At 35.9% G+C, this 222,922-nt stretch overlaps 9 protein-coding genes and 1 non-coding gene across 15 annotated transcripts; 4 read left to right on the plus strand and 6 right to left on the minus strand.

Moving 5' to 3' along the window:
* The first annotated feature begins 16,138 nt into the window (after positions 1–16,138).
* Positions 16,139–28,654, plus strand: LOC128992238 (uncharacterized). 2 transcript variants are annotated; one of them, XM_054415713.1, is made up of 9 exons: positions 16,139–16,396; positions 19,768–19,862; positions 21,721–21,943; positions 22,937–23,157; positions 23,455–23,676; positions 25,907–26,046; positions 26,662–26,747; positions 27,937–28,099; positions 28,522–28,654. In XM_054415713.1, exons 1-9 carry the CDS (start codon positions 16,331–16,333, stop codon positions 28,587–28,589), a joined length of 1,284 nt encoding a protein of 427 aa, XP_054271688.1. In that variant the 5' UTR covers positions 16,139–16,330; the 3' UTR covers positions 28,590–28,654. The 2 variants fall into 2 exon arrangements, with proteins under 2 accessions (XP_054271688.1, XP_054271689.1); XM_054415714.1 differs by having other exon boundaries at positions 26,668–26,747; positions 28,522–28,646.
* Positions 28,655–29,670: 1,016 nt separating this feature from the next.
* Positions 29,671–29,772, minus strand: LOC128993678 (U6 spliceosomal RNA). Its single transcript, XR_008490806.1, has one exon. It is a non-coding gene; the product is annotated as a U6 spliceosomal RNA (small nuclear RNA).
* Positions 29,773–30,809: 1,037 nt separating this feature from the next.
* LOC128993266 (E3 ubiquitin-protein ligase Mdm2-like) lies at positions 30,810–51,143 on the minus strand. The gene is made up of 6 exons (XM_054417054.1): positions 51,023–51,143; positions 44,957–45,022; positions 44,322–44,438; positions 41,118–41,257; positions 37,059–37,244; positions 30,810–32,901 (listed from the first exon to the last, which is right to left on the minus strand). The coding sequence occupies exons 1-6, from the start codon at positions 51,051–51,053 to the stop codon at positions 32,530–32,532; spliced, it is 912 nt and encodes a 303-aa protein (XP_054273029.1). The 5' UTR covers positions 51,054–51,143; the 3' UTR covers positions 30,810–32,529.
* Positions 51,144–53,104: 1,961 nt separating this feature from the next.
* On the plus strand, positions 53,105–67,367 carry LOC128992258 (uncharacterized). Its single transcript, XM_054415743.1, has 5 exons — positions 53,105–53,220; positions 62,144–62,302; positions 64,675–65,043; positions 66,187–66,492; positions 66,967–67,367. Exons 2-5 carry the CDS (start codon positions 62,156–62,158, stop codon positions 67,210–67,212), a joined length of 1,068 nt encoding a protein of 355 aa, XP_054271718.1. The 5' UTR covers positions 53,105–53,220; positions 62,144–62,155; the 3' UTR covers positions 67,213–67,367.
* Positions 54,787–55,899, minus strand: LOC128992865 (zinc finger BED domain-containing protein 4-like). The gene has a single exon (XM_054416608.1). It carries the CDS (start codon positions 55,897–55,899, stop codon positions 54,787–54,789), a length of 1,113 nt encoding a protein of 370 aa, XP_054272583.1.
* Positions 67,368–70,820: 3,453 nt separating the features above from the next.
* Positions 70,821–78,129, plus strand: LOC128991931 (protein SCO1 homolog, mitochondrial). The gene is made up of 5 exons (XM_054415218.1): positions 70,821–71,044; positions 74,141–74,357; positions 74,527–74,724; positions 76,232–76,440; positions 77,194–78,129. Exons 1-5 carry the CDS (start codon positions 70,994–70,996, stop codon positions 77,377–77,379), a joined length of 861 nt encoding a protein of 286 aa, XP_054271193.1. The 5' UTR covers positions 70,821–70,993; the 3' UTR covers positions 77,380–78,129.
* Positions 78,130–79,865: 1,736 nt separating this feature from the next.
* LOC128992318 (venom carboxylesterase-6-like) lies at positions 79,866–97,296 on the minus strand. The gene is made up of 10 exons (XM_054415822.1): positions 97,086–97,296; positions 88,354–88,500; positions 87,158–87,302; positions 86,139–86,324; positions 85,294–85,490; positions 85,047–85,200; positions 83,632–83,804; positions 82,546–82,666; positions 80,636–80,780; positions 79,866–80,139 (listed from the first exon to the last, which is right to left on the minus strand). Exons 1-10 carry the CDS (start codon positions 97,266–97,268, stop codon positions 79,953–79,955), a joined length of 1,638 nt encoding a protein of 545 aa, XP_054271797.1. The 5' UTR covers positions 97,269–97,296; the 3' UTR covers positions 79,866–79,952.
* Positions 97,297–98,874: 1,578 nt separating this feature from the next.
* On the minus strand, positions 98,875–105,967 carry LOC128993546 (uncharacterized). Its single transcript, XM_054417517.1, has 4 exons — positions 105,791–105,967; positions 105,091–105,303; positions 102,321–102,462; positions 98,875–99,341 (listed from the first exon to the last, which is right to left on the minus strand). The coding sequence occupies exons 1-4, from the start codon at positions 105,926–105,928 to the stop codon at positions 99,064–99,066; spliced, it is 771 nt and encodes a 256-aa protein (XP_054273492.1). The 5' UTR covers positions 105,929–105,967; the 3' UTR covers positions 98,875–99,063.
* Positions 105,968–106,481: 514 nt separating this feature from the next.
* LOC128991887 (amyloid beta A4 precursor protein-binding family B member 1-interacting protein-like) lies at positions 106,482–189,021 on the plus strand. Of its 4 annotated transcripts, none has more exons than XM_054415148.1 (10): positions 106,482–106,596; positions 143,518–143,643; positions 172,210–172,321; positions 178,080–178,181; positions 180,232–180,395; positions 180,924–181,164; positions 182,943–183,136; positions 183,673–183,858; positions 184,167–184,337; positions 185,977–189,021. In XM_054415148.1, the coding sequence occupies exons 2-10, from the start codon at positions 143,524–143,526 to the stop codon at positions 186,706–186,708; spliced, it is 2,022 nt and encodes a 673-aa protein (XP_054271123.1). In that variant the 5' UTR covers positions 106,482–106,596; positions 143,518–143,523; the 3' UTR covers positions 186,709–189,021. The 4 variants fall into 4 exon arrangements, with proteins under 4 accessions (XP_054271123.1, XP_054271122.1, XP_054271121.1 ...); XM_054415147.1 differs by lacking the exon at positions 106,482–106,596 and adding an exon at positions 115,406–115,514; XM_054415146.1 differs by lacking the exons at positions 106,482–106,596; positions 143,518–143,643 and adding an exon at positions 155,800–156,001.
* Positions 189,022–191,411: 2,390 nt separating this feature from the next.
* Positions 191,412–207,572, minus strand: LOC128992194 (CDAN1-interacting nuclease 1). Of its 2 annotated transcripts, none has more exons than XM_054415658.1 (7): positions 207,174–207,572; positions 200,848–200,952; positions 197,320–197,462; positions 195,233–195,327; positions 194,786–194,835; positions 194,203–194,442; positions 191,412–192,074 (listed from the first exon to the last, which is right to left on the minus strand). In XM_054415658.1, the coding sequence occupies exons 1-7, from the start codon at positions 207,269–207,271 to the stop codon at positions 191,921–191,923; spliced, it is 885 nt and encodes a 294-aa protein (XP_054271633.1). In that variant the 5' UTR covers positions 207,272–207,572; the 3' UTR covers positions 191,412–191,920. The 2 variants fall into 2 exon arrangements, with proteins under 2 accessions (XP_054271633.1, XP_054271634.1); XM_054415659.1 differs by lacking the exon at positions 207,174–207,572 and adding an exon at positions 201,720–201,809.
* Between the last annotated feature and the right edge of the window lie 15,350 nt (positions 207,573–222,922).

Here is a 222,922-nt window from a genome sequence, read left to right on the forward strand (position 1 = left end):
ATATTTATATAATGTCAATTATACATTGATAAAACGTGTATACAAGTTAAAACTAATTAATTGACGTATTTTAAAGGGCATATTTGAGACCATAGTGTACATTATACGTAGCTATGGCTTAACATAACGCGATCAATTAAAACTCCGAACATAAAAAGTGCATAATCTTTTTTCCCAAGCCTATCACATCAACTTTGAGCTATTCTAATGGTAATATACAATGTGTAGAATACTCAGTATAAATATGATTGAGGCAGTCAAGTGAATTACGAAGCTATAAGGCAAAATGTAAATGGTTGATAGTAACTCGTATCAGGAAAAAGTGCACAATCTTTGTCCTAAGCCCATCACATCAACTTTGAGGTATTCTAATAATAATGTACAATGTGTAGAATACTCAGTATAAATATGATTGAGGCAGTCCAGTAAATTACGAAACTATAAGGCAAAATCTATATGGTTGATAGGAACTCGCATCAGGAAAAAGTGCACAATCTTTTTCCTAAGCCCATCACATCAACTTTGATGTATTCTAATGGTAATGTACAATGTGTAGAATACTCAGTATAAATATGATTGAGGCAGTCCAGTAAATTACGAAGTTATATGGCAAAATGTATATGGTTGATAGGAACTCGCATCAGGAAAAGTGCACAATCTTTTTCCTGAGCCCATCACATCAACTTTGAGGTATTCTAATGGTAATATACAATGTGTAGAATACTCAGTATAAATATGATTGCGGCAGTCCAGTGAAATACGAAGTTATATGGCAAAATGTATATGGTTGATAGGAACTCGCATCAGGAAAAGTGCACAATCTTTTTCCTAAGCCCATCACATCAACTTTGAGGTATTCTAATGGTAATATACAATGTGTAGAACACTCAGTATAAATATGATTGAGGCAGTCCAGTAAATTACGAAGTTATATGGCAAAATGTATATGGTTGATAGGAACTCGCATCAGGAAAAGTGCACAATCTTTTTCCTAAGCCCATCACATCAACTTTGATGTATTCTAATGCTAATATACAATGTATAGAATAATCAGTATGAGTATGATTGCGGCAGTCCAGTGAATTACGAAGTTATATGGCGAAATGTATATGGTTGATAGGAACTCGCATCAGGAAAAGTGCACAATCTTTTTCCTAAGCCCATCACATCAACTTTGATGTATTCTAATGGTAATATACAATGTATAGAATTATCAGTATGAGTATGATTGCGGCAGTCCAGTGAATTACGAAGCTATAAGGCAAAATCTATATGGTTGATAGGAATTTGCGTCAGGAAAAGTGCACAATATTTTTCCTAAGCCCATCACATCAACTTTGATGTATTCTAATGGTAATATACAATGTATAGAATTATCAGTATGAGTATGATTGCGGCAGTCCAGTGAATTACGAAGCTATAAGGCAAAATCTATATGGTTGATAGGAATTTGCGTCAGGAAAAGTGCACAATCTTTTTCCTAAGCCCATCACATCAACTTTGAGGTATTCTAATGGTAATATACAATGTGTAGAATACTCAGTATAAATATGATTGCGGCAGTCCAGTGAAATACGAAGTTATATGGCAAAATGTATATGGTTGATAGGAACTCGCATCAGGAAAAGTGCACAATCTTTTTCCTAAGCCCATCACATCAACTTTGAGGTATTCTAATGGTAATATACAATGTGTAGAACACTCAGTATAAATATGATTGAGGCAGTCCAGTAAATTACGAAGTTATATGGCAAAATGTATATGGTTGATAGGAACTCGCATCAGGAAAAGTGCACAATCTTTTTCCTAAGCCCATCACATCAACTTTGATGTATTCTAATGCTAATATACAATGTATAGAATAATCAGTATGAGTATGATTGCGGCAGTCCAGTGAATTACGAAGTTATATGGCGAAATGTATATGGTTGATAGGAACTCGCATCAGGAAAAGTGCACAATCTTTTTCCTAAGCCCATCACATCAACTTTGATGTATTCTAATGGTAATATACAATGTATAGAATTATCAGTATGAGTATGATTGCGGCAGTCCAGTGAATTACGAAGCTATAAGGCAAAATCTATATGGTTGATAGGAATTTGCGTCAGGAAAAGTGCACAATATTTTTCCTAAGCCCATCACATCAACTTTGATGTATTCTAATGGTAATATACAATGTATAGAATTATCAGTATGAGTATGATTGCGGCAGTCCAGTGAATTACGAAGCTATAAGGCAAAATCTATATGGTTGATAGGAATTTGCGTCAGGAAAAGTGCACAATCTTTTTCCTAAGCCCATCACATCAACTTTGAGGTATTCTAATGGTAATATACAATGTGTAGAATACTCAGTATAAATATGATTGCGGCAGTCCAGTGAAATACGAAGTTATATGGCAAAATGTATATGGTTGATAGGAATTTGCGTCAGGAAAAGTGCACAATATTTTTCCTAAGCCCATCACATCAACTTTGATGTATTCTAATGGTAATATACAATGTATAGAATTATCAGTATGAGTATGATTGCGGCAGTCCAGTGAATTACGAAGCTATAAGGCAAAATCTATATGGTTGATAGGAATTTGCGTCAGGAAAAGTGCACAATCTTTTTCCTAAGCCCATCACATCAACTTTGAGGTATTCTAATGGTAATATACGATGTGTAGAATACTCAGTATAAATATGATTGCGGCAGTCCAGTGAATTACGAAGTTATATGGCAAAATGTATATGGTTGATAGGAACTCGCATCAGGAAAAGTGCACAATCTTTTTCCTGCGCCCATCACATCAACTTTGAGGTATTCTAATGGTAATGTACAATGTGTAGAACACTCAGTATAAATATGATTGAGGCAGTCCAGTAAATTACGAAGTTATATGGCAAAATGTATATGGTTGATAGGAACTCGCATCAGGAAAAGTGCACAATCTTTTTCCTAAGCCCATCACATCAACTTTGATGTATTCTAATGCTAATATACAATGTATAGAATAATCAGTATGAGTATGATTGCGGCAGTCCAGTGAATTACGAAGCTATAAGGCAAAATCTATATCCGGTTTATAGGAATTTGCGTCAGGAAAGGTTTCGGTTTGTAATAGATGTGGGTTGGTACGCCTGCGGATCTTAAAACTGTACATACTACTATCATGAAGATCTGTCAGCTTTATAAGTATAGAAATAAGGCTATGGAACTAGGAAGTGCTCTTTCTGCACATTTACAACCCATAATGCCCCTCATTGCCCTTGAATTGTCCAGAAGAAAAGATGTTAAACATATGGGGACTCGTGTTCAACGTAGCCGGCTAAAAAGCGGATAGTATACTTCTGATTCTTCTTCTTAATTCAATGCTAGGTAAGTTAGCACGTTAGTTAGCATGTTAATGAGTATAAAAACAGGTGGTAGTACCAGTACCAACAACATCATATTATAACACCGTTTAAAATAATAAACATATAATGGTCAGATACTCGGATCACATATTCAATATTTTTTGTTACTAAATTATTAGATTTGTTTACAAACAAATTATAATCTTTTTAAACCTATGTCAAGAGTGACTGTTAACGTGGTGACTGTTTTCCTATTTAAAAGGCGAAACTTATAATTTTACTCCAAAATATTTTCAATGAAACAGGTGCATTAAGAGTTTTTAATTTGGATCAATAGTTATTATTTCACATTCGTCCCAGAATTGAAATGAGTAATGTATTATTGCTTACTAAAAAGGGGTAATATTTATATTGAATTGAAAATTTTTACTTTTATTGAAATAACTAAACACGATAAATTTAGTAACGGGCTCTAATTAACTCTAATTTTAAAGGCAGTCTTTCGATTTGGACCAGTCCACAAGCGCTCAAAGGAGTTGGAAGTCAAGCGAGTGACGAAATGACTATTGCGGTGCCTCACCTTCCACCTGAAGTCAACGACACCTTGACGACACACAGCTAAACGTAATGTGTTTCTTTATCAGTTAAATTGATTAATTTAACTTACTCTAAGCAAAATCCATGACACATATGCAACCATTAATACTACACTTTAAATAGATATTCTCTAGGTTACCTCCCGCTATCTCCGCGTCCCGCCACCTCCGATTTTCAGAGTGACCCTTATAATCCTCGATTACTACCTGAATTAAGACTTTCCGCGAGCGCGAAGCCCCTTTTAACCGTTTAACAATAACTTATATTCTAGTTATATAAACAAACAGTAAAGCACAAACCATAAAATTAACTCTAAAATAATAGAAACACAATTTCTTGGACACTAGCCACCAGTGTCGCCGGTCATGAACTAGATATGGAAAACGAGCTTCAAAATTTACAATGAGTTGGGAAGTATACTTATATTGGTTAGTCTATGGTTAAATATTTAAGAAGTCAATTCTTTAACCCAATTGGTATTTTATAAGTGTAAAAGAGGTGTCGGCTTGTTTGTATATTTTTTGGCAGTGATAAACTCAGACACTAGATGAGACTAGGTACATACATGTAGAATTTTTATAACAAGAATTATCATTACTAAAAGACTGATAAGGTTTGTAAACTCAACTCTGTAGCAACATATTCAAGCTTATTACTAAAGGCTCAATGCACATGCATTTATAATTTTGGTTTGATTACAATTATTTAACTCAGAAAGGTTTGATCACTGTATTTTCGTGTATGAAGTTTTTATAAACCATCGATTTCATGATAACTTAGCTTAGCCCTGGGACCGTTTTAAGGGTACCCATGTTAGGGATTTTGAAAGAATTTGTTTGAAATACGCATTAAAAATAACTGTACTATTTTTTATCTTCAAAACTCAATTCAAAATCAATATTGACTATTTTGTTTAAGAATTGATAGTAAAATATCCAGTTAGTATAATTTCTTTGTTTGAAAAATATTTGTATGGTAAAATATTCTATAGAACTATGAGGTTATTTGATTTAGTCTATGATTTTGTCATTGGTTATAGGAAACAAGTAAGATTAGTTGATAGAGTAGACCACAGAGATAAGTAAGACCATTGATGTATATACAAATCGAATGCTCTGCTCCCGAGAACTGTTTCAGGGGTTTCAAATTATCGAATTTAAAATGCATAACGAACTGTTCTGAATTAAACACAATTTTAACTGACTACTCGATTCCCGTACGTATGACGGGCCAATAGCTTGTATATATTAAAACGTAACAGGGTTTTTTTATTTCACGATACTGAATCAACCACACGATTTTTGTGTCGAAAGAAAGATAATTTTGAGAACTAGGATAGGTCGAAGGCATAATTTTAGTTTAGGGTTTCAGTTTTCTAGAAATCACGTTTTAATTTTAAAAAAGTCTAGCAGCCGACGCTAACCTTCTAGACTAAAGCTTTTGCTGTAACTCCATTTGCTTAACGTAACAGCTGTAAACATTCAGCGTTTGTGACACAAATTCAGCATTTAAAAATAAAATGAAATACAGTAGGGTGACAGGGGATTACAAGGGTCACTCAAGAATTCAGAGGATAAGGAACAGATTTGGGTTCGGAGGTGGCGGGACGCGGAGATAGCGGGAGCACACGCCTCAACAACACCTGAAAAAGATTAACCAAGTGCAATTAGACATAACCCACAACATCCAAAGTGAAAGCTAACTTTTGACTCCAAAGTGTAAATTATTCAATTTACAAGTCCCCTTAATACCTACTAAAATAGCTGTCAAATTGGAGTATCTATATAATTAATACGCTACATGAAATTTTGTCGGTTGAACTCCTCCACCATTTCTTAGCCGATTTTATCTATTGTCGTCTCACAACAAGTCTCTACAACAGTTTCCTTATTCTCAATAAGATTAACATGGGAAATCTACACTTCAAAATACGAAATTATTTGTTTAATAATCCAAAAAGGGTTAGGGAGAAATTGGGAAATAGTTATATATCGAGTGTCAAAAATGAGAAAAACCAATTTTTACCCCATAGAATGTGATCAATTATCATGCCAAATTTCAGCCCAATCTGACCAGTCCTTGCGTGATTGAACTTAAAAAAAAACAAACACACAAACTTCCACATTTAAATCTTATATAGTACGGTATGATGTTTGCTAGACTAGGTAATCTATTAACTTACTTTTACGATTGAGATCTGCGTTGTTGTATAGGCCTATGTGCTTTATTCATGAGTGCAATATTTCATTACCAAGTATTTGTAACCGAACCAATTATAAATCCATACCAACGAGTACATTTGGATTTTTTATAGATTTATTATACGTATTCCTATAAGAATAAAATATTTTCATTACAATACTGTTAAATTACCTGTTTTCGTTACATGGTTATCACCTGCAAAAATTCATAATTACATTGTTTACTACTGCTAAAGTAAATAATAACTTTAAATTGAAGTTATGGCCTGAAACATTTTATGAGTTTGACATGTTAAAAACACAATGAAAGTGGGTCCATACCAGCGACCACAGAATTAAAGTTTTAATTATGTGATCGCTAATCTATTCATGTTGCCATTTAAAGTGCTCGATTAATCTTCCACTTCAGACGTGATCTCAAATATTTAATTAATAACTTTCTACTCTTGTTATGAAATAAAACATCTTACGGCTTTAAAAATAAAAAGTAAACTAGACGTCAGAACATGGACACATAAAATAAAATTAAGGGCTAACTTATTACAGTATGTATTTTGTCAGAACTTGTGCTTCAATAACTACATTTTTTTGTTATTGTATTGGTTACTGGAATGTTAAAAAATGCCTAGGGATATTGTTGAGCTTATTAATGATATCAATTAACTTTTTAGTAGCACTTGCCATGAGGGTAACGGCCGGCAGCCGCAATCTAGCTGAAGAATAGTGAAATGCACTTGATATTAATACATTTTCATTTGCAAGAAAAAGATTTATAACATTTTACCAATAACATAATTTGTTTTTAATACTTGTCATTATTGTTACATATGCGATTACTGCTGATCTGTCGGAACATTGGAGATGTGTCGTCCTGCCTGTCCCGTCAAGACTGTGTGCTGTGTGCTTCACTGTTGCGGCGGAGGTTCACCGTTGAACGGACAACATCCGGACAACAGTACCAATTCTGACACCGGCATACTTGGACGTGCTTCAAACAATGATGGGGACGAGTCAACTTACAGTTTGACATCGCGGCTACACTCGGAATATAAGACAGTCGAAACGCTCCACTTTTACATTTCATTAGGCCTAGGAGTCCTTGGAGCCTAGACGTTCTGATTCATAAAACGATTTAGGAAATTTTCCATTTAACAGGGTGCTGTATATTTAAATTACAATCACTTTGGTATTTGAAAACATATTTTGAGGTGGTAAATAACTCTTCAGTGGCTATTTAAAAATAACGCATTTAACATTGCTCTTATTGCGGGAAAATCTAATATGGCCGTTTGCTTCCATGATCTCCCTTGAAAATCAATTCAAAACAAACAAGACAATTTTTAATGTCATAGTATTGAGGATATTTAAATTATCACTTTGGTGTTTGAAAAACTATTTTTGGATCATTAACTCTACAGCAGCTGTTTAAAACTATCCAAGATGGCCACTAGCCTCCAAGGACTCTTAAAATATTGTTGTTGATTATATTTGTTTTACTGTAATAAATTGACACTTTGTAGCATAAGAAGTATTACTAAAAATAATACTAAATATGGGTTTTAAGACAATACACTAGTACCAACAAGCATGTACAGTAAGTTTTTTCTGTACATCTAGCGACAATCTTACCAATTAATAAATCTTACAAGATAGTTTCTAGGTGTATAGAAACCTATAGGTGTATAGAAGGTACTATAATACCAACTAGTAGGAGAGTCATCATCACCTTTGGCTTGTGTGATCAGTTATCGGTGGAGGGGAGGGGGTGGTTTCAGGACGAGCGGGTGCTGAAGGTGAAGAGTACAGTATTTTACGGTACAGCAATACGGCATTACGGCATTTTAGCAATACGTAATAAAATAACTGTACTACGTTTTTAATTACAATCTCTTCTAGTATGTGATAGAAACAAATATAAATAAAATACACAAAATGTACAAATCTACTAAACAAAACCGGCAGTTGCTATTATATAAATTGTATCCATTTATCAGCGCTCTACATCGCCCTTTATTTTTATATATACAGTATATAGCAATTTAGTTCAAATTGCACATTTTTAAATAACGTGGGAAGCATGGGAATATTACCAAAACATGTTTGTAGCGTTTCTCTGGGGGTGATGAAGATTCTTATCTGAAGTGATCAAAATGTCGAGGTTTCTTAAGAGTCTAGCCTAGGAGGATTAAACATTAAGGTGAGGGCATGCGAATAGGGATATACATGTTGCGGTGAAGCCTAGTACCTAATAGCGGTGAAGCTTATGGTAGAACCGTTAAGGATTTAAAGTCAACGGTAGAACACTCGAGTGGCAAAAACCGTAGCTACCTATAATAAACATGGATGAGATTGGGAAACTTTTGCGTAGAATGTTTTCTGTGCTTTTACTAAAAAGCGAAATCTTTCTGCTATCGCATCCTCTGACGCCACAGTGCGTACGTAGAAGACCCTATCATTATTTTATAGTTATTTGATTTGTTTTTATGCAAATATTTTCAAATAGGTACTTCTACTTTTTTATGATTTGAGTATATGATTATGAACCACACAATCTATATTAACACAACTAGCTGTTACACACGGGCTTCACCCCGTTTGACTTCATAAGTATTAATAAAAATATTGGTTGGCTAAGTTAAACATAAATTAGCAAAACATAATACAGTAATACAAACAAATAATAACACCTAAATTTAATAAGGTAATAAATTAAAATATTAACAAACAAATAAGTACAGCTGAGGTATTTTTAACATTAGGTATATAAGTGTTCCCTTTAGAAAGGAATTGCGACCTTAAAGGGCAATTTATGGCATAATGGATAGTTTTGCGCAAGGTTTCTCGTAATGACAAACATTTTAAGTATATGGTTTATGGGGGTGTGACTTGTATTTTTCTCATGTGGGATTTATGGATAGTAGTAGGACAAAAAACATGAATCCTTTTAAAAACCATATTAACTGGCCATCTTAGTACATATTATTCGTTCATTAATACATTCTTCCTCTTATGTAAGTTTCTAATATTCCGATTCCATAATATGAGTTATTTATTTTGTTTGCGTGATTTATGTAGACCTATATAAATCTTTTAAATACTTCACTGCTATTTCAGTAATTTAATCTCTAAAATGACATTCTAACGGTCCTAATTGGTTGGCGTGTACGGTTGCCTTAAAAATGTTATTTTGTAATGCAGGTATCTAAACCCCCCCCCCCCCACACACACACAAAACGGATCGGCGCGCGGTCGGGCTGGCTTCAACAAAACTAGAGCTTTTCCTCTATCCTCCTAAAATTTAATCCTCCTACATTCTAGCTGTGTTAAATTTGCTACTATAGTTCGGCCGCTTAGAAAGCGACCTCCTCCAGCATTAGTTTAGCATTAGCGCGCAAGTCGTTTTCTAAGCGGCCGAACTATACAGTCAAAATCATAAGGGCATTTGTTATTATTATTCAGTTTGTTTACGTACATATTTCCTCAAAATCTTCATTATAACGAATCTTGAACTTTTTACTTTATCACTGTAATTCGGTAACTTTCTATGCAGTTCTGTTTGTACATCAGATGCATTTACCTATTATTGTTTTGTGTGTGCATTAGATCAATTATCATGGCTATGGAATAATCAATAATCAGTATCCTTAAGCATAAATGTCCTTTTTCCGAAAACTGTATTCATTAAACCCCATTACTCGTTATTATTTACTCGTTATAGTGCAATTTTCAACGTAATGCTGTTATTAACTGTTTTCCAGTAATTTATTGAGATCTTCCACTAGTATAAGGTTTGTTAGCTTGTTCAGTTAGTAGATTTTATGACCTGTTTATGTCAGTCGTAAAACTCCAAAGAACATTTCCTGTCCAATACAGTGTTCATAGTATTAGGTATTGGTTTTTCTTGGATATTTTAGTCTCCTTTTGTGTTAGTCGTGTGTTCATCAGAGCCGGCCTTAGGTACAATGCCCACACATTGGGTATAAAATACAGAGTAATTTAAAAGTATTAAAATTTTACAATATTTATGTTAATTATAAAAAATTAAAAGGGGGAATTATTTTATCATCAATTTTTTGTTTGCACCATCCAAGGCCGGCTATGGTGTTTACAGTTGAAATCTATTTAAACTTCGATATCTATCTCCACTGATTTGACAGAATTTTTTAAAAAAAGAATCGTCTTTATTACCTTATATAACGTATCTATTAAATTTTGAAGTAATACAAATTTTATATAAAATTCTTTTCAACCCATTTTTAATGTCTTAAAAACAAATCATTTATTATGTTGAATAGTTGCTAAGGCTTAAAGTTAAAGAAAAACATTTATAAAAAACATGCAAAATTTAAATTTCCATGTTATTTATACATTACCTACGTAGAATAATTAAACCGTTGCAGTTTGCTTGTTTATGAACACATTTGTATAAAATTTGCCAAATAAATTTATTTAGTAATAATCTATTAACATTTTACAAAAAAAATTACCCTTCGTTGTAGCAACTCGCGTGATAACTCATTAAACTTAGGTTATTATTTAACTTCGGAATAAACATGACTATTTAAGGAGATATCTTGATGAAAATCCAATCGAGCAAATAGAAATTCACTTATTCCGCTGGTTTTCTGTGGCTGGTGTATCTTGTTACTTCAGTTATACTACTTAAAACATTGATTAAGCAAATAAAATCATCCAAATATTGTAATACAGTGGAACAGTAAAGCGCTACTCATAAAACTCACACAGAAAAATAAAATAATACATTGTCGACTTAAGCGTACAGTGACACTAACGTCTTGAAACAAACATAAAAAAATCGTTTTACAATAGGATGAAAAGTCTATAAGCTAATCGGCACAATAAATTCGGACACCTAGACTAAAATCTAAAACTTCAAATGAAATTAATTATTTGATCCAGAGGAATCATGGATCAGAGTTTCGGTAAAACATTACAGTATAATGGAACAAATTAGATATTATTCTAGTTAGTTGTTTTTTTATCTTTATGTTTTCCAACATGTTTTGCTTACGTTTATAGTTTAAGGTTGTGTAAATAGATTATTTTCATACACGATATGTTTATAAAGTAAATAAAATAGCTTATTTAAATTTTTATCTTTTTGAAAAAGCAGTTTCATTTTGTTTCCCTTTCGTTAAGGTTACCTCTCCTCAGATTATACCTCAGATTTCTCCACAGATAATTGACTTGATTGCCTCAATCATATTCATAAATATTATATACTACGATGTATTTTACAATTGGAATAGCTCAAAGTTGTTGTGATGTGCATAGAAAAAATATAATGCATTCTTATAACTTATGCCATATAACTTGGTAATTTAGGGGACTGCCTCAATCACACTCATACTGATTATTCTACACATTGTATATTAACATTAGAATACCTCAAAGTTGATGTGATGGACTTAGGAAAAAGGTTGTGCACTTTTTCCTGATGCGAGTTCCTATCAACCATATACATTTTGCCATATAACTTCGTAATTTACTGGACTGCCTCAATCATATTTATACTGAGTATTCTACACATTGTATATTACCATTTGAATCCCTCAAAGTTGATGTGATGGGCTCAGGAAAAAGATTGTGCACTTTTCCTGATGCGAGTTCCTATCAACCATATACATTTTGCCATTTAACTTCGTAATTCACTGGACTGCCGCAATCATACTCATACTGATTATTCTACACATTGTATATTACCATTAGAATACCTCAAAATTGATGTGATGGGCTTAGGAAAAAGATTGTGCACTTTTCCTGACGCAATTTCCTATCAACCATATAGATTTTGCCTTATAGTTTCGTAATTCACTGGACTGCCGCAATCATACTCATACTGATTATTCTATACATTGTATATTAGCATTAGAATACATCAAAGTTGATGTGATGGGCTTAGGAAAAAGATTGTGCACTTTTCCTGATGCGAGTTCCTATCAACCATATACATTTTGCCATATAACTTCGTAATTTACTGGACTGCCTCAATCATATTTATACTGAGTGTTCTACACATTGTACATTACCATTAGAATACCTCAAAGTTGATGTGATGGGCTCAGGAAAAAGATTGTGCACTTTTCCTGATGCGAGTTCCTATCAACCATATACATTTTGCCATATAACTTCGTAATTCACTGGACTGCCGCAATCATATTTATACTGAGTGTTCTACACATTGTACATTACCATTAGAATACCTCAAAGTTGATGTGATGGGCTTAGGAAAAAGATTGTGCACTTTTCCTGACGCAAATTCCTATCAACCATATAGATTTTGCCTTATAGCTTCGTAATTCACTGGACTGCCGCAATCATACTCATACTGATAATTCTATACATTGTATATTACCATTAGAATACATCAAAGTTGATGTGATGGGCTTAGGAAAAATATTGTGCACTTTTCCTGACGCAAATTCCTATCAACCATATAGATTTTGCCTTATAGCTTCGTAATTCACTGGACTGCCGCAATCATACTCATACTGATAATTCTATACATTGTATATTACCATTAGAATACATCAAAGTTGATGTGATGGGCTTAGGAAAAAGATTGTGCACTTTTCCTGATGCGAGTTCCTATCAACCATATACATTTCGCCATATAACTTCGTAATTCACTGGACTGCCGCAATCATACTCATACTGATTATTCTATACATTGTATATTAGCATTAGAATACATCAAAGTTGATGTGATGGGCTTAGGAAAAAGATTGTGCACTTTTCCTGATGCGAGTTCCTTTCAACCATATACATTTTGCCATATAACTTCGTAATTTACAGGACTGCCTCAATCATATTTATACTGAGTGTTCTACACATTGTATATTACCATTAGAATACCTCAAAGTTGATGTGATGGGCTTAGGAAAAAGATTGTGCACTTTTCCTGATGCGAGTTCCTATCAACCATATACATTTTGCCATATAACTTCGTATTTCACTGGACTGCCGCAATCATATTTATACTGAGTATTCTACACATTGTATATTACCATTAGAATACCTCAAAGTTGATGTGATGGGCTCAGGAAAAAGATTGTGCACTTTTCCTGATGCGAGTTCCTATCAACCGTATACATTTTGCCATATAACTTCGTAATTTACTGGACTGCCTCAATCATATTTATACTGAGTATTCTACACATTGTACATTACCATTAGAATACATCAAAGTTGATGTGATGGGCTTAGGAAAAAGATTGTGCACTTTTTCCTGATGCGAGTTCCTATCAACCATATACATTTTGCCATATAACTTCGTAATTTACAGGACTGCCTCAATCATATTTATACTGAGTATTCTACACATTGTACATTATCATTAGAATACCTCAAAGTTGATGTGATGGGCTTAGGACAAAGATTGTGCACTTTTTCCTGATACGAGTTACTATCAACCATTTACATTTTGCCTTATAGCTTCGTAATTCACTGGACTGCCTCAATCATATTTATACTGAGTATTCTACACATTGTATATTACCATTAGAATAGCTCAAAGTTGATGTGATGGGCTTGGGAAAAAAGATTATGCACTTTTTATGTTCGGAGTTTTAATTGATCGCGTTATGTTAAGCCATAGCTACGTATAATGTACACTATGGTCTCAAATATGCCCTTTAAAATACGTCAATTAATTAGTTTTAACTTGTATACACGTTTTATCAATATATAATTGACATTATATAAATATAAAAACATCATTTCGCACCGTATTGGCATTGAATTGTGTTTCCGACATCCCTGCAAAACACGTTTGTGGCGTCCGCAGGCGTACCAACCCACATCTATTACAAACCGAAACCTTTCCTGACGCAAATTCCTATAAACCATATAGATTTTGCCTTATAGCTTCGTAATTCACTGGACTGCCGCAATCATACTCATACTGATTATTCTATACATTGTATATTAAAATTAGAATACATCAAAGTTGATGTGATGGGCTTAGGAAAAAGATTGTGCACTTTTCCTGATGCGAGTTCCTATCAACCATATACATTTTGCCATATAACTTCGTAATTTACTGGACTGCCTCAATCATATTTATACTGAGTGTTCTACACATTGTATATTACCATTAGAATGCCTCAAAGTTGATGTGATGGGCTTAGGAAAAAGATTGTGCACTTTTCCTGATGCGAGTTCCTATCAACCATATACATTTTACCATTTAACTTCGTAATTCACTGGACTGCCGCAATCATATTTATACTGAGTATTCTACACATTGTATATTACCATTTGAATCCCTCAAAGTTGATGTGATGGGCTCAGGAAAAAGATTGTGCACTTTTCCTGATGCGAGTTCCTATCAACCATATACATTTTGCCATATAACTTCGTAATTTACTAGACTGCCTCAATCATATTTATACTGAGTATTCTACACATTGTATATTACCATTTGAATCCCTCAAAGTTGATGTGATGGGCTCAGGAAAAAGATTGTGCACTTTTCCTGATGCGAGTTCCTATCAACCATATACATTTTGCCATATAACTTCGTAATTCACTGGACTGCCGCAATCATACTCATACTGATAATTCTATACATTGTATATTACCATTAGAATACATCAAAGTTGATGTGATGGGCTTAGGAAAAAGATTGTGCACTTTTCCTGACGCAAATTCCTATCAACCATATAGATTTTGCCTTATAGCTTCGTAATTCACTGGACTGCCTCTATCATACTCATACTGATTATTCTAAACATTGTATATTACCATTAGAATACCTCAAAATTGATGTGATGGGCTTAGGAAAAAGATTGTGCTTTTTTCCTGACGCAAATTCCTATCAACCATATAGATTTTGCCTTATAGCTTCGTAATTCACTGGACTGCCGCAATCATATTTACCCTGAGTATTCTACACATTGTATATTACCATTAGAATACCTCAAAGATGATGTGATGGGCTCAGGAAAAAGATTGTGCACTTTTCCTGATGCAAATTCCTATCAACCATATACATTTTGCCATATAACTTCGTAATTTATTGGACTGCCGCAATCATACTCATACTGATTATTCTAAACATTGTATATTACCATTAGAATACCTCAAAGTTGATGTGATGGGCTTAGGAAAAAGATTGTGCACTTTTCCTGACGCAAATTCCTATCAACCATATAGATTTTGCCTTATAGCTTCGTAATTCACTGGACTGCCGCAATCATACTCATACTGATTATTCTAAACATTGTATATTGCCATTAGAATACCTCAAAATTGATGTGATGGGCTTAGGAAAAAGATTGTGCACTTTTCCTGATGCGAGTTCCTAACAACCATATACATTTTGCCATATAGCTTCGTAATTCACTGGACTGCCTCAATCATATGTATACTGAGTATTCTACACATTGTATATTACCATTAGAATAAATCAAAGTTTATGTGATGGACTAAGGAAAAAGATTGTGCACTTTTTCCTGATGCGAGTTCCTATCAACCATATAGATTTTGCCTTATAGCTTCGTAATTCACTGGACTGCCTTAATCATATTTATACTGAGTATTCTACACATTGTATATTACCATTAGAATAGCTCAAAGTTGATGTGATGGGCTTGGGAAAAAAGATTATGCACTTTTTATGTTCGGAGTTTTAATTGATCGCGTTATGTTAAGCCATAGCTACGTATAATGTACACTACGGTCTCAAATATGCCTTTTAAAATACGTCAATTAATTAGTTTTAACTTGTATATACGTTTTATCAATGTATAATTGACATTATATAAATATAAAAACATCATTTCGTACCGTATTGTCATTGAATTGGGTTTCCGACATCCCTGCAAAACACGTTTGTGGCGTCCGCAGGAGTACCAACCCACATCTATTACAAACCGAAAAAGCGCCGATGAAAAGAGCCGCTAACTTCACGACGGTACACGACCCTTCTTCTCTTCTTCACAAGTTTCAACAACAAAAACCAACACCATAACCTTAAAACAATTTGTTTTGGTCGGCTTTTATTAATCCAAAATAGGCCTAAGTCCAAAAATACTAACTCTTTCTTCTTTATGGTTCTCTTCTCTTGAATGATATTTGGCTGTCAGTGGTGGAAGTCCTAAGTTGTTTAATCATAATATAACTATTTTGCAATTAGAAAAAACAAGACAGCCTTTGGATCAAAAATGAAAGAAGAACTTTTGTCATCATGTATTAAAAACTTCATAACAAAGGCCACAAGTGAAAATGTGGTAAGTTTAGCTTTAATCAAGCAAAAAAAAAAAAAAAAAACTTAGGGTACAGTTTCTTAACTGGGCTACACTAATATCGATTGAAACTATTGATTCGATTAGCAAACATTCATGCGATTTTTTCACCATCAGCAAGTTTGGTTGGTTAGGTTAGGTAATGATAGTTCAATTTTATAATAGATATATTTTTAAATATCGATTTAAATAATCATATTTTCAATTTGATAGTTTCAATATAAAGGTATAGTTTCTTAACCCTAGATCTGGCGGTCATTTTATTCACCAGTGGCGGGTATATTTTGGCACTTTTGTAGTGGTATCATATATTTTGCCACAGAACATTTATTTGCGAATATAAGTACACACATATATATATTTTCTATTTCAGTGATGATTTTAGAATGTAATAATGTAAAAATATTCTTTTCCTAGCAATGCATTTAGGCGTAGTAGCAAAAGGTTTGCAAATTTTTGGATTATGCAAATTAGAAATTTCAAAAGCAACCCACAAGAAAACCACAAAATAATTTTTTTACACATTTTATCTGAATGTAAAAGTTGTGTGAAATATGATTCCCTAAGTAGAAATATCAATGTTTTTTAAATACTCATAAAAATAAAATTATAAAAAAATAAATTCTACATACATATTTTCTTTTTTGAAAAACTACCAAATTTCTTTTTGTCGCGTAGGAAATAATAGAATGCATAAACAAAAAATGAAATGATACTGTACAATAGGTAATAAAAAGATCTATCTGAAAATATATAGTTATATTTAGTTGAATTCTAAAATGTCGGAGAAATTTACGTCGGAATGTAAAATTTTGAAGATTTTTTTACGAAAACATAATATTTATGACATTTTTAAAAACAAATACAATTTTTACAATCAACCTTATAGATTCACAGGGAATTGTAGGGAGTTTATTGTAGTTTCAGAATAATGTACTAATATTGTATACAATTTAATTGACAATCACCAAAAACAGCTGTTTTTGTAGTCAGGTGACCAAAACTTTCCACCGCCAAAATCGATTTTGAACTCTCTAGTTTTTCAAACTATGTTTCTCGCTACATAATACCCTACTCACTCAATAATGTTTTATGCATGAAAATGAATCCTCAGAATCTCACCTTTCTAATGGTACAAGATTTATTGCGTTTTAAAACTGTTTTCATATTTTAGTAATAGAAAAACCCGACCCATGTCAACTTGGTCTATAATCGACCAGCGCCACTGAGAACTCACGTTTTAGTGGTCGAAAATCGACCAGCGCCAGATAGAGGGTTAACTGGGCTATGCTAATTGTGTCGATTGAAACTATCGATTTCATTACCTATATGAAGAAAAGATGTTCCGTTCCTTGATACTTTTTAAAATTAAAACATTTTTATTAGCTTGCATTCTTGTCTTTTCCTTAAAAATTTTGCAATCAATTCTAAACCAACTCCCCGATACACTAGAGACTTGAACCTTGAAACATAGCTCACAAATGGATGACATGCAATGTTAAATCATTTTATTTTCATATTTCCCTTTGGCTACACCCTATGGGCTTCCAAATTTTTAATGTTTACATTTTGATGAATGTTAATATAAATAGGCCTATTAAAGTCAGCTGTTAATACTTTTACGCCACACTACACTGTTTCGACAAACTTCCTGTACGCATGGATTTAGTCCAGAAAAAAACTGTTTGCCGTCAGCTTAATCAAATGGGGTTTCATTAAGTTACGTACTACTGTACTGTAATGAGTTTTACCGGACACCAGCTGATACTGTATATACTGTATTTGGCAACGAGTGAGAGTGATTAGTAAACTTACCTCTCTTAGAGGTTATGACTAGGCTAGTGATTGTTATTCCTTTAACTTTGTCGGTGGTAATATAGAAGGATTTGTACGGATTTAGCAGTATGGCGTAAAATATCATACGACACTAATCCAAAATATGTTTACCGGACTCGTGTGGTAAACACCTATTTTCAGGGCTAGTAACGTAATATACTAATTTGACAGTTTGTTCAAAGAGTAGAAGTTAATAAGTATACAGGTTTCTGCTCCCGAGAGATTCTAAAGTTTTATGATTATGAGAATAGTAGCAACATGTGATTACAGTTAAAAAGGTTTGGTTATGTATTAATAAGCCATAAAAAATTGATTAATCATATTTACACATTATAAAGACTAAAGATTATTTAAAACGAAAAACGTGGGTCGCATGCAATAGATACGGTAATAATAATTCATTAGGTTAAGATAATTTTAAATTAGCTATTGCATGCGCCCACGTTTTCGTTTTAAATCTTACAAGTATTTTATTCTCTCCACATATTTATAAATTATTTTTTACTGTTTTAGTTTGTTTATAAACGTGGTATTTTAAAAAGATTTTTTATTTATAAATCATTGGTTTAACAGAATTTAAAATTGGTTAAGTTAATTTTTTGCAAAAACGTTTATTATCTGACTCAATTTTATAATAAAAAATTAAAGTATTGATTCGATTAATAACAAAACTTAACTTATAACCAAACTTTCATATTGATAGTGGCAATGTTGTCGTATATCATAGTTTTGACGTTATTTCTTTAGCCTAATCCTTGAGCGGTCGCACCTGATCAAATTGATACAAAGGCTTTTTTCATTGCTGCCATTTTGTAACGAGTAGTACAACCACCCTAACGAGGTCTAGGTTACCCCTACCTATTATTGATCAGTTATGTAACTGGTTTTGTCGGGTAAATACTTGCCACTCCCTACCAATTAACCACAAAAAAAAACTACTATTAAAATTACTACCAACCAATTAATAAGTAATTTTAAGACTATTTTCATACATGTACCGGTAACTTACTGCTTTTTAGTTACAGTATAAATTTTTTTAATGTAGCCTATCAAAGTTTTTTCTTATTTTACAAACTTTCTATCATTTTGATACATTGTGACCTTTCCCGTCATTGGTAAAACACAGCATCATGCAAGGTTTTATATAGGTATACAATTTTTAAAAAAAGGTTCTCAAATATATTAATGTTTACAAAGCTATTAAATGGCATCTTTACACTCAAAAGTATTCAGTTCTCAAGTATTTACTGTAAAAAGATTGCTTGCAAACTTTGTATACCTACAAACATACATAATTAAACACAAAAGTAAGTTATCAATCTGATACAGTGCGACCAGTTACGTGACTTTTTGGGTGTGATCGCTGGATGGTTATCTAATTTAAAATTTAAATTAGATCATTCATGTTCTCATTCATGTTGGATTAAACACTTTTAGTAACACTTGTATGCCTTATAGGCTAAACTAATTCTATTTTCTTAGAATAATCATAAAGCTTAAGTTTAGTCTTTTGGTTCTAGAGACTTGATGGAAGGCATTTTGACGAATTTCGAACTATTGAAGTTCACTATGGAAAAGAATGGGGTTCATGTCAAGTTTCATTTGGAGAAACCAAGTAAGTTGAATACTAAGACACTGTTAATAACCTTAATGAGACTTATTTACTCATGAGACCTAATTATTATTTATTTTACAGTAATTGAGAAATAGTTATTTGTGCAACTAGTGAGAAAAGTGAGCAATTGACTCACTCGAGAGAAATCCTTACTCATGAGCCGTAGGCGAGTGAGGAATAGTTTCTCGAGTGAGGCAATTGTACTTTGAACTCGAGTTGCACATTATACTACAAAGAACTAAGTAGCACGCATACATTTTATACTCAAGAAATTTTTATTGCTGGTAGACGTTATAAATGGTTGATAAAATACGCTCAAACATCTTTTCAAGACTTTGGTTAATAGTGATGTTGTAATTAATGTGGGAAATAGTTATTTGTGCAACTAGTGAGAAAAGTAAGCAATTGACTCACTCGAGAGAAATCCTTACTCACGAGCCGTAGGCGAGTGAGGAATGGTTTCTCGAGTGAGGCAATTGTACTTTGAACTCGAGTTGCACATTATACTACAAAGAACTAAGTAGCACGCATACATTTTATACTCAAGAAATTTTTATTGCTGGTAGACGTTATAAATGGTTGATAAAATACGCTCAAACATCTTTTCAAGACTTTGGTTAATAGTGATGTTGTAATTAATGTGGGAAATAGTTATTTGTGCAACTAGTGAGAAAAGTAAGCAATTGACTCACTCGAGAGAAATCCTTACTCACGAGCCGTAGGCGAGTGAGGAATGGTTTCTCGAGTGAGGCAATTGTACTTTGAACTCGAGTTGCACATTATACTTTTCCTACAGTTACCATAAAACAAATAAATTGGTGAAGAAACATAACCTATTTTTACACAGAAGTGAACTTTTAATATAACATTTAATGTGAAGTGACAAATACAACAGTACAACAGCTGACCAGCTGATTTACAGCCAGTGCTGCCAACGTATTTCGCGCGCATACGACGTTGCCTGCATGTTACACGCTCACTATTTTATGCCTTCACGTTGCAAATCTGGAGTGAGACAAAGTAATTAGAGTGAGACAATGTTAACATTGTCTCACTGATGAGCGAATTGGCCACTTTGCTTTCTCAAATCAGTGAGAGAACATGTACATTGTTAGGTAACTGTTGGAAAAGAATGTTACTGTGTATAAGTTAATCTTTTTTAATCCTAGCCTACTTATATTGATAGGACTATAGCCTAGGTACGTATACATTTTTTTAGGATGACAAGAGTATTTAATAGAGAAAGAGAGAAGATTTTCTAACAGGCCTACTACTTGTTATTTCATATTAGGCTACAATAAAACCTTGATTATCCAGTCCTAAAAAATCCAACCAGTAAACCAGCTCAATCCCATCCTTAAATTACTACCCAAGTATAACATCTACCCTCAAACCCAAAGACTTGTTATGTATTTTACAGTAAATTAATATTAATACTTAAATTGTACATTTGTTGTTCAATGACCAAATAAAGAATCTTGAATTTTAACATTCATACATACTATTTCTTTAGTTTCTTTTGCCATTTTGCATGAACTTTGGCTGTCTCAAACTCATTTTGTGGTACTCTCACTAATTTCATAGGTCTGTCCTTTTCCTAAATTTGGCCTTCAGGCATTTTGTTTAGGCCGGATTATCTAGGCTTTACGGTAGGTATCTGATTTTTTTTTTTATTTTGGGGTTTTTAATTCATTGATGTATTAGTTTGCAATGAATTTAATTTAATTGATATGAAAATAATTCTTTTGGCAAATAAATACTGCATGCATTTAAATTAGTTTAAATTAGTTTTTTTATTTTTTATTACTCCTTATAAAATTTCAAAGGATCAAAACTGCAGCAGTGTTGGTATTTCCAGAGTATTGGCGAACGTGACCTGCGATGTTCAGTTACCTAAGGCCACTCGTCCGAATGAAGGTCTATTACATCTCAATGTTGAACTGAGCCAGATGGCAGCTGTTCACTTTGAGTCCGGCCCTCAGTCAGATCTTAGCGTTCATCTTAACCGTCTCCTTGAAAAGTTCTTCAAAGAGTCCAGATGCGTGGATTTGGAGTCATTATGTATAGTGGCTGAAGAAAAGGTGTGACAATTTATTGTTAGTTCATCAACCTAGTCAACTATGAAATTCTTATTTGTACATATTGTAGCAATGTACAATGTTTACAAAAGCTGTATGTTGATTTTTCTACCATTTGACACTCTCTAGCTGATAATTTCACACGGTAAAATTACTCACTGTTATTATAATTATATTATTTCAGTTTTTGGGGCTCAAAGATTATAATAGTCCTAGCAATAGATGTGAAGTCAGTGGATATTCTCCGCTTATCTTTTGAGTTTGAACTATCAGTCCTAAAAGATAGTTTAATGTTATATTACATACAGGGTGGCAGAGTAAATAGAGGATTCAAATATGAGGATTAGGCTACTGGTTAAATCCTGAGAAGGATCAATTCTTGACGCAGTTTTCATTTGTCTTTGGCTGATCATGAATTCTGGAACTTTCCTTGACAAAAAAGTATTTTAAATGCTATTTATTCTGTATTTGTACAAAAAGTTATAACAGATTGACGTTACTGTCAATACCAGGGTTTTGTCTGTTTCCTTAAAGGTTGTTTTACAGTGACGTAGCCAGGGGGGGGGTCCTGGGGGTCCGGACCCCCCCCTTCTGGTCTTAAATATAATATTTTTTTTTATTAAATGTAAAATTATACAATCATACTGTATTGACGTTGGGGTTGGTTACTTTCAATGCCAAGAGGGCTAAAAACAGCGTTTTAGGGCCTATATTTTTAACATTTTTCTCGGACCCCCCTTTTACCTGGGGGTATGGAAAACCCCCCAGACCCCCCGGTCGGTCGACCCCCCCCCCCCCCCTATTTTGAAATACTGGCTACGTCACTGTGTTTTATCAATTGTACTTGCGCATTCATGGACCCGAAATAAAGAAATATTTGTTAAAACATCAAAAAGTTTTGGCCAGTGATTAGGCTTTAGCCTAATTCATCAACCCTTTGGTTCCTACAATGAAATCATGTAGTGTGCATTCATTTGTAGCTTTTGCATTACTCAGGTGTGGAACGTCCGGGTTGACATCAACGTGTTAAACAGTGATGGGAACCTGATAGGCTGCTGCTCGGCTGCTGCGTTGGCAGCACTGATGCATTTCCGCCGCCCCGACTTCACTCTTTCAGGGGAACAAGTGATCATTCACAGCAACATGGAGAGAGATCCCCTTCCTATCACCTTACACCACCATCCCGTGGCGGTAGCGTTTGCCATATTCAACAACGGGTAGGTAACAGCTGGAGTAATCATTAATATTGCAGTATTGGCCTTAAAGTACATACCTGTGTAGTCAGCGTATAATCAGCGGGATATGTTTAGAAGTGAAATAACAATTTCCCAATTTTTTTTAGCTAGGTAATATTTTTTAAACATGTCATCTAGAATAATTATCATTCCCGGTGGTAAAAAAACAACACATTTTCACATGTTTACTACGATCTTATTTAAAGACCTAAATATTCTCTGAATTTTATACTCGGATGAACTGTTGGAGGGATCCCTAAATGATTTTTGTCCATGCAGTGATCAGGTGATTGCCGACCCCACCATGACGGAGGAGAGGGTTGCCCAGGCTCAGCTGGTGATGGCTGTCAACATGTACAGAGAGTTGTGCGGCCTCCACCTCAGTGGCTCGGCTCTGGCTGCGCCTCAGGTCATCTTGCAGTGCGCTACCAAGGCTGCCAAACTGGCAAATCACATCGTCTCTACGGTCAAGCAGGCGTTGGAGGCCGACCTGAAGGCCAGGTGAGTTTTTACCATCTTGTAGTTGGAATAAGATCCATTCTCTCTTATCCAACCCTCACAGAACCAGTCGGTCGGTCTAAACGGGCAACTATGATAGCTAACATGGTTAGTTATAATAGCTAAAGGGCAAGTGTACACCTGACACGATAGACAAATTAAATACCCCCGCCGCAGCAAGCCTGCAGACTAAGTGAATTCCATTTGCCTGATTTTATTTTCAATTAAATCTAATTCAATAACATAAGGTTTAATGATTATTGATTAGGCCTACCCAGGTTTGCTGCTAGAGAGTATTCTCCATAAGAATAACATGGGAATTTAAAATTTAAAATTTCTGAATTTTCTCCGTAACCAATAACTGTACAAAAACACTTCAATATACTAAATTATATGTTTTTTAATGCTCTTTAATGGTTTGGAGAAAAATTGGGAAATTTTATGTTTTGAGAGTCAAAAATGAGAAAAACCAATTTTCACCCCATAAATGGTTTAGACAAGTTTTTTGTAAGATTTGACAATGACGTCGAAATGTGCATGACCCTATTTTTGGACTACATGGATCACTTGGCAATTAAGGTAATGTAACCTCATAGATATTAGCCTATATCACAGTGATTCAGAAAAAAACAAAACATACAACATGAAGTTCCCAGCACTACGTCGTCTCGTCAGACAGAGATGTGTAAAACGGAGCAGACGAATAAGCACAAGCGTTTACGTCACTTTTCCATTTCATTTGATGAAGAAATTGATTTTTCAAAATTAATAATGGGGGGGGGGTTTGTTATATCGAGGGAAAGACACTGACAATTCGTTAAGTAGAGGTTAAATTCGCTATGTAGAGGTTCTGACAATGATAAATTCATTATATGTAGAGGTTCTGCTAGAGGTAGAGGTAGAGGTGCTATGTAGAGGTTCTGACAATGATAAATTCATTATATTTAGTTGTCTTATTTTAGCTGGGATCATGAAAAATTTGTTAAATCAAGGTCGTTGATATGGTTTGTTCAAATCAAGTTATTCAGCCTTGACACCTTTAATATGTTTATTATAGATAATAATCTACTTACGTATGCCAGTAGGTGTCAATTATAGATAATTATGCCGTACATGTTTTGAGCCTAGTACGGCTCATCTTCAGCAGCATTCTTGTATGTAAAAATATTTCAATCGAGTGGGAGGCCTACAAATGTCGTCCGGTCGAGTTTTACCTAAACGAGCATACGCTACGAAAATATGTGTAAATAGCATGCTAAAATGTTCTGTGTTTGTGTATATATGTGGTTCCTGTAAATAGTCGACAATCATCTCTCGATGTGAAATATTTTTACATACAAGAATGCTGCTGAAGATGAGCCGTACTAGGCTCGAAACATGTACAGCATAATTATCTATAATTGACACCTACTGGCATACGTTAGTAGATTATTATCTATAATAAACATGGTTTGTTCGTTATGTAGAGGTAAAATATACATTGTGTCTTATGGAGAGTTCTAGGGGATTAAAACAAAATTGTTATATCAAGGAATTTGTTATATCGAGGTTCGTTATATCAAGGTTAGACTGTATATAAATATATATGAATTTGAACGGATGGTGTTTTTGGCCTATCAAAACGAAAAAGTAATTTGGTCCTGGGTCCAGGTCTTACCATGAGACCTACGGTAATAGCTTATTCGCTATATGGGAAATTCGCTAATATTCCCTATATAGGAAATTTGCTAAAAAGACAAAATAACACCTCTTTTCTGTTCTCTTTGTAAAGGATTTATAGTTTAACAATTTTTAGGTCAGGTATTTTATATAGTTAATACGACTATACAATCTGAACTTAAAATTCTTAGAAAGGCCTCCTTCATTTCTCTTTCCCTTCAAATTGCAAGGTTAACTCCAATGTTATTAGGTTTGCTTTCAAAACCATAAAAACACAATATCTGCTCTGATACAAGTCTGTGTTGTGTAATTTCAAAGTAAAATTGTGATTGCTCTAGGTTTGGTTTTATTTTATTACTTATGTTTGCAACAAAATGTCTCAATGAATAAATCAAATCCAATTAAAATGTTCACTTTTCGTTAGAGAACATGTTATAGTCCTCGCCACCCTAACTTGAGGCAGCCCAAGGCTGCACTAGATATACTGCGCGCGGCCTTAGGCTGCCTCAAGTTAGGGTGGCGAGGACTAGTTCACATTCTAAAATGTGTTATCTCATATGTGTTGTATTTGCAGAACTGAAGGTCCTGTTCCTGGTTTGGTCAAATGCATAAATCTAGACAGGATACTGTCATCTTCCACAGACAGGAATACATTTCGTCTCAAAGGTTCTACCAAACCAAGGGTTAAGCAGGACGTCAAAATGGATGTACAAGGTAGTTGACTTTACTTATCAAGGAGAAAAATGTATTTTAAGTCTGCTTCAAATTCAAGAGCTTATCACTAACCTTTTCCATTGTATGATTGATTATTCTCCTTTCGCAGATAATTTTGATTGTTAACATTAACTATAAAGTTTAATTATTCTACAAGAATATAAAATGTTAATGGTAATAAATATTTTTAGAGTAAAAAATAAAAAATACTTGTAACATTGAACTTAGCTCTACATGAATATAAAATGTTAAAACATTTTAACCTTTATTCAGTTTAATTTCCTTGGTAAATGAAATGTGATTCTTAGCGTTTTACTCAATTACAAAGAATTGTCCACTAAGTTATGTTGTTATGTTCTATGAAGCTGGCTGATCATATTTTGTCCTATTTGATATTTATTGCGAGCTTTGTTTTAGCTGTTAGATGGATTACCTACAGTATTAACTTTTTGTTTTTGTATTCTGATTCTGTGTGACCAATTTATCATTCATATTGACAACCTCTGTCCTCTGTCCTTTATTCATTTTGAAGATGACTATTTGAATTGGCAAAACTAATTGTTCAGTAGACAAATTTTGGATTGCATAAACACAAGTACTTACCCAATTTCTTAGTTTCAGAAGAAAGTGAAGATGAAGTTCAAATAATAGCAGTTGCAGAGAGGACAGCTGAGCTGTTACCTTCGAAGAATAAAGTGGAGGTTTGTTGATGTCTCTCCCTCTCCGTAGTATTTTTAAACAGAGTGGGTTTTTCTATCCCTGTGTTTGTTCCATGTGAGCGCAAAAACTACTGAACACACTAGGCTCATATTTTACAGTTCGGCTAAAGTTTCTGTGCGCGCGACCAGATCTGGTTGGGTCTGTCATTAGATTAATAATTAAATAATTGTAATAAATTCATGAAAGGTTGTGTATTTCTATTTAAACAAAAACTCAATCAAAATATAAAACAATAACACTAAACATATGTTGAACTATTACCATATGTTATTAACATATTAACTACTACTGCCAGGGTCTAGGTAAGGGGGTTGGCATTTGGCGGGGGTACTTCTTTTGTGAAAACATTTGTGTCTTGCTACTCACTCACCCCTACCCCCAGCACTTCCAATAACCGGTGCCCGTATGTTTTAGTTCGGCTAGTAGGGACCCGTCCGCGCGCACAGAAGTTTTGGCTGAACTGTTCACGATGGTAGAATATGAGCACATAGACCTATTCATAATGCTACAACCTCCTCCGGATACACATCATGGGTGTCTCTAATTTTTAGGCAGAGCTTTTAGAAGTGAATACTGATTGGTCTTGAGTGTGTCAAATAGGATAAAGAAAATTTGAAATTACTCTAATTGCAATTACTTGGCTTAAATTTCAATAAATTTGTTAATTTAATACATCACACAACTGACCATTTACTTACTTAATGATGGGCATCACAAATCTCAGTAGATTTTCTGCCACACTACTGACTAACTTAAATAAGAGTAAATTTTAGATTGGTACGTTTTTGTTTTGTTTCTATACGTATGGTGGGTGTGTACCTTTTTTATACACGGCAAGTTCAAAGACTAAATCATTCACCCCATAGGAAAGGAAGCAAGGGTGACATAATAGTTTTGAATAAAAGGTTACAGGATTTTAATATACCACGTGATTCTATATTATCCAACATAAATTATATGTTTGGCTCTCAGAGTGTCATCTTTAAATCTGTAGAAATTGTTTTCTTCTTCACTCTTAAATGATTGCATTATATATCATTCACCAAACTGGGTTACACAATTAAGTTGTTCAACATTTATTTGTAGTTTTTATGAGTCTAACATTTTTGTCTTAACATTTAGTATTAGTTTGTCCACATGCCACATATTTTTATTTTGTAATAATTTCAGGTGAAAATGTTAAAGCCATGGGAGCCTTCAGGGGCTGGGAATCAGTGGATAGAAGAAACGCAAGAATCTGAATCTGAAAAAGAAGATGTACAATATAGTTCCGATAGTGACGTAGAAGTTGTCAAGCAGATCACCATGGAAGACCGAGTTATTGATAACATTGGTAAGTGGACTTGGTTTCAGTTAACAATATTAATGTCTTAACCTGACTCAGTTGTTGACACAGTAATATTAAGCGTGCAATCCTCCATAAATTGACAAAGATATGTTTGCCAAGTGAATGAGTTCCGTTATAAATATTAGCAAAATAACTGTAATGCCACTACTAGGAAAAATGGAGGTCAGTTTTGGTATTCCTCTAAAATTATCAACTGTAACTCGATTTCAGATGGATTGATATGAATGCAATACAAGAAGTGAGGCATAAGTCGGTTGAACTAATATTTTGGTTTAATAGTTGGTGTTGGTAGTAATTTGGATGTCTGTAGTAATGGATGGTTAATTTAACAAAAAAAATTCACCTTTATTTTATCAAAAATCTAGCATGTGAGAAACTCTGTTCTTAATAATTGTTTTTGTTCTCAGAACTGAGTGGGGACAGTGAAGAGGAAGACACGGTGATTCTAAAGTCCTCTGACGTGGCCAATGCATAGTTTTTATTTATTGTTTTTTTACTGTACCATATTTTTAAAATAAAGTTTCCTAGTGAATTTAAATACATTTTTGTAATTAGTGTCCTCTTGTATGTAGTAGGGCTTTGAATAATCTGTGATACTTTTTTCGGTAACAAAAGCCATCCCACATAATGTAATGTATGAAGACTGTTATTTTTCTAGTTCTAGAAAATTAAAAAAAAATTTACTATTTAGTCCCATATCTATTATTATTAAAAGAATTTGTTGGATTTTTGTGTGCAGCAAATCAACCCCTAAATATTAATTTTTATAGACATATTGGGTATCAATTTAAATCTCTTATTCTCTAGATGTGCCTTTTGTGGGTTTGAATGATATCCCGTGAAAGCCCTTCGTCCTATAGGCTTGTTAGATTCCATAGTTTGTGCTAAATTCTGTTGTCAATCATCTAAACTTTTTCAAGTTTACATCAAAACAGATTCGTATGATATAATTTTGTTCACATCCATAAGAAAATGTGGTTATCTGTAGTTGGTGATAGTTCAGTGAATTCATGTAAAATGTTGCAATGTTATTAGTATAAAATGTAAAGAAGAAAACGACTTATTGTGTTGTGAAAGGATTTTGTGTCTTCATAGTATGTTTTATTGATGTTTTAGGGGATTCAAGTAAAATATTGTTATCTTGGTTGTGTAAAATGTGAAGAAGAAAATGACTTACATTAGATTTTGTGTTTTCATAGTATTATGTTTTGTTAGTATTTGTAATTTTTCTAAGATGCCTCGACGAGATCATGCACGCAATGCAAATAATAGGGATATGATGAGAAATAATCTTGTTCACCCTTATCAACTATGTCACGGATTTTGAAGTCACACAGGCTGCTAGTTTTTCTTAATGTCCTTTTCTGTAAAGCTAGAATTCAAGTTCGAGTTTTCTTTGTTGTGGCACCATATAAAGCCATACCATATTAAATATAGGCTTTAACAACAGAATACGCAATTCAGGAATTATATAAAACCAATAATATAGGACTCACTAAAATACTATAGTGTAGTGTACAAGTGCTCATTTTGTCACTTAGTCCACTGAGCTGGAGACAAAAGTGGAACGCTTCACGATATTGCGTGTCATCCTTGCGCAGGGGCCATGCTAATCTTTTCTGTAGCATTCCAATTTTAGTATGTACTGCCGAAGCAAAAACAAGTTTTTGTCGGCCATGAGCCGGTCTCTGCAGTGGTACGACCCAGGAAATAATCTGGCCCGATTCATAACAGGCTGATGTAAAAGGTTCCATTTATGCTCCATCAGTCAATAACAAAAATGCCCTTCCTAATTTTTCCCGGAAGGGCAGTGTTGTCAGGTGTAAGATGGTTTATCGTATGTGTACGATACCTTTGCCCATAAAAAAAATTGTTTTGTAGAATGGTACGATAATATTGACGTATGTTCGATTATTCGTCATTATATACGATTATTTGATGAGTTACGAGACATAAATTCATGTTATTGATAACTTGATGATAAATTAATTTTGCATAAATTACAAAACTACCTAGGCCTATATCAAACATCCAAATCCACTGCTCTCTACTGCAGTTACCAACAGTAGAAGAGGTAGGTAATTGGTTGAGTAACACTGTAACAGCAGCTGCAGCTTTCAGGGATTTACGCCTACTGATAACGTGAATGTGCTAGTTAAACTGAACACTTGAGAAGTGCAAGTGAAGTGAACGCAGCTTCACAAAGATTTCTATTTTAAGGTTCCTTGTTTTTTATATAAAAATATGTTATGTGTACTATACTATACACTATTATTTGGAACCCAATACCATAATTTTTTACTGCTTTTTTACTCTGGTCAATCTGGCAACACGGCTGACTGCGGACAGGCGAAATCGTGTAGTGTGCAATGAGTGTTACAGTACAGTTATGAACATCTCTTAGAGCATAATTTTCTGTCACATGGCAAATGCCTCATCTTTAGTACTTTTCTCTATAGCAGCAAGAACTCAGGGACTAGTCTAGGCTATTATACTGGGTCTATGATATGAACTGGCTAGGTTAAGGCATTTTTATTCTCAACAGTCAGTCAATTCTCTGGGCTTATTTCATCTTGATGTTGACTTGCATTTCCCTTAGTATAATATGCCTTTGTATATTCAATTGTCAGTAAAAGATCCTTGTATTCACTAGTGAATGCTGTGGACCAGGAACACAAATGAAATAAAAATCAAATTTACTAACCCTATTTTTATTAGTTTCTTTTAGTCATGTTTTAGATAATTAGCTTAATAAATATATATTTGACACCTCCAGATTAGGGGGTACCAGTAATTTATCTTTTAATAAATTAATTATTAACAAATGTACAAAAATATTACATATTTATACAATGACTAAGTTATGTTTCAACATCAAACTGAAATCAGCAGATTACACAAATAATTACAGAAATTATGCTCGTTTGGAAGACATTTTACGTGAATTAAGAGTTAAACAATCTGAATGAAAAACTAGCACTTGTTTACAAAAAACTAAAGTCTCATATGCAGTCAAGATGCAAAAAATTATCAACACAATTAAAATATTAAATCGGTGCATCCTAAAAACAACTAAACCCACAGACAAAACAATAGCAAACCCTTAATTATCTAACATTCCCCTTACATTAATCTTTAACTTTATTTAACAAAAATTGTTTTAGGCAACAATCAACAAATTTTATTTTTTAACTTTAGTTTATGAAAAATATTAATTCAAAACGCTCAATTCAACTACACAATTGTAGTTAGATGCATCTGGTTATATTATGAGTATAAATTAATTTCTGCACATTTAAATAAAATTTTCAATTATTATTCTGAACAAGACTAATTAATTTTAATACAGATGATTCCATAGAGCGGTTCAAGGGCCATACACAATTTAATTTGAACTATTTCACCCTAAAATGAAAACCACGAGACGAGCATTATCACATCTTTCCAAACATACTTATAATGGACATAATGGTACAAATAATAATTTCTCTTGCATGAAAGAGGTGGATCGTGATTTACATAGGCTAAATATATTGTTGGTAATTTAGTCTATATCACCCAGTTCTAATCCCATGATACACCATGACTAAATAACAAGTTATTATAATGTAAAAACCTTAAGTCCAAACAGATAAATTTGCCTTATCTACATCAAAATCTTGTAGTTTTACCCTTAGCTAGTGATATTTATGGATACTATAAATGTTTATAGATATCTTCTACCCGTTTATTAACCCTTAGAGTGCCAGGCAAGAAATAAAAGTAACGCTCAAAAAATGCCGATGATTTTTCCCGAAGGTCGCGCTAAAAATGCCGAGCGCGATCTGGCGATTTTTAGGTTAAAATTTCGTAAAAATCGAATTTTCGATATTTCGACCAACGAAAATCGATGTATCGCATCTAGTAACTTTCGACTCAATGTTAATATATGGGTTAAAAGAATCCGAGTATCCATTCGGTTGTTATGACAGCTGTTCGATCATTACGAAACGTCCGGTCAGCCGGACGTTGGCACTTTTGGCTCGTTCTAAAAACGTCCGGTCGGCCGGACGTCGGCACTTTTGGCTCGTTTTAAAAACGTCCGGTTCCCCGGACGTTGGCACTCAAAGGGTTAAATTGAATGACAATAACCTCACTTTTGAAGAAAGGGTTTAATTAGACAATTTGTAACAGTCGATGTAGTATAAAACCTTGACAAATTAGTTAACCCATAAATCCTGACGGTTACAAAAATACAATGCAAATGGCAAGACTAATGGTAGTAAATCACCGCAGAGTGTAAAACCAATAACGGTTTCAATAAATAATTTATGAAAACAGCGATCTTCAATTTCTAGTTAATTTAACAATAAATCTCTTTAAACATTTCAACAATAGTCAATAACATAACAAAAAGCTAACTATGGTTTGGCTCACTATCCCGTTGCTACTTTGAGCACTTTATTCACTTTTCCGTTACACAACGGGCAACGTCTCGACGTGAACCATGTTTTCACCGAACATTCATAACATGCATAAATGTGCACCCATCTACAATGCACAAAAGCTCCATCTTTCTGATTTTTAAAACAAATATTGCAGAGGTTTTCACTCTCTACAGGTTTACTAGACTCTTCTTCTGGAGTCAATAATTCTTGACTACAACCAGAGTCAATTCCAGACTCATTTTTATCCTCCACCACAGGGGTTTTTGGTGGTTCTTTAGAACACTTCTTTTTCAAAAGAAATCTCGTCACCTTCTTTCTTTTGTTTAGTTTAGGTCTGGGGGGGAAAAAGTCCTTTCTTACCTGAAAAAAAAAAACACAAACAATGATTAATGTACATTATTTGTAATTGTTTTGTATTAACACGTTCACTGCCTTGTATATTTTCCTGCATTATTCCAATGGTGCGTTACGAGATCTATAGGTCTTGTCCGCTATGATTACCCAGGTGCGATACGAGACCCCGAGATTACATTGCGCAGTAATCTTTTGTGCATCATAACCTCGCAAAGAAAGGCAAGAGAGCGCTGAGTGTTTGTTTATGTGAACCAGTACAATGTTGACAATCTTCAGCCAGCCCAGGAAGTAAATATGACGTCATTGTATAAGACCCCGAGATCTCGTACCGCACAGCTGTAATAGTTCATTATTTATTTGTATTTATTCTTTTCCTACAATAATAAATTAAGAAAAATATATGTTATCTGTTTATTTACGAATTCCTAATAATCATAACCGTAATAAAAAATATATTTTATCTTTCTTTTATCACTTTTTATATTAATGAGTTTCCTTACGGCCGATTTCAGGCTAAATAAAATACAAATGAAATATGTTTACAAATTACTGTATTTATTTCGTTATAATTTTGGGGTTGGGCTATGACCTCGAAATGAGTGGGTGCCAACAGTGAGTCGAGTGGGCCCGGAAGGGATGGGTGCAACCTTGAAGCTATATTTAGACTTGCACCACTTCCCTAAAGGGCTGGGAAAGGGGATTCCAATCGCAAAACAAAAACCAATGATACAAAGCTGTTTATCGGAAATTGCTTGTCCGGTTTGACGATTATTTAACATTGATTTTTGTATGATTTAGTAGGGACCAGGAGAAATATTTGAATTAATGTAATGATTTGCTTTTTTACATCAAAATACAACATTGCACAGTCGTGATATTTTAGGTCATTTACCAGTGACCTTTAATACGCATCCGTTAGTGCTGTTTTAGAAGAGAAACACGTCGATAGTTGAAAAAGATTTATATTCCCGTAGTTGAAAACGTATAATATGTAAACCTATAAAACATTAGATAACTCATAAAGATAACAGCATAAAAACACCATTATTCTTTCTCTTCGTTCTTGAATTATTTCTTTGGTTTCCTTCTTTTATCCAAGCATTCAACAAAGGTTACCATGGTTACTAATCACCCCATTAGCCTCATGTAGTGCTTGGAACAACTATTTTTGATACGAGACCCAGGGGTCTCGTATCGTAATAAGGTAAAAGTTTATTACTTCAGTGCGTTACGAGATCTATTTATCTTGTTCATTTCATGTTTACTAGTTGATACATCAAGAAAAATGCATTATATATGTACAAGTTTCATTTCTTTACGATAACTGTACGCCGAAATATCGATTTCGTAACTTTTGGAAAGAAGCCAAATGATGGGTCCCGCACTACGGGCTAGGTACGATACGAGACCTCGGGATCTCGTAGCGCAGTGAACGTGTTAAAGGCTTTAACACACTATTAGCTAAATGTTTTAGTGTACAGCTGTATGTAGAGCAGATGCACTAAGAGTTTACAAAATCTTGCATTCAGATTTTTTGGTCAAAACAAATTAATGTTTTAAAAAAACATCTCTAGAGCTTCTTCAGTAAACTTAACTTGAGAGAAGTTATTGTTGTTGGAAGTTATAGTTGTAAAGTTATTGGAAAAAATTTAAATATAAAATTTTTTTAACATGTTATTGACAACTGAGGTGTACATGAACACAATTAGATAACATTTATAAAAAAAGCACTAATCACCGTACACATGAGTAAAGAACAAGCCATTAGAATAAAATGTTGTGGATAGCTGGAATAAAAGTTTGTGATTGAATCTCTTTTTTATCTTTGATCGCAATGCAATTCATCCACTTTGACCCCGCCGACGAATCACAGACCTTGGAATCCTGAGTTTTGATTGGACGACTGTGATCAGCAGACAAATGCTTTTGCTTGGGGATTTGAACTTCATATTCAAATTGGTTCAAATTCAGTACAATATAGGCCTAAGAAAAGATAGTACAAGAATAGGACGGAAGAAAAATTTTAATCAAGGATGAGTTTTTTTTTCATTTTCTCTGCTTTGTTCCAGATTCAATGACTTGAATCTGGAACAAAGCCGAGAAAACAAAAAAAAAAACTTGTAGGGCATATCTAGATGCTTTGGGTAAGAAGCCATCTGATGGTTCTTGGTGGAATTAGATACCATAGTATAGTTCAGTTTGGACTTAGTGATGGTGACCAAACCCAGAGGCTAGACTGCACCTTCTTCTTCCTTCTTCCACAACCAGAACACCCTCCTACTAAAGAAGGAGATAGTAGCTCCGAAAGCTCTGTGTTTATATATTTATTTGTGCATTATTATCTACTAGCAGAGTACCCGTCCTTCGTACGGGCTTAGCATATAAGTGTAAAATGCTTATTGCAGTTATACTTAAACTTAGCGTTTGCAATGGGGGAGGACACAGTTTGATAACATATTTGCTTATTTAAATTTACGGTATACTATATAGGGTTAGGCAAAAGTCTGGAACCCCCTAGTTATTTTTTTAACACGTTGCAGTAGGAAAACCAAAATCGGCACATATTTACAACATAAGAAATTGGACTTTTTCATCAAAGTTAAAACTTTGCCCCAGCCCCCAAAATGGGGTATTTTGGGGGCAGCCCCAAATTTTTAAATGTAAACACCTATCATGTGACCCCTCATTTTAAAAGGTTTATCAAGAGAAATTGAATGGTGCAAACCAGAGGTCAATATTGCACCCCTAATCAAAATGGCAGCCATTTTAATTTAAGATGAGCAAGCAAAATAAAGTCTGGACACCCCAAGTTAACTTTATAACGTGTGGCAGTGGGAAAACCAAACTCGGCACATGATTACAACATAAAAAATTCACTTTATCATTTAAGTTAGAACTTGTACCCGGCCCCCAAAATGGGGTATTTTGGGAGCAGCCCCAAATTTTTAAAAGTAAACACCTACCATGTGACCCATCATTTTAAAGGGTTTCTCAAGACAAATTGAATCGCGCAAACTAGAGGTCAATATCGCACCCCAAATTAAAATGGCAGTCATTTTGAAATATCCTCTTTTAACAGGTTATAGCAGGAAAACTAAACTCAGCATACCTTTATAAAAAAAGAGAATTCACCTTTTAGTCAGTATGAAAATATTAATTTTAAAAGTTTTTAAAGGTGTCCAGACTTTATCTTTCTTGCTCATCTTAAATAATTAAAAAAGCTGCCATTTTGATTAGAGGCGCGATATTGACCTTTGGTTTGCGCCATTAAATTTAGCTTGATAAACCCTTTAAAATGTGGGGTCACATGATAGGTGTTTACATTTGAAAATTTGGGGCTGTCCCCAAAATATCCCATTTTGGGGGCTGGAGCAATGTTGTAAATTTGATGAAAAAGTGCAATTCCTTATGTTGTAAATATGTTCCAAGTTGGTTTTCCTACTGCAACGCGTTAAAAAGTTAACTGGGGGGTTCCAGACTTTTGCCTAACCCTGTAGTTTTACACATCTACACTAAAGTTATTACACATCTACCATAACCATAATGTTCAACCTTTTCACCTAAACAATAGAGAAAAATAATTTATTAATAATTTGCAAAATATCACAAATTATTCAAACAATTAAAAACATAAACATAACTTTAAACAATCCTACTTTGACAGTTCTTATTGCCTGTCACAGTTTTTTGTTGCTGCTTAGTTCAAATTAGCTGTTTTCATAAACGCAAAAAAATAATAGTGCTGCACCCTGTTGCTAAAATAACTTTTTAATACTTTTGCATATCATAGAACCAACCTTTTTAGTTGAAACAGCTGACAATTCTTTAATTCCCTTTAAATATGAATACTCATAAGGTTAACATGGGGAACTAAAGAGCCACTGGGGCAGAGCCCAAAAGGATTTTCGAGAGGGAATATGAGCTATCATTGTGTCCAATTTCAGCCCAATCCGTCCAGTAATTAATGTGTGATTGAACTTCAAACAAAAAAACAAACAAACAAACTTTCACATTTATAATATTACGTAGTAAGATATTCGTCAGTAAGGTTTGCTGTTAAACATTAGCCTAATCTTTAAAACCCCTAGTCTAAAGCCATTTTTACCATAAACATAATTTTCCTTAATTATTTACTCAAGCATATATAGAATGTATGGGCCTACCTTATAACACTTGGTGCAGTAGTGTACGCAGGTAGGAGCCTGTTTACACCTCACACAGAACCTCAGTCTAGCAGGTATCCTGAATTTGTCATAAGCCTCCTCTGATCCGGACGAGTTGTCCGCCCACATACTGCTATCGGAGGCGTCACTTGCACTGTCTTCCACCGGCCTCCTCCTCAATGTCTCCTGTCAAACAAACCGTACAAAATGAAGGGAGATCACCAATGCAGAATGATGTTTTCTTCTCTATTCTTTTAATCTTTCTAGATTGGTATACAGCAGCGGTTTTCAATCTGGGGGCGTGGAGGGATTTCAGCATTCCTAGAAAAATAATAAATAAAAATACAGTAAGAAAAATATCAAATTGATTTGGGATTGTGGCCATATCAAAACTTGTGTGGGCCTTATCACAAAACCTCACCAAAAACGAAGTATAAAAATAATTAAATACTCAGAGGGATTAGGATGCTAGTTAAATATGGTATATGAGCTTAATATGGTGGGTGAGAACAATTTAGGATTTTAAGGGGGCATTGAACCAAAAAAAAGAGAACACCTGTTTTACAGCTTAAGCATCCATTGATTTTATCTACGTAAATAGCGTAGATCAGATGAAATTCCCAGCCAAGCAATGGAGGATACCAGAGAGACAAACGGTCTTGCTGTGAATTTAATACAAAGACTCAAAATCACTGAAAAATCAATGGGTCCTTCACCTATCTTAACCTGAAGAACTTCCACATAGGATTAGATTTAAGGCACCATTTCAAGTAATAACTTTAATAAAGAGCAAAATTACCATGGGTGGGATTTGATTTTAATCCAGGACAAAAGTACCACACTCAGTTACACAGGCTAGAGTTCCAATCAATATATATATACAGGGTGTTTTTTTTTTAATTTGCATCTTTATTTATGTAAAAACCCCAATTGTTTTGAATTCAATGTTACATTCACATTCCCCCCAACTTATTTTTTTTAATAGCAAGGTACCTCTTGTGACATATCAAATGAAAGAGCATGACAAAAGAAAATGTTTGATGAAAAAAAATTTAAAATCGGTTCATGGATTTGCGAAATATTTCCCCCCCCCCCTCCCCGGAACTAAATTTTTTTTAATAGCAAGGTACCCCTTGTGACATATCAAATGAAAGAGCATGAAAAAAGAAAATGTTTGTGGTGAAATTTATTTTTCATTTGATATGTCACAAGGGCGGGTACCGCGCTATTAAAAAACAAGTTATGGGTAGGGGACAAGGGGGGGATAATCTCACAAATTCATGAGCCGATTTTAATTTTTTTTCACCAAAAATTTTCTTTTTTCATGCTCTTTCATTTGATATGTGACAAGGGGTACCTTGCTATTAAAAAAAAAATTAAGTTCCGGGGGGGAGGGGGGGAATATCTCACAAATTTATGAACCGATTTTCAATTTTTTTTCATCAAACATTTTCTTTTTTCATGCTCTTTTATTTGATATGTCACAAGGGGTACCTTGCTATTTAAAAAAATTAAGTTGGGGGCAGGGGGGAAAGGGGGGAACTTGAATGTAACGTTGAATTCAAAAAATTTGTGCCCCCTACGTCAATAGATGATTCCCGCCAACTGCATATTTCTATCTATTGCGGTTTTTACATAAATAAAGATGCAAGTTTAAAAAAAAAAACACCCTGTATATATACTCTAGTTAGATATAAATGTACAGTAGGATCTCGTTAATCCGGCCCTATATGGGGATTAGTATGGCCGGATTATAGAAAATGTCGGATTAGTGGAAATGCATCAGAAATTGAAGTGGTTATACAATAAACAACATTTTATTGCTTACGAAAACTATGATAACAATCATTTGAATTTCTGTACAGTATAGGCCTAATGAAATGTTGTTTAATGTATTATTGTGAAAAATAAACAGTGATATGAAACAGCAAACAACCGTACAGTACAATATCAGACGATGAACAAAGATAATCACTAAATACTGTACGTGTACAAAATGAAAATTACAGAACTTTAGGCCTACTGTACACTTTACATGTAAGACCTACTTAAACAACAGCAAAATAGTTTGTGATATTTTTCTGCTTCTTTGCATTAAAAGAAAGTTTTAAAACATTTTCCTGGAGCCTCTTTAGTGTCATAATATCGGAAGCCGAAGCACCGTTTTCTTCCGCCCAAGTTATTGCAGTTGCGTAGGCACACAGCGCCGAATCCGTGTTGACTGTGTGTGCAGCTGCAGCTGTCGACGTCGACGTACTGGCTCCGCCCACTCCGCCCTCCTCGTCCCCCTCCTCCACGTCACAGCCGTCTAGAACATCTTCGATGATCTCATCGTCTGTCATGATTTGACACTGCTCGTCGTCTGCTCCGTCTAACCAGGCGGTAACATCGGCTGATGTCAGATCTTCTGGATCGTCTACTAACTGTTCGGCTATTGCTTCTCTCAAGTCATTTAGCTCAGCATCTGTTGTCACTGTCGTTTGAGGATTTGATTGTCTTCTGTAATCCTCTAATAAATCAAGAGAAGGCCACAACTTCGCCCATGAACAAACAATTGTTTTTGTTGCAAGTTTTTCCCATGCGCTTGCAAGATTAAAAACAACATCTTTCAGGTTGGTTTCCTTCAGAGCTGTAACAACACTCCCCTCTTTTGACAAAACACTGTACAAAAGGGTTTTTTTGTAATTCGTTTTTATAGTTTGGATCACATTTTGGTCCATGGGCTGGAGTATCGGAGTTACATTTGGGGGCAAAAATAAAGCAGTGATTTTTCCATCCCTACTTTTTAACTCATCCTCATCTGGATGTCCAGGACAATTATCGAGCAACAAAATGGCCTTTTGAGGCAGTTTTTGTGCTTTCAAAAACTTTTTTACTGATGGTACAAACGTTTGATGGAACCATTCCAAAAAAAGAGTTTTTGTCATCCATCCTTTTGTCGAGTTTGTGTATGTAACTGGCAACTGTGTGTTTTTGAAAGCCCTTGGCTTTTTGGCTTTCCCAATAACAAGCAATTCTAATTTATGTGTGCCACTAGCATTACAACACAGCATAAAAGTTACTCTATCTTTGGCCAACTTGCGACCAGGGGCACTAGCTTCCTCTCTATGAACGAATGTTTGTTTCGGCAAAAGACGCCAAAACAGACCACTCTCGTCAGCATTGTAGATCTGATCTGGGCCTAAGTCCATTTCATCCACGATTTCTTTAAATTTTTCAATAAAAGGTTCTGCAGCCGCTACATCACACGAAAGCCTTTCACCAGTCATAGTTAGCAGTCGAATTCCAAAGCGTCGTTTGAATTTATCCAGCCACCCAACACTTGCACGGAAGTCGTCCTTTTTCATGATTTTGTTATAGAACAGTTTCGCCTGTTCCATTATAATATCACCTGAAATTGGCGTGTGTCGGCTCCTTTCTTGCATGAACCAATTATAAAGTGCGTCTTCTACTTGCGGAAATTCGCCTACTTTTAATGTCTTTCTTACCTTCGAAGATGATTCACTACTCCTCTTAAAGAATGATTCGATCTGCTCCTTCTTCTTCACGGCCGATATTGTATTCCTTAGACAGATGAGCCAACTTTTCACCCTTTTCCAAACGTTTTAAAATCATATACTTTTTATCTAAAGTCAGCGTTACATGCTTACGTTTTCCCGACATCGCACTACACTTGTAGATTGTATAGTATATACACTGTACTCACAACACTGCCTTCACTCAACTCACACGCCACGCACTGTACGCAACTACCCGTAGCAGACGTCAGTCGTCAGTGTACTGCTGTTGTGAAATATGGACACTCGCGTTTTCAAGTCTAGACATGAAAATTTACTGAATATTCGGCGAAAACACAGTGCCGGATTACTGGACGTGCCGGTCTAATGAACGGCCGGATTATAGAGACTCTACTGTAGTATGAAATTACAATACTGTAAGAACAATTTTTAATTTGTCTGATCATTTAAAACAATTATATCTTTACACTTATATCTTTAAATTATTTAAATTCAACTTTAATCAGGAATTAAAAACTTTAACCAGAAAAAATTGCTTTACCAGATCTGTCCCCGAGCAGGAACCGTCAAAGGGGACCTTGGTTTCCTCTTCAGACAAGCTCACCACTTCATATTCCACCTCAAAATCCGATCCGTTGTGGCTGGTCTTGCTGCTGGTGTCTGATGTGTCTCTTGCAAAATCTACAGCACAAAAACAATTACAGTCCTCCAGAAAAAAGTAAAATCATAACATAACCTCAATGAACCTTTGATAAAAAATCTTCCATTGGCCCAAAAAGGATTTTTTATAAATCTTACCTCTATTATATACTATTATAATAATTGTAAAAGCAAATTCAATCATTCACTAGAGCTCGCCCCGCGGTCGAAAACTCTACCAAAATCATGTATTGTGCAAACTTATCTATTTTTATCCCACACTGTAAATAAAACATGTGATTGGAATTTGTTCCATTTGTTTTGATTTTCATTTTATATTTTGTTGTTATTTCCTCACCAACATGGCAGCCCATAAAGCCCATGTTAATTTTTTTTTAATTTTTTATTCATTTGTTGTGATTATTTTTTATCCTATTTTAATTAATAAAGGGATTCTGCACATCTAAAAAAATCATTAGTTTACTCTCACGGCAGTCTTAGTATTGCAGATACATTAATCCAACTGCCACAAACGGTTTCCACACTCCGAAATGCACCACCGCTTTACTATTTCCATCACCACTTCCTGCGTCGTGGACCTGTTTCCCTCCCTTCCCATAGCATTTAACCCTAGCAGTGGCCAACCGTCACCGGGTGACGGTTTGCCGTTGATGCTTAGAATGGCCACCGTCACCGGGTGACGGTATGGGCCAAAATTATTTTAACGGTAAAAAAAACACTTATAATCAACTCAGATGAGAACAATATATATACCATTCAAAAGATCACATTCTGAACTTTCATTTTATTACATAAACAAACCCTGTAGCAGGTATATAACAATGTCACAATGATTAGAAATCAAATGAATTTTTGGCGCGGCACGACTTTTGCAGCCGACACTTGGGAACTGGCAAAACACGTCTTGTTTGGCACTACCCTCCTCAGGTAATTTTCGTCTTGGGATGTTGCGGGTAGTACCACTAGCCATTGATTTTATCTTCATTGTGGTAGTGATATTTTAGAACTAAATATTGATTGGACAACCAGTACGATTTTATGAAAACAGCTGTTTTCGAAATTTATAACAAATGGCCAACCGTCACAAGGTGAAGGTATGGAAAATACGAATTACATACAGTGTAATTTATTATTACTAGTCATATAATATGTCATTATGAAGAGGAAGAAATGTAGCTTGTGATAGTGGCAGCCCTGCGCTCAGGGTTTTTTACGTTTTCTCTCACTGACGACGAAAGTGTGTCACTGCTGTCAAGGTCTCATACACAAAGTGCCTTGTAGTCGCCATTGCGTGTTGTTGCCGGTGAGTTTTTGCTCTCGTTTTATCCGCGATTGATTACTAATTTCGTTATTATTTTGTATTTTTAGAGAAATGTGTATATAACAATAATCTTCATGCATTTATTATGCATAAATATTTACTGAATAGTGTCAAATTGTGTTTATAAAAGGTTGTATTTTTCTTGCGGTTGGATTTTGTGGTTTTCCTTTTATTTATATTATTATGCCCCTGGCTCGTAAAAACAAAAATTGTTACCCAATGTGTTATACATTTCTATGTAGGTAATTGAATACACTACAAGATGTTTATGTTGGTTTGAAGTAAAAACATTTGGTACAAAAGTTTTAAATACTATGAATTTTTTTCACAAAATCGCTAAAATACAAAAAACATTATTTTATTTATAAATAAAAAAAAAAACTTTTACCATAAACTTTATGACTTTTTTTATTTCTTACTTCATTAGCTTTACAAACATGTATATGTCATTATTAGTATACACATATATTATATAACTTTTTACAACACAAACTAACACTGAACGGTTTTCAATTTTTTTTGGTTCTTCGTTTGTTATTATATTTCGCCCCAAAAACTTCCGAGGCCGCTTTTAAAATTTCCCCAAAAAAATCAATTTTTTTTATTTTTTACACTTTAACCGAAAAAATACACTAGCCTAAATCATTATTATATTACTATTTCTAGATTCTCCTGTTCTTTCAGAACAAAAAGAATATATATGAGGTTGGCTAGGTTTACTTGTACGGTTGAATTTTTACGAATTTTCAAAAAAAGGTCTGCAAAATCGCCAAAATTGGTTGGCCATTCCCCACTTCTAACATTGGCCACTACAAAGGTTAAGTATTGCAGATACCTTAATCTAACTGACAAAAACGGTTCTCACAATCCGCAACGCTCGCATTTACTACTTCCTTTGCCACTTCCAACGTCGTGGGCCCGTTTTCCTCTCTTCCCATAGCATTTAAGTATTACAGATACATTAACCTAACTGCCACAAACGGTTCCCACACTCTACACTGCTCGCCTTTACTACTTCCTACACCACTTGCTACGTCGTGGACTTGTTTTCCTCCCTTTCCATAGCATTTAAGTATTGCAGATACATTAATCCAACTGCCACAAACAGTTCGCACACCCTGCACTGCTCGCCTTTACTACTTCCTTCACCACTTCCTACATCATGGACATTTTCTATCCCTTCCCATATCATTTTAGTATTGCAGATACATAAATCTAACTGCCACAGACAGTTGCTTCTTTGAACGACTCCGTAAAATATTATAAATAGTAAAATAGAAGTCGCCCAGTGGTTGAAAACTTGACAAAAAATATTTAATGTACAGACTTCTCCCAAACTGTAAATAAAACATGTGATTGGGAATTGTTTGGATATTCTGTTGGCATGGCAACCCATAAGGTCCATGTTAATTTTTTTTTAAATCTCAAATTCATTTGTCGTGCTTTTTTAGCCTATTTTAATTTATAAAGGGATTCTGCACATCTACAGGAAAATATCTTTTATTTTGTACAAACCGTGTGCAATTCGGTTCAGTAGTATGGCCAGGCTTGCTGTCGTAAGTTTTGCAAAAGTTTTTTAGTATATAAGATAAGATATAAAAATTTACATCACCATATTATTCAGCAAACAAGGGAACAGTATTTTTGGTGAGAACGTTTCATTTAAAATATAATGAAGTTATAATCATTGGTAGGCATAGTATTCATAGACAGTAAAACATAAGTGTTTGATCTTAATTTTAATGAAAAAATGTAATACGATACCTGTGGATTTGTTCTGCAAACTTGTAAAACTTTCGGTCCCATCATCCGAGGAGGAAATATCCGATTCAGATTCCAAAACAATGTAGAAATTGCCTTTCGGTATTTTAATAGCAGTACCTATAACAATTATAATCCAAACTAAAATCATATCCATTAATCCTCGGTTAAAACAGCTGTTATAATATGAAAATAAATCTCATATTTGAAGGTAATTTTATCGTTGCAAATACTTTGCCGATTATCTAGCCTGGACTTAATTCTGTTTCCACATTTCTCAGTTTGTAGGTAACATTATAAACTAAACTGTAGGCTACATCACTTTAAACATTTTACTGTTTTTTTTATTTTTTTTATAGTTGATTATTTTTTTTTCTGATTAAAACTTTAAAAAGCCTTTTGGTAATCTTAACATTTCAATTTTTTCAACATTAACGTACTTTTTTATCATGCCCATATATTTCCTAGGAGATCTAGGGAAAGATGGTATGAATTTTTACATTTCTTTAACTTCTTCAAGCATTTAAATGTTAAATCTTATTCAGTTGGTTCAAAGCCTTTTGTTTGGAAGCATGTAGACCTTGAAGACAAATCAGTCATTCAATTTTGGTGGCTTAATATTGTATATTTTATCTTACCCGAACTATCAGAGTCACTGTCGTGTCTCCGCTTCACAGCAGCGCCACTTCCGCTGCAGGAGGGCACTAAAAATATAGGCTAGTTGTAATATTTTTTTTAAGTGATAAAAGGTAAAAGGTTATCAAACCACTTCCGCTGCTGGAGGGCACTAAAAATATAGGCTAGTTGTAATATTTTTTTAAGTGGTAAAAGGTAAAAGGTTATCAAATTCTTTAAGGAGAGGATAGTACTACAAGGTAGGTAGTTGTTAATTCAAGCTTCAAAGTAATATTTTTGTTAGGCCAGAAGGGCGGATAAGTTTGAATTGGTTCCTTATTATAAGCATATGGCCTAAGGAGGCTAAAAATTGCTTAGGGGCTCTCATTTTTTTAACTCTCCAGGAACATACCTTAGTGAGAGAGACCGAAATGCACTCTTTTGATGGAGTAGCGGATAGAAAACCGAGGTTCGCCCTCATAAATACTACTCAGGGTGGGGTTCAGCCATTAAATAGCAGTGGCGGGGAGGAATTAGTTCCAAACTGCTTGTCTGTCACAGTAATTTCAAGATCAGTCATTTTTACCGAAGCGTCCAAAGTTTTAGGCATAACCCTTTTTCCTAAAAGTGTGATCCATGGACGTACGATATGGAATATAGGAAGTAAGGCTTCCACTATCACAATCGCTAACTAGGCCTTCTGGGTACGACTGTGTCGGAATACTAGGAGCGACTAGTGTTTCTTCTAGTATTCCGACACGGTTGTATCCAGATGACCCTATACTTTGTTATACAATATGAATGTAAATACCATTAATACCTTTGTAACCTTTTTTGTAATGATATTTAAGGTCATAATATTAACCTTTATCTCATCTCATAATAAAATTTAAATATATCTGTTACACTCAAACTCCGAATTCGGACAATGTCCGAAATCTTTACCCACTTCGCAATGTGGACAGTGTAAAATACCCACGTCGCGAAGTGAGCATTTTATTCGGACATTGGCCAAAGCGAAATGCCCAGACCGCTTTGTGGGTAAACTTATTTCCTCAAATGCTGAAGTTCAAACGTTCTTCGGCGATTGGGCAAATCCTAAATACCCACAACGCAATGTGAGCAAAAGTAAGTGCCCACGTCGGGTTGTGTGTGGATATATAGTTTGCGCAAACTAGAAATATCCACTTCCCAACGTGGGCAATTACTTTTGCTCACATCACGTTGTGGGTATTTAGGATTTATACTCAATCGCCAAAGAACGTTAGAACAAACAAGGTAGGACGGATGACATTTACAAGTGGAATGAACAGTGAGTGAAGTAAGCCTACAGTTTTCTATCATAGGCCCTAGTCAAGCAACTGGAAGTGATAACAAGTGCAAGCAATTTTTTAATAGTTTTTTGAAGTGCTTTTACAGGGTTTTAATTGTACAAAAACTGTTTAGGTAACGTAAACCAACATCTTCATTCATTATAGGTCTAAACTTAACTTAACCTTCTTAATCCAACCACATTTCAAAACACTTACAGTCCCAAATTTGCATAACTTGAGGGCCATTGTCCCTGAAGCGACTCTTGCGATAGTAGCTGAGCGACAGAAGCTCAGCGATAGTAGCTCAGCGATAGTAGCTAACCATGTCATTGTCCCTGAAGCGATTGTTCTAGAGCGATTTTGTTCATTTTGCTGACTTTTCGAGTGAATTGGTGCCATGAGTGCCATGACACCAGCTAATTTTAAAACGTTTTTATTAGCTCACTTTCTTGTCCGGTACAAACTTTGCAATCAATAACTAACTTCCCGACGAGCTAGAGAATTGAATCTTGAAACATAGCTCACAAATGGATGACAATGCAATATTATATAATTTAATTTTCATATTTCCCTTGGGCTAAGCCCCATAGGCTTCCAAATTTTTCATTTTGGAAGAATGTAGGTCTAAATATATCAATTGAAGTCAGCTGTAAATATTAAAATTATTTCTAAAATTAGTAGAAAATAATAAATGAAAATAATATTTAAAAATACCACGTTTTTAAACACACTCAAAAGTAAAAATAATTTATAAATATGTGGAGAGAATAAATACTTGTAAGATTTAAAACTAAAAACGTGGGGAGCATGTAATGGATAATAATAGTTCAATAGGTGAAGATAATTCTAAATTAGCATGCGCCCCACGTTTTAAATCTTCAAGTATTTATTCAATACTTATTCTGTACTAACAGCTTTTCATCTTCTTCAGGGGTAGAAAGCAGTTTTGTATTCTTTGAAGACATTACGACCAAAACAAGTCTACACACAACACAAATCACTCAGCGACTGCGACTCTGACTCCCCTCAGAGCAGACCCGCTACAGTCGCTGTGTTCAGCCGCTAGCCGCTCCAGTCGCAGTCGTGTCAAGGACAATGGTCCCATTTGAAACAACGCTAACCAGTGCTCAGGTACTATCGCTGAGCTACTATCGCTCAGCTACTATCGCAAGAGTCGCTTCAGGGACAATGCACCTTTAAAGCTCGACCCACCACCCTGACAGGTCTAGAAATAAGATAAAAGTTTAAGTTACATGCTATTAGTCTCAGTTCATTCCTCTTGTAACTTAAATATCATCTGTACTACCTTGTTTGGTACTGGTACTGAATTTATAGGCCTACTACTTATGTTTTATTGAATATTTTAAACTTAACTACAAAAATTAGGCTATTTTAAGCACCTGTTCCCTTTGGCACTTTTGGGGGAAACACCTATTTCACCCTAAAATTGTGTTTGAAAATCGAGATAAGCGCTAGAAATTGGCGATTTTAGGCGCTTGAAAAACTTATTTTATTTTGAATGGTATTTTTCTTGTTATTTAGGCCATTTTACATTTTTTTTCTCCTGCACTTTTTTGGCAAACACCTAACTTATTTCACCCCAAAAAACATGTTTGAAAATCGTGAAAAGCGTTAGGCTTAGGCTAAATCAAATCACTTAATATCAGCACAATTGACCGGTAAGTGTCAATAACTTAACCTTGGTTTATCCAAAATCGGTCATTTTCGGCACATTGCTAACCTAAGCTTGAGTTAAGTTAGGTTAGGTTTAAGTTAGGTAGGATTATATTTAATTTGGTTTACCAAATTTGTAATTTTCGGCTTTGCTATTTTTTACGATTTTACAAACCTAGTTTACTGGGTAAAAATGGCATTTGCCGAAAAGGTGTCCGAAAGAAAATTTTTTTGAAATGGCCTGAATAAGAATAAGAAACACACATAAAAGTAAAAAATAAATTTTCAAGCGCCAAAAATCATAATAGATTTCTAAGTTAGCGCTTTTCCGATGTTCAAACACGATTTTCAGGGTGAAGTAATCGTTTCCCCCAAGAATGGCAAGGGGAAAATGAGCTTAGCCAAAATTTGATATATAACTTAAAAACATGGTATATAACATAAGTGGTATGAGTTCAGTACGGCGATATCTTGAGTATTATTCATCAGCGGTGAAAAATAATTGTAGGCTATATTTGGCGTCAGGAGGTATAACACTATAAAGTAAGATATAAAAATTTGTTTGGAGGCAGCTATGGTAAAATAAATAGGCCTACCCCCCCTTCCCCCCCCACCCCCACTTCCCCAAAAGAAAAATTTAATCAAGTTAGCAATAGCCTGAGTTGGGCAGGGTTCACACGAGCGACACATCTAGCTGACTGACATTGACCAGCATTCCCCGCCGCCCGGCGACACACCAGTTCACACGAGCGACGAGTCCACCAACTAGAACGCTGGCGTGACGTAAACAAATTAGCTTCGATAAAATCTGCAAACAATTTTAAAGAACTTGAAAATAAATAGTTTAGTAGGCCTACATTGGTGTTTTTCTACAATAGGCCTAATTATTGGTTACGGAGAAAATTCAAAATATTGTAAATTTAAAATGCCTATGTTATTTTTATTGAGAGTAGGCCTAAGTTTTTTTTTTGTTTATCAATATATTTTGACAAAACTTAGTAAATTTATTTATTTTATGCTGAGCTTAAAAAAAATTACTAAAATACACACTTAATTGCCCTTCCTTTAAAAGCAGACTAGGTACTTGTTATACCTAATGTTATTTAGGCTTATAGATTGGTAATTGAAAACCCATAAGGTAAATGGAAATTCACTTACTCTGAAAGTTTTCTGCTGCGGGAGTATTTTGTATTGTTGGACTTGTAGTACAGTTTAACAAAAATTGATATGCAATTTAGAACATTGCTAACGTCCTTTCAATCAATAACGCTATTTTAAAATTAATAACGTCAAATAATGTAGCCTAAACCAAACAAATATTAAAAGTGAAATCAAAAGATCATTAATTATTATTATTTATACGATGATTATTCTCCCATGCATTATTCTTCTTGATTATGTCATGGTGTTGGTATTGTGAAAGGCTAAAAAGTGTTCCAAAATCAAAGCCACTCGGATTCATCACTGGTAAATAATGAAAACAAAGGCAAGTATGCGAGCTGCAGCGTGACGATCGACCGCCCGTGTGAACACTCGCATATGGCTACGTGTACCGCTACGCTGCTACTTAGAGCTATTGACTAGCTAGCCGCGATAAGTAGTAACACTTAGCTAGGAAGCGGGGCCTGGCGATGGTTACACACAGTTCACACGAGCTACAAATCTAGCTTACTAGGCTTGACTAGGTCCGCAGGATTATTTAGCGCACCACAGTATCAATTCAAATGGAGCCGTTGACACGAGCGTACGGCGACAGCGATCGAGCTTGGTGTCGCAAACCATCACCAGGCCCCGCTTCCTAGCCAAGTGTTACTACTTATCGCGGCTTGCTAGTCAACAGCTCTAGCAGCGTAGCGGTACACGTAGCCATATGGGAGCGTTCACACGGTCGTCGCGCTGCAGCTCGCATAGGCCTACTTGCCTTAGTTTTAATTGTTTACCAGTTTTGAATTCGAGTAGCTTTGATATTGATATTTTCATCCAATTGGTGAAAAAACGGTCGTGTCATTGGAACACCACGAAATAATTAAGAAATAAAAATGTATGGGAGAATAATCATCATGGATAGTACGAGTACGGTATACCGTAATAAAATAATCATTAGCCTAGGTTTCATATTTTCTTTGGTTTCCATTAAGCTGGGTTTTCCTCGGCGCGGAGTCGGCGAGCGGAGAGAGGAACGTGGAGAGCGGAATTGAAATTAACATGGCATTCCGCTCCGCTTCTAGGAAAGCAGTAACATTAAATTGCCTAAGACAAGTGGAGTCCGCTCTCCGCGTTCCTCTCTCCGCTCACCGACTACGCGCCTAGGATAACCCGGCTTTAGCCTGTATTAATGTAATTTTTAAATAAGTTAGTAGGTTTAAAAGAAAATTACGGTAGGCTAAGTAACTTAAGTTAGGCCTATCAATGTTCTAAATTGCATAGATTTTTTGGAAACTAGGTCCCTATATTGAAAGTCCAACAATACAAAAAAATATCAGTTGATAAACGACTGATAGTAGGTTTCTATAGGCTAGATAATTTTAAATTATCCTAACTTATTTCCTCTTAGGCTAACAAGGTTTTACGGAAAAAAGTTAACTAGTAAAATAGTTTAACTGATGGTTCATTACTTTAATTTTGTTTTTCTGATACAAGTTTAGACACAAAAAATCTATAACTGTCCAAAACATCAATGCACCAAAAAAAAAATATATCGGTCACTTGTTTACGCTCATGTGAACGGCTCCATTTGATCCTGTGGTCTGTCACCTAGTCCTGCTTACCTATTCAACTAGATGTGTCGCTCGTGTGAACCGTATGTTAGGCTTGCTACCAAGGCTAGGCCTATTTGCAAAGAACTGTTTTTTTCCAGTCTAGCTAGGCTTCCTACTTCCTGAGCTTCATTGGACTTACCAATGCCTGGATTAATCCCAGATAAACTAATAAAGGAGAGCTTACAACATAAACCAAATGAGAACAGTGATTTGCAGACAAAAATAAAAGCTATATAGATAATTCAAAGTTAACGCACACATTTACTATAAGTGAGGTTATTAACTTATTCGCTGAAATTTTATATAAGTAATTGTATTTCTATATTTATTTTATTTTCTTTACCTGCTGGTGAATACGCGGTAAGGGAACTCATTCTCTCTAAATCTAAGTTTAAGTTAACTAAATAAATACTAATACTGCACTTGCACTGCCCTAACCTAACAGCTAGTTATTTGGATTGGCTATTGGAATTGGAATTGGAATGGAATTGGCTGCTTGTTGGCTTCCCCTCCCCATTACAAAACTTTCAAGTTTCAACAGGAACGGAACACCAACCTACACCAACACCTTCTTCTTCAATCATGATTAAGCCTAATGTGGAATGCTGATAATAATCCAGTTTCGATAAAACAATCACACGAGATCTTTGTTTATTAATTAGTACCCTACGGAATGGAGTTTTAGAAGAGTTTTACATGCAATAATGTATGTGTTAATATTGTGCATTTCCGCAAATGCATAATGCTTATATGCAATAAAACGTAGTTTACAAAAGAATAACCACTACAGGGCGTTGCAATAACTTCTTTTTATTTCCTTTAAATAATTTTCCAGCCTTACCCATTACAAATGTGGTAAACAAAATTGTACAAAATATCAATTACAATTAAATATTACAACACTATGTTTCCTTTATCACACCAAATGAATACACTTCTTGGTCATTTTTGTGTCTGTATCCAACTTAAGTTTTCTGATAATATGCTATGAGCTGAGGAGAATTTCGCTTCTAGGCGTCAGGCAAAACAATTATTAGGTATGTGCAATGCAAGTACTAGACATAGTGTATAATCTGTATAATGTATAATATATCTCTGGTGTGGATTAACGTCCGCACGAGTGAGTACTACGACCATCCGCAGTACTATCGTACTATCCTGATAATTAGACCAATTCGTATATACCAAGGCAAAAATGTGTTTCGGATTCCACGATAAACTGTAGAGTTGCCATTAGCTGTATGGGCTATTAATTAACAGCTGTGCGTCTAAGGAATGACGGCCTTAGTCACTAACAAAACTACAAGATCGCGCCACTCATCCTACACTCATCTCCATTCATACTTCCATTCATACTGGCTTAAAATACCTACTTTGTATGCTCGCCATTTCATCGAAAAGTATTAACAGTATTAAAAGTATAATATTGATATTTGGCTATGAATTACTTTTTTAAAAATTAATTGAATGCTATTCTATATAAAGTAAGGTGTTTCAAATGCTGGAATTAGACTTGTAATCCTACTATCGAATCAGAAGCCTGATAAAATGTGTGATTATAATACAGTGGAGTAGGGACAAATACGCTTAAATTCTTGCTGTTGTTGTTGCGTTTCACAATAGGATAAATAATAATATCAGTATCCAAATTCAATGGCTGTACGTCTAAGTACCAGTGCTGCTTAGCGATTGCAATTTTGGTAATGAAAAGGGAGCATTACTAAGATTTTGTACAAAATTGAAAGGTTTCAGATTTCAGGGCCTCTGTCAACAGTGTCAACACCGCACTAGAAAAACAGGTCATAATGCAGGATCCATGTCGTCACACTAGTAGATAGATTTGTTGATAGATTCACTGCAATATCCCACATGTTTTTATTAAATATAAGCAAAGATTACATATGCTAACGCAAAATTTTTAAAAAATTAAAATTTTAAATTTTAAAAAAGTCCATCAGTGGTAGTTGATTGTCTAATCCCAGCCTTGAATATCTTTTCAGCTTGTTTCTGCATAATGCATATGTGTCATTATTTAGTTGCATAGGTGTCCTAAAACTTTGTATTTGTTTGTTTGTTGTAAAATTTTCAGGTATTGTTGATTGAAATTAACTTGTGCTTCCACTAGCACGTACTTATATAATTGATTGTGTTTCATGCATTTATATAATGTCTATAGATGAATAAACATAATTTTATTTCATTAGATATATTCATGCTGGTTGTAAACTACTATGAACGGGAAATTTTTTACTTTCAGTTGCGTAGTTGGCCCCCCTGGAAAGATAGTACTTTTTCAGCTTTTTGTCCTTTGCCGTTGGTCTTTGGTCTTTGTCTCGTGTAAATTAAATTTCAAACTCAAACTTGTTTGTTACTAACGTAACGGTTTGTTTGTTAGATAGAAGTTAACAGAAACAGAGTATCACAAGCTTAGAACAAAAGGAGAGGAGACGAATTAAGTGCTTACAACAATAAAACAATTTATATGTTAGTGTGATAGTATTGTATGAATTAAGTTAGATAACTTGATTTCATTCTTACCAGGTGAGTGTTATTTAGCTTACCACCATATAGGCTAGTTAGGCTATATTGTAGATAACTTGGACATTAGTGATGTGCTTAATGATTACTTTCGAGTACTGATTACAATTGATACAAGTACTCTTTCGTACTGGTTACAAATACTGATTACTTTGTAATCATGATTACTCTGTTTACTTAATACTCTGTAACGATGTAACATTTAGTGGGATTATAGTTTATTATGCAATAGATTCAGTACTACTCTAATAAATTGAGTTCTTGGGGTATTTACCCAGCTTTGGCTAAACTGAAACATATATTTTGACCTTTCTCGTAAATTAAACTACCTTTTTCGTAAGGAACAAATAACAACTATTAAATTGATTAAGATATTATATATTGGCAAACACTGCAAACATAACAACTCAAAGAACGAAATCTTTGTCAAAAATAAATGAAAATAATATACCCGATTAAAGTAACTAAATCAGACTCTAAAAAATAAGAGAAGTATCCTTTTAAAACTTTTAACACAATCCATCAACTACATTAAAAAAGGTACTTAATTATTACACCAACGCTTGTTACTTGTTACACAACAACACAATGAACACAATTGTACTAAAAACAAACAAAACCAAAACAATGAATAGCCTAATATAACTGAATAAAGTAATTAAATCAAACTCAAATTAAATATAACGGAAATATACTTTTTAAATTATCAATACAAATCATTGACTACACTAAAAAAACTACTTATCACAACTCAGTCTTTTTGTTAAATAATAAATGTAGGCCTATATATCTTTTTATACATAACATAAACATAAACCAAGTAAGAGACTATTGGCAAACCCTAGATAAGTTAGGCCTACATAACAACACAAGGAACAAAATTGTAGTAAAAAGCAAACAAAACAAAAACAAAAACGAATAGCCTAAGTAACTAAATCAAACTCAAATAAAAATAACAGAAGTATACTTTTTAAATTCCAAACAAACCATTAAGTAAATTAAAAAAACCTTATAATCACGAATAAGTCTTTTTGTTAAATAACAACTAAGTTATATACCTCTTTATACACATAACATAAACCGAGTAGGACTATTGGTAAACACTAGATACATACACAAGGAACAAAATTTCATTGAAAGCAAACAAAAAAGTAGCCTAATATACCCGAACAAAGCAACAAACTTAAATAAAAATCACGGAACTATACTTTTTAAATTCCAAACAAACCATCGACTACATTGAAAAAGCTTTTTAATCACGAATAAGTCTTTTGTTAAATAACAAATTGTATATATCTCTACATAATAACGTAAACCAAGTAAAAGAATATTATATATTGGCAAACACTATACACAAGGAACAAAATTTCAGTCAAAAGCAAACAAAACAGAATAGCCTAATATATCTGAACAAAATAACTAACTTAAATAAAAATCAGTAGTATAGGCCTACTTTTGCAATTTTCTACAAATCATTGATTTCATTTAAAAAGCTACTTAGTACTTATTCAAAATTCAGTCTTTTTGTTGGATGACAAGTTGAATCTCTTTTTATACATAGAAGACCATTCAAGTGTTCATATTTAGGAACATTAGCTCTTTCACTTTTTGCGAAGTGAGTCGTCTGCGGCGCTCCGTTAGGATGTAGCCTGTCTTTGAGAAGACGCGTTCACTGGGAACGGACGTGGCCACCAAATTACACCGTAGCTTTACTATTGCTGATAGATTTGGATAATCATATTGGTGTTTTTTCCACCATTCCAATGAATTTTCTTTTCTTGAGATGGGTGGGTCATCCATATAACGTTGAACCTCTCTGATGGCCGATGAATACGCAGTACCCTGTGGTTTCACTTTTCTTATCGTCTCGTCACAGTCATCCCACACAGAAACTTTTGTCTTTCCTTCTGCTTCAAGTGGGTTTGGCTCATCGGTTTCTTGAATTGTTGAATCTTTTGCCTTTTGATTTATAAAACCAGTAACCAACTTGATCACATTGTCTTTTGTTTCTCTCTCAGTACTTGCCTCTTGAAATAGGTAATGTTTGTACTTGGGATCGAGAAAAGTACAAAGCGAAAACGATTTGCTTTTTTCCAAATTTGGGAACCTTTCATCTATTCCTTTCAGCATGTTGGAAGAAATAGTTTTCACCAAGTCTTTAGACACGTTTCTTGATAGCTTAGTTATTGCTGATTTAAGTCCTTTCGTAATGGGAATCACCTTACTGGCTGTGAGATATTTTTCCGTGCTCATCTCTTTAGTTACTTCGTGGAATGGTTCCAGTATACTGCACAGTTGTTTACATACTTCCCATTCGTCTGCGGTCAGGGGAGTGAGGCCTGTATCCAGGAGGGCTAAAGAGTGCTTAATCGCTTCCTCAAGAAGTACAAATCTCTCCAACATAAAAAATGTAGAGTTCCATCTCGTGACTATGTCTTGAATTAACCTTTTCGGTTCTTTTATTCCAGATTGCTCCTGGTACTTCACAAGTTTTAAAGCTGCCTTGTTACTTCGTTTGAAGTGAGCCACGATAGATTTCACTTTAGCAATCATTTGATTTGCTGGCTCGACAGATTTCTGAACAATTAAATTAATTTTGTGTGCATAGCACCCGTAGTGTTTTAACTGTAGGAAATCAACAATGGCGTTGGTGATATTACTGGCATTGTCAGTTACTACCATGCCAATTTTCCCTCTAATTCCCCACTCATCAATTGACTGTGAAATTACATTTGCTAGCTGTTCAGAAGTGTCACCAGTAGTGTAAGCTGAACACTCCAACAATACCGTTTTCATTGAAAACTCATCGCTTATATAGTGCCCAGTGATAGCGATAAATTTCTCGTTTCTGGATGAGGACCAAGAGTCAGTTGTGATACACAACGATTTTACCTCTTCATTTAAAACGGCTTTAATTTGGTTTTTCTTTTCTTCATATACTGCTGGCATTAACGAATTCGCAAAGTACTTCCTTGATGGAAGTTTGTATCCAGGAGCACAAATACTCATCAGGTTGGTGAACCCCCTATCCTCGACAATTGAAAAGGGTTGAAAGTCCCATGACATCATATTTAAAATTGCGTGATCAATCTTATTTTTTTCTGATGACGTTACTTTTTTGGGGATGTAAGTCTGGAGAGACGTTTGCGTCTTTCTTCGTATCTGAGTGGAAATTCCACTAGTACTTGGGGCATTCTCAGATGGATTAAAAAGCCTTATGTTTAATGGCATGGATTCACAGTCAATTGTGTCAGGTACATTACAAGATCCAATAGGAGTAGGAGTAGAATCAGTAGAACCTACTGCTCCTACTTCATAGTCCGATTCAACAACAATGACAGGTGTGTCAAGGTTCACAAGGGGTGTTGAATGAGTGACAGTAAAATTAGGTAGCTTACTTGGAAGAGTAACTGTAGGGTGCTTCCTTTGCAAATGTTTCTTTAAATTGGACGATGAACCAGCGAACGAGAGTTTATTTTTACACAACTTACAAATTGCAATGTTTTTTTCAAAACTGTCAAAAAAGTTCCACACTTCACTATTTTTTTTCCTAGCACCTTTTTTATCCATTTTGTATCCTCTAACCAAAAAATTCTAGTACCGGCATTTCAGTTATTCATAATTTAATGGCAAACTAAGTGTCACTAAAATAAATACTACGAATTGATTATAAACTTACTTAACACAAACTAAACACTATGAATTTATCAAATTCAATGTACAGTTCGCAAATAATTAATAAAAAACAAGCAAGACGGGTTTAGTTATAAGAAAACTGAAATTTAATACAATGTTACTATCGGTTGCACAACACTTACTGTACGTCTATTGTCGACTACACTCTGAACTTGAACTCAACTGGAACTAATTGACGTTACTGATTCCTTCTTCCTTCTGTCCTGTCTGTACTGTAGTTGTACTCGTCAAGTCACGTGATAGCAGAACTAGCGATTCGATTGGCTCTGTAGTACTCGGTTCCTTATGGAGCGCTCCTATTGGCCCCAAAGTACTCAGTTCCTTTCTCTAACTGATACCGAGTACTTGTACTACCGCCAATACACACTCCTTGAGTTACACATGCTTAGTGATTACTTTGTACCTGATACTTTGTATTTTGAGTAACGGATACTTCCGATACTGACGAGTACTGATTACAAAATACTGATTACCGTAGTACCGTCACATCACTATTGGACATGTAGTTGTACAGGTTTTGACAATATTTTGCAAACACTGTTGTGATGTGTCCAATATTAAAGCTTTTGAGTGGAAATATTATTCCTATCTAGACTGCTGCAAAAATAGCGTTAGGCCTAGGCCTACAAAGCCAAGTTATGTTTAATTTTTTCAAGAAACTGTCGTGGGGAGGGACTGTCTACCAAAACTTATTTGTAAGCCCTAGGCACAGGACTTACTGAGTACACTTCCATATCTGTTGGCACTAACAACCGAATGAGTATTGACTTTTCGATTGTTTAATTCGATATAGGCCTATCGTTTGTTTAGTTAGGCTAGGTTTCGTTAACCTTACCACCTAACTAACCAAACGATAGGCTATATTGATACATTGATCAATTTCCATCCGGTTGATTGTTAGAACCAATAAATTAGTCAGTTTTATTAGCCTAATTTAAAAGTTTTATTGAACATGGAAATTGCACAATTTTAAGAGTCTTCTTTACCCCTGTGAAAACCATAAAAAACATTCCTTGGACGTCCCTCGATCCGGATGGAATGTGTAAAGAAATTTTTTCCCCTATAGATTATTGCTGGTTTTAGGGCCCTCATAGCCTACATGATATATTCAAGAAAATCAATAGTAAGATAAGTAGAAAAAAATTGTAAAGTAATGTAAATTGAATCATTTTTAAACACTGATAAAACTTAATTACTTTTTTCATTTTCAATTTTCTGAGGTAGGCTATGGGTCAATCCATTTAAAGTCATACAGGCATAGTTGCTCAACATTTTTAATTTTTATGAAACTTTCATAAAATGTTAACTGTATCAATAGAATTGACATGCAAGTGTTATACAATTTTTTTTCTCTCAAAATTTTATTTGGCGGTCATTTTTGTTTGAGCGAAACGCGCGTTTTTTACAAAAATCAACGTTTACTAAATATTTATAGCTAGCTTTTCTATTTTTTAAGATATCAGGACAAATTAAAAACCAAAATATTCAGCAAGAAATGGGCTTAAAATTGATATATAATAAATGACATAAATATGTTGTCTAGCATGTAAAATGCTAAAAACGTAAAAAAATATTTCAGCGGTGAAAATGTTATTTCTCTGCAATATTTTCTTAAGAAAAAGTAGGCTAATTACTCACCTTTAATGTGTTTTGTACTTTAAAGTTGGCATATGAGACAGTCTAAATCTCAAGTTTGGGTTATCTTTTCTTATCCTTTTTTCTTCATAGGTCCATAAATAGGCCTATGGTGGTTAATCCGATTTCCGCCATTTTCAAGATCTTATATCCCAAAAGGGACTAAACCAAAATCAATCAAATTTCTGTCATAAGTACTTGTAGTTGTTGTAATCATGATGTATAAGTTTGATCACTGAGACTCAACTAGTTAAGAAGATATGCAACATCAAAGTTGGGCGAAAATTGCGTAACAAGTAGCGTTAGAACAAGTAGCCGACTAAGCCAATCAGTTTATATTTACTTGTTTTGAAAGGGTATGTTACTATGTTACAATCATATACACACAAATAAAACTTTAATAGATTTAATGGAGGCTTACACAATAAACTTTCATGTTCATCTTGGTTTTATTGACACTTTTTCAAGAAACGTATGGATTAAAAATGTTTAACCGTTTCTGATAAGACATTAAACAGAGTGTAAAAAATGTCATAGGTATCACATTCCCTTATACAATTGAACTACTTATTGATTCAATATTTAATCAAAGGGTTGAATAAAGTGGAAATCTCATTGCACAGTTTTTGTGAAATATTGTAATTTCTTCTAAATGTGGTTGATAACTCTAAATGAGTAATATTCCGTAGAACTCTTTTATCTGGAACCCAAAAAGTGTCATTTGTTAAGAGTTTAAATGATGTGTTAAGTCCTGATGGATGATAAAAGTGAACCAGAACGTCATCGTTGTCTTCATTCTTGTCTTGAATTTTGCCAATCCACCACTTCTCGTCATAAATACACGTCAAATGTTGTCTTGATTGTTAAAGGATTAAGTGTTAGTGAACTGTATTGATGTTGGCTGGTCTTCGAAATGTGTAGATTTTGATGTTTGAAAACATCTGATTTGGTTGTCACTTAGCGGGAAAAACCTATGGTAATTTCTTGTACCTGTTACAGGCAAGCAGCATTCGAACCTGCCTACCTTTAAGTTGCTCTTCCCATTCTTCAATTTCTTTTTATGTAACTTATATGTACCTATTTTATACCCGTAATTTTTTCAGTGCAGAATTTAAACATTTCTTCTGGGGTCAGTATTTGGTTTTGATACGGTCTTTGTATACTAGCTCGAGTTACTTGTTTTGTTTGTGTTTTGAATATAAAATGGTGGGCCTTTAGGAACATAAGTTTATCAATCAAGCCTTCTATGAACTCCTCACATGGCAAGATACGAGAAGTAATCAGATGTTTTCAAATATCAAAATCTACACATTTCGAAGACCAGCCAACATCAATACAGTTCACTAACACATAATCCTTTAACAATCAAGACAACATAGCGTGTATTTATGACGAGAAGTGGTGGATTGGCAAAATACAAGACAAGAATGAAGACGAGGACGTCCTGGTTCACTTTTTCCATCCATCAGGACTTGAATATTGAAACTCTAAACAAATGACACTTTTTGGGTTCCAGTTAAAAGAGTTCTAAGGAATATTACTCCTTTAGAGCTATCAACCACATCTGGAAGAAATTACAATATTTCACAAAAACTGTGCAATGAGATTTCATTTTTATTCAACTCTTTGATTAAATATTGAATCAATACTGTATAAGGGAATGTGATCCCTATGACATGTTTCACACTCTGTTTAATGTCTTATCAGAAACGGTTTAACATTTTTAATCCATACGTTTCTTGAAAAAGTGTCAATAAAACCAAGATGAACATGAAAGTTTATTGTGTAAGCCTCCATTAAATCTATTAAAGTTTTATTTGTGTGTATATGATTGTAACATAGTAACATACCCTTTCAAAACAAGTAAATATAAACTGATTGGCTTAGTCGGCTACTTGTTCTAACGCTACTTGTTACGCAATTTTCGCCCAACTTTGATGTTGCATATCTTCTTAACTAGTTGAGTCTCAGTGATCAAACTTATACATCATGATTACAACAACTACAAGTACTTATGACAGAAATTTGATTGATTTTGGTTCAGTCCCTTTTGGGATATAAGATCTCGAAAATGGCGGAAATCGGATTAACCACCATAGGCCTATTTATGGACCTATGAAGAAAAAAGGATAAGACTTTCATAACCCAAACTTGAGATTTAGACTGTCTCATATGCCAAATTTAAAATACAAAATATATTAAAGGTGAGTAATTACGTTTTCTTATGAAAATATTGCAGTGAAAATAACATTTTCACCGCTGAAATCTTTTTTTTACGTTTTAGCATTTTACATGCTAGACAACATATTTATGTCATTTATTATATATCAATTTTAAGCCAATTTCTTGCTGAATATTTTGGTTTTTAATTTGTCCTGATATCTTAAAAAATAAAAAAGCTATTAAATATTTAGTAATCGTCGATTTTTGTAAAAAACGTGCGTTGTGCTCAAACAAAAATGGCCGCAAAAAAAATTTCAGAGAAAAAATTTTTTTTAACACTTGCATGTCAATTCTATTGACACAGTTAACATTTTATGAAAGTTTCATGAAAATAAAAAATGTGAAGCAACAAAAAATATTCATTCTGTATGATTTGTAATGGATTGACCCGTATAAGAGCTTAAATATAACTACCGGTATCCAATTGCATTAATACCAAATTTACGTCAAATTTAATACCTGTTAAAATACGGCGTCCGAAATGGGTTGCGAAATTAACATGTTTTTTTGGAGACAACTGCGCTACTAGCCTTTTACAAAATTTGGCTCAGGCAGTAGATGAGTCACTGACGTGTCGATTTAGTAGTCGTGTGTTTACAATGTTTTCAGAATGGTACGTGTAATGACCCTGCGCTATCAATCAATCAACCAATCACCCCGCGCTACCCTCCCGTCCACAACACCTTCCCCCAATGCTATATCCCCAAAATGAAACTACACCGGGGTTGATGAAGACTCTTAAATTCAAGGGCCTACCTAGACTAGCTTCAACTGTGTGCAATGCACCCTAACTTAACTTATCTTGTTCTCAATTCAATTACAGTACCTAGAACCTTGATAACAAGACTCTCATAGGGATTATAAAACAAGACTTGTTATCAAGGTTGACTTATTGAGGTTTGCAATAACATGTGATTAGGGGTAAAATAATTTCAAGGGGATTTGAAAATGTCCCTTTTTCTCAAGGGTGACTTGTTATTGAGGTTCTACAGTACCTAGAAAGTTAGGTCTATCATCTTCTTTATTGTACTTAGTTATTTCTGGTCTCTTGTTTGATTGGGAAGTTGTAAGTTTTCTTCCATTTTCTGGGTTTGGCTATGTTTTGTATTTTGAGTAGGCTAACATATGTGTTTTCCTCTCTACGAATTCTTAAGTTATGGCCTATATTTTGAATTACCTATTCTTCTAAGTTGATTGACGTTTTTTAGTAGGCTAGCCTATACTAAATCTGTGCCAAACCAAAAAAATTTACTTTAAAATATTTCAACATTTCAGGATTTCAAAAATTTGTAAGTTTTTAAGCTTTTTGATCCTAATCTTATCTACGACATTGTTCACACGTTTTACTTTAATTAATTCAATCTTTGTTTAGATACGCTGCAGAATGGGAGCTCAAATTGCAAAGGAGCTTGGAGTCTACAATGAGGAAGAAAAGATTTGCACTCCTAAAAATGTTGGCCGTGAAAGATACCGACTGCTGTACGATGACCCACGATCTGTAACTGCTGGTATAACACGCACACCAATACAGGTTTGCTTAAATTAGCTTCTATTTGTGTCGACTGTGTTTCTTGGTTAAAAAACTTAACGTATGTGTGTTATTCCCTATTTTAACCTTCAATAAGTTAATAACTTATTATCTAGGCCTAAATACCTAGTCACTATAAGGTCATTCCCTGTCAGTTCAAACAGGCAAGTTTACCCACCATTTCAGATTTTGATGAAACTTGGTAGGCCTATATATTACAGTATTTGTTCTATAGCCTTCATAGATAATAGTGATTTTAAATTTAATCACTTTTAGTTGTATTGATTTGTCGTAATATACAACAAACTAATGAGTAGACGTGATGAAATAGTCAGCTGATTAAGCAATAGACGACGATACCCATAGTGCAGGGGGGGGGGGATGAACTCTTAGCCCAGCCAGGGATTGTACATCTAGTCTCTAGAACAGTTGCTCCCGTTCTCAAGGTAATAGGTGTTCAATTTAGGTTCGTGCAAATTAAATTCATTTGCGGTGTTAGCTGGTCAAATCATATTTTCATTAAATCATTAAGCCTATATCCCGCAGGGATATATTTGCAGCGCGTGGTGAAAATAAAATCAGTTTTGAGAAGCAAGTGCCGTAAAATTACTTTACCAGCTAACACAAACCGCCATTGGAAATTTCACGTTCTGTGGATCAGAAACTCATTTGCATTTTTTGAGGGAAAGATCACTTATTACTGTAGTCCCTTTCCCTTTCCATAGTGTTGAGTGTTGGACGTCCAAATTTGTAAGTAATCTATTTTCTTTATTGTTATAGTTATAATTTTTCAGTGGGTCGCACATGCCTCCTTGAGGTTTAAGTTCTTGTAGGTGATTTCTATATCCATTTTTAGTCAATCAATCAGTATTATATAGTAAAGTGAGGTAATCTCACGCTATTAAATTTAATTAAGTGAAAATGTTTTTTCTAGAGAAATTCAGAATTACTTGCTAAGAATTTTATTGTAGTATAAATATTTGTAAAATCATTATTTTACTTTGCCATTCTATTCAGCCAAACATTTACTGAGAGCGTAACAGCTATTGTTTTAACTTGGGAAATAAAATAAATTTTAACTGGAAATTGAGGTATAGATTGCAGGTTCGAGGAGGTGCGACAGTGTCACATGGGGTCGTATGTGTTTTACAATAGATGAACCGCCATAGCAGGGGCGTCACCTTGGGGGGGGGGGTAGGGGGGGAGCTTCCCCCCCTAGAATCTGGGAAAGAGAAAAGTTGGGAATTTCCTTGCCACGAGTTGGGACAGTTGGGATGTCAGATACAAGAAAAATATATTTTTAAACTAAACAAATTTTAAATATTTGCGAAAATCCATCAAAGATAAAAATTTCTTTGACTTCGACAAATAAACTTGACGCTACTTTGATTTCATTTAACTTTGATTAAACAAGGCTAAACACGCCTTATTTTAAGAAATCAATAATCAATTAGCGGTATAGCTTGTTGGAATTTCGTTTACGAGAAATTTTGTTCCTTATTGGATGTATGTGGGCTACCTTGATCCTGTCCTGTGTTGATGATTCTGAATGATTTGTCAGCGAGACTGCGAGTTTGAATTTTGAAAGTGCAAGCAATGTAGCTCTTCTGTTCAATTATGTTGTTTGTTAGTTATATCGGTCCCGGACCTAGATCTTACCATACCACCTACGGTTATAGCTACTTCCCTATTGGGAAATTTGTAAAAAAAAACAATCCCGGGCTCGTGCTTAGCATTCTAGGAAAAAACACAAAAAAACTGCATCCATAGAGGAAATATAACGTGGTATTCATGATTTCTTAGCCACTCTTTTATTAGCTTAACAAGTTAGTCTTGATGAAGTTGAAGAATGCATTGACTCGAACCATTCATACTTAGCGCAAAATAAATACCCCTTAGCAGTGTCGTCATTTTTTAGAACAAGTCTCAATCGTTGGTCATATTTATTTTGGTTCAAAAAGAAGGGATCTTCAAGAATAAAGAATTTAAATAATTGAACACAAACCTTTTTAGAATGCAAATTGGCTGACTTGCTATTACAAAAAATATATCAAAATTAATATTAGAAAATTAACTCTATCCTTAGGCCTACAGTAAAGTTAGGATGAAAAATAAATGTTGTTAACGTATTAATATAATTCAATTTGGTGACTTAATAAGAATTGGTATTGCTTTGTACTCTATTTTGTAGCTACTGCATGACCAAAACAACATGCTACACAACAAGTAAATTATCATCTAATTCCTTTTCCTGCATAAAGTTCCCACATTGTGTTAAAAACTACCTCATAAAAAGTAGGTAGCCTATTTAATATCTTTCAGAAATCATTGACCGCATGTAAAGTTTGTAATCGAATCGCCCATTTTTTTATTAGGTGGAATGCACTCCGACCGGAGTGAAATCATCGTCTCGTTCAAGAAGCATTATACAGTCTGAAAGCAGTTTCTCTAACGAAGCTGAAGTCAAGAAACAAGATGAAAATGACTCAGGTTACAAGGAAGAAGTGGAAGTCAGTGAAGAGTTGAAAGAAGAGAACAGATGTGTAACACCAGAGTTGGTTAGGTACTTGGAGACCGATATTGACAAGGTTGACTCACCCGTGAACGCAGCAACACCTCTAAAAACCGTCGATTCTTCTCCAACTGACATCCATCATTCTACTTTGATTACTGAAGAGAAGCCCGAACCGTTGATGGCTGACCTTCTGTCGCCGACTGTTACGATATCACGCACACCTCATTTGGTAATTAAGTAATCATAGTCTTGTGTTATTACTTTTTATCGATGATAATCCTGTTCACTGTTAATAGTATTTTAAAGCAACCAAAAGTGGTTGTTGGTTTAGTGGTTTCACCATGAAACTTTGGAGTGTTGAGTTTTCATGCAAAAGTTGTTTGTGAAATCTGTGATGAAAATTATATGCCGACCATTTTTGAACCTCAGTTAATCTGCTACCAGTCTAATGTCTGTTTGAATCATCCCACTTTTATGTAATTTACTCTAGTTTATCTATGATGAATTACAATATACTTTATTTATTGCAAAATACAACAAAATATTCTCCTGAAGCTAAACCAGACACGCTAAAGTCATAAGACCAACTCGGTTTAAAAGGCCTTAAGTTTAAAAAGATATTTTCATCACTCCGTAACGAAAGTAACTATTTTCGATAACAGCTGACATCAATGAAAGAAGTCGTTTCCCAAGCTCTAATTTAGGGCGAGGGAAAATCGATCAGCTGATTTTCCCTCGCTCTAAATTTACTTTCCCTCGCTCTCAACTAGTTCTCCATTTATTCTCTACGCGCGCTAGTGTTTTTTTATGGTTTAATTTAATGATTTGAATCAGCTGTATGTATTCTTAAAAGATGTTATATTCTTTTAGTTTCATGTTTAAACAAAAGTTATTGAGAAATATACGTAGGTTTTCTTTTAGAAGATTTTATTTTATTTTGATGTTCAATCAAATTAATTGAGAAATAAAATAGTTGTATTACTACTGAGTTTTTGTATTTTTGCGTCGTGATGAAAAGTATCGTTCATAACTCGTACCGAAAGTTATTATCCGGCACTTGCTCCATTATTCCCGTCCTCGGCTTCGCCTCGCACGTGAAATTGGGGTTACCTGTGTTCGGCTTCGCCTCACACAAAAACTTGAGCGCGCGACGGAAAATGCCACTTTCGGTCCTAGTAATGAAATATACTATTTCTAGAAAATATTATCTAGGTTTTTGCGCTTGGTTATTTAGCTGCTTATCTTCTCTGACTCTTGCATATCATTACCTGTGTAGGCTGCACTTGAACTTAGGTGGTCCTTTTTTTGTACTATCAAGTTTTTCTCTTTTACTAAGTAGGGTTGAATCTAATCTCTACTGTACACTTTGTAGGTGGAATGCACCCCAGAGTTATTTGCCTTGCACTCTCGCATTGACAGTATGAGCTTTTGTGATTTTGACGCTCACATCGATGACCCGTCAGCGATCGTGTCCGATGACGAAAATTCTTCTCCACGCAACCAGTCCACCATCAACAAATGGCTTTTTGGGGTGGAGAACAAATTGGCGACTCCAGGCAATGATTCGTTTGCAGACAGTCCCAAAACCGTGGCAAAGAAACAGAAAGAGCTCAACGCCTTGAAGAAACAGTTGTTCTTCACTCCCGATATTAGAGTCACCGAACCTGTTAAACCCAAGGTTTGTATCTATTGATGTGGTTTAGGCGTTTGTCAAAAGCTTTTATGAATGCTCAAAAACTACTTTGGTAAGTTAATTCCCTTAAAAAAAAATTGTAAAAATGCAATTGGCATGGAAAACACACACGTTTGGGGAAATTTATAATAATGCATCAATACAATTGATACAAGTGGTTATATTAATGAATAACGAATTGGATAGGTGTGTGGATATTGAACTCAAATTACAATATTGTTTTGAGCCATTGTTAAGTTATAGTTTGTCGTTATCTTTCTATCTTTGTGATTGAACATGAAATATTTAAATTTGTGTGTGTATATCTTCTCTGACTCCGGTCTCTCTCAGTACAGACAAGCCTGCTCTTTCCATCTAAAACAAAATCAAACCCATCCTGGCCTAGATCCTTTCACCAAATCATTATTCTGGTTTTCAAATTTGATTTGTATTTCCCTAACCTATTATCTACTTTTGAAGGCGAGAACTCCGTTAGGCGACCTGCAGGCGGGTCAGTTACGTGAGTCGCCTCAGAGGATGTTGAAGGCTAAGCAGTGGCGCAACGTTGCTGATGAACGCAAGCGTCGCGGTCTGGTGGACGCTGAGAACACCCCACCAAACCAGCATCTCCCTCCGCTCACCTCAGTCGCATCCGCTCCTGGCAAAATCACCGAACGCAAACGTAATAAAATTAACTGGGACAGCGAGAATGCTATGATGATTTAAATGTTTGTGCTGCGACATAACTTATATATGTTTTATATACTTGTAAGTAAATTATTTTACTTCTATTAAACATTTTGTCTGTATATAAACTTGTATCTTTATTAACTGTACTTCTTTTTATTAAGGTTTGTAAAAATATAATATTTTTTCTCTTATGTGTATTGTATTGTTTTCCTGTATTGCGAATATCGTATGTAGGAATTAAAATCTTTTTGAGAGTGTGGCTGTCCCGCTTGGCCAACCCCTGGTAGTACATTATGGAAAATCAGTAGTACATATGGGCAATAAAATAAACATATTACAAACATACTAGCTGAAGTGTGGGTAGGTAGAAGACGATGAATTAAGTTTATATAGCAACAGAGTTCATTTTCCTACTACTGTACTGGCTATATTGAAGATTTAAATTGTCAAATCAACAGTTAGCTTTTCAATATCCTTTATATATATGGTGTGTAAGATGATTAGATGACTACTGGTTTTGTGACGACCGTCAACGTCCAATCAATCTTGGCAACAATATAAAATAAAATAAAATAAAAGTATAAAATAAAAGGTCTTTATTAGTAGGGTACAGAGCCACAAACAAACTTAAACAAATAACCAAGTCAAAAATTATAGCTTTTCAAAGATGCATTGAATTTACAAAGTTATTACACGCTACTTCCTCAGGGAGGCGCCCGCTAGAAGTTGGAAGAAAATCATAAGCGTATGCACATCTAACTAAAGGTCCCAATTAGTAGAATACAATGACACAAACTTGAGCTTAAAAGAACAACTAAGTAAAAAATGGCAGCCGTTCAAAGATTCAATATGAACGGCTGCCAATTTTGACTTGAATGTCCGTTTGAGTTCAAATTTGCAGCATTGTATACAACTTTGTATTTCAACATTTTTTTTTATTCAACTACAGACATTTAAGATTTTCTTCTGACTTCTAGCGTGCCATCCCCCTGAGGAAGTAGCGGATCACTGAATATGTGATAAAATAGATTTTTAATATTTTTATGTTTAGTAACTTTGTGCAAAGTTTTTTAATATTTTAAAAAAATATGCTTTATTTTTATGTTTAGTAATGGGGGACCGATCCTTGCTCGGTTGTATTTAATAATTGGGTTTAACAATCATGATCAGACACATTTCATCATATACAAAAATAGTTTCATTACAAACCATAAACATTTAATCACTGAAATAATATCAACTGTGTAATGTGTGTACAATTACACCCGTTTCATAGATCATATTTGAATGTCCGTGACTTGAGTAATAAAATTTTGTTTTAATTTTAACAACTGACATAAATGTACACTTATAGTCCAGTCAATGAATGATCCAAAAGTGGGTGTAGAGTGCGTGAGCAGGTAACTAAATAATTCCTTCAAATACTTGTTCAGGGGGCTTAGGGTGTTAACATACCAAAAGTCCTGACTCCTAGGTGGTGAGCCAGGGGTGTGGAGGGGGGAAAGGGGTGTGTAAAGGTACGCATTTAGGGTTTTTTGATTATATCTCAAAAACTATCAACTTTTTGTATTCTATACTAAATTATAAAATTGAAGAAGATTAAATTTTTTAACAGAAAAGCATATAATGTGTTTATTTTGGTTAAACAGATTACGAGATATTACTTATTTATTTAATATCTAATTAAAATATTCCTTCCATAAGAAATTCATGTAAATTAGTATGCAAATTGGGGCGAATCCTATCCGCCCAAAGGAAATATAACCAATATTCTGGAAATCTTGACAAAATTTCCAGTAATTTGACACTTAAATCATAAAAATTTAAATTTATCCACAATTAAGGCGAGTGCAAGGTAACAAAAATGTCGGGTTTTTTTTATTAAGAATTATAAAAAAAACCTCAAATCATCCCGTTTATAAATGCTCACCCTTGCTTTAATTTTTGACAAAATTTTATGATTAAAACATAAAATTGCTGGAAAGTTTACCAAGATTTCCAGAATATCGGTTATATTCCACGTGGGCTACCTGTAGGCCACGGGGAGTAGAGGCCATCCCCCACACCTCGCGGACAAACTGGTTGTGATGTTTTAAGCGACCCCATTTTCTACCTGCCAGATTTCTGGATCAGTTTGGATTTTGAAGAACCACGGATCAATTCGGACACACGTCCTGTGCATTCATGCCACGGCAAACGGTTCCAATCGTGAGTATCCTAAATCCGCTGACATGGCGACTTAAGAGGTTTGAGGATTTACAGTGCCCTAACGTTCTTCCAAACATCGAGCAGCGGTTTGTTGACACTCCTGCTCAAGATGGTGGGCCTGTTGTTCATTATTTTGCATGGCCATAAGATCTTAAATTATGTATCTCCTTTTATTCTTTGATGTGTGACTTGGCCGAGGTTTCGAGAAATTTTGTGATATGTATGAGCTAGTTGGAACTGGCTCGGTTGTAGACAAAGAGGTGAAATTTGTTTCCTGACGATCAATTGTAGCTTCTCTCCCTTTTGTATTATGTATATTCGCGGTTATTATTCACTTTCCCCAACTCACCAATATCGTCCTATAGGACGTTTTTTATACTGCTCCTAGACACCAACACGACAACATTCTCAAATGACTTTTTGGTCAACGAGACTTCCTGTAGACACCACCCCTGAAAAATTCGCTTAAAAATCGTAACAGGGCAGTTTACTTTACTAGACACCAAGGCCAATTTACTAGACACCATGCCAGATTACAGTTAGGTCAATCTAGGTAATGGTAATGGTGTCTAGTAATCTTGGTGAGGTGTCTAGTATAGTTAACGATGTTTAAGCGAGTTTTTCAGGCGTGGTGTCTACATCAGGAAGCCTCGGATACAAAAAAGGCATTTTTGAAAGTTGTAGTGTTGGTGTCTAGGAACAGTTTAAACACGTCTTATATAACGTTTAGGTGAGTTGGGGAAAGTGAATAGAAATATGGTGTTTATACGTAAATCAAGATGACAGTAAAAATAATCTGTATCAGCTGTTTTTGTTAACTTCAGCCATCGATCTCTATTATTATTACAGCTGTAAAGATAATAATAATATTATGAGCAGCTGATTGACTATTATAACTACGATTTAACCACTTGACCTTACAGGCAGTGTGTGATCCTCACTTTTTTTCCCGCTGGGTGGCAGACAAGTTTTACCCTGTCATTTCGTGTTTATCGTTTCGGTATTTCTGAACTTTTCTTTTAAACGTTTTTAAAAAATTCCTACGATCTTAATAAACAAGAAAATACCTTTAAAGCATTTTTTTAGGCGCGGAAACCACTTCAAATTACAAAAACATACGGAACTATATTCTCAAAACGCGAAGCACATTTCTTGCACTCTTACTCTTACTCTCAGGGCCATGCATATCTTAAGAAGATAGCTAGGATACTAGTACTAGCTACGATCCCCGGCCCTGTTTACTACTAATGGAACCACATGCAGTATGCACACCCGGGCACACGGGCATGACATGGTCGAGCCACTGAGCTATCGAACCATCGATAGGGTCGAACCACCGAAACGAACTCGAAAACAGGAGAACGCACTAAAGGAACGGCAGAAATGAACCACTGAACTTACTAGCAGAAAATTGCAAAAACAGAATACACTACAGACAGATTACAGAATACCCAAACCAAACTAGAAACTAGAAACAAAAAGTTGAATTTGGTTTTTGGTTGGTTTTGGTGAGAGTGATGTAACAAGGACAGAGGTTTCGCCGAAAATTAAGTTCTAAATTTCGATTGTTATATAGGCCTAAATTTACGAATTTTCGTTTCTATTGATAATGAGTTCTTCTTTGTGTCGATTTTGCAAGATACTGAGCAATTTCCCAAAGGTAAAATATGTTTATTCTTTAGGTTAGGTTAGCGTAATTCGTTATAAAAAACTTTAATGGGTCTACTATTCCGCCTAATTAATTAATTAAAAACAATGACTTGGTGATATATAAAACCTCCTAGTACTCAAAATACGGCCTACAGGGGTACAGTTTCTTAACTGGGCTATGCTAATATCGATTGAAACTATCGATTCGATTAGTAAACCTTCATGCGATTTTTTCACCATCAGCAAGTTTGGTTGGTTAGGTTAGGTTATGATAGTATTTTATAATAGATATATTTAAAAATATCAATTACTAATCAATATTTCCAATTCGATAGTTTCAATCGATATTAGCATAGCCCAGTTAAGAAACTGTACCCGCCTATTAATAGTTCATGTAAGTTATCCTATACGAGAGCAGTAATACTTTTAGGTAGCCTATAACGAACAATCATAGGCCTAATTCTCATATGATAGTTTAATTTAATAATAGGCCTAGATATATTAAAAAATATTGATTATTAATGAATATTTTCAATTCGATAGTTTCAATCGATATTAGCATAGTTAAGCCCAGTTAAGAAACTGTAACTTATCCCCTAATGTTTTTAAAAGGTTTTTATGGGTAGGGCCTACCTTTAACTAGCTAGGATGTAATCAAAATAAGCCTCTTGGTCATTTCAAAGCCATCTAGCATCTAGGAGTATCTAGGCCTGTATTTTACGAGAATAAATTACATTTTGGTTGCACTTTAGTTTACGTCCTACATTTACTATTACACATTATAAGTAGCACAGTGGCGGTTCCAAGGGGGGGCTAAAGCCCCACCCCCCTTGGACCCTGGAAACATCAGTTTAAACGTAAAACTTTGTCCTTAAAACACGCAATGTCTTAAAAAACAGACATCAATGTAATTTTTATTAAACTAATAAGCGATGGCAGGAGTAGTATTACTGTAAGTTCCACATGGATAAACTTTGTGCACAATAGCACAACAAATAAAACAATATTACGCTATGGAAAGTTGTTCGCATCATCCAATTTTTACAGCAGTCAGCTGTTGACATGCTAGTGCAAAGGCAAGTGCCGAGCACGCTAGGACGGAGAAACAGCTGATTTCCAGATGTTCCTAACTTAGTTGTCAAATTGTCTACTAGCTACTACCTTACACAGGCATCAATCAGCCATCAGCAGTAGCTCCAGTAGCCTATTACCGTTGACTCTATATACACTAGTGTTTAAGTTTATATAGTCAATGCTATTGATACTTTACATATTGTGACACATATATGAAATGGATAAAAACGGAATGTTGAAAAACGTGTCTCCCTGCTTGCTTGCATGGTTGCACGTAAGTGAAATAAGGTTTTAACACCAGGCGCAAAAATCACATTGATGTACCCTATTGTAGGCTCAGCAGGACAAAAGACGCTTTCCCGGTCATGGCCCTCAGACTGACCTGTAAGTTGCCGGATGCAGTTAGGGATTTAAACCACAATCAGATTCAAGCCAGGTTTAAGTGTTGGCTAAAAGCTAGGCCGTATTTACTCTCTCAAGGAGTTCTTTGAGGACGACCTCACAGGACCTTAAATCCACCGCCATTAAGTTTATTTAAGTTCTTTTTTTATCTTAATGACCATACGAAAATCCGTCCAAATGGAAGTCTGTACATAGGCCTATTGTAAATATTAGTTCAATTTTTAATTTTTTTAATTTAAAATATAGACGCAGCCTATACAGCGTATGCTGGTATCAAGCCAAGGAGGAGGTAATAAGGTAGTATTTGAATTTGGAATATATAAAGATATACTATGGTTAGTATCCTGAAATTAATGAAAAGAGGTTTACAGTGTGTATCTGAGCATTCTCCAGCAATGCTTCGAACCACCTTTTTTTGGAGTAAAAGGATGTCATTAATATGTGGAGAGTGGCCCTACTAAATAAGACCATATAGTTAACAGTAAATTAATATTATTTTTCCCACTAACAGATTCAAGCTCAGCTAATCTAATCTAATCTAACCTAACCTAACCCAACCTCACTATTAATTTTCAAAATTCCATTTGGTGACAGAAAAGACATGTGAGGAAGAGTCCTTTGAAGAGATTTTTAAGTGGGGGTAAAATTAAATAAGTTCCTTAACTAATAAGTAACAAACTTCAGTTTCGTTGAGTAAATCCAGATAGTGGTGGATTAGGGCGAGTCTAAGTTCTAGCGGCGACTAACACTGAAAGGGGAGGAAGGTTTGTGGAGTGGAAACAGCTGTTAGTTGTTTGTAAAAGCAAGCAGACTTTTATGTTGTTTTGAAAAGACAGTAACACAACAACAATACATAAACTATTATAGGCCTAATGACTGCAAAATTATAAAAAAATAAAAAAAGGCTAGGATTCGCAGGAAGTGCTGCCAGCCACTCTATCAGCGTCGGCAGGAAGAGTGAGACTTTGGAGGGAGGCACAATTCATTATTATGGTCGTATTGTGTATTCTTGTTGGTTCATGTGTGGGAGTTGGACAATTCAATGGAGTTTAGAACAAAATGTTTGGAACTTTTTGTTGTTAGGCCTTATACTTGTTTCTAAAACAAAAGTTTCCAACAGATGGTTAACTTTTCTTGGATTTTGTTGAAAACAATTTAACCACCGTTCCCGAAAACACGAGGTCAGTCCCTCTCGAGATAGTCATGTGGTGTAATGTAGGTGCAGGGGGTAACGGGGAAGTGTTGTATTCAGCGAAGAATGACAGAAACATTTGTTCCAAAAAAAATGTGTCTTTATGTTTGTTGGTTTACCCTTTGATATTTTCTTAAAAGGCTCATGGTAAGGTGCCTACCTCCCAGATAGCAGGGACAAAGGAACAGCGGCTCAGTGCCGTGACTACGTTCATGAGGCTAGGGTAGGAAAGGATTCTTTTTCACTCTTTATTCTCTCACATTCTTTCAGTGCATACTCAACCCCCTATACGTGCTGGACTAATATACCATATACCTGTAAAAAAACTGCAATCAATTGAACAAGAAAATTCAACTAGGGTGTCCCTCTAAATAGGCTCTGAGAGTTGACAACAATAAAAGTAAGAAATGTATCAAACTGATTTATTTTTGTTTACAGGTTAACAAAGGCATAGTTGGAAGTATAAGCAGACCTTGCCTCTCCAAACCTACAGTTCACTATAGATTTTATGCAGATGCATCTCTTCCTCCTAAATTACCAAAGAAAGAAGCTAAACGAGGAGGACCAATCACATGGAAATCACTGACAATTACATCCATCATTGGTACCAGTCTTCTGGTGTTTATGTTATATTTGAAAGCAGAAAAAGATAAGGGTAAGCATTGTAGGCAATTGATTTGCTACTAACATATATCACTACTAGATAATTTTGTCAGAACCTAACTTTGACCATAATTCATAATCCTATGATTTTAAATTCAAAATATAAAAATCCAAAAAGTAACTTCCACTATTATTTAGAATTTTCCTTCTTTGATCTACAGCGGCAGAAAGAGAACGTAAAAGGATGATTGGAAAAACAGCGATTGGAGGCAGATTTGACTTGGTTACACATGAAAATAAACCAGTGAAAAGTGAAGATTTCGCAGGGAAATGGCTGCTGATTTATTTTGGATTCACTCATTGTCCTGATGTTTGTCCAGAAGAAATGGAGAAACTGGCAGAAGCAGTCAATATTTTAGGTAAGTTTATGTATTTGCTTAATGGTTTATGGATTTAGCATGTTCGCTGCGCTTGCGGCTGCGGCAGACTGCAAGATCAGCTCATGCGCACTGGGTGGATGAGTGCACAAAAATCTTTAAATTTAGTTTCTTCCAGTAGGAGAGGCATCTAATTAGCATGTAAGCCTACTGTGTTCTAGTTGTCTGGATGTAGTTTTACAAGAAACCGACAGGTAGCAGCTCTTAACAAAAGTGATAATAGGCCCTCAGTACTGCCAAATGGAGGGAAAAAGCAGGGGCGAAATACCCGGATATCCCTAAAAATTACAACACAAAAGGCGTCAAGCACAATTTTGAGGTTAGGTTCCTTCCACAATGCTACACTACACTGCACACTACAGTCATTTGTAATTCTCTTCCATGTCACTAAGTCCCCAGACAGAGAAACCCCACACAAGAGATAACAAAATGGCTAATTCGACTGACGAAACCAGCACTACATGTGACGACAATAACAATGTTTCCCGCCACATGCTGGGCTCACACCGAGGCAATGTTAGTGAGGGGAGCGCAGTGCTACATTTATAGTAGGCCGTGTGGAGAGCTAGTGCTCAGGTACTAAAATTATAGTAGCAGTAGCTCGCAGTGAACAAGTTAAAGAGTGTAATTTAGAATTAAACCCTAAAGAAAAATGTTTATATTGGGGTTGTGATATTAAATTGGAAAATATCTGTTCAGATGTTTGCTTATTGAATTGCAATTTTTTAAATTTCATTTTTCAATCATTATTAATTTAATCTATACTGTCATCTACCAAAAGATAGTTAATAAAGGAATACATAGCAGACTAATTTTTACATATAAATTTATTACTTGTAGGTCTATGAGTATTTTTACATGTTGAGTACCTATAACAATCTTAAACGAAATGTCCAATATTAAACAATTAAAACTAAATGTTTTGTAAAAATTGTGGGTTTTTTTCGTGCACCTTGTCAGCTGTTGACTGTCGAGTTAGTGAGAGGTTTTACTGTACAGTAGACTAGACTCCCTCTTATCCGGACACCTTTTAACCGGACATCGGTTTAACCGGACTACACTTGGCGGAAATGACATATCTTTAACCGGACAATTGTTGCACATCGGTTTAACCGGACTAGATCGGCAGGAAGTGGGCGGTACTGAAACAATTGTTCTAGTTGGAAAGAATTGAGACCAGTGATCACAAGTCTAAATACATAATAATCATTATACAGTGTGCATTTAAACGGTCCGTTGTAAGGAGTTTTTGGGGACGTCGGTTTAACCGGAAAACCTGCTATCCGGTTTGGCTTTGGTCCCGAGGAGTCCGGATAAGAAGGAGTCTACTGTACTTCCATTTTATTTCTCAAACCGTTGTAGGTTCACGTTAATCCTAATACAAAATGTTGATACTGAAGTAGGCTACGCCCACAGTTTTGGAATAGAACTCATAGCAAAGTATATTTGTCTTCCAGTTATTCACACAGCTTTGTGCGTTTGTTTGCAGACAAGCAGGAAGAGCCAGTGGATGTTGTGCCGCTGTTTGTGACGGTGGACCCGGCACGAGACACGGTGGATGTGATCAGCAAGTACATCAAGGAGTTCTCTCCTCGTTTTGTGGGTCTAACAGGGTCACCCAAGCAGATAGACGAGGTCACCCACGCCTACAGGGTGTACTACAGCGCTGGGCCTCAGGATGCCGACCAGGACTACATAGTAAGTTGCATAGTTTATGTTGAAGGAATATTATAGTTAATTATGGGTTAGGTATTGAGGTTTTAGGATGTCAACTAGTTGGTTTATGTATTATTAAGACCTTGGGTCATATTCTGAAAAACTACTAAACCTCTAACTGTTCTTTCAACTACGAAGGCTTTTTGAAACTAACCTTCAATCAGTTATACAAATAACCACTCTTTGATAAACTAAAATTACAAACTGTAAAACTAGATCCTTAGTTTAACATAATTATTCATTAACATAATTAACATTAACATTTGATCGCGATGTTATCTTTTTACAAGCTTCGAAATTCCAAAAATCTGCCACCTGTGCCTTGAGTCAGTTGGTAACTTTGAGATTCCATCAATTTATTTACATGCAAGTGGAGATGGTAGTTGCCGGGTGCTAAATCTGGGCTGTAAAACAGATGTTGGAATACGTCCCAATTGAACTTACCTAGAAGGTCTTGCATTATCTGAGCAGTGTGAATGAGAGTAGAAAAGATAGACGTGAATTGTGTATCACTGTCACACTGCGGTTTTCTTGTGATTTTAAAAGGATTAATTTTGCTGGGATTTTGAATCAAGAAATGCTCTACATAACTTAACACTACATAAGTTAAGTGTTTGGGTTGTGTCTAGCATGTAAACATCTGAAACTTAACTACCTTATTTAATTCTTTCATATTATGCTTCCCACTAGATTTAAAACAACTATTATAAATATCACCAATAACTTTTTTTGCAGGTTGACCACACAATAATAGTTTACTTGGTTGATCCAAACGGGGAATTTGTCGACTACTACGGACAGAACCGAAGTGCGCAAGATATTGCAAATAGTGTCTTAGTGAATAAGTTGAAGTTCGACGATCTCAACGGGAAGTCTTGGTTTGCTAATCCCTTTGGTGAAAAGAGTAAACTGACTTCGTAGAGATAACGCTCACAAAGTTAGTAATTGTCTTAGATCACTGTGTAAAACAATGAATTGTTCAAAATCATAAACTACTCAGCTTTAGGCTATTTTAAGTTTACAAAGATAATTTTTAACTGAATAAGTAGTAAAAAAATAAGTTGATCGTCTCAAAATTTTCCTATATTATTGTATTATTTTGAAAGGCTCCATTCTGCTAGAATATCTAGTACCCAACATCTCTCAATTTTGTTTAGAAAAAAAAAATAAAAAGCAATCTAGTGTTGTTAGTGCACATAGAGTTAAAGTGGTTTAACTTCGTTTTTCCCAGCATATAGATTATAACATTTTATTTTAATTAAAAAGATTTTGTTATGTAATTTTGAGGATAAACTTAACCCTACCAGCCTAACATAATCTCTTTTGTAATTATCGACAATAAATATATTTTGTTGTTATAATTCATATACATTTAGTGTAGCCTATATTAATTTAACTGGATGATTCTATTAGTTACTAAAACTGATAATCATTGACAGTACTGCGCCATTAGACTTTTACCCCCGACATCATTTCAAACAAATTGTTACAGTATTGTACACCCCCTTTTTCTATTCTTATTTATTAAACTAAATGAAATATTTATTTTAATGTTTGCAAGGTTGTGCATTTAAAACCTTTTAATTAATCCAGCCAGCAGCTTAGTAAGTAAGGTAGCATGTTGCTTATGTGTTTGTAAATTTGTAAATAAAACTACACTTTGTGAAAAAAATAACTTGTATATATACCTACAATTAATCCAAAACCCAGAATTTATTTAACTTCAGAAAATTTTAAGAAACCAGTCAGAAACTGTTAACAATGCTTAAACAGTGTTTAACAACAGTGCGGTACCGTTACTCAGAGTTTAGCCTCAGCAGCCATTATAGCCAGTAACCAGGCCCGGACTGGCTAGGTCCACAGGCCGAAGGGACCCCAAATAATAAAGTTTATTTTAATACAGTAATAAATAATACGCCAAATAAATACCCTAATATTTTATAAATACCTAGCTAAATTTCTTCCTCCTTTAAAAAAAATACCAAGATAATGAGAACTAGTGTACATGTTGCTCAAATTCAAGCAATTGCAAAGTATTACAGGAGTTATTTCAAAACGAATAACAGTCATATTTACAATTAATTTAAAAGAGTCAACTCAAAGATTTCCGGTGTGTAACTCAGACCATGTTTATCTTGGTTATTGATAAACCTAAAGCATTCCGGCCGGTTTTCTTCTCAAAATGCCTCGCTGTACAGGCAACTCAGGTCATTGATAGAGGGCCAATTAAGAATGAAAAGTTGTTTTGGGATAGTGTCAGGGCGCATTTTTAACCTAATAGTTGAGCCTATTACGTGTCACTGTTCTGTAGCTGCGGTCGTTATCACGATTACGCCTCCTGTCTATGTTTCGTTGTCCTAGAGTCGGAGGCATTTAAAAGAAAAAACAACAAATAAACAAAATAACAAAATGGTAATTATTTCCTGCCATCTTGTGAAGATCATCATCAAGTTCCGCATATGAGGCAAAATTCTGAACTTTTCCTGCGATTGTATGGACATTATCATCGCGTTTTGCATTATCGCCATTAAATTCTGATCTCTCCTCGCGGCCGTGAAGACATCATTATATCGTACCCCGCGGTCGTTTGTACATAGTAATCACCTCCCGGGATTGCAGTAAAATGGTAATCATCTCCCACTCCCTCGGTCATGTATTGTATAGAATATAGATCATCATCTTCCTCGAATGAGGCAAAATTCTGATCTTTTCCCGCAGTCATGTTGGAATTATCATTGTCTTGCGCGATTGCGGCATAATTCTGATCATCCCTCGCGGCCGTGTAGAAATCATCATTGTATCTCCCGTGGTCCTGTAGATATCGTAATCGTCTCTTACGGTCATGAAGACATTGTTATTATTGTTTCCCGCGATTGCGGCAAAACGTTAATCATATCCGTGGCAATATTCTGATCATCCCTCTCGGCTCTGTAGATATCACCATCGTCTTCTGCGATCACGGAAAATTCTGATAATCCCTCGTGGCTGTGTGTAGACATATTGTCGTCTCCCGCGGTCACGGAAACGTCACTGTTGTTATTCGCGATGGCGGTAAATTGAAAATTCCAGATAGATATACAAAATTCACACATAATTCCCGGTAAAAAAAAACTCAAGCATAACTCACGGATTCCCGGTTTTCCTGGTCGGTGGACACTCTGTATAAATATTGTGAAGGGGCGCTACTATTAATTAGTTGTGCCTAGGGCGCTGATAGGGTCAAAAACGGGCCTGGTAGTAAGCCCACGGTTTGGACTGTTCCCTTCCAAAAAAAGTGTATAACCGCTCATGGTGTAAAAAATCACATAACTTACTTTGCCACATTCTCTGTCTTTAATAACAGCTTGCCATTAGTTGCCCTAAAATTATACAGTATGTATGCAACAGTTAAAAAGAGAAAAGGGCTATTTTACTATAAAATTGCTATATTTGTTCAAGGTAGTTTTAAAGTAATATTTACATATCAAATTTATTTTCATTCACAGGAAAACATTTTACAGTTCATCCTTTTCTGATTTCTCACTCAAATATTTCTCCCTGAAAGACAATTTATGCCAAAAATCGTATCTGTCCTTGTACAGATCCTTCTTCATCGAAAATCCATCTTGTTTGATGTGCAGGTATTCACTACCGGATTTAGATTCGTCCCAAGTAACTTCTGAAGTTGGCTTTGTTGGTTTCCTAAAAAGAAAACATTACAAGTTAACCAAAGAACATCTTCCAAGTATCTATTGTCTATCCAGACACCTTTTAACCGGACATTGGTTTAACCGGACAATTTTTATCAGCACATTAGTTTAACCGGACTAGATCGGCAGGAAGTGGGTGGTACTGATACAACTGTTCTTGTGAGAAAGATCTGGGACCAGTGATCACGTGTCTAAATACAATGCTCTCCTACATTTAAGTCAAATACTGTATAAAGTATGCATTTAAACAGTCCATTTAACGAGTTTTTGGGGATGTCGGTTTAACCGGAAAAACCGTTATCCGGACTGGCCTCAGTCTTGAGGAGTCCGGATAAAAGGGAATGTATTATATAAGAAAATATTACTGTGTATTTCTCTAAATCAGGAAAAGGATCTCAACCACACTAAGAATCGCTAATAATTTGAGGTTGAAAACCTTTTATTTGCGTGTATTGGGATTTAAAATTAAAAAGAAAGCAGAAATTTACCCGTGGATGACAAAATTAGTCCACAGATCAATAATTTTCTCCGAGAACTTTGTGTCTTCAGCCGTCTCGTTGTAGCTGCCATAGCCTTTAGTGAAATAGTCGTCCAACTTGAACAAATACTGCATCTCATCAAAGTGACTAACACCTGAAACATAAAATCCCCTTGATAACTCCCAACTCACACAGTTCCTTGAGATCTAGAAGGCTTGAAGCTCTTAAATATAAACTATTTTTTAAAATTTATTTTTAACTAGTGTAGCTGTTGCTCGAATTCGAGCAATGCTAAGTATTACTGGCGTTATTTTAAAACGAATAACAGTCATAATTTGTGATGACTTTAAAAAATTTGACTCAGAGATTATGAAAATACTCAAGATGTACATAACAGATCGATATAATCAACATTTAATTTAAATAGTGTTTTCTACAAATAGCCTTACTCATAGCCGCAATAGGTTTCCAGACACATTATGTGTCCAAAAGCCTAACAGCACAACTCCCTTCCCCATACCGCCCTGAGCGATAGGGATCATTGAGCTAACGGACACATATATAAATATATCTTACTAATATTATAAATGTGAAAGTTTGTGTGTTTGTTTGTTTGTTTGAAGTTCAATCACGCATTAACTACTGGTCGGTTTGTGTTGAAATTTGGTATGATGATAGCTCACATTCCCGATTAACATATAGACATATTCTTACCTCAAAAATCCTTTCGGGCTCCGCCCCAGCGGCTCTAGAGTTTCCCATGTTGAGTATTCATATTTAAAAGGAATTGAATAGTTTTGCCAGCTGTTTCAACTACACAGTTAGTTTCTATGATATTCAATAGCATTAAGAGGTTATACGGTTTACCAACAGGGTGAAGCACCATTAGTTCTTTATACATTTATGACAACAGCTAATTTAAACCAAGCAGCACAAAAACCTGAGTGTGAGAACTTTACTTCTTTCTATTGTTTTAAACAATTTGTTTAGGTGAAGTGGTAGAACATTATGGCTATGGTAGATGTTCTATATAGTATACCGTAGATTATAGTAAACAAAATTTTCTCAAAACGTTTCCTCTCTCATTGCAAATGCAAAGAACGAGTATTTAACTACAATAAGCATTGTATACCAACCCCGTACGAAGGACGGGTACTCAGCTAGTTAAATATAAAATTAATTTTATAATTTTTCTTAAGTCGATGATGGGGGCTCTCACACAATCCCCCACTCCTTTTTAGAAGAGGTTCTCATCGGTTTGTGATCAGGACCCTGACACGCTAGTCACGGCGCGGTGGTGGTACGCTAACACTGTTAGCACGGTGTCACTTTTGATGTTGACAATACTCGACAGTTGAAAACTTGGACAGTTGATATTTCAACATTTTTTTAAATAATTTAAAACCTCGGACAAATGAATGCTTGGACAAGTGATTTAACCAAAATTATTATTATTTACACCAACCTCGGACAAATTAAAACTCGTACAGTTGATTTATATAAATATTATTAGTTATTTCTCAAACCTCGGACAACTTATTTTCCTAATATTTTGTAATTTTTAACAAACTCGAACAACAGAAAACTTGGGCAAATGAACGTCACCCCTTGGGCCAAAGTCCGTGACTCTACCGACTCACCATAAAATATCTCAATTAGCTTGTTTCAACCCACGGCTAACTTCAACCTACAAATGTTGTTCTGTAATGTTGTATAACAACTTTTGTAGTTTACATTGGGATAGATAAATAAACATTTTTCATTCATTCATTCAGCATTTCAATAGCTTAAATAATGTTAACAGTGGAAACCTATACAGTGTAAAAAAACATTAAACTATTTCAATACTGTTAAAGAAGACTAACCACTCAATTTTTCAAATAGAAAATTAATTTTTCAAATAAAAAAAATCAACTAACCAGAATGACCCGGAACTATAGAGTTAGCTCCTCTGTAGGCAAAGTGGTATAAATATTTGGGCCCTTGATGTCTTCTAAAAGACTCCAGGACGGCGTAATTGAACCATGCGTCTGAGTACATCTGCAAAAGTGACACGAAAATATGAATAGCAATTGTATCAACCGTATTGCTGATTGCATTTACTTGCAAAACAACACCTTAATAGTTTTAATAGCGTGGTATTGTAATAAGTCAATTAATATACATTGGGATTGGATACTTAAGTTTTTTATTCAAAGAGAACTTAGTTGAATACGTCTCTTTTATATTGTACTACATTAGAGATAAACGGTACGGTACATAAGAGAGTTTACAATAAGTTATTTTTTTTTCAGTATTTGGCATATTACAAATTTTGTGCATAAGAAATGAAACATTGAAATGAAACATTTTTTACGCTTGTACACTCCATCATAGTTAAACTGAACAAGGTTCTTTTAATATTATAACTGGCTACGATTGTAACATAAAAATAGAGTTTTAATTTCACTATAATGTATTTATGGTCAACGGTGATACCAAAGACTTTACAGATCCATAATCAAAGGTAGTACGTACAGTATACTCAGAACATTCTTCTAAATCTTCTAGATGGTGGAAAATTTTAACAAAAGGTAGATTTACTCATTGGAAATTAGTGATGGGCGATACGGGTCAATGTATCGGAACGTGGTGTATCGTATCGTATCCTCATGTATCGATTTTTATCTATATCGGATAAAATATCGTATCGTATTGTTTATTTATAATTTTAAAAAAATATAAATATCTCAAATATACAAGCTGCTTATACTATGTTACTTACAAGCTTGTAAAGAGGGATAGGTTATTAATAATTTATTATATTATAAGACCTTCCTGTGTCTTTTTATTTGTATCAAACATACATACATAACCTCCAAAGCAGCATAACCAATAAAGTAGCAGTGTGGGCGACTATTTTACAATGAGCTTAACTGTGATGATTACAGTTAGAAAAAGATATCAAATTATTTTGGTCTGGTGTTGATAGTTTAGTAAAAGCAGATAATGTAGACTTTACTCACTTGAAGCAGCCCCTCCTCACTGGTTGGGGTGATATCACCGTCTAGAAAGTAGAACTTCTTGACTGCGAAGGCAGTGTGGACGGGATCATCAGCCGTTGCTCGAAACAATAGTGTTAGAGGTCCTATCACCTCAAAGTCATCATTCAACTCTATGATCTTCTGCTCGTTAAACACTAAGCAGAAGACAGAAAATTACGTCATAAGAGAAAAACTACTTGTGCAGAAAGTATTTACCCTTCCCTTTCTGTTCTGTTGTTCTGTTTATTATTGACCTCAGAATATAAGATAGAGAAATATATTTTTGTTTTGGGTATGAAATGTGAGAAAATATAATAAACAATATTTTAGTTCAGTGATAATGATTAAAACTATTATTTATTGCTTGAAATAAATTATATCATCAGGTACCGTATATAATTTCACATATTTCTTACTAAGAAATCCCAAAACATTTAAACTGCAAAATCTTTTTACTAAAGACGTTTTATCACAGCAATTCTAAATTCTTGGACAAATGGTAATCTTTCATATATTTATCCTTGTGTAGGCCTACTCCTCATCACTTTAAATTTGGAGTAGTCTGATAGGAATCAACCCCAAACCATAGTATCCTTATAATATCACTTTAATTGTCTTTAAAAAAAAATTAGAATTTCTTATGAAAATTATTTTAATGTATTTTGGTTGGAACATTGTAAAATAAGATAAAATCTTAATCACATGGATTGTACTTTGATAGGAATCAACCCCAAACCATAGTATCCTTATAATATCACTTTAATTGTCTTTAAAAAAAAATTAGAATTTCTTATGAAAATTATTTTAATGTATTTTGGTTGGAACATTGTAAAATAAGATAAAATCTTAATCACATGGATAGCCGAGTATTTTAAGCCACATTTACACAAAGACATTTGGCAGGTAACTTAAAATACACTAAATGCAGGTAATCTGCCTCGTCTACCTAAATCTCCTGGAATCGTGTAAACACGGCTTAACTGTAAGCCTAAAACAGCTACTGTAAAAGGTTCAGGTTGCTGGTTTCATCTTGAGAAAACTCAGTAGTTTAATGATGGTTCAAAATTGGACCCAGCTGTCCGGTTTTGATAAACAGGGCTGGTAAAAGAAACAGCTGAGGCATGTCGCCACTTAAGGCATGTTGCTCACTCCTCACTCAACTTTCATTCATACTTAGGTTTAAAGTGTAGCTTGGTAACATCCCAATCTAAAGACATTTCATACTCAGAAGCACACCAGTTCAATCCTTTATTTCCAGTCAGAAACCTCATTTTTGATGTCTCGAAACTGGACCCAGCTCCAGCCTCAATAAATGATTTTAGCTAAGAAACAGCTGATCTTCACACCCAAGTGTGTCAGCCACATATAAATCTTATCTAGATTTATAGTGATCTTACTTTTAACCCTAAAAATGGCCTCGGATGACATAAGACCAGCAATCAGCGGAACGTCTGAAGAGAGCTTCCACGGGTCGGTGGTGAGGAAAGCCCCCTCCACTCCCTCAGGCTCTATGACAGGTGTGAACGGAACAATCGGGTCAAAGTCCCATTCCTGCAATCATATGGCACTGTCACCCAACTTATTAACGACACAGAGTAAAAAAAAATCAATTGAACAAACAACTAAATCTATAATGTAACTTACATGCATGGTCTGCGCCACCTCGATCAGTACGTAGCCGGGCATGTCTCGTAGACACTCTAGAGTGTCGGCGACATTGTGGTGGTTGCAGCTGAAATCTGCTGCAAATCTCTCCCCGATTAGCTGCTGCTGGCCCGGAGCACTTATCGCCCAAGGACAATACGCTGTCCCACTCTGCGTGATAGCTCTATGAAATAATCCTGTAGGGTTCAAGAACTGTAAGTGGTAGGAATATTTAAAAATAAATTATGAATTTTAAATTGTAGTGAACATTTAAGTATGGATGTAAATGATTTGGGTACTTAAATATAGGCTAACAAGTGGCTGAGGGACCACTCGTTTCATCTTTATTGAAACGATCTTTAACTGAGTTCTGTTAAAGTGTTAGCAAAGTTAATATAGTATTTTATGGTTCAATTTAGGAAATTTAATATTTTTTTAATTTAGGATAACTTTAAAATTATAATTAACTTCAAGATTTTAACTGAACCTGCTTTTAGCGAATTTTTTATGATGCAATTTTTCTTAATATTCTTTAACCCCATGTTGACTTATGCTAATTATACGAAGATAACTTAGGAATACCCCTCTAAGATGCCACACAAGCTACCAAATCCATTGGGTGACACAAACATGTCTCTCAAGAACACATGCAACAAAGAGAAAGTAATCAAAAATGTCAAAGTTATCACCACATCCCTACTTAAATCATCCTTTGTCTACTTTCTCCTTAAACTAATCTTTTGACTAGAGTTACAAAGGAAAACTCCCCAATAGTCAGTGCCTTGTTATATGCCATCCATTGGCAGAGATCCTCTACTATTAATATCAGTGGCACTGTCACCTACCTTTGCTCAAGGGAGACAGGGTGTGATAGTGTACACTGGCACCCCCTGCACTGTTCCCCATGATGGTCACGGTGTTTGGATCTCCACCGAACTGAGCGATGTTGTCTCTAACCCATCTCAGAGCCAGGGATTGGTCCTTCAAACCGTTGTTGCCAGGAAGCTCTCGCTCCTCCAGAGAGAGAAAGCCTTAATCAGACAATAAAAGTTGAAGAAAAGTAAGTGAAATATTACAAAAACCCCATAGTGCAAGAGGTTTCTGGTTGAAATAACCATTTTAAAAAGGATAAGTTTTCTGTCTGGCTATTGGATCTTTGCCTTCTGGATATAAGTTATTTAACTGACAAAAATACTGGCTGATATAGGGTTTCTTTCGTTAAATTATTTTGTGTGTTTTCTCCACCAACGGCATTTTTACGTTTTGAAAGAGAATGGTTCAAACTGATATTGTCGACCTTTTTGTTTTTTGTTGGATAGCATCATTAATTCATATCACAATGCATCTGGGTCTGGAATTGATCTTGCTTGGAATCGAAAAACCAACTGTTTGGAATGTGATTAAAACAGATTCTACCATCCATCAAATCTTTCAACAAAATCCCTACATTTTTATTTCCAACAAAAGTAATAATTTTAAAATAAGTATTATCAGAGGCGTAACCAACTTAACTATTACCTAACTTTTAGGAAGTGTTATAAAATTACTTCCTAGTTACAAAATTCATCCTAGTTACTTCTACCAGTTATTAAGATTATAATTTTCCTTCTGCCAAATAGTTAAAATCAGTTTACTAATTTATGTAAATCCTTACAAATGTATTTTTAGTAAGTATGTTTTATATGATATACGAATAAAGGCAATTTTCATTATGAATCCCTCAAAACTCGTACCACCTAAACCAGGCTTTTGTTAACACCCCGGAAGTTGTAGCAACTATACCAGGATAAATATAAGCAGAAAAAATCATTTGGTTATAGTATCACTCTTCTAATTGTATAAAAGCAATAAAAATCCAACAAACCCAAAGGTCCAAGGCGGTAGTTCAGAGTGACCAGAACAATGTCTTTATCCATGAGAAAATGTGGTTGGTGCATGTCCCCTCGACCTTCTATAAATCCTCCTCCATGGATGTAAACCAGCACTGGGGATCTTGAGGTGTTAGAAGGCTGAAAATTCCGTCATTATGCTTATAGTGCATTCAAACAGCCGTGGCACCTGAGGGATTAGAAGGCCCCAAGGGGTTCCATGGGGTTTCCATTACTTGTTGAGTTATAGTAGTTTTCATCACTAGGAGCGAAAGTGGCTCTTTTTTTGGTACGCAATTGTGTATTACAAGCAAGGCGCAGCCGAGTTTGGAAATAAGATTAAGTACCAAAAAGACACTTTCGCTCCGTGTGATGAACAACTATTTTCATCAAACTGTGACTGGAAATATTAATCTAATTGTTACAAAATTATGCCACATAATTTGAGGTTATACTAAGCCGTCTTTAATGTTTACATTTCTGTTGTTTACAAACATAACTTGAAATATCGCTATAGTCCATTTATCTCTATGGTGATTTAATGATAAGCATCTTTTCATATTTGAGGTTAGCGAACCGAACAAATTTACCATATTATGTTTTTTTCTATTCCCTATTTGAAGTTACCCAAAAACAATGATTTTGCGGACCTGCGGACGTTTTTGAGAACTAAAAACGGCTGCTTTCGGACAGTATGATGAAGGCAGACAGGTAACATAAACCATTTAATGGAAAAATTCAGCTTGTTTAATTTTATATGCAGCATGTGTGAATTTTACAATGAGACACCGTACAGTAATGAGAATGGATTTCCAAAATCTAGTTCAACTATTTGTAAGTTAAAAAACTAACAAAATTTCTTCTATTACCATAGAGTTGAATCTCCACTAAGCGTTTTAATGTCTTCAGAGTAAATGTATTTTTGTTCTAATCTTACTCAAGCCAATGAGGATGCCACAGTAAGATCAAAACATCTGGTAGTACATTTTATCTTGTTGACACAATGGTTTCTAGTGTCTTGTGAAAACGTTATGCAGAATAATACGTCTTTGATTTCACTCAGTGGGTCATGGAGGTATAATGTTATCCTTAAAGACATTCTTTAAATATATAAAAGTTGTATATTACCAGATTAGATTACCTGCCTGGCATTCAACTTACTGTTCATCCGTCAATTGGATTACCTTGTTACCTTGTGAGTGTAAACGTTGAGAAAGAGGCAGTTCTCGTCTCCAATGATTTGTCCTTTGAGATGTACCATGTGTAGCGGCTGTAGGCAGGGACTGCCTGGCTTGGTGGCATCCAACACACCTTCCCATGGTTTTGGGCTCTGAGGTCTCTGTTGAATCACAACATGCTAGTCAAGACAGTTTAGACCTCTTGAGTACCTGGTGTCATGTGATTTGAAAAGGGTAATTTGCATGTAGTAGACAAATATGATCAATTTTAGTTAAAAGAACCCTAAGTAGCATGTTAGCTCATACATTTGTCTTACACTACATGTCATCGTTACATTATTTATTACATGAGTAAAAAAAAATGGATGGTGCCTTACTTATTTTCAGCTTTAAAGTCCAAAACTCCTGCATTGCTGAAATATTGATTGCAAAAATCATAGGCTTAAATACCGGTACTTTACTTCGATTGGTTTGCTGCAGGCTTATAAGTTACGCTCCCTCGATAACTTTTGAAAATACATGCTCCAAAGCTGTTAAACAAAATTTTGAGGACAATCTTTTCATGTTAGAACACTGCGTGCGGTGGCGTACCGGTTGCAAAGCATCTGATTGGTCATCCAGGGCCAGTGATTTTATTTAGTACCTACCCATTGGCAGGAGGGCAGGAGTTGTAGCCCTAGGGGAGATGACCTACCCATAAGATAAGAGGCTGGTGTCCCTACCCCATCCCCTAGCTAAGCAACTATGACATGCAAGTGTCTACAATCATTAACTATTCTACATTAACTATACGTTAGATACGTGAATGATTAGTCAAAGGTGCACAATGCAGTAATGCGTTGCCAACACCATGACGTCACTATAGCTGTGGCGCGTGGTACACATCGATGTATAATAACTCCCTGGATTGCGCGCTCAGGTTGAAGTAGGGCTTGAAAAACGGTCCGTCGCTACCTCGCTCTGTCCGCGAGGAGTGGGGATAAAAGGCATGAGTCACCCTAGTGGCGAGCGTCGCGCCCGCTCTCGCCGTGTATTGCTATGTTAGTTTTGTGGAAATATTCCGAGGATAATTGGTTGTAACGAACTTAAGGAGGTTTTATAGGCAGATATAATTAATCTACGTACTTGCTCACACTTTGTAGAGTATGTGTCAAAAGTAAAGCTCATTAGAAATGTAGTGGTGATAAAAGAGTTAGATTTATTTATATTTGAACATTAACCAGAGCAAAGTATATCACAATAATTATTTCATCACATATGCATGTCATCATTTGCTTCGGTGAGGCCCAATTACTATTGAGAGACTGCATAATTTAAGAAAATATATTTTGTTTATATTATAGTATGTTTCTTTGTCATACTGTGATTAACGTGTTTGAAAAACATATTATGTTGCTAAATAAAATGAGTGTATAATATTTAATGCCAATATCTCAAATGTATTCATTATTCTCACTGAAGTAAAATAATAACAAAACATTTTCTTAGGTATTAAATACTGCTGTGAAATCCAACATTTATTCTTTGATTCGAAGAATTTTGTTAACTATAGACTACCGGTAAGCATTAAAATGCATAAACATACGCCTGTAAATTTGGTTACCATTCTTCGTAATGTAATGACATATTTAATGTCATATAATGATAATTAAATGCTAGAAACTCGGTTTCTATATCCCGTAAACTGATGCTGAGCCGGCCGAGCTCCTAGCGCCAATGCCGCGCCAAGCGATTTTATGCCTATTTTTAATCGCTTAAAAATGATACAAGCAGGCTCCGTATCAAAAAAAGCTTCAAATAAAAAATAAAAGTCATACTTTGATCTAAAACTTAGCCGCAGGATTTTTTTTCCTGACCAAAAAATAAAAAAGTTCCTCGATTACTACATTTTTCATGTTTTTAATGGTGTTAAAAAACAATCATCTGTTTTAATTTGCCTAAATAAATTATAAAAAATATGTTAATGTAAAAACTAGCTACATAGTAATGAGCACTGGTTTTTCCAAAAAAATAATATATCAATTTGAAATTTTTATGTTAACAAATAAGTGTAGCAGAGCAGGTTGAGTGAATGTATGTTTGTGTAAAACAGAGAGGTTCATTCGGCCCGTCCACCTCGGTATCCCGCCAATTCGATTGGCGGGCACGGACCGTTTTTCCACCACCTAGTGCGCTATCCAGTAGAGTTATTATACATCGATGGTGGTACATCGTGCATGTGTCTAAAATGGCCTTGAAACAATCTCTAGGTCGACCCGCGACTTCGCGTGGCTTCCATTCATATCACTCAACGTTACTATAAAATATGAACTTCCTGTATTCCTTGCAATTTACCACTTCATAATACATGTTGGTTTCAAAATTAGTACTCTTATATTCTAATTCTATTTGTTCTATTCTATCATAGACTTACCGACACGAGAGTGTGTTTTGTCATAGACTAACCAACACAAAGTAAACCTCTCTCTCATCCCATTCCCATTGTATATTTTGAAGCTAGTTTTACGTCTAGTTCATGTCCGGTGACACTGGGCACTAGTGTTTTCGAAATTTTGTTTCTATTATTTTAGGGTTTATTTTATGATCGGTGCTTTTCTGTTTGGTTACATAACTAGGAGACGAGTTGTTTATGGTTAGATATTGGTTAAACGAGGGTTTAAATTACTGAAATAACAATAAGAAATAAATTGTAAACAAAACACGACATCTACAGAGCTAACAATAAAATTGGCTTCAGCTGTTCTATAAGGATGAGAAATCTGCTAAAGGAGTATGTTTTAACTACGGTAGTGAGTGTGAATGTATTAGGTATTCGAATTTACCCCGGGTGGTATTTAAAATGGTTTACAACACCTACTGTAATCTCTAAAGGATATTGGTGAATAGAACTCCCTCTAGATATTTTTAAGTTTGTTATTTTAACTGTTGAAAACATAATTTTATTTCTCGAATTAACAGTTACAAATATAAGGGACATTAGCTTGGGTATTGGGGTTGCTGTATGGTTAAAGTGCTCTCCTAACAACCGGTCCGATCCTGAGAAAAGTCAGTAGTTTTTCGTTGGTTCGAAACTGGGCCCAGCTGTCCATGATCGTGACTGATGAAACAGCTGATCCTAGTCAGTAAAAAAGCTACAAAGATAACCGCTCAACATTCTGCACCCTCATCCTTCACTCATATTTGAATTAAAATACGAACCTAGGTGGCGTCCCCATTTCATAATGATAATGATAATACCAAAACATCCCATATTATACAGCTTATCTTATCTCCAACGAAAAATGTTATGCCTAAACGAGGCCTACATCCTATAACTGTAGTTTATTCCCCAACAAAGATTAGGGTTGAATTCAAACAACTGACAAACATAGATTTGCCACTTTTTGGTCAGGAAGTTTCAAGCGCATTCGCAAAATATGACGCTACAAATAAAGAGCCGTGAGTCTCGAAATCTACTTGATAAAACTGATACAAACCAGATGTGGCTGACACAATATCTATTGCGCGATTGATATTTAACGCATGTCGGCAAAGTCGTTTACTCGAACAATTCGAGCAACTGGCCTTGACTTTTTACTATTTACAGTTTAAACTATTATATTTTTTTAAAAAATCTCCAATTGTATCGTAGTAGTAACTAGTGCCTATACAACAAATTTTCAAAATAATCAAAACATTTATTTTCTCTTTTATGCTCATAAGACGTCTTCAACAGTGACTACAGTCATTGAATATATGACTACAGTCTACAACAACTTGGTAAATAATCAAAACATTTCATTTCTCCTCGCTCATAAGACGTCTTCAAAACGTTCACACGCTATCATCGTGGACTTATTTTTCTAGGCACTAAGGCACTGTGATTCTGGCGAAATAATCAGCAGTCAGCTGATTTTGGACGGCAACAAAAATCTATCATCTGGTTTATTCTTGATAATCGTCTACATATCGAGGCCTGCGTATTCATCCATTTGAACAAATCCCTATGGACAAAGCTATGGACATGTTTCCTTCCTAAAGGAATTGTTTGTGTGTCCAATCATTGTGTCCATATCTCTGCAGCCTGGGCAGATTGTATTGGTTGGAAACCTAAAATCAAACACTATTGCCCGACGAACACTGACATTATATTATAAATCGTAACGCTCAAGCTATCAACAAAACGTCATACAAATCAGCTGATTTGGGCACAAATTCACATTACAAACAAATCACACATAGACGATCAGCTGATCTACTAGAATGACCGCCTTACTGACTATTTAATTGGACACCTCGATCATTAACAATAATTGTTATTAACAAGTTAGTTCTGCGACGATTATTGTTACGGTACATGAATAACCAGGTTATATAGTTTAAAACTTAAAACAAACGAAGTTTAAAAGTGACTGGCTTTGCACAATATTAATTTGACTTAGTTTTTTTCAAAATATGTTGTTTAAAAAACAAGTCAAAATTTAATATAATTGCGTTCTAGTAGGTGTATACACGTAATATTGTACCTACTAATATTTTAGCTATACCTCAAATTTCAATAGAACATTATTTAATTAATTAAAAAGAAGGCATGACAAAACAAGCATACAAATTAAACTGTAAAGAAAATCACTGTTTCACTTGAAGTAAACTAACGATTGACAAGAATCAAGAATCAAGGTTCTACACGCGTCAACAGCCAAGCGCCAGCAATGCCAGCCAATCAATACGGTAACTGCAGCCAATAATACAAAGTGTGGCTTACAATAGCCAAACCGTACACAATACAATGTACACACTACTTTTTTGTTCGCCTAACAGACGTCACTCATTGTGTCAAACCACGAATATTTAGAACATAATCTGTATGGATCATCAAACAAATTGCGTTTCTGGTTTGAAAGTAAACAGGGTTTTATTAGTGTTATCATAGATAAAACATACTCCCTGAGTAATTTCTCATCCATATATGGAACAGGCGAGGCCAATTTTATGGTTAGTTCTGTCCGGTGCACAATAGGGGTAGTATTTTTGTACAAGTTTCTTGTTATTTCAGTCATTTAAAACCTTGTTTATTTCAGTAATTTAAAACCTTGTTTATTTCAGTCATTTAAAACCTTGTTTAACCAAATAAAACGATCTAATGATAAACAATAACTCGTCCTCTAGTTAACCACAAATAAGTTAAGTAAAGCAAAAATCATGAAATTTACCCTAATATAATAAAAACAAAATTTCGTCGACACTAACGGCCAGTGTCGCCGGACAAAAACTAGATACGAAAAACGAGCTTCAAAATTTACAATGGGATGAGAAGTATACTTGTGTTGGTTCTATGGTAGTATAGATGGACCTGACAAAAAACCGCCAAACCAGGTGTTACGGCTATAGTACTAGTCTGCTAGTATAGATTTTTGCCAGTGACGTAATTTGTTTATGTTCCCTGCCGTTTCTGTTCTAATATTCGTGGGTCAAACCAAAAAGACATTATCCAAAATATGCATTTAAAAAGTATACATAAAATTAGTTCGATTTATTTGGAAAGATAATGTTGTCTCTTTATGATTGCACGGCTTTAATATTTTATAATCATAGCGATGATTGAGAAAGAATGGATATCACTTGTATATACACTTTAATATAAATTTGAAATAAAAACTTCACCAATATTTTCAGAATTTTTAATTTCATGAATCCTTTCACAAAACTGAAGGTTATGTTTATGTTTAAAAAATACAATGATAAATTTTAAATGTAACATATGGGTAGTTAAAAATAAAAATTATTTTTTTAAGTACATTTAGCTCAAATTACAAAAATAAATTATACATGTATACAATTGAAATATGAAGTATAATTAACTTATAACTTTATAAATTTAGAATTTAGTAATGTTACATTTTGAATTGAACCATTATCATTATTTACTAAATTGTCCATTTTATTAATAAATAATGATTCCCATGCATTTAGTTCATTGGCTTTTGTTATAATTTTTAGTAATTTAGTATTTTTGATTGATATTGTGTGGTCCGTTTCTAAACAATGTTTAGCTATTGCTGATTTTTCAGGTCTGTTGTGTGTTATGTGAGAAGTGTGTTCTTTGAATCTAGTTTTCACATTTCTTTTTGTTTGTCCAACATACTTCATCTCACAACTGTCACATTGAATTGATAAATGCCAGATTTTGTTATATTTTTTAATTTACTTTTTGGATTTCCAAGAATGTTTTAAATTTTGTTTTTGCCTTAAATGTAACCATTAATTCAGAATTTTTCTGAAACGTTTTCTTGATGTCTTTATATTTTTTAGTATAGGTCGAGCTTGCTTACCCGTTTTATCTGTACTTTTATTGGTTCCAGTTTAGTTCTTTTCTTTTTGTCATTTCTTTTATATACTAAAAAAATATCATATAATAATATATCGTATATAAAAAATATTATATAATAATATATACAAATATTATATAATAATATATACAAATATTATATAATAATATAATTTTATGAGGTGACATGAAATTAAAACTTCTGAAAATATTGGTGAAGTTTTTATTTCAAATTTATATTCATTCCAATATTACCACTTGGTCTAGAAGATAAACTTTAATGTTTAGAAGTTTGTCCTGGATTTCACCCTTAAAGCACATGCGATTTGAAAAGTTTAAATCACGAATAAGTGTAGTTCGCCCTAGCCAATAAATAAGGCCAATGTCACTGTCAGTATCATCGGTCATCAACTAGACATGCGCGCTCGACTAACCACCAAGTAAAACAATAGTGTGAAATATCTAAACAGAAAGAAAATTGAGCTAAAATAGCAGTAGGCCTACTAGTAGTAAAATTAAAACACGTAGCAAAAACTATGTTAATAGCTTGTGATTTGTGAGAATGTGTTAAAACTCACTAGAGTACCAACTGTATAATTGTTTAATTACAGTATATCCATCACGATGTAACACTTAAAACATGTCTAACAGATAAAAAGTTAAGTAACGGGTTTAAACATCGCATCGCCCGTTAAATAGTTAAATCGACTGAACACCTGTCGTATTACAAAATGCCACAATACTATTACGTGGTTAACACTTAACAGATAATATCAAAGCCTGCCTAAACGGGCTTGAACATTCTCCGTCACACCTTACATTTACATGTTGATTTAAACTGAGTACCTATAATTACTGTATTTCCTAAATTCTAGACTAAGTTAAAGCATTGTTAAAGTAACCATTATCATTATCAATTGAGCTCGGGACACCACCTAGGTGCGTATTCTAAGCATCGAGGTATATAACACAACCGGTTGTGTTATATACTTCGATGATTCTAAGCCAATGAGTGAAGGATGTATGTAGAATGAAGTGAGATTGTAGCAACTGTTTTATTAGTCAGGACAGTTTACTAAAAGCCAATTCCACTCAGTTGGTCATAACTTCAATCCATTTGGATCCATTGGATCAATGACAGCTGGGTCCAGTAGCGAACCGTGAAAAAAGTTGCACACTTTTCTCAGGACCGATCCGGTGACCTTTTGATTACTAGGCGAGCACTACAACTACTGTAGTGAGCTACTCAGCTATTTTATCAGTGGCTAAGGATTTTTGTTTCGAAATTGACTACCTACTATTTTTGACAGCTACGTTTGTAAATCGGAAAAAATTAATGTTTATGGATACAACTAGACATTCCATTGTAATGTTGAAGGTGTATTGTAGCTAGTTTTAGAATAAATGGCCGTAGTTGAATTTGTCCACTGTCAGCGTCGCTATACACTATATAATGTAAACAATGCTTTCTGTACAACATAATAATGCATAGATACAAGAAAATACCCCGCCACAGCAAACCTGCCGACTAAGCGAATTTCCATTTATCTGAATGATTTTCAATTGAATCTATTTAAATACCATTAACGATTACCTAGGTTTGGTGCTACAAGGAAACTGAAACTAATAAAGTGTGTTTTAGTAAAATATCAATAGCAGTATAAAATAAATAAATCCACCAAGTTTGATCAAAATATATCCATAAACAAGCAAACTACAACATTTTAAATATTCTCCATAAGAATAGCATGGGCATTTTCAATTTACAATTTTTTGAATTTTCTCCGTTGCTAATAATCTTTTTAATAAGGTCTGGGAAATTTTGTGTTTTGAGGGTCAAAATGAGAAAACTCATTTTTAAACCCATTAAATCCCCCGTAAAACCCCGTTCACATGGTTCGATCATGCTGGTTCGCGAACTCATTCAAGTTTATCCATCCCGCCTTACACCTTTAATACAATGTGTACCTTTAATGGTATTTTTGGCCTCTGGGGACATCAAAATGAAAAAGTAAATCGGTCCCGGGCCTTGCCACCTACGGTATCTATTTCCCTATAGGGAAATTCCCTAAAAACAATTAACGAAGCCAAACTGAAACGAAAACTTATTATAAACTACCTACATCAGATTATTTTAAGTCACATCAACTATCAGCAACAAAAACGAAAGGAGAAAATAGAATAATTGTAAGTAGGAATTATAGTAGGTACACTCTGTACACATTCAACCATGTTCTTTTTTAAATAAAATATTTAAAAAAGCTATAGCTATAGCTGCTAGCTTTATAAATTGGTATCTAGGCTACTTCTTGATCCAAGAGTAAAAGCCTATAAACATGATCAAGTAGTGTATAAAAGTAAACATTCAGATAAATAAAACCTTACCGTTTAATAGTAAATTAATTTTACTTTTACACACCAAAAAATACATTTTTTTACCTGGAATCGTAACAATCCCACCGGCGGCTCAGCGTAAGGTATACCCTGGAAGGCACTGAACACGCGGCCACCCCTGCTTTGTAAATACGTGCCCTTTAGAAGGCCTTGACCGATGACTACAGAGGGCGGTTCGTCGGTACGCGCAAGGGCGGCAAACACCAGGCATGACCAAGCCGACAGCATCTCTACTGATAGATAACTGGCTGTGGGCTAGCAGACATCAGCTGTTTTTTTATCAATGCCTCCTCGTGCTATCATGTTGGCATTGATCGCGAATGCATTGTTGAGATCAGCTGTTTGTCTAATAATAGAGACTGTCGATTCTTGAGTCTAAGTTCCTTGTTGACCTTTGTGTAGAGTAAAGCATGTAGGCCTATTTTATAGTAAACATTAAAAATGTATTAATAATTTTGTATCAGTTGACTAATATTTTTTATGTATTATATTACCCTAAATTATTGTTTACTTATAAATAATAAACAGTTTGTCTGTATGTATAAAGTAGATGGATGTTTGACTATATTGGATTGTTTTAAATTATGTGTTTATTCATTGAAAGAAAGTAACTAGGTACTTAGTACTGTAATTAAATAACTTACTTGTAGATGATAAATATAAAAAGTACAATTTCTTAACCACCAATTATTTAGGATAAGGAAGTCAACCCTTACAAAAAAAATTAACAAATTTACTACTATTATTGACAAAGTAAAAGACTCAAATGATTTCTTTTAAAGTACCTATTTTTATGGTTTTACTTTATTTAATATTATTCATGTCAATATTTTTATTTTATGTAACCAATTATTTCTTAATTAGTTATAAGCTGTTCTGTATTTCTAATTGAACGCCATTCTGCATTTGTGCAAATATTTCATGTATATGTTGTATACTAGCTGTAACCCGCGGGCTTTGCCCCGTTTAACTTCTTAATTTTCAAGATTATCTCGTTCGCATGGCTCAATCACGTCCTGGTTGAAGTTTGTTCGCTACGCTCACTCACCTTTAGGTTGGAGCTCGTTCGCTGCGCTCACTTGCCTTCAGGTTAACTCGTTCGCTACGCTAACTCGCCTCCAGGTTGAAGTTCGTTCGCTACGCTCACTCACCTTTTGGTTGCAAATTAGCTGTTGTCATAAATGTAAAAGAAATAATAGTGCTGCACCCTGTTGGTAATTTTTGTAACTTTAATGCTATTGAACATCACAGAACAGAACCAACTTGTTTAATTGAAACAGCTGTTAAGATTCAATAATTTCATTTCTCATAAGGTTAACATGGGAAACTCCAGAGCCACTGGGGCGGAGCCCGAAAGGATTTTTGAAATAAGAATATGCCTATATGTTAATCGGGAATGTGAGCTATCATCATGCCAAATTTCAGCCCAATCCGACCAGTATTTTTCGCGTTCACTTGTCACAAACATACATCCATACATCCATACATCCAAACTTTCTCATTTATAATATTAGTAGGATAAATCTGGAATGAAGCTATTCTGATTCTGATACATATTGTAATTTATTAAAAAATGTAGGTATTTGTTGATCAAACCTACTTTTCTATCACTAAGTAAGTAAGTATTTTAATGGTATTTTCTAACATTAAATCTTATTAAAACGACAATTAATTACTTTAATTCACCACAGAAAAGAGTACAGTATTAATTAAATTAAAAATCTATAGAGTGAGGCATTTGTGTTTTATACTCATAGACCTACTGAGAAAGGTGGTAAACAACTGTGTGTAAACATTAACTAACATAAAAAATCAAAGCTGACATCTTTTAACTATAATTTAATACACATTTCTGTATTTAAAGTACAAAAACATAACAATATATTTTCATTACAAAATGTACAATTTTCAAGTAGAAAAGCCATTTTTCATATCCACCCATTGATTTACATTTGTCTTCTAATTTAAATACAAAACGAAACAGCTCACGAGAATATACTTTCCAACTGAACCTTCTTGCATGCTAATCATGGTCCTCTACCTCCTCTTCTATGGTCAAAGCCAAGTTCTCCGGGATGGTATATACCATGAGCTGAGCCGAGTTGTTCCCGGCTCCAGGGTTATCAAAGACTGAAACATCCCCCTCCTTCCACTGCCAGTAGAGGATCTCCACGAGGCTACAGAAGTCCATGGTGGAGGCCACATTTTGACTCACAGACCCCGTAAACACCCCCATAACCAGGGGCATCTTAAACAGACGGGTCTGGTGTATGGCCGCACGGAGTAGCGCTTTGCCGACACCTGAAAATTAATTGTTACTCTTTGTAAAGAATACAACTAAATGATGTGGTATAGAATAATTCCCAGTATAGTTCCCTTTTTCTAAAGGTTTTGGGGTTTGATTAATAAAATATACTTTATTTTGTGAAACCTTTGTACACTCTATACAGTGTGACCGTTAAGTCTTAGGACGACTTTATAACTTTTAAACGACAAACGATATCACAACCACATTTGGTATACCGTTACTGGAAATTGTAAGCTACTTTTCTGTGTACATGGTGGTCGGATATCACCTTTGGGGGACGGCCTGTCGGGGGTCAGAAGAAATTCTTTAATGACAGCCTATGTTGAGTTGTACATCATTTTAAAGGTCTACTTCAACTGAAAACAATGCCGCAAACCGCACTTCAAAAGGTTGATCCTGCGCAAAATGGCAGATGTTCAAAGATTTTCAAAATTAGCCAATTTCTTTAAATTAAAACACTTTTTTAAATCTTTAAACAACTGTCATTTTTTAACGGAGGGGCCTTTTGAAGTACGGTTTGCGGCATTGTATTCTACTAATAAATACCTTTAATTTGATGTGCATATCAACCTATGCTTCCATTCAAGATTTACTTCCGACTCCTTGTGGGCCGACGCCCTGAAGAGTTATTTGGATCACTGAATGTGAAGTTATGGGGATCATTTTAAAGGGAATTTTAAGCAAAGAAGAATGCCGCAAACCGTACTTCAAAAAGACCATCCGTTAAAAAATGACAGTTGTTTAAAGATTTAAAAAAGTGTTTTAATTTAAAGAAATTGGCTAATTTTGAAAATCTTTGAACATCTGCCATTTTGCGCAGGATCAACCTTTTGAAGTGCGGTTTGCGGCATTGTTTTCAGTTGAAGTAGACCTTTAAAATGATGTACAACTCAACATAGGCTGTCATTAAAGATTTTCTTCTGACCCCCGACGGGCCGTCCCCCAAAGGTGATATCCGACCACCATGTACACAGAAAAGTAGCTTACAATTTCCAGTAACGGTATACCAAATGTGGTTGTGTTATCGTTTGTCGTTTAAAAGTTATAAAGTCGTCCTAAGACTTAATGGTCACTCTGTATACTTGCGTAGATTGATTCAGAGTGAAATTTAAAATGAGACTAAAAGAAGATCTTCTCTACACAAGGTTTGAAAAACTATGCCTTTGAAGTAAATCTTTGCGCATATTACGAAGACCAACCACCAAACAATTACTCTACATAGCTACATCTACCCTTCTCAGTGCTTAAGTGTTAATCTAACTATACTTGCACGGAAAGTTAATCTACCTACTTTATAGTTATTCAGTGACGCAGCCAGGGGGGGGGGTCCTGGGGGTCCGGACCCCCCCCCCCCCTTCTGGTCTTAAATATCATATTTTTTGTTAAATTAAATGTAGAATTACATAATCGTACTGTATTGACGTTGGGGTTGATTATTTTCAATGCCAAGAGAGCTAAAAAAGACCGTTTTAGGGTCTATATTTTTAAAAATTTTCCCGGACCCCCCCTTTACTCGGAATTCCTTGTCGGTCCACCCCCCCTATTTTGAAATCCTGGCTACGTTACTGAGTTATTCCAATAATCCATGCTTGAAAAACGTTGCCTTGGAGGAGACATTCGGGGTTATAAATCATAAATGTCCCAATGAGGTTTAAAAAATAAAAAAAATTAAAATAGTAGAAGAAAGAATGGAGAACTTACAATAATACTACACCATTTAAATACCCTACCATTTATAAGTGAATGTAGCCTACATCTTTTAACAGAATATAATGTTGCAATTTGTGGATTTAAAAATGATTAGGTCAAAGGTTCATTTTGTAACTGCCAGCAGATAAATGCAAGTTTCAATCAACTGAACAAGTTTCTTGCATCTGAAAGAGAAAAATGGAAGATTGTCTCTAAAAAATTTAAACACTACCTACTCTTTTGAACAAATAATTTTAAGAACTATTAAATAAATAAAAAAATACTAGAGTCATAAGATTGGAAAATTAAAACAAAATGTATTCAGCAAGAGCAGCTCTTTGAATTATTTGCTAGTTTTGAATCTTGGAATTAGATTAACAACAATGTAAATCTTTGAATTTTCATTAGTCAGTCTGTTTTCAAAATTTAAACTTTTTCAAATAAATAAAAGGTCCCCATTTAGGTAAGGTATCTATTATTCACCCTAACTCTATTTTAATTTGTGAATCTATTAAGGCAAATGATTTATACATTTTCTATTCATGGATGGACAGTACTTTTCAAAATAGGACTATATGATGAAATATATATCTACTGAGATGTAAATAAATTTGTATGGATGGAACTTTATTTTCATGGGTGAACTGTTCTACTGCCAAAAAATCTAGACTTGCTTCTTGTATATTTTTAGTACAGATTACACTGTCTATAAGATTCATAGGAATACAATTTCTGAGACTGCAATGGCGGCCCTAGAGATTGCGGGGCCCAAGGGGAAGTGCAACAGCGGGCCTCTCTTAAACCCTGAAACATGGCTGTGCGGGGCCCCTGAAAAGCATGGGGACCCCGGCACCGCCTTGTTCGCCTACATGTAGGGCCCCGCTTCTGTGAGATGGGGACCAGATAGCTGTCAAGGAACTTTAATGTGAGTGAAGGTGTGTACACAATAATTGGGTACCCTATAGTGCTTAATTTGTAAAAAAAAGAGGTGCTGGAACTGTAACCTATTTAATGTGATTTGTACCTGTTTATGCCAATATTTTTACCTTTCTGAAAGAGAGGGACCAGAACTCCATTCCACCGTGGTCCCCTGCAAATGGAGCAGTGGGTAACCCAAATTGTAAGTGTGAGATTCTTATGAAGAAAACACGGATGAGGAACATTACAAACATTACAAGGAGGAAGTTTCATCAAAGATGAAAAGTTTAACCAAATATCTTGAAAACAGTCTAGATAAAAAATTTGATCAAATATCTTAAAGCTTCAAAAATTCAACTACTAACCTCTATTCCTGTAGTCTCTTGAAACACACCAAAGATAAACTTTGAAGTAAGCTTCTGTTCTGAACTGTTCAAACAAATCGACCTGTCTGTGAATGTGAGCTTGAAACCTTTGCATCTTACCGAGTGCATCTGATTTAAAAATCTATGGAACATAATAGGATAATGAATCAGAGTGTATACCAAATAAGGACCCTATAAATAACATGCTTTTAAGCGAGGTTTATTATTAATTTGTAAATATTTTTGTACATCATGTCCGACGTTTTTTGGAATCCGCGAATCTTCAGGACGATTGAGTCTGATGTTTATGTGTTTGTGTCTTACTGAAATAGATGATTCCTTATTGCTGGATATCACCAGACAATAATAAAGGTGAGTGAAGCCCATTTATTCTCTACGGCCACCCAAAACAATCATAGGGAAATCCGCTTGCAAGTTGTACATAAAACTGCTAATGAGTGGGAAACATACAAACATGTTATCGTAGGTGATGAATCTTACTCAAGATCAGTGTTTGACGTTCAGCAGTGCCAAACTTTAATTTCTCGAGATGTCGAGTACAATGGATACGTGGAACTACAATGTATCACTAAACTATACCCTAACTATTTATTTCGAGTAAACAACACAGGGAAGTTGTTGGAGAAACTGTGACTTACGATTTAGGTACTGGCAAAGGTGTGTGTGACTTGATGTTTAGTTGCAATGTTGACTCGGGTCATTAGAGCGATATAAAACTTTCTCATTACCCCCAGCGTGTCAAAAGTACAAAAACAAAAATAAAAGTTAAAAAAAAGTGATTAACTAGGTGTAAAGAGACAACCAGAACGAAAAAAAAACAAATAAAGAACCATCAAACTAAAAAAGTAAAGAACAGTGATGGTATTAAGAGTGCTCTGATAGTCCCTACAAAAACACCGACTCTTTTGAATTGGAATCGTAAAATTGGATTTGTCACTAACTGCAAATCTATGATTTTCGAGACAGAACAGACTAACAGAGGCACAAATACATTCCCCTTATGTTGTCCCGAGGGGAAGGTAAAATTAGCTCCTTATTCACATTCTGAGTTCATGGAAAATCTTATCAACGGGGCTCCATCCAAATGTAAAAGAAACAAAAACACTTAAAAAAACTATTTAAATAATATAAGACTAGAGGACCCATGCTGCACTGCAGCGTTAAAATATAAGTATAATATCCGAGAAAAAATCAAATTTATGATTTTTTGAGCTCAAATTAAATACTATAATTTACTGATTACTTTGAATCAAAAACATATAGAAAAACATGAACAATACTGGCGCTATTTGTTTTTAATCATATAAAAACCCTATGACAAATAATTTTTATGTTGGTTGTTCACTTTGCGTTTTGCTTGACACTCGTCCGATTTAAATAACTAATAGCTTTAATGAAAGCCAGTATTTTACTGAAGGTTCTTAGACTAAAATATATAGGATTATAAAATTATAACTGCTGAAGGTACATCTTAAATTGAAATAAAAATTAGAAAATAAATTAAATCATGTGTTTTGGTCAAGTAATACAGTAGGTAAATATTTGCCAATGCTTTATGTGAAAACTTGGCGTGCATGCCTTCAATTTGAGACCTCAATCATGAAAATCGGTCGGGTAGAAGAGCCCAACGAACTTGGCAAAGAAAAACCAAATTTAATACCCATAAGAAATACATGGGGAGCAAATTTCGTTTACGTATAAGCTGAGTGGGATTATAGATAAATATATATGCCCATGCTTGATGGAAAATCTGTGCGTGCATACCTTCAATTTAAGACCTCAATTATGAAAATCGGTCGGGTAGAAGAGCCAAACAAACTCGGAAAAGAGAGACCAAATTTAACTCCCATAAGAAATACATGGGGAGCAAATTTCGTTTACGTATAAGCTGAGTGGGATTATAGATAAATATATATGCCCATGCTTGATGGCAAATCTGTGCGTGCATACCTTCAATTTAAGACCTCAATTATGAAAATCGGTCGGGTAGAAGAGCCAAACGAATTCGGAAAAGAAAAACAAAATTTGTTTAATATATAAGATTACAGCTTTGCATTTAAAATGGTGAGTTCAGAGTCTCACTTAAATGAATCAAAATCTATATAATTTTAAGATCCATGACTCCTTTTACCATCGGATTGGACCGTTAATACCCTCTAACATTGTCTTTTATTGCTGACATTATTCCCGTGGCGTACAATGAGCAAGATTTGGGCGGTTAACTAGTGCATATAAATATTAGAATAGGTACTAAAGCCTTCAAAACTTAAACATGTAACATCATGTAATAGTCTTGAAGGCGTAAAGAAATTTTTTATATATAAAATATATTTTTCCATTCTTAAGCTGAGTATAGCCTGAATGGTTATAGTGTTCCCCCTTATTGAAGGTCGCTGGTTCCTTATTAAATGTCTGTAGCTTTTGGGTGGTTTGAAACTGGAACCAGCTGTTCATTTATCATTGGGCTGAATGGTCTAGATAAGCAAACAACTGCTAGTCTTAATCAGCAGCAAAGCAAAAAGCAACACAAGACATAACTGCATTAACACTCACCCTGAATTAATATATCCAGCTTTTAAAATACCTAAAGAGTTCTATTGAATCAAAAGTGACACTATATAAGCAACAGACTGATTCTATAAAACCATGTTCAAGTGTATATTTCAGGATCTACTATAAAGTTAAAAATCTTGCTCACTGTTTAAAATTCTAAATATTGAATAAAAAATTGTTATAGTTTCTCCTTTACCCTCATCCGACTCATAGTTTTGGTATGGCTCCAACAATCATTTGCTCTTCCTACCAACAATCCAACAGCTTCCCCTGTCTCATCTTCAACTGCCAGGATAGACTGTGTATCTTGTATCCAAAGCTGGATCAAGTCCAGGAACTCCTGGACAGAGTCTTCTTCCTCATTCAACTTACATCCCACACACATAGGATCATCCTCAATGAAGAAGTCCTGCAATAGGATTTTTTTTAAATCATAAATAATGGATAATACTGTACCGGTACTTAATAATAAATCTTGTAACTTTTCCATTCTTGGCTGCTACTCCCCACAATATCTGGTACAATATCATTGACTCTTATCTTAAATAAAATGGCTGAGAGTTGCTTAAATATTTAGTGATGAATTGAGGATTAAACCTATGGTTTACAGTCTCTGCTGTATGTAAATAGGTCAAGATTTTTAGGCCCAATGGAATTCCAAATCAATTAGATAATAAAATGGTTTGAGTCATTGAGTGGTGATAGTAATAAGACAGGGGTGAATTATACAATAGCAATATTCAATAATGTTAATAATGGCAGACAGGATCAATGTTACAATGCCGGTATTAAAATCTGAATCAACAGAACATGTTAGTGCAATAAACCCTCCAAATTATGATTGAGGGAGGAAATACCCTTGAAAAGCAAGTGGGTTTCCAAGAGTGTCAACTTGCTTTAGCAATCTGCAAAGCCTCTTCGTATTTGTCCTCTTGAAGGTCCTGTATCCGTACACCACATTTCAGTCTTTCCCAAACCATTGGAAATTTTATACGCTCAAGCACTGGTAAATTTTCATCATAGATTGTCTCCATTAGTACTGTACTTAAAATATCGACTTTCTTCGTTGATAGTACAATTAATTAAATCTGGAAAATAATGTTTGTAAACAAATGTGAACTGATGTAGGCCTACAGGTGAGATTGGAGTCATAGATCAGCTGATTTAAGCATGTTTTGTTTCTAAGTAATTTCAATGAATTTCTAAGTAAATCTCAATGTATATAACTGTGCAGATACATTACAAGATTATTTATTAATTAAATTCTGTAAATAGGCCTAGTTGATTGCTGAGATAACACAAAATCTCTCATCATTTGAGAATAATAGATAAGTACATAAAAACTGATTGGCATGAATAATATGTTTCCTTAGTCAATAAGGAACATGACTCTGCTAGAATTACCATAGTTTAGTGGTTAAAGTTAGGGATTTTACATAGTACTATATTTTTGTCTGTTGCTGTTCCTTTAGCTGGTGGTCTGTCTGTAGTGGACAGACGATTGTGTTTCTTCTTCTTGGATTGGGGAATGTGGAATAGTGAAATTGAATCGTAGTAGTTTACTAATCAAAACAAAACAAACTAAACTTCATCACAATTAGTCACTTCGGTAGTGCATTTCCTATTTTAAATGACGTGTTAATAAATTAATTTTTTACGTGTAAATAGTAAAATATAGTGTGTACCTTTGCCAGTGTTTTAGGTAAGTGCCTGAATTCATTTATCTTTTACTTTAAGTAGTAATTATGATAAAAGTAGGCTAATATTGGCTATAGAGTCAGAGTGTTGATAGCAAGTTTAACCTTTCTTATGAAAATAGGTTTTACAATTAGTGAAATGTTAATAGGGAACCCTTGATCAAACGTCTATAACCTTGACACGACCTTGCATAAAAAAAAAATTGGGTACATTCTTAACAGGGCTACGCTAATATCGATTGAAACTATCGATTCGTAAACCTTCATTTGATTTTTTGATCATCAGCAAGTTTGGTGAGTTAGGTGAGGTTATGACAGTTTCATTTTACAATTGAAAAAGGGCTGCACTTTACTTGACGTCCTACACTCATTCGAATGAAAATATCGATCGATATATCGAATAATCGATTGCTTCATTCGATATATCGTTTGGTTAGTTAGGTAAGGTTAACCTAACCTAACTAACCAAACGATATATCGAATGAAACAATCGAATGAAAATATCGAATCGAAAAAAAACAATCGAATGAGTGTAGGACGTCAAGTAAAGTGCAGCCGTAGGTTTTCCCAGAATTTCTATTTCATCTTGGCTCTAGCCCAAATATTCAAGAAGAAATAAATCACCAATTGCAAGCCTACCCTACTGAAACTCCTTCAAAAGTTCCATCACTTAGGCTCGTTTCACATCTACCCGGCATGCCATTAACCCAACTTCTAACCGGCACTGGCAAGGGTGCACTGTTCACATTACGCCGACACCAGCACTCCGGCAGTTGTACTCCAGCTTGTGAGACTTGTGTGTCGTAGGGATGAAAATGAAGCGTATTAGAGCAATTTCAATGTTACTTAGAAATTACTTTTATTTGTACTTTCAGTTTTATTGCCCTTAAAATTACGTAGACTGATAACAGCCAGGCTTACGCACAGGCACCTGCCCATGTGGGCCGATCCCATAAGTATGGCAGATTCATCTCACAATAGTTGTACTAGTTAATCTTGCTTTCTGTTTTATTATCTTTCTGTAATAATATTGGGATAAATTTTTCATTTCATTTCAAATTTCATTTAATTTCATTTCATGTTAAAGGGAACATTCATTATTATTGATGATTTCTTTTCGATATATCGGTTTTAAGGAATTAAAACATAGGCCTATCAGCTGACAACTACGATAAATAAATATTAGTTAGTATCAACAAACCATAAAAAATATTAAAGACCTAGATTGAAATGAAACTGTTCCAAATGATCCTAACTGATCAAACTTGCTGTAACATTTCAAAACTCCGTTTAATATTCCCCACATGCCTTTTCTGTTATCAAATGGAATTTTGAAATATTCATGGAACGGAAAGTTTGGTTAGTATGTTAGGTTAGTTTAGAACAGTTTCTTTTCCATTATTTTTGCCAAAACAAGATTAGTTCTTTCTCAATTTGTAATTTAAATAGGCCTATGTTTGAAGATAAAACAGAAGTAAGGCCTAATATGGATCATAAAGGTAAACAAAAATATTGATAGCCTATATCGAAAAAAAAAATCATCGATAATAATGAATGTTCTCTCTAACAGGAAAGTACTCTTCTTTTTTTATTAAAACTGTAGCCTCCCTACCAAGGCCTATAGGTATTTATATTTGGAAGTATTTTATTTTTATTTTATTCAATTTGCATTTGAGTAAAATTCAATTCCATATTATGTAAGCCTGATAAAATAAAAGAATAAAATAAAAATTAAATAAGTAAAAATTTAATTTATTTCAATTTTGCTCTGAAACTAAATTAATTATTAGTTCAAGGTCTATTTCCGACAAGACCAAAACTTTGGCAAAAAATAACCAAAAGTAATACACAAATAACTACAAACACTGAACTAAAAGTACCTACACTTGGTGCACCCGACAGACGGCAGATGCCGGTTGTATGTGAACTGTCACATTGGGCCGTTACACCCACTACTCTAGCCGGCTTCTTTACCTGACACGGGCAGCTGGCCTTTGCCGAGGGGGCACCCAGCATCTCTCGACTAGTAGGCCCTACACAGCAGCCGGGCAAGTGATTAACCAACCACGACACATGCCGTGCATATATAAACTGTCCCATATAGGTACTTCTTCCCCCCATTGCCGGTTAAACTACACCCGGCACCCGACAGCTGGGTAGATGTGAAACAGGCCTAAGTTTAATAGGGATGAGCATCGATAGGCCAACTATCGATGTTCACCACACATTCGATGGTAACATTGGTTTTAACCATCAATGGTATGAAATGGTATCATTGGTGTTAAGTAAAGTTAAACCATCAATGTACTTACTGATAAATTATCGCGAAAATATTTACCAAGCAAGTTAGCATTAAGCTACCAATGTTTTTCTTATTCAGTTTTTCATCTGCTTTCCACCTCAGATAATAAACCTAGCTTCTACCATGTAATAAGCATGTACTCCCTCGTTAGTAGATTTGTCATCCTTATGGATCAGCTGCAGAGGCGGCGTTAGGGTACATATAGGCGAACAAGGTGGTGCCTGGGGCCCCACACATTACAGGGGCCCTGCACAGTCGTATTTCAGGTATTAAGAGAGGCCCCTATTGAACTTCGCCTTGGGCCCCGCAATCTCTAGGTCCGCCACTGATCAGCTGAAGACAGTTCCGTTCTGTGCCGCTAGGGTCGTGTTTTTGTCTAAAATTTTGTTTCTTGTCATTTCAGTCAAGTTATTCAAAACCTCGTTTAACCAAATTTAACGATATAAGCCTAGATAATTACTAACAAAACTAGTCCCCTTAAACTTAGCTAGTTATAAGTTATAACCAAAGATAAAAAGCAAAAATGAAACTAGGCCTAACCCTAAAATAGTATAAACAAAATTTTGTCAATGCATCCAGTTTCAATATGAACTCTAGACACGAAAATCGAGCTTTAAATTTGTTAAATTATTGGGATGAGAAGTGTTAATGTATTTGATAATCTATGGTAAGTCACTTGAACAAGCCAAATGGTGTCTGTGGAGATAGAATAGAGCAGATGGTATTGAACCATCAATGTCTGGCTAGTCAGCTACAAATAGTAGGCCTTCTTGACATTGGACTGTGTTACCTAACTGAACTATCGCGTTTGGTAAGATTCAAGTAATTTAAGTAGGGCCTAAACATGTATTATTCACTTGTACAGGGTTTAATTTCTTCCAATACCATTTAAATCAACTTACGGTACTTTCCTGTTAAAGGGAACATTTATTAAATATCGATTAACAAATTACAACATATCAGCTGACAACTACTATAAATGAATACCTTACTTTTGTATTGGATTGTTTGAAACTGATGACAGATCAATGGTCAAGCAATTTATGGCGTTACCTTACCAGAGCCAGGAGACAACATCCTAGATTAAGGAATTGAATTCCATTTTAATTGCAGATTCTAGTTAGTCAAACTCATGAGGTTTCGTCTGTCTAATGGTCACCAAAGTCCCAACTTCTTATAAAATAAACCTTTGGGGGATGATTTCCTAGTAAGGGAGGATAAAGAGCAGAAAACTAAGTAAGCAAGGAAAGTAGCATCATGTCAACAACATCCAACAGGCTACAAACTTGTAACCAAGAAACTTGGCAACTGCTCTCCACCCTCCGTCTCGGATGGGGGATAGTAAAGTCCCTTTTCTCGGCTCACACACTGCGCCCATTGCAGGACATCGGAAGGGTGGACGACATTCCGCTGTTCAGGCTTGAGGAGTTAGAGGCGGCTGTTTTACCCACGAAGAACAACAAGGCTCCTGGACCAGATGGGGTACCCGATTGTGCTTGCCTTGGAGTCATTGTTACAGCAAGCTTAGCTGCCGGGACCAGATATTCCGTATGAGGGACAAGGCCGCTAAGTTGGTTTCTTCCCTTAGCCGGTTAATGGCCAATGTCAGAGGTCCGCAGTCCAATCTCAGAAGGCTGTTAATATCTGCGGTCCAGTCCATACTCCTTTAAGGTATAGAAGTGTGGGCAGACGCACTCAATAAGGATGTATACAGGATGCGGCTCGCCCGAGTGTAGTGTCAGGCAGCACTCAGGGTAGCATCCGCCTACCGAACAGTGTCCAAACCCGCCATCCTGTTGGTTGCTGGAGTCATCCCCATCAAACTTTTGGAGGCAATATATCAGCGGCGTAGAGAGGACCAGGCAAGAAGCGAGAAGCCCATCCGTGCATCTACTGGCTCTGGCAGGAGAGCTGGGAACAGGAGACACGGGAACACTGGACCAGGTGACTGATTCAGCAAGTCCAACCTTGGGTTAATCGGCAACACAGCGAGGTAGTTTACCTCACCCAATTTCTGATAGGCCACAGATTTTTTCGGTCATACCTGTTCATTATGACCTAAGTAGATACCCGATTGTATCTACTGCCCAGGTACTCGCGACGATGCAGAACACACTTTTTCCCGTTGCCCATGTTGGGAAAGGCCCTGTCTGGGCTAATTCCAACGTAGCATTGCTGTTGGTGGACACGGTCACGGTCATCCCAATGGTGACTGTGGGTGAGAACAGTTGTACCTGTGTCTCATATTTCGTCCAGGGTATTCTCTGCGCCAAGAAGCTCAACCTTGATCGAGATGTGGTCTATATAATAAAATAACAGATTGCCAGAAACAGTGGGAGCCCCTAGGGCTTAGGTGACAAACAATCCCAGGCCTGTGTCCAACGGAGTAGAGGGGGGTTTTAGTAAGTCATCTGATCCTTCCTATCTCACACTACAGGCTGGTCACCTGTGTGCGTAAAAGCAATTTCCCTCCTCTCACCCTAGAAAAAAGCCTGGGATGTTCTTAATTTGATTTGTGGACCTTTAATTGTTCACCAGCTCTGCCTAAAAAGTTAAAATTAAAATTTGTAAAAGTATAATCAGGGTTGAACAATCAGAGGGATACATGAGTTATAAGGAAGTTGAAGAGTAGGTTTGGTAATACATCTTCAAGGAATCTGTTTTACTTGGTCGGTGAGTCATAGAGTCTTAAAGATTGACTTGGTCTTTTGTAAATTATTACTTCAAATTTTTTCCTAAGTGGTGTATACAAAAAATTGTCAAACAGAAACCTTTTTGGTATTTGGTGTCGAGTCCACTTTATCATTTTAACGTCCTTTTTTGGTTAATTTTGTAACCAGCAAGTCTTTCTACTGAAGACTTTTTAATGTCTACATTTATAGATTTCGTCATGTAATGGGTACCGGTATTGAATTCTTACTACATCCCCTGTGTTTGACATTGTTATCTATCTCTTTTGCCAATAATTTTGATCTGTCCCTCATATTAGGGATTATTAACAGACAGTACTGGTAGGTTACTTTTTTGCTATTCCCGTTTTAGTAGGTTCCAGCTTTGACTATTAAGTTCTAGCTTCTAGTCATAGTTGCCGTTGTCGTTGCTATGCTAACCACAATCCTTGACCAGAGATTTAACCAACGATGTAAAGGCTGTTGTTCAAAATTGAGTTGTATATCGTTGAAATCGGCCGACTAAACGTATTCTCCTGGTGTAGTGTTGAATGTGTGAGACGTGCCATAGTAACAGTAGTAGGTAGTAGGACGTGGTTGTGGTTGCCGGAGCGCAGCGACGGGATAGCTGATGTGATGAGATGAAGGATGAAGTGCCAAACACGTGGTTCTATCCCAGACGAGAGACAATAGATCCAATAAAGTAGTGGGAATTGAGACGCGTCGCTTCTGTTGACTTATTTATCGTCAAGGCTGTGACTGGGCGTCGTCGACGCGGTCTTGGACAAAGTTGAGGAGTGAAGAATCTGTCATTGTCATTCTACAGGGTTTTACGTAGGCTGTCGTGCAATATACTGAGGATTGTAATTAAAAGGAGTATCGAGTATCTTACAATGAATTGGTCTCTGAGATAGCCCTTCAATTTTTGCAAGATTTGTCGATAAGAACTCGACTCGTCGCATTTCATTTGGCCATCTTCCTTGTAGGTGTGGAGATACTGTAATAATAGATAAACTGGGGTTCTTCAAATAAATAATTGTATCTTTATTATCTCGGTTTCTTTCTTATTCTTTGAACGTACGTCAAAAACGTCATTGGACAATAGTTAAACTCATTTGTTATCATTAATACTTATACAGTATGTTTTCAAAACGTTTTCAGAATTCCGATTTGGCAGGGATCGAGTCGATGATTCCTTAACACTGAAATCAGATACGTTAGTCACACAAACACACGAAAATAGAACGATAAATTCATTAAACTTTCAATAGATTTTCTTCCTGGTTATCTCGGTAGACGCAGAATTTTAGGACCAAATTTATCTGTCCCGTCTTCATATCGTGCACCGTCTGTCAGAACCTTGGCAATGCAATGGCAACGCTTTTGGATGCTAGTGCTACTAATTTTTATCATTTTAACTTGTCAAGAAAGATTATTTTTAAAGATTGCCCGAGTGCAGGACGTCGGAAGAGATAGGAGTAGTTTGTGAGTTCGGAACAGGTGTTGCTTTGATTGGGAGAAGATCAGGAATACTCTTGTTGATTGTTCTGCCGTATCTCTATGTTTCTGTTGTAACGACTCCTTGCGATACGAGATAAGGTAATTGCAGTCTACGTGTTCCCGGAAGCACATGAGTCAAGATGGCGGTGTTTGAGTTAGTCACAGATCAAACACCTGCGTGCTTAAGATCGCTACTTCCGGTGTAACAGCTGTCTTCCGGTGGCGGCTTCTTGCAACAGGAACACACCTAGAGAAACGTTGAAACCTCCACAGAGCATTAAGCCTTAAGAATTCTTATTTAGTGCTCTGTGGAAACCTCTTGGAGTTTGGGGAGATGAAAAATAAACGAATTCCTTTTGCGTATTCCAGGAGAAACTTGTTAGCAATACTCTTAAGTAATGATGAATTTGTTTTGTGAGGTTTCCGATCTTAGGTTCTAACTAGAGGTTTTCACTAGGTTCTACCTTTGACTATCAACACAACATAGTCAATGGGTCTACGGAAGGAAATCTGGCGTAGAAAGGAGATTTTCTGTGAGTGTCTTTGTTGTCGAAGTAAACTTTACTTTACTTCGTAAACTTTTTTTTAGTAAACTGTTTTGTTGTCCAGTAGTTTTACGCCTATATTCATATAAACGAATCTCTTAAAACATCGAACCTCAATAAGAATCTTGACGTGTATAAGTGCTTATACATATTGTTACGAGAGTGTTTGTCAAAACATCTTAACACAATGACTCATTTATTGGACCTTATTAACAAAGACAACAGACTAATTTGCTTTTATCGTCGTAATCGTGACACATTCTCTCTAGCAAGTATCGATCCTTAATTTCAATGGCCTGTTTGCTATCAAGGCCTATTTAGGGATAACAGTTTCCAGCAACTTCCCGACGTTTTTCGATGGCCAACAGCAGGTTTCCGAGTCCAGCGTTTTTTCATATCATCAATGTTTTTGGGGAGTGTCCCTTCGTCCCCACTAACATCGATTTAAAAATAGCAATCCCCTTACATCAGTTCATATTCCACGTATGAGCGAGCTTAAAGTTTACAACGAAACCTACACCATTTCCGATTTCTTAATCCCCAAATCAATTTTTACTTTGATAATTATAACTGTCGAATCCTCCACGGTGCCCAACCCCTAGATTGGCCAACCGTAGACCATGGACCTCTACCTAGCCATTAGGCCTACGATACTCCCACCGGGCTGTGACTAGCCTACATTCGCAACACCCCGCAGTCTATCAGGGTCAATGGCTTGTGTTTATTTTAGACTGCGACCAGCTGTTGACTGTTGGAAGATGCAGGATGTGACGATGAAAGCCCGTGTTGTGATGTATTGACGTATGACGTTTTTCGAGTCTTCACTTATACACTGTAGCGCCATTGACTTTGGATACGGCAAACAGAGCGAAGCAGAGCTTACTTCTTGCTTTATTGTATACAGTAACTAGCTGTTACCCACGGGCTTCACCCCGTTTGACTTCATAAGTATTAATAAAACTATTGATTGGTTTAAGTTAAGCTGAATTAAACAAAACAGAATACAGTAATACAAACAAATAATCACACCTAATTTTAATTGGGTAATAAATTGAAAGAATAACATATAAATAAATGCAGCTGAGATATTTTTAACATTAGGTACATGGAAAGTTCCCTTTGGAAAGCAATTTCGACCTTAAAGAGCAATTTATGAAATAATGGATTTGTAATTTCACGCAGTTAAGGTCCAATACTAAATTCTCTTTCGCCCGGTAGGATTCTTCTCGCACCCGCCGTTAGTTCTCTCGATTGCCCAGTTAACTGAACATGTTTACGCATATGGCGATATAGAGGTCTTCACGAATTATACTTGTCTACATATTACGCGAACACAATCCACTTTATAACATCAATTGTAGAGAAAATACAAAATCAAGAACCTATAGACTAGAATGATTGTTTTACTCCCCTTAATCGCAAAGATGTTGGTTCGATCATGAAACAACCAAAATGGTCGTTCACGTAAGCAAATATTAATGGGAGTTGGTTTCTGGTGGAAAAAAATACATTAATATTACCAGAACTAATAGATTTAACTCCTTAACACGCAGTTAAGGTTCAAAGTAGATTTTCCTCCGTCAAATTTTCAATATCCTTTTTCTCCTTGTCACATTATTTTGCACACGCCACAGTTTGTTTCTACTGGCCAGTTAACTGAAGTGTTTCCGCATATGGTCAGTAGCTGAGGAATGTACAGTACTATGGAGTGTTTGACGGATTGAATGGGAGCGCCCCCCCCCTCCACCCACCGCCTCCACACTCTCCACACCACTCGCCAGTCGCCAGCCACGCCAGCCACAGCACAGTCGGTGATAGCACGTCGTGTGTGGTGTGTTTCGGAGTGTGGCCGTGGTCGTAGTGTGACAAGTCGGTGGGTGCCCGGTGTGGATACTGTGTTGCTGAAGGTATGGTTATGATTTTTTTTAGTGGATGTTTTGTTTTCGCTTGAGTATTTCGTTGGGTTAATATGTGAAATAAATATGTCGCTCGAAATCGAGTATATCCCTGATATAAGTAAATAGTTGATGGTGGTTTTGGTGTGTTTGTTATTTCCTATGGGGTTTCAAAAATTAGTTTTTGAGCATGTGATTAGGTATATATTTTCTGATTGTCAACCGACATATTGTCAAAGTTCAACATATGGATTTTAATCCCAACTACCAAGGCCTTTGGTTGGATTTTTAAAATTTTTAGGTTTTTTGTTTACATACTTTGTTAATTTGACTAGATAGTGAAGTATACATGGGCTGAATGTAGCCATTAATTTTTTTATAACATAGTTGTATGAGCCACTCAATTATATTTTCCCTTAGTTTTTCTTACTATGTAAATTAGTTGATGCGACTATAGATGCTATAGTTATAAGTTTTGCTTTCAGTTTTACATGGTCAGAATTCAGTAAATAATACAGAATATACTCTTGTCAGTGTTTCACTGCGTCTATCTTCAATCAAAAACTGAACTATAACAAGGGAGTATTAAACTATTAAAGGGAATATATAATATAAAACCCATAGCATAGTCAAGATATGATGGCAAAAATCGAACGTGCTACTGTATAGGGCTGTGGCGGTATTCTTCGTAGACAGAGAATAAATCCTCTCCCCGCTGTTCTTATCTAACTTAACTCATAAAACCATGTTTCTCGTGATTAGTTTTATTGCGCTTATAAAACGAATTGCTATCTCAATGCTAATTTCATGAAGACGGGGAGTGTTTTCTTGAGTCGGGAGTTTGGGACCGAAACTTGGTAAACGTTGGGAAAAACAACTTTGCATAAATGGTTCTTGGTTATAACTACAGTAATCTAACAAACTGTATGAACTGTATGGACTAGATACGTAAACCCTTCTTTGTATACATTTTCATTCTATGCCAAATTTCATGCTAATTTTTTTCGACGTAATTTAAAAATGCATTATGGCGTTGCACTATTATTCCAGGTGATACGGAACTATGCAATTTGTTGCGTGAGCGAAAATCGAACCTTTTATATTTTGGAATGCAAATGACTAACTAAACACCGACTGTATTTTAAAATATGTATCATACGACACATATCAGCCATTTAAAGTATATTTCAATATGTCTCAAACAATGAATAACTGTGGAAGTAAAAGATTGGTAGTTAATAAGTCATAGAATTGATACTACATATGTTCATGAAAAACAAAGTTTATCTTGCTTTTTTTGCTGTGTCGGAGATAGTCCAGGTACCTGCTATCCTTGAGCATAGGCTTTTAATAAAATGTCACGGTGAAAAACAGCCAACCCAAGATAGTGACAAATCTACTTACTGCAACTTACTAAATCCAACACTCTCTCACTCACAGTTGGGTTAAATACGCCAACCTTTGCCCTTGTATTGGCAATAATAATAATAATAATAACAACAGTGAGTTAAATCAATATCCAGACGTCTGCGAACGTATTGCACTTGAGGAGTGTCTAGCGCTCATTTAACCCTGATCTTACATCAGTTGAGACATTTGTCTCAATTTGATGGTGACAATACAGGATAGAGTGAGTGACACTCGCTGGTCTCGGTCACTCTGTGGTGATACCCACAGTTACACTACACTGAGGATCAGTTACCTACGTCACACACTACAGTAGTAACAGAAACACGGCTGTGACTCTAAAATTAAATGTGATGTGACACAAGATAAATATCAATCACCAGTTACACAGTTGAAATCAGTTTGCAAAGGTGTATATAGAACTATTCATATAAACTAAAAACTAGATATAAATCGTTTAGTATGTGGTAGTATGTAAGAATATGCTAGAATGGTTTTGGTCACGACTATTTATAGCTTGTAATATTTACACAAGGAATAAATTTCAGGTTTTTATTGTCAAGACAAAGTTGGTTATTGATGTAATGATCAACTTTTCAGCTTGATAGGTTGTACAGCACCTAGTTAAAGTATTGTTTCTATCACAGCTCACAGCTCGCTAGTAAATAACGAACGACTCGCCAGTTGTGTTTGTACTGAACGCCCGTCAATCAGTTGAAGGGTTCTAACGAATGGCTCGCCAATTTTTGAGTTAAGTATTAAAAATGGAAGGCTTGCATTTTTAGTGTTTTTCAAATGAACGACCTGTCAGTTCAGATGTTTTAATACACGACTCGCCAGTTTCAATATTTTATAACGACTCGCTGATTGAATCATTTTTGTAATGAACGAGCCGATTGTTCGAGTATGACTGACTCGTCAAAATGAGTTATAACATTGACTATACACAGAATTCTATGTATAGTCAGTCAATCATATTATAACAACTCGCCAGTTTGAGTGTTTTGTAATGAACGACTTGCCATTTCGGATGTTTTATAACGAACGACTCGCCAGTTTAAATTTTTTTGTATAACTAACGACTCGCCGATTGAAGAATTTTTGTAATGAACTACTCGACAGTTTGTCTGTTTAAGTGTTTTGTAATGAACGAACTGATCGTTCGAGTATAACCGACTTGCCAGTTTAAATGTTTTTTAATGAACGACCTGCCAGTTCGGATGTTTCATAATAAACGACTCGCCAGATTCAGTGTTTTATAACGAACGACTCGTCGATTGAAGAATTTTTGTAATGAACTACTCGACAGTTTGCCTTTTTGAGTGCTTTGTAATGGAATAATCGATTGTTCGAGTCTGAACGACTCGTCAGAGTGAGTTATAACGTAATACTCGCCAGTTTAACTGTTTTGTAATGAACTACCCGACAGTTCGCCAGTTCCTCGTCGCATATTTATGCTAATTCACAGCCTCTGTTTACTGATTGGCGCTCTCCGGCTCACTTTGATAATAGTTATTAATTGCTAGTTGGTTAATCCTGCTGTAAATGAGGCCACTCGCCTCTCGCCACAGTCTAGACTGTAGACCGCGAGTGTTGCATTACGTTCTGAACTACTTTCGTTAATGTTGATTCTCGCTTCAAAGGTGAACATATTTGGGGAAGTATCAAACATTTTGTTATCTGAAACGTTGAAATGTGTTCCGTCAACCATCACTGCTGTAAACGTAACTGTCATCAGTATACAAATATAATTTGACGCTGACATTTAATTTAATTTATTCAAACTACGCGCAGCCACGCTTGGGAAATGTTTGTGAAAACAACCTTAGGATTTAAGATGCATTTTAGTTGGGTTTATTTTATTCTTGTTTCATTACGCGTATGTACCAATATAAAAATTTACATACCGATAAAGTTGTTATAACATTTATAATATTACTAGCTGTTGTACCCGTGCTTTGCAACGGGAAGAGAACACAAAATAGAAACATTTTGATCTTTACATCACTTCGGGAGAAGCAAAATGAACAAGCTATTGATTTGAAATTTCGTAACAATTGTTAGTATATCATTGACTGGGACGGGTGGCGTCGTCCTGTCCAGCTACTAGGAGGTCACGGATTGTGGATATTTATATGTATGCACTGTGGGTGGGATACTCCCTGGTGTGGATTAACGTCCGCACTAGTGAGTATTACGACTATCAGCAGTACTATCCTGATAATTAGACCAATTCGTATATACCAAGGAAAGAATGTGGTTCGGATTTCACTATAAACTGTAGGTCCCTTAGCTGCCATTAGCTGTTTGGGCTATTAATTAACAGCTGTGTCTAAGGAATGTCGGCCTTAGTCACCAACAAGACTACAAGATCGCGCCACTCATCCTACACTCATCTCCATTCATACTTGGCTTAAAATACCTACATTGTATGGTCGCCATTTCATAAGAAAGTATTAAAGTATTATACTTTGTGCATAGATATGTCTGCATGTGAATAAATAGATCTAAGATCTGCCAATTATTGTTAAGACATCCTTTGTGCTTCTCTATACTATATTTCGGTACCCCCTACTCTGTACTTCGGTAATATTGCTTGAGGCAAGAATCAGTGTGACCACCGAAGGTTTCTGGCTTGCTGGCAGTATTGCAGTATCCCTCCCTGTGCTCACACACTTGCGATGTCGCTTGGATGTTTTTTTGTAGATTCCGCACCGCATAAGGAGAAAAGACGGCGAAGGTGGAGGAATTTCCATAAATATGCGAGAGGACAATACGTCTTCGTGAGGCCCTTGTATTGTGCATCGCCGCCACTGTGCTGTGCAACGTGCATCTCTGTGGTAGTCGGTCAATTCCACCTTGGCAATGCTCTTGGTGTTAAATGTATTAGTTTTGACATCGGTTGATGTTTTACTGTGGAAGAAGATCTATAGTGTAGTTGTTCTCACTTCTCCTGATGTAACTTTGTGTTGAGTGATTTTGCGTCAGTGACAAAGATGTTTCCAAGAGAAGAATGTACAGCTCAGTTACGCAGCAAACTATTTATTTGATATTGGATATGTCAGGGAGGATTGTTGCTGGCATTGTTTAGACGTAGCAATATATCATACTTCTGGAGATGTTTGACTTTGCACCTAGGCAAGTTTGCTCTTTGTTACTTCTTGGAATTTACGTTGATACTGTAACGGATAATGTTATGGTACAGAAGAAAGGCAATACTAAGTGTGTTGAGCATTTTAATCTCAAGATTTAATATTCGTGGAATGAGGAAGTGAATGTAACGAAAACACAAGGACAGGATTTGGAAATATTCTTCTTAAAGGTATTCCCCATAATCGTCAAAGTTTAACTGCTTAGCAGGTTCTGGCTTGTTTTGCCAGCATTCTCCATAGTTTACTTATTGTGTCCAATCGTGCAATCGACTATATAGATATTATTATATCCCTGTACAGCTCTGTTGAGATAACTAGTATGCTCCTTTTTTGGCTTTCTTGTACTGTTTATTGTACAGAAAGCTGCTAATTGCTGCATATTTATACTTTGCCGTACGGTTTATACTTTGTCGTACGGTTTATACTTTGCCGCACATCAGGATTCCAACGAAACAACACAAAACAGCGTGGTTCTATTATGCACGTAATCCGTGTACGCTTGGAAATGGGCTGGCAACACTTAAAGTAAAGATAATAATACTATGAGCAGCTGACTGACTATTATAACTACGATTTAACCTGTCATTTCGTGTTTATAGTTTCGGTATTTCTGAACTTTCTGGACTTTTCTTTTAAACGTTTTTAAAACATTCCTACGATCTTAATAAACAAGAAAATACCTTTAAAGCATTTTTTTAGGCGCTGAAACCACTTTAAATTACAACAAACATACGGAACTATATTCTCAAAACGCGGAGCACATTTCTTGCTTAGGAAAAATAGCGGAGTGATATGGACCGGGTACTACTTTCTCTAGGGCACCTATTTGTGTTGCCAGCTGAACCTGAAAACGTGTTGTATAGTGTTTGAAAGACTAATTATTTATATGCTTTATAGTGACTGTAGGAAAAATATAATGTGTAACACGAGTGCAAAAGGCCTTTGCTGCACTCGAGATTATTCCGCACTTGCCTGCGGCTCGTGCGTAAACATTGCTCTCGTGTGCAGCAAAGTGCCACTTTACCCACTAGTTGCACAAATAAATATTTCCAGTCGTTGTTTGCAGTTCTGTGTTTACCACACGGCTGTCCGATGCAGTGTTCACTTGAAGTTCAATAGTAAAAGGAAGCCTTCTTATTTCTAACATCCAAGAAGAGTCTTGAAGAGTTAGCTATTCCCGTGGTCTTAAACTATGCAGTTAGCAACTGTTGTTGATGACCACTGTCCTCCGCGTGACGAGTCTACACGCACATTACTAGATCTAACCAGAGTGTGTCACGCATCAGTTCTAATGTACACTAATTCACCATGTACAACACCATTACTTACACATTGTTGACGTCACGCGCCGTCGACCGTATCATACCAGTGATGTATCCACTCCATGGACAAGATAGCGGATAGCCCATCGTAGCATAGAAATCCTGCTTTGCACCACCACATGCATAATAAATTCCGTATTTGTTCAGTGTTGACTATGATACAAATTTACAAATGTACAATTCGTTCCACTCGTGGCAAGTTATTTCGTGACACGTAAGAAATCCCAATCATCTCTCATTTAGACATAAGAAAATTATTTTACCTACGACCGTTTTTTAAAGTAGCCATTTCAGTCCAGTTCTTAGAATTGAAAAGTTTCACTTTACAGCTGTTTACTTTCATATCCGCATAGTTTCATTTCATATCCGCATAGTTTTCTCATATCCACACAGGTAACGGACCAATGAGGTTCAAGTATTGAGAGAAAAGAATTAAAATTGTAATGCTTCGAACGTCAACTAATCAGCTGATCAGCTGATCAGTTGACCAATTTAATTGTTGATCCGACTTGTTCATGTTGATACTCGCGTATTCTTAATTAAGTTGGTGGAAGTCCAAAAATAAATGAAATATTTGCCGAATTGTACCTGATACAATATTATTTATGGTAAGAATGCTGCTAGCAATGTAATATTTAACGAAGTGATATTTAACAAACACGTAATTACAGGAAATCAGCTGATTATACAACAAGTCGTTGCATCACTTTCAGTGGCAATGACAATACACGAAAACATAACCTCTCTAAAAAGTTATCATTAGTGATTGTTAGTAATTAAATCCAGATTGATAGTAATTAAAAAACGGTCGTAGGTAAAGTAGTGTACGCAACTCGCGTTAATAGTCTTTACAACACTCGTAGAAGTTTTTAAGGCACTCGCCAAGGCTCGTGCCTTAAATTTTCTACTCGTGTCGTAAAGACTCACTTAACGCAATCGTTGCGTAAACTACTATACTCTTATACTCTTAACTATATATATATATTTTTTTTTTTGCTAAGTCTAATGTTATTCTATGCTTATGATTGGACGGGACAGAATGTGTTGCACGGCAAAAGAATTCAATTTTCTCTGACTTCTAAGGCATAAAATCCTATTGTATACATGGATTCATTTATTAAAATTACAATATATGCCCCAGTTAGGCACACCAGATCCCACATCTTTATTAAGCTCAGTTTTATTATAATAAAACTGTCACTTCATTCTTAATTATGGAAATTGTGTTTTTTTAGCACATTATTTGAAGGACATGGTTGAATCTAGATTGTAACTATATTTAAACTAAAATGTGCGTTTAAGCTAGTTGTCGATCAGCTATAATCATTTCATAGATTTGCCCTGGTGATTTGTGTAGAATTATGTAATCGTAATTAAAAAATGTCCGTATCGTCGCTTTACATTTTTATATTTCAATATTACTCACATTTATCAAAAACAACAGGTTTTACAGTTTACACAATTTTTGTTTGACTGTATAGTTATTTATGAGTTAATACGTAAGTCTTGCTAAGTTTAAGGCGTACAAAGTTTTATTATTGAATCGTGTCAAAGCTAAATATTCACTTCCTATCTTTACAAATCGGGCTGAAAGAAAATAAAGAACAGATTGTGAAGAAATAATAACGTAATTTGTATGCGATGGTGCAGAAAGCGCCCGCGGCATGCAAAATGGATTGTTCGCGCTAGTAGTGAATACAGATAACTGCAGCAATGGAAAATAGTTAGTTTGAATACACTTTTTATCTTGCCAATAAAAATGACGTGTTCTATTTTGAAAATTAATTATATCTCTGTTTGGCATCGATTTGAATGTGTATTCTCTTGTTTCGATTTCAGAAGCATTTTAGGGGTAAATAAATTGATCAATTCTATTCATTGGTTTTTTATTTTATTGTATTTTGATTTTGTATTTGTTAGCATTATATTTGTTTGGGAAGAATACAGTTTAGCATATTCTAATTTGTGTCTATTCCTATTAATTATTGGGGTTTTTGCAATTTCAAACTCAGAACGTCGCCTCTCACATTTTTCTTAAGGAGGTTAAATTAATCACTGTACACAATGGTAATAAGATTACGCCGATATCAATGTAGCAGTTAAAATAAAAAAATTGATTAACCATAAAGTGTTTCTTGCTGCAAACTTAATAACTCGTCTAGCTTGAATTTATTCAAACTTTACTTTTCTAAACACAACCAACACTTCGACACAACCAACATACATAAAGGTATATCTTTCCAATATAGTTGTAATGTAACTTTTTCCTTTTGAAAATGCTTCTTATAAACGTAAAATGAGTCTATATATTAACCACTAGAGCTCTAGTTTAACTTAAACTTATGCTAAGGAAAGACCGTCGAGGCTAAAAACGTACACTTAAACTAAGTCGCCTGCCTTATTTTGTAAACAATTTAAACGTGGAAATAGAAGTCGGCAAACAAATCGCCCCCTGAGATTTCTTTAAAGCCTTTCTTAAAACCAGTCAGTTTAAATGCCACGAGTTCTGCTTGCAAAGGCGTAACGGAAGTGGGTCTGTTTTGTCGCTCTCGCTGGAGACATAATTATAACAATCACAACAACTGCGCCGAGTGGTTTCGCCACTTGGGTAATTTCTAGTGAATATTTTATTCATCTTGTTTATTTGTTTTTGCAGCGTTTTTATCCTGATGAGTATTCTGTTCGTTTGGTTATAACGTTCTCGATTTGTTTATACTGGAATCCAGTGGTTTGTGTCCCGAGTATTAGTTTATTTATAGTTGAAAATAGCTTCTAATTGGTCTAATGAACGAAATTTCTATCATGGACGTTTCCCTCATTAAATCTCTGATAAAATAATCACATACACGATGTATACAAGTCAAATACATATTTGAGTGTTCATCATGTGAGTGCAATAACAGTTTTATTAAACGTGAATTTTGTTTAAATAACTATACAACACGTGAAAATGCTTTTGTGGGACTTTTTCATAAAGTACAGCAAAAAGTGAGATAAATGTTTCATCACGACTCTGGGGAAAATATTGAATAGGACGAATCGAAATATTTAAAGATTGTCCTAAGATTTTAGCATTGACTATAGAGTTGTATAGTCAAGGCTCGAATAATTGATTTACATTGAACCAATGTCCTGGTTCGTTACTCTGCCATTACTCGGTGCATTACTATGGTAATATGGTATTCGTTGCCGACTTCTACACTCATCCTTCGCTCATATTTGGGTTAAAATACGCACCTAAGTGTCGTCCCCATCTTAATGATTGATAATTGATAATTGATAATTGACTTTTTTCTTTTGCTACACTTAAAATAGCTTAATCTCTTCCTATATGTATTCCTTGGATATTTAATCTTTTCCCATCGTTTTAACAGTTGACCTTCAAATGCAATGTTTAACTGTTCTGCATTCGTTTTGCACATATGCATGACTTTCTACAACCTGTAAATAGTTTCTGACTTTCCCGTGCATCTGTGAAAATTCAATACTGCGAGAAAGCTCCATAAATAATAAGCATCGTTGGTATTATGACCTCCGGTGTATAACGTACCTCCTACTGGCGGAGCTGGTTATTCTGCACAGCTACATGAATACTCTCGGAGTGCCGGCCATAACTCTCATATAATTACTCTATGCACTTTATGGGTACGAGCAGAGAGATTTGATACTAGTGAGACGAGCAAATTAGTGTAGTCTATCACAAATAGTTAGCTCCATTGAATGTCACATGAAATATTGCAAGATAATAAAATGAACTCTTAAGCTATGGACTTAAATTGAATTTAAGCAAAGTGTTTCGTTTATGGTATCTAGGAGAAGCAGGGGCAAACAGTTATTTATTTAAAAGTCGTTAATAACTAATGAATTAGATTACATCAGTTTAAAAACGCAAATAATTAACCGGATAATGGGCAATTTATAATTGACGCTTTTCACTACATTGTATAATATGCGTTACGCCAGTTTTATTTAACATGGGAAATACCATATTTTGTAAAAATGTATTACATTATTTTATCAATGCGTTTTCAAGTTGGTGTTTCAATATCTATATAATATATAAAAGGCAAAGCCCTCACTGACTGACTGACTGACTGACTCACTCACTCATCACTAATTCTCCCACTTCCCACTTACCTACGAGGCTGAAATTTGGTACACTGATTCTTTAGGCATTAAATAGGAAAACTAAGTGGTTTTTATTCTGATCGGACTCTCGGGCTCCGCCCCAGTGGCTCTGGAGTTTCCCATGTTAACCTAATGAGTACTCATATTTAAATGGAATTAATGAATCATAACAGCTGTTTCAATTCAACAAGTTGGTTCTGTTCTGTGATGTTCAATAGCATTAAAGTTACAAGGATTACCAACAGAGTGCAGCACTATTATTTTTTTAATTTATGACAACAGCTAATTTGTAACCAAAAGGTGAGTGAGCGTAGCGAACGAACTTCAACCAGGACGTGTGAGAGCAGCGAACGAGCTCCAACCTAAAGGTGAGTGAGCGTAGCGAACGAACTTCAACCAGGACGTGATTGAGCCATGCGAACGAGTTCACATATGAAGCTAAACGGGGCAAAGCCCGCGGGTACAGCTAGTATTCTAATAAATTATTGATTTTCTTAGAACCATTACGTATTTCCTCTGTATAGCTTTCTTTACGAATCTAAAAAAGACATTTGTTAACACGACTTTAAGACTCATTCATTTAAGGATCAACACTGTTTCATGGTGCATTTGTGAAACTTCCAATTCGTAATTCCAATATCCTTTCTTTGCTTACTTAGAAACATGATTTGATTTGAATTTTTTAGCCTATTTTGTTTATAACATGAAATATATTAAATATCTTCGTTGTAATGGGAGACCGATCAGAGATTCAATATTCTTTGTGCGTCGTGAACAATAGCGTACAATATAAACACCGATAGGTCTTGCTACAATGCGATTAAATCCTTTATCGAACATCAGTGAAGACTACGCTGTTCAATCCCTATACACAGAATATACATAGAGAATATAACATTTCTACTCAAAGTTTGCTACATTTAATCCCTTATTTGTCCTTTCTGCCTCTAACTCATCGTATCACATGTCATATTTTTATCTTGTGATTATCACGTAATCATTTTTCACGTAATTTTATCACGTAATTCATGTTTAGGAAGCACGTTATTAAGGCCACCTCAAATCCCTGATTTATCCCTTCAGCGTCTTATTCCAACACCCGCAATTTAAAGCAATAATTCATAAGCTTAAACCCAAAATGTGATCCAGTACAGAGTTCTATTTTCTTATTGCGATAGTTTATGTGTCATAAATAGTGGTTTGCTACAGTTTTTACGTTAGCTTGTAAAAAAATAGCTTTTTCGAGAGAAAATAATTTACATCACCACTGTTTCGGAATCGATTCAACTACTGTCCACTTTTGTTGTAAAACTCAACACAACTTTAGTTCTATGCATAGTCAATGCTAATACACAATCAGGTGATCGCGATTCACATATCACGTGTGCCAGAGGACCGAAGTCCATGTGTTGCCAGTCTCGTACCTGCGTTGACAGCGAATCACAAGTTCAAGGTGCGCGTGTATATCCGTTGTTTGTACCTTGTACTGGAATGTCGTTGCGTCAACTCAACACGGAACAATTAATTGTGTTGTTAGTCACGTTTCAATCCACTTCAGTTTTTGTTACAATTTGTCAATGTATTCTTGCACTGGTGTGTTCGTTGTATACAAATCGTAGAGGCTCAGATTGGAGTTTGTTTTAGTTACTGTTTTGCCAAATTCGCCATAGTTGTAAATATTCCCTGTATCGGTTTAAGTTGAGGTCATTATCGTAGAGGTAGAACAGGACGATGACTGGGTCGAATGCAACGCTAAAAACCATGTAGTGAATGAGTTGGAAATTTAGTTGATTCGTTATATTTTTTAGAAATCCAGATACTGTATTACAAGTTATCCTGAGCAAAACAGCCGTCTTTTGTTGAAATTGGAAAAATGGAAATAAAAGCTGTTTATTTGCATAAAGTTCCCTAAAAGACACTTCTCACTCGAGGGCAGTAATAGTTTCTGCTTAACCGCCATAACGACTTGGGGAAGCAGTAAAATTTATATGCGGCAATCCCTGTAATGTCTCGCAATGCGGTGGTGTTCCCCCCTTTATCACCCCCCCCCAGTCTGTGTCTGACTGACCCCCCCCCCACGTACACAGAACATCCCCCCGTTATATTGGGTGTCTCACCCCGCCTGTCTGTCTGTCAGCCGCAAATAGGTCTGCTCGATTTGGGGATAACCCCAGACCCAAAAGGAAATTCAGAAATATCCCCTGTCTGCATAGGATTTGTCGATATTGGTTTTTGAAGGAGGAATCACTTGACGAGGTGGTAAGTGAATGTTTTTGTCGCGGTTGTTTTTTTAACGATTTTATTTTATTGTTGTATTGTTTGTAACTTTCGAAATTACTTAAGTTTCACTTCTAAGGAAAGCACCAAATACCTATCTGTCAACTTTATGTATAATTTGTAAAAGGAAGTTTTGTCTTTATTGTGATAACGCACGAAAATACTACTTCTTCAATACACAGCACACCCATGAAGGAGACTTGCCATTCTAGAAAATTGTGTTTTAAGAGTTCGCGTAGTCAAGATTTTAAATAGCTAAAATTCTTGCAAAATGGTTTTATTTTGAGGTGCAAACTCTATTTTAACTAAATTAAAACATACCTCGTCTTGCAGTTCAAATAAATAGTGTCTTTTTCAATCCACTACATGTTTCGCCATGTTGGCATTTTCAAGTGGTACACAGAAACATTGAGACTTGAAACATTATAATATCCGAATTGGACTCGTCAAATTAGAAATTTACATTTAAACACAAAACTGTACATACATTTGACACGTACGAACGAAACATTATCATGTAGGCCTACAACACTTATTGCAACCCGATCACGGCACTGACTGAGACATGGCGAAACATGTAGTAAATTGAAAAATACACTATTTATTTGAACTGCAAGACGAGGTATGTTTTAATTTAGTTTATAAGCAGTTCAGGGGCTACAAAATGGAATTCTATTTTAACTTTGGTATAAAATCAAAACGTGCCGCCGAGTAATAAAACCCCTCGTCTTGATAAACTTGTCTTTGTATACGTAGTTTATTTTGATAAACACGCCAGTTTGCGTATCAACCTAATAGTACATAGATTCCACTTCCCGAATGGACTGGAGTACTTTCCTCAATTTGCTTGGAAATTAATGTTTGCTTTGCGTTTAAGAATTTGAATTCTTCCTCATTTCTGTCTGCCATTTGCAGAGTTGCACACATGCCGATGACGTAAACTGTCGTCAAGTTGTGAAGTTCAATACCAGGGGCGCCACTCCGCCAGTGATACGACTGGTATAAATTACCACGCCGACACTCCACGGCACAGCATCGTTCTCGGAATGTAGGGTTATCTTTACAATTTGTATCTCAACACTCGAGTTCAAAGTCGCGACTCGCGAGGCGCGAGTGTACAGAGTGGATGTTGTAGTTAGTTTGTGGGAGAAGCTCTTTTGGATGCTTCCGGGTTAAAATCTGTCCAATCCTCGAACATAAATTTGATGAAATGCCCTTGTAATATAAAATATCGCACTGAATGTTCGACGTTTTAATTCCTTTTATTCCGTCGAAAACTGTTGATTTTGATGTGACTGCGGTTTCGAAATTATTGCACCAACATAGCTAATGTAGTCTCTTAGTATGTAATGGTAGTTCTAGGCATAATGAAAAGACAATCTTGTAAAACGCCAATTTAGTCTGCATGAACTAAATTAATCTTCAATATTTTCACTACAATATCACATCTGAAAAGTGATTTTAACAACTCAATAACAGGCAAATGGCATATGTACATGCATGATTTTTCCTGTAAGCTAGTTTACGAATAGTTTCGGCCGAGGAGAGGGATCAAGCATTGCAGGAAGTGAGTAGTTATAAAATCAAATGTGCATATTTCATATTTGGTTCAGTAAAATCATTGACTTTTTGACACTGAAAGTTGACATCCTATCTATATGGACCAGTTGCAGCCAATTGTTTATTCAAAAAGAACCTACAGAAGTGAAATGAGTTACTCACACGCTCATAGGGCGTTACAGTCTTTACTGTTCTTAATGATGAAATGAAATGTCAAATCAAAAGCTGGATATGTCACTCTTGACTTGGACTATGTTAATTTTTCCAGTTATACACCATGGACACTGCAGGATCCACGCTCGGTGGAAGTGTCAGCTAGGCTATCATCTCTTATCAAACAACCGGTGATAACAAGTTTACAGCTTTTCAGCTCACTTGAGGGCCGAGCTTCGCTGACTAACCGTTGATTCACGAGTTATAAGAACTCGAACTGGTGACGTCAACGACTCATTGAGGAGTGTTGAGGTAAACACAACTAGCTGCTGCCTTGAAGATGAGGTGTTCATAGAAATAAATCAATACCTGGTTGCTAGTTACATACCACCATTATATTATACCATGGCTTATTATCAGGACGGTCTCGTAAAAGTCTCTCTTAAAATATTGTGAACGGCAAACACACGCTAGAATTTACAGCTCTAATTTAATTTGCGTGTGATAAAAATAAAAGATATGACCCAGTTCTAGAGGTTTTAATAAAGACAGGAACGAGACGGTTGAACGGTGAGTTCATATTGAACATGAACAGTTTAGTATTCAGCCGGCGTCCTGTGTACGTGGGGGTTTTAGGTAGTGAGGAAACTATAGTTGAGTTCATGTCACGTTGAGTCTGAAGAGTTGGTTGTAAATCTATGTTCTATACAATGAAATAGAATAATTCTTACGTATTTGAACTATAACCCCTTAGCAATGTGGGAGTGCCCCTAAGCATAACATTTTAAATTGCGTTTAGGGACACTCCAATACATCGATGTATAATGTTGAGTATATACATCGATGCCCTCTTACTGCTAAGGGTACAATTGATTTTTTCGGAAACATGACAAAGTGGGTGGGCCATCTATTTCATGACACACACTTAATAATGACTTTAAAATATCCTACGCTATAACACGTGTGTATTGCAATTTATCAGTTGCAATTAAGGCCTTACACAATTTGTGGATTTTCCACTCATGCATCATGTTAGTGATAAGATCTGATAAGGCTGATTTGGACGTTATATAATGCATTTATGAGCTGTGAGAGTTGAATATCACCATTGATACTAACGATGCAGATAGCGCTGGGTTCAATGGATTATTCATTGCAAGTTGGTAATTGTTTTGATCGAATGTGGCTTAATTCAGATGAATTTTGTAGTGGTATCCTCGTGCACTGGGCATTTTATAACGTTTGAGTTAGAACGTGTGGAGCTAAACAAGGGTAAATACTAATTCAGTAATTCGTGATGTAAATCTAATTAACTGAGCTTATGATTTCAATTATTAATGAGCCCGGGGCCGCTACTGAGCATCTGGCTGGTTACATTAGTTTGTTATATAGAATTTAAACTCACTATGCATTTATAATCATACCGCATCGAAGTGTTGTGAAATTAAATAACACTAGTCTGCGTGTACAATTTATTTTCTACATCTGTAAAACATGTTTCAGTAAATGTTTGTTGAGATTTCCTATAGAAAATCTGAAAACTGTGTGGTTACCAAGTAGTCAAATTGAATGAAATCTAATATCTTTATTCTAATGGAAAATGAAATTTTGAGCATAGCCATTGACTTTAAGAACAGCAGTTTTTTAGGCTTCTCATTATTAGGTAAAACTAGTTTTCTTGATATTTATTATTTATCACTTATAATTTAATTACTTTTGGGTGGATTTCACAACTTTTTCTCTACAATTCTGCATTTATAATGAAAAAGTACCCTACTATAGTACCTAGGTCAATTAAATAGGTTAGAGAAAAAATCGTGAACCAAGAAACTCTCTCCTCATGTACTGGACAAACATGCTTAAAACTGTCCCCATCTACAACATAAGAATGATAAATCTACTATGAAGTGTGTTCACATTTTGCAGAGTTGAGTAAACATGTAACGTAATTCTACATCCCGCCCTGCATGTGACACTCGCTCCGTCACACTGAAAACTTCCAACTTTTGATCAATGCTTTCAATCACTCAATACATCGTAGTCTGTCTCCAAGGGGATCGGAGGAAGTGAAGAAGAAGAACGGGAAGTTGCGGGAAGTGACGTCCCAGACCGTATATGGAGACGGAATGAGTTGACACCGAAATAGCCGGTGACACTCAGGAGTCCGGATTATCGGGAGTTAGTCTCCCCTAGCTACGTGAGGGGGGGAGGGGGGGTGTTTGTCTAAGACCGTCTGCCTCAGATAGGTGATACTGTACAATGTTTATCGTAAACAAAGATGAGTATTTTTGTCGTTCCGGCCTGCTTTGTGTTAGTCGCGTGAGTAACGCGGCTTCAGAATGTTTTGTTTACAGATTGGATTAGAGTAAGATCGGTTGTTTAATGTGTTTTAATTTGGAGAGGGATAATGTTACTGGTCGTAATTGATGTTTGGATTCCAGTCTGAGTATTGACTGCCATCGAACTGACTCTTCTAATAGTAATCAGAGAACTCGATCAATTATTGCATATTGCAAGATGGCAGATCTTTGGAGAACAAAATGTATGTGTTGCATTGCTTAGGGTTTGTGTATCAAAGTGAAAATTTGTTAACAAGCCCTCAAAAGCAAGATGACCCTATTCTGTCTACTAGAGCAGTATTCACCAAAGAATCAGATGATCTTAGTCAGTAACAGCCGTAATCTCTTTCTTCACTCGTCTTTGCCTTAAATTTGCACGTAGTATGTCAGCGTTATATAATCTAATCTCGAGATCTGTATTAGCACAAAATCTTCCAGGAGACTTGAACTTCTTAACGTTGAGTTGGATACACAGTTTTGCTGGTTAGGTTGCGCGTTCAAATTTACGTTATGAGGCTCAATTCTAGTTCATTTTCATCTTTACAATTTTAGAGCATAAGAAGCTTTTTAATAAAAAAACAACCTAAATCGTAATGGTTTTGATTTGGTAAAGGTTAAACCACAAAATACTGAATTATATTATCTGGAACCGAGCACATAATTTATTTTATAATAGATATTTTTAATGGCCAAAGTAGAATTATATCAAACGATATTTTAAAGTATAAATTTTATTTTAGTTTCGTGTCAACGTAAATCAGTTTTCCGTGAATTGTTTTTTGTTGGTTTGGAACTCCGGTACAAGGAAACTAACGGTGTTGTTTCAAGTTGAAATGTTTACCTTTCTCTATTGACTTTGGGTTGAGTGTTAACTTAGTTAAACATGATTAAACACGGCTTGGTACAAGTTTAAGTGTCAAAACTATTCTGTGCTCTCTGGTTAAAACCTTCAGCGGTTGAATCGTAGTTGGCATGTCAGTTGATTAATAAATTAACAATCTAAACCTGACACAATTTTATACAGTAAATTGTACATGTTTTCCAAAGACGTAATGTTGTGAAGACAACCACACTTTAAACAATTGTTGCGAAAAACTGATTGTTGGCAATGATGTGGCTGGGAGTGCCAACTGTACGTTGCTAAACACCAAACAATGAAAGAACTCATCATTGTTGAGATACTCGAGATCGCTTGATGGTTTCATTCAAGATTGTGTGATGAAAAGTTCGTTGTCAATGAAGTAGTTGTTGCATTAAGGTGGAAGTATAGAGTATTTTTTTATCAGCCGTTTCAATTGATGTTCGTCATCAGTATCAAAACTAGATATTTAACACAGCTAGGTAGAATTAAGTTTGATTTTGCATTTACATATACTGTTAATGCTCAAATTGTATGAACCGTTTTCATTTCCATGCGGTATTTTATTAACTTATTACAAAGATTGAGACTATATCCATAATAGGAGTGAGCATTTTGCAGTGCAGTGAATGTGTGAGTGTTGAACGTCAGTTTTTGCAGCAATCGGCGACACAGCTGATAAAAATATAACACATGTGGGAGGCTGACTCCCGCCTCGTTCACACATCCTCTTGCACTTCCAGTGGTTCTAGAAGGTCTTAATAGGACTGTGCTGTTCTTGTTTGACATAATTTTCCCCCCAAATTGGTTTATCTTACTATTTTGTGTATAAAAGAGGCATTTGATAGATTCCGTGATTGAAAAACACAAATTTGTTCTTGATAGTATATGACAAGTTATAAATACTTTCGAAACCAGTCGCGTCCTTCTAAAGTTGTGGTCATTTTAGTTCCATCCCATGAATGCTGAAAATTATACTCGTAAAATATGCACAGGCACACCTCAAAGCATACTTTCTGACTCTACAGTCTACACCCTCATCAGACGTATCACTTATGTATATGTTCTGCAGAGGTCGGAAGAGGAACATCCGGCGGATGGGTAATCGTAGGTGTCTGTTGCATAGCGATAGAGGACCGGACGACCGGATACAGAGGACACCTCCGGCATATCAACACATCTCTTGTATCCTCTCCAGTCCTCATAGTGACACGGTGACATTTGACATGTCCCCATGTCCGCCACCCTCTCGCTTACCGTATGATACTGTCACAACGTGATAAAGGGACCATTTAACTCGAATGTTGGGTAGACGAGTGCTGTTAAAACATTATTCAATCCATCAACAAGAGTTTTTTCAGAGATTCACTTACAACAGTAGACCTAATTCGCTATTTCCTGGACAACTTGTACAACTATTTCCAATTGCACAGTACTTTATGAAACTGCAGAAATTTTTATCCAGATCAATATCTTTGTGTGTAAATAACTTCTGGTATTGTTACATTTATAAGCAATTGTGATGACCTCCCCTTTACCTTTTTGTTTATCAAATCAACAAGCTCCTTATTTTGGTTGGATTTGGTGATAGTATGTAGAAATGAGTACATTTTCAATTAAGTTGATTGATCCCTTCATTTTAACCGTTATATTTTGATAAATACTGCAACCGTTTGCTGTTTACTCTTAACGCTCGCATTATATAACTTGTTTGAAGCGTAACTTGCGAGTAAAATGGTAGCTAATTTTAATCGCCGCTCATTTATAAGCACCAGTCAACTGTCAGCTATTATTAGAACAGTGACATGCACAGGCCATATGTTTGCAAGTTTTTTCGTCGAAACCAACAATGCCGGAGACAGAAGTCAGCTGTTCCTGTGATAAAGTTGCTGAAATGTTGCCTTGTAAAGAGGCCGGCTTTACGCTTCTCTGTATTTGTCGTAAATGGACCCAATAAAGTTTACAAACAAGCTGTAGTGCTGCTCCCTACAGCAACATTCTCTTTGCTGTATGAAAACAATCTTAAAAATTAACCTAGCCTTTTAACGTTTTTGTTCACATGTTATCTTCTTGAAGCTTTACACTGCTCTCCAACATATACAATAATAATATTGATCATCTAAGGTAGATAGTTAAGAGTTGGGATTAAAATTCATTAGAATTTCACTAAGTCTTGTTTTGCTCGTATATCTTTCTAAATGAGCAAATGTAACCAATATGTAATCAGTTATTTTACGTCCTACCTAAGATGGATTGTGATTACGTATTAGTTCCCTGATTATAATGTATATTACTTGTAAAAACACAATGCAACTTATTGATCAGTTCTCCAATCACATCTCGAAAGTTAGTTGGAATCTTCTCCAAGTTGGACGTTTAATGAGCAACAGAGAGGATTACATTGTTATTTCATCTAAGGGGATTTGTGATTTTTTCATTTGCCAAAGATCAATTAGAGAAGTTAATTACTCCATTCATTTTAGCGAATTACCGGTACCCATATTGAGAATAAAATATTTATATTTCAATTATGATTCGTCAGTGTAAGATTGTGTCTTTCTCATCATTACTGTGTGTCACTAGATTTATTTGTATATTTTATTCGTCATTCTTCATTGATTCATGCAAGCAAAATAACAAATATTTTTATATAATTTGTACTAATTAGTAGGTTTCCCATTTAACTAGTAATTAATTGTAAGATTATCTTGCTTTTTAGAGTCATTGTGATATAAAACTAGTACTGTACGATCGCATACTTCCTTTATTGAATTATGACGGACGAATCAAAGTTGGAATAAATTAGATGACAACACTGTCACTGACTTAGACCATTGACTTCAGATACTGCATGTAAACTTCTCATTTTGTGGTCAACTCCTGTTTTGATTTTTGTTTCATTTCCGGAATATTTTGGAGCGCATTTTACACTTCACAGCGCAACACTTCACTAAATGTTCCATTCTAGGATCGGACCAACAACCTTCGGCTCAATAGGCTAGCACTACTCTCCGGGATATAATAGTCCACCAGAAAGGACCGTGGATAATAGCGGAAACTTATCTCGTTACAACAGAAAGGGATTTAGAAAGCGAAGATCGTGGCTCAAGTATAAATCCGATGGATCATCATCGTGACCTGCGTAGGCGGATGATGGCTGTGATGATCAAACAATAGTAAATAGTATGACATCGGAAATAACACGAACATGCGTCGTGGTTGTGTTGGGAAATTACGTGAATTGAACAGATTCTACGCGGTGATAAAATGTACGCGTGTTGTCGTTGACTGGTCGAACACGTAGAAAAACGTTGATGAGGGTAAAATTATTGTTGGATCTTCGGGTGAGTTTAGAAAGGGCTTTTGGTGGTTGTTGTGATTGGTTGGGTTGGTGTGATAGTGAAATTTCGAGCGTTCTGGGACTGTTAGGACTTAAGCTATGAGTTGGTTAGGAGATTTTTACTGGCAATGCTTGTTTTTACGATGTTATGTACTGTATTAGTTTTTGGGTGGGCATTAATTGTACCAACTGACCCACTGATCTGAGCCAGGTAGTTGGGTATTCCTGAATTGCGCCAACTGCTCCAGGGAGCCACCCGATACGTCCATTAGCTGCGCCAAGTGGCGGCCCTCTTCGGTATGATTGAGTAGGTTAGGATAGGATAGATTAGTATGACACGTAAACAAGGACATTCCTTTTGCCAGCAACTCACCCCCACCTGACTTGAGCTTGGCGCAACTAGGACACATTTTTTTGGGACCCTTTGAGGGCTTGGTGCAATTAAGGAACTCTTTGGCGCAATTAATGCACGACCTAGGATTTAGAGCTGCATTATTTTGTGAGGGTGAGTTTGTTTCCAGGCTTGTCGTTGTTGTGTTCCCAATCTCTCGCAGGTTGGCAGAACCGACCTAGAGCGCTGCCCTGTGATACCCACATGGCGCCCACCTCCCCACGACCCACCGTCGTCCTACACTCTACACTGCCACACCGCTAGATTTATCTCTACAGGGGCGATACAACTATTGTGTCTACCTGTTGGCTCAGATTAACTGGCCCATTTCCTCCCTATAAATCCCTGCCTACGAGGCCACCTAATAAACTGTTAATTTGGTTGTATTCCTGGGTTTGAGTGGGGATTGTGTAACGTTGGTGGTTTCCATAACCACCACTCTATTTCTAATAATTAGTGTGTCGAATTACGGATATAGTCGAGCAATGTTTTAAAACGTCTATTTCCATTGTGAAACGAAAATGACCTTACAAGATCGAGAAATTGGAAACCCTTGTACCTTCTTATGTGTGTTATTGGTAATTGTCATGTTTTTAAAGACACGGTACAAGCACTGGTCATTTACACCTATAACGAGTAACGACCTAATGTTAGAGAGCATAATTAATTTATAGCCAAATGAAAAATGTCATCTGTCACCAAATGGAATCGAACCAGCGACATTCACAATTTATAACAATTACTCCCGTACTCGGATGCTCAGAATCAATGTGTTTGACATTACTCAACTTGTTTATGTAAGAAGTCATTACCGTCGTGATGTTCCAGTCCAGTGAGCTGAAATCCTACTGGGTTGAGGCTTTGGAACCATGTACTCTTCGAATTCTTCAACTTTACATCTCGTAATCTTGTTACACATACCTTGGACAGTCTTGGTCTTGTCCCACAGAAGGCGTTGAGCGAAGTAAGTGCTGCAGGAGGCAGTGGCTGTTCGTGATGACGGTTTTTTCGCTTCCCGCCAATTAATTGCCAGATCTCCCGCCACGATCGCGATGTTGCTGCAGCCCCGGGCCGCTGCTGACCCCGCGCTGACACACTTACCTGCTGCAGCGGCGCAGCGTGCTCTGCAGTCTGCATAGTCAGTACTGGTGGTGCATACGGTAGATTATCACGTTAAACGAGTGATCTATTGACTGGGATAGTTAACTATTCATAAGGGATAATATATTAAGTCAGGACTCAAATTAATGTTTTTGTTGATAGATCTATTTAAGCATTGCCTTTTCTCGTATACGAACATGTTGGGGGTTGCATATTCCTCGTTTGGCCCGCTACTTAGGGGGATTTGCTACGGCAATTATTCATTGACGTACGAGATATGGGATATGACTCGTTTGTTATTGTTGGTATTGAGATATACCTTCAAAGAAATCGATTAGCAGTTGGCGGAAATGAATGTCAGATAAATGGAATAGTTAGCGCAAACAATTATGAATGATGTAAATATGACTACCTGGCACATGCAGATAAGTCAGCAGTTTTAATCTAATTTAACTTTATAAAGAGTTTGTATATTTTGTGAATTAATGCAACATAACTAGTACACATTTGTTTAATTATTATTTGTTCGTGGGTGTACGGTCAACGTGCATCTTGTTCATCTGAGCATATGGCATTTTGCACTACCATTCCTTGTTTATATTCGTGAATGTAAATAATTTATAAAATACAGAATGTACGTGCGTCCGCATATTTTATATGACTATAAACCCCACGCATGCTGCGCTGGTTGCTTTGTGCTATCTCCGACCAGATGTTCCAGTTTGTTGCCGGAAGACTGTGTTGGTCGCCACAGGGCGCTACTTTTGGACCACTGCTGTTCCCTGTTTGCGCTGGGGATTCCTCTGCATTCTGAGCGTGCCTGTCTTATTTTACGGCCATTGCTTGCACTTGACTTACTGCCTGAACGTCTGTTGTTTACAGGAAGTTGTTTAGTACTTTAGTTGATTGGGTTTGCTTGGATTCGTCGTAAATTTAATTGTGTTTTGCTGTCAAGGTTGTTTAGACAAAAGTAATTGTGATTGGTTGATTGTTTTATGAATTCGATAAAATGGTTAATGTTTTAACGTGATCTATAGATTTTAAAATATTTCCGTACAAATACTCATCTTGATAATCAAAACATTTCCATGCACTTGGAATGATGAAGTGCAATAAGTTGTCAAAACCCGTTGAATATACTTAAAACATTCAGGTAGAACCGTTTATTCCTCATTGTCACAATCCATGAATGTACGATCGAGACTTAATTAGGTTACTATCGAATGATCAAATCAAATTTTTCAAAACTTCAGTATGCCTTTAGTACTTTAAAAACATTCCTGCACAACTGCTTATCCTGTAAATAAAAACATTTCTTGGTGTAAAAATATAAAGTTATCTAATATTGAAATTAAATTGGTCAACACGAAACTTAACTTTTTTGCTACTCTAGTTACTTTAATAGATTTTTAATAACGGTGAGCAACTACGAGAAACAACACTTTTGATACATTCTGGCAGAGTGACAAAAAGTTCTGATTTGTTTCGCATCTATTTAATTGGTCTCGTATGGTGATTTGTGGCACGGATGTTGCCGGTCAGACCAGGCCGTGGTAGCGTGTTTTTTGGTTTCCGGCTATTAATTGGCCAAAGACGTCAGCAGTTAGCACGCAGATGGAACGCTGGCGGCGTGGCGTCCGTTAACCGCTGATCCTGCTGAAGTAGCGTTGTAACAGATGTTGTAGTATAACGATATCTCAGACATTCAGAACGTATAACAAAGAGAATTGATAGAGTTAGATGTCCCAATCTCATGTTAAAGCTCTAACAACAGTTATAGAATAAATGAAATTAAATGATTTGTTGAATAAAAATGAACGTAGTTGGGACGGTCCTCTGACAGTGCAATGATATAAATTACCGATTTCTGTCGGATACACCATTTTTTTAATCATATAACTGGTAGGTCTATGCCATATTGAACCAAATATCAAAGTATCCGAAATTAAGGGAGAAATATCGTAAATATCGCACTCCTTGAGGGGTTCAATAAAAACGTGTTATAATAAGAGTTGCTACAGCTGATCCATGTAGGAGGTGTGTCTTCTTCAATGTTCAAAAGTCAATGTTTGTCAATCGCCTTCACAAAGTAAGCAAACGTCTGGGACATACATTCGTGAAGTTTAGACATGAGAATCAATTTTATACGATTTTCTATTGTTACTTTAACCTGTAGTTTAAGATTTTAAAACACGAGATTACGCAGAACTATAAAATATAGAGAACAGTATCAGAACATTGCTTTAAAGTTCCAATTAAAATTGATTATATACAAGTGTGTGTTGTTTCTAGATGACACATTTAAGTTTTACCTGTACCTATAAGCACAGAATGAGTAGACGGAGTCTTGATGGTTAACCACAACCTAACTACTCAAGTATCAGCGACATCGCGAACCTCTCCTCGTCGTCTCTATACCACCCCCTTCCACTATGCGATCTCTTTGTCTCTCTCCAGGCTAAGTCAAAGATTAGTTCAAAATAACAGTTTGAATCTATTAAATGGTGAACCATGGTGAGTCATTGACGTATTTTACATTTTACTTCTGTTCAAAGAGTTCCTTGGATTGGACGAAACGACATTGACATATTCCGGAATATATCAAATTTTTGTATTCTAAATATGTAAACCCCCAAATATATTAGTTATACCATCACAAGTTGAATGCAAAGAACTTATACAACATGTTACCGGTCTCGGAAAGTTAGTTTACGTTGGTATTCTAGAGAACTACCATGCCATTTTTTGTAGAAGGTAGGTCTATATCTTCAGTCCTTGATAAGGTTCAAATTGTAGTGCGAATTAGAAAATGTGTCGTTTAACCATGCACATTGTATGCAATGAAATTATGTACGCAGCCGATGGAGTTTTAACTTTGAAAGATGAAAAGAGCAGATTATTGCTCTAACATCGCTCGCCTTTCTATATTTTGAAACAGGGAGCGTGAAACGCAATACAACTCCCTGTATCGAAATTTAGTTTTGTTTCACCCCCCGAAAATAACTTATGAGTCCAGAAAATTCCTGGGTAAGGAAATCAACTCGAAAAAGTCCTACTGGATTCCGTAGTTCTTACCTAACTACTCGGGTCTCTTACCTAACTGTTCAGGTGTACTTGGCAAGACGAAAAGAATATGTCCCTCCACGCCACCACGAAAGAATATGTCCATATGCCACTACGAAAGAAACGTCTGTATCATTCATGCATTGTAAAGGCCATGGAAATATGTAGTACGTTATATAATGTGGCAGTGATAACATTATAACAATCGAGAGTGAGCAAACTTGAACGGCCTTCCATCGACCTTGTATACAGCCTTTACTTGTCCATCTATACATCAAACAATATACAGCCTGTACTGCACTCCATGTAACGCCTCTCCCTTGCAGTTTACTTACTGCACAAGGTTAACTTATTAGCATCAATAGTTGATAAGTATAAGTCAATGAAGGGATCATGATCGGTTTTGATACTCAACGGGTTTGAATTTGTTTAACATTAACGTAAAGAGTATTTAAAACTTTGTTAAATAGGCCAACTCACCCCCAATTGAAGTGGATGGAGGTAAAATTTGGTTTTTGTATAGTGTAACTTAAAATCCATCAATTTCTTTTTCATTTTTGTAAAATAAACATTTTAGTCAATGTTGGCATAGATTCTTTAAAAGGTTGGCATTTCTTTTCAAATGAAAATTTAATCACAAAGACAAAAAGGTTGTCTGACCCTGACGTTTAGTTAAAACGTTCTGTACCGTCCAAAGTCAAAGTAGGATTTTACCAAGCATTGTTATTAGGTGACAACAAAGGAAGAGAAGTCCCAAATCTCATTTTGAACAAAGCATCTTACAAAGGATGGTTAATGCTAAAGTGCGTCAACCTCAAAGGACTTGTGTTATTGTATAAAGTGTTGATGTAAATGATTCAACGGAGACTTGTCGTTTACTGTGATTCTGACTACAATGCTGTCTCAGCAGTAGTGCTGTATGATAATGACCAATGTTGTCGTAGCAAGATAAGTGTTGTTTGGGCAACATTTTAATGATGCTGTATACACTTGTCTAATGTTGTTCAATCACTAATGCTCTCTGAGGAACACTAATGTTTTTTGATCATGTTAAATGTTGTCGTAGCAAGCAAGATTTGTGCTGTCCGAGTAACACTGATGTTGTCTTAGCATACTAATACTGCATGATCATGTCTAACGTTGTATGAGCAACACTAATGCTGTTGCGGCATTATAAAATCAACTTTGGAGGCTGCACAGCTATCTCCGTACAAACAATTATGATAAGCCCTTATCACAGCTTGAGTGCTTATAATACCGCGCTACCCCTCATCCTCTTTTACAACCCTTGCCTTAATCTCTCTCAACCTCAGCTTACATGCACCAGTTTTTACTTTGGTATTTATTTGGCTCAAGCTCTATAATGATTGTTTGGTCCATGTCTCACTTTTGTGTTAAAATTAATGACTCTAAGGTTTGGATACTTAAAAAATTAATATAGAGAACATCTTAAATTACATGACAATTTAACTATACATATAAATAATTTGAAAATCAAGCCAATCTTAAGCTTCATCAATACGACTTATTGTTACTGCCCCTACATTTACCATCGTTGGATGTGTGAAAATACCAATATTCAGATTTATGTTTCACATCAAGGGTATACTTGAGTCACAATTTGATTGACAAATCGCCGAACAGTACACGACCAATGGCAAGCTCGGTTTGCCAGTTAGCTTGTGGGTGGTACATTAACACAACAACAGACAATAAGTTAGCTAACTGTTTACAGCTGTTAGCACATCTCGCTTTTCAAGGTGACGACAACATGGTTCAATGGTTTCAAAATTTGAATATCACGGAAGACACCCACTATTCTGTTTGACGTTCGTGCAATAATTCTATGTAGCTATTACGAGGTATGCACGTGCTTTCCGACGAGGGATTTTTTCTATTTAAATGAAATGTGCAAAATCTCTTTTAACAATACATTTCTCTGTAATTATTCTAAAAATTCTTTTCAACTTGCTAGGCTCGTGTTAAACTCATTACCTATTTTTTGTTGCTTTGCCTAGTTGTCTTTGCTTATGCCTAAAATCACCTGGAATCTTTACAAATTCCCTGTACATCTCTGAGGTCCGGTCAACGCTATGATTACCCAATTTTTATGATATGTATTGGTTAATTTTTTTCAACACTTTGCAGCTTCTAAAAGATACTGTTACACAGGTTACACTTCTAAAGCTACTGATGAATTTCTTTGAGCAATTAAGATTATCTTAAAACAAACCATCTGTCTAGTATCTGAAAGCCATAAAACCGCTGGTAACAATTGCCAATTATCTGAAAGTATCTGTTGATAACAATCATGTTTGATTTTTACAAGCAAAAACTAAATGCACTTTATCAAAGAATCGTTCAGAGTTAAATGAAATGCTAATCGTGTATGGAATGGAATGGATTTATTGATATACCGCTTCAAATCTCTACTGCATTCCTATAGCTCGCGGCAGTTAAACACAATTTTATATCCTGATTCCATTATCTGAAACCATAATTTTATGGTCCTTAATGCTAATAGCTATTACGACTGTTTAAGTGGTGCATAGAATTGAAAACCAATTAGTTTGGTCGTAAATATCAATTTAAATACTTACCTACTCGCCTACTCACACAAAAGACGAATTAATTCTTTGCACTGGGGTTGAATAATTCTGTACTATTGTACTCTGATTTTCGAGTTGTTTCGCAGCCTGTTCCTTGCACAATTACAACCCGTTAATCTACAGAATAAAACTTGAACATCTTAAAACGTTGATAAATATACATTCGACATAGAAGTTATGGATTAGTTGGATTTCAATAGTATTACAGAACAGAGAGGATAGTACGCTACCTCAATTTACAATTTTCAAATTTAAAACATTCCACGTACTGCATTTTGTTGTTTACATGATAACGAATTCTGATTATTTTTCAGGACAGGATGGAGAGTCAGGAGGACTCGTCGTACAACTCGGAGGTCGACTCTGATCCTGAATCTGATCCTGACAATCCTGAGAAGCTCCTGAACGCTTGGCTGGGCGAGCTAGATAGTCTGACAGTGGTAAGTTGTGATCTCTGATTTATTTATAGAGTTCATATTTGCTTATACTTACTTTAATGGGTAAATCCTACTAATATTATAAATGAGAAAGTTTAGATGTATGGATGTATGGATGGATGTATGTTTGTGACAAGTGAACGCGAAAAATACTGGTCGGATTGGGCTGAAATTTGGCATGATGATTGCTCACATTCCCGATTAACATATAGGCATATTCTTATTTCAAAAATCCTTTCGGGCTCCGCCCCAGTGGCTCTGGAGTTTCCCATGTTAACCTTATGAGAAATGGAATTATTGAATCTTAACAGCAGCTGTTTCAATTAAACAAGTTGGTTCTGTTCTTTGATGTTCAATAGCATTAAAGTTACAAGGATTACCAACAGGGTGCAGCACTATTATTTCTTTTACATTTATGACAACAGCTAATTTGCAACCAAAAGGTGAGTGAGCGTAGCGAACGAACTTCAACCTGGAGGCGAGTTAGCGTAGCGAACGAGCTAACCTGAAGGCAAGTGAGCGCAGCGAACGAGCTCCAACCTAACGGTGAGTGAGCGTAGCGAACGAGCTCCAACCCAAAGGTGAGTGAGCGTAGCGAACAAACTTCAACCAGGACGTGATTGAGCCATGCGAACGAGATAATCTTGAAAATTAAGAAGTTAAACGGGGCAATGCCCGCGGGTTACAGCTAGTATATCATAAGTACAGGCTCGTTTCCTTATCTTTCAGTACATTTATTGTGATAAAGAGTACTACAGCTACAAACAGCACATACATTCTCCCAAACAACCTTTATCATGGGATGGAGTAACTATGATTTTTGTAGGGAAAATCACGAATGTTGCTATGACTTTTGAACTGTAATTTTTTCAGCAATGATGGGTTGCACTATTTTGTTTAGAGTTGTAAGGATAGGATAAAATTGTTTTCCGATTTCTTTTCGAAAATCTGATTTTCTGTTATTTTATGGGGTTTTATGGAAAAATAGCATAAGTTACAATAACTTTTAAACCGAAATTTGTACAGAAATGAAATTTATACCATTTTGTTCAGAATTTAAAGGGTTATAACATCCTAAATTTTTACTATAAGAGTTTGGGCCATTTTCGAGAAAGTTTTATTTTCCCGTTATATTATGGGGTTTTGTGGGAAAATCACCATTAAAAATTAAAATTTCAAAAAAGTGAAAAACTGGTGTTACCATGGATTAGTACCTACATACTAAATTTCATCAAAATTGGACTACAGGTGTGGTATGTAGCTCTGTACACATCCACACATACAGACGAACAGACATTCACACGGACATACGTCAATTCGAAAACCACCTCTTTGGGTTGAGGGGGGCCCAAAACGGATACCTCAACTCAATTCAACGAAAACAATACTTTATCCATAGAAAGTAAAAACAACCTATCTACATGTTGAAAGGTTCATCCGACTCAGTGTAATTACCATTTTCCTCGGACATGCACAATAGTTTACTTGTTAAAAATAAACAAAAATTATATTTATGTACAAAAAATAATTACAAAGCAACAATATCGTTAACTGCATAACATAACACCACTCGTGAGCTATACAAATGTATTATATTGCACATTGCTGTCCAGTTTCCATTACCACTAATGAGACATTATTATAAAGTCATTCAACTAGTATGTTGTTTGTTTTGATTTGCAACACGGTGGAGTATTTTCTTGTTGACACCAGTAGACCTTTGTACCTCAGACTGTCTCAAAGTACAGCACGTGTGCGCTGATTTACATTTAGAACGAAATTCCTTCTAATTTACATTAAATAACTTTTGATGTATTTTTTTTAGATAGTGAAAGTTTATTTTTGTGCCAGTGGTTTATTTTAGTTAAATTTCTCGATGTGGTATAGTTAATCTATTATATTAAAAAGTATTTACGTTTTAGTAATCTCGGTAGTTTACTGTAAATTCGTACAAATTGTACAACCATTTCAATCAATACAATGAAAATTTACAATCCAACCTGAAGAATTATCGAAGACTGTATTACGACACTGAATAACAGCGCTAAAGGTCGATGTTAGATAGTTACAAGACCAAGGATTGGACATTGGACAGTTTTGCGTACAACGTACAATAAAACGTAAAAATAGCGATGGTGAAAATCAAACGCACACAGTGGCAGCGCCGCGCTGTGTGACAGGCAGCCCGCAGTACATGCGTGTGTTGCGGTTGTAGGTCGGTATCTGCTGTCTGCAGGCGCAACCATTAATTCCACTAGTGGGCCACACAGCCACACACCGCTACACTGCGTTCCCAACGGTGCAGCGCGATTAACAATTCACATTCATACCGCTCTGCTTCTGATGGGAAAGCATGAGAGACTTTTGACTTTACTTTACAACAATTTTAAGTTTTGTAGTCTATTCTCATGACTGTACTTCGAATAAGTGCTGTAAATTAAAATATCGATTACAATAATTTCGATCTATAATTAGAATTACCAAAACATTTTAATACAGGAGCCCTACTGAACTCAAAATATCAACTTAAAATGTCTGCTTTATGCTTTATCAACTTAAAATGTCTGTTTTATGCTTTAGACGTTTACTTTGTGTCGTGTATACTACAAAATTACAACAATTGTGTACTGTTATAGTAAATTTATGTGTCATGCTATAAATTTACATAAAACCACAAACTCCGTTGCACAGTAATACCACAGACAATATAATACTTTAATGTCTGTTACTTTAAGGTTTCTGTTGTCCGTGGTAATTCCATGTAATACCAACAACGAGAATTCCGAGCTCGCTGTTAAATTACTAAAATTTGTCTCTTTAATCCAAAATCAGTTGCTTAAATCATTGAAAAAAGCTTGTGATTGGTACTATAAGCTTAGAGTTTACCATTTGGGCTAAAATTCCATCTGATTTCAAATTTACTATTTCACGTTCTCAAAATTTAGATTCAAAAATTGGCTACATGGGAATTGAACACTTATAATAGTCGAAGATACCATTAAAGCTATATGATTGGTTCCCCTTAAAATTAATTCCAAGTTATGATGGTACGATTGTTGAAACTTTGTTGAACATGCCGAAGAGATTCTGTGTGTTAATCTGTACACTGTACACAGGGTAACTGGGTAGGTACACACCAGTACCGCCAAGTACCGAAGTACCGCACCGCTGTACAACGCACGCAATAGTCTGTGTCGACATGTATAATTATACAGCATTCACTTCTGACTGCTGACTCTGTTATAGTTTATGACTTGTTTTGCCACCGCGGAGACACAATCGGACATTTGTCGGTTTACAACTCACAGCTAAAACGGTCCAAAATGATGGAAAGTGTTGTCAAGGCAGTGTAACAGATGGTAGGCAAAGGGTTGAATATGATTACACAGGCTAAAAATATAAATTCAATATAATATTTTCGGGGTTGGCATCTTTAACACTACGTTTATTAGTTGCCTAGTTAATAATAAAGAGTTAAAGCTAGCAAGAAAATAGTTGTTTTGAATTAGCTCATAAACTGTTAATACTAATACTAATAGTATAGTTGCTTTGTTGACATTTAACAAAGTGTTTTGCTTATTTGCATTGATCTTCTTCAACAAAAGTTTAACAAAAGATTTACTGGCTAATCATTAGGGAAATAAAATAATGATATGTTTATCAACCGAGCTGAAATAGTCTATCCGATAGTTACTAGATAACGGTGCGTCTACAGTATTATAGTGGAATGGAGTTGGCCTTACTGGTAAATCGTTATGATTGTTTTTACTTGCATATCAAATGTTATGTAGTAATTTGTCTTTTAGTTAAATAACTCTTTTCATCAACTCATCTTTGTGAAAAATAACTCAATTGAACTTATCGTAAATTTAATTTATGGAATCAATAATGCAGTATGACACTATTAAATTTGTATGGGCAAAGATTGTTATGTTCTTTGTTCTAATATTTTCAACCTTTTAAAACTTTCTTTAGTAGTACAACTTTACAATCTTAGTGTTACTTTAGCCTGGGGCACATTAACCAGAGGTATTTTATTCGTTTATTGAAACATTGACTGATATTAAAGTTTCGTTAAGAACGGTAGACGGGAAAATCACTGTTAAGTTTTGAAAGGGGGATTCAAAAACTTTCTGTCGGTAAAGTTTGTCTAGTGGTCCATTTGCTGAATACTTATCGAAGAAACGTTTGCGAACTTTGAATTCTTTTCTAGATAGGTTGAGTAGCGCGTTGTCTCTTGGACTTTAGCTACGAAATGTAATTTGCCTACAGTCGCCTGCCAAAGTGGGCTTCCTTGCACTTATTTTAGCACGCAAAGTAGCCATTAATCAACCATTAATTAATGATTAACCATTAATCACTGTTAAATAGTTTTGTTTTACTATACAAACGTTTGAGATTAGGTAGGTAGTAACGAAATTAGTGTTAAGACTTGGAATGCTCCAAAAGAACGTAAACATTTCCGTAATAGTGTGAAAACACAAATACAAACAAATTTGCGGCAAGTCATAAGTCACATAAAAACCTTTGACGTCAAAAGTATATCGGATATCCAAACATCCAACAAAACTATAAAACTAAATACACATTGTTCCTCTACAAATGTGAAACTATATGTTATAAAAAATCCGCTGGCTAATTCTATAGAGATAAGTAGTACTAAAATAAAATTGATTTTGCGGAAAGTGATCTGATATGGTGCTTGACAATTTGTACAATACAATACATCTTTCATGCCTTATCCCAAGATTAATTGCCATTGGGCGCTCCTGATACTTATGCAATACTGTACATCCAATTTAGTTTCTGACAGCCAATTATATCACTAGCCAACATTGTGATTCTTAATCATAATAATATTTTTACTGAAATAAAGTACAAGTTATAAAACATTACAGTTAGGTCTGGTAATGTGATAAAATCTATCGATCCCAATCTTGCTCCGACCCCTTACAGAGAACCAATTGATTGTGCCCGTTCCCAAAGTTTATGGGTGGACTTTTGATAAACTGGAAAAGTTTCAAAGTTCCTTTCGGTGGCGATACAGGGAACGGCGGATTTGGGGATTTAGTTCGCAGCTGCTCGTCTAACCACTTAAATGGAATTGACGTTTCGTTTCGGAGTTTTTTTTCTCTCACGTCGTGATGGTGCCGGTCTTCAGCTGTTTGAGTCGGATTTAGCACGCTAGGCTGGTAGGCCTGCTCCTGCTCGTCACACGTATTTAATTAGATTTATTAGGTTGGCAGCAGCACGTGCGAGACATCGGTCATTTTTACACGCCTCGGGCGCAACTGTGTGAAACGAGCTGATCTGTCTCGTGGTAACCATACGAGAGAAATTAATCAGTGAATTGGGCGTTCCAATAGGGATGGACCTTGTAATATACTTATATGCTTATTGTATTTAGAATTTGATTTAAAATGATTTTTTGTAAAAAAATGAATGCTCAAAACTTCTTGCTCGAACTTTCAAAACTTCTTAACCGGGTTTTGAGCCTAAAACCTTGATATAGGTAGTCAATACAAACATTGAATAGCAGAACAGTGTTCTATATCCGGACATCCAAGCTTAAAATTTAGTTAATAAGCATTGCCTTAAACCCCCTTGAAAACACAATAAAAATTATGTATTCTGACTTGCTGCAATGCTGCATACAAAGTGATACCAACGCCGGGCTTGACATATTAACAACTTCTGAGGGTGTGTTAGATAGGTCCAGTTTTCAAACCTCACTATCCTTCGCCCTATTGCTCACAATGGTTAATTGTTTCTTTGCTAATTTACTAAGCAAGTTTACTTTGGGCTGAATCATGACACCTCTCCCTCCTGAATCATGGGGTCTCTGGATAAAATCCCCATAAATGAATTTCTCCGAAAGCCAATATTCAGCCCAGGGTAGTGGTGGTTGTAGTGGTTGGCGTGTTGAAGACTCGTGCAGCACGGCGTGTCATGTCATGTGATAGGCTGATACTGTTACTAGGAAACCTCCGAGCTTGGACGCGATTGTAAGTGGAATAAACTCGTGGACTCCTTCACAGGTCACTGGCTCAGTCGATGTCCGTACAACACCAGTTAGTTGTGCAAATCGGTCACTTTCTAGAACGGCACTACTGTAAGTAGAAATAAGTCTCAAATAGTAAGGAACTAGGGACCAAAATAAAATAAAATAGTAAGGAACTAAAGTTACTGATGTGTAATGATTTTGACGCACACGATTAAGGAGTTCGTGTCGTTGTCTACATGGAAGAACCGTTTATTAGATATGCTCTTGAAATTGATCTTATATCTACATTTTACATCGCTAAGCTTCGAGATGTATAGTAATTCATAACTGACGTGATCATGACATTCCAGTGTGAAATGAGTTTTGATTAATGAAAGTAGTCCGAAGTAGTCATGCTATACCGTTTTAATTATTTTTGGAATAAACAGTAAAAGTTAACGTAGTTATTCATTCTATTTGAATAAAAATTCTGTATCCAGAAGTCAATGGTAGTGAGTTAATATAGGACTAGGACAAGGACATGACTCCTCCTTCCTTTGTAGTAGCTGCTCCAGTACTTTGACTAACTTGATGGTGTGCTGTTCACCATCTTCTAATAGGGAATGGCATGTGTTTAGCAAGCAAAATTAGTCTGCAGGTTTGCTGCGGCGGGGATATTAATCAGTAGAGAAGAATCTGTTTGTAGGTGCGCTGCTGCGCTCGCACGTGCATGCACGTTCAGCGCCACATTTCGCATGTGTGCGTGTAGTTGAAGCGTTGAGCATTTACTATAATTGTTTACATAATCACGTTTCAAGGTTGGCCACCCTAGCGGCGCCAGCTGTTGCTGCAGGGTTTGGTTGGTCCTACTGATGTCTTGACAGATGGCGGGACCAGGCAGCTGTTTTCACCCACGTCCACGTGCCAGCTGCCGGATATTCTCGCTTGGGTTTCTTTACTTTTTGTGGACATTTAAAACCAGAAACCCTCCCTTCGGATAATTATATCGAGGTGTTCGGTTCTAAGTGGACCGTTTCGATATGTTGAAATAGAACAGGGAATAAATATATGGTTCGTTAAACGAATCTAGTTGCTTCTAATAACTATGAATAAAACATTGTTTTCCACTCATTAAGTCGTTAACGTATTCAGTCCAATGTAGTCTCTATTTTAGAAATCAATTGATCTAGTTATCGTCTAGTGATTAAATTTGAATTCCTTGATGCGTAATTCGTGAATATTTGTGAGTAGAAGTTGTTTACTGCAGGATGGAGTCCAACAAAAAGCCCTTAGGCGCGTTTGATCTCTCTAAAAGCATTAATTAATGATCCGAGTTAAGCAGGAGGGTGTCTTAATGTGCAGAAGCAGGAGGGTCCACGAGTAAAAACACTTGGCTGATAACCTTATTATCAAGTTTGGATCGTTTGATGCTGTAATTTTCTAGGGTGAGAAGATTCACTTTGATTTTCTTGGGGATGATTTCAAGTTTACAAATCTCTGCGGACTCTACATTTAATGTTTGGGGCGGTAATCGGAACCGCTCGTGCGTTATTTTCCCCTTGCTTGTTGGAAGGCGTAAAGATCATAATGATTTTCATCGTCGAACAGCCCCCCATACACTATCCAACATGTTGGACGGACATGTTGGGATCCGACGTCTTGTCGAACATATTGGACAGTGTGTGGGTTCCGACCCGACATGCTCGACGGATATGTCAGGTCGGATGCTCGGTCCGATAGCACCACCCGACTCGAGCCGTCCGCCTGACATGTTGGACCGTGTGGTGGGAAACCGTCGAACTGCTCGCCCGCCTAGCCACAGTTTCCAGTAAAATTGTATTTAGCGAGTTGTGCGTGATGTGATAACCGTCCCATTTTTCCATAATGTCATTTAATAATAATAAACAGTTCTGGTCAGAATTTATTTAACTCTACAGAGACCAGAAGGCGTTGTGGGCTGTCAAAAGTAAACTATATTGCAACAAACATGCACATAGGGGCACGATATCCTGATGGAAAAGTGTAAGGAACTGTATCCAAAATGTGTGATTTAAAGTTCGTTAAAAATAAAATTGAAAATTTAAGAGCCTAGTTCCATAGGCTCTAAAAATCCCTAAAATCATCGCTAAAAAATCCCCCTGAAACAGCTAACAGTCGTCTCAAAATCCATCTCAGAACTAATATTTCACCTGACTTGTTGGGTAACATGCTCGATAGTGTGTGGGAAACACCCGACATAAGTCAGGTTGGATGATGGGTCCGTCGTCAGGTCAGGTTGTCAGGTCGGGTGGCATGTTCGATAGTGTATGGGGGGCTTACTGTAACCAACCATACCAAACTGTAAACTTTAAAACCCAGGACACTTTTGCCTCTTAATTTGATCATTTCGTACATAAATGCACTCGTTTTTACGTACATACGATTTATCGCGTCTATTCCAGCGCATTAATGCATATTTCGTGATTACGTTTTAGCGATTTGTAATTTTTTTTCTGATTGTAGGAAATGTTAAATTTAAGATGGTGTTAGTTAAGTAACCACAAAACCATTCATATGATATTGTAAAAAAATGCGAATACCTGTCTATATTGTGGCTGATAAGCGGAGGATCTATTGGGGTTCCAAGATTAAATACTTAAGTTCATATTATTTTGTTGTCCATAGATGTATCAACCATATGGATCGAACGTAACCCAGCTTAGCTAAATGCATTTACTACAAAGTGGAATATATGCACATAAACGACTCTAAATAAATCCGAAGGAAATATCTAGCCTCTTCAACAAGTGTTTCGCAACATTGTGTGGGAATGCATACAATTTGCACTCCGTAGAGTTTTGACAATCAGCTGTTTGGACCAACGGTTGTTGTGATAAGAGATAAGTCGCGTAGGCCAAGGCTGTGACTTCCGCCGGATGTTGGGGTGGCTCTCGGGCTAATCGCCAGAACTATTTTTAACAGCTGCTTCCCTTTCTTCCGCTCTCAGGCTAAATCCGGCCCGCTACTGGCGGCTACTGTACGATTGGATGTGGGAGGCTGTAGTGACGAAGGGTGACGACGGAGGTGTGGGAGAGTACCATGCTACAGCTTGCAGTTTCCTCTGGAACCACCGACCTGCAACCCTTCTCACCTGAAAAGGCAGAAATTGTTTGCGACTTGGAAATAAAACAGGCATTGTTAGTATTGACGTGGAAATCTTTGATTCAAACTGATTTTGGTAGTCAGGAGCGAATGTTTACGTCAAGGTGTGCCGATTCCTTGCACCCTTCTTCATAGGTTCCCTATTTATAGATTTCAAAAAATAAAAATTAATCGACTCAGGCTGATTGGGGTGGCAATTAGAGTATGTTTACATCGAAGTGTGCTGATTCTTATAGTTCTCTATAAGTTCTCTATCATCAGACTCCACCCCTTCCTAGGTGTGTAATGTTATTATTTAAATGTCAATGGTTCATCATTACTTTAATCGATTTATACAGTAAATTAAATTCACGAATGTATTTGAGATGTTGGGCACAGGAAGTTTTCGTTATCTGACGATGACACTCTTTGACCATTTCACTTCGCCTGTTTGTCCACAACAACTCAAGTACAAGTGACGTGGTTCAATGTCCAGGACGTGTGGTTGTAGTTGTAACAGAGCTGGTTGTTTTAGCAGGCGCCGTCTAGATTGGTCCTGGAATGTGGTTTAGATATCATCAGATCGAGCATCCACACTTCCACACATACACACACGTCTTGTGTAGACACACACACGCACACGACTCCACCGCCTTCATGAATATTTGTGAGTTTGGTTGTTAACATCTTCGTGAAAAAACTCTGTAAGGTTATGTATTCTTGATAGAGTTGCCTACTACCCCTGTTTTAACTCTTGTGAGTTTTGGATAGGGGTTAATTTACTGTTCTTTATGAGTGAAGCCCGCTATGCTATGCTATACATGTTTCCTGTCGGTGTCCTTTGATCGCTTTGTCAACTTACTAACACTTACTAACTTACAGTATAAACAGGAAAATGGTGTCGTAGATAAGATTTAGATTCTGTACCGGTAATACACTTTTCTTTTTTACGAAATGCAAGATTGAAGGAAACCCCGTTGACTGAGAAGCTACAAATATTATATATGTCGTACATCTTTTTTTGTTTTTCGTGAAAATTAAAATAATTTCGCATGCTGTGGATATATAGTTGATCAATTTGTGTAGCTAAAAGTGTAAAACTATACAATCTATATAGAGAACAGTACTGTATTGCTGACAAAACAGTTATGCTCTGCCAAATTAAGCTTTTTTTTGATAAGCAAAAAAAAAATTAGTACGTTTAAGAATTGTTAACCCCTTGTATTCAAGTTTCCCCTGTTCATATTACCTGATGTTACTAAGTGTTACCGGATATTTAGCCTTGTTACGTTTTCCCAGGCTGTTATCCGAGTTGTCATGTTTTCCCAAGCCATTGTTCTCATTATTCACCGTTCTTTGCCCCAAGTGCGTCCCATTAAATCATCATGTAGAATGTAGGGCATCGTTTGCAGCCGTTTACAGTGGCAGTGGGCAATGAAATGTTATTATGACGATTATCACTGAACATTTCAGTTAAGTTAAATAAATGCGTAATTTTGGCGACAGTCATTCTCGTAAACGATTGTAATTTAACTTAAGTAAAGAGGGTACTTAGCTGGTTTAAATGTAATTCATGTTTAATATAAGCTAGGATTATCGTTAATTGTTATGGTTTCTCGTAATTTCTTCTTTTACTGTAGAGACGTGGTTTTACCTGTATAATACGTGTTTACCTACCTCGTAAAGTGCCTATTAAATTCTAATTTAATTGAAACGGTAATCAAAAAAATATCAAAGTAATAACACGTCTGTAGTGAAGTCTTTTTGTGTTCAACTGATATAGGAGTTATAAGTGAGAGATCAATCATTATCTTAATAGTTAGTGTCTTCAAAATGACATCGTACCTTTCATCACGTGATAACTATGTTTTGTTATAAAACCGATAAAACGTACGATTTCGTATTATTGCCTCCACTTGAAGAGTTGAAACTGTAAAGTTAGAACAAAATGTGTTATACTTTATTTCATTTCTAAAAAAGTTGGAGTGGACTTATTGCACGTAATATGATACCATGCAGCATGGCCTAGTAAAAACCTATTGAATAATCATCAGGCGAATACGGATCTCTGATTTGGGGGCCCATTTCCAAGTGGCCCGACCCTGCTACACCTGGCCTCAACATGTTTACCAGTGGCGGGAGGGAGGGAGGGATGGGGGTGTAACACATCTACGAGATGGAGAGAGCAACAGCTGAGCAGCTGGCTCCTCCGGCACCTGGCACCTGCGGCAGGTGGCTACGTCTCCAGGCGCGGCCAGTGTCAGTCGTGTGCCGTCCTCCAGCCGACGTGGTCGTAGTGGTCGTCGTCCGAGGGAGTTACATCCCAGAACCGGGATATCCGATCGTGCTTTTGATCTGACTTTGTGCCTAATTTGTATCTTCGTTGCGAGTTTTTTACATTTCGGGATAGTTTTGTAGATTTTGATCCGTGTGTCCGAAGTGTTTGGTTGACAAGTGTCAGCCGACGATTCCGTTAGTTTTAAATGCGCAGTGAATTCTTTTGAAGTCAACATGCTTTGCATAGAAGGGTCCCAAAGCCCTGTGCTGCAGAGGGTGGACAAGCTGCGTAGGAGCAACAGTTTCTTCCGCAAGGATGGTAAGGGCGATGAATTCAAGCTTGGGATAAAAATTCCGTCGATAAATGTATTTAAACAGGAATCTCCGAAAGTTCGCGATAAGACGGAGGTATCTCGTAGCGTGTTGGACAAGTTGTGCAGGAAAGGGAGTTTCAAAATTAAAGATGAAGTCGATGATTCGAAAAGTGATTGTGGTGGATTTAGTGATAGCGAACGACCTGTTTTGAGAAGAGACGGAAATAGGAAAAACCTGAATAGACTTTGTAGAAGTGGAAGCGTCAGAGTTAGTGGGGAGATGGATAGGAGAATCCCACTAACGAAGTTGAGCTCTGGAAGCTTTTCTTGTGCGGAACGTCCGAGAATAGAAAGAAGAAATGTCGAAGAGTCTCCTCGTGGAAGGATTCTATACAGGAGCAGTAGCCTCCGGAAGGCAGTTCCGGTAGGAGAAGTTGAGAAACCCTCTTGCAGAGTTGCACCTAGAAGTGAGAAGAACGGAGATGGTACTCTCGTTAAATTGTGCAGAGGTGGAAGTTTTCTACGGAAGGACCTTCCGAAGATCGAGTCACCTCAGGAAGCGGAAGGATCGCTGCAAGCTACGGTGTACGCTCCTAGGGCACAGGAAAGCGCGGGGAAACTGGAGAAACCCGGGAGACCTGCGACAGTGCTCATCGTATACCCTCAAGTAAGTTTCTGCCATTGTATTTTATTCTGATTCCTCCATGATAGATTTCCTAGGGAGATTGTTTGGACAAGTGTACGTGAAGGAGATCAAACATCATCTAATGCTATTCATAACCCCGCCTAACATGTTCTCACACGTGTTTTATTGCTGTAAATCACTCGAGGGCGAGGGCTGTAAAATCACTTGAAGTGCGAAGGCTGTTTGAAGTGAGGGAACGAGGGGCGACCTTTCTCAAGAGGGAAACTCCCAATTTTGACCCCCCTTACAGATTTTACGAGACCCAAACAGCTGTGTTGACCGTTTTATGTGCGGAGAGAATCAAGTGTCAAGGGTGACATATTTGAGCAGAGTGCGAGTTGAGAGTGCCTCAGGGGTCCGTAAAAAGTACAATGTGCATTGTGTGTAATTCCGTACATCATTGACTAGGTTCTTTGTACTAAACACCATTAATGAACAGCCTCAGCACCGGGTTAAGACTATAAAAAAAACTATCATAATGATTGACTTTATCAGGGCGATTCTTCTCATGACAAGAGTTTAGATAGACGTTTGTGTGTTGGAACAACATCCTTAATCGAACCTCTACCGTATATTTTCACCTACTTTACATTCAGTAATTCTACAATACTTATTCGTGCTTATTATTTGGTTGTTTTGCTCTATTCGAATCGATTGCCTACAGAAACTGAGGTGAGCCCTCATGTCATGTCCTGAAGGAGGTGTTATTGGTGTAAATATTCATTTTCTGAATAATCTTTGCTACACCTGCTCTAATTTATCCCGTGTAATTTCCTTCAATTGATTATTCAACCAAATGTAAATGCTATTTTTTACTCTTAAGAGAGTTCTTATTTGCCGAAACCCAAACCCTCTTGAACTTCTGTAGGCTATATCGGTATATTGTCACTTGTTTGTTTCGCCGTTCTTCCTGTCGTCGGTTTCGTCTGCTGGACACGTGCGTCCGCCTCCGCCAGTAACTTGTATGCGTCGCCACCGCCTCCACGGGCCCGTGCCTCGCCACACAAGTACCTCCACCAAGGTCACTGCAGCCTAACGGTCCTACATTACCAATACAGCCTGTCCACTAGAGTGGTCACTACAGTGTGTCCACACCAAGTTGGACTGTCCTGAGTCTAATTATGATTGGTTACGGTTCACCGTCCCCAGGAATACGGAAGTCTTCACCGGTTACCGTAAGGTTCTCGTTTTGAAATTTGAACCGGTCATTTAAATGGAGATGAAATGCTGAATGTGTTTCACTTTGGTGTTTTCTTTGTTAACAATTTGGATGAATTGGGCTACTTTATATTAATCTGGTTGTATTGATATTAAAAAAAGATAAGCCATTTAGTTTTAATTATTTTAATTTAATTATGGAACGCTGTCTACCTATCCACGCATAACAACCCCGATTGTGCTAAATTTTGACGACGAATTGAGTAATTTTTTGAAAGAGACTCTGATTTGAAATAAAATATTGAAGGCTGCCCCACTTCATAACATCTGAAATCATCTTGGATCTTTTAAACAAAGTTTGATGCACCATCATAGCTTTATTATAAAATAACAATCTTAGAGTTCTTTCAAATCGCGAATAGACTACTCCTTAAAAGGCTAGTACTCACTAGGACACCCGGTCGCTTATCAACCGGCGACCTGGTTGACGAGCGACTAAGTTGATGATTGAACGTTTTATTGCCGGGGGGTACACACTAGGATACCTAGCACTTTCAACCGAGCAGGAAATCAAAATTTGGTGGGGATGGACTGTGTTTGGTTCTGGAATCTGGTTCGAGCTCTAGTTGCACTGATCTGTGTGTTGTGACAACATGCCCACCTACGAAGAAGAGATTGCTGCCGCACTTATAATTCTAATTAATTGCAGTAACCATAGAAGAAGGAAGACATTTTTCAAAAGATTTTGGGCTAAAGGGTATTGGACCAATCGCAGTCGTTGATGTATCCGGATTGTTGGTTATGCCCGCCACGTCTTGATCAACATTGCCTTCACTATGTTCAGTCATGGTACACACATTCATCTAAACGAACACAAACATTTGAGCAGTCTACAATAAACTCAAACAATCGAAAAACCCCTCTAGCTTGAAAGAGACCACGTTTAGCCCTAGCACTGTTTAGTTTTGACAGTTAACACAAACAGTGTACTGCGCATGCGCTAGCCGTCTTTAGTTGATCAACTTGGTCGCTGAAGCGTACACACTCTAGTTTTTTGAGAAATCTGATTGCCCGGCGATAAAATGGTTGATCGGAAACCCCCAGGTTTTCGATACATGTCCGAAAACCAAAAAGTTGCCTGGCAACCTACAAATCGCCGTCAACCAAATTGACAGACACGTACACACACGGCGATAGTTGTGCAATTTGGTCGCTAGTCAACCAGATCGCCGGTTGATAAGCGACCGGGTGTCCTAGTGAGTACTAGCCTGGCCGGGGCCACACGACGCGGATCATCCGCGTGGTCCGACAACACATTGAATCAAATGAGAGTGGCCACACGGGGCGATCCTATTTAAGCCGCCTGGGCGGATTGTCCGCGCCATGTCGCGGATTGTCCGCGCGATCATAAGCCGCGTTGGAGGGGATGACACACGTAGTCTTATGAGAGTGGCCACACGATACGGATTGTCCGCGCGGTTGGAGCTCATTTTCAAGCATTTGTAGTGGTCTTTTGTTTAGTTTGTGCTTGTGCATTTCGGTTTGTAGGTGTAAAATGTTCGATACAGACAAATCAATAGAACTTGTTAAAGATAATGTGGGATTTCTCAGGTTGTACATTTCTCATCAGTATATCTTCCTTAGTTATATGCGGTCAAAGCAATTGAAGTAGCTCGTCAAACGATGCTATCTACATGCGATAGTAACAAAAAAAAACTCCGAACTATGGTTTCGCATGTGCTCGTAAAAGGTTTGGAACACAAATGGTTTATCGGTTATGAAATGATGGACCCAATGATTTCTGTTTGCCTTAGGCTCTAGCTCACCACACAAACTAACATACGTGTTTCTTCCATGACTACGAGAACAGAACGAGTGAATTAAACCATGTTATAATCTCAGTACGTTTAGGCTGGGAAACCTCAACCGGAAGCGGTTCATCCGCTCCGTGTGGCCGGGACATCGTCGCGTGGCTTAGGCCTAGCGCACACGGTCGATTTTTCGATCGGCCGATTAAAAAATCGGCCAAAAATAAATCGCCCTTGATTTATGTCCAGGCGCACACGTGGCGATTTTTTAGTCGAGAAATTGTTTTTTTAGTGCGTTTAAGCTATCCTAAAATGGACTTTGTTGAATTAACCTGTGTTTGTGCTCTTCTAATTTGACCAAAGAAAAAAAGAAGACAACTTAAATATTGGGTTCATCCGATAGTAAGTCAGAGACTTTAAAATCGACAGTTTTATAAACTATACACTTTACGTGATGACAGTAAAAAAATCTTTAATTACTATAGAAATGTCCTTGAAATGTATGTTGAAAGTTTCAGTTTTTATTATAAAAGCTGTGGCCTTTTTAGCAAAGAAAACCACACAACTCACACTACTCCTGTGGAGAAAGACAAGCGACTGGCCGATTTTTTAGTCGACCGTGTGCGCGGACTGATAACAATCTGTACGTTACAGATTTTCGGGCGACAATCGCCTCGCCTACGAATCTGTGGCAAAACCCAGATTTTAAAATCGGCGCAATTCTCGATCGCCTGTGTGCGCGCTTCCATTCAAATACACGATGCACAGATCGGCCGATGAAATAGTCGCCTCAAAATAATCGCTCGTGTGCGCCTAGCCTTATGGTCGTACGATCATAAGCCGCGCGGACGATCCGCCACGTGTGGCCCCGGCCTAGAGAGAGTGAATGATTTTGGATTGAAGGACGATGGAATCCAAAATCATTTAGGAGGATGGAAACGAATCCATCTATTCGTTTCCGTGCAGTTCCATTTACTCGCTTGACAACACGTCGCCCCATCTATTTGCATGTGTAAACACTCCACATCCTGAATTAGAGTTCCAACGCTCAATTAACACGATCAACTCCATATTGTTGTCTGGGCTCATTTGCATGTAATTGAGAGTAAGATTGAGCCGGAGGGGAAGGTACCAACCACTACGATCTGAGCTGCTTTGTAATTTTGGAGGACGGGGTGAATTTAGTGATAGGGATGTTAATGACGGTAGAAGCATCCCCCCGCCGACAAATTTTGGTATACTTGTTCGGTGAAACGTGGTTGTCCTGTAGGTGGTGCAGTAGCTCATCGCTCCAGGGGTTCACGGTTCGAATCCATGCAATCTTTTTGTAGGTCATCTCTCTGATTATTCCCAGGCATAGTAGACATCAGCTACAGTAATGTGTCCCATATGGTCGTCTTACGAGCTCCCGCGGTTTGTAGTAGACTTATAATCTCCGTACACTCTTGGCAGGCGAGTCCTTTTTCCTATAATAAACGTTCGATCTGGATTATGCAGGAATTCGTTTTCCAAGACAAGACCGGGGATTCCGCGGGAGCTCCAATATACGATGGCGCCCGCGTTTGTCTGGTTCAGGACACGTCACACATTCTCGCGCCAAAACCTTCACCTCTACCGAGAATCTGGCGGCAAGTTCCCCGAACTGCCTTCACCTTGGATTTAACCTGGTTAGTCACAGGATTCGCAGGAAGTGCCGCCACCCACCGTGTCGGCGAGAGTGAGATCGAGTTTGGAGGGAGGCACGATTCAGTATAGTCGTATTGTGTTTACTTGTCGGTTCAAGTGTGGGAGTTGGGTTGAACAATTTAAATTACTTTCTTAGTCGTATAACTCATTGATTCTTTGATTGAATTGTCTCAGTGGTTCGGTGTATGAGGCTGAAAAGTGTAGATGAATAGTTAACGAATCTTTACTTTACTAAATGCTTTAAGTTACACTGTGACATTTTTTAGGGTTGGTTTCGATGATAGCACGTGACACCTGATAAGACGATGTCTCAGTCGCACCTCCTCCGCAAGCAGAGTCACTCGTGAAGCATTTTACAAAACTCAATTGTATTGGTGATGCTGGTCACCCAGGTGATGTTACGATACCCAACGTATCATCTAGGTATCACTTGTACCTCCTCTGCTATCCATCGTTTTAGATACCACCGCCATCCAGTGCGCTATGTAGTCTTAAGGCTGTATGGCAATGATTCGAATATTTGTGAACACCCCTATTTAATTATTTCTTTATTTCTTCCTAGTTACTCTGAAGCAACAATTTTTAGGTCTTAAATTTTCGAAACACCTATTGTACTGCACAACGTTACCTTTGAACTCCTCGGTCTCAACCTCAACTACCCTGGACCAGTGGTGTTCCAGACACGTCACTGGAACGCGAGATCGTTATCAAATCACAATGGGAGCACGGCGGCTGCCGAGGGGAGGGGAGAGTGAGTCAGAGCAGAGGTGGTCGGTCAGTCAGTCAGTCAGTCACGGCAAGCTGCTATAGTGGTGTATAGAGTATACTGTAGTCTAGTGTGTGGGTGTACCAGTGTGTTACTGTAGTGCCGGTGTCTGTAGTTAGTTGTGGTGGTTTGTATTCATTGGTTGTGGATACAGTCTGGAGACCTCCTGCTCTTCTGATAACTAGGTAGGTACCAATTGCAGCTCGTTGGGTCAGAAACTTGTGACATATTGGTTCATTTTTAACACTGTGGTTCTTGGAATTTGGAGCAGACTCTTTACGGTGTGAACCTTGGATAATAATGTTGGTGCGAATGCTGATCGTCGGAAGGAGTGGACAGTGGACACCTCTAAGGTTTTGGAGAAACTTGTTTGTTAATTGTGAGAGCACTCTATGGTCTTTTAGATTGGAGCTGACTCTTTACTTTGAATAAAAACTGATCTTCACAGTGATAATGATAGAATTTATTCTTAGACATACTAAACTACAACGAATTATGAAAGAATTAAACATTCAATGAACAGAATCATGGAAACCTCTAGCCGCCGAAAAGCCGACTTCGAAATAAAATGCAGAATATTTGTCACATCTCTATAACAATGTAAACAACCGGGATAAATCGTCCATATAAGGAAATTACATTGTTCGTCGAGAGTTGTAAGTAAAGTATCGAAGAAGAAGCATACGGAATAAATAAAGTCTACTTGTAAAGTAGCCTCATGCAATCTGTGATCAGATTTGACGACGTCAGGCTTTGATCATGTCAAGTATCGGAGAAATAGACATCAATGGTAGATCCATCATCTAGTCAGTCCGAGCTTCACCATATACAACACCTTTGATCTTCTAGCCTTACGAAAACATTCCTATAAACAATCCTAAAACACCTCCTGTATCTACTATATCCTAGCTATGCATATTTTCGGGACCTCAATTTGTATAATCTCACCGTGATTTCCAAAAGTTAACCTCATAGTGGAGATACAGTAATACATTTTTTCGTGGTGAGTGAGTTTCAGTGAACGTGTTCGTGTTCTACCGAGATGTGGTTGGTTTCTCTCGATTGCAGATGTTTTAATTATTTTTCTCCCCTCCGCAAACGCGAATTACCTGTTGCAAAACGCAAGGAATCATCATTAGCCGCTACATTATGTAAGTGAGCTCACTTCTTGCTGTGGTGTAGCAATGCAGCGGTCCAGGGAGCTTTATGGGGTGAATGAAATATCCTGCGTAGCCTCTGTAAACTGCACAACTTCATTCCAAAATTTTATTTTTGGGCCCTATGGATAAATTGTTTGTTTGTGATTCAAAATGTTGTTGTAAGCCCCATTTTTACCATAATATACATTTTAGAATCAATTAATGGAAGCTTGGAAATATCCCCGCAGGTTTTCAAAATTTATTCTGGATGAAATTGAATTGCGAATAAATGAATTAACTACGCTACATAATTCGTTTATAACATAGACGTGAAATAATACAAACTAGTCAGTCCCAAAATTATTTGAAAAAATGCATTACCGTACTCAGAATAAAAATTCTGACACTGAAGATAGTGTCCTTTCCTTAGCAAACATCTTGATACGCCGCCGTATCGTATTATCCGTCCAATTTAATGAAGACAAAAATGTGAATAGTACAAACTAGCCGGTCTCCAAATATTTTGGGTACAACAAATACATGACTTAGGCTACATAGAATGAAGATCACCAAACAAATTTTTGCTATAAAAACTTAACCTCAGACAAACATCTTGATACTGTATCGTCCTGGGCGCCTAAGCCCAAGCCAATTGAGGGTAAAACGTATTAGCTTTGTTTCCTTGGTGAATCAAACAAAAAGAATTCCTTCCGAGTGATTAGTCGAAATCTCAAGGACTTTTTATCATTCCCAAAATAGAAGTCTGCCATTAACTAGCCTAGTATGCGAGGACAGACGGATGTTTATAGAGAAGCTGCTAGTCAAGGTGGGCGTAATACCTAGAACTTGGAGTCAGTGAAGTCACTTCTATGTACCGCTGCCGCAATACTCAACGACATCACACTATATTGCATACATATTTTACCGTATGGAAATTTTATTATCATACCTATACTTCATTCCACGCTCACCGTATAGTATGAACATCCCATATAGAATTTATTTTAAATAGCAGGTCCGGCGATACTAGCCGTTCTAAAAACATCGGATCCCTTGAATGCTCCTATAAATTAATTTTTACCAGTTAAAACCTCCACCATATAGCATTTTATTTCATGTTTTTATCTAAAATTCGGTGTTAAAGTGTATTTAAGTGTAAATTCGAAATAAATAAATTCGTTAACATTCATTTATTGTTGTTGGTTCTAAAATTAAGAATTATTAAACGGTTTTAAAAACTCTGACCTCCCATAAAAGGTTTCCACTTTGGCCCGATGAAACTTTTTAAACATCCTAAATGAGAAGCCTTGAGAGCAAAATGGATAAAGTTGAATTATTTGATCTAAAATTTAAGACCTTAAACAGTTAATTCAATCCCATTATTATTTCATGTAACAATAGACAATTTCGTGGTTTAGGCTATATCTCGGTTCCACCTCAACCTAATTTAACCATCGATGTATTTAATACATTTAACCCGACCGAAAATAAAATACATAACTATAAATTGATTTGTAGATAACCATAACCTTTCAACTTAAAATCAAAGGTCCTTAATCAAATCAGAATCATTTGTCGTCTTCAATTTGAACTTACAAGTCGCAGGTTTAACAGTTGAACAGTTCTCATAGTTAAGTGATCGATTACATGTGAAACACCTTGTAATCCTGTAGCACTTACAACACCGCCACAAGTGACGTGGTCGGCGCCGGTGGTCAGTGAAATCAAATATTGACACCCTCCGCTTGTATTGCAATTGTTCTCTTTGGTTTGTTTCCAATTGCATCGCTGCTCAGAGTCTGATTACCAGTGTGTTTTTTCGCTGATATAATAGGTGAAGAGGTTATGCACTTCGTTTCCAATACTCATCGGTGTTCCCAAGACAAAATATCATAAATTAGGTGAAAATCTTATTATTATTTTTCACACTTATAAAAACACCCTTTTATTCGTAAAATGGACATGTTTCATTTTTGATTTTCACTTGGTAATGCAATTTGTGTAAAATGGAAGAAAATTTTCTTTAAATTTTGTTGCACTTTGGGAATTTTTTTAATTGGTATGTGTTTTCCATTGTTGTGAATATTTATGCATACAACACCCATGTGACAGTCAAACAAGACCTAGACAATTATTTACTTAATGATAAGGTCTTAGGTATTTTCATAAAAAATACTTCAGGTTCATAATTATTGATAGACCTAATGTTGTGGTTTTAATTTACAGATTTTCTTATTTAAATGTTTGAATACTAATTGATTTTGTGTCATTTAGGTTATAATCGTCGGTAATTAATTACCACTTCTAATTTTAATAACCTCTCTTCTATAAATGATGGGGAGGAACTTAGAGTTAGGAAGAAGTAATTATTTTTGTACCACAATTATGCTCGATGGGACACTTCCGTTCTTAATTAACTTAGGCGCTGAAATAAGAGAAATGTTCGCTTAATTGTTTTATTAAAGGACACACTCAAATTATTTTTAACTCTTCTCCCCTGCTTTTTAAGCACACTTAAATAGATTCGCTTGTATATTTTGTGTTGAGTTTTCTTAAAATGGATTTAAGGATAAATGTGAAGTGCCTTGCTGATTCAGTTAACGAACTTATCAAATTAATTGTACGTAATAAGTAAAATAACGTTATAATATTTGTGACGTATCCCTAGACTGATTGGTCATCACGCTTATGGATCTTTATTTTTTCAATACATTCTTGTACTGTAAATATGAATATAGAACATATATGAATAATGGTACATTAGGTCTAGACTTACTTAGCTCAATATTTTTAACCTACATGATTAAAACCACGAATATATCACACGTTGAATGTAAAGTTGTAAGAATTCCTTGGTTATCAAGTTATGTAGACGTACCCTACTGAGATAGTTGGGCAAACTTTGCTATCTTATCGTCTGTCAACTGATGTACTCTCATGTAACTAGGCCTGGCTCTTCACCCCTTCTAGTTTTGAATATTATTTTATCGTTACATTACAGAAAAGGATTTTATTAGGTATAACATGATCATAATATGATATAATATATCATGATTCATCACGTTATTAAGATTCGATCGCGTACATTTGTAAGCCAATTTTTCGGTGGTATATACATGGGGTTACTTATCGTAGCTCTCAAGCGTGTGCGATAGCTTGTTGAATAAATTTGTCATCGTAAAAAATCAGGTGGATAAAAGAAATAACAAACACTGTAAAATCCAATGTAATCTTTACCCACAGTGCAATCGTGACAGTGATACTTAGAAGTAAACTTTGACTTGTCATCAACATTTACAACTTATTGAGGAATAGGCCATAAAACATTTTTCATGGTTTTACAGTACCTCTGTGTTCACAGATTATTAAGGATCACAAATTAATGCTACTCGGTATGACAACAAATAAGCATCAAACCCGCAAGTGATGTATGCTAAGTGAGTTACAATGAGTTTACCCAACTCGAGTATCGCGTTTCCCAAAGTGAATCATTCACCCAGTCACAAAGCGTGTTCACCCTTAAAAGAGACAAATGGTTGATGGTATCACTGGATTAATAGTCTCCCCTAACTTGAGACTATGACTCACCCCCTCTTCCCCCCAACACACATACTGAGTCATATCTGCCCCGTAAACCCCCATAACGCCCCATAATTAACCAATTTATATTCATTTATCCCCAACCACATGTGGACGTTATTGGCTGTTAAAGATGTATAAATTCGCCCATCTGCCCAGCAGTCAAGTCCCGCCTTTAATTGGTCGTTCCGACTGATTTGGAGGGAAAGGAATGCTCTGTTTGTAAACTTGGGTTCAAAGTCGTAACCGTTTCCGTTGGTTTATTGATAGCAGATGATGGAATGTTGGTGAACCACAGAGTAAAGAGCTTCTCCACGATCTTTACTCTATGGTATGACTAGAGATCACTATTTCAATTGCAATCGTGTTTGTAAGTCCATTAAGTTTCGCATTACTCTATACAACCAGTTTTATGTTAATCACGGGTTAAGTATAAGGCCAGTTGTAACCCTTGATGCTACTGCACATACTTACTGTACCACTTTGTATCGTAGAAGGACGCCCGCACCTGTATATCGTGTTCAGGAAATGTAGGTTATGTAAAGTTTGCTGGGTTCATTGGTCTAACTGGCTGTTTGTACATTTTGACAAAAGGTATTTACTCCGCTTTGGGATTCACCCTAAACAAAATTGCCTAATGGACCAATGGGTAAACCAACTGTATTAAAAGATAGTTTTATGGATGCAAAGTTATATTAATTACGTAGCGTGAGGTGATACTGATTTCTGTCTCGATACAATTTTATTGTATCGATTTTGAACTAAACTATGTATGTTGTGTTGATAATTGTTTTGGAATTAGATTTAGAGGGTTCTAACTAGAGAAATGTCATTTTACAGTTTCCTTTTTGTAATCGCAACTATTCCCTGGTGGTAATCATCGTAACACTTTCTTACGACATTTTCATCTGTACAGTTGATTTTTTGAAGTGGTTTCCTTATTGACGTTTTTCCATCAAAGAATATTTACCTAACTTGTTTTAATCATTTCTTGTCCTGTGTTTCACAATTTTGTGATTATTAGCTGAACCAATGATTAAGATTGTGGAAGAAACTATGTTTGTTAAGAACCTGGAATATCTAACCTTTGTGTTCGTACTAATCATTTTACCGAAGTATCAACAGTACTACAGTCGAATTGTTGTAACTTTGAGCGTGGCGTTGGCGTGACAAGCACGAAGTTTATACAATTGCGGTATAAGCGGCTCAGCACGCCCGCAGTAGCCGTAGCTCAATACACGCGTGTTATCTCTAGTTATTTATCACCACAGAGCATGGTTAAAGCCTCCATTCATGGCGGGGCGTCGACCTTAGAGCGACCTTAGAGGGGTGTCAGGGTGTTGGTGGAATAACTGTAGAGTATCGTTTGAGTATATATGGAATATGGATTGGATATTTTCAGGCTTATACAAAATTCGTATTAACTATAGTCAAGAATAATTTCAAACTATACAAAATATAGGTAGGATATTGTCAGGGTATTTACAAAATAGGATAGGGCCTACAATATTGTTGGAATATTTCAAAAATAAGGACACGACAATGTAGTCAGGATTTTTCCAAAATAAAAGGAATAAATCACATCATTGAAAAAAATATTGGTGAAATATTTGCAAATTATTCTCTGTGCAAAATCAGAACATTTCCTAAGTTTTGTTAAAACATTTTCATCGTATTGTCAAAGTCATAATGTTAATAAAACGTTACCAGAACTAATTCATCGTAAATGTGTGTGCTTTTGATAAACTCGGTCTTAATGCAATAAACAAATTGAGGATTTTGAAGATAGCAATAAATAATTACCACAATTTAATATTCAATTAACTGATTGTGTTGTTTCTGAGTAGAGACACTCCGTGATCGCAGGTTTCACTAATGATGTGATGGCGTGAGCTCGCTCGTCGCTCTGTAGCGCGATTTACCTCTTCTTTGCTGATGTGTTTTAAATCTCTGTCACCAACCGCAAGTCTAGTTTATATACATAAACATTATACAGTTATACATTACCAAAAGCTAAAACGAATTCAAATAGAAAATACAGTATTACTGTATAATTACAATATCATATCGTTAGTGTAACAGTTTACACAGGGGTTTTAGACTACACCAATTGATATTCAACCCAAATTTATAAAAGAAAATCGTATTATGGAATAAAATTTGTATAAATCAGTGGGTAAACGGGTTTAATCATATTCGTAGCGTTGACATTTTTATTTCGTACACTTTCTTTAAAATAGGAAATCAAATGAAAAATACGAAATGTGATTCTATTAGAAATTTTAACTTTTCACAAAAGTCTGATACATTTAAAAAAATTACTACTTGTACTAAAAAATTTGCATAACGGGAAACTGTTAAAATGTTAGATCACAGGTTCGTTTATGCGACACTGTTAGGCCAATATTTGCTATTTTTTCACATCCAAAGCTCTTTGATACAGTTTTTTTGCTGCTCTCACCACATGAGGGGGAAATATGCGGGGTGACTTTATAAAGAGTGAAAGTTTATCGGAGTGATTAATAACATTAACGACGCTCCAGAGGACGGGATTATCTGCAGTATGTGATGGAGTTGGGTCGTTACTACTTTTTCAAATTCTTTCTCCGTCTGTGTTACAATTCGTATGACCTAAAAAAAACTTCTAAAAATCGATATTTAAACAATTCTATTGATTATTGTACACACACTTCATAAAACAACGTAACATAACATTTTCCTAAATTGTTATAGAAAAAAAAGCTCTAATTTTATTTATATATCTAAAAGATCAGAAATGCTACCTCATCAAATAGTGATATCATTTAAACTAACACCTTTAATTGATACATTTTAATACTGTATTGTTTTTTTAGAAAGAGTTTACACATACAATACAATCCCTTTAGCAAGACTCAAATGTATTATTTTAACAGTTGTATTGGAATGTTATAATAGTGACCCCTTTCCATTGTGGGGCTGCCAAATGTTCATTGTACTGTAAATTTAATTAATTTGATTAACGCTTGTCCAATTAGAGTAATTGCAATAACCTAACGTTTTGAGGTTCTACAATATGTTTTTCCACAGTCGTATCGTAATTCCAACTTCCCCTATTTCTATTTCCGACCAACCCTCCAGCATGTGTGGTACGTCTGTCACACCCAGGGAGTGGTAGGGGGGGGGGGGGTTTGTCTGGATGTCGGTCTGTATTTATTTGTACGTTGAGTGACGGGAGACAGCCCCCCCCCTCCCCCCGGGATCGATCCCTGTCCCGGGTGGGGGTGTGCTCTCCACTCCATCAATGAGGCTGAAGCTGTAGTCGCGGTCCTGCGTACGTTAACGTTGTACGTTGTTTCCGTGTTGTACACTACCATGGCGTAAATGGTGGAAGTGAGTTCAGTGTAGTGTGGACATTTTGTGGATGGTGATTGGGGATCGGCGTTGTGGAGGTAGGTTTGCTGTTTACTGACGTGGAGATGTATTGCATCTTGTGAGTACATGTTTAATGATTAGTGGTAGGTTTACTGTTATGGATTTATGTCTCAGAATGTTAGTGTGTGAAAAAGGATTTTGTGGACGAAAGAGGATTTGGTTTGCAGTAGTGGAGGTAGGTTTAATGAGGGGAAGATGCATTGGTGCAAGGTGCATTGCCCCTAGTACCTGTACCGTTTAATGATTAGTAGCAGGTTCACTGTTATATATTTACTGTTTCATAACGTTGGTGTGTCGGCGTGAAAATTGTTGTTAGATATTTGGTGCATGGTTGATAGTAGCCTACGAGAGTTTTTCCCGGTGATACGGGTACTGAAGAAGATGTTTTTGTCGGGTGAAAATGCATTGGTGCGTTGGGGTGCATTGCTCCTAATGAACACCTGCACAGTTTTAATTGATGTTAGGTATACAGTTTTGTATACACACCCCTTTGATGTGTGAACAAATGAGTTTTTAATGAAAGATTCAATCATTATTTAAATAATCGGATATCACTGTGGGATGAAAGTATGTACAAATTAATATCACTAGTACAGTAGTATGCTTAGTAAAATATTCTTAAAAGATAAACACAATTAATACAAATTCTTCATTAATGGTGATAGAGCTAGGCTATTACTGTAATTCTGTATTTTGTGTTGAACAAAAAAATGATAAAGCATTTGATTCGTCTATATATTAATAGGGAAGCATGTTTCTTTAAAACCTTTTTTCTCAGCTCGTGTGCATCGCAGGGAAAATCTACGCATACTGTTAGAAAGATATTTTCCCGTAGATGTGCAGAATCCCTTTATAAATTAAAATAGGCTCAAAAAAAGCACAACAAATGAATTTGAATACTTCAAAAAACTAACATGAGCCTTATGGGTTGCCATGATGGTGACGAAATATAGACAGAAAATCAAACAAATTCCAATCACATGTTTTATTTACAGTGTGGGGTTTACACTGTACATTACATAGTGTATGAAACAGCCACGTGGCCCTAAATTTGCTTGAATAAATAAAGGATTTTTCATTTCTTTTAATTTACATATTCTTTGTCGTGTTTTCGACCTCTGGACGACTTTTAGTATGCATTATTGAACTGACTATGTATTCTGGCATATTGTGGATTTCGGTTCTACTACACGCTCAAAACATGGTAGATTATGTGATATTACAGTTAATTTTGAGTATTTAAAAACTTGTAGCCACATAAATATCTTTGAACAAAACAATAAAATTTCTGAAGTCCGCACTAGTCGTCTCAGTTATGTTTTGACCTCACACAACGTGGTTTCTGGAAAGTCTCCCTCGCCTGGACGCCCACAAGTCCAAGACTACAATAGAGTTTTGGAAGTTTTTGTAGAGGTGAACGACTCTTCGACTCTTGCCCTTAACCCTTATAACTCTCTCTTGAGGGCTATAACTCAGCTCTGTTGGGGGGGGGGGGGCTGATGTTGGTAACAGATGCGCTTTATATTAATCCTGTAATGTCACGGAAAAAGGAATATTTTCCACTGTCTGTTTTCTGATATATTTATACTCTTTGGGGGCTCCAACATTTTGTTTAGGTAGATTTGCAGCTTTAAATACTCATTATTCGATGGATTTTTGTAGAATCTAAGATCATTTGTTAAACAGTAAGTGAGCACCGAGTAGTGAAATATGGCTGAAGGAGACAGTGGCTAGGTTGATTAATGTCCAGGAGTGGTGCAGCAATACAGATGGTCAACATGTGTTGGATGCAGGCTTCGAAAATACACTCCCTGTTTACAAATATAGACCCTGCGTTATCACCCATTGTTTAAAAGGACTAATCTTAATCTAAATCCAATTTAGATTTTTAGTGTGAAAAACTCATATTAGTTACATTTCCGCAAATAAGGCCAGAAAGCACAGACTTTTCAACTTAAAGGAAAGACTCACTATAAACAAGACATTTCATGAACAGTTTCTGTTTGTTTGTTATTATCACCCTTACAACAGATTCTGATGTAACCTAGTTATTATATGACCGGAGCATCTAATTTAATCGCCTCTCTAGGAGTACAGTACTGCCATTAAAGTTTTACTCCAACGCAAATAGGGTAGTCAGAAAACACTTACTTCTCAACTTACTTTATTAGAAAGACACACATACAACAAGGTATTTCCATGAGGGTTCTGTTCTTACAAAAGATTCTGATAAATAACCTTGTCATTCTATGACCAGAGTTTGGGCCTCAGTGAGTTACAAGAATTCCGTATTGTGTTCTGTATGAGTAAAGCTCGGTCTCCAGGTATCATATTGTTTCTGATATGTTTTTTGTATTGTCACTCTGAGTACAGCTCACTCCCCAATGTATTTGTTGGGCACAGACAGTGTTGCTGTGTTGTATTGTCAAGTTTTGTCTATGTGCCAAGCTCGGTCCCCCCTGCAGTATTTCTGATATCGTGTTGTATTATCACTCTGAGCGCGCACAGCTCGCTTCCCAATGTATTTGTCACAGTGTTGCTGTGTTGTGTTGTGTGTATTGAGTTGTGTAGACAAGTGTTGCCTATGTGCCAAGCTCGGTCCCCAGTACAGTGTTGCTGATGTGTTGTGTTGTGTTGCAGGGGCTGGAGAGAGGAGGCCCCATGAGGCCGCTGTCCTCGGATCTCAAGCTGTCCTCGGATCTCAACCCACCTCGCATTGACAGTTACCGCTTCTCTATGGCCAACTTAGAGGGTGAGTTTAATTTCTTGTATTTAAACTAAAATTAATTCCTGTCATGATTGTTACTGCTGAATAGCCCCCTTCTTAGTTCCAATGTCTGGATTAACCAACCTAAAAATGCAAAGGACTTTTGGATAATGCTGCAGAATAATTTGGCAACTCAAATATTTTTTTATATTTTTAATGAAGTGGTTTAAAAACTAACAGTCACAACCATTTTCTTGGTTAAAATTTGAAACAAGTAGCTTATCACTTGCTCACAGACTATTTAGAAATAAAGTTAACTTCAAAATGACAACATGAGGTTAACTGTGATAAGTCAACCAACATTCTGAATATGTAACCAAATATTTGCTTCTTACCCCCTGTCAGCATCTAGTAACAGCAATACACTTGATCTTGTGTGGAAATTAAAAACAAGTTTACCGTACTGTAATTTTTATTTTGAGACATCTAAGTTTATTTGCTGATAAGTGTTTTCTGCCCTAAAACATTTAGAACTGTTTAACTTTAAAAGTTACAATACATATGCTTTCTAATTATTTGGGCTTCAGTATGAAAACAATCTTCAGAATTAAACTGCAAATAAAACAGTTTTATTTAGGTCAAACTGTCATATAACTGCATAAATGACATCAGTAACTGCACCAAATGATTTAACACATTGACGTCAGTAAATGAGGTCATATCTCGTACAAGCCCCTTACCTGGGTGTGTTTTAAGGCCATTTACTTTCTTCAATTGAAAACCTCTCTCTTTTGCTTGCCATTTTAAGATCAGTTCGAAATCAAATTTAGTTTTAGCAATAATTCAAACAAAGTACAGTATAAAATTATTTATCTTCATTTTTTTTATTTATACAACATTAACACTTATAAAAGTGAAATGTTAAATTGCTGTAGATCAATTTGAAGATTGATTAATCCAATTATCGAGTAAACATAATTTACTTGTACCCTTGTTCGCTACCCTCCCTAATCCATTGTCATATTTCATCCCTTTTGACCTTTCAGAGATTTATATGGTCAAAGAAAGGTCCCTTTATGAATACATTTGGTATTCAATGGTTGTAACAAAGCACCCTATATTTAAATTTGCACCCCTCCCTGTGACCCTTGATTCAATTCCATATTGTTTCTTTGCTCCTTTCAATTCTTTAGGTAAACAATGTTATATTTTAACTTCTTTGAAGCAGTTTCTCCTCTTTCTGAAATTGTTTTCACTACAAGTTCTTGCTTGTGTTTGAACTCTTAACAGATTTATTGTGTCGTGTGTTTGAATATAAAGATTCTGTGATTTTCCATACAGTAAAAAATTTATCCATTATCCAGAACACGGTCAGGGTTTTGGCAAATGTTTACTTAAATATTCATCAGACTTCAGATAATAATACTTATCACTTACTATAATAACTTATTATTATAATTTTACTAAAAACACTACTTCCAATAAAAATCAACTATTTAAATCAAATAATATTCAATGAATTTTTTATATTAATGAAAATTATTAGTTATTGCAAGTTAAAAGAAAATATATAAATAACCAATACTATTATATTTTATAGTAACATCTCTTCATAATCATGATTTAACAAGATAGTGTATGGATTTTAGTAGTAGTTACACAATTCTTCTGTATTTTTAGACTTTTTAAACTACTTTGCGAATGCGAATGGCATATTTTACTCTTTTCTTTCAAATATTTCATCTGGTATGTTTTCCACGTTCCAAAACACATAAAACGTATGCATCTGTGTGCTACATAACCTGATTTGAGATCACTGAATGTATTGACCTTGATTTATAGAAGGGACTGGAAATTCCAGATATTTTTGATTGTCTATTATTTTGTCACTAAATAGTTTCGAGTAACCAATGTTAGTAACCAAAATTCCACCATTCTTTTCAGTTAGTTTCTGAAAATCCTTCAAAAAAGCTGTAGAGTCGGTTCGATGAACTGGTATACACAATGTTTGAGGTCATCGCTTCTGCATCTAAGTGTTGGACTGTCATGTAAATGCCTTCATTTTCCACTCTGCCGCAATGAGTGTGGCCAGTTAACCAGAGTATGATGACAGTAGCGAGGCTGGTATTTGGCAATTGTCTGATGGGTAGTTGTGGTACCGTGAGACATGCCACTGCCACTGGTCATCTACAATCTACATAGCTGGGAGCGTGGGAGAGCCTCATTGCCAGTCAAGGCCAGTCACTGGGCTAATGAACGATTGTCCGCCACCGCTACCACCACAGACTGAACGCTAATTGTTGGAAAATTCTGTTACTTCTTTAGCAAATGATTTTGTAATCAGTATACATTTTTGGACATAGTAAGTGGTTGAAAGAGAGCTTAAGGTGTGAATTAGTTTCACATACACATATACACATATATACATACATCATACACTCATCTCCATTCATACTTGGCTTAAAATACCTACTTTGTATGGTCGCCATTTCAAAGAAAAGTATTAAAGTTTTTGCAGTAATTGGAAAAAACAAATTGTTCTTTCAGATCTGCTTTGGGTTGTTACCTATTATAAAATGCTTATAAGTCTGATGAAATGAATCAATAGTAGGCTCATTTGTTGATGAGTTATTCGCTAATAGACTATAGGGATATATTCACATCACCTGGTAGCCGTGTGGTTATAGTGCTCGCCTAACAATCAAAAGGTCGCCAGTTCGATCCTGAGAAAAGTCAGTAGCTTTTTGATGGTTTGAAACTGGACCCAGCTGTTTTTGATCATTGGGCTTTAAGTAAACGATCCTGGCTAATGAAACAGCTACTACACAGATCATCTCAGCATTCTACACTCACCCATTCAATACGTACCTAGGTGGCGTCCCCATCTCAATGATTAATACAAATAATTGATAAAATAATCCTAACAGACCTCTTGGGTCTGAGTGTATAAGGAGTACACAATTAATCATCTTAAAACTCTTGAATAACCTTCTTCTAATTAAAAATAAAATAGAGTCTGTTACCTCAAACAAAGTTAGGTACACATTTCAGCTTAGGTGATTTCACTTAGGCAGTAATAAGAACCAGGATAAGAACTCTATCTTTCTTCAATTAATTCTACAAATTGCATCACAATAATGTTCAGCTGTTAATAGAGATAGACAAGTGATGAGAAGTTTAATTCCAACTTTTTAGGTTGCTTTCACATTAAGTTCACCAATTGGAGTAGAGTGGATCTTGAATACAGTGAGATTTTTATTGTGGTAGACAGTTATTAAGAAGTAAAAGAAATATCTCAGGTTGATTTTTAACCGCTTTCAGGTCTATACATGTACATTTGATACATTGCATTCAGTGTTTTCTAGTGATAGGATTCTTATGAGAAGTATAAATCAATCAACTGAAAGTCTCAGGTTGCTTTTCGCATTGTGTTCTGCAGTTTCATCTGGATGCTGAGCAGTCAGTTCGGTTTTCGAGAGGTAGAAAATCAATCATTTCCCAGTTCTGGGATTGCTTTCCCATTGTTGAAGTATGGATTCCTCAGACATTATCCTGGAAGAGTCAGTTGAGAGGAATCAATCAAGGAGCTGGGCTGAGGGGAGATTGTATGACTCATGCCAGACTCTCCCTTCCCCCTAATGGTCTCCCTCCCTCTCCAGAATGTCTATTGTTAGTCCCTTACTGCCCTTCCTGATCACTCAAATGTTCCTCAGATTTCCCCTGTAGAACTTGGCTTAGCCAGAAATGTTATGATGGATTATAGCTAGGAAGATAGGATGGTAAATTTTAGTTAAGTTTTTAGAAGAGGTGCATTTTTGTGATTCCACTTTTGCTTAAATAATGTTGAATTTAAATTAATAATAGTGGTTGCAATTACACAATTTACATTTTAAAATGTGACTTATTAGCAATAGAAAAATACAATTCAAAAATGTTCTTCCTTGATAGTTTTTTTTTAATCGAAAATCAGATTTAATCAATTTATATATTTGGTGTTTGGTTTCCAAATAATAAAAATAGGGTTTGAAAATAATTAGAATAACACATTTAATTACCTCTTAAAATGCATAATATATTTTGTAAATTCTATTTGCTTTAGGAATTTCTACAACTTTAAACATCTAGAAAACCCTTGTTCACAGTTGCAGTTAAACACATAAGATTTAAATATGTTTATTTTGATTCTCTTATTAAGTGCAGTAGTTTGATAATCTGAGTACTGTCTTTTTTTATTTTTATTTTTAACCCTCCAAGTGTCCATAGTTTAGACCTTAATGTCCACCTATTTTTGGCGCATTTGCAAGGTTTTATTAAAACGGATCTGAGAAGCTTAAAACAATGTTAATTCTAATGTTCTATATACCATTTTGTTTGGAAAATCATGGGCTTCAATATTATATATAAAACATAAGGAACATTTTTTCAAAAAAAAAATTTTTAGGTAAAAAAAATATAATTTCGAAAATTAAAAAAAAAAAAAAAAGTTCGCGCTCAATGAAATTTTATAAATTATAGGCCTACAAATATTTGAAAATAGCCACTTTGTTCTAAATTTTATGAGGATTACAAATATATAATAATATAAGGAAGTAGATTTGCAAATAAATAAGTTATGGGCAAAAAACAGATTTCAGTACATAGTGTTTAGCTAAGAATGCATAGCCTAACCATAGCTAGGAATCTGGCTGATAATTTACATCAATATCACTACCTACTTCTTCAGGATCATCAACCAGCACTTCAAAACCACTTAAATCTTCTTATAATGCAACACGTATATCACTACTTTTGATTTTTAATACTAAAACAATGATAAACGTAATAAAACACATCAGTCATCAGTCCGAGGGTAACCTAGCTGTTTACAAATACACGCACACGCACGTCAGCTGTCTGCTACAATTAATTACGATCGGCTCAGAGAAAAAAAAGCGCTGAGACAGACCTCTGGAGAAAGCTTAGAATATTACGGAAAGAACGATACCTAACTCGATCCAGTTCAATCCGATTCAGTCAGTCATAGAGCCTTCGCCGTAAACGATGTCTGCTTGTCGAAAAATCGACAAGTAACACTACACAAAGTGAGCTGCTTGTCGAATTTTCGTCAAGTAACACTGGGAGGGTTAAAGAGGTTGGCAGCCTTTTTTAACCTTGCATTTGCCCGTCCATAATATAGACTACAGATGTGTACGTACATGTTATGTATCCAGCGTGAGCCGGTATAGTGCAAAGGTGAACTGTACTGATCAAATGTTTGCGGCAGTAACCAGGATCCGAACCCACGACATCGCTGCCTTGGGCCCAAAGTCCATGACGCTACCGACTGAGCCACCAAATCTCCTATTTGTAAACACATTCCACTTCTAAGATGTATCGGCGTTCGTCTGTAACAGTTTCTCGGTTCTCTAATAGACAGTTTCTTAGTTTGTAAAATTTCCACCATTGCTATGCTTTTAGTACTTTGGGATGAAATAGTAAGGGAATACAGAAAACACAATGCTAATTCACAATTAGTTGAAAGGACCCTCTGCTCCTTTGCTTTCTAACTGTTTAGGGAGACAAACACTATACGTCAGAAGCAGGCTTGCGGTTTGAATATGATGTGCTACGGACCCGAGGAATAATTGCGCATCTCTTCACCTAGCTTGTGCTTGTGTGCGGGAATTTTTCCCTCCCTTGCGCCCCAAACAAACCTAAAACCTCTAGAGCGCCTGGGCCAACGGGGCCCATTTATCACAGAGGACCTGGTCAGATGGTAATGCTTACAGTTATTGTGTAATGTAAAGGTGTTTGTATGTTGCAGACAGCCAAGATGTTGACCTGGACGCCATCCTGGGCGAACTGTGTGCGTTGGAGTCTCAATATGATGCAGCTCTCCAGGCCACCTGTATACCTACCAAGACTGGTACGTTGACATCACCCTGACTAAAACACTAAAGTACTTGTTATTATTAGCAGAGCTGCAAATGGTGTCGTTCTGTTCACCAATTATGCAAGTGAGGGGCAAACTGCCTCGTGGTGTTTTTTGTGAACTCTGGAGCTACTCACAAAAATGGCCTTTACTTGAAAAAAAGCCTTTTGTAGTTTAAATACGGGAGCTGGTCTAGTGGTTAGAGCTTCTCAGAGGTTTGGGTCCAAGAGTGTATGCAAACAGTGATTCTGATCCAACTTCAAAATTGTGTTGGTGGTTTACCAATCTTGGGAACAAAGAAAAGCAAAAGGGCATAAGTGGCGTAATGGGGTGATCAGGGTGATCAATCAAGAAAGCATACTAATTAAAAATAAATAAAATTTTAATGTTTTAAAATACTACTGGTTATAGATGACTTTGGAAAGAAACCAAGGAAGATTGATTTTGTTATATAGGTCTAAGCTTTGAACAAAAACTGTACACATTCAAAAAATATTGTGTATTACTGCTTGGGAAGTTATTTTTGCAATCCAACATAATCTATATTCATATCAGTTAATTGTTCATAAGTGCTACAACATAAAACAAAAAAAAAAGACAATAAAGTCGCTAAAGTCACACTTTTAAGAGACATTTTTAAATTGTTTAAGTGAACCAATTAGCCAATGTGTATTTGTTTTAATCTTGCTGAAGTAAATGTCGGTCAAAAGAGAGGGCCAGTGTTTAATATCGGATATTTGTTTTGTTTGTTAAATCCTACTGAAATATTTAAGTTTATTTAAAAACTCGATTCAGTGGCGCTTGACACTGATATTTGGAAAGTACGAAGGCGCCGAGCCAATGTGACTCAGGGATTCTTCCAAAGTTGAAACAGAGTCTGGCTTGATCCTGAGCCAAGCTGAATGATTGATAAATCTTTGTCCACTCTTTTGGGAAATCTGTTTATATTTTTATCCAGAAAACTATACTTTAATTCTGAACTTAATCTTTGAATTATAAGTAGAATTTTGTTTGATTATTTTTCCTTTTGAAGGCACACTGATGTTTAAGGACAAGACTTGAATTTCCAATTCTTATGTAAAAAGTGGTATTGGGGGAACTTTAATTCTTATGACTGGAATATTATGTAGAATCCAAAATATACCAACAAAAATATAGGTAGTATTGATAAAAAAAATAATTTGTAGATGGGGTTTATAGTTAAATAATTATTGATTTTAAATATAACAACATAATAGTGTAGCCAGAGATATCACACAAATGATGTTTAGGCGTAGGTTATTTGCAGTTGGTTGTCAAAGTCTCAAATGACAGCTTGGATGGGTTACTTTTATAAGGAAGTAGCTGTCACAAGAGTAGAGAATAGTTTATAAACATTGACATCAGGTTTGACTGTCACTTTCATAACATCCTCTTTGACTCAGTTCATAAACAATATGTATCCTGATCACTTAATGTTTAATTCCTTGATACAAGTAAAGCTTTAACGTTTTACTAGAATGAGATTTTTGTGCTTAAAATACTGTGTTCCCACAACCAAAATTAAATTAACAAGATATAACATGATAAAATGCAAGAGGACTAAAATGGAGGAAAAACTGGTATTTGAACATCAATCAAGTACAAATAATAACAAACACAGTGAAAAATAACACTAACAGTAATACTTTGTATGGATTCCAGTTCTAATTTAATATTGCAATACAATTTGTTGTACGAGTACTTGTTTTAATCATGTTTCATGGAAATGATCCTGTTCACACCATAAAACACTTCATATTAAAGCATTGTATTACATGGAGATAAGGTAACTGTATATAAGTTAAGGATGAGTGTAGAATAGAATTAGATGATCTGTGTGAATGTTTTACTACTTATAATCAAACTATTTTAAAAGCCTAATATCAAGGACAGTCGGGGTCCAGTTTTGAACCAACATGAAGCTAAATCTATCTCAGGGTAAAACTGTAGTAGGCTAGACGAGCACTATAACCAATCAGATGTCCAGAAATGAGAATTAAACAGTTGAATCTCACTTTTGTAGAGCCAGAAGTAGTTCACCGCCGCACCATGTCCGATGTGAGCCAGACGACGGGTGCTGTACAACGCACGGACAGTCCAGACAACGACTCTGCCTTCTCTGATAGTGTATCACTCTTGTCCAGTGAGAGCTCTGCGTCTAGCGGAAGAAATGAGACTCATTCACAGGTATTGTGATAAAGTAACTCAGTATGGCATGAAATTGTTATCGGTGTATAAAATGCATTGAATCAATGAATGGTTTGTAGGAATATTAGCCATATATATAAGCCAGTAGACTCAATACTGCATATTTGTATTTACTTTGCATTTACAATCTGTGTTATTACTGTAATTGTATTACTCTTCTTACTGGAGAAATTCGAGGTCTTAATGTCCAGTTCTTTGATGTAAACTTTAAATATTTTAGGAATCAATAAAGGGATAAAAGCCCTTTAAGTTGTACTTTAAAAAATCTTCTCTACAAATAACCATATATTATAATTGGTTTTCAGCTACCGGTTTCTACTTTAAATTCTGATTTACACTAATATTATGAGACTAGTATGTCAAACAATATGAAATTTAATACCAAAGCTTAACTATGTAAAAAATAAAAATCAATTTGTTTGTGTTTATGCATTTAAAAACTCACGTTCAGGTCATGGCAGATTACTTTACTACCCTTTCCATTGTTTAATCGCTAAATAATAACAGATGGAGAATGGTGGAACGGATGGGAAAGCGGAGAAGATCCGGCTGGCCTTGCAGAAGATGAAGGAGGCTTCTGTGAAGAAGTTGTTCATCAAGGTGTTCAGTGGAGACGGCTCGGCCAAGAGTCTGATGGTAGATGAGACGATGACGTGTGGCTACGTGACCAGAGTGTTGGCGGACAAGAACCATCAGGTGGTGGGGCCGCAGTGGGCGCTGATGGAGCATCTACCTGACCTGCACTTAGGTCAGTACACTAGAAAATATTCTAAATTGAAGATCTGTTCTGTTATAATGTTGATTCAAGAGCAAGGGTATTGTATTGGTCATATCACCAAAGTTCTTAACAAGAAGTGGAATCCAAGTAGTATAGAATGTTCTTACATTTACACAGATTATCTTACATTCTTAGAGTCAGTGCTTGATTTGCGGCGGAACGGCGTTCCAGTTTTTTTCTGTTGGAAAGATAAATACATGGTGTTGATAAAAGAATGCCGTGATTTAAAATGGTAATTGCTCGGATACTATTCAAGGTAACTAAATGTTTTATATGTCAAATTGAAGCTAAAATAACTAAGTTTTGTTTCCCTTGTAGCAACGGAGGAAACTTTGACCTTGGCATGCGCAAAACAGGTGTGGGGTTGTAGGCCGCTATTGCGACTCACGCGCCTGACGCCAGTCACCAGTACAATGTTTACGGTGCAATAGTAGGCACAGAGTTTATATCGATCGCTAAATTAACCTAAATTTAAATTTACTTGATGATAAAGAAATTTGACGCTGGCTTAATGAGTTTCGTGGAACCGTAGTGTTTTGAAAAGACATTCACTTGGCTGGCTAAAAACAAGCGATGACATAGTAGAGAAATCCGTCAATTATGCACCAGAAGCCCCCAAAAAATTGATTGCCCGACAAAGTCTTTAGTTGAACATACCTAAATCAACACTTTATGATGTTTTCTGTAAAAGAAATAGTCTTTGTGCCTAAAAAGAGTCAGTTAAGACATCAGATAAACCCGACGATCGCGTACGGACTTAGCCAGTTTTACACTCATATAAGATTGATCAAAATCTGAATTTTATCAAATTATTCTGAACTGTATCAAAGTATGAAAAAAACTTTGTTATTTTCCCTTCAGTTTGACGTTTAAATAATTTTATTATCTTGAATAGTCCCAGAGCAATGACTATTTAAAATCCTGACATTCTTTTATAAACACCCTGTATATAGGCATAAATAGGTACTAATCACAGTAAATAGGTCACAGTTCCGGCACCTCATTTTTTACAAATCGAGCACTGCTTGGAGTCAAGACGAGACTTTATGCTGGTGTTCCATCCACTTTAACCTTTAATGTACAGTATTTCAATCAACCACAGTCCACAATCATTATGTATGTAGACATTATCAAATCAAGATTATCTGTAAATTTGATTTCATTAAACATTAAAAAAAGATATTAAGTGAGAAGGAAACCCAATTCAAAGGTTATTTAATTTTTTGTAATTTTAAAGAGATTGTCATTCAAAACAAAAGTAGTTTACTCTAAACTGATACCACTTTTAGAAAATGAACTTAGGTCAGTGATTGCTGTTATCTGTCATTGTCAAGTTCACAGATTGTTTTTGAACCAACAAATAATACTAAAATAAGATGTTATGACTTTTAAAATTTTCCAGTTCATCATTGATTATTAAAATCTCTCCTGGGCGTCCTGATAAGCCTCCTCCGTTTCAGTATCTCTAGATAAATCCCTTCCTGTTCCACTTTGTGTAGATGTGTTTCTTTCATCATTACATTCTTGTGCCTTTCGTTTGCAAACCTGCAGCTCTCCATCGCCCTTTTTCACAATTTTTTCACCCAGATTCTTGCCACCTTTTGTACCATTTTCTAGGCTCTCTGATAGTGCAATAATAAAAATAATTGACTGATACCATTAGTTTACCATTTTTGGAAATTTAATTGTTGAGGGAAATTAGCTAAAGACTTGTATGTATAATGCTTATACCTTTTGTTATATTACAGAACGAGTGTACGAAGACCACGAGCAACTAGTAGACAACTTGATGATCTGGACACGAGACTCAAAGAACCGGTTGTTGTTTGTAAAGCGACCGGAACGGACAATGTTGTTTGAACAACCAGAACTCCTCAGCGGACCAAACTCCATGACTCGGGGAGACAATGTGGACGAGTGCAGTCGGAACAACATGATCGAGGTTTGTAGTGACGTAATAGTGTAAATGTACCTATTTATTTTATTAGTTTTTTTGCAACAATTTGTTTTTACATAAAAGTATATTGTTCAAAGTGAAACTTAGTGTTTCTACAGAAATGTTGTAATGTATTGCAAGTTAATTATCAGAGTCAAGAGTGTGTTCTGAGTATCACAGTTAAGAAACATGCAAACAACAGGTAAAATTTTACTCTTAAGTAATCTTTACTCCATTTAACTACAAACTACTGGTTATTTCTATGTCCGTTCAATGGTTAATATAATAATAACATTGCCGTGTATTGGTTTATAAAATATTTTTTTTATTCACATCCCTTGAAAATCTAAATTATAACATGCCTTCATATTTATATTGCTATTATGTGGTTTTAATATTCAACAAATATTTTTACAAGTAAGAATGTTCATCAAAGTACCTAGTACTTTAGAAACTGAAGTATGTACTTGAGTCACACGCCTTTTACTTATAGGATAATTTAATATGATTAAACATAGTAACAAGTTGTGTATGTTGTGCAGGAGCTGTTCTCGGGCTCTTGTGTGCCGAGCATGGAGGGGCCTCTGTATGTCAAGAGTGACTCCAAGAAGGGTTGGAAGAAACACCACTGCATCCTGAGGGCCTCCGGACTCTACTATCTGCCCAAGGACAAAGTCAAGACCTCGTACAAGGACCTTGTCTGTCTGGCTACGTTTGACGTCAACCAGGTAGGAACATCAATTGTAATGAAGATCATTTTAAGTTTTCTCAGGATAAATTTATGTCCTTAGACACTAGACACGAGCCCGGATTGTGGCTATGAGTTACTATTACAGTTCTTAATTTAGATCTGAATGCCCTTTGCTTTGAAATACTCAATTGCTCTTGGGCATACAATGTAACACATAACAACAAAAACATTTTCAAACTCTCTAAAAAACTAAATTATAATCATCAATCATAAAAATTTCCTGTAAGCTATGTGTGGTAAAAAATGTTATTTTCACACACGAAGTAAACATGACCTTGCCCACAGGTTTATTACGGTGTCGGGTGGCGCAAGAAGTATAAGGCTCCGACAGAGTTCTGCTTTGCTCTGAAACATCCGAGTCTGCAGCAACCAAAGAGTTGCAAGTTTATAAAGTTCCTGTGTGCTGAGGATCAACAGACCATGCATCAGTGGGTGCTGGCCATCCGCATGGCCAAGGTAAGCATTGAAAACTATCGGCTGAGAATAACAACTTTTTTCTGTTTAGGTAATAAAGGGTGTCCCAATAAGAACGCGGTATTTGAAATGTTCAATTCAATTCAATTTATTTATTCAATAACAACACAATGACAAAAGGACATTATAACACTAAGCTACATAAGCCTCATAAAAGGCTTGTCCATTTGCATTTCTTGATTTCACTCGCATGTCTTTTACATGCATCTCGTTGAGTCATCCATAATTTGTTGATTGATATTTATGTTGATGTTGATTTAATTGATATAATATAATGTTAACAAACTATATCATCACGCTAAATTTACAATATGAAACATGAATCTTAAAGCATAGTATCTCTGATTAGTAATGGAATATTATGTCTTGTAAGTGCCCAACCTGCTGCCTGCTGACAAGCCCGAAATCTCTTGACAAAGTTTTAAATTACTTTTCACACACATCACGTTGAATTCCATTAATGGCACGAATAATTTCCTCCTTCAGATCTTGGATTGTTTGAGGATTATTGGCGAAAACAAGTGACTTTAAATATCGCCAAAGAAAGTAGTCACACGGTGTTAAATCACACGATTTTGCTGGCCAGTTCTGATCACCATGTTTTGAAATTACACATCCTGGGAATCGTTTGTGCAGCAAATTAATTGAATCTCGAGCAGTAAGGCATATGCCGTCCTGTTGAAATCACATGTTTTCCAGGTCTATCTCCTCAATCTGGGGCCAGAGAAGCTCTCGTATCATTTCCCTGTAACGTTCATCATTTACAGTCAAAGCGTTTTCATCCCCGTTTTCAAAGAAGTATGGACTCCATTTGCCCAAAACTCACACCAAACTGTAACATGCGGAGGATATAACGGGTTTTCTGCGATGAGTCGAGGATTTTCAGTTCCCCAAATTCTACAGTTTTGCTTATTTACATAACCGCTTAGATGAAAGTGTGCATTGCTGGACAGCAAAGTACCAATTCCTTTGAACTTAGAAATACATTTTTGGGCAGATGACTCATTTGGTGAATTGTCCAAACCGAAAATAGCGTGCAGCTTCCGCACCTTTTCAGCGAAACATTCCCCGTACTTGTAGTGCACTTTAACAATGACCACGCATTGATCCGTCGTGTACTGTCTCACACAACTACTTCTTAAAAGTTGGCGCCAGCTGGTCCATATAGATGGGTTGTCTACTTCAGTATCTAGTAGGCAATGATAGCTTGGTCTTTACAGTAGCAATATGCAATTTGAAAATTTGTTGAGCCGGAAGGAGCAAATTTGTAAAATTGTTCTTTAAACACAATAACAAAGAAGTAGATTACAACAGACATTTTTACATATTTTTGGTTTTTATGACTTTTGGCCAGATATTTTAAGTTAAGTTGTCATAGGTTTGATAAATAAGCTTGCAAGACACACATGTATAATAAATTACAAAACAAATATTATAAATATTTATACTGGATGATTGAACATTTTAAATTCTAGGATAATCTGCCAAAATAATCCAATATAACTTTTGAAAGTTAAAAGTTTAATTGTAATTGGTTACCAACAATAATGACACAAATCATTTTATTAACTCAACCATTTACCAAAGTAAGAGTGTAATGAATTGTTTGGTTTTGTTTTAGCATGGCAGACAACTGTTGGTCAACTACCGGTCTATACTGGAGGAGAGTAGGTTGCCGAACCCCGAGACTACAACACTCAACCACAACTTGACCAACGCACGACATAGCACCATCTCAGCCACAAGCAGTCTGCTCGATACCACTTCTGAGTCTGGCTCTAGCGGCTGTGACGTCGCCTTTGAGTCTGACTTCCCCTGCGGCACAATCAAGCGGAAACCACCCAAACTACCGTTAACTGCCACAACTCGCCAACTGAAGGAGATTGCTGTTGGAAATGCGACTAAACATATTGATAGGGCTCCTAGTTTCGAGTCGCTTCCGCCACCGCCTCCGGAGGTGTTGGAGAATTTCGTCCACGTAGATGAGGACCTTCCCCCGCCCCCACCGCCTCCTAGGCTAGCCCCGCCTTCTGCTGCGTTCCTACAAGACCTGCAGAGGGTGATGAGGCGCAAGTGGCAGGTAGCACAGAAGTGTAAATTGGACACAACAACAACCCCTCATGAGGTCCTCGGCTTCAGAGACCCACCTGACTACAAGGAGACTAACGTCAGCAACTGGGTCAACGAGCACTACGGGAAACAAAACCTGTACGAGAATGTCTACAGGCAAGGCGGGGCTATCCAAATAGCTCCTAATATTCAAATAGCACCGGTAAAAAAGAGGCCGCCTCCGCCTCCTCCCCCGCGGTCAGAAACCACACAACTGACGACACGGACCCCGCAAAAGTGCTGACAAACTTGTCACCCCCCTCCTAATGGTGCTAATAGTTCTACTGGGAAAAAGCTTGGAATAATCGTAAGTATTGTACCTTCACTTCCCACAAGCCGTAACCTGTAATCACCCATTCACACAGGTTTTGTTGATAGTATTCGTAGTTAAATACACTAATGTTTTTGTTTTGTCTAAAAGATATTTGGAATTTAAGAATATGCTTTAGTGCCTTTACACTTAATGAAATATTCCCTTGACATTTTGTAATTGTTTGAATTTAAAAAACAGTTTGTACTTTTACATTTTAGTCATGTAAAAGTATAGATTACGGTTTGTATAAATACATTACATTGTCTTCTTTTGAATAAGATTTTATTTTGCAGTAAAATGAGTTTTAGTGTAAAATTTAAATTCCAAATATTTCAAATTTCTAGTTTGAATTAATGACTGAAACTTCCCCTCTATCTCACATATGAGCAAACAATGCTTGTTGCTATGAGCTATCCCATTTTACCACTAATTCAGATACTACAATGTTGTCACCAATAGTTATGCTGAAGCTGTGTAAATTCTAGTTATTCAAAAGTAGCCCTAATTGTAAATCTAAAATATAGAGATATCAGCTTTTCATAGAAGGAGGATGAACCTGTTTTCATGTGCGGCTGACTGTCACGGCCATTCTTGTGTGCTTTACATTCATTAGTTCAAAACAATAAGCACTGCCTTTTTAAACTTCTCTTTTTAATAGAAGTTTTAGTTGAGCATCAAGTATTAATGATCTCAACTTTCTTGTAATCAAATTCAAAATCTAGAAATGAAATTTTTACTAAAGGTGGTCACCACCAAAACTGAACTGTTTCGAAGACTGAATAGCGTCATTTTTGAAAACTATACATATATAGTTGAGTATTAATCTTTTATAAACTTTTTCCACAAGTAAAATGTAGCCCTTTATACATTTAGTTAGATCACAGACTTTTTAAATCTTATAAATGCCCATGAGAAATTATTTTAATTTAGTTTTATAGTATCTAAAAGTGGTACTGTAGTAAAATATGTACAAAAGGGTGCTTCACTGTCTGATTGGTTGTTTCATTGGACATTTTACGTAAAGATAGTTGACTTTTCTAAAAACATATGTCACCAATTTAACCAAGAAAGAAATTAATATCTGATCACTGTAGACAATTAATTTTCTTAACAAATTAAGAGTGGTGAGTAAAACAATAAAATACAGATTTTATAGGTTTCATTATGGTTAGAAAATGTACTTGTACTGGTTGATTTCAAGCCTTTTCTCATTTGTATTATTTTATATATATATATTATGAAATATAAACCATGGTACATTGTATTAAAATGTAATTATTGTAAATTGTTATAGTTTTATGGGACTGAAAATGCTAATTTTTTGTTTAATATTAATGCTTTGATTGTAATTGAGTTAAATGCACAAATTTTGCTCAAATTTTGAACTTGAGAAAATGTTATGTTTTTAAATGTGAATAGGACCATTACTAATGAAATTTAAGCTACTAATACTGTTGTACTCTAATTTTGTAAATTTTATTGTTAAGCAATTTAGAACATATTTTTGAAAATAAAAAGGTCACGATTAGAAGTTTAATTATAGTTTGTTATGGGGATTTATTTTTTCTTATTTTATCACTGTAAGTATTATGGGCATATTCCATTCATCTTGAGGTATAAATGCAACACAAATCCAATATTGTTGTCCAATTTATTTTGTGGCATTTTTATATTTTTTGTGAACATTATATACAAGGGTCCATGCTATCACTCTGTGATTTTATGGTGCAATGTTAATGTACTTAACATAAAATTACAAGGATCTAACTATTGGATAGTAAAAACTGTGCTTACAGATCACGTTTTGAAATTATATAAATGTATCCACCATAATATTTTAGTTCCAAACTATTTGTAAATTTTGTCTATTTACACTGTCTTTTGTGAATATATTCCTGTTAGTTTATTTGTACATTGTAATGTAAGTTGAATTTTTATAGTCATTTTTTATTTAAAGTATTTTATAATGCTTGAATATATCTAGTTTTGATCTCATATAAAATCATAACCACTAAAACCAAAAAGGATTTATTTACCAAATGAATATTAAAAGTGTAGGAGTTGTAGGATTTGCAAAATTTTAAGTTTTTAGCGATAGAATTGTTCTTGTAGCAATGTTTATTGTTATTGTGAGGAACAGTTGCGATCCGATGTTACAATTATATTATTGTTGTTTTAAAGCCATTATTCATTGTTTAGGTTATCATCTCTGTCAGAAATAAAAAAAATGTTAGTAAATATTAATCGTTGTCTGTTTTGCCTTGTTTAATTACGTAGGAATCGTGATTACAGTAGCGATGTGTATGTGGGCAAATGCCCAGTGGGCTGGATGTTTATAAATGGTCATTTGCAAGGAATTAGCCTGTAAAACCCTTATTACTTATGATTTAAGGGTAAATTAAATTATTAAATCATTAAATCAAGTATTTTGAACATAATATAGGCCATCTATATATTAATACGCCAGCAGTTTTCTTTTCACAGTCATAACTCAATAACGGCTTGATGGATTTTAAAGTTTGAGGTTTGGTTCATAATGAAGAGTTTCCTATCAATACTAGACAACAAAGTGTTTAAGAATAAATATTTAATAAATATTTAAATCTTTTTGTCTATGGTTAAATTGATTTACCTTACATCGTATTTTACTGATTATCATGTAGTTACAGTTCGATGTGATGAAGTGAATGTTTAAAAGTGATTATTCACAGGGCAGTTATCCGTTACATTACCATGTGTATCAATTGTATCAATATTCCAATTCCTTTATAGTGTTTTCTGTTGTTTGTTTAACTTTCTTATTTCATTTCAATTTCAAATCAAATGCCGCCAGTACGACGAAGAACTGTGAGTGGCTGGTGGGAACCCGAACATGACCGCTTGCATCAACCTCTCAATTGAACATTTGATGGGTTCATAGTGGTAGTACCACCGTTGTGATAGTCCAATCTCAGACAAATGAACCTTAAATGTTTACATTGTAGTGGCTTACATATTTTTAAGCAAGAAAAGACTGGCCGAGACTATTCAGTATGTACTCTTTGTTGCCATAAATGAAAGGTTCGTTTACCTCATTTGTGCAATTCACTACAATAAACTTCGGGTTCTTATTGGAAACTCCCAATCTGAAAATAGGACTGTGAGACTTATATCCAGAAATTATTTGGATTAAGTTCGTCAATTCAGTTCTGCCTTTACCATGGTCAGCTCCAAGCTTATTTAGATGAGAAAGTTCCACAGGGGATCTACAATTTTAAGATCCGTGACACGTTTTACCACCGAGTGGGTCCTCTAATTCCTCAAGAATGTGATGATCCTGAATACGCACAGATATATATAAGTAAGTACGACAATGTTACTAGAACCCAAAGGACCAGGCACAATTGTGTGTAAGCACAATTAAAAACAAATTCAATGAAAAAATATATGGGAAATAGGGTCACAATGCCAACCCATTTGCAAATCTTTGAAGACTGTGGCAGACATTATGTAGAGACAAGAGCTCCGAGGAGTCAAGTGAGATTCTTATGTACATAATAAGAGACAGAAGAAGTGTCTTCCCTCGCTACAATAGTGCTACCTGTGTAGATTTCGCAGCAATTTTTAAAGCTGAAAACAAAGCACCACCTGGCCAAATAAATCGTATAGTTTTTTCCAACACTAATAATGTTAAACGCGTATCCATTATAGATCTGTCGTTAGATCCACTTGCTTACCCTCTTATGTTCCCAACCGGAGACTTGGGTTGGGGCCCCTAATTTAAACACGCCTAAAACAGAACACATCAAAGAAATAATTTAACAATGCTAGAATAAGAGTAGCGATGGTTGGCGTCAAGAGAGGAATTGAGCTACATTAGGTCAAAAGCTCACTTTACAGTGTGTGGTTGACATCTACGTGCTCATAGAGTGCACCCGCGTACTATACATAAGAGATAACCAAAGCAATATGAGAGTGAATGTAAATTTAAATATTGTAGATTGCTTTTATATTTTTTTACATCATAATATTTTTATATTTCTATAATCAGTCATTAAATTATTTTAGAGTGACTCTTTGATTAAGGTCTTGCTGTTTATGTTTTTTGTTTATTTTTTAAACAATTTCAGTTTTGCTCGATTTCGAGCAAAAATATGGCTACAGCTGGTCCATATCTAGGTGTACTTCCGTATCCTAAGGTCAACTCACCATGTTCAGCCAATTACCGACACTTCTAATCAATCTCACATAAATGAGTGATTAGTTGAAACATTTAAACATAGACATAGACATAGACTTTATTTGCACAAAACATTCCATACATGTCATAACATTTAGAATAGGTGCATTGTCAAAATTAAATCCATACATAAAATATTTAACATTAAAACTTTTAACTTAAAATTAAACACTAAAAAAAAAAAAAATCTAAATTGTAGTTCTGTAAAAATCTTCAATTAAGTAAAAAGCCTTGTCAATAAGAAAATTATCTATTGTATCTTTAAATTTGGTTTTGCTTAATGACTTATAGCATGGCGGAAGCACATTGTACAATCTCAGCCCAGCGTACAATGGAGATTTTTCATATAGGGTCAAACGGTGTCTGGGGGGTTAACAAGGGATTTTGGTAGTAAATTAATACAGTGCATGTAGTATTTAAAAGTAAATATAGATTTTAATTAAAAATATTAAAATTCAAAATTACCAATATACTACCTTCTATAGTTGAAAATACAATATTTGTACAATTTAAAATAACAATGAAAGACAAATAGCCTATAAAGGTTTACATTTTGAAGAGGGGGTGTATTAAAATGTTCTAAATCAGGTATGTATGGGTACATAACATTAAAACAAACAGATTGATAACATTCAATCAATTATCATAACACTGTTAAGAAGAACATACTGAGCAAAGTAAAAATGAAGATAAACCTTAAATTAAAATATTTGGTAAAATATGAACAATTGTTAAACTTTGATAAATATACACAATGATAGGATAAAACATCCTACAAAATAATATATGAGTAATATATAAATAAATATATTACATAATAAATGCTATCTATATCATAGATATTTTCTTCTAAATATTCTGTATAATAAAATATAAATTTTCCAAAAACCTTCATAAATTTGCCTCTGATAACTAAATACATAATTAACTTATTTTAAGCGTGGGAACCTGAATCAGGCTGGGATTCATTAGAGTTAGGTTTTCTGGAAATTTGTCTCGGACGATGAATCTCTTCTCCTTGGGATCGATGACTGTCTCCAAGTAACCAAACCAATAGATCACCAGACCCGGGCCAAACCTGTTAAAGAAACAATGTGCAATAAAATTCAACAACACATATTTTTTTATTCAATTTTGGCATTAAAAAGCTCATATGATAAGTACTAGTAGCAAAAAAAAGAATAATAATAACTAGTGGTACGTATGAGGTACCAAAAAAGTTCATGAGTCCTTTTTATGCCCAAAAAGTGCATATATAACAGCAAAAAACATTATTATTTTCCTTCTTTCTGTCCAAGTAGTCCACAAGTTGACTAAATGGCGACTAAATTATTCTCATTTTCACACCGCAACTACCCACTCATATCCACTTCGCAATACTTTCAATTTTGAAAGACATCTAAATTATAATGCCATCAAACTGTTAAATGCTCTCCCTCTTCAAATCAAGTCCACATCAGATCTGGGATGCTTCAAAAGGCACTTGAGGTAATTTCTCGCGGGTAAAGGCTACTACAGTGTCCTCGCCTTTCTCGCTGACGGACAGTCCTCATGAATTTAAATGTTAATTAATATTCTAAAAGTTAGTTAATAGTTATTTTTAGTAAATTTGACTTGGCTAATGCATTTGTGATGTCAATCTAGTTAAATAAATGAGTTATTGAGACAGGAAAAGATAACTTGACATCTTGTAAAGAAATCATTAATTAACAGACACCGCTGGAAGCTCAACTGAGCTACATTAAATTATATTCTAAACTGGCTTATCATGGGAACAGGGTATCTTTCTTTTTGGTGAGTGTATTGAATAATCAAAGCTAATAAATAAATATCCTGTGCTAGAACCAAGGGTCATGAATATTTCTTCTCAGGATTTAATTAGTAACAAATCCCAAATTAACAGGTAAGCACTAGAGATGTGTTTGTTGTTTGCTTAGCCTAAGAACGTTATTTTATTTTTTTGTACAGTACAGTAGAAGTCTGATTATTGAGCTAAACGGGACCGTGATTACCTCGGGTAATCAAAAACTCGGATAACACAGCAGTAAAAATTATAGGTTATAATAAGACAAAAATTGTATTGAAACTGGAGAATACAGTTTATCATTACAGTACTGTAATAAGTGATTTATGATTAAATAAAAGGATATTTTTCTCTACTAACTCGAACCAAAAATTGATTTATTACCGGTGGAACTGTATTTTCAAGGCTATCAATAGAATGTAGTTGAATAAAACACCCACAGAGGTTTTTTTATAAACTAATAATAAAACTATCACTCCTTTCAAAATTGTATTTTTTCTTTCCTTGTTGACAATCATATTTCATGTAACATAAAAGGAGCTTAAATTTACAATAAAACATCTTTGCAATTTGGTTTGGTCTGCATATTCTATAAAAACAGGAGTGTTGCTGAAGTTCTAAATCCCTAAAGGTCTAATTAGACTTTGGGCATACAATTTGCATTTTGGACTTGTTGCTGAGGGTTTAAACGGGCAGTAGCAGAAGGTTTTAATCCCGGAGGGTCTAAAAGTACAGTCAATGACGAAAACTTATCCATTGTTACTGTTTTAGATTTGCGGGATTTATACCTTGGGCTCACAAGCTATATTTTGTAAATAAATGTATTTTAAAAGGAGAGTTGCTGAGGGACTAAATCCCGGAAGAATTGCGTTGCCCGAGTTTAAGGCTGTACATGCAGTCAATAACGCAACTAATTCTCATCATGTCTATTATTTTGCTAGTATGTTATTACAGATGGTTAGGCTAGGCTACAAATACTTTAGACCTTCCGCTACAGATGACAAAAAGGGAACGGTGGCGGAAGGTCTAATTCTCATTTTAGACCTTCCGCTACTCGTACAAAATGCAAACTATATGCCCAAGGTCTAATTAGACCTTCTGGGATTTAGACCCTCAGAAACTCTCATAAAAAAAAATTTAATTAGAAAATATAGGTTGAGTGCTCAAGGTATAAATCCTGCAAAGTCTAAAACAGTAACAGTGGATAAGTTTTCTTCATTGACTGTACTTTTACACCTTCCGGGATTTAGACCTTCGGCTACTGCCCGTTTAGACCCTCAGCAACTGATCCAATAAAAACTTGGAATTGACATCATCGCTTTTCATCAGAGCTAAAGATTCAACTAAGATCATTTTCAATCGATAAAAGGATGTCTATCTGTAGACTGTGTGAACCTCTCACCTGTTCCAGTAGCTGAGGTACTGATCTTTGGCATACTGGTCGTGTGTCATCTTGTCCCCAAACACAGCCTTACTCTCCACCCAGCTGATGATGAAGCCGTCAACAGCACAAGGTGTTTCCAGCTTGACGTCGGGAGTCTTGTCAAAGCCGCGTGCGCGAAGTTGCTCCTCCGTCCGGAATGAGAGACCCAGCCGAGCCACCTCACGCTCCAGCTTGGCCTCGTACTCCGACCCAAGGCAGCTGAGCGATAGCAGAAATATTCAATAAAATTGTAACCATGACAATTTACAACAAACTTGTTGTCACCCAATAATGTTATTAGCGCTTTAAGAATGTCAATCAAGTTGCTGCCAGTGAGCATAACAAATATTTAAAAATTCCTTTGATAACAAACCTTAAAAAGAAATGTCCCTTTTGAACATTGGGGTTCTTTTTGAAAACTTCTGTATATTTCTCTCAAAATTTTCCATCTCAAGTGATATCCTACCAGTACATTTTACTAAAGTCGCGTAAAAATAGTTCTTAATAACCAAATTTTGATTTGTTATATTTTTAATGAAATAAATATTTAAAAAGTACTCACTGTTTGGTGACATCTGATATCGGGCCGTACATGTTGTCAAACACAATGCTCTGAAATATAAACCACAAAAAAAGAAATCAGAAATAAAGTACTCCAACAGTCTCAGTTGTAAGTAATCCAAGTATGAGACTATAAATTCCAAATTATTTATTTATACAGTTTCAGTATAATCTTGGTGAATCAAACACTCGATAAATGTTGCAATAAATTCTTGATTCTTGTTCGTTGATTCACTGTTATGGCGGGGCTTTGCCGCCATTGGCGAACACCTGTTTATAGGTTTTCAGCACTCAATGTGTTAAAAACCTTTTGACTTGTGCCTAATACCGCTCCCAGAGCAAGTGCAAGCAAAGACAGGACTTGGCAAGGCAAGACAGAGTGAAATATGCTCCTAGAGAATGTACTGCTAGCGTAACAGTAGATAGATGGAAGTACAGATTTACTCACCAAAAACACTTCATACGCCAGGTCAGGATCCTGAATCTGAGTGGTGTCTTTGAACATGTCTTTTATCATGTTTTTTGAGGTTGCATTGAGATTATCTGTAAAGTAAAATGTTGATTCATTTTTAAACAAAAACACGTCAAGGGAATGAATTAGAACAAATTGTGTTCATAAAAATGTTTTGAGCCTAAGAAGAGCCTACTTGAAGTTGAGGAAGACAAGCAATTTAAAAGTCTGATCTACTTGATATGGAATATTCAGGTTTAACTCTCAATAAGAAAAAAGGTTTACATTGGGTAAGTGCTATTGTAATAGAAATCTTGCACTCTGGATTAAAAGGTTCAAAATAAAATCTTTTCTCTCAGTTCAAATAAATTCACAGCTAGTAGATTCACCAATAATTTCTAATTTTATATTCCTACAATAAAATGCTGAGTACGGTAGTCATTTATGGTTTTGGTTTTGTCAAAAGGGAGGATAGTTTCTTGAAAGAACAATTTAGCTTTAGATTCAGAGACAAATTTTAAAGTCATAGGCCTACCTTTTTTCTTTTTTAGGAGTAACAACAATTTAGTTAGTAGTAGTAGAGAAGACAATCAAATTATTTATTGAATCAGAGCAGCAGAAAGATGCTACTGGGGCCTGAACAGGCTGCTGAGCAGTAAACTATTAAGTAAGAAAACTAAAATAAAGATATATAAAACTATACTACAGGGTGCGGAATAAAAACCGATCTATTTTATGCAGCGCACTGTTCAGCAACAGGTCGTCTGAGAGTGGTCATAGAGCAGTGGTCACGAGAGCAACGTGCCTTTGTTATCGAGTCGATTTGAAAAAGTATTGATTCAGTCATTGCAACTCAGTGGCAGTTCCATGCATTCTTGTAATTAGGACAACATGGATTCCGTCAAGTAGGGACAATCATTTGATAGGTTACCAACTTTAGAACAACGTCTTCTGCATTCAAAAAGAAGCTGACTAGCCGTCCAAAGTAGATCGGACACCGGACAACTAACATTCGATAGAGTTTGTTCTGCTGTGGGAAACAGTCCTCGTAGGCCCGCCCGAAAACAAGCATCTTCTTTGATCATGTCTGACCACTCGGTTACACTAATTTGAAGTTCAATCTTAATTATTCTTATCCCTATTATAGATTAATCTGTTTAATTATGATGATTATCCATACAAATAATCGTGACAGAACCTCTACATGTCAACCTAATTTAAAGAATGCATGGAAATGCCACTGAGTTGCAATGCCTAAATCATTACTTTTTTTAAACGATTCTACAAACAAACGATATAACAAACGCGCATTGCTCAAGTGACCACTGCTCTATGACTACAGATAATGGCATCGTGTAGGCTTTCCAACCAACCTACCCCCACCACCCTCAGGCAGTGACGTAGCTAGGGGGGGGTCCTGGGGGTCCGGACCCCCCCCCTTCCGGTCTAAAATATAATATTTTTTTTGTTAAATTAAATGTAAAATTATATAATCATACTACTGTATTGACGTTGGTGTTGATTATTTTCAATGTCAAGAGGGCTAAAAAACCGTTTTAGGGCCTATATTTTTAAATCATCCCCCAGACCCCCCGGTCGGCCGACCCCCCCTATTTTGAAATCCTGGCTACAGTGTGCTACAGAAAATAGATCAGTTTTTTGCCGCACACTGTACAACCAATAATACTGTATGGCTGTGAAGTTTGGGCATTAATAAAGTATTCAAAAAGAATTTGCAAACAACTAATAAGAAAAATATTTGGACCTATTTATGAATAAATAAATAATTCTTTGTTGTCATGAATCAGGAGTGTGGAGGATAAGCAAAAATAGAGAACTGGCTGGGTCATGTATTAAGAAGGGATAACTCCAGCTTGAAAAAACAGACTTATAATGGTAGACCCAATGGTAGAAGACCCTTAGGAACACCATGTCTGCGGTGGAGGGACCAAGTGCTGAAGGTTGTAAGAAGATTGGGAGCAAGAGCGGAAATGACTGAAGATGGAGAAGAATGGGAGGAGGATTGTTGGCGAGGCTAAAAACCATCTTTGGTTTACATGGCCACAGGAGTAAGTAAGGCCTACCTTTCTCGCCTTTTTTACTAATCCTCTTCTCAAATGTTTCCTCCAACACCACTTTGGCTATGAGAGCTGGTGCGACATCGTAGAACCTGGCAAGTCTGATGATCAACCCGGGCTCCTCCCCAGCTTCTATACCTTCCCTATACCTGTAAGGAGGATTCAAACATTTAAGATTTAAATACATACAACAAAAGTTACAATAAGTGTTTCTTTGTCAATACCTCCATCCGAAAACTAGGAAAAAGTTTGAACTAAAGATAACTAAGCCAGTCGAAAGTATTGAAAATAGCCTATTTGTGTTTTCAATGAGAGGCACCCTGACAGCTTTGGCTCATTTTGCATGGCCTGTACAACTAAAAATCACTATTTCTTCCACACACAATTTATTATTTGATTTTTTTTTTAATTTGATCTGGTTTTATAGGAATCTAGCTGTTACCCGGACAATTTTGCCTTTTTTATAAATATTTTAAATCTACTAATAAATAAAAATGTGAAATGAATTATTTTGATATGGTAGGTGTTTGTTTATAAATTTAAACTGATTAGCACATTTCTGGATTAGTATTGAAAATAAATTCATGTTTTTAAAACCAAGAGATGTTCATTAAAAATGTTGTATGTTTTAAAAATCATCGGTGGGGACATTTTATGGTGGTTCATTTTCATAATACTGTGCCGCTAAAAAAAAATCACGATTGGCGAGTTAGCGTAGCGAACAAACTTCAACCAGGACGTGATTGAGCCATTCGAATGAGATAATCTTGAAAATTAAGAAGTTAAACGGGGCAAAGCCCGCAGGTTCCAGCTAGTAAATATATATAGCCTATATATAAATTTGAACGGATGGTGTTTTTGGCCTCTAGGGACCTCAAAACAAAAAAGTAAATTGGTCCCGGGTCCAGGTCTTACCATGAGTACCTACTACGGTAATAGCTTATTCCCTATATGGGAAATTCGCTAAAAATATCAAGTTTATAATATAAATTAGCTTTTTTCACTTTTTACTTCATGAGTGTCATTGACTTTAAAAAACGATCGGTGACACACAGAGGTGTTTTCCCGTACGTCTCATGGTAAGACCTAGATGTACTTTTTTGTTTTGATATCCCTAATCCTAGAGGCCAATACACTGTGTTTGCACTGGGCCCCACACCACCTAAGGTCAGCTCTGTTGATAAGTTGCCTATTTAGGCTATTGATATCTATTCTCTTTGTTTGTAAATTTCCTTATACTAGCGAACCTGGCGCACGTAATCGTGCGTAATCTAGGCATAGGAGAAGAAGGATTAATATTTATTTTTTACTTTTGTTATTTGGCATTTTCTGGTTTCTTGGTTTTGTTGTTAAAGGTGGAGATAAAATAGGTGGTTGTAAAAGGCCTAATTGAGTTCACATTTTATGTGCCGTTTTTGCAGTTTTTTTTTGTAAGTCAGTAAAAGATTCTCTTTTGATTAATCGATGATAACCTAAATAATAAACCAAAGCCCCTCGTTCCCAACACCAACTCTGCCTTAAGACTGGGACTTATTTGCCAGGCTGATTCCCAGTGAAAAAAAATTTTTCTTCTTAAGCTTTGGCCACCTTCAATCCTCGTCCAGACACACTATGTGTCCAAAACCCTAACAGCATGGCTCTCTTCCCCCTACCACCCTGAGCAATAGGGATAATAGGGATTTGCTCTAACCTTTCCTCTCCCCTCCATGGGGAAGTATTCATTCATTTTCTTTCTTTGTTTTTGTTTGTTTCTTTTTTCAATTTAAAAGCCTGTATGCCAGTATGTATCCTTGGTATCTATTTCCCTAGCTACTATCCTAAATGTCTCAATTGTTTCCTTGTCTCTCATCAAGGTTTATTTTCTCATCTCATATCTATACCTTTCCTATCCAAGACTTCTTCCTGTTCTCTCCTATTTGCCTCCTGAGGTGGACAATTCATCAATACGTGACTTGTGGTCTCTATTTTTTTGCGCAGCTGCATAACTCCTCTTCCCCCAAGTGAAATCTCCACAAATTCGCCTCGAAATGTCCCATGTCCTGTGACAAACTGCGTTTAATAATGGCCCATCTCCCAATCTTGTTCCAGTCTCCTTATGATGTTTGGCATGTATGAGAATGTTTCGCTTTATTTCTCACCTGCTCCCAGCACATTTGCCACTCATCTAATGTCTCCTCTCTTCTGGCACTCTTGCTTTCCGACGTAGTCCTACCCGAGGCCTTGTCTTCCAATTCCTAATCCTTTCTTCAATGAGCAGGTTGAAAGGTATGGCTCCGATCAAAACCCTAATCTTATCATGCAATACTGTGATGTATGATTTCCCTACTTTCAACAAAACTCTTCTTTGCATCGTCAAAAGTTTCCTTTTTGATCTTATCTTCCTAGCATCCTTACTCCAGAACTCGATTCTGAAAAGGATTGCCGGCTCCACACCCTTTGTACCGCGTCATCAAATACTTCAGTCATACCTCTATTGGCTCTAGCCTGTCCTGCTAATTTGACGAAGACCCCTTTCATTTTTTCGCACATTTCCTCCGATATGTTTTTCAAAAGTCATTCCTTTTACAGTCACTCCTTAATCAAGTCTGGCAACTCGTGGGACCCGCCAATCCTACCTTCCGATATCATCAAATATAATTTTCGGAGGTGAAAAACATGTTTAAAACTTCAATAGCTTCTGAACATTATTCTTGTGCACCTATCATAAATAGGTAACCATACAGAAGAATGCAGGTTCCAGCCCTTAACAATAGATAAAATTGGATAACAAATTATTGTTCCTTCGATACTAATATTCTCCACTCATGAAATAATATCCTGTTATTTAATTTCAGTAAAACAAAGATCTTTTAAGAATCACAACAAATAGTCTAACTGCTGTAGGCCTACTGTCAGTTGACTTTTAAATTCATTGAACCTTTAAAAACGTGTTTTGCAGTGAAACGCCAATTTTTAAACCACAAAAACCAAGTAGGTACATTTTTATTTTTTCAACAAATCTAATAAACCCTTATAGCTCATGTTTCCATTAATTTCAATTTTAGTATAACCAGCTGTTTAAAATATTAGTGTAAATTTCAAAGTACCGGTATTCATCTGTTCAAATGTAAACAAACATTTTCTCCACAAGAATAACATGGGAACTTTGAAGGCCACTGGGGCAGAGTCAGGTCCGTCCGAAGGGGGGGGGGGGGCGCCGCGCAGCGGCTATTTGTATTAAGATAGTATTAAAATATGTGAATGTGACTATTACTGGGGGGGGAGGGGGGGCCACGACCACGTTTGCTCCAGGCGCCAACCCTAGGGACGGCCCTGGGCAGAGTCCTGATGGAATTTCAAAGATTTTTTAATAGATGGCAAATCTACGTGCCACAGCCTATCCAACAACACCTTAAACTTGGTGATCGGATGCATAGCAGCTTCAAAACAATTATCAAACAATTTGTGTTCACCTACTAAATATATAGATTCTAAATAGTGGATCTATAGATAATGTAACACAAATATTAAATACAAAAGCCTAGCTTACAGTACCTTTTGATTACGTCCTGTTTGTTCTGCTTCACTCTACCATGGTTGGTCATCATCTTTTTCTGATACTTTGTGCATAGTATGCTTGCCAACGTGTGAGGAGGTATACTGGAAAATATAATGACACTAAGTCTTAAGCAATAATGTCTCGTAGTCTATCTTTTTTTAAAGGGCTAGGTAAATTTATTTTGTGTTAGAGAGTGGATTCCTGAGAGCCAGGAATTAAATTTATATTAAGGCCCGGCTTTGATAAAAATATAACCATAAACAAGCAAACGGGTACAGTCATGCAGAGAACCTACGATATTTAACGGGTGAAATATTAGTTTGATAACAATTTCATCGTGTTTTCATGCTATTTAGTAGGCAAACGATTATTTGTACCTATTGTAAATTAACATTTTAAGTCATCAAGTTTTTTTTCTTTTTCAAAAGAATACATTTACACACTTAAGCGAAGCAGTTAGGATAGATTAGTTCAGTTTGGATTATGATTTAGCTTATGATAATAAAAAGCAATGTACGTAACATTGATATGAACAAGTTAATAAGTTATGTTTTGTAGCCTAGTTAGTTAAAGAGATACAGTACAGTAAGCCTAAATCTACAAAATTCCAATTTGTACCGTGACACTGTGTGATCTTTTTCATGAGTTGGTAAGAAGGTAAAATTTTGTAAATACAGTTTTGCTTATTAATATGTTACCTTTACTAAACTGGGTTCTTTGGTATTATACGAAGGCCACCCTTATACTGCGCGCGGCGGCGGTTAACTTATGTTCGAGGTAGAAATAGAAAGTAGCCTACCGGTATGACTTATCTGGTACGGTATTGTTCTATTCATAAGGAGTTAGATAAAAAGTACAGATAACTTACCTAGGCCTAACAAAACTTATAGCCTAAGTTATAAAACCCTAATCCAACCACCTGTAGGGCCTAGGCCTAAATTATTTGACACTATATTTAGGCCACATAGGATAGCCTAAATTACTAAAATTAACTTGTAACTCTTTGAATCTAAGTACCTAACACAAACACCTAAGAGATCCTAATGTTGAATTAGATTTTTTATTGTCTTTAATACATGAAAAGACTTGGTTGCAATTTAGTTTATGCAAGGCCACACTAAAAAAACGGGCCGTAATGCTCGTCAAGCATGACATCACGATAAAAGACGGCAATGACGTAGGTATTTATTTATTTTCCAAGGAAATACTAAAACAAACATCACCATCTTACTCTCAAAAAAAAGTAAGATGGCGCCAGATGAAGACAGCAATCTTTGTAGTGTCTGCAAAAATGAAGTTAAATCAAATGAAGCAGGTCTTAAATGTGAAGGAAAGTGTAGTATGTGGTTTCACAAAAAATGTGTCAGTATTACAAAACTGAAATATGACAAAATCGTAAGTTTAGGTGAACTTGTATCTTGGTTTTGCCCTCCCTGCAAGAAGGTACTTGAGGATAGGCATTGCAATCAGGTAAATTCTTGTAAAGATCATGTCTCCTGTACTTCTTTAAAACGTCTTGAGGACAAAATCTCCAACATTGAAGACGTAAATAGTAATTTTTTGATAATGCTTCAAGATCTCACTAAAGAACTTAGGAAAGTAAACCTAACCTTAAATCAAAATGTATCCCCAGTGACTCCTTGCTCAGACTCAGAAATCTGCACAAATAGGTCATTTTCAGATGCTCTTAAGTCCGTTGCGTCAAAGGAAAGGGATTTATTTGACCAGAAAAACAGTGTGCGCGGTTCCTCAGGTCTTTCGTCAAGTGTTGATGTTGTCTCTTGCCCCAAGCCTAAGCCTCAGGCTAATTCAAAAATAATCTGCAAAGATAACGTGCGTAAACCTAGGCCTGACTGTGATAGTGATGGTTTCACCAGTGTTGTTTACAATAGGACAAAATCTCCCAAGTCTGTCGCTAGAAAGTCTGTTAGGCCTACCCGAGGCAAACCAAATAATAAAACTATGCTTATTTCTGGAAGCTGCAACACCAACAGACTTTCAGCAGCGAGTAGGCAAACCTGGGTTTATGTAACCCGGTTTGAATCTTCAACTTCTGTTGACGACATTAAATCCCACCTGCTGTCTAGTTTCGCCAATAAAAACTTTGTCTGTGATAAGCTTGAGACTAGGCACAGCTCATACGCTTCTTTCAAAATAGGGGTCCCTTTTGAACTGGAAAGTGAGGTGATGAAAGCCGAACTGTGGCCTGTGGGTATTCTCATTGGTAAATACTTCCCCTCTCGTCCTCGTCAAAACGGGGATGGTGTCCGTAATGTTGAAACCAATGGTTTTTTAGTGGATCCAGTGACCCAAAAAATAGACAGTTAAATATGGACAGTACACCAATATACGTAAGTAAGCCTAGGCCTAAGCCTATTACAACCTACTGTGTGCTTTCTCTTCTTTTTTTAAACATACAGGGACTTGGTGATAAGCAACCTTTGTTGGAGGAATTCACATTATTCCAGCAGTGTGACTTGGTGTGCCTCTCGGAACACTGGGTCCCAACATCAGGTAATGACTTTTTAACCTTGAACGGCTACTACCTCGTAAGTAATTTTTCAAGGTCTACCAGTGCCAGAGGTGGAACTCTAATTTTTGCTCGTGCTAATTTGAATTGTAGAACTTTGGACATCTCAGAATTTTGCATTGAAAAATCTATTGAAGCATGTGCAACAATAATTGATTCCCATAAGCTAATAGTAATTTCTATTTATCGCACTCCTGACAGTAATGAGTGGATATTTCTTGAACAGCTGGGGAAAATTTTACTTTTAGTTTTTAAATGGGATAAACATAAAGTGGTCATTGGAGGTGATGTGAATGCGCAATTTGATGTGAATTCAGACAAGAGGTCAGTTACTGAGCTACTCAACTTGCTTAGACAATTCGACATCTACCACCATAATGAGCTTCCAACTCGTAACAACGCCTGTCTCGACAATGTTTTTTCTAATGTTAAGAAGGATGATGTGTTTTGTGCTGTGGAAAACTTTCACTTCTCCGACCACAGTGGCCTCCTTTTTCGAATTGTATCCAACAGTTCTGATGAGCCTAATAAGATTTCTAACACTTTCACCTCAAAAAGAATTTTTTCTATAAACAACATGGAAATTTTTAAATTCAAACTTAGCACAATCAATTGGCAACACATATTTGAAACCTTGGATTGGCAACAACATGATTACACAGGTAACATTTTCACAATTTTCTTTGATAATTTATTGCATGTGTTTGATGAGTGCTTCCCTCTTCATAAGTCCCGTTCTAGGCCTAAACCACCTAAGAAAATCAACCACACCTGGTACACATCAGATCTTTCTAGGCTCAGAGAACAGGTAACATGTGCATACGATAGTTATAAGATATTTAATAATGATCTATGTAAATTAGTATATAAGAATATTAAGTCTGAGTATAGGAAAGCAGTCAGAGAAGCAAAACTCAAATACAATGCCAGTTTAATTGACAGTTCGGACAATAAATGCAAAGCCGCCTGGGCTCTTATCAAACAAAATTCTCAATCGAACTGTAAAACAAACAATGTCCCCATTGACCCAGATATCCTCAATAGTTTTTTTATTAATTCTGTAGCTGATATTAGAAACAGCATTAAGAAACCTACCAACTCTTATGACCAATTTTTAACCAACATGACTCGTAAGAATATCTCTTTCAGTTTCTCACCAGTTAGTTGTGTTGAAGTTGCTTCGATTATATCCAATATGAAGAACACCAAAACCCAAGACTATTATGGGTTTTCTAACTGGCTAATAAAAGAAGTTGCTGAACATATTGTAGTGCCTTTAACCCACTGTATAAACGTCTGTCTTTGGGAAGGGGTTTTTCCAGAGGGTTTAAAAATTTCCAAAATTTGTCCAATTTTCAAAAAAGGGGAAAGAGACAGCCCAAGCAGCCATCGGCCAATATGTCTAGTACCTGTACTGTCCAAGGTGCTAGAGCATGTAGTATACAATCAGCTGACTAACTTTTTTGAATTAAACTCACTTTTCAACAAACATCAATTTGGATTTAGAAGTGGACAGTCCACTATGGATGCAATAGGTTCCATGGTTCATGACATATTGAATGCTTTTGAACAAAAAGAATATGCCTGGGCGACCTTCATTGATCTCAGCAAAGCGTTTGACTGTGTCGACCATGATGTCCTGCTCCATAAGTTGGAATTTTATGGTGTTCAAATTAATGCTTTAAAACTGCTGAAGACATATCTTTGTAACCGAAGACAGATGGTTTGCTGTGGGGGTCGGTGGTCCGCAGTTGCCTTAAGCAACTGTGGGGTACCACAAGGCTCTGTCTTGGGCCCTCTGCTATTCTTAATCTCTATAAATGATCTTCCATCCAGTCTCAAATGTAACACATACCTTTATGCTGATGACACAACTTTGCTTACACACAGCAGAGATTTAGAATCTCTTGAGCTTGAGGCAAAAAACTCAGTAAAGGTAGCAGCAGAATGGTTCTCTGCGAATAGTTTTCTGTTAAACGATGAGAAAACCCAAACTGTTGTCTTTGGACTTCGTAAAATTCCTGAAGCACAATGTGATAAGGTCAAAGTTGTTAAGTTTTTGGGTGTTTATGTGGATCAACTCCTGTCATGGTCATATCATGTTGAACATCTCTGTACTAGACTAAGTAGATTGACATTTCTTTTCAGAAAACTCAATGATGTTGTTCCTTTTGACTATATAAAAACTGCCTATTTTGCACTTTTCCAATCATCTCTTAATTATGGAATAATCTTTTGGGGCAGCAGCCCTTACATCACTGATGTTCTTTTAATACAAAAAAAGGTGATCAGGATCATGGAAAATGCCAATCACAAGGAACACTGCAGACCAATTTTTGTAGATTTTAAGATTTTGACCGTTGTTAATTTATTTTTATATGTTGACTAGTTTTAAGAACCTGAAATCCCACACTCTTAGGGGTGATGTACACAAGTTTAATACTAGGAATAGAGGTAAAATTGACATCCCTTATGTTAGACTTGAAAAAATGAAATCTTATTATGAAGTACTGGGACTCAAATGCCTAAATAAACTCCCCAAGGAAATACTGTTATTGAACAACAAAGCCTTCAAAAATAAAATTCTTCTGTGGCTGACTGTACACCCTTTTTATGGGCTGGGAGAATTTTTTGAATGTTCAACCAAAGAAATCATAATCTAGTCACTGCCTTGTTCTAAGTATTTTTTTTTCACTAAATTTTATCTTGTTATCTATTTTTTCTGTAAGTATACCGTAGTCTTCACTGTGCCATCTAAATGACCTTTGTATCTATTTGATTTTTTTGTCCATGCCTTATTTGTTATGTACTGTAATTTATCTTTGACTTGTGTTTTTACAGCATGTATTCAACTTTTTTGACGTATCCTAATGCATGTACATGTCTAATGGAATAAAATATTGATTCTGATTCTGATTCTGAAACAGCTGTTCACAAACAGAAAACATTATGTCATTGCCATCTTCTATCGTGACGTCATGCTTGACAAGCATTACGCCCTGTTTTTTTAGTGTAGCCTTGGTTTATGTCCTACTATTTTACATTAAAACTACCAGCTGATGAAACTGTTCCAAACTATAACTAACCTTAACCAAACATGCAGTAGCCTATAGCATAGACTAACCAACACAAGTAGACTTCTCATCCCATTGTAAATTTTGAAGCACGTTTTTCGTGTCTTGTTCATGTACGTGACACAAAGGCGCTAGTGTTGACGAAACTTTGTTTCTATTATTTTAGGGTTAATTTCTTGATTTGTGCTTTACTGTTTGGTTATATAACTAGGGGACAAGTTATTGTTTATGATTAGATCGTATTATTTGGTTAAACGAGGTTTTAAATAGCTGTAATAACGGGAAACAAATTGTAAACAAAACACGACCTCTACAGAAAACCGGACAGAACTACCAATAAAATTGGCTTCAGCTGTTCCATAAGGATGGGAAATCTACTAAGGGAGTAGGCCTATGTTTTATCTGCCTATAGTCTATGTGAGTAAATGTAGGACAGAAACTTAAGTGCGCAACCAAAGACTTAGTAGGGACGGTAACAGTAACTCAGTGCATTGTCTCTTACTTACAATAAGTTTTAGCATAGAGACTATACCTTAGCACAGAAAACGTACTACTATAACCCAGAATGTCAAGCATAGCAACGCTGGTGGCGCTGCCTACGGATTGACAGGCAAAGCTCTCTCAAACCGCTTAATGCTTTTTACCATGCGGTTGGCATTCTGGGTTATAGTAGTACGTTTTCTGTGACCTTAGCCTAGTTAAATGTTAGATAACTTACTTTGGGTGGATCTTAATCATTTCAAATAAACAATCTCTTGACAATCCATTGTAGGTGTTAATGAAAAGTACAATCCTTTTAAAAACGTTAACTTCCATTATGCTATGCACAGCTAAACTAGGCCTATATTAGCTTGGCATACAATGATAGGCTACAATACAATTTTAGAACTTTGAAAACATAGAAAATACATCCTAATCTCCACTAATCTTATAAACAAACACACGTTCTGCAAACAAATATTCCAAAAACCAAAGTTCAAGAGTTAGTCAGTCTTAAAATTGATTAGGGCCTAGGACTATCCCAACAATTTTGTATGAATCATATAAGCAAGACTATCGACTATCAATACTATATTTATAGTATCAGTATCATCAAGTTAACACCAACAACAACAACCCAACCTACTCAAGTAAGTAGAGTAGAGTAGACCTAGACCACTGAGTTTGAAATGTAAACAAAAACAAACACAAAACGCAACACAACACAACACGCAACGCAAAGGTCTGTCAACTCCAACTGCAACTGGCTGGAACTTGATTCCAGTGTTGCCATCCAACCTCTTTGGTCTTCCTCACCAAAACCAACAGAGATCCTCTTTTTTACTAACTTGAACTTGCAAAAATTCTAATAATTACTCACAGGATCCTCTAATAATTATTACTGTTACTAGGTGAAACCCGTCGAAATCGACGGTTACTTTTAAGGCTAATTCATCTAACTGCGATAAATTGAGTGAAATTATACATATTTTGAGCATTTAGCATTGATTAATTTCACAAAATATGGACACGGCTCAAATGGGCACCGTGCCCTTCTGCACTTGTATTATTTTGTATTGTATTACACAATCGAAAATTTTTCCAATGATTGAAAGCATGTATGACAATAACCTATGATGATCTGTCTAGAAAAATATGATAAAATATAGGGAAAAGGTGTGAAAAAGGCAGACACCAACCCGTTAAATAGATATAAGATAGTTCAATAAGAAACAATTGTAGGAGTTATTGTGATAAAAGGACTTTCCAATGATTTTGTAATGGATCTTTTTATTGCAACACAAATGATACAGAGGAAAATCAATTTTAAAATCAGAAAATAACTTTGCAAATACTTCTTTTGGACGGTTCAGTAACTCCCAATAAATGTGTGTTGTTTAAAACACAACTAGTTGCTCTGCCCGTGCTTCGCTACGGGGTGAGGATGCAGAAAAGAATCATTTGGTTTTACTTTAATATACTATAAGGTACAGTTACAACACACTTACCAGGAAACATATAGGCAAAGGCTCAATCGTACCTATTGATTATTTAAATGAATATATCTTAATGTATTACAGTACCATCATTTTATATAGTGTATATAATTTAAAATATATGCAAAAGTATAACTCATTGACCACATGGCACCAAGAAACTTCTCCTTGTAAACAAATTAAATTAAATAGCAGAACAGCATGTCTGACAACAGCTGGAGTTTCATAACAATGTTTGTTTCCCATGTCAATCTTATGGAGAAATACAAAACTTTAAAGGGCCCCAGGGCCTAACTCTCTAATTATTTCCCTATAAAAAAAGTTTCCTGCACAACTTCACGTTACGCTCTTTCCAATGACACCAAAAACATGTCAATCGGTTCTGTAGTTTCGGAGGAGTAATTGTCACAAAAAATCTGCTTGCGTATTAAATAAGTACTAGAGGTCGTCCAGTGGTCGAAACTCGACCAAAAATATGTAATGTACTCACTTATCTATTTTCACCCCACACTGTAAATAAAACATGTGATTGGAGTTTCCTCCATTTGTTTTGATTTTCTGTTTATATTTCGTTGTTATTTCGTAACCAGCATAGCAACGCATAAGATCCATTTTAATTTTTTCAAATTTTTAAACTCATTTTTTGTGCTTATCTTTGAGCCTATTTAAATTTATAAAGGGATTCTGCACACCTACAGGAAAATAGCTTTCCAACGGTATGCGTAGATTTTCCCTACGATGCACACGAGCTGAGAAAAAAGGTTTTAAAGAAACATGCTTGCCTATTAATATATAGATAGATAGATAGAAGATAGATTATAAAATTAACAGCTGTTTTATTAAAAAGTATTATCCACATGACCAAAATGTAAACAAATCTGTGGAGGGATCTTTAAAGGCTTCTAGGACAGAGCCCTAAGCGAATTTAGTTCGTTTTTCTTTTGATAACTCATCTACAGACCAAGACCTTTCTTTGGACACCTCTACCAAGTGTCTACTCCCAGCCGTTCTCTCAAATTAGTGGAGACAAAGTTTCTAATTAAATAATTAGATTCCACCATGTTAATCTTATGGGAGAAAACCCAACTTTGATGGAAGATCCTGACCAAACTAATAAAGATATAAAAAAACGAAAAACACTTTGCAAAACTACAGATCAGGGCAATTTTTTTGACACTTTAATCATCAAAATCGGTCCAAAAATGAGGGAGGAGTTCTGTTCACAAAAATCGGCTTAGCGTATTATATATATCTAATATATAAAATTCTCGTGTCACAGTGTTTGTCTGCAAACTCCTCCGGAACGACTTCACCGATCGTTATGAAATTTGGTGTGTCAATTCTGTAGGTATGCGAATCGGACGTAAACTATTTCCCGTTTCGAAATTCTTAAAAGGGCTCCGCCCCAGTGGCTCTGGAGTTTCCCATGTTAACCTTAAGAGAAATGGAATTAATGAATCTTAACAGCTGTTTCAATTAAACAAGTTGGTTCTGTTCTATGATGTTCAATAGCATTAAAGTTACAAGGATTACCAACAGGGTGCAGCACTATTATTTCTTTTACATTTATGACAACAGCTAATTTGCAACCAAAAGGTGAGTGAGCGTAGCGAACGAACTTCAACCTGGAGGCGAGTTAGCGTAGCGAACGAGCTAACCTGAAGGCAAGTGAGCGCAGCGAACGAGCTCCAACCTAAAGGTGAGTGAGCGTAGCGAACGAGCTCAAACCCAAAGGTGAGTGAGCGTAGCGAACGAACTTCAACCTGGAGGCGAGTTGGCGTAGCGAACGAGCTAACCTGAAGGCAAGTGAGCGCAGCGAACGAGCTCCAACCTAAAGGTGAGTGAGCGTAGCGAACGAGCTCCAACCCAAAGGTGAGTGAGCGTAGCGAACGAGCTCAAACCCAAAGGTGAGTGAGCGTAGCGAACGAACTTCAACCAGGACGTGATTGAGCGATGCGAACGAGATCATCTTGAAAATTAAACGTAACGGTACTTAAATTATAAATAGTCAAAGGCAAGACAACGTCTGCCGGGTCGGTCTGTCTTAGGGGAAACCTATAACTTAGGCGATACGAAGTTCGCCGGGTCAGCTAGTAGATTATAAAATCCTTTATATTTAACCCTATATGAATTCAACCTAATGTTATTTCATTAGACTTAATTTAAAATCAATTAACTGAAAACCCAAAACAATGATTTACAGTAATATATTTTATCTTTCGCAGTTACGCACTGATCCTCTTACAACACATTTTAAGGTAAGGTGCATATGAGATATATGGCACAACCATGTGTAGGGTTTTACAAAATGAAAGTTCCAATGTAGTATGAGTAATTTGAGTATGTTTTATGAGTATGTTTTGACTATGGTAATGGTAGTATTCACAATCCAGTTCATATCCAATATCCATGCAACTTTGATTCTCCTCTACTCAACAGGCCGAGGCCTGGTAGAATTGGCAACGTCGCAAGTAGTGTTGTATAGCGCTATATGCACGGTCTCCAAAGGCGGCCGTGGCTATATGTCCCATAAGATAACATGGCAGACCATTGTGATAAACAGATTATAACTGGAGTCACTACTCTCTGGTTAAACATTAGAGAAATATGTGCCGCTGTTTTTGCAGGTTTGTTTTCGGTGTTTCGTGTTGTTAAGTGTAATCGGTTAGTGGTAGGTGTGATGCTGTCAAATTCCAATTCATTCTAACCTAACCATGTACCTATTTATTTAGGGTTATCCGTTATTTCATGTACTTGTATCAAAAACTTATTTAAGTTATTGCACGTTAAAACCTGTGTATTTAAAGTTGTTTTTGAATCATTATAATTGTTTTTGATAGTAAATAGGCCTAAATGCTATCTTATTTACCTCTTTTCAAGCTATGATTAATGGTGAAAATAGTCAAGTTTCCTGGTTTGGAGATATTGGTTCAGTCTTAGGTTTTTAGCCCTATGGCATTTGATTTAAGAACGACCATCGGTTTATACTCTTGTTAAAATGAAAATGGGTTGCTTGTAAAATAAATAAATAAACTTATTTTGCAATCATAATGTTGTTGACATAGGTCTATTTTTGTTTACTCTCAACAAAACAACAGGATGACGCCATCTTGATCTTGCCTTTAATTTGACAAGACCCACCAACCGATCACACGGCCGCACAATTTGTTTTTCAGGATTAATTTTGCCAACAGTGTCATTTAGAGGCTTCTGATTGACTATAACGAAGGTTTAGTAATTGAAAAATTATTTTTGTTCATAGAATAAAATTATAAATGCCTCAAATTCAATTTTATATTTTTTTATTATGAAATTAAACCGTCATAACCTAACCAAACCAACCAAACGTGCTGACAATGAACAAATCTAATGAAGGTTTATTAATCGAAAAAATAGTTCTGTTCATAAAATAAAATTATAAATGCCTCAAATCCTATTTTATAATTTTTTTATCATAAAATTAAACTATCATAACCTAACCAAACTAACCAGACTTGCTAATAATGAAAAATCAAATGAAGGTTTAACCGAAAAAAAATATTTTTGTTCATAAAAAAAACTATAAATGGGTCTAATTCAATTTCATAATGTTTTAATTATAAAATTAAACCGTCATAACCTAACCAAACCAACCAAACTTGTTGATAATGAAAAAAATCCAATACAAAAAAATAGTGCTACGGGTGGGATTCGAACCCGGGTCCTTCGGATCATCAGTCCAGGAATTTATCCACTACACCACCGAGGCCGTTGGCATCCACCGTATCGTCGCGGTAATGATGTTCCCTCAGCCAATCAGAAGCCTCAAAATAATACTGAAGGCAACACTAATCCTGAAATAAAAATTCAGCCACACGGCCGACGGTGATCTCTGAAACAAAAGCAGCAAAAACAGTGGTACGTTTTTTGAGCACAGAGTGGTTACAGTACTCCCATTGTGGAAGGAAAGTGTCAACACCATTCTCCTGATTAATATAAAATAAACCAAAAAAAGACGGATAACCACAATAAGTGAACATTGGGGCCTCATGAATTTTAATCAAGGCCGTCACATTTGTGACATTTAGAAAAAAAAAAAAAAAAGGAATACTCCAATTATTATTATAGCTCAGCGTGGCAGACAGGTGACACCAGCCTTGCACCAGCTCATTTATTTGCGTAACGGTATGAACATAAATGAAAAGATTTGAAATAAAACATTGAATTGAGCTCCAAAACAATATTATAGTTAATATATATATTTGTACAGTATTTAAAGTGGAGTCAATATTTTGAGCCCAGTAACCAGGCTTGCGTATACTTAAACAAAACACAACCGAATAAATAATACGATTAGCTGCTTCCAAACAAAACAGCTGTTAGAACTCTACTTGCGGTGTTGCCACTTCGAAGGAAGGCCGCGGCCTGGAGCATGGCCACCTAACTCCAAGCCGCGGCCATCAAAGTGGCAACGTCACAAGAAGTGCTGTAACAGCTGTTTTTTGGAGGCAGCTAAATGGTATTTTTTTAGAATATATGAAAGCTTAGTTACTGGGCTATGAAAATATTGACTCCACTTTGAATGTACAGTAATATATTTTCAATTTATAGTAGTGTTTTGGTTTTCATGCTTTATTTTTAATCTTTAAATAAATGGGTCGCCGGAAGACTGTCCCCCGGAAAACTAACCCCCCAAGCAGGTTCCTACGTCATATTGACGTCAGAGACCGGGGGGGGGGCAGTTTTCCAGTCACGGACACTCAAATTTAGTTGTCAAACAGTTCTAATATAACCTAACCTAACCAACCAAACTTGCTGTAACATTTCGAAAATCTGTTTTATATTCACCACATGCCTTTTCTATTATCCAACGGAATTACTCGAATTAAAATTAAAATTACATAGCATGATTTGTCAAGGGGGGGTAGTATTCCAGTCGCGGACACGGCTTCCATATTGGTTAGTTGGCAGATTTTGTGACGTCACGTTTCACCTGGGGGGGGGTAGTTTTCCGGGGGATAGTATTCCGCATCCCCAAATATGTTTATGTTTATATATTTATGTTTATATATTTCAATTTTAATGGATAGTGCGCTAATTAACGAGCTGGGGCCCATTTCATATTAAAGTACAAACTAATATTATTAGTAAATCAGCTGATCGTCCAATGCAAATCTAATGGAAATTATTATAGGTCGGCCGCTTAGAAAACGACCTCACACGACCTCAGACGATGTCACCATGTCTGTCATGCTATCTTATGGGAAGTCTGGTGCTAAAAAAAACTACTTGCAACGTTGCCAATCCTACTAGGCCACTCCCTGAAGGTCTCAGGTGGCCGTGTCCGTTGAGCTATAACATTGACTATATACAGAGTGAGTTTTAATTGTCCCCCCCCAACTTTTTTCTACATTTTTTCAAATATCAATCCCAGACCACTTCCAAACATTGTTGGGTAGTAAGTATTCCATTTTGACACGGTGGTCATTTCCGGCCGCCATCTTGAATCCGCCATATTGGATGCAAATTTTTTTTTCAAATGTAAAGGTGGAGTTGTGACCCATTATTTCGAACTAGATTTTTACCCTGATTACAATGCCGCAAACTGTTTTTAAAAATCTTGATTCATTCTAAAGTTATGAGGGCTTTTTAAAACTTTATTTTTAGCCCATTTTAACATTGTGCATTTACAAACTAAGACCATAATCTCAAAATAGTGCTAGATAAAGATAAGTATACACTACCAGTAATTGTCGACCTATTTTCACTTGGTTATGACAGATGTTTTTTCTTCGGCCGCCATCTTGGATCCGCCATTTTGAAATGTGATAAATTATTTTAAATATGAAGGGGGTGTTGTGACCCATCATTTCGAACTACTTTTTTAAGCTAAACTCAATGCCGCAATCCATTTTTTATTATCAAGTTTTATTTATGAAATATTGCAATTTTTTTGTAAAAAATGTCAATATTAAAAAATTAAAAAATTAAAATTAAAAAACGGATCATGGAATTAAGTTCAGCTTAAAAAAGTAGTGAGTATCCAATAGTAATTGGCTATAAATGGCTATAATTAATTAGTTATCTTCTTTGTTTATATTTATTGTACAATAATTCGACACTGTATTCTTTGATATCACTCTTGCAATTTATTCATACTTGTTGGTATGTATAACTTTTTACTTATTACAACTATTTACTATTTATTTCTGTTCATTTCAAATTGCAAATGTATTTTTATTGTAAAGTGACTATGCCGTTGGGAAATAAAAATACCCCCGCCACAGCAAACGTGCAGACTAAGCGAATTTCTATTAGCCTGATTGGATTTACACTATAAAATGCCTCCTTAAAAATATCACATTTATTCCCTCTCTAAATAGAATTAGTTTAACGAGTACTTAGGTTTGCTGCAACAGGGAGGGTAAAATGGTGTTTTTTGTAAAATTTTAATAGTTTAGTATGAAATGAATACATTTTTAAAATTTGGTCAAAATATGTTCATAAACAAGCAAACTACAACAGTTTACTTATTCTCCATAAGAATAACATGGGAATTTTAAAATTACAGATTTTTGGAATTTTCTCCGTAACCATTAGGCGCATAATAACGCTTCAATATACTAAATTATTTGTTTTTTTTAAGCTCTACTTAATGGTTTGAAAAGGTTTTTAAGCTCTACAAAATGGTTTGAAAAGGAATTGCTAAATTTTAAGTTTTAAGGGTCATAAATGGGAAAAACCTAATTTTACCACATACAACCCCCCCATAAACACCCGTTCCCATAGTCCGATCATGCTGGTTCGCGAACTCGTTCAAATAAACGTAGGTTTACACGTTTGTACCAAATTTCATCAAAATCGGATCATTTCTGCTTGAGTTATCGCGCTAACGGACACACACACACATATATATATATATATATATATGAATTTGAACGGATGGTGTTTTTGGCCTCTAGGGACTTCAAAACGAAAAAGTAAATCGGTCCCAGGTCCAGGTCTTATCATGAATACTACGGTAATAGCTTATTCCCTATAGGGGAAATTCGCTAAAAAACATAAAATACAGCAGTAGTGGTGACCTGGTGGAAACGCGCGTAACAGCTGTCGGGCAGATGTTAGCAGATGTTACAAAGTTAATTAGTTTAAAGGGTATTCGGAGGAAATTACGTAAGAGCAGGTGGTTTTGATCGTACGTCACTTGTGACGTATGTGGGTACTGTTTTAATTGTTTAATGAGTAAAACACAGTTTATACAATTAAATGATGGATTTAGTTAAATTCATAGTCAACAGTACTGTGTAGTATTCTAGTAAGGTCAGCGGGGCGCGGCGCGGTGTGGCATGGGTGACTCACTGGTCGCCGCGGAATTGGGTTAGTTGGACGGAGGAAAGTTTGGTCAGGGTCGCGGCCATGTCCGACCTTGTTACTCAACCTTCGCGGAGCTGTACCCAGATTTGGATAGTATCCACACAGTTCGCGTTTGGACATAGCGGCGGAGTGTTGTACGGTCCTGGGTCTATCGTTTTGCAGTGATGCCATCGTAATACTACACCTCGATTGACTCAACAACACAAGGTATTGTAAAAACCAATTTTAATTTATATCTTATGTTAGATAGTCGCAGGTTAGCTGTTTGTGGTTAAAAAATGTTTATACAGAAATATGTTCCTAATAGTAGATATATTTTCCCCCTGTTAGAAAATATTTGTTGGTCTTAAAAAAACACATCAGTAGTGTTGTATTAGGGGTACTGGAGACCGTGACGTAAAAAATAAAGTAAAATTAAACATCGTTTATATTTTGTTAAATAGTTTGACAGATTAGACTTTGTGGTTCAAATATGTTTATATAATGGAGTCTTTAGAAAGACTGATTTTTTTAAGTGAATTATACCCAATTCCATGTGTCCTGACTTGTGTGAATCAAATAAATTAGTTTGCCATCTTCAACGTCAGGAGGCTTTGGCACATTTAATCGTGTCGGAAAGCAAACCTCTAAAAACTTGTTGTCATAAAAGAAAATAAATGTTTTACCATTTTCATTTTGTCTTTGTTCTACTAATTGATAATGTTTGTTTTGTAACAGATATTTAAATGTTACTTTTTCTGTTTCTATTGGACTTACTAGTTGAGGAAGCTTCATTTCTTGACATATGGCTTCAGGTGATAATTGATTAGAATAATTTGATCCTGATGCATTCCAATGTAGTGGTAATTTAATTTGCTTCTGAAACTTTAGACGTAGTGACATTGACTTGCGAAAATTGCTAGTTTTAGTAGTAGTAGATTTCTTTAAATCTTCTTTTATTCTCTTTAGTTTATCTTGTGTGATTGTACTTGGCTTATCCATAGTTAACATCAGAACAGAGCTAGCATATGTGAACAGTCTCCGTTGAAGGTTCAACACTGAATGATGTGATGTTGGAGACTTCCTTACTTAGTAGGTAGAATTACCCGACAGTAGGGAAATTTACCCGCGAAGCAGGGTAAACCTCCCAACCGACCCCCTCCCAACTGGCTCGCGGATAAAAGTAGCGGCAGCGAACGGACTGTAGTCAGTCTCACCCAACTGGCACAGCTGACTGGTTGAGTGTAGACTGACTGACTTTTGATTAAAACCTTTCGTTAGATTTGGCCAATCTAACTTAATGTTTTAGTCAATAGCATGTGCTGCATGTTGTTTTTTTAGCTTGTATCTTAGATGGTTTTACTTTATGGAGTGCATCGTGTCTTTAGTACTTGAATTGCGCAGAGTGTTGTATTTTTCTAATCATGTGATATTTCGGCTAACAAAGGATAAAGAAGTCCCCCATTAAAATGAACAATCTTTTGTGACTGTAAATATTCTATATTTAAAATTTAAGTTGACCATTTTGTAATTAGTTGAGAGGTCCAACGGCCTGCATACTATTCTGCATTTGGTTAAATTAAATTTTAAACTTTTGTTGTCATTGGTAGTTTACTTATGTCAGCTAACAATGAACACTTTCTTGTGACTGTAAATATTCTATATTTTAAAATTTAAGTTGACCATATTGTAATTAGTTGAGAGGTCCAACGGCCTGCATACTATTCTGCATTTGGTTAAATTAAATTTTAAACTTTTCGTTGTCATTGGTAGTTTACTTATGTCAGCTAACAATGAACACTTTCTTGTGACTGTAAATATTCTATATTTTAAAATTTAAGTTGACCATTTTGTAATTAGTTGAGAGGTCCAACGGCCTGCATACTATTCTGCATTTGGTTAAATTAAATTTTAAACTTTTCGTTGTCATTGGTAGTTTACTTATGTCAGCTAACAATGAACACTTTCTTGTGACTGTAAATATTCTATATTTTAAAATTTAAGTTGACCATTTTGTAATTAGTTGAGAGGTCCAACGGCCTGCATACTATTCTGCATTTGGTTAAATTAAATTTTAAACCTTTGTTGTCATTGGTAGTTTACTTATGTCAGCTAACAATGGACACTTTCTTGTGACTGTAAATATTCTATATTTTAAAATTTAAGTTGACCATTTTGTAATTAGTTGAGAGGTCCAACGGCCTGCATACTATTCTGCATTTGGTTAAATTAAATTTTAAACTTTTCGTTGTCATTGGTAGTTTACTTATGTCAGCTAACAATGAACACTTTCTTGTGACTGTAAATATTCTATATTTTAAAATTTATGTTGACCATTTTGTAATTAGTTGAGAGGTCCAACGGCCTGCATACTATTCTGCATTTGGTTAAATTAAATTTTAAACTTTTCGTTGTCATTGGTAGTTTACTTATGTCAGCTAACAATGAAAACTTTCTTGTGACAGTAAATATTCTATATTTAAAATTTAAGTTGACCACTTTGTAATTAGTTGAGAGGTCCAACGGCCTGCATACTATTCTGCATTTGGTTAAATTAAATTTTAAACTTTTCGTTGTCATTGGTAGTTTACTTATGTCAGCTAACAATGAAAACTTTCTTGTGACAGTAAATATTCTATATTTAAAATTTAAGTTGACCACTTTGTAATTAGTTGAGAGGTCCAACGGCCTGTATACTATTCTGCATTTGGTTAAATTAAATTTTAAACTTTTCGTTGTCATTGGTAGTTAACTTATGTCAGCTAACAATGAACACTTTCTTGTGACTGTAAATATTCTATATTTTAAAATTTAAGTTGACCATTTTGTAATTAGTTGAGAGGTCCAATGGCCTGCATACTATTCTGCATTTGGTTAAATTAAATTTTAAGCTTTTGTTGTTATACCTAAACACAGACTCTTTCCTCACTACAACAGAAGGAGAGATAGAGCATGTTTGCTCCATCTCTTCTTTTGGTATTATTTTAAATGACCTTGACCTACTTACAGGACTTTGAAAATATCTTGGAAAAAATATAAAAACGGTAGTAATGGATCTTTGAATGAAGCCTTGTATATGTTTGAATCCGACCGGGCACATATTCTAGCTAGGGACCTACTATCGCTAGTTAATTTACATAAGCAGGTGCAGCGTTGTTCTACCCCCACCACTCAACCCGAGCGTATAAAAGGGCTGCGAGCAGACGGATGATTGTCAGTCTTGCACAACCGGTGAAGCTGACCGGATGGGCAAACTGGCTAAAGACGAGACCCTTAGTTTAGAGTTGGTACCACTCTAACCTAAGGTTCTTGTCACTTAGTAGTTATATTAGAAGCATGTTGATTGTAGTATTTGTTGGCTTGTAGTTAGAGGGTGTTTTGCGTATTTGTATCTTTGGTAAGGGTGTTGTATTTCTTAATTATGTGTTGTTCTATTTCAGGTATCAAAATAATAAAGTCCCTATTAGTAATTTTATTTTCAATTTGAGTTGATCATTGTATGTTACAAAGTTCTAAGTGACATTAGTAAGTTGAAAACGTTCACACAAAACAAAAACATGAAACCAATAGTAAATTCATGACATAGAGTTCTCTTTGACATACACACATTTTTATGGGGACAGTTCGTTGACTGCGCTGCTCCGGCTATTGCTAATGAGTCTTTGATCAATACCATGAGGACAGTCCTTTGGCTGCGCTGCCTCTGATCAAAAAGACTGATACATTGGTCTTTAGCCAATTCAGACTTACACACAAACATGAAAATAAAACAAACACTAAGTTCCCCCACTACAACAAAATGAGATAGATGACATTCACACATTTTTATGGGGACAGTTCGTTGACTGCGCTGCTCCGGCTATTGCTAATGAGTCTTTGATCAATACCATGAGGACAGTCCTTTGGCTGCGCTGCCTCTGATCAAAAAGACTGATACATTGGTCTTTAGCCAATTCAGACTTACACACAAACACGAAAATAAAACAAACACTAAGTTCCCCCACTACAACAAAAGGAGAGATGGAGCTTATTTTTGCTCCATCTCTCCTTTTGGCATTATTTTGAAATGACCTTGACCTACTTACAGGACTTAGAAAGCTTCCCTTAAAATACATAACAAACACTAAGTTCCCCTATTACAACAAAAGGAGAGATGGAGCCAATTTTTGCTCCATCTCTCCTTTTGGCAATATTTTTAAATGACCTTGACCTACTTACAGGACTTAGAAAGCTTCCTTACAGTACATTATTGGGAACCGAGAACAGTTCTTTTAAGTTAACACCAACGGACACAACATTTCCCCTCCAACCACAAGCTTCCCCCCTCCACCCACAAGCTTCCCCCCTCCACTTGAGTTTTGCTATAAAAGGAGGTTTGCTTCGCAGGCAATCATCATTCAATGGTCTGAAGTAGTCCTAGCTAGCTGAGTCAGCTCCAGTTACTATTCACTGTTTCATTTGCTATCATGGCTTACCTTAGAATTCCCACTAGACCCTCGAAAGTAGTTTCTTCATCTTCAAAGTCTCTTCCTCGATCTATTTTAATTTCATCACATGCGTCAGATCCAAAATCGGTTCTTCGAGAAATACTGCAGTCAGAAGGTGCAAGTCCTGGAGCAGAAGAACAATACACCTTCCGAGCCATTGGTGATCAATCTCCTCCACTGATTGAAATATTGTCTTCATCTTCATCTTCACAATCAAGTTCGTCTTGTTCATCTTCTTCGGAGTTAACCTCATCTGATTCGTCTACAAGCTCTTCCTCGTCCTCTGACTGCACTGTTGCTGATATTCTATCAACACCTACTGCTACTAGAACTGCATCTCCACCTCCAACTTCTACACCATGTATTTCTCCCTCGACAACTCCACCTTTACAATTCACTATTCCACCACCCATCATATCTCCTCTAAAAGACTCCCTACCAGCCACTTCCAAATCCTTTGACCACCTTCACACTTCTCCTTCAGATAAGTGTAAACAATTAATTGCTGACAGGAGAAGAAAATTTGCACACACCCTCTCTAAGTGTCGATATGTTTTTAAAAAGGGTGCTAGTAAGGGGGAACACTGTGAAAAGGTTTGTGTTTTGAATAGTGATATGTGCTCCATTCATTCAAAACACAATAAAACCACAGAGTCTTCCAATAAAATTAAAGAACTTCCCAAAGCAATCCGGGTAAGAAGGATGAAAAGGTGTACGAAATATTTCTTTGTCAGATGTGTATGGTTTAATAACATCATTATAAAACGTAACGATACAGGAGAGCATTTTTCAATTAGATTACCAAGAGATGTTGTAAACCCTGAACATCCGAAAAGAACTGACTACCTTATCCGGGATGCTAAAGGAAGATTGTCTTGGAAATCTTCAATTTCCAAGATCAAGAAGACACGGTAATTTTTTTTCTTTTAACATTTTACATTACCAAAGATAACACAGTAAATTCAATTTTTCCAAATTCTTAAAAAAAAAATGTGTGAGCAATTTGTTTAATTCTGATACATCATGTGTAAAAACATGCTGAAGAATTAAATGAATTGTTCACACATTTTTTTTATTATCTTGCAATGACCTTGACCCACTTCTTAAACTTATAAATTTCTGCAAAATTTTAAAATAATGATAATATCAATTTCTACCACTACTAAAATTAAGGTGGTTTGTTTAATTCCACCCCCTTTACCCCCACCAGTACATAAAGGTATAAAAGACGCTTGATATTGCACATGATTCATTCTTAGATTGGAGCTAGCAGAGGCAAGTTTAACTATGAATTCCCCAGCTACAATAATAATTAAAAGAAACTTAAAAAACCTTCAAGAAGCATTTGCATTCAGGGGAAGTTTAGAAAAATATTTAAATCATAGTGTGACATGTCATTTTACTTTGTGGAAGGAAGAGAGAAACATCTGGAACTCAGAAGCAAACGGGTTGAAACTAGAATTAACTGATGTACGATTTAATAAAATAATTCGAAGGCTAGTGGAAATGTTAGAAAAAGGGTATATTGTGACTGCCACATTCTACATAAAACCAGACCGCAATAACTAAAAACAAAATGGAGTAAAGGTTAAGGGTGGGGGTAAAGGTAAATGGTGGGGGTTTGTCTATATAACATGTTTGCTGAGGTACAATCAGTTACTTCAGATTTACCACTCTTGTACATTATGTCTCCTGTGGACAATATTTTCCCGACAACTTCTTTTTTAAAAACCTTATTGGAAAACATTGTTTTTGAAGCTGGTTCAGAGGAAGAAGACATAGACTTGGAGGAAGAATCTTTATCCGAAGAAGAGTTGGAATCGGATGGTGACGAAAATTTGGAAGTATTGACTGATGAAGAGTTAGATGAAGAAGATAGAAGTTTTCTACTTGTTGAAGATTCATCATCTACTGAAGAGATGGTATGCTCGGAGAAACTTGTTGAGCTAAGGGAAACACCTACAACAAGTCATATAATGTTTAGTGCAATGTTTAGAAGTAGAAGACGATTGTTTGACTCTGACTCTGACTCCGATAGTGATTAATGTACAAAAAATAAAATGAGTGGGAAAAATGGGTGGGATGGGGGTTTGTTTTGCAAATCATAAATTTCCACAACAATAACAGTAAATTTTCTATTTCTAAATTTTTAATCTCTGAAATATTTAATTTATTTTAAATCCTGATAATCATAAAATCATAAAATACACAGTAAATCGGCTTTTTCAAAATTTTGAAAAAAATGTCTGAGCAATTTGTTTAATTCTGGTATATCATGTTTAAGAAAACATGTTGCTGGGTTAAATAAATTGTTCACACATTTTTTTATTATTTTACAATGACCTTGACCTACTTAAAGGATTTAAATAAATTCCATGGTTCAACAATAAGGAAAAATGTTACCCATTTCCCCTACTACTATAAAGTAAAGTGGGGAGTGGTCTACCCCCACCACTATATGGAGGTATAAAAGAGATTTGACATCCTGCATTAAACATTCTTATTTCTGGAACTCGCAAACGCAAGTTTAAGTTTAGTCAAGATGGATAAAAAAAAGATTAGACATAATGAAAGAGAAAGAAGGAGGGTGATGAAGCTAAATGAAACATTTGAGGTATTGAGAACCATACTCAAAGCTAAAAAAGGAACGTCTAAACTCCAAATTATAAATT

Source organism: Macrosteles quadrilineatus, unplaced genomic scaffold, assembly GCF_028750875.1.
Source record: "Macrosteles quadrilineatus isolate MER2022 unplaced genomic scaffold, UCM_ALF_1.0 Scaffold_4__1_contigs__length_99947679, whole genome shotgun sequence".
In the NCBI taxonomy this organism is placed as follows: domain Eukaryota; kingdom Metazoa; phylum Arthropoda; class Insecta; order Hemiptera; family Cicadellidae; genus Macrosteles; species Macrosteles quadrilineatus.

Bases quoted from the DNA above. Each gene is read 5' to 3' on its own strand.
- LOC128992318 (XM_054415822.1), bottom strand. From the start codon at position 97,268: ATGCTGTCGGCTTGGTCATGCCTGGTGTTTGCCGCCCTTGCGCGTACC. The intron at 88,501-97,085 runs GTAAAAAAATGT...GTGATTCAACAG, and splicing joins TGGGATTGTTACGATTCCAG to AGACCTCAGAGCCCAAAACC. The intron at 83,805-85,046 runs GTAAGATCACTA...TCTTCTGCTTAG, and splicing joins GGCCATTTTTAGGGTTAAAA to TGTTTAACGAGCAGAAGATC.
- LOC128992238 (XM_054415713.1), top strand. From the start codon at position 16,331: ATGAAAGAAGAACTTTTGTCATCATGTATTAAAAACTTCATAACAAAG. The intron at 16,397-19,767 runs GTAAGTTTAGCT...TTTTGGTTCTAG, and splicing joins AGGCCACAAGTGAAAATGTG to AGACTTGATGGAAGGCATTT. The intron at 28,100-28,521 runs GTAAGTGGACTT...TTTTGTTCTCAG, and splicing joins CCGAGTTATTGATAACATTG to AACTGAGTGGGGACAGTGAA.
- LOC128992865 (XM_054416608.1), bottom strand. From the start codon at position 55,899: ATGGTAGTAACTGACAATGCCAGTAATATCACCAACGCCATTGTTGAT.
- LOC128991931 (XM_054415218.1), top strand. From the start codon at position 70,994: ATGAGTTCTTCTTTGTGTCGATTTTGCAAGATACTGAGCAATTTCCCA. The intron at 71,045-74,140 runs GTAAAATATGTT...TTTTGTTTACAG, and splicing joins TACTGAGCAATTTCCCAAAG to GTTAACAAAGGCATAGTTGG. The intron at 74,358-74,526 runs GTAAGCATTGTA...TTTGATCTACAG, and splicing joins GAAAGCAGAAAAAGATAAGG to CGGCAGAAAGAGAACGTAAA.
- LOC128993546 (XM_054417517.1), bottom strand. From the start codon at position 105,928: ATGGAGACAATCTATGATGAAAATTTACCAGTGCTTGAGCGTATAAAA. The intron at 105,304-105,790 runs GCAAGTTGACAC...ATCCTATTGCAG, and splicing joins AGGCTTTGCAGATTGCTAAA to GACTTCTTCATTGAGGATGA. The intron at 99,342-102,320 runs GTTAGTAGTTGA...ATTAATTTTCAG, and splicing joins AAGAGACTACAGGAATAGAG to GTGTCGGCAAAGCGCTACTC.
- LOC128993266 (XM_054417054.1), bottom strand. From the start codon at position 51,053: ATGAGTTCCCTTACCGCGTATTCACCAGCAG. The intron at 41,258-44,321 runs GTATCGTATTAC...TTTGTGCTGTAG, and splicing joins TTTGCAGAACAAATCCACAG to ATTTTGCAAGAGACACATCA. The intron at 37,245-41,117 runs GTAAAGCAATTT...TTTGTTTGACAG, and splicing joins CCTGCTCGGGGACAGATCTG to GAGACATTGAGGAGGAGGCC.
- LOC128992194 (XM_054415658.1), bottom strand. From the start codon at position 207,271: ATGGAAGTTAACGTTTTTAAAAGGATTGTACTTTTCATTAACACCTAC. The intron at 197,463-200,847 runs GTACTGTAAGCT...TCCTCCTTACAG, and splicing joins AAACAGGACGTAATCAAAAG to GTATAGGGAAGGTATAGAAG. The intron at 194,443-194,785 runs GTGAGTACTTTT...GCTATCGCTCAG, and splicing joins ATATCAGATGTCACCAAACA to CTGCCTTGGGTCGGAGTACG.
- LOC128991887 (XM_054415148.1), top strand. From the start codon at position 143,524: ATGGAGAGTCAGGAGGACTCGTCGTACAACTCGGAGGTCGACTCTGAT. The intron at 180,396-180,923 runs GTATTGTGATAA...AAATAATAACAG, and splicing joins GAAATGAGACTCATTCACAG to ATGGAGAATGGTGGAACGGA. The intron at 183,137-183,672 runs GTTTGTAGTGAC...TATGTTGTGCAG, and splicing joins GTCGGAACAACATGATCGAG to GAGCTGTTCTCGGGCTCTTG.
- LOC128992258 (XM_054415743.1), top strand. From the start codon at position 62,156: ATGGGAGCTCAAATTGCAAAGGAGCTTGGAGTCTACAATGAGGAAGAA. The intron at 62,303-64,674 runs GTTTGCTTAAAT...TTTTTTTATTAG, and splicing joins TAACACGCACACCAATACAG to GTGGAATGCACTCCGACCGG. The intron at 66,493-66,966 runs GTTTGTATCTAT...CTACTTTTGAAG, and splicing joins CCGAACCTGTTAAACCCAAG to GCGAGAACTCCGTTAGGCGA.